Here is a 288,358-nt window from a genome sequence, read left to right as displayed (position 1 = left end):
CAACCTGTGTATGGTTTGTCACACAACCCTTTGTGGGTCAAACAACCCTTTCACAGGGGTCCCCTAAATCCACTGAAAAAGGTAGATACTTGCATTACTATTCATAAGAGTAGAAAATGCAGTTATGAAGTAGCAATGAAAATAATCTTATGGTTTGGGGGGGTCCCATGAGGAACTGTGTAGCAGCATCAGGAAGGGTGAGAACCACTGATTTAAAGGATATCTTCATGTGCATTAGCAGACGGGGAATCCATTGAAGAAGGCACAAGTTGGAATACCCGTATATGGACTATAGGCAACGTCAGAGCTGGTTACACCACAGAGCTTTGGAGAAGTGGCTCAGATAGAGATGCAACTTACAGTGGAGGGCATGGGAAAGCCTGGAATCACAAATGACTGTTAACTGACAGTCTAGGGATAGGAGAGTCAAACTCTACCCTGTCAAACTCTACTTCTGTCTGGAAACAGCCAGAGTTGGCAGCTAGGTTTCTACTGGCGCATCCTTTGGGGAAATAATTACCGAGCTCCAGCACCAGCGATCGCTCCACACAGAAGAGGAGTTCCTATCCATTGCCAGACCCAAGTCACAAGCCTTTCCTTATATATGTTAACAGATCTTGAAACCACTTCATTCCTCTCAAGTAAGCACAGCAAAGCAAGAATCTCAACGTACACGAAGGATCTAGAGCATGGAGACAAGTGAATTCAAAGGAAAACTGAAAAAGCAGAGAGCAGAAGAGAGGAGAAGGACAGTTCATATCCCCTCCATACCGGAAGGCAACCTGAAAAAGGGTGGGACTGAGTGCCGCATAAGACAGTCCGAAATCTGCCCCTCTTAGCCACACAGGACAACACATTTAATCAATTAGGAATTTAATCAATTAAGAAATGCAGCTGTCCATACTCCGATTCAAGTTCATGCTAGACACTGCAGTAGTAACTTTATTTTTGATGGTGTATGATCAATTCTTTTCAAGATAGTTAGTGTTAATCCTACCGGCCAAGAGAGCACGGTGGCCGGGTTGTGAGTCGGGGTGTTCAGAGAGCCCTTCACTGAAGCGGCTTGGCTGGGCTGGGCTGGGAGCAGGGAGTGGGAAGTGACAGCGCGGCTGGAAAATGCCGGTCCATTCCCGAGGGGATAAGAAGGAGACGAATCATCAAGATGACACGGAATGAGAGGAACAGTTCCCAAGAAGAGGACACCGAGAGCTCGTCGGTTTTGGAGATCAGGGACAGCTCAGAAATGGATGATGAAGATTGTAAGAGGAGAAGGACAGAATGTTTAGGTGAGATGTCCAACCTTGAGAAACAGTCTACAGATCTCAAAGATCAACTTTATAAAGAACGGCTGAGTCAGGTGGATGCAAAACTCCCAAGGAGTCATAGCTGGAAAAGCACCTGAGTATTTGGAACCATTGGCTCCAAACGAGAAACGCAGATTCGCACAAAGGTAGCAAGACTCTGTAGAGAACTCTGCTTAGAGTCTGTGAAGAACAAGTATGAATGTGAAATCCAGGCTTCTCGCCAGCATTGTGGTAGTGAAAACCTTTTGTTATTATATGATACATACAGTCCAGAGTGAGCTTGAGGAGAAGATAAGAAGGCTTGAGGAGGACAGGCAGAACATCGACATTACCTCAGAACTGTGCAATGATGAGCTTCAGTCAAGAAAAAAGAGGAAGGATCCTTTCAGCCCTGACAAACAGAAGCCGGTGTTGTCTCAGGTCCATATACAGTTTATATGCTGCAGGATCTCGATATACTTGAGGACTGGACAACAATTAGGAAGGCAATGGCTACATTGGGTCCACACCAAGTTAAAACAGAACCACCTGTGAAACTAGAAAAAATCTGCACAGTGCTAGATCTGAAAAGGGGAGACTGTATTATGACGGTGAACAGAATATATGTAGACAAGTGATATGTATTGATAAAAAAGACGAGTGTCCCACAAGTGCTGTAATTACAACAATCAAGCATAATGGGAGTGAATCTAAGCTTTACATTTCACAGCTACCGAAAGGGAAATATTCAATTAAACATTCGCAATCACAATTCAAGTGTTACCCACATCTACCTTATTAGTGTTACCAAATGTAATGCGCCATGGGAGTCAAGGGAGTGTATTCAGTAGCTTAATATTTTCATCAGTCATGAGAGAATGACTTATGAGAGGCAGTACTCTAAGTAGAACCCAGACTAGTAAGTCAGTAAGAGAGACAGTGATACAATGTAATCATGACCATCACGTTTATTTGCCTTGTAGGTCCCGAGCCAACGGGTCTGTTCTGTATGCATTTCTTTCTCCGTGTTGCTTCATTCTGTGTCTTACTCATGTGAGTGTCTCGCCTTTAATGAACTACGGTGCAGTCATCTGCAGTTTTAAACCCCCACCATTGCCACTCCTGTTTGTACACAAGACTGTTGAAATGTTTCCTATAAAGGATTTGTATTAGTGCATTAGTTTCAATCAGAACTGAAATTTATACATAAGTGTGTGAGTGTGTCTATAGAGTGTCCCCAGCATACTTACAACTGGTGGCCTGCCTGTACACTCTTGTCTTACCCCAATTAAACTGTTGGGTCTGAGAAGAAAGGGAGCACTTTTGTAGACTGGTTTTCCTTCTCTTCTTCCTCGGTGGCAGTGACCTCTTTCGCAGGTTGTACTTGGTGTTTATCAGTAGCATTGTGTCAAGTGTGAACGTGTTGCTGCCTGTGTTTACTGTGGGCTTTTAGAGGGCGGGTATCCTCCCTGGTGTTTATGATGCACAGTGTCAGAGCGACAAGTGGCTGGCAGTATTGTCGTGCTTTCTGCACATCTGAACTTTTGAAGATTTTAGTAAAGCATTTTCCAGAGGCAAAACTAGATCCTTATTCTAATTTTATTGCTAAGAGTGAAATAGACACTTCCATTAACAATATCATCCCCCAAATTAGCTTTTTTTTTTTTTTTTTTTAAGGCCATTTGGTACAATTAGAAAATGTTGGCCTCCCTTCCCTTAGCCACATTCAAAATTGAAAGCCTCTGGAAGTGTGCAGAAAACTAGAGCCCTCAGCCTGGCAGCGCAGTTGGCTACAGTGTGTACTGCAGTGTGTACATAGGGTACAACCCAATGAAGTACTCTGCTGGTCTCAATGCACTCTAATTCCTGTTACAATGTATTTCAGGGGATGAGGAAGACTCACTTATCACTCCTCAAAGGGGTCTCTGCATGATTCTGTTAGTTCTTATGACTTGACCTCTGCAGATACCCCATACAGGTTACTACTCCACAGTTGCCAGATTGTAACCGTTTGACTTTTGAAATTCAGTATCAGTAACATTTAGCTGCTCTGTTCTGTATCTGATCACCCTTAGTGGCTGTGTGGACTGTCCTAATACAGTAGCAGTGTGTGTGTGTGTGTGTGTGTGTGTGTGTGTGTGTGTTTGATAAGTATTTTTAATGAAATTTGAACATCAAAAAAAAAAAAAAAAAAGCACAACCACAACCACTACCACAGTCTTAAGCCAAATTTGAAGCAAGTTTTAGTAAAATACTAGCCAGGATGGGCTCTGACCAGGACAACTCTGGGGTTTCCAGGAAACAGACATGTTTTGCAGAGATTTTAAAAGGCAAACCCCACAATTCCCCACATTTCCCTTAGGTCCAATCAGGGGCAAGCATACATCCTGACGTACCTCCTGCCCACATGAGATCAAGTACATCCGGTTCAGATGGGTCGAACAAACTTGTTTAAGCAAGTGAAACATAAACAATAGCCTCCAGTATTTAACTTTGGTTCTCACACTACCAACTCCATCTTTCCATCAGCTCCTCTGTGGGAAACCAGATTGCAGAGTAAATAAAGCTTGTCAGTAGAGAGTCTCTTTCCTCTCTTACAAATGCTGCAAACAGATAAGAGACGAAATGACAGAAAATGGGAAAAAAAAAAAACCCACTCTTGTACATATGGAAGCTTGCAGAAGGACTCTCAGATAGTGGCATGGAACAGTCCTGTGCACAGTCTACCTTAGAGCTGCCCTGTTCCTGCAAGCCAATGTGTATGTTAAGAGGAAAACACTAACTAGCGAACAGGCAGAGAACTCCCACTCTGACCTTTATGTAAATACCCAGAAAGAGGCAGGTGCTGAGATGAATATTAGGATCCAGAAAGACTAATAAGTGGGGTGAAATCTATCAGCTGTTGTCAAAGCTCCTTTTGCTTGCGTTTCTTCCTTCTTCCATGCCCTATACCCCAATATATCTATATTTTTGGTGCCTAAATCCCCCTCGATATTGCCCTACCAGCTTTCAATTTCTGGTTTCCTCACCTTAGTTAAAAGAATCAAATTTTCATGTCTTTTGGGTCTCGTTGTTTTGTTTTTGTTTTTTTGAAATAGGGTTTTTCTGTATAGCCTGGGGTGTCCTAGAACTTTAGACCGGGCTGGCCTTGAACTCAGAGACACACCTGCCTCTGCCTCCTGAGTGTTGGAATTAAAGGCGTGCACACAACTTTCTGGCTGGGTCTTAAATATAATGTAAGTATAGTTGATTCTAGACCCCCAACTACTGTTTCAGAACCCCTTGATTCTTCAAGAAAAAAACATTTCTATCCTTTAGCAAATGAATTGGTCTGAGTATTCTATCCTTTTGCAAATGAAGTGGTCTGAGTGTGGGTTGATTACTGAGGACTTAGGACAGTTTGGGGTTTCTTAGAATTTTTGGTTATAACACATAGATGAGTGGCTGCCTACTTTGTTGTTCTGAACATCAGTCCATGGCATACTCAGCTGATCCAAGGGAGAAATCTCTTTCTCCCAACTTACAAAATTGTGTGGTAAGTGTTGAAACAAGAGCTTGCCCTTAAAAGTTAACACCTATCTGGGGGAATGAAGCTTAACTTCCCTCAGAGAAGCTTTTAGCCTCTTCCACTGAAAACTCTACTTCCTAGCCTGGTGCCTCAGCAAATCTCCCAGATCCCCAGATGAATTTGCATAGCAGAAACCCAGTTCCCTGGCAAGGGCTGTGTGGTGTCCAGAGTAGGTGAGCAGAACTGTAATGATTGTACATGCCCACCTGTGTCAGCAAGAAGGTGGAGAATGAAATAAATGAGTTGACATGTTTTATGTTTGCATGGTGTCTTAGGGTTTCTATTCCTGCACAAAACATCATGACCAAGAAGCAAGTTGGGGAGGAAAGGGTTAATTCAGCTTACACTTCCACATTGCTGTTCAGCACCAAAGGAAGTCAGGACAGGAACTGAAGCAGGGCAGGAAGCAGGAGCTGATGCAGGGGCCATGGAGGGATTTTACTTACTGGCTTGCTTCCCCTGACTTGCTCAGCTTGCTTTCTTATAGAACCCAAGACTACCAGCCCAGGGATGGCACCACCCACAACAGTGCCCCCCCAAACACTCGATTGCTAATTGAGAAAATGCCTTAGAGCTGGATCTCATGGAGGCATTTCCTTAAGGGAAGCTCCTTTCTCTGTGATAACTCTAGCTTGTGTCAAGTTGACGCACAAAACCAGCCAGTACTCATGTCTAGAGCTATAAAATAAATTACTTAAAAGATATGGAGAAGCCAAAACCCAGCTCTGTATTGCTGGATTTTATTAGAAGTATTTCCACTCCAATAATGCTTGTTTCACTTTGGTTTTACAGGAAATAAACTCAGCATCCCACAGTTAGGGAGCTGTGAGGTGCTGCTGAGAGAAGACTGAACCATTTGTGCATAGCTGAGCAAGAACCATTACTGCCTGGCCTCTAAGACAGCGTCCTGTGGATTTGGAAGAGTCCAGAAGGATTTTATGATGAGAATTAACTCTAAACCACTAATTTGCTAACTCTCTCTGATCCAAATTAGAGCTGCCTCAGCCACACTAACTTCCGAGTTGAAGGGTTCTTCGGAGGGGTTGGCACCAATGGGATTTTTGACTTGAGTAACTGGATGTTTCTATCCCAAAGAGGTTTCTATTTTTCATAACTTGCAGTAATGTACACAAGGAAGCCGGAGGGCAACTTGAGGGTTAGTTTTCTCCTTCTACCATGTGAGACCCAGGATTGAACTCAGGTCATCAGGCTTGGCAGCAAATGCTTTTACCTACTGAGCCGTCTCACTGGCCTAGGCAATCTAATTTTATACTAAGAAAACATTAAAGAATTAATAAAAATAGATAGAACAATGAGACTGTTAAAACCAGCTGGTGCCACTGTGGTGAGGACAATGGGTCAGACTTGGCTCAGCCATGATGGTCATCTTAATGGGACAACTGTCACCAGTACTCAGGAGACCCTGTCTTGGAGACTCCTGGACAGCCTCCATGTATCATCATTTACTTGAAACCCTTCTGTCAGTCTCCTTAAGCACTGGCTGTCCAGATGGACTTGCTTACTAGACATGAAAATCAACTTACATAGAATCTGTGTGAAACAGATTTTTCTCTCACAGACTATTTTCAGGGTTTTTCTCTCCTCTTTCTTTGATTTTTAAAGGCTTATTTATTTTTATTTCATGTGGATGAGTGTTTTGTCTGCACGGATGTGAGTGTGCTTCACTGTATACCTGCTGCCTTTGGAAGCCAGAAGAGTGTGTTGTATCCTTTGGAATGGGAGGATCTTAGTTAGGGTTTTACTGCTCTGAACAGATACCATGACCAAGGCAACTCATAAGGAAAACATTTCATTGGGGCTGGCTTACTGGTTTAGAGGTTCAGTCCATTATCATCAAGGCAGAGCACAGCAGTCCAGACATGGGACTGTAGGAGCTGAGAGTTCATCCAAAGGCAGGCAGGAGAAGACTGGCTTCCAGACAGCTAGGATGAGGGTCTTAAAGCCAACGCCCACAATGACACACTTCCTCCAACAAGGCCACACCTACTCCAACAAGGCCACATCTCCAAATATTGCTACTCCTTGGGCCAAGCATATTCAAAAACTCCCAGGGAATTACCAACAGCTGTGAGCTGCCATGTGGGTGCTGGGAACTGAACTAGGGTCCTCTGCAAGAGCAGCCAGTGCTTTCACTTGTTGAACTGTCTCTTCAGCCCTTCTCTTTTGTATTAGTTCTGCTTGGTGTCCTCCTTCCTTGATAGTACCCATTGACTGCTCTTCCTCGTGTGGGTAATTGTGCACAGATACAACAAACCGAACATCATCTGCATCCATCTGCACCTTGAGGGCCTGATGTAAAACCAAATGCACACACACACACACACACACACACATTATTCTCAGTTACCTGGGCTGATGACTTACACCTATAATCTCAGTACTTAGGAGGCAGACACAGGAGAATTGCTACTAACTTGAGGCCAGTGTAGTCTTAGTGTGTTTCAGACCAGCTATGTCTACATAGTGGCATTCTGTCTCAAACCAAACAAACAGCAACAATTCCATCAAAACCAAAGCCCAGACCTGATATTAATTTTAGCATAAGATGTTGTCTTTAAAAAAGTGTATAAAGCTATGGTTTATTGTCATATAAATAGGCCTAATTAGGCTTAGAGACTTTAAGCAATAGCCATGAGTAATTTTATTTTATTTTATTTTATTTTATGGGTTGGTTGGGACTCAATCGAAATAGTTCTTCTTTTACTGTGGTCACTCATCAGTGGTGGATATGTCTGGAACATTCCATGTCTGGAGCCTTGGTAAAGACAAGTGGATAACTGGAACTACACACACACACACACACACACACACACACACACACATTCTCTTTTCTCTTTATGACTAATTTAGACTTGGACCATGATGGGAAGCTTTCTCATAAGAGTTCTTTCAATCCTTACCAAGCCCTTTGCTTACTGCTGTCTCAGTAACCACTGAGGTCCATGTAAGGTCCATGTAAATGGGCCTTACATGGGGGTATGAATACAGAAGGCAATACTTTGGGGGGGGGGGGCACTGAATGGTTTATCTCTGCTCAATGGCATCATGCTACTGAGTGATTGCCAATTTATTAATTGAGTGCAAGTGCTTCAAGTTACCATTTTATACAGGTCTCCACAGAGCCTAGCATCAAGTATGGTCACTGCACAAATATCCACTGGAGAGCTGAAGGAAGAAATGCAGGTATGAAGTCAGTCACACCAGTCATTGCTGGGAGAGCTAAGGTGACATCAGCTTTTACCCTGGAGGCATCAGAGAAGTGTCTTTCTCTACACCTGTCCCCTTGTATCTCTCCTGTCTGTTTTTAGGGAGTACTGGAAGGCTGCGTGTGGTCAGTATGGAGTAGTTTCCTGTGGCCTTTTGTGTTTTGGGGCTAGCTACCACATGCTAGCTCTACCAGCTGACTCTGGCTGACCCATGCAAAACTGTGTCTGGTAACTGGGATCTTAGGGGCTGAAAGAATGGGGCAGACTACACAGTCTCATGCTGCAGACAACTTTACTTGAGTTTCAGTGTACTCTTATACACAAATGAAACAAACAAACAAACAAAAAAAGCCATGGTCCAAGGAAGAAGAACATGTAAATAAATGCCAGTAAGCACATACTAAATATTATCAGAGTAGTCCTATCTCTGAACATTCTCAGGACAGACCAATTTAAACACAATTGCCTGGCATGTATATTGCATTATAGGTTATATCTGGGAAATCATGAAAGCAAGGCAGAGGGCCGTATCCAGATTCAGGATTCACTGACCAGATTGGGTTTTATAGCTATGACCCTACATCCAACAAGAATAAACATGTCTTATAAATAGAATGTAAATGTCTGTCCCAGGAGGCATGAAGTCACATCCAAGTACAATCCAGGGCACAACATGCCCCTGAGGTAAGAGACTACCTGCCTTTCTTCCTAGAGCCTCTATCATGGTTCCCCAAGGCTTTGTTCAGCATACATCTTTGTTCCCACCTGGTTCCAACAGGACTACCGGTCTGCATCATCACACCAAAATGAAACATGCTAGGACTTGAACTTAGGGCCTTGAACATGCTAGGTGAGCGTTTTCCTTGCTTATCTTTACAGTGTGGCTGCCAGGTTCCTTCTCATGGTCTCTAAAATAACAGGGCCTATAAGTCAAGCCTATAAGTTCCACTATGTCCTGTGTGGAAGTTCAGGGGAAATGACCAGCTTTGGGGAAGGGAAATCCCTGAATCTAATTATATCACCTGTACCCTCCTCTCTCCTACACATAGCTGTGTGTTCTACATGAGAGCACCTTTGAACAAAGGCTGTACTACTAAAATTATACATTAAAAAATTCTTTGATCTCCAGAGTCCTTTGACTTTTCTCAAAATTCAAAGCTTTTTTTTTTTTTGAGAGAGAATTCTTTTTTAAAATTTATTTTTATTGGATATTTTATTTACATTTCAGATGCCATCTCCTTTCCCCATTTCCCCTCCCTAGAAAACCCCTATCCCATCTCCCCTTCTCCTTTCTGCTTTTATACAATTTTTTTAAAATGTTAATCAAAGGCTTTATAAGTTTGGTAATGCTCAATAACAAGATGCCCATACAATCAGAAGTGTAACCCAATACCCAACCTAGATATACCAACTGAAGACCCCCATTACTCGGGAGACCCTTCCTCAAGCCTCAGGAAATCACGACCACCCAAAGATCACAAGAAACCATACCTGGATGCAATCAGCAGAGGCTTTATTAGGGAAGTTGGCCGGTGGTCAAACCACAAGCTCTCTCTCAAGAGCAAGGTTTGGCCTTTATAATTTTTCACTCTACACAACTACCTTTGACTGTGGGAGATACTCAAACATCCGTCTCCATGTTTCTCTCTCTCTCTCTCTCTCTCTCTCTCTCTTTCTCATTACCTAGCTCCTCCTCTTCTTACTCCTCTTCCTCTCCTTATTCCTCCTGTAAGAACTAAATGTGAATCTAGAGTTATACAGATTTGTTCCTTTTGCAATTTCACTTTATTATGTATGTGAATGTATGTGTATGTGGGCAACTGTGTGTCACAGGATGTATGTAGAAGTCAGAGGGCAACTTTGGAAGTGTGTTTGAAAGGAATAGAAACTTTTTGAGACCCCTAGCTGATAGAATGGAGCCTAAGACCCCTAGCAGATAAAATGGAGCCAGGTCGGCCATATTCCAGGAACTTAGCTGACCACAAAAAGGCGGAACCAAGAATGCAGGTCAGCCGGTTCACGAGCTCTAGGTTCTAAGAACTGGCTAACCACAGAGTAGATAGTTGACCAAGATTAAATTCCTGAGAAAAACATGTACAAGGTGTTCCCCACATGACTGACTGAATGATGGGTTGGGACTTTCCACTATTTTTATGGTATTCTTCCTTGGTTTCCCCCTCACTCCCCTGGTTTGTGGTTTTTTCCTTTTAATACTCTTCTCCCCCTGGCCTCCAGGTTGACACTCCTCTGCCCCTGCATGGGTTACGAGTCTCGACCTCAGTCGGCTGATCCTGAAATAAACCTCTTGCTGTTTGCCTCAAGATCAGTGTCTTGTGAGTTATTGGGTGGCTGTGATATCCCGAGACTTGAGTGAGGGTCTCCCCTCTCGGGGGTCTTTCACTCCCACCTTAGCTCCTCCTACATATCACCCTTCCTGTTAAAATAAAACTTTTCTCTTTATTAGAGCAAAACTATACCAATTTGTGTCAGTGAGGTACAAGATAGACCTAATACCCAGTCATTTTGTTGACTAACCAGAACCTCTGTCATCTCTCCTAACTAAAAGACTTAGTTCTGAACCTTGCTTTTTTCTTGGCTTTAGAATGAATGTCAGCTGAAAACCATCCTCTCAAATCTTTTCTCTCAAAGTAAATAGCTGGGATTGGCTATGAGACTATAAGTCTTCAACCCCGTCAGAAATCCAGAATGACTGAGCTAACTGAAATTATGGGAAGCACAAAGCATAGCTTCTAAAACTTAGCCAATTTATAGAGACTGCTGAATACCTGGACAGTCCCTATACTACAAAAAACGTTGGAGCATCCGATCTTCAGCCTTTTTGCCCAGGATCATCTGACAGACCTAATGATGCAGAAAATTCAAAGCTCTTTTGAATTTTTAATTACATAGTATCACATTATATTGTGTTCCAGGTAGAAAAAAAATATGTAAATAAGTTGTACCTAGAAAAAAAAAAAGATTGCTGGTGTTTTATGCTGTTTTGGACTTAATTTAACATCTAGCAGACATGTTAGCTGGGTCCCCAGAATACCAATTACCTTCTGGTCTTCAGGATGGAGATGTAGTTTCCCTTAGTTTATAAACTCTGTGATCCTGACTTCCCATGTCAGCTCTGGGCTCGGAGCCTTTGAAGTCTGTAATCTAAATATTCATGTTTGTGTTATCACCTGTTCTTTAATCCCTAACATTTTGGTTTCCTGTGCTTATGACAGAGAAAACTTTGGGTGTTTGAAGGACAGTCATTTGGAACATATCTCGTTTATTTGCTGGTTGTCCGAATTCTTTCTTAGCTCTTTTGTTTGGAGGATTTTCTTTCATTTATTCAATGAAGAACAAAACTTGCCCAGTGTTCAATTGCCAAGAACCAGCCTCGGCTTGGAGAGGGGTTCCTGAGAGAAGGGGTGTCTGGGAGTGAAGAAACAAACAACTGGAAGTCAAATCATGGGTAACAAGCTGATGGCCTCTGTTCTGCTGGAGACAGCATTCCAAATTGCTCTCTCTATCTGCTGTCTTCTCTGGAGATCTCCAGACAGCTCGCTGCTGGAGACCGCTTTTTTGCAATTCTAAAAACTCTCTGGATAGTTTATCTCTGGCAGATCAAAAGCAGGGTTTTTTATTTACATATGAATTTAGTCATTACCCCAGGATCCCAGTTGATTATCTCATGAATCAGCATCACATGACCCCAGCCCCTTGATTCTTAGAAATCAACTGCTAGCACAAACACAGACAATAAGATAGCTGGGTGGGACCCTGCCCTGAAATTACCATTCCTACTGCACCTGGGCCTGGACCTAAACTTCCTCTGTTCCCAGACTGTGATCTCAGGAATCTGCCTACTTTTGTGTCTTTCTGACAGGCTGACTCATAGTGCAGCTACCTCTGTTCCTTAAGATCTGTGAAGTTCCTTATACAATTTATTTTGCATCTTAATATTTTGCATAGTTGAGAAATCATGTATTTTCAAACTCATCTTTTCAGGGTTCTTTCCCATAGCCTTAAGGGCTGGCTGTCCTGAAGGTCACAGCATTCTACCATATTGCTGACACACAGACACACCCTTGCTTCCTGGACTCCTGCTGTCTCTGATATCATGAAGTCATTAACCTTGGCAGAAAGGACATTCCTCGAAGGAGGAAAGTGAAAATATCTACACTATTATACAAACAGGCCTTATACCCATAGCAACCATCAATATTCATGGAGGACCATGCCTTGTTGTCTCTGACAGGGGGTTAGGGGTGGGGGTATCATATCATTTCTGTCCCTTACACATGGCCAACTAGGACTCGACATTCAACAAGGTTCTGGGGACTGGGGTATGACTGAGAGCAAGATAGAGATCCTGTCCCTGTAGCCTGCACAATCTGTATGCCAAGAAAAAGAGGCAATAAAGAACATACAAGCAAGTCAGATATGTTCAAATAAGGATCAGTGTTGCAAAGAGAAAGGACAGAAAAATAATGGGGAAGAGAGGGGATGATGGGCTGTAGAGTTTCCTTTGATGTTTTCATAGGAAAAATGAGACTGAAGGAGTCATTCAAAAAGCCATGGGAGGAGATTGACAGGAAGAACATCCTTCAGAGAGGATGCCTTTATTGAGAGATGGAAAGGAGGCTGCTGGTGACTGAAGGAGGAAATGGATGTTAGGAGCTGAAGTTAGAGTGAAGATGGATTAGCATCATGCATGACCCATAAGGATGTAGGTTACATCATGCATGACCTATAAGGATGTAGGCTGCATCCCAGGTACGAGGCTCTGACAGGAGTGAAGCTGGGTGTGAACAGCATCATCCACCATAGCTGGAGTCAGTCTACTCACTACTGCCCTCTCACACACAGCAGCAGAATGCAAACATCTAACGTGTTGGTTTTACTTTTTACCTGTTTGGCTTACACTTATACCCAAGTGCCTGAGACATAGCCTGGCCACTCATGGCTGCTAAAGATCCTTTGTAGGATGAATTAGTGAATATGTCCCATTTTAATAAACCCTGTCAGGGGCATCTGCATTGTGAGAAAGCGACAAAGTAAGAAATAATAAGATTGGCAAATAAAAAATTGGTACTCTTTTTTTAGATATACCTGGGGGAAAGAAACCATATGACTCCCTGCATAGACTTCAGCACCTCACAATATACACAGGTGTGATGTAATGACTGGATGCCAAGTCAATTCCTAAAGTCCACTGTCTGCTTTCCCTGTCTTCCACTTTGCTTCAAGGTGACATGCATCTTCAGGAGACACGAGTCTCTCTATATAACTATATTAAGACAGTATGCTAAAATGTAAATATATAATGGTATAATATATTTAAATATGTTTAATTTACATATAATATAGTATCTATTAAAATATGTAAATAATGTTGATTACTTATTGTATTTATATATTACATATCATAATACACTGTGATGGCTATTCTTGGTTGTTTATTTGACTATACCTGGAATTAAGTAAAACCCAAGCAGCTGGGTACACCTGCAAGGCATTTCTCTTGATTAAATCATTTGATGTGGGAAGACCCTACTTTGATCTGAGCTGCATCCTCTGGTGCACCCTATATAAAGGATATGGAAGAAGGAAGCTTTGCCCTTTGCCTGCTTGCTCTCGCTCCCTCTGGTGTAGAGTGAAAAATTATAAAGGCCATTTTATGAAATATGTGTAGATTTTTCGCCTTACAGAACTCGGAACTGAAAATAAGATTTCAGGCCTTCACATTCCAGGTGAAGGACACTTGCTGGATTACATTCCTCAAGCCTCTCCCACCTATGGTGGGGCTATAGCAGGAAGAAGCAAAGATAGTTAATCTGAAATAGTTGGTAAATGGCAGGATAGGACACAATGGCATGGTAAAAACCACATTTTTTGAGAAGAATGAGTGTGCAGAGTGATTTCACATGACTCTAGATCATTTGGGCTAGATTCCTCTGAAATGTTCCACTGTTATTGGTTACCCCTCCCTTGGTCTTCCCAGTGCTATGTTCAAAATTTGTAAAACAACCAATCATGTGTAACCTCGCGAAAATCCAACCATTCATGTGTAAGCGCGAGAAAATGCCTTCCTTTCCCCACCCCATGCTATAAAAGACCCTTTAACCCACCACTCGGGGCCAAAACCTTGCTCTTGGAGCTAAAGAGCTTGTCGTTTTGACTGACGGCTTACTTCCCTAATAAAGCCTCTGCTGATTGCATCCAGGTATGGTTTCTTGTGATCTTTGGGTGGTCCCGATTTCCGGAGGCTTGAGGAAGGGTCTCCCGACTATGGGGGTCTTCACTGGTAAGTTTATTCCTTCACTGGCATTAGAGTTCACTTCTTCAGGATTCCAGCACACACTGAAGACCAGCTGAGACATTCAACCTTATAGACAGAATGACTACTGGATTCTTAGATTTTCACTTGATAGGCAGCAAGTGTTGAGCCAACTGGTCCACAGCCTGTAAGCATCTCTAATATATCTTTTTTCATTCCCCTCTTTCTTATCTCTCTCCTCTCTCTCTCACTCTCACCATGACTAAATATACAACATACAGTATATATGCATCTATCTGTCATCTGATAGTATGGACGGACATGGGGAAAGCAGACATCTGAAGTTGGACAGATCTACGTTCAGAGTCCTCTTCTGCCTCATGTCAACTGGTTGTTTGAAAGTCACCACAGTGTCACAAGGTTCTTAAGAAGTTTTTTTGTGAGAAAATGACCCTGTTTTGTGCTTTTCCTCCAGTGTGAGAAATCCTGCCCTAGAGATAGACTACAGTATGCAGGCAGCTAGAAGATGGTGCAGTTGTGTTAGGTACCAGCTACACTCTAAGCTTCATTCCACCTGTGGTGCCTGAAGCCACCGAACACAGTCACAGGAACATCACAGCAATGGTGGTTTAGCCATGGGACCCATGCTTCTGCTTTGTAAAAGTACAAAACCAGGGACCAGGATAATGGCAAGTACAGAATGCTTAGTGTGTGCGCCAGGCACTGTTCCGGGCAGTGCTCATGTGGATTAACTCAGTTGCTTATTTTAAAACAAAAACAAAACAACAACACAAACTTCTTCACAAATAAAGGATGCACCCTTCACTGTCCACTGTTGGCCCAGGCTTCTAGGTCCCATGGCCCAGTGTCCTTTGGACTTAGAGCTACAGAAAGGCCTCAGTGTTTGTGTGTGTGACAGTTAGTGGGTGGCTTCAGATGACTAGCACCTCTCCTGCTTCTTCCCACTGCACACACGACAGGGGTCCCCTCCTCCCAAGAACACATGTGCCACTATCATGTATAGATGCTAGCTAGTTACATCCCAACATCATCTCCTAAGTCGTATTCCCATCACAATGTGTAGCACATAGTAGGTACTTAGCGCAGGGCCAATGAGTGGGAAGAAGAAGCAGATCATTTTAGACAGTGATGAAGAACCCTTATAGAAATCAGGTTTCTGCCTTCTGCAAGTCTGGGAGCCATGCCCATTGGATGAAGAGTTAACGTTACGCTATTGGCACAGGCAGAGAACCATTTTAAAGTGCAGTGGCAAATTTAAACGTTTGAGCTTGAGGAATATTTTTATTACTGCACCTTGCCAAAGGGAACTGAAGCAGATTTTGATATAAAAATTGACAGGAAGCAAAAGTGGAATGGATAAAAATAGAAAAGAAATTACGAAGCCTTGAAAGGAAGTATACAAGACAAAAATGGAATTAAATCTACCTTGACTGGAGGACATTATATAAAAATGAATAAATTGACAGTAAATTAACATGGAGCACATCTACAATCTGTCTGTAGAGGATAATAAAAGATATTTTTATTACCTCCATGCAGAATTTTAGTTGACTTTTTTTTCCAGTTGGCTTCTGAAATGAGAGGTTTGGTTTTTATATCGTGCTAAATTCTGTGCTCTGCCTGATGGATTCGGTGCTCATGGAAGAACCTGGGCGGTGTTTCTAGGCCTTTGTAGTACACACATTTTCTTGGATAGAAAGTGTGTAGTTACCTAAGGGTTGAGGTATTTGTGTGATGCTTAGGGTTGTAGAAAAAGGAACAATCCAGGGCTGAAACCTGAGCAGCGGTCTGATAGTGTAAAAGCAGACCTCCATCCTGTAGCTTCTCTCCCCTTGATGAAGCTGTATGACCTTGGGTGTATCCCATGACCTCTGTGTTTCAGTCCCACTAATTTAAAAAATGGGCAAACTGCCGCGATGAAACAGTTGACGAGAAGGAATGAATGTGAGGGGAGAAGAATTTATTTTGGACTAGCATTTAAGGGGAAGCGATCCATCATATCAGGGAAGGGATGGAGACGCCTACGATGTGACAAACGTGATTGATTACATTGCATGGAAGCAGACAGCAGACAGAAAACAGCCAAGATACAACACCTCAAGTCAAGGCCTTCCCCCAGCGACCCACTTCCTTCTGCAAGGCTCCACCTCTTAAAGGTTCCCAACCTTCTAAAACAGCGCCACCAGCTGGGAACCAAGCAGTCCAACACATGAGCGTGTGTGGGACATCTCAATTCCAATTACAGTGTCCTATCTTACTTACAAAACTCCAATGAAATAGTGTTAGCATTCTGTCTACATTCCACCCCTACAATTACCCGGCAACAACCAGGTATGCTCCACCCCACAGTTACCTGGCAACAGCCGGGTAGTCCTGACTGACTCACTATAAAAGGGGCTGCTTGTCCCCCTCTTGCTTCTCTTGTTCTCTTGCTTCTCTCTTGCTCTTGCTCTTGCTCTCCCCTTCCCATTCCCTTCTCCCACCCTTCACATGCTCATGGCCAGCCTCTACTTCTCTACTCTCTCTTTCTCTTTGCCTTTCTCTGCCTTTACTACCCTCTTAACTCCCCTCCCCATGCCCTGAATAAACTCTATTCTATACTATACCGTCATCATTGTTGTCTGTCGTCGTATAGTGGCTGGTCCCTCAGGGGGAAGGGATGCCTTGGCATGGGCTGCTGAGACATCTACTTCCCCCATACCTCACCAATCCTCCATAGAACATACTCTTTTCTCTTTATCTTTTTATAAACACATCAGATAGTAGTCATGCAAACTCACTAAAGAGACTCTGTAGGGTGTGCAAGTAGTTATTGTTTTAATTTTTTCTAAATTATATAACAATGGTGTATGTAATTTAGAATTGCCAAGGCTTAACGGGCAGGAGGAATTAAAAAAAAAAAAAAACAGTAAACAAAATGTAGTCCACAGAAATTCTTTATATTCATGTAGCATTTTGTAACTTGAATATTCCATTGCATTTCCCTACTCGACACATCCAGTCACCCAAGAAAAACAGCTCCTGGGTCTGGTTCATAGCACAGTGGTGAACATATGAGCTGCCCCGGCAGAATGTGCTCTTAGCATTCCCGAGGCCCCACAAGCACTGACGGGAAGGCAGAGTGAGTCACACAGTCTCCCACACCTCGATTGGCAGGGCCAGTGTGGAAGCCCATGCAGACCCACAGTGGTCCAAACAGCCGCTATCCTGTTACTGCCAGTCTTTCGAGCAGCGTGTGTCTCTGTATGTGTTCACTTAAATGTTCATATTGATAAAGAAGCAGACACATATAGCTCATTGCCAGTGACCAGCATCATTCAGGTAGACTGAGGTGTTGGTGATGGCAGGGGCAAAAGTTGCAATTGTAGGGGCTAACACAGGTGCCCGGGCCAGCAGGGCACTAAACAGGGGTCTGGGGAGGTCACCTGAAAGAGAGAAGGGGGGAAACAGGCAGACACAAAGAATAGCAGCTTGTCTATAGGCTGATCAAACTGCTGATTATAATTTTTTCACAAAGGGGTTATATACACAAAAAGGCAGAATGTGGGGACGGGGATGACCAGGAGTGTAGGTGTTCAGGGGGAGTACAGATATCTTCCAGAACAGAGTGTCAGCTGGGTGAAGGGTCAGAGGACAGATTACTATGACTCTGCCTATCATTCACTTGTCCTTATCTAAGTTGGTACTATCTACCAAGGCTACCCAAGGTATCCACAAGACCTATGACTACTTGTTCTCATCCAGGCTGGTAAATTTCCACCAGAGCTGCCTGTTTACAATATCTTATAGCTATCTGTTTCAGTGTTTTTCCACAGAGACCAAGTGTTAGCAGGCATGTATGTCAGGCCTATTGCTGATTTTTGGCCTATGGATGATTTTAGGCCTTCAGTGTATAAGCAGGGCTGCCGCTGACACACAGACACACCCACACACAGACAAACAGACACACACACACAGATGAACACAAAGACACACACACACACAGATGAACACACAGACACACAAACACACAAAGACACACACACAGACATACACAGAGACACACAAACATAGGCATACACAAACACACACACACAGGCACACACACAGGCACACACACAGACACACCCACAGAGACACAGACAGACATTTTGGCCAGGCCTAACCACCTGTCTCAACAATTCCACAAGTGTTCATGCATTGTTACATATATACACATACACCTACATGTGTATAGACATACATATAGACAGTCAGACACATATACATTTGGTGTATGGGCCTGAGTCCCAAATGCCACAGATACACATTTGGTAGATGGGGCAGAGCCCCCAAAGCCACACTTTATTTCTTCTCTCTGTCAGTTTACACCTTCTTAGACAAAAGTTCTTTATAAAGTTACCTCATAGATAAAATGTAACACAAAAGGGGAGTTACCTAAGGATGCTGATGGTAAATTCAAAGCAGTGTTTCATTGTATAAGTGCATTATAAGTTTAAAGCAACACATGGCCTTGCTTTATCAGAGTGCACACCCATAAAGGTATGCTGTGGTTTCTACATGAAGTGCCCTCCATAAGTTCATACAGTGTTGGGTTGTTTCCCAGTGGTGGAGCCATTTTAGGAAGGTGGAAACTTTGAGAGGTGGGGCATAGTTGGAGGAAGTAGGGTCATTGCAGGTAAGTTTTTGGTATCTTGTTCTCTATTTTCATCTGTCTTTCTGTCTGTCTATCATCTATCTGTCCATCTCTCTATCATCTATCTATCTATCTATCTATCTATCTATCTATCATTTATCTGTCACCTATCCACTTGTCTACCATCTATATTTTTATGTTTCTCTATCTATCTATCTATCTATCTATCTATCTATCTATCTATCTACCTACTATCATCTGTCTGTCTATCATCTACCTCTGTCTACCTATTTATTGATCTATCTACCTACTTACCTATTTATCCCTAATTCCCTGTCCTTGTCTGCCATAAAGAAAGTGGCTTTCTACTGGCCACCACCATGATGTTCTGAGGCATCGGGTCCTTGACATCACTAGGCCAATGTCAAACATGACACACTTACTCAAGACCTCATCTCCTCTTTACGCTTCCTCAGCTCCCCACAAATGTGGGCAGAATCAACATCAGTGTCAATCACTGAATGGAAAAAGAAAATGTAGTATGTAGGCATGATAAAAAGAGGAAGAAAGGTAGGGTGGTGTGTGCCTTTAATCTCAGCACTTGGAAGGCAGAGACAGGTGGATCTCTGTAAGTTCAAGGTCAGCCTGGTCAACATAGTAAGCTCCAAGCTAGCCAGGGTCACATAGTGAGACCTTGTCTCAATAAATAAATTTAACGGAAGGAAGGAGGGAGGGAAGGAAGAAAAGAAAGAAAGAAAGAAAGAAAGAAAGAAAGAAAGAAAGAAAAGCAGAAAAAGAAAGAAGGAAGGAAGGAAAGGAAGAAAGGAAGGAAGGAAGGAAGGAAGGAAGGAAGGAAGGAAGGAACAGTGAGGAAAACCAGATGAAGCCTAAGAACTTTTCAAATACACCAGTACAAGGAAAAAGTATAACTCATGAAGAGGTGAACATGGTGCCTTGGGAATTTATTGTTAACAAATTCTGACACTGTGGGAAGACACAGATATGTCCTTCTATGTTTATGATGTAATATGAAGGATACACTATTTCATTGCTTTTCTCTGCTCCAGCTTCAGCAACATTAGTGTTCCAGAAAGATTTCTTGAATCAGGCAGAAAGCAGTCTGTATGTGGGAGTCAGTTTCAACCGTGCTGGGAAATTTAGCCCTGCCCCAGCCCACAGTGGCCAAAACAAAGCATCTGATTATCCCAGCTCACTCTGAAAGGAGAGTCCTGCTTCTCTTCAATCAGCCCTGAAAAGAACAGCAGCTGGTTTCTAAACGAAGAACAGGAGAGTCACCCTTGATCCCCCCTCCCTCCATCTTCATAACCACTCCTTGGATCGCTAAGTATAATGTGTGTGTGTGTGTGTGTGTGTGTGTGTGTGTGTGTGTTTTAACATGGTGATAGAGAGGACAGGACATGTAGTGATTTGAGTAGAAATGGCCTCCCATAGGCCTCTGTGTGTGTGTGTGTGTGTGTGTGTGTGTGTGTGTGTGTGTGTGTGTATTAACATGGTGATAGAGAGGACAGGAGATGTAGTGATTGAGTAGGAATGGTCCCCCATAGGCCTGTGTGTGTGTGTGTGTTAACATGGTGATAGAGAGGACAGGACATGTAGTGATTTGAGTAGGAATGGCCTCCCATAGGCTTGTATATTTGAAAGCTTGGACATTAGGGAGTGGCACTACTTGAGAGGGATTAGGAGGTGTGGCCTTGTTGGAGGAAGTGTGTCACTGGGGGTGACTTTGGGATTTCAGATGCTCAAGCCAGACCCAGTGGCCCACTTACTCTTCCCACTGCCTGCAGATCCAGATGTAGAGCTCTAAGCTCCCTCTCCAGCAGCACGTCTGCCTGTGTGCTGCCCTGCTTCCCCCACCATGGGAGTAATGGACTGAATCTTTGAATGTAAGCAAGCCTCGGATAAATGTTTTCTAAGAGTTGCCGTGGTCACGGTATCTCTTCACAGCAATAGAACATTGACTAAGACAGGAGAGGAATCTACTTCAGGATAGCTGAATGTGGCTTCTAGCTAATCCACATCTCGGAGTCAGTCGTCACCCTGGGCTTCCTGACCTCTGTGTCCTGCAGCAGGGTCTGGGGCTGCTGGCAGTCTGAGCCCATGACCCACAGTATCTAGAAGGGAAGGCCTGTCTTGTCATATTTTCCCCATGTCCCCTGGCCTCAGGTCCACAGGGAATCTTCACAAATACCCTCATGGACAAGGGGACAGAGACCATTCTAAAATGTGTCTTTAGGCAAGCTAGTCCTTGCAGACTGTCAGTGTACAGTGCCATAGGCCCGGATGGCATAGCTTACTGCACAGCTTGGGTTTGTGGTGAATACTTTTGACCTCTTGCCTGGTCACTTGGGGAAGCATGATATGGGACCTCTGTCTGCTGGTTTGCCTGACTGAAGCAGTCAGACCAGACTGCTGCACCATAGAAGCAATTGAGTCTGTGTGTAGGCAAGGAATACTTTCAGATTAAACCCTCTTTGTTGTTAAGTACTGGCACCTACCTCTGGTGAGTACTTGGTTTCCAACCAAGAGAGAATGATGGAAGGAGTCCATGGTGACTCACGTGAAGGACAAACATGTACTGCCCACTCAGATGTTTTGGCAGTTAATTCATTTACCTCCGACCTACAACAGATGCAGCACTTCAGGGGATGGGCACTAGGCTGCCGTGCCTAATAAGTCTCAGAATTAAACCATAAACAAAATGAAAGAGGGAGGTTGGAAAGATATTTTATTTGGAAAGATCAGTCAGTGACTAAGAGTGCCCAATGCTCTTGCAGAAGAACCGGGCTCGACTTCCAGCATCTACATCACGGCTCACAACCATTTGTAACTCCAGTTCCAGGAAATATGAAGCCCTCTTCCGACCTCCACAGGCACATGACATGTCTGCACATATGTGTATGCAGGCTAAACAATCATACATAAAATGAATAAATATAATAAAAATGTAAATAAAAGGCAGGGTGAAATATACATCACTGGGAGTGTGAACGGAATGGCTGATGTACAGGCGCACACCCTCCACGTGAGGCTGAATCCCGACTTGAACTTGACTGGCTTCCACCAGTCGGCCACTTCCGACCATTTGCTCCCCTTCCCATCTCTGTTGCTTCACCCTGAGTTGCGCTCTGTCCCCACCCACCTGTTGGCTCCTCCTCCTCCTCTTCTTCGACTGTCTTTTCACATTTCCTTAGGGAGAAGACCGTGAAATGAGGCGGTAAAAGAAATTATAAATTCTGCCAGCATAACTGATTGGCATGTCGACAGAAACCACAACAAGCTGATTCCTGATGATTAAGATGTGGGCAATGTAGCTGTCTTTTCTTCAAGAAGCAACACACACATATGCACGCACAAACCTGCACACATAAACACGCATACACACACATGCTGTAAATACCTATACTCACTCATATACACACCACACACAAACAAATTGTAAACACTCTACATTTACACACATACACACCACATACACCACACACATACATACCACACATACATATACTGTTAACACACATAGACACACACACACATACACATACTGTAAATACCCTATACTTACATACACACACACCATACACACTATACATAAATTGTAAGCATCCTGCACTTACACATGTACATGCCATATCATATACACACATACATACCACACACACACCACACAAATTGTAAACACCTTACACATACACACCATATATACCATAACACACAATACATATACACATACACACTACACACACTATAATACCCTATACTCACACACACACCACACACACAAATTTTAAATACACTACACTTACACACGTACACACCATACACACCACACTCACATGCATACACCCATGCACATAGGCACCTCTCGAGTGAGGTCTTAATCTTCAGACCCTTAGAAATTCAAAGACAGTTGAACAGTACAGGTTTTGTACATGGTGAGAGATGAGTGGACCGGTCCCTAAAATGGGTCTCCTGTTTCCTGTTCTTCAGTGTCTAAAAATTTCTGCTCGAGGACAATCTAAGTAGTGATTTACATATTATTGGTGTTGACTCTATTACTTTAACTATGTTACTAGATCCACCACTTATGTGACTTTGTCTGCTAGTGAGGGCCCATGGAGTGACTTCATGTGCACCGTCAGTGTGGCTCTGTCATATCAGACATCAGGAGGAGGGCATCTCTTGATCTGTTTAGCAGATAAGACTACTGAGTCTCAAAGAAAAGTTGTCTTAAGTTGGGGCTTCTACACACGGTACAGCTAGGACATGTTTGCATTCTATGCCAGCTAGTGTCTAGTAGTTCAGAGGTGTGTTGAAGGCTCTTGTTAAGCAGGGTCCGTGTTGGGAGGATAGCCCTTTGAGAGGCATGCCTCATCCAATGGATGGTCTTTATCAGTCCCAGGGTGAGGCGGTAAAGGGATGAATCACAGGAAGCTGCCTGGGACCCACAGTTTCTCTCCTTTAGTAAGTGACAGAAATTGTTGCCAGATCTCAGGACACCCACACCCATTAACCCTTCTCTGGCCTCAGCCCCTTGAAGGCAATGTTGTCAGTATTCCTAAAGGGAGCCCCAGCATGACAGTGTGGCAGGACCGGGTAGGAGGAGGCCAGTTATTGGCTCACTGTTTGGCTGAGTAGATCTGTAGTTGCCTGTCAAGAGATTCCCGGCCTTGTAAGGGTACAGCCTGCATCCTTCTCTCCCTCAAGGACCTGGTTCTAAAGATCTCAGGTGTAGAATCTTCAGACTAAGTAATGGAGAAGTCAACAGTTGAGCTCTCTCCTGTCTAAAGGTTTTCTTCCTTTGCACGATCCCCCATCCCTCCTCTCTCTCCTTCCTCTTCTCTCTCTCTCTCTCTCTCTCTCTCTCTCTCTCTCTCTCTCTCTCTCCCACCTCCCTTGTGTTAATAATAAATTGATTGGGTGACCACGGGCTGAGGAGGCTCAGAACCTTAGTCTCCAGAAGCAGATTGAAGCCCACGTCATCGTAGACCAGGGGTTCTTAGCCTTCCTAACACTGTGACCCTTTAATACAGTTCCTCATGCTGTGGTAACTCCAACCATATGTTATTTTAGTTGCTACTTCATAACTACAGTTATGAATCATAATGTAAATATTTTTGGAGATAGAGGTTTGCCAAAGGGGTCGTGACCTACAGGTTGAGAACAGCTAGCAGCTCTGGGGACTTCCCACTTTGGCAACAATACTTTCCTTTCCCTGCTTCTAAGAATATCTCTAATAAAACCCTTCTGTCTCCCTCCCAGCTGGAGCACAGTTCTACCTGGAGTTGGGTGCTGCCCAATTCATTAATCACCTTGTGCTTCTGTGAGCTCATTAGAATTTTCATGCACCTAAATTTGTCTTTTAACATCTGCACATTTTCTTTTATTGTAAAACCCATCTCTTGTGTCAGACAAGAATCTTGTGCAAGAATCTTGACACGGAAAGTTTTCATCCCATTGATTGGTACTTAATAAAATTGGATATATAAGAAACTAAATACAACCCCCCAAAGGGATTTCTCACATTTTCTTTGTCTTTGTTTTTAGGTTTGCTTGTTTTGTTGTTTTATCTTTTTGTTTGTTTGTTTGGTTGGTTGTTGTTGATGTTGTGACATGAATCTTGTGAACCTTAGGCTGGCCTGGGCCTCTTGATCTTTCTCCTCCTGCCCTCTGAGGCTATGGTCACAGGTATGCATCTCTATGCTGGGCCCAACTACTATCTTTTAAGAGGCTTTTTTTCCTAGAGAGTTTAAAGAAATCTGCTACAACATTCTGGAGCATGGTCCTACATCCACATTGCCTTTGAACTTGGAGTTTCCCGGAAGCCTCAGGAGGACAAAGTGCGACAGTTCACAGGAGTGCTGTGGCCTCCTGACACAAGGTGGGTGGGGGTTGTGTAGGAGGAGATGGGGGTCAGAGAAGGTAGGAGTGTGCTGCTCTGGAGACTTCTCTCAAGACCTTTTGGGGGTGTGAGAGGTAACCCCACCATACCCTGCTCGTACTTTAATATCTTAGTTCTGACAGGGCATCTCAGGGTAGAACCAGCAGGGGGCGTTGCATTTCTTTTAGTAACAATAGCCCTGAAATGACCTATTCCACCAGGGAGCTCCTCTCCACTTCTGAGTCTCTTGTGCAAAGCTAGAGATCCTGTCAGGAGACAGAGCTTTACCTCTGGCTCTTGGTGTGCCACACCACACATGATAGTGTTAAACATCACAAACACGTCTTACCATTTGGGAAGTTACAAGTCCTCAACTGGTTCTGCTGGGCAGAAGTCACCGTGTTGGTAGGCATGGCTCCTCATGAAGCTCGCCAGGGAGAATGTATTTTTTGACTTTTGCAGTTTCCCCTGCAACCAAGGCTTGGGTCTCCTTCTATCTGTCCATCACTCCAATTCTGCCAACTTTGTCCCATCATCTGCTCTGATTCTGCCTTCCATGTCCCACTTTAAAGACCTTGTGATGTTGACATTGGGTCTATCTGGGAAAATCTGGGCTAATCTCTCTATCCCAATTAATTTAATTGCATCTGTAAAGCCTATGGAAGGCACCATTTATAGGTTTCAGGGGCAGTCTATTTGGAAGGGCATTGTGATAGATAAATTGATCATCAACATAACATCTAAGTAACCTAGGAAACAAGCCTCTGTCCACAAATATGAAGGATTATCTAGATGAGGTTACCTGACACGGGAAGACCTTGACTGTGGGTGGCATCCCTCAGGGGGATATGGTCTTGAACTGAGTGAAAATAGAGAACTGAGTACCAGCGCTCATCATTTTGTTTCTTGACAGTGGATGCCATGGGACCAACTTCCTCAAGCCCCTGCCACATCATGGACCCTACGGTTGGACTGTGAAACAGAATAGGCCTCTTCTCCCTGAAATTGCTATTCTCAGGTTTGTTTCTCACAGAAGAAGGAAAAGTAACTAATCCTGGATGTAGCAGGATACTTACTTTGCTACATTGTATTCACAGCGGAGCTCAGTGATTAGGCAGTAGAAGAGGAGGTGCAGCTGGACAAAGAGAGGAAAGGGAGAGGAGAAAAAGAAGAAAAGCCGGGAGAAGAAGGAGGCTCTCAGCCATGGAGAACCACGGATGGGTTGAAAGCTGTCCTGGGTAGCAACTTCTATCAAAAGGTTAGATATTGGGTAACAACTCTAATTGTGTGGGCATCTTGTTGATTGAGCAGTTCTAAATATATAAATCCTTTAGATAATCATTAAGATTTAAGAGTCTCATTTCTACCATACTGTGAGGATGGCAGATATTGTCTGGGGTTCAGCTGAGCTTTGTAGATACAGTGCCATCCCCCATGCTGGCATCTCATGGGTGCCAGGGCTTGCACATCTAGCTAGCAGGAGCCCCAGTCAGAGCTGAGGAGCATTGGGAACATGGTGGCTGCCCAGGAACAAGCTGGACCGGGCACCATTTTCAAAATATCATCCCAACACCTGGCAGTATTCCACCTGTCATAAAACATCATCTTCATCACCAGCAAAAGAGGAACAGAAACTGGTGGATTGAGAGTGGAAGTAATGTCAGGATGGACTGAACAGGCTCAGATCATCTTGCTGTGCATCCATGTGTGTCTTTGCCTTCTGCACATTTAACATAGTCATCTAGGAAAAGGAAATCTTGATTGAGAAAATGTCAATAATCAAATTGGCTCATAGGCAAGTCTGTGGGGGCATTTTCTTGGTTGATGATTGGTGCGGAGGTCCAGACCAGAGCAGGAGATCCTGGCGAGGGGTCGGGGTGAGGAGTGATGTATAAGAAAGGTTAACTGAATGTGAGCCTGGAGAGCAAGCTAGTAAGTAGCATTCCTCTGTGGTCACTGCTTCAGTTCCTGCCTTGGGTTCCTGTCTTGAGTTCCTGCTTGCTTTCTTCAATGGACTGTGACTTGGGATAGATAAGCCAATAACCCTTTTCTCCCCAGGTTGCTTTTGGTCATGGTCTTTATCACAGTAATAGGAAGCAAAAGAAGACAGCCCATGTCCTAATGACTGATTTATCTAACTGCTAAATTTTAATAGTATTCAAAAGCCTATTTCTTTTTAATGATTTGAATATCATTTTCTATGTCTCAGTCCTCAATATCATTTTTTAATTAAAAAATGGTTTATCATTTATAATTCTGAACTTGCAGAATTAAAACTTCAAATTGAATTGTGTTAGTTTAAGTCGGATGGGAGGGGAGCGGGAGGAAGTTTTAACAGGGGATTTGGGAGTTAGAAACAGCTAATGAAGTTTTTTTTTTTTTTTTTTTTTTTTTTAATTAAGATTTAAACCTTAAATTAAAAAGCAATAAAATGGCAGTATAACTCATACCAACCTCTGGTAAGTGATGCCCTCCTCAAATTCTAACAACTAAACAGAAGCAAGGATACTCAGAAGGTTTATTAGATCCCCTTTTAGGACTAATGCTTCAGACTTGATGCCAAATGACTATAAATACAAAATGATCAAGATATGACTCGGGTTTATTGATTCTACAATAGTCTCCAAATTCTTAAAAAAAAAAAAAAAAAAAAAAAAAAAAAGCAGCAAAGTGAGACTGAACAGAAACTGTAGAAGCAACCACACTGTGTTTAGAATTACATTTATGAAGTTATTAGGAAAGTTATCCTGATCAAACAAATGGCCAAACTGAGAAAAAGGCAGACTAATAACAAATATGCTAAAATGTCAGCAAAAGAAAAAAGGCCTCAAACGGATCTGCGTGAACTGAAATTTTTTTGGTATGGGAAATGAATATCATTTTGGCCATGGAATTATATTTGAATTTTGAATGGAGTTTAAGAAACCAGATATGCACATTCTTCATGCAAACTTGCCGTGAGAAGCACCAGAAGCAGGAGCCCAATGCCTCAGTGAGCTTCTCAGATATTGGAAGTGCTCAGAGAGGTGGGAGGCTGGGTTGAAAAGGAAATATGGCCCCCATAGGCTCCCGTACTTGGATACTTGGTATTAGGAAGTGGCACTACTTGACAGGGATTAGGAGGTGTGGCCCTGCTGGAGAAGGTGAGGGCTTGTTGGAGGAAGTGTGTCACTGGGGGTGGGCTTTGTGGTTTCAGAAGCTCAAGCCAGGCCCAGTGTCACTCTCTCTTCCTGCTGTTTATGAATCCAGAGGTAGAACTTTCCACACCATGTCTGCCTGAATACTGCCATGCTTCTCTCCGTGAAGACAATGGACTAAACCTCTGAACTGTAAGTCAGCCCCAATCAAATGCTTTCCTTTGTAAGAGTTGCTGTGGTCAGGTGTCTCTTCACGACAACAGAACATTAGCCAGGACAGAGGCCGTGACAACTCCTGAAACAGACAATAGGAAGACAACAGGGTCATTCTGAAAGAAAACCAGAAACCCAGATGCCTCTTGAAGGGGAAACAGATAAACATGCAAAGGTCAGAACTCTTGGTGCTTTTCTAATGTGACATTTCAAACACCTTTTAACAATTATAAAAGGCTCTTCAGAAGTGACTTCTTCCCCTCTATCTTAGCTTTTTAGTTCTGGCTGAGGGACAGCCAACTTGAGCTCAATTCAATTGCTTCTTCAGGGACAGGTTCATGGCTTCCTAAGCTTAGATTTTTTTCACTTTGTAAACAGAACGGACTTCATTTGTCGTCATTGTATTCTAGTGATTTCCTTTATTTCCAATTAGTTTCTTCCTAAAAGCAGTGTATTAGTCAGGGTTCTCTGGAACTTACAGAATTCTGGAGAACCCTGGTATTAAAATCACAGTCCCCCATTTTGGGGTTCAGGATTTTCCCACAAATCTTGTACATGTACACCAATCTCAGTCAGACAGGATAGTTTATTGAGAATTCACTCAGTACTGATCAATCAGGGCCACAGACAAGACTCAGGAGCTGACTGTAACCCCAAGCCAGAACCCTACAGAGATTTTAGGCCTGAACTCCATAAACATCTGTGCCAAGTTATTCATTTCACTGTTGCAGTAAATATTGTATCTCAGTTGAGGATTCCTACCCCATCTTCGATCACTCAGTTTCCAGATAAAAGACACATAATCTTTATATTTATAATGAAACCAGTAATTTATTTATTGTATATTTATAAGAATGCATTAGAACTGGGCAGATATCTAATGTCTAAGCTATTAGAATCTACTTCCTCATCAATAACCCTGAATTGTAATTTGTCATGTTCCATCTGGGCTGCTCTTAAATCCAATTGGCCAGCCCTCATAGTCATGTTTTTATGACTTACCTAACCCATGGCATCTTCTCCAGCCTTCACCTTCTCTTTCCTTCTCATGGTTTTCAGATCCAAAGCCAGAGAACTCAAACTCTGCCTATTTTTCTTCTGTCTGGCTCTAGGCCTATTTATTCACCAATTTTGGATAACTTGGGGGGAGGGAGCAAGGTTACATTACATTGCTTGTGTATATGCAGATTCTCTAGTCCCTGGGGGCAACCAGGCCCTGGGAGCCAGTATTTAGCATTACAATGCATAGCAAAAGATCAAACCTCTACAGTGTATATACAGGAAAACAGCACATGTTAGAAGCTGGTACTACATGAGGTCTCAGGTATCAATGGGGGAAGGGGTCTTAGAATGCACCCCTAGTGGAAAGAGAAGACACCTGGACCAACAACTGTTTACTGTGTAACCTCTTTGGAACAAATACCAGACCATAATCTTCACCAATGTTCCCACTTTCTCGCTGACAGTCTTGACCTGATTGACTGACTCATTGGTTGATTGATTGATTGATTGATTGGTGTGTGTGTGTGTGTGTGTGTGTGTGTGTGTGTGTGTGTGTGTGTTGGAGGTCAGGGAACAGTCTTAGGAGTCAGTTTTCTCTTTCTACCTTCAGGAATCTGGGGATTGGACTCAGGTTGTCAGGCCTGGGTGTAAGTTCCCCCAACCCTCTCATCCACCCTTCTTTAAAAATTCTTATAGTTGAATATATTTATTGACTACATACTTTTTTCTCTCTTAATGTAATTATTTTAAATAATATATAGAACATAAGTATATATTTATACTTATATATAAGTATATAAATATTTATATATTTGTATATATTTATGGGCTACCACAGGAGCCTTCACAACAGGCGTCCACTGTGTAGAGCTATGTCCCCCTTTGCCAGTAGTGAAACGCAGAGAGGAAAACTACTTCCAAGTTAAGCAGCCAGAAACCCGCGTCTAACCACGTTTCAATAATGTTTCATATTTCCAAGGCATTTCATCACTGTAACTTAAAACCAAAAGACTTATGTTTAGAACATGGATGGCTACGTAGCACAGATGTAAGTTCCTGGTGACAAACTAAAGCTAGTCTCGGGCTGGGAAACGGGTATAGGGAGCCAGAAACCAAGGAATGTGTTAGAACACAGGCCTGAACCTTCAGGCCAAAGCCTGCAGCCTGAAGAGATTAGGCCACACCTCCCTGGTGTTCTTCCTTGAACAGAGAGCTAAGCTGTTGGTGCTATGGCTTTGTAGACTCCCTGACTTATGGTCATAACCAGTATCTGGCTCCTTCATCTTCTTTGTCACAAATACTATAGTGAACTAAAGTATCTGATATGAAACTTCTTATCACTCTCTAAAAAGTTATTCGAATCTGAAGGCATTTGAGATTCAAAAGTACAGAAGGAAGCTTTGGGGAGTAAGAGGTATGTATCCATTACCGACTAAAAGACAAATTTTCCGAGACACAAGAATGGCTCCTAATGCTTTCTCTGTGATGTGGTGTGGAAGTCGGTCTGACCATGAAGAAGGGGAAAAGCTGGGACCAAAACGAATGTTTGCAAGTGAACATCCCTAAAACAGTTCTCTCCTTCTGCTAAATCCCCTACACAGTAACCTTCCCAGCTCACTTCCTGCCAGTGCACCAATTTGTTTTCCTTTGTCCTGTGACCTCTCCATAAGTTATTCTTTGTTAAGAAAAAAAAAAAAAGGTAGCTACATGGGCTGGAGAGATGGCTCGGTGGTTAACAACATTGACTGCTCTGACAGAAGAGCTGGGTTCAATTTCTAGCCCCTACATTTTCTAGCAACAGTCTGAAACTCCAGTGCCAGGGGTTCCAACACCATCATCTGCCCTCTGTGGCAGAGGAACATACATGGTGCACAGGCACACATGCAGATAAACACTCATGCACATAAACCAAAATGGAGTCTACACCCTGGAGACTGTCTGCTGTGTTCACATCTTCTAGGTAAGCTTCATTCAGGACAAAACCATAAGACAGGTGTGCCTTTCTCTTTTTCTTTCCCTGTCTTTTGTTAAAAGAATTTTCTAGACTCTGGGCACTGAGTCGCAGAGGGTAGAGGGGAAAAATATCCTCCTCTCCAATAGAAATGTCTTAGTCACGTGGTCAGCTGTACTCCTGGAGGATGTGGGATTTCCTTTTCTTAAGTTTAGACAGTGGCTTAGTCTCAAGACAAAAGTGTGCACATGTCACTGCCCACTGTAAAAGTCCCCTGGTACAGGTCTTGTTAGAGAAGGGAAGCGATGGTACTGAGTCATACACACACGCATGCTCGCACACATGCATACTTGCACACATGCATACTTGCACACATGCATGCTCGCACACACAAACTCTTAGCTTGGATTACTATTGCTATGAGGAAACACCATGACCAAAGCAGCTTGGGGAGGAAAGGGTTTATTTGGCTTACACTTCCACATTGCTGTTCACCATCGAAGGGAGTCAGGATAGGAATTCAAGCAGGGCAGGAACCGGTGCAGAGGCTAAGGAGGGGCACTGCTTACTGGCTTGCTCATCGTGGCTTGTTTAGTCTGCTTTCTTATAGAATCCAGGACCACCAGCCAATGGATGGCACCACTCACATGGGTTGGGCCCTCCCCCATCAATCGCTAATTAAGAGAATGCCCTATAGCCAGAACTTTTGGAGGCCATTTCTCAATTGTGGTTCCCTCCTCTCAGATAACTCTGGTTTTATGTGTCAAGTTGACATAAAAATAGCCATCACAACTGACCCTTTATCGAGTTGACACACAAACACATGGCTGCTAAGCTATAACCTTTCCTTTTTTGCCTCTTCCCCAAGATCACACATTAATATCAATATTACAATATAAAAGTTCCAAACTTTAAGAGCTCCAGAGTTTTTAAAAATTTAAACATTTAAAAATTCAGTTTCTTTAAAATCAGCAGTCTCTTTGAAGATCCAAAGTCTCTTAAAATTCAAAGTCTCTCACGTTGAGCTCCTGTCAGATCAAAAATAAATACTTTCTTATTTCGAGAGCGAAGAACCAGGGTACAACCACAATCTGGGCCAAGCAAATCCAAATTCTAACAGTGGGACAAAATTCAGTGTCCAATGCCTGGGATTCACTTGCAATCTTCTGGGCCCGGGCTACTTCTCTAGCTGCGCCCTCTGCAGCATACACAGGCTGTTTTCTAAGCTGTGGGGGCCTGTACTCCACCACTGCTGCTGGTCCCGGTGGTCAGTGCATGGTACTGACACTCCAAAGTTGCTGAGGTCCCTTGCTGCAGCTGAGCTGCACTTTCATCATAGCCTCTCCTGGGCTGTCTTCAAGGACGCCAGCCCTGCCATTAAGTGCTAAACCTCAACTGCTCTCCAGGACCCCTTCATGCCTCTAAAGGCAGTTCCACCTGGGTGACCCTTACACTATCAAGTTCAGCTGCCAGCAGGAGGTACAACCTTGGCAGCACCAGGGTCTGTGTGCTGACCCCGAGAATCACATCCTGGAAGACTTCACCTCCATGATGCTGGTCTCTTCCTAATCACAGCTGATTCTTCAGCCCCAGCTGACTCAGCATCCACTGTCCCAGCAAGGCAAAGGCTTCCCTTTAGTGGTTCTGGTCTCTTGTTAACACAGCTGATTCTTCATCTCCAGTTGGCCAGAGACCACAGAATCTTCACACAAATGTCCCCGCAGAGCCTTTCCTTCCCTCTGAAACTTCACAGCCAGGCCTCCATCTGCACTGCTCTCAACGTCTCATCTTCCAAGTTCCCACAGAACCACTCACTGAGGTCTTAACACTCAATAGCTTTTCTAGCCTAAGGTTCCAAAGCTCAAACAACATAGTGAGGGCCATCACATCAATATCCCACTATCCTGCTATCTACTTCTGTCTTAGTTTGGGCTATTCTTCCTACGAAAAACACCAAAGCAACATGGGGAGGAAAGGGTTTATTTCAGCTTATGTCTTAAGCTCATTCCAGCATTGAGGTAAGTCAGAACAGTTCAAACAGGGCAAGAACCTGGAGGAGAAGCTGAAGCAGAGGCCATGGTGTGTGTGTGTGTGTGTGTGTGTGTGTGTGTGGTATGTGTGTGCTGCTTATTGGCTTATTCCTCATGGCTTGCTCAGCCTGCTTTTTTTTTTTTTTTTTTTTAAAAAAACCCAGAACCACCAGCCCAGATATAGCACTACCCACCATGGGCTGGGTCCTCCCCGTATCAAAGGCTAATTAAGAAAATACCTTACAGATGGAACTTATGGAGACATTGATCAAGCTTCCTACTCTTAGATAATTCTAGCTTGTGTCAAGATCACATAAAACCAGAACACACACACACACACACACACACACTTTACTGCATTAGTCTAAAAGCTGTGGGAGAGGGACATAAGAACGTATTCACTAAGAAGTAGACACTTTGATAAACTATCTGAAGGGCCTGGATACATTGCTGTTTGTTTGCATAAGGGTTATTAGTTGTAATGAATGGAACAAACAGAACAAAGAGCAGCAGGCGTCTCAGTGATGTCACTAACCTTTTTCACATTCTTCAGTTTCTGAAAGGTCACCTCCACAGAGCTCTCATAATTACCTTTTTCTCACAGCACGAACCCGTCCTAATAGCAATGCTGTAAGCTACATTCGGGTGATGAATTTCTTCCTACGGGTGGATGCATCATTTTAGACAGCAGAAATGAGTTCTGTTTTGCTAATAGTTTAAACATATTTCCTAGTTTAAACTCTTACTCGTTTAAACCCTGCGAGAGACCATTTAAAGTAGGGCCACTTGCTAATTTAATTCTCTCCGAGATCTGTATGCCATCACTAGTCCACAATCAACTTTGCAATACTGGCTTTTCTTTTTCTTCCCACCATCTCCACTCTTCACATACACATAACCTCGTGCAAATAGTTTCTTTCCTTTTCTTCCTTTCATTTTTAAAAGATTTATTTATTTATTTATTTATTTATTTATTTATTTATTTATTTAATGTATGTGAGTACATTGTTGCTCTCTTCAGAGACACCAGAAGAGGGCATCAGACCCCATTACAGATGGTTGTGAGCCACCATCAGTTTGCTGGGAATTGAACTCAGGACCTTTGGAAGAGCAGTCAGTGCTCTTAACTGCTCAGTCATCTCTCCAGCCAGCAAATAGTTTCTTTGTGTTGTGGTAAGTTAGAAACAGAAGTTACTAGAAAGACTGATCTATTTCTTCTGTTCTGTCTCCTTGAGGTGAGAGTACGAGGATATGGTTTTGGCATCCCTGTAGGTGGCTGTCCTACAAGATGTGACTGAAGGGTCAGCCTGGCTCTTCCACCTGCTGGCTGCACACTTAGCTCCTACTTCCACATCCCTGAGGCAGATGCGCTGCCCCTGCCTGTGGCCCCCACAGGGGTGAGAATACACAGAAGAGGGGTTTGTGAACCCAGAAGTGCTTCAATAAGGGATGTATTTGTAGTTACCTAGGATCATGAAGGTGTGTGTGTGCATGCTGGTAATTCCTGCACATGAGAATTAGAGGTGGAAGTATACAGAGTTGAAGGCAATCCAACCCAATCTATCCTCAGGCAAGCTTGGACCCTGTGAGACTTCATCTTAAAATAAACAAAGAAATGGCTAAAGAAAACCTGTGATGGTTTAGAGTTGGGAAAATCACTAACCTTGGGCTTCTAAGAGCAAGCTGAGCTCTGGAAGAATTCAGATTAACTGAAAGAAAGCTACGCCTCTTTGGGATCAAACGGATTGAGTTTCTATTCCCGAGGGTGAATTTATGGCCCCGTGTTAGAGAATCCTATTAAGGTAGCAGTCCACCGTGTCTGGATAGCTCTCCAAGCTTGGGGCAACTCGGAGGACTTTCTTTCTCTACTTAATTGTAAAGTGGCCCTGAGCACACGGAAGCCTGACCTTACCTACAGAAAGACCCTGTGTGTGACTCAGCATACAGCAGTCCACCCATATGATAATTAGGTGTTGTGTTTCGACCAATCAGCACCCATACCCCATACAGAGCTGTCTCTCTGTAGCTGTCCCCGGAAGTGCTCCAGAACCCTGCTCACTGCTGCTACTCCCTCTGCCCTTGTGGGCCAGTAGCCAATGACCATCATCCCCCACCTCTCCCTGAGCCCTGAGCACACCCCCCCCCATGCCACCCTCTTCACCCAGGAGAAGGGCCACTCAAAGCCCCTTAGTTCTAAGAGATTTTTCCCCCCAAAGCTTATGACTCTGTCGTGAGCACTTATTCCCCTAGACTGCCAGTTGGTTCTGACAGGAGGTGCCCTTGGGGTAGACAATAAGGCAACGAGCAGCCGTCAGACTGGTTTTCTAATGCTTTAATTCCACACTCGGGGTCACACACAATTGTTGTGGTTGAGGAGCGGACCTCCTCTTCCACTGTCACACACAGACAAAAGAATGTAACTGCTGTGGCTAGTATTCCTAACAGAAGGATAGATAACATGTCATTACAAGACCTGACCAGCGCGTCTCAGGCTCGGGCTCCGACGTCTCGGGATCACCTCTTTGCATTCAGCGAGTCTTGCTCCGATGGCTCGGGTCAGTTCTCTGGGCCCACTGATGATCAGTTGGTGGTCTGTATCTCATTCATTCACTCATCGGGCTGAGTGGAGTCCAGACCGGCGTGGAGTTCACAGGCAGGTCATTTTGGACCGACTTTCCTTCTCTGGTCAGGGTTCTTATACTCTATCCTACCCTTATCCATCCTTAACACTTTACTGCAAACGTCACACTTCTTAATCTATACGCAGGGCTCCTCTGCTGGTTATCTCCTCCCAGCCTTGGCTGGGCTGGTCTTATCTTTTATCCCGGATGTCAGCTGCTTCTCCTAGCTGCTTCTCCTAGCTACTTCTCCTAGCCTGGTTGTCAGTAGCTGCCTTCCATGTTCACTACAGACTCACAGTGGCCGGACTTGGGAAACACACGACCCGATTCGGTGTTTTTCCGACAAGAATTCATATATGACACAAAATACTTGTGGGCTTTCAGATAGGTGCCTTAGAGGCCAGGCTTGTACTTCAAGAAGTCCCAGACTGTTTCCTGCATTTCTCTGGGCAGAGATAGAGAAGAGGTGTCTTACAGAGAACACCAGATGACAGTTTTGCAAGATAAAAGATCTCTGGGCACTGGCTGTATGATAGCAAGAATATACCACTAAAACACTATTAACCTGCAAGTTTCCCAGTTGAAAGCCGCTGATTCACCCTTGGTTGGACATTCCTATGATTTGTCTTGAAGAGCTCCAAACTCCGGAGACCCTTCCTCAAGTCTTAGGACATTGCGGCCACCCAAAAATCACAAGAAACCATACCTGGATGCAATCAGCAGAGGTTTATTAGGGGAGGAGCCGGTGGTCAAAAATGACAAGCTCTTTAGCTCCAAGAGCAGGGTTTTGGCCCCGAGTGGTGGGTTAAAGGGTCTTTTATAGCATGGGGTGGGGGGAGGAAGGCATTTTTGCATGCTTACATATGAATGGTTGCATTTTCGCGCGCTTACACATGATTGGTTGTTTTACAAATTTTGAACATAGCACTGGGAAGACCAAGGGAGGGGTAACCAAGAACAGTGGAACATTTCAGAGAATCTAGCCCAAATGATCTAGAGTCATGTGAGATCACTCTGCACACTCATTCTTCTCAAATATGTGGTTTCACCATGCTATTGTGTTCTATCCTGCCATTTCAGATTACTATCTTTACCTTTTCCGGCTATAGGGCTATAGCCCCACCTAGGTGGTAGCATCTTTATCTGTAGTCAGGAATGCCTTCCTGCCTTGGGCGAGGCTTGGGAAATGTAATCCAGCAAGTGTCCTTTACCTGGAATGTGAAGGCCTGAAATCTTATTTTCAGTTCCGAGTTCTGTAAGGCGAAAAATCTACACATATTTCATAAAATGGCCTTTATAATTTTTCGCTCTACAGTCTGAGAAGCCACACTGGGGAATGGAACCCGTTTGGCTCTGCAATTACCTAGCTTGACTCTCGTTCTCATCCGTTCCCTTAAGTAGAATCTATGCGTTCTACTTGGTGATGTGGTGAGACAAAGAGAGTGCTTAGGGTGTGTCTATTCAAGTCATCTTGATGTTGTCAGCACTGTCATTGAGATTTGGAAAGTTGAAGGGACAGAGGCTGTCTAACTGCTATAGTCAAGGCTCTCCCTACCCATGTTTGGTGGTTTGAACATGCTTGGCCCATGGCACTATTGGGAGGTGTGGCCTTGTTGGAGGAAGTGTGTCACTGTGTAGGTAGGTTTTGAGGTCTCCTAGTGCTCAGGCCCAACCCAGTGCAGATGACAGTCTCCTCCTGCCTGCCTTCTTCAGATCAGGGTATAGAGCTTTCAGCTCCTCCAGCACCGTGCCTGCCATGCTTCCCACCATGATGATAATTGACTGAACCTCTGAACCTGTAAGCCAACCCCAATTAAATGTCCTTTATAAGAGTTGCCTGCTGGGCAGTGGTGGCGCATGCCTTTAGTCCCAGCACTTGGGAGGCAGAAGCAGGCGGATTTCTGAGTTTGAAGCCAGCCTGGTCTACAGAGTGAGTACCAGGACAGCCAGGGCTACACAGAGACACCCTGTCTTGAAAAAAAACCTAAAAAAAAAAAAAAAAAAAAAAAAAAGAGTTGCCTTGGTTGTGGTGTCTGCTCACAGCAGTAGAATCCTAAACGAGACACCATGTTAACATTTTGATCACCAGTCTTGTGAGCAACTGTTATTCACTCCTGTCCTAGAAAAACGGTAAGGACCCAAAAGGTGTGATTGGCCCTAAATTTCCCAAGAGAGATTTGATTCTGTGCTGGGGGGGGGGGGGGGTGCTGTCAAGGTCATTGCTTGAGTGGAATGGGAGTTGAGTGAAGCCGGAGACAGGTCTACTAGAGGCAGGCTGAGAAATCCCTGAAAGTAGGGAGACAGTAAACTCAGAAAACGCTGAACATTATAGTAGGCAAAACACAGTAGGCTACCCTCATTTGGTAGCAGTTAAAGGGGAAGAAACAACCTCTTTTAAAATACATGCCACCTAACTGGAATTCAATATGGACATTTAGGAAGTGAATATCGAGTCAGGTGTGGTGACAGGTGCCTGTAATCCCAGGTCTTGAGAGGTAGAGAGAGAAGGATCAGACATTAAATGCCATCCTGAGCTACATAGGGAGCCCGAGGCCAGCCTACTGGACACCAAGTCTCAAAAGAAAGGGATCGGAGAAGGAAAGTAAGGATAAAACTTGATGTGGTGAGGTTCTAGTCCTAACATTTGCAGGTCTAAAGTCTTCGGCGTCCAAGTTATTTTGGACACATCTGATCTGTAGGTGGATTTTATACAAGAACTGTGGGGAGCTGACAGAGGCGGCTATCATCCTTGCAGCCATCTTGAGCCATATGCCCTGACAAGAGACGTGTTTACATCAGCCTACAACAGCTGAGCACACTCTGATAACATCTTGCTTTAGATACCCAGGATCTTCCCTTGGGTATGTGAGACTTAAAGCTGTGATTTAGAGCCAAGAGCCAAGACTTTTTTTTTTTTTTTTTTTTTTTTTTGATTTTTTTTCGAGACAGGGTTTCTCTGTTAGCCTTGGCTGTCCTAGAACTCACTCTGTAGACCAGGCTAGCCTTGAACTCAGAAATCTGCCTGCCTCTGCCTCCCAAGTGCTGGGATTAAAGGCGTGCGCCACCACTGCCGGCTTAGAGCCAAGACTTAAGGGTGTGACTTAGAGATCAGATTTAGAGATAAGGCCTAAGGGCATGACTTAAAGGTGTGACTTAGAGGTGTGGCTTAGAAGTGAGACATATAAGAGGAGAGAAGCAGACAGAAGAGTTCAGTATAACTTGGAACTAGAAATTAGGTTAGAGAGTACAACTTGGAGTAGGAATTAGGCATTGAGGAAGAAGATTATTAGGTATTAGACACTTGGAACTTGGAGGCACTAGGGACTAGGAACTAGGGACTAGGAACTCAAGACTTGGGACTTGGACTAGGAAGAGAGACTGAAGAATAAACGGGATTGAATCATACTGTCTGGCCTCCATTCTTTGCGTCTGTCCTCACTCTCTCTCTCTTGCTGAACCCCAACCTGCAGACCTGAGCAGCTTGGGGCAGTGCAGGCTCTAACAGTATAGCCCCCAAGGCTTTTGGCAGTGCGGGTTCCAACACTGACAGAACGGTGTGAGACATTTTGGCCCCCAAACATGGGCTAGAGCAGCTCTCAACATTTTTGACACCTAGCGGCTCGGGTCGCAACAAAGAACGATTTTTTTTCCTTGTCACATTTCGTCAGCTTATATAAAAATGAGACTCGTAAAACCAGCTTGTGGGCAAACATACCCGTGGCAGTGGATCTCCAGCAGGAATTCTGGCCAAGGGCACCCACCCCTGTCAGCAGAGCCAATCTGGAGATGTCTCACAAGCTGTACAAACCGCTCTGTCCCCTCTGGTGCTGTGGCTGCGGGTAGTAGACATATCCAGGTCAATGTAACCAGTTCTGCTTTCTTTCTGGTTTTAAATAAAGAGCCACTATCTCAAACACAGAGCTTTAAAGCAAGAGAGTCTTTGTTAGGTCTCAAGCCCAGGATGAACCACTGGCATGCCTAGTGCCCGTTTAGCATAGCAGAGTGGATCTGGCTGCCAGAATCTCCCAGCATCCCTTGGCCTCTACCTGTTAGAATCCTCCTGGCTGGCATACCCCACCCCCCTACCCTAAACTTCTCCAGCTCAGGGCTTGGGCTGGGCTTGCTCTCCTCCCAGTGGTCCTCTCCTATATAGTTCAGCCAATTTTGTTACCTGGCCTTTTTGTCTCCCTTTCCTCTCCTGGCTCTCCCCTCCCTCCCTCCCTCCCTCCCTCCCTCCCTCATCTCAGGTCCCGCTCAGGGTCATGATCACTCTGGATTCTACCTGTTGTGTTTTTATAAAAAGATAAAGAGAAGTAATATGTTTGGTGGAGGTGTAGTCAAGTGTGGGGGAAGGGGGTGTCTCCACCGGCCCATGCTGAGGCATCCCTTCCCCCTGAGGGATCAGCCAACACAGCCACATGATGCTATAGTATAGCATAGAGTTTATTCAGGGCACAGGGAGGGGAGTTGAGAGGGTAATAGAGACAGAGAGACAAAAGAGTAGTAGAGACTGGTCATAAACATGTGGAGAGAGAGGGGGAGGGGAATGGGGAGACAGGGAAGGAGACAAGTGGGCAGGGCTAAACCAAGAAGGCAAAAGGGTAGAGGAGGCGGGCAAGCAGTCCTTTTATAGCAAGTCAGGTACACCTGGCTGTTTCCAGGTAACTGTGTTGCGGAGCCTAGACATAATGTTAACACCACCAGAGGTCCCTGCCTCTGCTGCGCTCTCTTTCTTTCATCTACAATAATCCTCCTCCGCTACACCTAGACACTCTCACCCCTTCCTCTTGTTCCCTTTTCTCATTCTGTCTTCAAGGATGGTGGATCTGGGGTTTGCAGCATTTCTGAGTCTCTTCTGCTTTTCATCTCCCGATTCTATCCTGGGCATCCGCTTCATCCTGAGACAACAGCCTCAAGGGCTGCTCGGCACCTGCCTTTCCCTCATCTAGTAAAAGAGTGAAAGAGAGTAGATGCTACCAGAGACTCGATCTCTGCTTTCTGTCCAGCTGGTCACTGTTAGCCCTGTGTGCACAGTGGAGACATTCACAGTTATCACTAAAAGAAAGGCAAGTACGATCAGAGGTGAGGAGAAGGGGAAGGGAAGATGCAGAGGGAGAGTTCTCTCGTTTGGCATCATTGCTGGCCGGCTGGGTTACAGAAAGTACATGCTGGGACGATATGTCTTGATGATCAACATGGTACCCACCCTACTCAGCAAAAGGTGACAAAATAAGAATGTAGAAATTAGTGTCACTTTAATGCACTACTGCAAACCCAGTGGCTCTCTTGGGTGTCTGGAGACCTGCCTCCTTCTCTCGATGTTCCCTTGAAATCCCCTAAGGAAGCATTTTAGTTTCTCAGTTCTCAAAGCACCCGCTCCTGCTTCCCTGCCCTTCTGTAATCCCCTTCTCTTAAGCTTCCCTGAGGAAGTGAACACCATGAGACTAAGTGTTTTCCTCAGCATCTCCTCTCCGCATACACTCTGCCTTCATCTGACCACAGTCAGCCCCCCCTCCCCCTTAGCCCGGGGCATTAGCCAGCTCTATCCCCAACTCTACCATCGAGAAGGGCTTCCCAGAACCCTGAAGAATACAGTTTCCCGTCATTCTTCCTAATGTTAATCCTACTGAGAGAGAAAGAGAGCATTACCACAACTTTTGAGCTAAATTTGAAACAAAGTTTTATTAAATATTGGCTAGGAGGATGGACACTAGCCAGGTCCAAGATTCCCAGAGAAAGGCCCCGGTCTCAAGTTATATTAGTCTGAGGATTATGAGTCGGGTGTGTGCAAAAGCAAAACCCACAAGGCTATACACTTCATGCCTTCTTGCCACTGGAGTCAACTTCCATGCTTCCTGCCTGTGCACCTCCTGCCTCTGCGTGATCCAGCACACCCTCCTGTGACAGTGATGCAACCAATCTTGTTTACAGGAGTGAGAACGTGTGGCTTGTTATCTCACATGAATGACAGCACCCAGCGTTCCAGAAGTTATATGTTTGGGGGGCAAGTGGGGCTTTCAGGGTAGAAGCATTTATACTCTATAGATCTCTCAAGGACAGTAATCACAAACTTAAAACCTAACTTTGGCCTTCACATTAACTCACTGTGTTTGAACTTTTCCCTTCTGAGCTCCTGAGACCCTGTTCACTGAGCCGCCAGTGTCCGTTGGACTTGAGACAGCCTGCCCTTGCTTGACCTCCTCTTCCTCCTCAGCCCTTTCTTTTGCTTCTTATTTTCTTCTCTCAGCTTCTGTGGCACGCCCTTTCCTAGGTGGAGTTCCTTTTAAGTAACTTCCTGTTTTGTTGTGTTTGTTTGAGGCTGGGTCTCATTATGTAGCTCAAAGTGACTTTAAGCTTCTGATCCCCCATCTCTTAAATGCTATGCTTAAAGGCTGACACCATCACGCCTTGTTTACACAGTGCTGGGGGTTGAGCCGGGAGTTTTGCAGATGCTAAGCAAACCCCTCCCAACCCAGCTATACCTCCCCTCCCCTCTTATTTTTGGTTTTCACTATATACGTAGCTCAGGCTGGCCTCAGCTTCCTTGGTACTGAGATTATAGGTGTGCACCACCACATGGAGGTCAATGCTTGCACTCCCTCCTCCCTTCTTTACAGCTACACCTGAGGTGAGAGCCTTTCTCACGGTCTCCCTCTCTGCCTCCCCCACCCCCACCATATTTCCCTTCCTTCCTGTCTTCTTGCAGCCCAAGGCTTGCCTCACCCTTCCACGCCCATTTCTTTAGCAGGTGGCTGGCAGATCTGGAGTACTAACTCGACCTGTCCACAATCCTGTCCCAGGATGCAGATGACACTAGCAGCCTTCACTTTCTTCTTAAAAGTCCAGAAGCATCTTCAACCTCAGGGGACCCAAACAGGGCTTTTAGCTCCTTCCATTCCGTCCCTCTGGCCCGCTTCCCCTCCAGGCTTCCCACTTCGCCCAGCAAGGACACAGCTCCATCATCTGCATCTGTTCTCCAGTCTAAGTTGGAATCCATCTGGACTTCTGTCCCTGGCTACTGCCTTCTTCTCCGAGAGACCTCACCCACCTCAGTGCACTGTTGTGATAGCCTGTTGCTCTCTGTGTGAAGGCCACAGTGACCCATGTGGGCGGAGTCAGACCATCGCCTTCCCTTTAGAGAGCTTTTCAGTGGTTTCCTGTTGTGGGCAAGAACAGAAATAAAGATATTGTGATCTTTGAGTCTGTACTACATAGAGTCATCTGACTTCTTCAGAGAAGCAGGATCTGGGCCTCCGACCCTTCTCTTGCCTTGAAAATGCATCTTCATCCACACCAGGGCATTTCGGAGTAGCTCTGCTCCCTGATTTTCCTCCCACAATTTGGTCTTTAATGTCATTTGGATTCCAGCCTGAGGCCACTTCCCCACAAAGGCCTCCCCCATGGCTCTCTCTTCCCCTTTGTTTTCTATTTATTCTAGAAGTCACTGTGACTTTAAGTATCTTTCCGACAGCTTCTAAAACTGCAACCAATAGAAAGACGCGGGACTCTTGGTTTTGTTTGCTATTATAAAACAAAGCTTTTGGGTGGTTCTGCTGTGGACTGAGCTTCTGCATGAAGCCCAACAGAGCGGACAAGCATGAATCAAAAGTCAGGAGAGTCCTAATGGCCTATTAGTAAGGGGGAAAAATCAGATTTAGTTTTCCCTGCCAAACACAAGAGAGCTCATTTGTGGAATTTCTCCCCAGCAAAGAAGAAGTCCTCCCTGCAGCAGGCACCAGCTGGGGCTTCCAGTTTCTGACACTACCTGGAGATAATCCCACAGACTGAGGACTCATGAGCTTCCCATACCACCCTCTTGAGATGTGAGTCACAAGCCTCTGGCTATTGTATCGGAGCATCTCGAAAAAACACTATAAATTGGGTTTCCTCAATTTAATTGAACTCAGGTCCAATTAATTTGCTTGAGGGACTCACAGGAATCCTGAAAACACTCATGATTGCCACTAAGTTGCAAAGCATATAGATACAATGCACCAAGCCTTATTGATAGAAGGGACATGGAGCCTCCATGGGAGGTGAGGCTCCCTCCTGGAACCATCTTGTCCTGCTCTTGGGATGCTCCATGAAGACAGCCCATTTGTAAAGGCCTCACCACACATGTTTGCTTGATTAAATCATTGACAGTTTATCAATTTACCCTTGAGCTCCTCTTGACTTCCAGAGGTTGAGGATGGGAAACTCTGCCTTTTTGTCTTTCTGGTGCCAGCTTCCCCTGGAGCTGACTAACATTGAGCTGTCAGTCAGCTCACAACACCCTGGAGATTCCAAGATTTTTCAGGAGTCGTACACCAGAAAACAATAAGAAGCAAATAGTTCACAGTATACTAGGACTGACTTACCTGGACCAGCGTAAAGAAGTGGTAGCCTCCGCTTTAATTCTAGAAGGGGAGTGACTTCAACATGGCAGGTCTACTATGTCTTCTGCTTTCTTCACCCCCCTCCTTTTTTTTTGCTTATAATGAAGCCAACCTTCTCCTCTTCTTCTTCTCCTTCTTCTTTTTGTTTTGTTTTTTCTTCTTCTTTTTTTTTTTTGTTGTTTTTTTTTTGTTTTTGTTTTGTTTTTTCGAGACAGGGTTTCTCTGTGTAGCCTTGGCTGTTCTGGAACTCACTCTGTAGACCATGCTGGCCTCGAACACAGAAATCCAACTGCCTCTGCCTCCTAAGTGCTGGGATTAAAGGCGTGTACTACCACTGCCCGGCTCAACTGTCTCTTTTTACCTCATTGGAAAACAAACTCCGTTTTGTTAAGTGAGATGCTGCCCAAAGTCACCAAAGAAAAGCTGATTAAACTTTAAAGACTTATTTATATGCATTTGTGTATGCCTGAGTTGTATATATGGTTAAGTGTACTGTGTGCATGCAGTGCCTGTGTGCGCCAGAAGGGGGCATCAGATCTCCTTGAACTGGACTTTTAGGTAATTTTACACAGCCCAGTATAGGTTCTGATGCGAATGCTGGGAATCAAACCTAGGACCTCTGCAAGAACAGCGACTGCTCTTTACCATGAAGACATCTCTCATGCCCCAGCCAATTTGCTTTCTAAAAATAATGTTCTATAATTTTGCCTTTTGAACTACACCATTCTTAGCACCTAGTATGATAACATGAGCAAATAACAATAATGAAGAATTTCATTTGCCTAACTTATACCCCCACCTTTCAAAAGGAAGGCTCTGGGAATGGTCTACAGAAGGCTGGGGATGTAGCCGTGGGAGCTGCCTCCTCTTTGTGACCATTTAGTTAATGTAGCAAATGTGTTTTCAACAAATGTGTACAACAAATTGTGTTGTGTGCTAATCACTGGAGAGACTTGGAGACAATACAGGCAGCTGGCCCAGCAGATAAAGGGCCCACTGTGTAAGCTCAAGGTCCTGAGTTTGGATCCCCATCACCCACGTAAGAAAACCAGGTGTCATGGCACCCACCTGTAACTCGGAGCTGGGGAAGTGGAGACCGGAGGATGCTGGGAGTTCTGTGGATGAGCTCCAGTTTCAGAGGGAAACCTCATCTCAGGAAATAAAGTGGACACGTGACATAGACTGCTGGCCCTATGTGCAAAATATAAACGCATGCATCGGCGCACATATGCACACAGAGAGGAAGGAAGGAAAGAAAACACAAGCCGGCTGGTGGGCGGTGGCTGTCTGAGACTTTACACAGTGACTGCATTGCAGTTTCCTAAGTATAGTAATGAAAGCACGGGGTGAGACTGGAACTAGGATAACCCCACCTCAGTGGTGCCGACAGAGAGTTGCTACCGGAAGCAAGCACGGATGGAGAAGGACTGGAAGATGAAAATGAGCAGTGAGCAACAGAACCTCTGAGCCTCAGTGGGGGTAGGGCACAAAGAAGCCGGAAGCTCCGAAGACCTGGGTAGAAGCTACAGTGGGGAGCAGAGGCCACAGCACAGAATCATATTAATAAGTTATAATAACAACAAAATGGCCAGGAGTGAGTGAGCTCTTACAACGGGGCAGGCACTGCACTGAACATACCCTGTTTGTTAACTGATTTAAGCCCCAGGATAACTGCGAAACGTCTATTGACATTTATTGCCCGGGGGAATGTGAGGTCACTTTCCTGAGGACACACAGGCCAGGCAGGGTGGAGTCGGCATGGAAAACACTGACTCTAGTCAGACTTCCCAGTTTGGCTCTATAAGGCTTGTTTTCCCTGGGAGAATGGAACTGGTAATGAGCCACTAATGCATGAAGTGTGGGGGCTTGGTGCGAATTCTCTGCCAGTGCCCAAACCCACCTTGGCTACACTCAAAGAATACCTGAGACTTCTGCTGGTATCAGCTGGCCTTTTGCTGGGTATGTTTCAGATTGGTTTTAGAAGGTGCCTAGAGAAAGGCTACCTGGAGATTTTTCTTTCATGCTGTGCACCTGGACACCAGAACTGGACTGTGGTTGTTGGCTGTGGCTCCCTCCCTGACTGTGATGCTTACTGAATATTTTCCTTCAATATTCTCTGAGCAGCTGTCTTAGGGTTTCACTACTGTGAACAGACACCATGACCAAGGCAACTCTTACCAAGGACAACATTTAGTTGGGGCTGGCTTACAGGTTCAGAGGTTTGGTCCATTATCATCAAGGTAGGAACATGGCAGCATCCAGGCAGGCATGGTGCAGGAGGAGATGAGAGTTCTACATCTTCATCTGAAGGCCACTGGGAAAGACAGGCTTCTAGGCAGCTAGGATGAGGGTCTTAAAGCCCATGTCCACAGTGACACACCTACTCCAACAAGGCCACAAATAGTGCCACTCCCTGGACCAAGCATATACAAATTACCAGAGTGATCGACTCTGATGTCCCTTTTTCTTTTTTCTTTTTTTGTCTTCCTATATTCACTTTTTAGAGACAAATTGAAATGTTAAAATATAAAACTGATAATTACATGGAAGGATTAGTGACCTAAATCTTGGGGTTTTATTCATGAAGTGATATATTTACAAGTTTAAAACATTTCTGCAGAAGGTAGGGCTGTGTGTCTATTTCTAGCACTCGGGAGATGGAGGCAGGAGACTAGCAATTTGGAGCCTATCTGAACGACATAAAAGTTCCAGGCCAGCCTTGGATATACAAGTTAGACCCTGGCCCCAAACTAAGTAAATATAGGACCAGCAAGAGGGCTCAGTGGGTAAACAAGCTTACAGCCCGAGCCTGAAGACATGAGTTCAATTCCTGGGATGCACGTGACAGAGCTGGATAGTGTCATGGTTGAGCATCTGTAGACACAGGCAGACACAGGGGACAGATCCTCCTCAGAGCATACAGTGAAACAGAAACAAGAGACGCCCTGCCTCAGGAACAAGATGGACGGCAAGAACCAACATCTGAAAGTTTTCCTCTGACTTCCAAATGTGCACACATGTCTCTCCACTTATATACCACACACCCCAGCACACACACACACACACACACACACACACACACACACATTGATAATTAATTTAAAATTTAAAAGCTGGGCGGTGGTGGCGCATGCCTTTAATGCCAGCACTTGGGAGGCAGAGGCAGGCGGATTTCTGAGTTCGAGGCCAGCCTGGTCTACAGAGTGAGTTCTAGGACAGCCAGGGCTATAGAGAAACCCTGTCTCGAAAAACAAAACAAAACAAAAAAAATTAAAAAGTATATGCACAATTAAGTAAACAATTCAAACAAGTAAAGCATCAAATGTAAAAGCCGACTTCCTGACTTATACATCTTCATGGAATGTAACTATAGCTGAATATAATCATAGGTATTGTTTGGTTTTAGCTAGGAATTTATATGTATATACAAACTTATATATAAATATTTATATAAAATATGCTTTTTATATTTTTTAACCATACTGTATTATGTTCTATTTTTCAAATGCATTGGTTCTTTACAGTAGCCTGTGGTTCACATTTACAGAGTAAAATAGTTTACTTAAACCCCTCCTGGTAGGTATTAAGGTTTCATCTAGTTGGGTATTTTTTGTTTGTTTGTTTATTGTGAGACAATAGGGTCTCACTACATAGCTCTGGCCGACCTGGTATTTCCCTGCATAGACCAGGCTGGTCTTGAACTCACAGAGATCCACTGTGTCTGCCTCTGAGTACTAGGTTCAAAGGCTCACACCACAGTGCCAGCTGTCTAATTTTTCACTACCACAAATAACAGCGTATGCTGCTTGGGTACAGTCTATATTTAGTTCCTGGTGCAAATGTTTCTAGGGAAATTTTTCCTAGAAGGGGAATTGCTGAGTCAAAGAGAGAATGTGTACTCGACATGTTAGCAGTTAGTGCCAAATGCCTTTTAAAAGGAGCCACAGAAATCTATATTCTGTTAACAGTACTCGAGGGTTCCCGTCTCCCACACTCTCGAGTATGGTCAGAACTTTTATGTTTGTAATTGAAAGTTGTACCTTGTTCTATCTTACATTTCTGTGACTATTTAAAAGACTGAAAAAATGTTTTAATATATTTACTGGCTTTTCTTTGTTGTAATGTCTGTTGTTTTCATCTTTTGCCTATTTTTCTATTGAATTATTATCTCTTTTTATTATCTTTGTTGTGATTCTTCAGATCTCTTTTGCAGGCTAAAATAATTTAACCCTGCTGTGTAAATTGCAAACTTTTTTTTTTTCTATTCTTCGGTTTATTTCTTAATTTTATGGTATTCTTAGCCTTGCCAAAAAATACTCCCCGCTCCCCACTTTGAGACCGACTCTTTCTATGAAGCCTAGGCTGCCCTGTGACCCACAGTCCTCCCACCTCAGCCTCCCGAGAGCTGGAATTACTGTTACCAGAAAATGTGGGGTGTGTTTGGCTGATTGCCAGGTGATGTAGGGAAAATTAAGGTTCTTGCTCAGGGTTCTTAGCATCATTAACACAAGAATTTAAGAAGGGACTCAAAAAGAAGCTTGAGGAGGAGAATTTTATTAAAGCTTACAGAAAAATACTCAGCGGCTCAGAGGAAGAGAATGGAGAGAAGGAAAAACCAAAGCTCGCGGCTCGAGTGAAGCTCGAGTGGAGGTCAGATATGCGGAGATGCTGGGTGTAGAAAATGTTTAATCTCCATCCAGGGCTTCTGCCCTGCCTTTGATCATTCAGTTCCCAGATAAAAGATACACATACACACACACACACACACACACACACACACACACACACACACACACACACACACGTTATATTTAGAATAAGCCTTAATCCTCACTAGAGCTGGGTGGATATCTACCATCTCTGCTATTAGAATCTATTTCCCATCCATAATCCCAAATTTTAATTTGCCATGTTCCATCTGGGCAGCTCTTAACTCCAATTGGCCAGCCCTCGTGGCTATATTTTTATGATTCACCTATCCCATGGTAGCTTTCTTCTCCCTCCACTTTCTTCTCCCTCCTAGTGGTTCTCTGCAGACTCCAAACCCTGCCTATATCTGTTCAGCTCACCTATTGGCTGTCGGCATCTTTATTTAACCAATAGAAGATAAGTTGGGGGCAAGGTCCCGCCCTCATTTATGAGCATGCAGATTCTCTTGAGGGTGGGGCAACCAAGCCCTTGGGGCCAGCATTTAGCATTACAATACAAGCAGAAGACCAAACCTCAACCGGGGCTGATGTGGAAGTCAGTCTTAAGATGGACAGTGAGATTTTAGAGAACGAGCAAGGAAGCCCAAAGAATGGAGAAAAGTGTACTTGCGTTCTAGCCAGCATGGGGGACAGGAGGGAGGGCGGTGCAGAGGAGACAGTCATACATTTCTGAACCAGGACGCAGAGAGGATAGATCCAACCAAACCTTGAGTCAGCTTGATTTGTAGGAACTGTAGTGAGGGCAGGAATTCTGGGAAGGAAAACTACAGATCTCACTAAAGGAATAATATCCTGTCTTAATCTTCGGCCTGGCTTAAGGTGAGCTTGCTTTCCTACGGGTAGACTGTCCTTCCTGAGGGGTGGTCCTTTGGCCAGACTGTTGACCCACTGAAGTAGCATGGTAGGTCTCTGCCTAACCGGAAGTTTTCCTCCAACTTGCTCTAGCGTTACGGCCTTTGGCCATTACATTTGGCTCAGTCTTTTTAAGGATTGATGTCATGATTCACTGGTTAATGACCTCAGTTTGATCTTTTGAACTTACAAGAGGGAAGAAGAGACCCGACTCCTACAGGCTGCACTGCTTCTTCCCCACCCCACCCCCATTTTAATTTTTATATGACTAAGGGTGCCAATCGTGTCCAAGATGTCTCCCAATCTTTCCCAGTTCAAAATTATGAGGAAAAAAAAAGGAGGGATTGGACATTTTTTTTTTCTAGCATTGTTCTGGTTTTATGTTTTGCATTTCAGCTATGAATCCACGTAGAATTTAGCCAGACACAGGAAGTAAAGCATTTTCATACTGTAGAGTGAAAAATTATAAAGACCATTTTGTGAAACATATGCAGGCTTTTTCTTTGCCCTTAGACCTGAGCAGAAAGAGTGCAGGTTCCAGAACTCAGAACTGGATGTAAGATTTCAGGCCTTCACTGCTCCGGGATACATTCAGGGAAGAGCAACATTCCTCAAGCCTCAGGGTGGGGAGGGACCAAAGCAAGAAGACACATTCCTGACCACAGAGAAAGATGCAAGTCATCTGGGTGGTTCCAAGAACTAGCTAACTTTCCACTGTTCTTGGTTACCCAGCCCCACTTGAGGTTTTCCCAGTGTTTTGGCCTGCTGATGTTCAAAATTTGTAAAACAACCAATCATGTGCAACCGTGTGAAAATGCAACCAATCATGTGTAACTGCACGAAAATCCCACCCCGTGCTATAAAAAAAGCTCCTCAGCTTGCTGGCCTTTTGTCAAAATTCTGTTTTGTCAAAATTCAGTTTTGACCTTGGCTAGCCAACTCTCCCCAATAAACCCCTGCTGATTGCATCCAGGTATGGCTTCTTGTGATTTTTGGGTGGTCGTGATTTCCTGAGACTTGAGGAAGGGTCTCCCGAGTTTGGGGGTCTTCAATACTTTTTCTTTTCCCTAATGGCTTGTCTGCTACACCATTTCTGAACTGTTTTTATTCTGTCAGTGGCAGAATACCACTTCACATTCTAAATTCTCAAGTGTATCTGGGTCTGTTTCTGGGAGCTGTGCTCTCCGTTGAAAAGCAGCCTTATTTTCCTACGACATCTCTGTAATGTTAATCTGCATTTTCTGTACTCTCTCTACCTGGTGATTGTCTTGGTGAGTAAGTCAGTTCCCCCTCCTGACTTCCTGCAGTTACACTGGCTGTTCTCAGTCCTTTGTTTTGCCCTGTAAGCTTTAGATTTCTTTGTCAGCCTCCAAAGAGAGCCTAGTGGTATTTGGGTGGGCTTACAATTGCTCTGGGACAACAAGCAGTACTGTCTCATTCATTCCTGTTCTCTTTCACATTCTTGTATTAATCAGGACGGCAGTGTGTACACTGTGAGAAGAATTAGGCCTCCAAATTTTACTAGATTATCTCAGTACACTTTTATTTCTCCCCATGCCAATTTCAGTATAGAAGGAGCTGTATTGTGCAGGTTGCTTTGATCAGACAGCTCTGCTGGGCCAGAGATGGCTCAACAACCTTACAGCCCCCTCAAATGTCCAGCCTTCTCTTAGGGTTATCCCTAGGACTAACCCTGGCCAAAGGGCTTTGAGTAGCCGTGATGTATCTGCTTGGGTCACAGGCTTGAAAATTGGTATCAGTTTTCTCTGTGAGATCATGGGTGGAGTTGACAGAACCAAAGAAAGGTACTCATAGGCCCCTGGCTGGCTGCCTTGAATGTGTACCTGCCTCATGTCAGCATGGCTGGGAATATCAAGAAAATCTTTACTGTGTCAAGTACAGAGAGATTCTGGGGCTAAGTTGCTACTGCAATGTTAAAGAAAATGTCTGTATATTAACAAAATAATGTATACTAGTAAACTTATGGGGCTGGGGGGTGTGAGAATTTCACATATCAGAGGGCAATGAGGAACATAACACCAGAGCTAACCAGAGGAGGCTAAACCTTTGAAAAGGGCGTGGTTTGCAATTGCCTGGACAAGAGGTTAGAAACAGAACCATAGTGCTATGTAGATGCTGGCTACTACTCAGACCAGTGCTTCTCAAGCCCCCTGATGCTGTGACCCTTAACACAGTTCCTCAGGATGTGCTGACCCCCAGCCACAAAATTATTTTTGTTGCTACTTCTTCATAACTCTAATTTTGCCACTTTTATGAATCATAATGTAAATGTCCCTGCCTTCTGATGGTCTTAGACCACCCCTTTCAACTCCCTTCCAAGGGCTCTCGACCTACAGGTTGAGAACCACTGCGTTTGACTCTTCCAAGTATTCAGAGGAAGAAAAGGGGGAAACAAGATTTGCAGGGGAAAGAGGAGAAGGATGGAGAGGAGAGGGAAGGAGAGTTTGAGGAGAAGGAGAAAGAAGAGAAGTCATTTCTGGGAAGAGAAACCAAGGGATGGTCCACGGTTGATGCTCCTGTGTCAGGTGTGCTGAGAATCCTGTGGAGAAAGCTGATGTTTTCTGTAGAGAAAGCAACCTCCTGCATGCCAATGAAAAATGGAAAGCCATGTTTATAAGAAAGGGGGGAAGTGTGCAAAGAGCTCCCTAGGATCCCTGTGCGGTCCTGTAGGCTTCCGGTTCTTTCTCTCTGTCCATTAAAAGAATTTTTAAAATGGGGGAAATGTAACTTTAATTTTTTTTAAACCTTATTTTTAATGATGGTTTTTAAATGCTTTAACCTCCCTTGTAGCTCACCACCCACCAAGGTAGTCGGGGAGAAAGGATATGGGTCCGGGGTTGGGGGGTGGGGAAAGTAGACCTGTGTAAAAAGTTCTTTGGAACAACTCCCCTCTGTGTTGTCTGGAAATCAGCAGTTCAGTTCACAGGTCAGCAGTGGCAGCTCAGTCCACTCGCAAACACTTCACAGACACATCAGCAGTCCAGTTCTGTAGAGCCAGGATAGCAAAAGTGGTGACACAACCTAGCAGAGACAGCCAGGCTCCAGTCAGCAGGAGGGACCAGAAGGGACACCAAGACAAGTTCTCTGCTGTGCCTCTCTCAGGAAAGTGAAGATCAGCAAAGACATGAGACCCACAAGCGCTGCACAGCTAGCCGTACCAGCAAGCCTAGCTCTGTCTCCACTGAAGGGGTCAGCTCAGGAACTTTGGAAAATTCCACCAGACTCCTACCCTCCTGGAAGAGAGAGGTCATAGAACACTTAGGCAAGGCACCCCTCCCCTCCAGAAGGAAGAGACTAACATTCCTCAGACCACAGGGGGTGAGGACTGACCTGCGTGGGGGGGGGGGCAGAGCACATGGACAACTGACCATTGGCCACCCGCAGACATGGGAAGTCCCTGCCACCTCATTCCCTAAAGACCAATCAGTTTAAAAGTCACACTGTTCTGCCAATCATATTGTGCCTAGCTGCTGTTTCTCTATGCTACCCCTGGAGACTGTATAAATGTCTGTTGAACAAGCTGCCCGGGGTCGCCTCTCCTTTTGGATGCAGGATGACCCCAGCATGCTGGAACAGTAAAAATTCCTCTTGCTTTTGCAACGATCCTCGGCTGCGTGTTGTTCACTCAGGGGGTCCCGGTAAACTGAGGCTCATCAGAGTCTTACACCATCGTTCCGTGGAGTCCTGATTGTCCCCTCCAAACATCAGTGTCCTCCCTGTGCCTCGCCTCAGCATGGTTCTTGTCTCGGCACATGCATCCAATCAGTGCGAGTCTGCAGAGTCCTGACAAACGAGGCTCAACTACATAAGGTAAGGCGGACCAATACATGTGTGTTGTTAGCAAAGGATCCTTCATCACGTGTTTTTTCACGTGTTTGCTTTAGCAGAGCATCCTCTCTCCCGTGTCTGCTTCAGGGAAACGTTCCTTCACGAGTCTGCCTTAGCCTTTCACACCTGTGTCCGCTTTAGGACAACACTCCTTCACGTGTTTACCCTAGCAAAACACCATCTAACACAACTGACTCTCCAAAAAGAACTCGTACGTTTCCACTCAGGATAGCTCAGGGCAAGGAAAGATCTATGGCTGAAAGTCCTTGGGACTCTGAGCAGTTGTAGGCTTTCCTTGGGTTTTTGTACCTTTCCTCGGTTGCTCCTAAGATGTGTGTGCTTCCTTTCGGGCACCAGGATTGGGTGGTCTCGTTCTACTCATATACAGTTGTCAGTCTGCTGATCTGTCCATCTTGGTGCACAAGCTGAAGGTAGCTGGGGTCTGTCGTCACCAGCCAAGGTGGGCTCCCAACGCCTGCACCCATCTTTGTGATGTAATTGAGAAAGAGATACTCCCAGACGCTCCCCTCCCGGCAACGGCAGTGGATACACTTCTCATCCACAGGAGCGGCTCTCCCTTTTGTGTTTAAGTTTGATTGTATCGGTTTCTGTTTCTTAAAAATCAGAAGCCCCATTGAGTGAGAACGTTTCCATACCTTACCACTACAAAGCATCTCCAGGAAGCCTACTCCACCCTCCAGCCTCACACAGGTTGTGGCCATGAGCACCCGGATGTAGAATCTCTCAGTGTCCTTTGGTTTTACAGGGATTATTGGGGATGAGGTGGCTAGAAATTGGCTGATGCTTTTATCCCCGACCAAGGCTAGCCAAGCTTAGAGATAGCTGCTTTGAACGCAGCCTTGCAGATGCTAATACTATTAAAGTAAACTATAGTGATCCCTGCTCCAAGGCTAAGGGACCACCACAGAAGACAGCAAAACCATTGTAAGAGGCAGACAGCGGGGAAGACTGGGAAACTGATGTCTCTGGACAGGACACAGTCACTAAGCTCTTGAATTCCTAGCAGCTCGACCATGAACGTGGGAGGGGCTCCCCAGCACCTACCCTTCACTGAAAGCTATCGACAATTCATGGCTTCTAGGGGAGGAAGAGTCAGTTAAGGGCTGTCAGTCACCCTCCCGTGGAGGATCCTATACCCATGAGCAGCACAAATGGGAATCAGTGGATGGAGGGTTGGGGAGAGAGAGGGGGGAGGGGTGGCGAGGTGAGGGGTGGATCTGAAGGAATTAGGAGGAGTGGATATGATCAAAGTACATTGTATTATTAATCCTCAGAGTTAATAAACTATTTTAAAAGATTTTTTAAAAAATCCAGTGATTCCAGTTTTTGCTTGATCAGGCCAAGAAAAAGGAAGGCACTCTCTCCTTTTCTCCTGGGTCCACCGGATACCAGTTTATTCCTCCCTGACCCATTCACTGTCTTGCTCTCTGGGAAGTTTATTTCCTACAACTGACTCTCTTCTCAGACTGGCAACACCCCTCTCCCACCCCCACTCTCAGCTAATGAATTTTCTACTCTTCCACCCACGCACCCAGCCACATTCCCTCCTCTACCAGTGCCTACTAGAACATTCTGTGACCATAGCCGTGTCCTGTCTCTCTGTCTCTCTTCAGTACAAAGCCACACAGTGGCGGCAATGGTGGAGTCCTGAGGCACAGAGAAGTCTTGAGTTTAGCTGTAAAGGGACCAGAGACATGGTGTGGAGAGTAAAGAGGAAGGCGGTTCTCTCAGTGTTTGAGGAGGAAGGGGGGGGGAAAACGGTATTTTTTATGTGTTATGTAAATGCCCTTCCTGTCTGGAGCCGTGTCTTCCTGAGTCATCAGACCTGTTCAACTCGACACCTTCAGGTCACATTCTGACCCTGCAGAGCTGCTATCCTGCCATCCTTGCTTCCCTACACGAGAGGGGTCCTATTGCCTTGTTCCTGGGTGAGACCTCTAGTTCCTGGATATGCTGGTCCTTTTCTTGATGTCCTTCCCCATTTTGCTGTTGCTCTGACAGTAGCTTCAGAGGAAAATGTCTGAGGATGGGGGCTCAGGTGTCTAGCCTTTGTTAATGACCCTGCTTCCACCATCCTAAGTCAGTCATAAGAGGTCATTTCCCATTGCCTTCTGCTGTGGTTAAAGTGTCCAAAGTCATCCTTATTGTTGTTCTTTGTATGTTACCTATTTTCCCCATGTCTTTGTGACTGAGATCATGTGATTTCCTGATGACCAGTGATGCCGTATGAGTCATGCTAGGACTGGCCCTTTTAGTTTAGAAACTTGTGTCATTCAGATTGGGGGAGGTTTGCTTGAATTGTTCTTCTAACTATTTCTTCCCCTCTGTTTCTTTAGTTCCTACGTTCTCTGTCTCCTTTAATTCAGATACCAGACCTCTTGGACAGATCACCTACTTTTTTTCTTTTCTCCTCCCCTCTCCCATCTCTCTCTCTCTCTTTTTTTTTTTTTTTGTTCTGCTGTTTCCACATACCTGCCTCCCAACCCTCACAGTAAACTTTTTGTTTCAGTGCCACATTTCCATTTCTTTTAAGAGTTCTCTTTTTTGTTTTATTAATGATCTATTTTTCTTATAGCATCTGATTTTGGTTTTCCGGATCTGAGATCTTCTCTTACTAGGGTTCTCTATAAAATCTAAACCTCCAAAGCACTGTTAATAATTTTATCTTGCCCTTTAATGTTAAGAGTCTTTCTTCAAACAGTCCTTGGCTCTCCACCTATAGTCAAGAATGGGGAACTAAAAGGAGGCGCCCAGAATCTTAGCATATGTTCAAGGGTAATGCATTATAAGGGCTTGCAGACGTGACGTCATCGTCAAGAAAATGTCAGAGACCTTTTCTCTTGGTCTGGTCATAGCTTCTGACATGCTATCCCATCTAGAGTTCAGAAGCTGAGCAGACGGCGGGTCAGTGACAGAAGTGCTGTGAAGCCTACAATTCACTGATAGATTTTTATCTAATACTGGCTCCTCTTCTCTGTGTCTTGTTCTTAGCCATCACCCAATGCCCTGGTTTATTCTGTCCTTATGCCTGGATGGAAGGGTCAGGGTTCTTCTGAGAGAGATGGGAGGGGAAATGGCTAGTTACCTGCTTTGTAAGCAGTCCTTAGGCCCACCTACCTCTTACTTGTGGGTGAATCCGGATTACAAATGTCTGATCCCTTGGGTGCCTCAACACTTTGCCTCAACACTTTTGGGGCTAAGTGCTCTTTCTCAACTCGGCAGATTCGTGATCACCTTCTTCCAGTAACGTCCCTCACTGGGTCTCTCGTTCCCACTGCCTCTCGTTGAGTGCCAAACTGTTGCAGCCTGTACTGCCCGTTCCGGTCCGAGGGTCAGGGTCTAGCGAGAGAGAGAGTGGGGATAAAGGGGAAGAGACGCGAAGAATGGAGACAAGACAGAGATTCTGATCAAGTCTCTCTTATTGAGGGGAATTCTGAGCTATTTATAGGCTTTTGTCACGTGCCTTGTAGGCGCGTGGATACCACGTGCCTTGCAGGTGTTGATATGACGTAAGCCTTACAGGCATCTATAGCGTGGACAGCACGTGCACCGCAATGCCTTGCAGACGTGGATAGCACGTGTGCCTTACAGGCATGTATGGCGTAGATAGCACGTGGACAGCACGTGAACTGCAATACCTTGCAGGCGTGGCCACCACGTGCACCTTGCAGCTGGGGGCAGTAAGCAGCAACACAAAATATGTGGGATATCAGAGTGTGCTTCAGCTGTTGTAGGCTATTGAAAACCAAATCTTTCGTCAGGGTATATGGTTCCAGATGGCTGCAAAGTTGATCTAGCCGCTTTCTGCTAAAGTCGGCTCCCAACACTTGGGGATCTGTCTTGAGTCGCTTTTAGGCCCCTGCCAAACCGAGTAGGAAGCAGCTGTCACAGACCTCCACCAGTCACAGCGTCTAGTGGTTTAGTGGTTTTCCAGCTTCTTGGTTGTGTGTGTTGGGTTGGACGGGTCATTAAAGAGTCTTTTAACTATTACAACACACGAGGTTGCAGAGGACGCAGATCTAAAACCACAGTGATCAGATAACAAAACCCAAAAGTACCCTCTCTCTCTGCCTGAGGGGAGATGAAGGGCAAGCTTTCATCTCCCCTGCTAAGTCAGGTCTTACCACAGTCCCACACGACCCTTCCATTGCCCACACGACCCTCCCATTGGTCACAGTCCCACACGACCCTCCCATTGGCCAGTCTGTGATTGTGTCTTGGTCCTAATTTCATGTGATCTTTTTTTTTCTTTTCTCTTTTTTTAATGTTTCATTCTTTTTTTAAAATTGGATATTTTATTTCTTTACATTTCAAATGTTACCCCCTTTCCCAGTTTCCCCTCTGCAAACCCCATCCCATCCCCACCCTTACCCTGCTTCTATGAGACTGCTCCCCACCCACTCACCCACTCCACCCACTCACCCACTCCACCCACTCACCCACTCCACCCACTCACCCACTCCCGCCTCACCGCCCTAGCATTCCTCTACATGAGGGCATCAAGTCTTCATCATGTGATCTTTTATTCATATTTCACACTGAAGATGGCCTGGCTTCTGGGTCCCTACAGGGTCCTCATGTCTTCTTCATTTAAGCGTTCTCTCTCTCTCTCTCTCTCTCTCTCTCTCTCTCTCTCTCACACACACACACACACACACACACACACACAAAACACACACACTCATGTTTTTAGAATATGCCTTTAAAAGTCATAGCATACAGAATGACATGGGCGGATCAGTGCTCACGGCATTGTGTGCCCCACACCCTGGCAGGATACAGACCATTCCCATCCCTCTTCCAGCCCTCTTGCACTTGGCATCCTCCTCTTCTTCCTGGTCACCAGGTGCTAAAGTTCCCATGACCTCCTTCTTGAGCTTATCAGCTTTCTCTTTGATTCTGCGACCACGACTTCTCATTGGTTCCTGGGTTTGGGGGTATAGTCACTTTTTGGGGGGGCGGGGTTAGAGACAGGGTTTCTCTTTGTAGCCCTGGCTGTCCTGGAACTCACTCTGCAGACCAGGCTGGCCTCGAACTCAGAAATCCACCTGCCTCTGCCTCCCAAGTACTGGGATTAAAGGTGTGCACCACCACCACCCAGCTAGTCACTTCTTAATTTAGAGAAATTAATGGATACCAATAATATTGGTGTGAAGAAGGGAAAGAAAACTCCTATATATACATTTGAGTTCCAAGCCTGTTGGTATATTTTTGAGCTATTTTATTGGGTTCTTATACCTCTACCTCCCTTCTAATCCTTATTCCATCTGAATCTCTTCCAATCTCCCAACACTAGGTAGAACAGGAAGAAGGTTACAGAAGAAAGGAGTTGTAGACTTCTATAGACTACTTCCTACTGATTAGGGGCATTGGGTTCCTTGGGGTAAGTTCAATCTCTTCATAGTCAGAATATACAGCAACTCAGCAACCCAGCAACCCAGCAATGCAGCAAATGGAGCAGCAGGATAAATCATCATCAGCAGGAGGAGCAGTAGCCTCCACAGGCCCTCCTGGGGCTCTCCCATTATACCATCTCCAGAGTCCCCAGAATTAAACTATCTGCAACTGGAGAAGATCACGCGCCTGCTAGTGCATGAGGCAAATCATAATCACCCTCTGTGAAGGAGCCTCTTAACCCACACCTGGGATTAAAATGAAAACATAGTCACATAGCATAACTTTTTTTTGTTTTTGAAACCAAAATTCTCACTACAGAAGCCTCTTGTAACAACTCCTAATGTTCTGCTAAAACCCTTGAGCTGGCTGACTTTGAGACTCAGGCCTGACTTGAATATTATAGAATTCAAGTCACAGGGAATCTGGAGTTCTCAGGAAAAAAAAATACACTTATCTAAGCAGAAGTAAAGGTATGCAAAGCAGATGAATGAGGGCAGATTCTAGAGACTCAGAATCTGACCAGAAGAAGAAGAACCATCAGTGTTGATAGCACCGGAAAGGCTGTGGTTGGCTTCACTAGAAGAAGGGACAGATGGGACTGTGGTTGGCATCACTAGGAGAAGGAATTATGGGGCTCTAGGTGGCATCACTGGGAGAAGGGACATGTGGGCTGTGGTTGGCATCACTGGAAGAAGGAATTATGGGACCAGCCAAGAAGACCATCAGATGCCATGGTCATCCCAGGAGAAAGGCAGAAGATAAGGTGACCTGGACTTCTAGACAAGATGAGTCAACCTCTCTGCTCATTAATAAACATATAGTAAATATTCAGACAAAATACTGATGAACAACATAATTAGCCATCACAGTAAATATTAACATATGAAATCACCAACATGACGCATAGTCCAGAGGGAACTAGCTCTCCTCCTGCGGCTTTCAATGGAATGGCATTTGAAGCATACTGACAAACTGAATAAACTTCTTTCTGTCAGCACGCCAGAGCCGAGATAGCAAGAACACACTGCAGTGACTTGGGGTGATTTGTCCACTGTTACGTGTAGAAGATACGATCACAGAAAAATGCTTCCGGTATCTTGTCCCAGCACTGTCCTTGAAATATCTTCCAATTTCATAAGCTTATTGTGAACAAGAGATTTATTCTTAAAGACAGTCTGCCTGCAGCCCTCTTTCTGAATGTTTTAGGGAGCCTGAACTTGGCAGCTTCTATTTCTAGACTTACACATAGATCTGAGTGTCAGGTAAGAATGCGAGGTCAAACTTCCACCCAAACACTAACTTAATAACTACAATATAAAACTAATTAGGGAAAACTCTTGCTGATCCTCCTGCCTCCACTTCCCAAGTGCTTGTGTGGCAGGTGTAGAACAGCTGACTTTCTAGAACGCTCCTTACATGTTCTAAGGCACTGTGCTGCCTAGCATATCGCCTTAACATTGAATTGAAATTTCACCCTTCCCCCTCAGATCCTAGATGTGTTCTGTCCGATAGTTTTGATTTGTTGATACAGTTTGGATCTGTCCCCTACTGTTTGGATCATGGTTAGCTTTATACTGTGAGACTGAGGAAGTCGTTCCACCTTCATTATTGCATCCTCTCTTGCTTCCTTCTTCTTTCCCTTTGTCCTTCCTCTTTCTGGTTAGATCACAAACCCTGTAGCTGCCTTCCTTCTCCCAAAAAGGCAATGCCCTTGCAGCTCCTCCCCCCTGGCCAGCGGTACTGAGTATAGCGCCTCTGTGTCCTTCAGCAATTAGGTCAAGCCAGGCTAGATCACCTGGTATAAAGCTTGCCCACCCCCTTGAAAACCTATAATATCAGAGACTCCTTGTGTGCTCTGGATTTGAAGAGAAAGCTCCATTTACGGCTGTCTCTCCTGGTATATCAAGAATGGAAGGTTCCATCTTCCCCTTCAGGCGCCCACCATGCTGTACGTAGTATTTATCTCCCACTATTTTTGGTTAAGCCTCCTCTCTCCATCTGCCCCACCCCCTTATACTGCTGTGTCCTGCAATATGGACCTTTTTGTTTGTTTAGTATAAACGAGATCATTTGGATATAAATTCTGCCCCCACTGTTATTATATAAAAACAACTTTCCTATCTTTGGATTTTTTCGTTTACTGTCTGTATAGCCTTTCCATAACAGAACATAAAACTCTTCCTTTCTGATGTTTCCCATTACATTTTGAGTGTAAACTTAAAAAAAAAAAAAATTACCCAGTAAAATTCATTTATTTGGAGTTGGCCTTACAAAGATCAGGGAAATCTAAAAATTTGGACAAATATAGGAGACAAGGCATCTGGATAGTGAGGGCTCTGGGAAGAGGAGAGTAGAGAAAGTTTATCAGAGAAATACTAGAAGAAAACTTGATGAAATCCAGGCCACGGCTTCTGATTGAAAGGTTGGGTAGGCTGCCTTCCTCAGGGACTAGAGCCCATCATCTCGAAGCCCTTCAGGGTGAAATCTCAAAGCCCCTGGTTATAAAGAGAAGTTTCTAAATGCTGTTAAAGAGAAAACACCAGGGTCACTTTGTAGAATTGTTGTCACTTTCAGACCTTTTTTTCCTTCAACTTCCTGTTCCCAAAGGTTCACTCTGAATTTACCTCTGAATTCTCCCATTACCATCCCTCTTGTTCTTCCTACTGAAGACGGAAGTCTGCCACATACTCAAACCAGTATCTTCTCCAACTTCTGTTTTTCTCTTTTGAAACAGTCTCTTTAGATAGCCCAGGCTGACCAGGAAATCAGGATGTACCCCCAGCTGGTTTTGAATTTTTGATCCTCCTGCTTCAGACTCTCAAATGCTGGAGTTACAGCCATGTACTGCCACGGTTGGCGACCTGGGCAGAAGTCAAGTGTGGATCACATCTGCACATGCCCACAGCCTGGCCAACCTCTGTTACCAGCCTGTCTGCAGGTTGTCTGGCTCCTGCTGGCTCTCACTCACAACGCAGGCAGCAGCTTCCAGCTTCTTCCTGCCCATGCTGTCTCCACCCCGGGGGGTGGTAGGTGAGGTTAACAGTCAAGCAGCAATTGCCACAATGCACTCAAGGCATTTTAAAAATCACAAACACCATCATGAGAATTCTCTGCAATGAGCTTCTGATGGTACCTTGGTACTACAGGGTTGGGACAGAAAAGCTGCAGAGAGAGACTGACAGCAGATGCAGGGACCAGCCATCATGTCTGACATCCTGCCTGATTCGATACCTCTTTCTGGACTCCCTTGTGTTGTAATGATGATATTTGTGTTATGTTCTCCATGGGGATCATGATAAGCTCACACCTCTGATTCCTTCTGGAACTATTTCATTAGCCCAAGTTTTTGTGTCCTTTCAGATCAGAGATACCAGAAGCGAATCCAACATTCACCTTTTGATGCATAACAAATCATCCCCCAAATTAATGGCTCAAAATGATGACCTGTGGCTCTGTAGTTCCACAGTTCTCTTCCAGCAAGTTCTCCCAAGACTGGTCACACGGCGACTGTCTTTTTCCAATGGAAGAAGATGAGAAGCCAGAACCTCTTCAAGCTGGGGCTTGAATTCCTTCATTAGCCTGTGACCAGCTTCTGTTGATCAAAGCAGAGTGAAAGGCTGTTCCGGGATTCAGTAGGCACCTAACTGCTCTGAGGGAAATGTAACAGTTGATTCTGGGCATTTAAACAATGCCGTTGTTACAATGTTTGAGGGTGGGGGGGCGGGGGAAGGATTAGAGGAGGAGAGAGAAAACCCTTTTCATTGCATTTATGCTGTCCTGTTTTGGTTAAGATATGAAAAATCGTGTGTAGCACATATACTTCAGCAACAATAATATTAAAACAGAATTCAAAGCGTGTCTTGTAGGACTTTAGTTAGACATAATAATCTAACCGGTTTACATTTTAGAGAGCCAAGACACTCAGTCTGGGGTATGTTTGGGGATCCTCTAGTTGTAAAGCCAAACAGATTTTATATGGAAAGCTCCAGCAGGAAGCTTGGCCCAAGTGTCTGCTGAGACTGCTGCTTGGCTCTGAGTCTGAGTGAGAAGTGGGGTGGGGGTGGGGGGTAGCGTTGATCGAAAGGACAAGAGTCGCAAAATCTGTTCCAACAGCTCAATGTTTATACACAATGTTCAGCATGGCAGCCTGGCATTTAACAGGCAAGAAAAGGGACTTGACTCCCATGTCCTGCAGTATGGACTGGGACATGAAGTAACAGAAGGCCCCTGCTACTTGGGTTGCGGGACTCTATAACCTTGGGCAGAACCACCACTGTTCTTAAGCTTTCGTCCTCCAAAGCAGCCACTCGCATTGAGAAACAGTGTATCTTAGCAAACCCCAGGCTTGTTCCTCATCCTCTTCAAGAATCACCCAGAGGAATTGTCTTTTGTTTTGTTTTGCTCAGCTCTTGGAACGCAAATTAGCAAGAGGCAGAGAGCGGCCTCTTTATTACGTTTGATAAGCTCCCACATTCAGTCTTATCTGGTGTGCTCACCAGTCCTTCCTGGCTGCCCTGATTGGATGCTGATAACTTAAAACAATGGAATATGCCACAAATATTCTTACAGATTCATCCTTAGCTGATTTTTCCGTCCGGAGTGAGCTTTCCTAAGTCCTGCTTGTTAAACATTGGTGGGAATAAGCTGGCTGTTCATTTAATGGTCATTATAAGCCACCGTGGCCCTTCCCAGGAAGGTCAAAGAGTAGTTGCTGTCGGATGAATGCCTAATTTAACCGAACAAAGGAAATTGCTTTCACCGCTCACTCTGCCCTTCTAATTGAACTGAATGCCAACTTTCCATTCCATGGTCCCCAGCAAACACTCACGCCGCTAATGCATCCAGATCAAATCAATCTGCATCTGTCTACGCTGTACCCTGGGACCGCATCCACTTCGGATGCATATTTATTCTGTGGACTTCATTTCCATGTTAATTAGAATGCAGGTTCCTGGAATTTCCTTTCTGAGTATGATCATCGTCTTACAGTCAGTCAGACGGAGATGGTTATGTGCTGTTTACTTCATGAGAGATGAACTGCCTGCCTGGCCCTCATAATCACTGGATATGGACTTTCTAGATCAAAATTGTACTCCCATTCTTCCTAATAAAATAATAATATTCATTTACCAAGGTCTTTCAGACTCTGTTGGCTCACCTCAGTGTTTTGAAGAAAGCACTAAGCACAACAAAAGTTATTGGTCATCACACATCGTGACCTTTCTCCAACAACCTCTGCTCTCTGCCCATGTAGTCTTCTTGAAAATAACTAGTTTTATTACCAAATTTATACATGTAAAGTACCAAGGAGTGGGGAGACAGCTTAGTGATAGAACATTTTCGTAGCATGCTTAAGGCCCTGTGTTCAGCTTGAGGTGGCATTGAACACCTTTAAGCCCAGCTCTTGGGAGGCAGCAAAGCAGGCAGATCTCTGAGTTCCAGCCTGGTCTACAGAATGAGCAGGACAGCCAGGGCTACACAGAGAAACCATGCCTCAAAAAATAAAACAAAACCAAACCACCAAAGACCCTGTGTTCAATCCCCGGTACTGGAGACAAATGAACTGAGCATAAAATCTGGAAATTATCATTATCACCACTACCACTAACATTTTGATGGCTTTCCCACACACATGTAAACAAAGAATAAGTTTTCAAAAATATTTTATTTTTTATCTATGTACGTGTGAGTGTGTGTGTGTGTGTGTGTGTGTGTGTGTGTGTGTGTGTGTGTAGGTATTGGGAACTGAACTTACATTCTCCAGAAAAGCAGCAAGTGCTCTTAACCACTGAACCACCTCTCCAGTCCCAAGAATAGATATATATTTACTCTGGGAAACAGAGCAGAGTGACTCTGGTTAGTTTATCACTGTTGGGGTCCCCCAGGCAGGGGAGAATGAGTGAGAGACTCTGCTGAGAGTAGGGTGTCCAGGGACAGCATCTCTAGTGATGTAACATTTTAGCAGAGGTCTGGAGGATCAGAGGACAGAGGGAGTCACACCGTTGCCTGGGGAGAGGTTGGTCCTGGCAAGGGGGTCAAGGGTTAGAACCGTGCAGCTGGGGTGTGGCTGGGGTGTTCCAGGACCTTCCAGAAACCACTTGACCTAAGCAGGAGGAGGGAAGGAAGGAAGTCCTGATTAGAGAATTAACGAGTCAGAAGCTACCTCAGGAGGACATGGAGGTGGGAGTCTCTGTCTCCTGTTTCAATCCTGTTCCCTTATGTTAGGTGATACAGGCTCAGGCCTGGAGACACGACACAACATATCCACTTAGAAAGTCTTGCTCAGTCTTAACATTTCCCAGTTACTTGAAAATATGAAACAGCTTGCCAGGGTGGGAAATGAAGGGCTGTTGCATTAACTGCATGAGATGTGCTGATGTGTAGGAAAGTATACCCTAGTCTACCAACTCCGGAACCCAATCTGTTGTTGCAGTTGCAGGAGGGAAAAACTTCCCTCTGCACTGCTACAGTCTCCAGTTGGCCTAAGAAGTAGACTGACATCAGACATCAGGGCAAGGTGTGCAACTGGATACTTTGTGTGTATGTAAGAGTCTGCAGAAAGAAAGTGAAGATTCTAAAATGGTAGGGCCAAAAGCTTTTTACACAAAGAATAAACTCTGGGGACATGGCGGGACACAAGGATTTAGGCCAGAGGCTGGAAAGTGTAGGGTACTGAGTGGCAATTCTTGTGCTTCTTGTGCCTGTCTGCTTTGCCATCATTTCCTAGGCTCTGATGAAGGAGGGCATTTTTTGCTCTAGGAAAACTTCCTGGTCTGTTTCTAGAACAGTGGTTCCCAGCCTTCCTAATGCTGAGACCCTTTAACACCGTTCCTCGTGTTGTGGTGACCCCCCCTGACCATAGAATTGTTTTCATGGCTACCTCATAACTGTAATTTTGCTACCTTTATGAATCATAATGTAAATATCTGAGATTCGGGATGTCTGATATGTGACCCTTGGGAAAGGGTTGTTGGATGCCTGTGGGGGTCACGACCCACAGGTTGAGAAACAGTGTTCCAGGAGAAAGTGTGTGTGGGGGGGGGGTAGATAATCAGTCTGTCCATCTATTACTGCTTAAGTGCCTTGAACATACTCACTGTGTCCATGTTTTGTTATGGCTTCTCTGAGTCCCTTCACTCCTAGGGGTTGGTGTCTTGTCACCCAAGAGCTGAGGCGGCAGCAGAGATAGTCTGGATCGAAGGCTCCAGATCCTGTAGGTTCTTTTCCCATTGCTTTTGAGATTTCCATGCTACCTTTCCTGAGGAAGGACTTGGTGAAGGCAGCAGACAGGCATGCTTCTGTCAGCGTGACAGGAAGGCCAGCACCACCCACCATGAGAACTGCAACCTAGCTACACAGTGTAAGATAACCTTCATTTGCAAATCTGAGGAGTGAAATTACAGGGTTCAACTCTGAGAGACAGAGAAAGCCAGGCTCAGGGTTGTCATTGTGATATTCCTCATTAGTGACTGGAAAATACAATCCTGTACAACGACAGTGCTAAAGACACCAGCAAACTCACGTCAAGGGGGCAGAGACTAATCTCAGAGTCAAGGTAAGTGGGGACAGCTAAATGACCACCAAAATGCTATCACGACATCATTTGTTGAGACTTCCGAGAAAGGTCTTTGGGAGCTGGGGGTGGGATGGGGATCTGCTAGTCAAAGGAAAACATAAACTGTCTTTCTTGTCTTTTTTATCTTGTATAGGTCAGAAGAATGTACTCTCTCTGCCTTTAAGTCAAGAAGGAAAGAAGAAAGAAATCTGAAGTTAGAAAGTGTCCCAGGAGAAATTTCACCTTTGTCTAATATTTCCATGGATGTTCATTTACCAGTCATGGACTGCAATTCTCTGGCGTGTTGGCTAATGTTATAAGCCTGTGTTTCATTTTCTTACCAGGAGACTTGGGGCAAATGAATCAGCTTCCCAAGTTTTTGCTTGCTTACTCAGTAAGAGGAGGTAGCCAGAGAGACTGAGCAGCAGGCTGCGTGAGGGTTAACCGGGTGGCCATAAGTACAGCACTGTGTTGGAGAAGCGCTAGCTTTGTAGTGCTACTGGGAGGAAGTGATATAAAGAAGGTTTATTTTAAGAAGCATTAGAATAAGGAAAGAGAGTAGACCTTAAGAATCATTCTTATGGAACCGGGGAGCAAGCAGTAGCAGGGAAAGCCTGTACATGCTCAGTACAAAAGCAGCTTCTTTTTGTTCAAATGCAGTCTATGTAGGATCTATCTGAGGGCATCAGATACCTTTACAGATGGTTGTGAGCCACCATGTGGTTGCTGGGAATTGGATTCAGGTCCTCTGGAAGAGCAGTCAGTGCTCTAAACCCCTGAGCCACCTCTCCAGCCCCATGAACTGGGCTCAAGAGCTTTTGTTCTAGTGGAACTAAGATCATGGTTCAGCTGCTCAGCGAAGGGGAGTGGGTCTTAGCCGGGCCCCTAGGTTTTAGTTTTCTCATCTGTGTGGTGAGAAACAGGCTAGCGAGTGATCCTCCCTGTCTGTGTAAGTCAACTGTCAGTCACTATAACAAGACTTGAAATAATTAACTCTCAAGAGAAGAGGTTTATTTTGGCTTAAAGGGCTGGACACTGTGTATGTTAGTTTTTGTTGACCTGACACAAACTAGAATCAGCTGGGGGAAGCGACTGTCAGTTGAGAAATTACCTCAACCAAGCTGGCCTGTGGGCATGTCTGTGGGGGCATTTTCTTGATTGATGGTTCATATGAGAGGGCCCAGCCAACTATGGGTGATACCATCCCCTAGTAGTCTTGGGCTGTATAAGAAAACAGGCTGAGCAAGACTCAGAAGGTGAGCTAGTAAGCAGGAACCTCCAGGTTCCTGCCTTGAATTCCTGTCTTGGATTCTGTCAACGATACATTATCATCTCTAAAGTGAAAACTTCTGGTTTCTTTGGAAAGTCAATTATGTCAAATGATGTTTGGCTGGGGCATACAGGGAAAAGATGTCTAGCTAAAGCAGACACAGGAAAGGCTATCTTCCCAAAGCAGACACAGGTGAAAAGATGTTTTCCTATAGCAGACACATGAAAGGACCCAGGATGACGGAGTATAGATAAGAGCCCACAGACGGTGGGAGACGAGCAGTGAACATTGGTTTGGTTTGCTCCATCTTGCTGTTCTTCCCTGATCACATTCATGTATTGGTTCACCTTACATATCGTTGTTGAGTTCAGCTTGTAGTAATGTGAACATTGCTGCTTCCTAGCCTTGTCTCGAGCCAGTTGGAGAGTCTTCCAGTTTCTTCAGGATTGAACTAGGTTCATGTATGCCATCTACCTGCCTAGAGCACTGGTCTGCAGCTGCTGAGTCATATTTGGTGTTTGCGACAGGACTGAACTGCTGCCAAGGAAGATTGAGCTCACCCCAAAGAACTACCGATGAACAGGCCCACTTCCCCCATATCCTAATAACTTTTCTCTTCCACTGCCTCTGCTGGATGGTGGGCTAGAGGAAAGGTTGAACCCTTAGTAAAATTAATGCTATAAGAAATTTATGCCTACAAAATCTAAGACAAATAAACCCTATCTTCTGCAAGTTGGTTTTGGCCACGATGTTTGTCACAGCAACAGAAAGCAAATTAACGTAAGAGTTCTTTCAGTCTGTGGTTGATCGGCTTCATTGCTTTTGGTCTTCTGGGTAGGCAAAGGCCTTGCTCCATCACTGCAGAAGTTCGTGGTAAAGCAAGGCCTCTGACGTCATGAGCCAAGGGGCAAAAGAGAAGAGGAAGTGTTCAGGATCACATGACTTCCTCCTGGACGTGATCTTAATCATCTAAGGGCCTCCTATGAGGTTCAATCCTTTAAATACCAGGAGTGTCACCGTGAGGACCAGCCCTTTACCACATGGGTCCCTAGGGACAAACAACATTTACAATGTAGGGAGGGCTTTGGGGTGGGCCAGCAGCACATCTGAAATTAGAGAAGAATCAGCTAGCAACCTCTTCAGTCTGTTCTCAGCCTCAGTCAAAAATCTTCCCTGATTGAAAAACAATGTCAAAAATTGGCCTTAATTACCTAAAAGCTTTTCAATATCAATCCCTTTGAAGGTTATTTATAGCAGAGCCATTTTGTATCATTAAGATCATTCTATCTACATTTAAAGAAATCTTACTTTAAAATCCACTAATGGCTCAAAATTCTTTTCTTATTTATTTTTTTTTTTTTTTAGGTTTTGTTCATTTAAAATAGTGCTGAGAAATAAAAATTGGATCTAGGAGCTAACAGAAAATGTGAAAATAAGCATAGACAGCATATTAAAGGTGGTTGGAAAACCTCCAAATTAATACCGACTCACATCAGCACGGTGTGAAAATACAGACCTATGTAGACAGACTTTACCAACTGTGCTCTTAACAAAGTCAAGGCTTAGAGCTTGGGCTTTTACTGGGAGCATTATTCATTCCAAAATTTACAAAGACCTCACTTGAGGGAGAGTAGAAGCTTTTCGAGAACATTTACTCCAGTAGCCTTTGTGTTTTCTGGTTCACGCTGAAGTTTCCCATTTGTAAATTGTAAAATCTAGGATTCCCTTCTTCGGGGTTGAATTTTAATAAATCTTTATGTGGGTGTCTAGAGAGATGGCTCACAGGCTAAGGGCTCACACCGCTCTTGCAAAAAGCCTGAGTCATCAGTAATCACCCGGGGTAGCTCACAACTGTCTGTAACTCACCTCCAAGGGGTCTGACACCCTCTTCTGGATCCCTCAGAATGTGTATGTAACCCCCAAAACTTAAGAAAATAATCACCAGGCAGTGGTGGTGCACGCCTTTAATCCCAGCACTTGGGAGGCAGAAGCAGGCAGATTTCTGAGTTCAAGGCCAGCCTGGTCTACAGAGTAAGTTCCAGGACAGCCAGGACTATATAGAGAAACCCTGTCTTGAAAAACCAAAAAAAGTAAAAAATAAAAATAGTAATCAAATTAACTCTTTAAAAATCTTTATACTTAGAAAGGAATTCTCCACTTGCACCTCTCACCTAATATAATAAATTTACTTAAATAGAGAGCAGATACCATACACAGACACCATTCTAGGTATATCTGGAGCTGAAAAAAAAAAAAGGATTCTTGCTCCTGTAAAATACATTTGTAGAAGTAAGAGACAGAAAAGTAATATATTGTATGTCAAATTAGATGGTACTAAAGGACATTGGAAAAAGCAATTAACATTGTATGGAGAATTGTGACAACAGGAAAGGGGGTGGGAGGCGGACGATTGTTGTAATCAGAAAGAAAACAGTAACACCAATTGTTTGAAGAATATTTAAAAGAGATAATAAAATGAGTCCCACAGACATTTGGGGAAGAACATTATAAACAAACAGAACAGTACTGCAAAGACTCTGGTGACAAAGCATGCGTGGAATGCTGAAGGAAATGTCTGGAGTACACTATGGCTGGAGCAAAGGGACATCAGGTCTATGGTGGAGTGGCCAAGGTGGCCTTTCTAATGTTGCCGGACTCTGCTGTTTCCTACATAAATGAGAGCCATTGGAGAGTCTCCGTCTCACCTGGGTGTTGACATGAGGATTCTGGTTCTACAGATGGAATAGATTATAGGGAGAAAAGAGCATAGAGACATATAAAGAGGATATTACAATAATCCAGGCGGGAGAGCATAATTTATGCTGGAGACCACTGTGTAACACTGCATGTGGTATTATATTAAATATAATAAAAGCATAATGTCAAAGTATTGGCCTGGAAAGAAACCTTATATATAATTCATAATCCCCTTCAAAGATGAGGTTTGTTAGAATGAAGACCTCAAGGCCATGGTCAAGGTGGGAGGGGGAGCATTAGACAGAAACAGTGTAACACATGAGGAATCTGAACACGGCCAGGAGAAGAGGCTTCTGTAGGCTTATATTTCTTAAAACCTAATTTAACAATGGTTCTTAAATGCTTCAACCACCTTATTAACCCACCAACTGAAAGTAGAGGAGGAAGATGGATGATAGGACCAGGGGGACATAGGCCTGTTTAGAAGTAGTTCTTTGGGGGTGATTCGAATCTTCACTGTCAGCAGTCCAGTCTACTAAACACCAAACACAAACCAGCAGCAGCAGCCTAATCCAGAAGAAACCTTGAGGCTCAGCACGTCATCACAAGTCTGCTGAAGCAGCAAGAAGCAGCTGGAACACCATCAGAAGTTCTGTGGTACAAAGTCACAACAAGTGAAGAAAGCAAGGCGAACCAATGCCAGAGTGAAGACCAGCATCAGAGAAGCCCAACAAGGACCAGCAAGGCAAACCAATGCCAGAGCATCATCCACTATCTGTCGGGTTATACACAGTGGACTCTTTCCAAACATCAAATGTCCTCTCAAATGTCCACTCCAGCAAAACATCACATGCCCTTTCACCAGGCAGCTTCCAGAAAAACATCACATGACACAACTGAGTCCCCAAAAGAACCAGAAATTCCCACTTCAGGCTTCCCTTTAAAGCCTGGAGAGGGGATTCATTAAGGGTGGGAATAAGAGAAAAGAAATGGGGATGAGCATCTACAGACAAATTACTGTCCAGAAAAGGACACACTTGCAGAATAGTCGACTGATTATATCTGCCTAGACAGAGTAATCAGCCCTTAATAATCCTGCATCACTAAGGTCTGTCAGATGATTCTGGGCCAGAAGGCTGAAGATTTGATGCTCCAATGTTCGGTAATATAGGGGCTTTTCAGGTGTTCAGCGGTCTCTATAAATTGGCTAAGTTTTAGAAGCTATGCTTAGTGCTTCCCATAAGTTCAGTTAACTCAGTATTCTGGATTTCTGATGGGGTTGAAGACCTATAGTCTCATAGCCAATCCTGGCTATTTACTTTGAGAGAAAAGATCTGAGTGGATGGTTTTCAGCTGACATTCATTCTAAAGCCAAAAAGCCAAGATCAAAAGTAAGTGTTTTAGTTAGAAGAGATGACAGAGGTTCTGGTTAGTCAACAGAATGATGGACTGGGTATTAGGACTGTCTTGTACCTCACTGGTACAATTAGGAATAAGTATGCTCTAACTGTATTTTGAGAGAAAAGTTCTCCTTTAACAGGAAGAGTGATATGTAGGAGGAGCTAAGTGGGAAGGAGTACTGAGAGGAAGAGATGGAACAAGGAGAGAAGATGAAGAAGAGGAGAAGCTAGGTGATGAGAGAGAGAAAGAGAGAGGGGGCATGGAGGCAGATGTTCACATGTCTCCACCAGTCAAAGATAGTTTTTATATCTAGGTTGGGTATTGGGTTACGCTTCTGATTGAGCATTACCAAACTTATAAATCCTTTGATTAACATTTAAAAAAAAATCGTATAAAAGCAAAAAGAAAGGGGGGGGCATGGGACAGGGGTGTTCTAGGGAGGGGAAATGTGGAAAGGGGATGGCATCTTAAATGTAAATAAAATATAAAAAAAAAATAAATAAATAAAAGGAAAAAAAAAAAAAGAAATGGGGATGAGGAGATAAAGAGGGGTGATCACTGCCGTGAAGGAGACAAGACAAAGAAGCCTCCAAAGCCATCTTCAGCAGTCCCCAAGAAGAGTCCCCAAACCAATCCCCAGGAGAAAGAAAAGAGCTAACATTTCATAATCTTTTAGTGGCAGCGGGAAGTTTCACATCACATGATTTAGTTCAGTGCAGTATATGTGACAAGGCACATTGGAGTGGATAGAACCAGAAACCAGGAGCTGTTGTTAGGGCCACAGAACACAACTTTTTAACTTTCCTAGAGAGAGCTTCCGGGAAGTCTGGGGTGTGGCCTGAAGGTGTAGACCACGCTCTAACAGTAACAAGTGGTCAGATTTAGATACAGGTCAAACATAGAGACAAGAGAATATACTCATGGAAAGAGAGAGTTATAACCTATTGAGATGATGGGTATGGGTAGAGAAGACATGGGCCAGATTGAATCCATTTTCACATCTGAAATGTCTGTTTGATGACTGATGGCGATGTTGACTAGTGTGCTTGGTTGTGTCCTCCCAAAATTTATGTCCACCTGTGAATGGGGTAATATTTAGAAAAGCCATGGCGAGGGCTGGCTATCTAATCAGTGGGGCAGCTCTGCTTAGCTCTGGCCACCATGTTCCACACTAGAAGCGGCTAGGGGCCAAGCACGCCACAACTAGACCCACAAGACCCCAGCGTGGCAGCTGGCTCTGCCAATCTACCACATTGTCCCCACAAAGCCCCGCTGAGCTCCTGATAATATCAGCCATACTTGTGATACCCAGTAGAATGAAGACTCTTAATGTTTAAAGATTGTCCAATAGCTTTATATATTTGGAAATGTTCAATTAACAAGATGCCCACATAATTAGAATTGTTACCCAATATCTAACCTTTGATATAAGTTGTTACCCAGGACTGTTCTCAACCCATCCATCCTCCTCCATGGTTGCTAGCCCCTCCTTCCTTTCCTCCCTTCTCTCCTCCCCGTCTCTTTCCTTCTCCCAGGTCCACCTCCTCTTCTACTGCCCAACCATCCAGCTCCACTGCAAATACACTGAGCGGAATAAATATCCTGCTGCACACCTGGACCCTTGGAATCTGATTTTATTTGTAAGCAGGGCTAACATAATAAATTAAATAAATACAATGTCCTCCTGAACTAGGATGGGTTCAAAATCTAGGGACCAGAGTGACCCTCTCTGGGGAACCAATGAGTTTACCGGACTTCCTTACAACGAGTAAGTAAGGAGGGCTGGAGAGATGGCTCAGCGGTTAAGAGCACTGGCTGCTCTTCTAGAGGTCCTGAGTTCAATTCCCAGCAACCACATGGTGGCTCACAACCATAATACATACATAATGAGATCTGATGCCTCTTCTGGCACACAGGTAAATAAGTAAAATTAAAAAAAGAAAAAAAAAAGCATAGGGAAGGGGTTATTATGGGGGAGTTGCTCCTCCTCAACAATAGGCCAGACCTGGAAATTCTTTACTGAACAGGGATGAGGGTTTCCCTATAGTAGCTTAGATGGAGACTCCCTCCCCTTGTGGTCTATGTCTCATATACTCTACCTGAGGCCATGTACAATTAAAGCAGTTTCATATAACTGCCAGGGAGACTGGATTCTCATCTGAGGATCACATGACCCTTACCTCTCCTCCATGAGGGGATAGAAACTGTCAGCAAGCTCAGTGTGGACAATTCTTTTGCAAAGGAGTGAAGATGATGTGATCTCCAAGATGGTGTTTGCTTGGATCAGAGGCTAGTCACTCATAACATACTAGTCCCAGCACCCTGGGGCCTGAGGCTGCACTACATAGCATGTTTGACTCCATCCTGGGATACAAAGCGACACCTGACTTCAAAATAATAAAATAGGGCCAGTCACACACAGACACACACACACACACACACACACACACAGACACACACACACACACACCAGAGAGAGAGGCATACACTCACATGCAAACATAATAGTAATAACTAGATACTTATGTCATTTAAAAATAATAAAATAAAATAAAAACCAGTGTGGTAGGAAAGGTGGTGACTCAGTCAGCGGTCTGCGCATGCGTAACCATTCTTGCCGTTTGTGCATGCCTAGCCAGTCGGCTCTCTGCGGTATACACAGAGAATGTTCGCTTGCTCTGAGGGTAGATTGTTCTGCCTCCTTAGGTAGCTGAAACTCTGCAGTTTCTACTGAGGGACTGTCAGCCTTCAACTCCCTGAAAACTAGGTAGGCAGTTGGGATTCTGACCACCTACCTATTGCAAAGCTGGTAGGAGACTAACCACACAGCTCAGCTACGTAACCTCCAGAATCAGTGGTTAAGGATATCTTTTATATGTCTGATGTAATTGTTATATTGGAGGCTTACTGCCTCCATCTACTAATTTAGGTCCTGGAAGCTTCTAGCCTCTGTTCAATTTAATCTAGGCCTAGAATGTTTTCAGCCTCTGAGAGTCGGCATATCCTATTCTGTCAAGTCTCTCTGATTCGTCCATTTGTCTACCACTCAATTAGACATCACTTGCAAACATGGGTGCTTCCTGCTACAAACTAACTTTCCTTTACCTGTTTGGGATTAAAGATGGATGCTAAGGCTGAGCCATACCACAAGTAGAAACAGGTTTTTCCAGTAAACAACATAATTTTGGGGCTCATAGTATGATCAAATATCCTGTAACAATTGACTTTATTTTTTATTTTTTACAGCTATCAGAAGTAAGTAAGGGAGTTGTGCGGGGGTGAATGAGAATGGCCCCTATAGACTTATATAGTTGAAGGTTTGGTTCCCAGTTGGACAATTGAGGAAGGATTAGGAGGTGAGGCCTTGTTGAAAGAATGTACTCGCTGGTCTTATGTGTCAACTTGGCACAAGCTAGAGTCATCAGGGAGGAAGGAGCCTCAGTTGAGGAAATACCTCCTGAGATCCAGCATCGTCCCAACTTGTGATCAGTGTTGGGAAAACTCAGCTTATTGAGGGTAGTGCTATCCCTGGGCTGGAGGTCCTGGATTCTGTACAGGAAAAGAAGGAAGAGGAGGAGGAGAAGGAGGAGGAGAATGAGGAGGAGGATTAGGAGGAGAAGGGAGGGGAGAAGAAGGGGAAAAGGAAGAGGGAGGAGGAGAAGAGGGAGAGAGAAGAAGGAGGAGGAGGAGGAGAAAAAGAAGGGAAGGAAGGAAGAAAAGAAAAAAGGAAAGAAAGAAGAAAATCAAACCAGTAGCAGCACCCCTCATGCCTCTACACCAGCTCTTGGCTCCAGGTTCCAGCCCTGCTTCAGATCCTGTCCTGACTTTTTCCAATGATGGACAATAATATGGAAATATAAGAGAAATAAACCCATTCCTCTCCAACTTGCTTTTTTGATCAGGTGTTTTTGTGGTAGCAATGGAAATCCTAACTAAGACGAGGAGGCGTGGCCTTGTTGGAGAAGGTGTGGCTTTATTAGAGGAAGTAAGTTACTAGGGGTGAGCTTTGAGGTTTCAAAAGCCCAAGTCAGGGCCAGTCTTGTCCATCCCCCCCGCCCCCGGCGTGCCCCGTCGTGTGTGTGTGTGTGTGTGTGTGTGTGTGTGTGTGTGTGTGATATTTATATGTGGTACCCATACATGATAATATATACAGAGATGTCAGCCCAGAACGCTCTCTGAGCCTCAGTGGTCAGGTGTCAGGGCTCCACTCCATAACATGATCGGCTGATCTCTGACTTCAGGTCACTGGTACTGATGACCCAAAGCCCCCATCAAAGTCACATGGCAGGTCTTTCTGATGAGCCCATCCTTGTCCCTTAGGTTATCTCAGAGTGGTCAGTCCCCATCTGGAGTTGTGTTGACTATCCACTATGACTTGAGACACTCAGGCAAAGAAAGACATCAAAGGAAATCCCCCAGGAGCCAAGGATAAAGGCCAGACCTCTTTAGATCAATGATTCACTGCAGAGTGTAACTGGCCTTCCCCTGCTTCAAGGGAGGGAGAGAGGGAACTCACAGCTTCATTGGCCATTCGGTTTTTTGAAAACAGCTCCTACTGTTCTATAAAATATCTTCTCTTCATTCCCAAACTGAAAATGGGCCCCACCCTGCAGTTGGGGAAGCAGCCCTTAAACCAACAAGCACCACACACAGACTACTCCAGCAGACCTAGCTAGTCAGCCCCAGAGAGAGTGCTGAGAAAATCACTCTTAATAGTTCATCTAAATTTCACACAGACCCAAATGTTTCATTTAGGTGTAAAACAAAGATAACACAGTGTATTTTAGCAAAAATGTGCCTTTCTTCTAATCGAGATGTTCTTTTCCAGGCACTCAGAATCCTTACCCCTCACCCCACCCCCGACAAATTACCCTGAATCACCTTCCCAGTATGCAACGCTCTGTCAGAGAAGGGCAAGTGTGTTTCAATGCTTCTTCAGTGCATTTCAGAGACAAGTCAGCCAGTCCATCAATGACCAACACTGGAAGATACAGAGTCTATCAGCAGTGGGTCCTGCTCTTGGGGTCTCGGGTCCAAGGGTAGAGAGGAAAGAGGAGGCCTCACAAGGGCTTACACATAAAGGAAATGAGAGGTTACTGTTACACCCTGGGGCTCAGATCTCCATACTTTGTCTTCTTTGAGGTGGAGGAGACATCATGTGACCTGAAACTTTGTTTGTATTTGGCAACAGTTTCTTTTCCTCTTGGGGATCAACAATGCCAGGGGTGCTTGGCCAGATTCAGTCCCACAACAGGCATGGGGTCTGACCCAGAGAGATAGATAGCATTCATGTTCTCAGGAAAACGGAGTTGCTTGCAAAGATGGTCCCAACTGTGCTGGCTCAGTGGGTGACAGTTTTCACTTCAAGGATACAGAGTAAATTGTTTTACTTTAAACCCCTCATTGCAATTTTCATGCTAGGTGATTGTTTGAAGCCACTAAATGATGTCCTCTATTTGGTAGTATATCATGAGGAAAACAAAAGTTTCTCTCTGGTTGGGATATGGCATGTTAGTGAAGCACTTGTCTAGCATGTTCAAAGCCCTGGGTTCAATCAGCAGGACACCACCATCACCAAATAACTAACTAACTAACTAACTAACTAAATAAATAAATAAATAAATAGATAAATAAATAAATATGTGTGTGAATTTATGTATGTATATGTATATATGTATGTGTATGTATATATATGTATGTATGTGTATATATGTATGTATTTATGTGTATGTATATATGTATATGTATGTTTATGTATGTGTATGTATATATATATAGTAACACACACACTAAAACTAGAACAGAACCACTTGGTTACGGTGGGAGTGGGATGTGGAGCAGCTACCACACCAAGAATAAGAGATCAGGTGCCCTGTCTTGACCCATGAGCAAATTATTACCATCACTAAATTTTTTTTTTTTTGTCTGTGAAAAGCAAGCAAGAACCCCTTCCATTACTCCCTTCGTTCACATCAGCCACACACGCTGTCAGACCGATCTTCTAAGAAAGGACAGTACAGTACACATACAAAGTCAGTCACTGGATTCTGGCTTGTCTGTGTTGCTAAATGGATGGCAACACATTCCGTGTCCATGGCCTCGGACTAGCTTACAAGAATGAGCCTACTACCTCCACACTCCCTTCTCTTCACACTTCCTACCACGCAAAGCAACGAACAGTTTCTCTACTCTGCAGCAGGATGGAGTCACACCTACCACCTCATCCTCCAGCCTGAAGCACCCCCTGTACCTGCTGAGTTCCTTACAACAGAAAAGAATCCCGGAGAGGCTTAGCCTGGAGAATCTCAGCAGGAGGGTACTCAGAGGCTCACAGGGCCCACCGAATTGGTGAAAAGTTCAAAGGAGCAAAGTTTGGTTCTAGAATGGATGCAGTCAGGAGCTGGAGGGATTCTAGGATTCTTAGCAAGTGCTACCCAGGAGGCAGGCACACAGATGGATGCTACACTGTGCTTGGTAGCTGTCACTCATTGGTAGCTGGTGTAGAAGATAGTTGATATTCTGAATTTTTGTCTGTGCTCAGACAGCTGCCTAGTGACCTTCGTTTTACCTTCTGCGTGGAGACTTCTGCAGAGTTGCCTTATCTGACAGGATGGCCATGACTCTGTCTTCCTTAGATAGAACAACAGAACAAGCTACCATTCTAGATCAGCCCATAGGGACACTAAGGCCAACTCATGTCAGCAGACCAACTCTGGATGTTGGGCTGCCCTCTTCCCTCTTATGTCTCTGACTACATCAATGCATGCTGGTCCTTGGAGCTGGGGCCATCAAGGCTAAGTAGGAGGTAATCACCAGGAAAAGCTCACTCCCAGGCACCAGCCCTGTCCTTCGGAGTGTCTCCATAAACTGTGTTTTAGGCCCTTCAAGTGGGTCACCGTCCTGCTCCACCGATTCCTCTGGCCCTCTTTCCCATCTTCTCTATCTGTACCTCACCATCACCGTCTTGCTGTATGCTCACTAACGATTCTCCAGTCACCTCACACGGATTTGTCTGGCTTCTCAGTCGCACTGCGGATCATGGCCTGGATGGCTTTCTTATTATTCATGTCTCCTTTCAAGTGGGACCCTGAAAGAGGCCTCCCCAACCCACTCAAAGGCCTAGGCAGGGCATTTCCTATCTCTCTTTACCTTGTTTCGTGCTTCAACCATTTGTCAGTATTTGAACCTTTTTAATAATTACATGTTATGTTCTGTCTTCACCGGCATCTGGATGCTTGTTATATAACACAGGTAAGCGTTTGTCTGCCCTGTTCAGTTCTTCGTCTCTAGGGCTCCACGTGGTTATGTTTTCAAAGGCCAATACACATTTATCATGATCTTATGAAAAATAAGTTAAACAAGATACGTGTGTGTGTGTGTGTATGTGTGTGTGTGTGTGTGTCCTCAAAGCATGTGTTGGCAATAAGGGAAGGATCTAAAATAGCAGAATCCTGGGCCTCAGTAATGGAGTATAATAACCAAGCATAATCACTACTTATTTGATTTGGCCCAGATTAAAAACCCAGATTCATATATTTGTGTATATCTATGTATATGCATATACATTGCTAATAGACGCCCTGACTGCCAACTATTTTAAAAGTTTAGCCTAATAGTTTAATTCAAGTAATGCAATTAATAATCATGTTATACTTTAAAGGGGGAATTTTGACGTTCAGATTTTTTGTTTCCTGATTATTTCAAATCCACAAGATTTTAAAAATTAGAGATCGGCAAGGGTTCAACGCAGGGTTGAATTCCTGACTCAGCTGTTCCTGAACCATTTTAGGAATGAGGCTGCCATAGGTGATTGTTGGTAGAGGGGCCCTGACAAGTGAGAACCTGGCATTCCTTTCCCCCCTGGAAATCATTATGTCAGTCCCAGCCTCACTCGGCCACCTGAACTAGATCACTAGTGTGGTGGTTTGAATGAAACTGGCCCCCATAGGCTCATAGAGCCTGCACTGTTAGGACATGTGACCTTGTGGGAGGAGTTGTGGCTCTGTTGGAGGAAGTGTTCCCTGGGGAGGCTCTGAGGTCTCAAGATGCTCAATCCAGACCCAGGATGGCATTCTCTTCCTGTTGTCTGCCAATCCAGATGTAGAATTCTCGGCTCTTTCTCCAGCACCATGTCTACCTGGACGCAGTCATGCTGCCCAACATGATGATAATGGACTGAACCTCTGAAACCGTAAGGCAGCCCCAATTAAACGTTTTCCTTTGTAAGAGTTGCCATGGTCATGATGTCTGTTTGGAGCAATAGAAACCCTACATAAAATACTAGCTCAATAATTAATTTGATTTAAAAATAAGGGCTGAGGGGCTAGGATGATAGCTCAGGAGTTAAGAGTACCTACTGTCTTGGAGATGACCCAGAGTCAATTCCCAGCACCCACATGGTGATTCACAACCATCCATAACTTCAATTCCAGATGATTCAATGCCTCTGTGATCACCAAGTATGGTTATGGTACACATACATACACGCAGACAGAACACTCATATGCATAAAATAAAAAATTTTTAATTTTTATTTCCATTTTCTGATTTTTCAAAACAGAGTTTCCTGGTGTGGCCCTGGCTGCCCTGGAATTTGTTCTGTAGATCAGGTTGTTCTCAAACTCAGAGATCACCTGCCTCTGCCTCCTGAGTGCTGGGATTAAAGGCATGCGCCACCAGGCCCTACTTAAAATTTTTCTTTTTGAATTATGAGTTTAAAAGCTGTGTCCTGTGGCTCACTACTGTAATCCAGCACTGGGGGGGGGGGGTGGTGGGGGGGTGCTGAGGCAAGGGAATCTTCACAAGTTCAAGGACAGCCTGAGATATAGAGTAAGGCCCTATCTTTAAAATAAAATAAATTTGGGAGGATAAGTATGTAATGGAGGTTACATCCTCAGTCTATATCAAGACTTAAAAATAGAAAAAAACCTTAGCTTTCTATGATTGCATACAATTTTTATAGGACTCATGTCCCCAGGCGAAAAAGAGAGAAAGAAGAAAGAGAGAAAGAAAAAGAAAGAAAGAAAGAAAGAAAGAAAGAAAGCATTCTTGTGTTCCCAGCAAGATTCTTACTGGTGACTTACGGCCTGCTACTCACTCCCAGATTCTCTACATTCTCCAACGAATATCTGTGCACCCTTCTCTGTGCCCTCCTGCCCTGGCACTACACAAGTGGGATCTGTTGTAGTAAAAAATAATTGGGGGTTTCCACCCCACCTTTGATCCAGATAAAAGACACAAAACATTAATATTTATAATAATTCTTAATAACACTAGAGCTGAGCAGATATCAACCCTCATTATTTTGTCTACTTCTCTGTCAAGAACCCTAAGATATGACTTGCCATGTTCCGCCTGGGCCTTCCTTACTCCAACTGGCCAACCCTCATGGCCAGTTCTCACAATCCCTTACCCCATGGCATCTTCTCCTCTCTCTTAACTCTCCTTCCCTCCTCATGGTCCCAGCCTCATACCTCAAGCCCAGGGAACCAAAGCCCCATCTACCTGTTTTCTGCCCAGCTGTAGGCATCTTTATTCAACCAATAGTTAAGGAGCAAGGTCACATAGCATCATTTGGTGTACTTGAGGATCTCCTTGTCTGTGAAGTAACTAGATCCGCGGGGCATAGCAACAGACCAAAGCTCAACAGGCATCTTCTAGAGGTCTCCTTTCTGCTGCGGACTCCATCCTGACAGAGATTTCTTTTCGCTGCCATTAGCCGTTCTCAACATCACCAACTGCCTGCCAAATCAACCCCTAGACACTCCGGGGAAACAGATATACAACGAACACCTCTCTGAGGGACTAGCCCTGGCTGGATTCCTTCTGTCAAGGGTAATGAAAGTCTGCTGGCTGGCTAGCATCTTGTGAAGCACTCTGGCAGAAAAAGCCTTTGTAGATATGGTTATGGTGCCGACGGCAGAGCAGGAATTAGAAATAAGAATCCCCGAGCAGATGGGGAACTTAGTGGTGACGGTTGTTAAAAATACACACTGAGAAGGGGACCTTGAAGAAAAGCCTTGACAAACTCGACGCTGACGCTGAGGGAGCTGCATATACAGAGGTGCTAACTGAGAGATGGAAGGCAAGAGGACCAGACATTCTAGAGGAGCAAACACACAGAGGGAAGAACGCGATCCTAGTGTCAAATGGCTTAGTATCTAATCCCCCATCACTCCAGGCTCCGTGGCTCACTCCAGGCTCTGACCCGCTCCTGTCTTTCTGAAACTTTCAGGTTTTGCTCTTCCTTGATTCCCTGATGTCACCGTGAAAACAACATTACAGTTAAAGTGGCAAAGTTGGGAACACCAGGAACCAGAAATACATGGCCCAACAACAGGGGTTCAGAGATGAGGAGAAGGGCGGGGCTCTGGGGAAAACAGTGGAGCTGGTGATGGCAGGCTTCTTCTGGCTCCCACGAAGCTGTACTGAGGCACTTACACAACTCACTGTTGCTCTTTTGTGTATTCTTGCAGCAAATACACTAATTCCAGGAAATCATTGTAAGCATGGCATGGAAGAAAGCCTCCATCTATTCCAGAAAGGAGACTACCCAGGCCCCAGGCAAGGAATTGTATGTGAGGTAACCCAGGAGAACTGTACTTTTGTCGTGGCAGCTGTGTTTCCTAAAGGTCAGAATTTTCCTTTGTGGTTAAACATCCTTGATTCTGCATTAGATTGATACCACTCTCTCAGGAACTAAGGTACCAGGGCTTTAGCCTACATGTGTACACCGATGAAGAATCTGCACCCTCAAAATAAAACTCAACATCATGCTGGGCATTGGTAGCACACACATTTAATCCCTGCACTTGGGAGGCCGATGCAGGCAGATCTCTGGGAGTTTGAGGCCAGCCTGGTCTACAGAGTGAGTTCCGGGACAGCCAGCACTGCACAGAGAAAGCCGTCTCAAACAAAACCAAACAAACCTCAACATCATTACAGGATCGCTTGTAGTGTGGCTTTAATAGCCCTTCTCTTTTGTGGGGATCGTGGACTGAAATGCTCTAAAAAGGATCTGGTCCGCCATGGCTCGGGACAGAAAAGGCTCACCTTGTTGTGTTTCAGAGGGGGTTAGTTCAGCAGGGTCAGCAAAATGGATGACGGGGAGTTCCAAGTTTATTGGAAGAGATATTTGTAAAATGAATTAGAAATTCTAGCTAGCCCGAATTAAAAAGAAAACCACATAAGTCCAGGTATTTTATTTACAAGCTGTCAGCCTAGAGTGGGCCAGTTTTGGAGCTAGTCTAACTTACATCTCAGTCATATGCCCCTAGTTACTTGCTGTTTCTCCTGGCCATGTGCTCACGGTCTCTACTTGTTTTCACTGGCCACTTCCTATCTTGTACAATAAAGCCTACCTATTCACCCCTCCGTCATCAGCAGCAGTGGTCAAAACTGTCTGCTGTCTGTCCCATGGAGTCTTGCTGTTGATTGGTTTATACTCACACATTTTAAAAAGTGAAAGTCATTCTGATCAAAGCTACACACGGAGACATAAAGCCAGTGTTTGGCCCAGAAAACCACTGTAGGAGTTAATCAAATTGTCAATTTGATGGGATTTAGAATCACCATGGAAACAGACCTTTGGGCATCATTACAGGGGATTTTTCAGATTAGGTTAATTGAGGAAGAAAGACCTGCCCTAAACTTGAGAGGCATCCTTCCATTTAGTGATGTCCCAGGCTTCATAAAAAGGAGAAAATGAGCTGGCAAAATGGCGCAGTGGCTTGGCTTGCCACCAAGCCTGATAACTTGAGTTCAATTACTGGGACCCACTCAATAGAAGTAGAACTGTTTCCCACAAGTTATTATGATGGCAACTCTTGGTTGTCAACTTGACTATGTCTGGAATTTGCTAAAACCCAAGTAGCTGAGCATACCAGGGAGGGACTTGTTCTTAATTAAATCATTTGAAATGGGAAGTCCTACTTTTAATCCAGTTCTTTTAAAGTGGAAGATCATGTTTAATTTGGACCACACTTCCTGCTGGCTGCCTATATAAAGGACATGGGAGAAGGAAGTGTGCTTTTTTTACTTGCTTGTACTGTCTCTCACTGCAAGTCCATTCCGTCACTGGTATTAGAGCACACTTCTTTGGGATTCCAGCACATACTGAAGACCAGCTGGGACATCCAGCCTTGTGGGCTGCACAACTACTGGATTCTTGGAACTTCTGTTGGTAGACAGCCATTGTTGGACTGGCTGGCCCATAGCTCATAAGTCATTCTAATAAATCATATATACATATATGATACATATATATTAATAATATATTATGAATGATATGACGAATAAATATATATTCTATCAGTTATGTTTGTTGGGGCTCCGGAGTCACACCACAAGCCACAGGAACACCTATCTCAGTCATGCAGTGTTAGTTTATGAATGCAGACTCCAAGACTGATCCATTAGGGCCACAGCTCACAGGCCCAGAAGCTGGAAGCTGCAACCTTGAACACTTCTCAGAGCCAGTTTATAAAGGCTAAAACTGCAAAAATCACAATGAATTCATACTTGAGTGCAGGAAGTACTGCCCAGTGGTCAGCCCTGACTAAGGCTATGTTAGAAGTAACAGTTTATAATGATCTTTAATTTGATGGGTCCTAAATGAAGCTTACAGTTACAGAATGTCTTAAGACTAACCAATGTCTGCCACCATTTCGCCTCTCTCCCTCTTTCTCTCCTCCCAACTCCTGGCTCTGCCTCCCTCTTCCCTGTCCAATGACAGGGCTCCTGATTCAAATACACTAGGCAGGAAATTTCTGCCACACCTTCCCTCTCAAATGGGGAGCCAAAATAAATCCTTTTCCCCTGAAGTCATTTCTGAGGGCACTTTGTCACAGCAGTAAGAAAAGTAATAATGTACAAAATCAAGTAAGAAAAATACATGAGGCTGTTGCCTGGGATAGAGTGTTTGCTGATCTGAACCCTACTGTGAATTGGTTTGTAGGAGTAACATGGAATTGTATGGAATTCTGGGCTAGAAATGCCCTGAAATTCCACAGGAAGACCTGAAATGGTCCACTCTGTTGAAAGAGAGAAATGCAGAAAGTGGAAGCCCAGCTATGAGGTTTCAGAGAGGAAGAGAGACTATTGGGGATGAGGAGGCTGGAGGCATTTTTTTATGGCATTCTGGAAGAAAATCCGGTTGCATTCTAGCCTTACCCTAAGACTCCACTGGGGCTCCACACGGGATACTAGGCTGTGGTGTGGCTGCAGACTTACCTCTCTAATCCAGGGCTATGGTTAGAGAGGGCAGAAAGTAGAGCAGAAAGGATGCAAAGTGTCCAGTTTGGTGAGGAAGAGTGTAAGTTGAACTTTACAGGCAAGGCAGCCTTGAAAGCAACTGTAATTATTAAAGAGTCGAATATGCTACAGAGGAACCTGGCACTGTGCACTGGGCCAGCAGCATTGCTACACAGACAACCATCAGCTCTGGATGGAGCATTCATGCCCTGCTTGGACACAGCTGTATCCACTTCTGTGAGATGATATGGGGTGACTCTGGGAAACTCTTCCCTGGGTAGTTGCTTTGAAGGATCAGGGAACTGAAGTTCTCAGTTTAGAAACCCTCTTTTCAAATAAATTTGCATGTTTACAAGATGGAACCTTTAAAATTATGTTATTTGATTTTATGTGTATGGGTATTTTGCCTGAATATATGTCTGGATACCTACTGCATGCATGCCTGTGACCCACAGAGGACAAAATAAGGCATCAGATCCTTTGGAACTGACGCTATAGTTGGTATACACTGTGATTGTTGTGTGTGTGTGTGTGTGTGTGTGTGTGTGTGTGTGTGTGTGTGTGAAAGAGAGAGAGAGCGCTGGAAATTGAACCTGAGTTCTTCGGAAAAGCTCCCAGTGCTCTTAACTGCTGAGCCTCTCTCCAGCCCCAACATGGAGCCTGAATTCTAATCCCCAGCACCCCTGTGTGGTGGTTTGGGTGAGAAATGTCCCCCATATGCTCTAGGATTTGAACACTTGGTCTCCAGTTGGTGGTACTGTTTGAGAAGGATCAGGAGGCGTGGTTTTGCTGGAGGAAGTATGTCACTGGAGTGGGGTTTCAGACTTTAAAGCCTAGTTCCACTTCCAATTTGCACTCTGCTTCATGCTTGCCATTGAGGGTGTCTGCTCTTGGCTTCCTGCAGCCACCACACTTGCACCACAATACCTGCAGCCACATCTGCAGCCACCACACCTGTACCACAACACCTGCAGCCACATCTGCAGCTGCCATACCTGTAGCCTCCACACCTGCAGCCACAACACCTGCAGTCTCCATACCTGCAGCCACCACATCTGCAGCTGCCACACCTGCAGCCTTCACACCTGTAGCCACAACACCTGTAGCCACAACACCTGCAGCCATCACACCTACAGCCATCACACCTACAGCCACCACACCTGCAGCCACCACACCTGCAGCCACCACACCTGCAGCCACCACACCTGCAGCCATCACACCTGCAGCCATCACACCTGCAGCTTGCCACCTGCAGCTGCCACACCTGCAGCCACTGTGAGTCCCTGGAGGGGTGGGCTCTGATCCTTCTGGAACCATGAGGCAAAATAAAGTCCCTTCTATAAGTTGCTTTTTTTTTTTTTTTTTTTTAACACAGCTGCAAAAACGAATATAGCAGATAAAAAACCAGATAGGAAGGACCATGAGTGTCTGTAATCCCAGGGTTGCCATAGCAACGTATGCAACAGAGGTTGACTATGCAACAGAGAACATGTGTTTTCTCTCCCCCCCCCCCTTCTCAAATAGGGTCAAAGATGAGCGTCTGACATCCAAGGTTGCCCTCTGACCTCCACACATGGCATGGCATGTACAGGATCTTACACACATAAACCCATAGATATCACACACACACACACAAATTTTAAAAAGTTGAAAGAGAATGACTAGAACATTGTCTTTAGGTCCTGTCACCTTGTGTGTCGAGTCATTATGTGTACATTTATTTCTCCAGTTATTTCTCATGATTAAATGACCTGGGATGGAGATCAAACCAAACCACTTTCTTCAGCTTCCCATTATTATTCAGGTACATTTGTACTCCCTCCTCCTTCCCCTTCTCCCCCTCCTCTTCCTCCTCTTCCTCTTCATCTTCCTCTTCCTCCTCCTTCTCTTCCTCCTCCTCTTCCTCCTCCTCCTTAACTTCATAAATTTAAGAAATGATCTGCTATGGTGGTGGTATATTCTGGAAATCCCAGACTGGGAGGATCTTGAGGTCATGGCCAGCTTGGGCTAATTAGGGTTGGGAGTGGGGTAGAGAAAAAAACAAAAGAAGCCACTTGTGAGAGTTTCCTGAGATTCAATATGCACAACAAGGCTCTCTCCACAGCCTTAGCACCCAGCGTCCCTTTCCCCAAGGCAAGAGGTTATACTGTCCTGGGGAGGAAGGGACCTGTCTGAGGTTCAGCAAGCTTTTGGTGACTGTTGGGTCTGAGACAATTCCATCTGGCAGAAGTCCTTATGGAGAGAGAGGAGGTGGGGGGGGGGAGGGGGAGGGGGAAGGGAAGAGAGAGGGAGAGGGAGAGAGAAAAGAGTAGTTTAAACTGGCCCAGGCCCCCAGGTTCTCCTCTCATAGTTAAGGATGGGTCTCTCCTAGAATCCTCCACCATCTTTTCCATGACCATCAAGAAGCCATCCATACTTGAAACACTTGCTCTGGACTCGGAACTCGGTCACTGTAGACACTGTGGTACCCTCAGTGCTTCTCAACCTTCCTAATGCTGCGGACCTTCAACAACACAGTTCTTATGTAGTGGTGACCTCCAACCATTACATTACTTCATTGCTACTTCATCACTGTAATTTTGCTACTACTATGAATCAGAATGTACATATCTGATATGTGACCTCTGTGAAAAGGTCATTCTGCCCCGCCCCCAAGGGGTCACGACCCACAGCTTGAGAACCACTGTCAGAGAGACTATGCTTCCCCTACTTGGAGAATTCTAGGTTCTTTTGATCATTCCTCTCAACCTGAGGGTGCTTAGAAATTACTTACTAATTAACTAATTAGTGCAATGATTTGTTAATATATCTAACATCTATTCCTCACCCCAGCAGGCAGAAAATAGAAAACTCCCAACTAGCCCTGGGGCTTCAGTTCAGCTTGGTCCCCTCTGCTGATTCATCCTACTCAAATTGTCTTGTATCTGTCCATCTGTCTATCTAGATCCAGTCAGTGCCTTACTCTTACAGCTTAACTCAACCCCAAGACCCCAGTTCAGTCCAGAGACCCCGCAGCAGGTTCTGCATCTCCGGTAGTTCTCTATGTAAGCTTTGTAATGCCTAGCTAGCAACTAAGCGGGACACCTCTGCCTTTATCGGCTTTCCTCCTCTGTCTCTAATGAGGCTAATGTGAACTCCTTGAGTACACACACACACACACACTCACACACACAATTAATTACCGTGTGCTGTGGAATGTGTGATCAGAGAGTTAATATTAGGAACTAAGGCTGGAAAGAACTTGGTGCTGCTTGTCAGACTGCAGCCTATGACACTGACACAGCTTATGAATTTGTTATTCAGAATTCTGACATCGTGGAAAGATACAAACTGTCTAGGTTGCTGGCATTTGAGCTCAAAACAGTCCCTCCCCTGTTCCGACTAGGCACCTGCTGGTTCCCTCTGAGTAGACACTCTGGAGAAGCTGTTTCTACAAAACTCTGTGGCTGACTCTCCTTGGCCTCTTCCAGTTGTTTTCTCTGAGTTCCAAACTTGCGCTGCCTGAGACGTGACGGCTGCATACATGCATTTGCATTCTGGCTTGCTTTAAGAAAACCTCCTCTTGTTTTCCCAGGTTCTCTTCCCGAACAACAAGAAATGGCTCTATGAGTAAATGTGATCACGGCTCCCTCTCAGAGAACCCTTCTGGAACACGCTGGATAGAGTTCCTGGAGATTCTTTGCAGTCTCCTTACGCTCAGCTGCTGTTTACATTTTATGAATTGAATGTTGGCAATTATGGTGGAAGGATTTTTTTTCCCCCTAGCATATGCTGAACACGATAAAATATTTAGCACATCTTACTCTGGACTCATAATTATACTACATTCTTTCAGCCCATTTATGACTAAATTAGAATATTCAGTAGTGTTTGGTGACAACTCCCACACTTTATAAGCACCAAGGGGGGAAAATATAGAATTTATTTAATTGGCTTTCACTTAGAAGGGAAATAACCCCATTTGAAGCACTGCTGTGTTAGAACAGATATTGTATTGCCCACAGAACTCACAGATGCTCCTGACTTTGGAGAAATAGCAAATACGTTCCACAGGTAAGCTTGCCAAGGACACTCCAAGTCTCAGCCATCCCTTCCCTGGCTTAGCTGTGCAGGTCTACAGCTGTCCCCTCTTCTGTCCCTCACATGTTTGTTACAGGAGCCCCGGGCTTCAGGCAAAAGGATGCAAGCTACTGTTGGCGTCCAGGCCACAAGGACAGACTAAATGACATCCTTCATTCTGAAGGTCCTTAAGGGGTCCCTGCTCCATCACAGACCTGCTACGGGCACTGGATTCTGAGATAAACTGAATGTGTTCCTTTCATTACAGAGATCATGATCTAAGGGCAGGGGCCAGAAAGAAAAGCCATGACTCATACTTTTAGAGAAGGGGCACTTGGGGCTACCTAACCCACCTGTAAGAGGAAGAAGGTGAACAGGAAACGTAAGAAATGTTGGCAAGAGCCTGGGGTGGGGGTGGGGAAGCAATGCTGCCATCTTAAAACAGAGGAGGGAGAATGTGGAAAGCAGGGGGAGGGGGAGAAGGATCCAGTGTGAGGGGAGAGAGAGCCACAGTGGGGGGAGAGGGATCCAGAGTGAGCAGGTGCAGCAATCATGGTGCTGAGCTTTGAACTTGAATTTCATTCTGAAGGCAGTAGCGAGTCTCTGTGTTCTCTAGGACGCAACCTAGGAAAGTGGACACGAGCTGGATCAAGGCTGGTAAACCTGGCCAGGACAGACATGGGAGAGCTTGGGGAGGGTAAGATACATTCTAAGTGTATACAGCCTTATTTCTAAGAGCGTCCCGGCAGAAAACCTGGGCTCCAACACTGTAAAGTATCAGGCATTTTGCTCCAGTAACAGGTCATTGTCACTGTGAACAAATCTGGTGTAAGGGCAGCCTTCAGATATGTCCTTTTGGCATAAGGGCTATTTTGAGCTGAAGACAAATGACAGCAAACATCAGAAGAGTTTTTTGCTTTTCTTCCATCTGCTCTAAACGGCAGGTGTATTAGACATACACTTTCTTCAGTGAAAGCGTTTTCCTGGGTCTAAGAAGGGAAGAACAGAACAGACAAAGAATCACCCACAGAGTTCATATAAAAGACAGCTTATTAAAACCACTCTTACCGTCTTATTGATTACTCTTCTGGTGCTGTGATAGAACACCAGGACCAAATCAACTTAAGGAAGTGAGTTTATTTTGGCTTACAGTTCCAACAGGATAAGTGTCCATCACTGCAGGGGGCGTGGCTTACAGTTCCAACAGGATAAGTGTTCATCTCTGAGGGGGGAAGGGGACATGGCAATAAACGGCAGGCATGGCGAAGGGAACAGGAAGCCGAGAGTTCACTTCTCGAGTCACAAACTTGAAGCAGAGCAAACTTGGAAATAGCTGTAGTATTTTAACCCACACAGTCCACACCCAGTGACACACTTCCTCTAACAAGGCAGAAGCTCCTAAGCCTCTTTAAACAGCATCAGCAACTGGTGACCAAGTGTTCAAATACCTGAGCCTATAGGGGCACTCTCTTATACTGGGGGCTGTGAGTTTAGCCTTTAATGGCTGAGCCATCTCTCCAGCCCGAGACAATCTCATTCAAACCATCACACAAACCCTTCGTTCCTGGTCACTTACCCATGTACGTTGCCCCTTGATGCCTCTTTCCTGTCTGAACTGGTATAGGATATGAGCCTCTCACCACTTTATCAGGCCGAGGGCTCATTCTCTACATGTAAATGTTATTTAAAAATCATCCTTCCTCCGTTTTTGTCTGTTGTTTGTTTGTTTCATTTGGAGCTCCTGGGAATGAAACTGAAGAGGGCAGGGGAAATGTTCTTCTTCCTCAATACACATCACCGCCTCATTGAGTCCTCATCGGGCTTAGGACAGATGTTCCTGCTCTTACTCCATACTTGAGATTCGGAAACTAAACCAAGGGATGTTAAGAAACTGATTCAAGATCACAGAACCAAGCTGGGATTTGGACCCATGCCTTCAAGACCATACAGCCTAAGTACATGCCAACTATGCTGTAATTCTAACACATCGAAAAAATATTTCCCAACATGCCAAGAAACAAATATCCCTGTCCTACAGGCATGTAGACATTTTCCATGTTCTTTGGGAGTTCAGATAATTAGATAATTGGAGAATACCATATAACCTTTTATCTTCTTTCTTTTGTGACAAGCTCTCATGTATTCCAGGCTGGCCTCAGACTCAAGATGAATCCCAGGCTGACCTTGAACTTCAGTTCTTCCGTCCTCTCCCTTCTGAGTGCTGAGACTGTAGGTATGTGCCATCATATCCAGCTTCTGCCGCACTGGGAGTCAAACCGAGAGCTTCACACATGGTAGGAAGTACTGTTCCAACCGAGCTATGTCTCCAACCCAACCGGAGCCCTGTTTTAATTTGAAACAGGCTTATATTCTTTATCTTACATCTACTTTGGAATAGAAATGACCAGCATCTTCTTTAGAGAACCCACAAACTAAACAACAGATACCCAAGTACTGGTGGTCCCCAAGAAAAGGAAACAGAAAGTCTTTCTTTGAGTTCTGTTAAGTGCAAAATAAAAGCCTATGCAGGCCAGCTCGAGAATGCAGGAGTTACAATCGTCATCTGGGCTTTAAGCAGGGTAGCTCAGAGGTCCTTGGCTATGATTCTGGGAGGCACGAGAGTTCTCGTGGATGATGGTATTTTAAGCACTGGCATACTGAGTATTTATTGGGGGCAGGGGTGTGTCACTTGATGAAGCTGCAAGTCTCCAATCACTTGTACAAAGACTGTCACCCAGTCTCAGAACCTTCAGGGGACACTGTGATGGTTTGTAGATGCTCGGCCCAGGGAGGGGCACTATTAGAAGCTGTGGCCCTGTTGGAGTAGGTGTGTCACTGCGGGTGTGGGCTTTGAGATCCTCATCCTAGCTGCCTGAAAGCCAGTATTCAGCTAGCAGCCTTCAGATGAAGATGTAGAACTCTCAGCTCCTCCTGCACCATGCCTGCCTGGATGCTGCCATGTTCCCACCTTGATGATAATGGACTGAACCTCTGAACCTGTAAGTCAGCCCCAATTAAATGTTGTCCTTTATAAGAGTTGCCTTGGTCATGGTATCTGTTCACAGCAGTAAAACCGTAACTAAGACAGTCAACAAGGGAACCCTGAAGAGTGCCATTGTTGGGGAGAATCAGAGGGAATGAACTGAAGTCTCTGAAGATTGTATACAAGGTTTTTGCTAAGGGGAGGGGGATTCCACGAGTGGATAAAGAAAAGGAGAAAACAAGAGCCAGTGGCACCCAGACACAGCTGAGGAGACAGGAGAATGGAACAAGACATGGAGCAGATGAAGGAGAAAAACGGAAGGGTGAATGACTGTTTAGAAATGCTGGAGCTGAGATAGGTCATGTGAACTCCTCTATGAAAATGAGCCAAGGGCTGGAGAGATGGCTCAGCAGTTAAGAGAGCTGACTGCTCTTCCAGAGGTCCTGAGTTCAATTCCCAGCAACCACATGGTGGCTCACAACCATCTGTAATGGGATGCAGTGCCCTCTTCTAGTGTGTCTGAGGAGAGCAACAGTGGACGCACATACATAAAATAAATAAATCTCTTTAAAAAAAAAAATGACCCAAAGCTCCCCTGTTAAGAGCGATTCTGAGTCTCAGCCTCTGTTCTCAGATCTACTCTATCTCCGTGTCTACTTAAAGAGAAAGACAGTTGACTCTTAACTACCACACTAGCCACTATTTGCCAGGATATTTCCTGCCTCTTTTCTCTTTCTGTCAGCCATAACTCCTTTGTGGCGCAAACCAGTTCTTGCCCAAATAGGTCCCTTGACATTCCAGCGTCTGGGCATGGAGGGCACCACCTCCTTCCTCTTTTAGGCTCCAAGGCTTGATAATGGGTTACTAGTTGCTAATCTTTGAGATGTCTTTATTGGCTATAAATTGCTATGACAAAACCCATGGCCAAGGCAACATAGAAAGAACTTAATTAGGTTCACAGCTCCAGAGGTTCAAGTCTATGATAGGGGAGTAAAGGTTTGGCAACACGTGGCTGGGATAGCTTATTTTGATCCGCAGGTTGGAGGCAGAGAGGGAACACTGGGAAACCTCGAAGTCCACCCCAGTACACACCTCCTCCAACAAGGCCACACCTCCTAATCCTTCCCAAACTGTTCTACCAAACTGGGGACCAAGTATCCAAACATATGAGCCCTGGTGGACCAGTCCCATTTAAACCACCATGGCGTCTCATCTATTCCTAGTCACCATCTGTGATGGGTTGTATATGCCCTTCCCAGGGAGTGGCATGATTTGATTAGAAAGTGTGGCCCTGTTGGAGTAGGTGTGTCACTGTGAGCCTGGACTATAAGACCCTCATCCTAGCTGCCTAGAAGTCTTTTTTTTTTTTTTTTGCTAGCAGCCTTCAGATGAACTTCAGATATAGAACTCTCAGCTCCTCCTGAACCATGCCTGCCTTGGAAGCTGCCATGTTCCCACATTGATGATAATGGAATGAACCTCTGAACCTGTAAGCCAGCCCCAATTAAATTCTGTCTTTACAAGAGTTGCCTTCATCATGATGTCTGTTCACAGCAGTAAAACCCTAACTAAGACACCATCTAAACTCTTTTAAAGCCTTTGTAACTAACTTCCTACTTAGTGCCTGTTTTAAATGCTAGCATTCATTTTGTTTTCCTGGAGGAACTGTGACTATCTGGACAGAAATGAAGCTATTCTAACAAGGTATTTGTGCCCCGCCCCCTCAGCTATTAGACTATTAAAACAATAGACTCCCACACAAGAAATTGGAAATTTCCATGCTGGGGAAGGCAAAAGGTAGGACCCCAATGTCAGCCAAATCAGGGACAGGGGATGGTGGTGGTGGTGGTGGTGGTGGTGTCTCCTGGGACAACTTCACAGTTTGACAATTGGTTAAATCTCCAATCAGTGGACCTGAGACAATGCCAGGTCAGTGGTGGGTGGGACCACACCTTAATGCTTAGGTACCTCAATCCCTTTGCTGTATTTAAAGCTAAATACCACTACACCAAAGGTGAGCTTGGGGTGGGGTGAATAATGGGCGTGCTGGTGGTCATCTCAGAGGTTACTATGCAAGGTTTTCTCCTTTACATGGACCAACCAACAAACAAACAAACAAAAACTAAAAAAAACAAAACAAACAAACAAAAAAAAACAACCAAAAAATAAAAACAAAAACCTGCCTTCAGGAAATGCAGGAGAGTAAGCTACTGAGAAAGGAAAAGCAGCAGCTTGACCCCATGGGATGGGAGACCTAAGACTGCAAGTATGCCAAACTGACTCTGGCTTAGGTGCTGGGGGTGGAGGGGCAGCTCCATTGATGGCCAGGTCCCAGAGAAGAGGTAAGGAGTCAGAGAAGGAGGACTGGAACCGACAGCAAAGCTGGGAGAATCTTGCAGTTCTTACTAACTAGTAATCACACTGTTTCTTTAGTTATACAGATCTCATAAAACAAAGACTCAGGATTTTCCAAGAGATATAGATCATCATTTTGTCCCTGGACATGTGTTTGATTTTTCATTGCATGTCCAGGGTCGCAGGTTCAATTACAGTAAGCGAGTACAGATAGAACATTTTGTTTTCGTTATCGGCCCCATAACCCCATTTCAAAGGATCTACAGAATATTTCTGCTAAAGCAACCACACTTAATATACGGCAGCTTGTTCCCAAGCTGGCTGCATTTGTGATTTCAAAGCACTAGACAAATAGAAAACAGCTGAGCCAGTCCAGGTGACTCACCATGCTCTGGGCAATGTATTATTAACCCTTGGTGTTCAATATGCTACCTGCAAGTTAGCCTGGGCCTGAAAACATCCTCAGTCATAAAAGCTGTGTAGCTGTTACTCAATCTGTGGTCTTTGCATTCATGATCTCTACAAAAATCTATTTGTTTAAGAAAAAAAATACTTTTGTTTCTAGTTAAATAGTGTCACTGTAGCCTGGTGTTTTATGAATGGCAAATCCTGACACCTAACTCTTTTTTCTTATATCATTACATCATCTATTCATGCTATTATGTAGGGAAAGGGCATAATCTGTATGACCCTCTGGCTCATAAGCTACATTTTCAGGAAGCTCTGACTGTATTGTAGGGCAGATATCTCTGATCTGTTGCCAATTTTCTTGGCCAGTTGGAGCTTGTCAGCTTCTTCCAAGTTCATATTGTTCTGATCATCCTGTTTCTGAGTTTGCTTAGGGATAGATGTACCAAGGGGATCCTGGAGTCATGGTCTTATAAAGAAATTTCTAATGTCTGTGCTTATCACAATCTCCAGGGCAAAAACAAAAACAAAAACAAAAACAAAACTCCCAAATAGCCAGGCAGTGGTGGTGCATGACTTTAATCCCAGCACTTGGAAGGCAGAGGCTGGCGGATTTCTGAGTTCAAGGCCAGCCTGGCCTACAAAGTGAGTTCCAGGACAGCCAAGACTATACAGAGAAACCCTGTCTCGAAAAACCAAAACCAAAACAAAACAAAACAAAAACAACAAAAAACAAAACAAAAAAACCAAAAACAAAACAACAACAAAACAACAACAACAACAACAACAAACCTTCCCAAATAGAGCCAGGTAAGGTTATTTCCCTGAAAGCAGAAGGGATAGTAAGTTTAGGATTTCCCTAAAGAGACTCAGACATGATTTTCTTGGGGAAAGACATAAAATGAATCATAGTGCAGAAAGCACCCCAAAATCTGACAGTCTGAGACTAAAACTGAAAGTGAGAGACTGTGTGACAGCCATTGCGGCATTCGGCTCAGCTGTGCTGGTGGTGCTGGCTTCTAGACTCTGTTGTTTCTAGTGGATGCCACTGTGCCACTTAGGTATTTTACTGGAGCCAGGCCTGGGTCCTCAGCTTTCCCTGATTGGTCCTATTAGACACCCACTCTTGTGCCTTCTCTCTATCTCTCCTCACAATATCTACTGAGAACAAGAAGTCTCCATCTCAGGGATCCAGTTTCACCTTTCTTTGTCTACCTATGTCCCTCTAACCTTTCTTCAAGTTGTCACTGGACTGACTCCTTGGCCATGGCCACTGCAGACCAGTGAGTGCTTGGTTTGAGACAGGTCTGTCTGTTGGCAGCCCTCTTGACTGTAAGTATAAAATGTACATTTCCAGCCTGCTCTCTAACTGTAGCAACGGTGGCCCCGCCTCTCCTACTTTGTTTTCTCTTTAACATCTGGGACACCTGGCCAGGAAGAGGAAGGCTTTACATGCCCCCCCCCCCCCCCCTGAGATTTCAGCGGTACTCATGAGTTCTCCTGGCGCTGAGTGCATTCTGTTTCTACAGACCAGAGGGACGGAGAAAGGCTGGCAGACAGGAGTGACTGGACTCGACCGATTAGACTGTACTCTCTTCCTCGGTAACTTCAGGGACACCACTGTCCCCAGGCTGGGCTCACGTGTGTCCATGGACCAACCCTGTCATTGCTTTTGCTTCCTGCCCAGCGTCAGTCTCTCACCTGATAGGTGTACAATGCCGTCTTATTCCTAACACCACAGCTACTGCGGTCAGAATTAATGTCTGCCAGTAGTGAATCTGTCCCCTCCTCCCAATTCCTAAGGCTCACACCTGCTTCCCTTGATGGAACTCCTCCAGGGCTATCCCTACTCTAGGTGGTCTGGCTGCTTTGGGGACACCTGGATCATCTGAATGGTATCTAATCTACTTGAGTGTACGTGGTTTACGTCTTTTCTCTAGGAGTCCCTAAGCAAATGGAGGATTCAAATGTATGCTAAAGGTTTGCCCTGAAGGACAACCTTCCAGAGGCAGCTGAGTCTTAGTCACCACCCATTTCAACACATATTTTAAAAGCCATGCCTCTGGCAGAATCTGCCTTCTGGACACCGCCCAAACTCTTCCTTCAGCCCCCATGCGCCCTCGTCAGCTGCTGTGGTTCTATCTCTTGGAATGAAGTCAGACAAGAAAACCTTACTGAAGAGCACATTTCTTCATGGCTCTGCTGGAATTGCCCCAAGGGGGCCAGGCTTCTGGGGTAATGGGTGGACTCTGCTGTGGAGGAGGATTCGAACTGGCCTGCAGCCTGTTGAACTTGGTGGCCAAATAAAGGTTGGTAATAATTCCACACAGCACTGCATAGGGGTCCTGAAAGTCTACATTGTTTCTAACAGAATTTCAGTGACAGAACAGTTCAGCTGCCTGCTCTTCCTGCCATCTGGACCTTATACACAGCACTGTGGGCTGGTGCCCAGAAAAGGGGGCAGCCTTGGCCCCGGTGCCCAGGCCACGGTGCACAGCAGCAGGTCAGCCAATAATGAGCTGATAAAGAGTAAATGAATGGATCAAATTGTTTATTCTTCTCTCATGCAATAGATCCTGACCATGGTTCCCTTCCCCACACTCCTCCCAGTCCTTCTCTCCCGCCCCCACTCTTCCCAGTTCCCCCACCTTCCTTCCTCCACCCACTCCTCCCAGTCCTTCCTCCTTTCCCCTCACTCTCCCAGTCCCCCCATCTCCCTTCCCCCACTTCCCCCATTCCCTCATCTCCCTTCCCTCCCCAATCCTCCCAGTCCCACCACCTCCCTTTCCCTCAGTCTCTCCCTTCCTTCACTCCTCCCAGTCCCACCTCCATTTCCCCACAGGTTTCCCTCCCCTCTTATTTGCCACCTGACAAAAGCAGGCCTTACAAGGACAGCATCTGCACACAGCACAAGATTCGAGGAGAGCAGGAACCTATCTCCCACAGCAAGGCTGGTAGAGAAAAGGGATCTCAAGAACAGGCAAAAGAGTCAGAGATTCCCTCACTTGCCCTGTCAAGAATCCCTCCCCCCAAAACACCAAGCCAACAACCATAACATATATGAAGAGTACTTAGCACAGACCCATGTAGCTCTGAACGGGTGATTTTTATATTTATTCTTTTTACTTTTATATGATTATTTTGCCCTGAATATATATCTGTGTAGCATACGTGTGTGTAGCAAAGTCCAGAGACAGTATCAGATCCCCTGGAACTGAATTTACAAATGGCTGTGGGCTGCTGTATGGGTACTGGGACCCTGGGTCCTATGGAAGACCACCCAGTACACTTAATCTCTGCCATCTCTCCAGAGCATGAGTGACGTTGTAAGAATCTCCTGGAGCGTTAAGATGCTCTGGTGCAGAAGAGACCCAGTCTTGTAAGAACCTGACCACTCATCTGAAAAAATGCCGGTTTCCTCTTTCCTCACAAACTCTGATTCTGATACCCTCCTCGTTAATCTTGTCTTCTTACTTCACCTAATTTCTCCTCTGAAGGCTGGTTCTCAACCTTCCCAATTCGGTGATGCTTTGAGACAGTTGCTCATGCTGTGTGTTGTTGCTATGTTGTAACTGTAATTTTGCTACTGTTGTGAATTATAGTGTAAATATTGGAGATGCAGGGTATCTGATATGCAAGGGGGTTAGGTAGTGAGAATTTTGGTTTCTTTAAAAAAATAATAATAATGAAACAGAAATAGGAGTGTGCTTTCATTTTAATCCCAGGTGTGGGAACGGGGCGGGTTGTTGGCTAGATCTTTGCTGTTGGTTGAGGTTGGTTTATTAAGAGATGAGTCACAAAGAAGAAACAACAAGAAGAAGAAATTAGACATCCTAATTGTGAAGATCAAACTTGCCCCAAGATGTCCTAATCAGCAGAAAGTAGTCTAAGAATAATGCTCCTCCCCCCTCACCCCCCACTTCCTTCTATCCTTTTCTCTCTTCTATCTACTGTTAGGGGACAGAAAGGGGAAAGGGTGGAGAGGGCAGAACAAAGAAGAATTCAGGAAGTAACGACAGCTACCCTGCTGTGACCCACAGGTTGAAAACTATGCCAGATGCTTATCTGTGAGCAGCAAATACCTTTTCATTTGATGGAGGGACAGGGAGTTCTCTTGGGAAGTGGAACCCAGACGGGGTGCAGGGATACTTTCTGTTACTACCAACCCGCCTGCCTTGGGGGAGCTGCCTAACTCCTCAACTTATATTTATCACCTCAAAAAGTTTTCAGTAAAAGCAGTTCTATAGGTTTGTGTGGGTGAGAAAGGAGGGGCTGAAAATACGATCTTGAAAGCTATAGCTGTTTTATTTACTTTTATTTCTCCTTCTGGTGGTGCTGGGGATTGAACCCAGGGATTGATGCATGCTGGGAAAGTGCTTTACCACTGAGCTACATCACTTACTAATTTGCTTTGGATGAACCTGAATTTGTTATCTTCTTGCTTCAGCCTTTACAGTAGCTAGGATCACGGGCCTGCGCCATCTGGCCCAGCGCTAAAGCTCTGTGTTTTATAAGCAATCATTGTTCTGTGTGTGACCACAAAGGGTTATCTGACAGCCTGGCACAGTGAGAGGCTTCACTCACTGAGGTCCACAGGCCTGAAGTGCTGTGGACGGATGCATGTGCATGCTCTCGTTATCAGAGCGGCACACTTAGAGTGCAGGTCAGGAAGACCACCCAAGAGCTCCCAGGGGGTATGTCTGGAAGGGGACAGCTGTCTTCCATGGCAGGTAGCTATGGAGAGAAGCTTGAGTCTTTTGAGAAGACTTGTGTGGTATGGCCCATGGTGTTAGAGTGGACAGGAAAAGGGACACTGGAGAAAGACAGGGATGGCTATCTGTGAGAGTTGGGGAGGTGGCTGCTATGACCAGCCATGTCAATGGGTTTAGATTAAGGGCTTAACAACCAGCCGGGTGGTTTGCTTGGTGTGTGCCATTTGTGACATCTTCCCTATCTCCCATTGCACAGGCTCCTGGAGGATCATACAACTAAAGGCAGAACTGCCACATGGCTCAAACCAGTTTCGACTGCTCCAGCTCAAATGCTAGAGCGCCTCAAGTTGCTGAGGATGCTGGGAGCAAAAGAAAGAGGAATGAGGGAAAACTTAAAAAGATGGAGAGACCAAAACATGTCCAGTCACTGGGGATGGAGGGAAGGAATGCTCTTCTTCCAGTATCATGTCTCCATTCCTCGGTGTGGAATTCAGTAAGCCTTTGTGGAGTGACTGAATGTAGGCTTAAATACAAAGTCCCAGAGACTTTTCTGAGGGTCGAGAAGATAAAATAAAGAACTTTGGGTCTACTTTCCCCATCCCTCCCACATCTTGAGATGAGATGTGGTACAAGGAGGTAAAATTCAGTTCAGTCATTTGGGAAATACAGTAGAGCGGTCAATGCGGGCGAGGGGGAGCTGGGATGAGCACGAAGCTCCCTTTCCCTGCTTCTGTGAATTTATCAGTTGCTTCTGAGCTCTGCTCACTCGGGCAAAGAACCACTAGGGTGTCTTGATAATGTCACGTGACCTGTTAGCCTCATAATTCTTATTAGCGACTTACCACGTACTAGGTGTTTTATAAGATGATGTGGAGAATTGTGATATGAATTTAAATAATAGGGATGTTGAATAGGCACAGGAGTGAAGTCAGGTCCACTCTGAACGCACAGCTTCCATGGACGTACAGCTCTGTAGTAGAGTGCTTCTCCCCAGTGTGAAACATCCTGGGTTGGTTTTCATTTTGTTTCGTAACAGAGTCTCCTTATGGAGAGAAAGATGGCCTGGAATTCACACTCTTCCTTGATTCATCTTCTGGGTTCTGGGAGCACAGGCATGTATTCCTCAGCCTGGTGGTGAGAACCCATTCCATTGATATAACGATAATACAATTACCACACCAAAAGTAGATTAAAACTTATATCAATAACATCAAATACCCAATCAGTATTCAATTTTCTCCAAGGTGTGTTCTCTTTAAGACGTTCCGTCAAATCAGTCTCAATAAGATGCATACATACACAGTTGCTTTTTTAGTTTTTAAATTAACATAGAATATCACTATGACGTTTTCATACATGTGTGTCACTTTGTTCTAGTTTATCTACCAACCCCATTACCTTCCCCCATCTCTCCAGACTCCCTTGCTGGTTCCTGTACTTCTGATTTCATGTCACAGGAATTCTGTTACCCTCCCTCTCTTCCTCCATTATGATTTCTACACACACACACACACACACACACACACACACACACACACACACACAGAGTCCTGAATATGAGAGAAAACACATATTCATATTCAAACACATATGGGGGGGGAGGGGTTCTCTGCAGGTTCTCCTGTTGGCAGAGAAACAAACTGCAAGAGGTAAGACAGAACCCTGTTCAGTACAACTTTGTTAGCCAAGTTCATTCAAACTTCTGGAGTCTGACCCTGAGTGATTTATTTTCAGCATATTTAAATACAGACCCTGAGTGATTTAAATTCAGCATATTTAAATAAAGTACAACTTTGGGAAAGGTTTCCGTCTGACACTAATTACAATACAACTTAGGGCATGGCTGCATTGAAACTCCTTTGCAAAGTCCAGGTCTTTTGCAAAGTCCTTATGACTTCTTCCACAAGAATGGTTTCTATTGACTGAGAAAAGATGGATGCTCTGGATAAGGACCAAGGAGGAGGGGTTTGTAATAAAAACAATAGCAAAACTCTTTTACAAAGTAAAAGGACCTCTTCCTTAAGGGTGGGTTCTATTGACAGAGAACCAATGCTCGGCTGAGGGAATCAGAAAAGATTCTGCCTCCACAGAAGAACAAAAGACCACCAGGCTATTAAACAACATCCACTTCAGCCTTCTAGGTGAACAGGTGTCATTTTCTTCTCTTGAAGAAAAAAAAAAAAAAAACAAAAAAAAACCCTGCATGCTTAACAAGTCTGGTTTCTCTAGTGCTGCCTGTAAGTTCGTGGACCAGGTGCCCTCTGTAGCCTTTGTCTGTCTGAGTCTGGCTTATTATGATGAAATAAGTATATCCAGTTCAATCCATTTTCTTGCTAGTGTTGTAATTTCATTTCCCTCTGTCTAAAACAGACTCTCTGTGTCTATGTACCACATTTTCTTTATCCATTCATCCGTCAATGGACCTCCAAGCTGGAACTATTTCCTGGCTATTGTGACTAGTACCACAGTAGATACGAATGTGCAAGTATCTCCATGGTGCCTTAAGTGTCCTCCGGGTGTGCCCCAGTGTTGTTCAGCTGGGCCAAACAGCAGTTCTATTTCAGTATTGTTTTAGGAACCCCTCCTGATGTCCGTGATGACTGTATAAGCTTACACCCCACCAGCAGTGAATAGGGCTTCCTATTTCCCTACAGCTTTTTCAGGTTTTGTTGTTGTTGTTTTAAATGACAGCTATTCTGACTGGGATGGAATCTCAAAAGTTTTAACTTGCATTTCTCTTATTGCCAGAGATATTGAACACTCTCCTAAGTATTCTTGGCCAGTTTTATTTCTTACTCAAGAATTGTCTATTCAGCTCGTTAACTGTTGGTTGATTGATTTGTGTGGGTTTTGTATTTAACTTTTGAAGTTATTGATATATTTTAGACATTCATCCCCTGTCTGGTGTGTGGTCAACAGTGATTTTTTTTTCCCCATCTAATAGGCTTCAATTAATTTATAATAGTTATAAATTAATCTCTCTTGATCTCTCATTCTTTCCTGTAACCATCCTCATCCCCAGAGAAATTAGAAAATACAATCTTCAGCTGCTCTGGATTTTTACCAAGCACACCTCTAATTTAAGGCATAAATTCTTCTCAACCTACTTTAATAAGGGTTCAACCTCTCCTCTAGCCCCACCACCCACCAGAGGGAGTGGAAAAGAAAAGTTATTAGGACACAGGGGAAGTAGACCTGTTTAGAAGTAGTTCTTTGGGGGCGAGTCCAATCTTTGTTTTGTTGTCCATTAGCAAACACCAAACACAAATCAGCAGCTGCAGACCAGTCCGCTGGGCAAACACCACACTCAAACCAGCAAAGGCAGTTCAATGAAGAAGAAACCGCAAGGCTCACTAACCAGCCTGAGGCATCGAGAAGCCAAAGGAGCCTCACGAGAAGTTCTTCGGAGACTTCCTCTCTAAGGCGTCACCACTAATGGAGCTCAACAAAAGCAATGTAAGGCAAACCAGTGCATGCATGTCGTTAGTGAAGAATAGCGAGGTGGAGCAAAGCAAGCCAATGCTGGAGCTCCCACTGTCTGTGGGGGTCTTATTTATACTCCTTCACCGTGTGTCCTTTCACCTGTCTGCTATAGAAACATCCTTTCAACTGGGTCTGCTTTAGCAAAACATCCTTTCACCTGTGTGCCCCAGCAAACCATCGTTTGACAACGGGCTGGTTTCCATAGAAACCAGAAGTTTCTGCTTCACAAATATGTTATGGAATAATAAAACTCTCTGGGCTCTTGTTTCATTTGAGAAGGGTATTTAATTCTTTAGCAGATTTTTTTTTTTAAAGCAAGAATACCTCATGAGAGGTATTGTGTGTGTCTCCTAGGAAGAACAGAGTCTAGACATCTCTTGTTGAGAAGTTTGGCTCCAGTGAGGATCATGATCTAGAGGCATTCTTATTAGCTGGAATCCTTCAAATAGGCTCCTCCTCCCTTCACTGCAGTGCACATGGGGAAAGACAGCTGAGAGCTGCTTGCCATTGGACAGGAGCCAGATGCTCCAGCATCCTCCATGGCTTCCAGCCATGCGTTCAGATGTGGCGGTCCTCCAATCATTTAGTCATTTGATTTCTGTTTTCTGAGTGAAGATGCCAAAGCCAGCCTGACAGAGACCAAATCCTGCTTGTACTGGTCATGTAGCTTTCAACCAGGCCTTTAACATTCCCGAGTCTCACCCATGCTCATTTGGAAGTCAGTACTTTTAAGGGATCTTTTATCTACAGCTCTTCTGAGGATTAGATGAAACTGTGTGTTTGAGAAGTACTTGGTATATGGTAAGGGTAAGGTTGGTGAGGAGAAGGACAAAGGGAAGAGCGACTAGCATATGGTTTGTTCAGGAGAAACCCTGAGGACTGAAACTGTAGTATAAGAACCAGGGCCTGTCGCCTGCCTAGAGGATGGGGTGGTTATGCGGCAGAAAGAGGGAGGGGGTGGGGGTGTGAATTGTTTGTTTTGGCCTCTAGCCAGCCACTGCCAGGGGGTAACTAGGGAAGCAGTGTGTGTAGTGGATTAAAGAATGGCTGGGCATGGTGGTACATGCTACTCAGGAGGCAGGCATAGCTCTGCTAGTTCGAGGCTAGCACGGTCTACATGGTGAGTTCCATGCCAACCAGAGTTGCATAATGAGAGTGAGAATCTGTCTCAAGGAGAGAGAGAGAGAGAGAGAGAGAGAGAGAGAGAGAGAGAGAGAGAACACAAAAGGAAGAAAAAGAGTAGCAAGGACAGAGGGAGGGACAGAGGGAGGATGGAAAGAAGGAAGAGGGAAAGGAAGGACCCTGGCCACGCAGTTACTGGGGTTTGACAGGGTTGAAGTGTGAATCTCTGCAAGTCAGAACCCAGACACTTTAGTTCTTGGAACTGTCATGGTGTCACCAAACTGGAGGAGTTTTACAAAATGGCATGACCAATGCTAACAATAAACCCAATGTGTTTGCCATCGTTAGTGATGCTGTGTTTAAAAGTGGACTTGAGTGGGTTGTAGACAATGAACGGCAAAATCTCCAAGGATTTCTAATGTGGACCTGGGAGGGAGAAGCACAGGTCTGAAGAGACAATGCTTATGACTGGATTACACTTTCACAAGATGGACTGAGGGTGCAGCTCAGTTGGTAGGGTGCTTGCTAGCTTACAGGAAGCCAGAGCACTGTAGAAACTAGACACTGTGCAGCAAGTCTGTGGCTTCAGCTCTTGAAAAGCAGAGACGGGATGGACACAAGCTCAAGCTTGTGAGGCTAGCCTGGGCTATATGGGATCCTGTCTGAAGAGAAAGAAGGAGGAACATGACCCAGGGACTGAGCCCTTTCCTCTGTTCATCAAGAACACCCTGAGCTTTGATAAATATATCAGCCCCTTACGCTTTGTTTCTCCATCAGAGCTAAGACTGATGGTAGGGTACATGTAGAGCCGTTAGTCAGATCACTGTCCTGCACAATGCTTGGCACACAGTAGGCAGTCAAATTTTAGTTATACTGAAAATTACAGCTCAGTTAAGAGTCTCATATGCCCAACTGACATTCTTCTCTGCCTAAATTTTTCTCTCCCTATAACCAGAACTGTAAACAGAGAAATCCAAGGAACCCGTGTTCCACACAAACATTTTTTTTAAAAAAAAAAGAGTTATCTGTCTGTTTAGAGTGATAAACAACTGTGTTCCAGTAGTTCACAATATATTTAAATAATATTTGGTGATTAAATAAACAAAGACCATTTGAAGATCTGTGCCTGTGTCTAGATGGGTTTTCTGCTTGAGTTTGGAAGCTCATTGTACCTTCTGTTCCACAGAACTCAGGCTCTTGGTTGTCTTATCTACACATTATAAATTGGGGGCATTTCATCTGATATGCTGTGTGCTTTCAAGAGGCGATATTTTGTCTTCCAGACATCCTGATTTGTCATCCATAAAGGCTACAGACAAGATAGTCTTTAAGAGACAGATGCTGTGGAATGAATTATTGATCAAAAACCACAAACAAGTTAGAAGATGAAATATGTTTACTAAATCCTTAAAAAAATATATATTCCCTACCTCCAACTCCAAAGATCTGTCAACAGTATAGAAAAATGTATACAGGTGAACACTGGTAGGTGGTAGGGCCAATGGAAATATGCAAAGGCCTTGAATTTTAGATAGTGTTTCCCAATCTTTGTAATACTGAGATTTCATTATATGATTTCCAAACAGGTTGAACTGAACAGTTGTGTGTGTGTGTGTGTGTGTGTGTGTGTGTGTGTGTGTGTGCGTGTGTATTCTAACCACAGTCATCTGTAACTGTCAGTCATGGTGTCCTGCCAGGAGAGAAGACATTCTCAAGACACTTTTGCCCTCCCTCCCTTTGGCTATTAGAATTTTGAAACAATGGTCCCCAAGGAATTCAAATTTCCCCCAGGAATCTCATCCTGGGAGATTGTTGTGTAGCAGTTTCTTCTGAGGGCAAAACCTTCTATCTTGAAAGGAAACTTCTTAAGACATAGGATGCTAAACAAAATATGAAGCAAGGACAGGTTTTTTAAGCCTGGTGTTTACAGGGAGTGAAACAACAGGATGGTCTAAGAAGAGACAAAACCCTCCCTTCTTCAGGGAAGCTCATTAAGAACGGAAGTTAACAATTCAAACAGCTTCAGGAAGTCCCTGAAACTGACCAGATTCACTAGGCTTTTCTCCTCCAGAATATATAAGCAGTAAAGATCCTTCCAGTCACTCTCTTAACAAGCTAAATTGCCTGAAAGATCCTCAGATAAGCAGAGCTGCCTGAAAGATACGCAGAGCTGCCTGAAAGATACGCAGAGCAACTCAACTCCTTCTCAGCACACATCCATCCTGTTGATCTGCCTGCAGGCTACACAGGAGCTGTCACCCATGCAAGGATGGGCTTTGAAAATGGCAGCTGTCTAAGTCATTTCTGCTTCTGTAAGTGCCTTAGTATTCCATTTCTGTGAATAGACACGATGGTCAAAGCAATGCTTATAAAGGAAAGCATTTAGTTGGGGCTGGCTTACAATTTCGGAGGCTTAGTCCATTGTTATCATGGCAGGGAGCATGTTGGCACACAGGCAGGCATGATGCTGGAGAAGTGACTACAAGTTTTACATATTGATCCTTAGGCAGCAGACAGAGACACTGGGCCTGATGTAGGCATTTGAAACCCTAAGGTCCATCCCTAGCAATGTACCTCTTCCAACAAGACCACCCATTCTAATCCTCCCAAATAGTTCATTGGCCTAGCGTAAATACATGGGAGCCATTCTCATTCAAATGACCACGGTAACCTTAATAAACTCACTGGTTCACCAGGTTGGACTTTGGTGGTATCCTCACTTTGGGTGTCTCTCTTAGGGGTGAGTGGATATATGTTCTAGCCTCTCCATGAACAATGTCACACAACATACTAGGAAAAGGCTGAGTCCTGTTGACAGCCAGAGGGTGAATTTGTCTCCCAAGAGGAGATTTCACACAGTTGGCAACTTGTCAGACCACCAGGTGAGAGAGGCAGTGGTGGGCTGGATCACACCTTGACCAGTTATTGCTTAGTTATTAGGGTCTCTTGCTCTTTATTTTAACCCAAATCATCAAGAAGAATCTGAGGGCAGAGCACCTGTCATGAGTTCCCCTGGAACCTACAGACTCCTGAAGGTTGTTCTCTGACCTCTCTGCCCAACCCCCATCCACAACACCTATGCATCAAATAATAAGTAAAAACTTATCTCTTAGGTCAGTGCTCCAATGGGGTAATCTTGGGTTGGGAGGGTGTCCTAGGTCTCTATGTTCCTAAATGACTACACTGGGTACATCTCCTTTCTCTCTGTTGACTGGTGATTGCATCTTTAATTGGCCTATTGAGGACAAGTGGCAGAGCCTAGCTTGTTAGGGCTGCCAGAATCCGGACTTCAACTCTAGTCTGGTACAGAATGAGACAGCCAGAATTACTCCCCTGATGTATTAGAATTCCAGCTAAAACATAATTTGAGTTCAAGAGTGTGTGTGTGTGTTTTTTTTTTAAAGATGAAACCACCTTTAATTAGCAAAGATAGTTTTCCCTAGTGACGGGAAGATTGGGGTCGTGTGTGTGGTTCAGCGGTAGTGATGACCAACCATTTGTGAGAATCTGGGTTCAACGTGGAGCATCAAAAGTGTCTGAGAGTGATGTCCTGACATTCCTCAGTTTAATCCCCCTGCTTGGCAGAATAATGCTTTTCAAAGATGCTCCCCTCCCTGCTCTCTCTCACTACCAGCAAGGTTATCTCCACATGTGGTTTCTTCTGATTAGGCTGGAGTCATCATGAGCCAGGATAAGCCGTTTTCCTTGTATGTCTCCAAGTACTTGCTTACTCTGTAACATGCTTTTCTTTTCTGCCCTACTTCTGAATTCTTGTTTACATATACTGTCGTTAAGATGAGGCCACCCGAGGCAGGAGAGACTAACCTTGGCCGGTTTTTACAAGGCAGAGCCACAACCTGTACTGTCCCTACTCCTGTCCTTACATGTCAGCTTCCCCTCCCTTGGGTCCCGGTACTGTTGTAGGTATTTCTCTCACCCTGGAGCGTTCACTGTGTCTTCTAAAGGCAGTGTAAATAGGCTGAATCTCCTCCTCCTCTTCCTCCTCCTCCTCCTCCTTTTCATCCTCCTCCTCCTTCTCCCCCTCCCACTCTGTCACTTGGATTAAAGGCAGTTGTATGCTGAATCTCTTCTCTCTCCCTCTCCCCCTCCCCCACCGTGTGTGTGTGTGTGTGTGTGTGTGTGTGTGTTTCTGGAAACTGGACTCAAGGGCTCATACATGTTAGGCAAGTACTCTACCGTTGGGCCATATCCTGAGACCTTTATCATATTTTAAACCCCTGACAAGTATCATCTTTGACTGGTCTCTAAATCTACAGGACTTGAGACAGTACATTTCCTATAAACTTAACAAAGTCTTTTGTATATGTGTACATATATGTGTGTGTATGTATACGTAGATATCCAGAATAACCATATGCCTTCTTGGGAAGGGATAAGAGAAAGAATACTTGAGGTGTTGCGTACCCCATCATCCTCTTGGGAGGACTGAGCAGGGGAGCAATGGCTGAGGTGACTGAGGAGGTTTATCTGAGCTGTGAAGAGCTGAGCTGGAGCTCAGGCATCTCTTGGATCCATCCAAGCAAGAACTGTGGAACAGGAGCCATGTAAGCCACGCCTGTTTCCCTTTTGTCTGAGATCTAGTCACAAATGTGGATGCAGTATGTTCTTTTTTCTAGGCTCATGTTGGACACTATCTTTCTGGAAAGAAACCAAGAGTGGAGAAGCCGTAGCATCCAAATGCTGCGTGTATACCTGCTTACGGATTCAAGGCCGTCATTTGTAAAAAGCAATGGAATGCTTTGTCTTCGGGGTAAGAACTCTGTGCTTACCCTGTCCTTTCTAGGCCTGTGGGGTTAGACAGCATCCATTAGTGCGGCTCGCTAAGGCAACTGCCCTGGCTGTCCTCTGGACTCCGTCTTTCTAAAGGAAACATCTGACCTTAAACTAAATGAAGGGGCTCTAGGCCTGAACACGGCAAACATGTCTCTGGCAGGTCTTCTCCTTCTTCTCTTTCCTTTGTTAAGCCACAGATCCCATCCCAAGGCTAGCTTTTCCCTTATTTGGCCACTAACCTGTCCAATCAAAAGGAACCAACTCATCCTCACAGGGCTTCCCCTTTTCCCTTTATAAACTGCATTTGCCTGTGGGCCAGGCCTGTCTCCTGTCTATCCAGAGGCAGGCCTTGGTTCCTCCAGGGCAAGTATCCTCTCCCCAAGCCTCTGGTTCCTTTTCCCTTCCCCCTAGTTCTCTGTCTCCTGTCTTTCTTTGTCCCTCATTCCTGCCCCCGGGGCAATTAAATCTCCTTTTGTGCCAAGACCTTGGTTTTGGTATGTCCTGTGCCAACTCCAATCCATTCAATAAACAGCTTTTTAAAGATGCTTCCTAATCCAGGACACTTTGGGTTTATCTTTTCTCTTTGGAATCTAGAAATGACAAACCAGGGATACTTTTTTTTTTTTTTAAAGTTTTTATTCGTAAGTACACTGTAGCTGTCTTCAGATACCCCATAAGAAGACATCAGATCTCATTACGGGATGGTTGTGAGCCACCATGTGGTTGCTGGGATTTGAACTCATGACCTCCGCAAGGGCAGCCAATGCTCTTAACCGCTGAGCCATCTCACCAACCCCTTCCCCCCCACCCCATGAGACTCGGGCAGAGTCACACGGGGAAAGCAGGAATCGAAGGGGGCGGGGTGGGGGAGAGAGAGAGAGAGAGAGAGAGAGAGAGAGAGAGAGAGAGAGAGAGAGAGAGCGAGAGAGGGAGGAGAGGGAGAGGGAGAGGGAGAGGGAGAGGGAGAGGGAGAGGGAGAGGGAGAGGGAGAGGGAGAGAGAGAGAGAGAGAGAGAGAGAGAGAGACAGAGAGAGAGAGAGAGAAAGCGCAAAGGGCACGGGCTCGCCCACGCCTTTGATCCCAGCACTTGGGAGGCAGAGGCAGGCAGATTTCTGAGTTCAAGGCCAGCCTGGTCTACAGAGAGAGTTCCAGGACAGCCAGGGCTACACAGAGAAACCCTGTCTCAAAAAACAAAACAAACAACAAAAACTGTGTCTTTGAGTATGTACCCATGAGTGCAGTCTGACACACGACCCCTGGAACTGGAGGTGAAGCAGTGCAAGGCTCCTGATGTAGGTGGTGGGAAGCAGACTGGAGTCTTCTGCAAGAGCAGTACTTGGTCTTAATGGCCGAGCCATCTCTTTACCTGGTATTGTCCTATTAAAGTTTAGGTGGCTGTGCTGGGTAAATTTAAGTCAATCTGATACAAGCTAGGGTATGGAGAGAGCCCCATTTGAGAAAATGCCTCCATAAGATAAGGCTGTAGGGAAGCCTGTAGGGCATTTTCTTAGTCATTGATGGGAGAGGAGCCAGCCCATTGTGGGTGGGGCCATCCCTGGGCTGGTGGTCCAGGTTCTATAAGAAAGCAAGCTGAGCCCTGTAGTCAAGGCTGGCTCCAAGTTCCTGTTTCTCTTTCTTCCATCTCTTGAGTGCTGTGATTTTGTCTGTTGTTTCTTTTATGACAGAGAAAATCTTGCTTGTAATGCAGGCCACCTTGGAACTCAGCATATAGCCCAAGTGGGTCTCAAAATCACTCTGAACCTGATTCTTCCTCCCAAGGGCTAAGATGGCAGGCATGCAGCACTACGCCCAGCTCTGCAGATACTTACAGTATTAACTGTACAATAATAGCAGCTCTGAGGGCTGTTTTTGGTTAATGGTATTATGATTAGCTGGGTCCTTGTACAAGCACTGAACCTCTGAACAGTGGTACCTGCAACCCACAACTGGCAACCCACAGACAACCCTTGCAGTCTTTTTTTTTTTTTTTTGGGGGGGGGGGAGGTTTCAAGACAGGGTTTCTCTGTGTAGCCCTGGCTGTCCTGGAACTCACTCTGTAGACCAGGCTGGCCTCGAACTCAGAAATCCGCCTGCCTCTGCCTCCCAAGAACCCTTGCAGTCTTGACTCAGAGTTCATAACACCCCTAGAAGGTTAGTTCTATCATTCTCCTATCTTATAAATGGAAGCCTTGAATCCAACAATATTCCTAAAAATATCTTTTATTATTGTTTGTGTGTGTGTGTGTGAAAATGTGTTATTATTATTTATAAAGTAAATGACATTATGTGAAGTGAATACAGACTTTTAGTTAAATTTAACCCTTTGGTAGACTATGGGGGTTTAGTGTACTCCGTAGTCATCTAGTATGCAGGTTTAGTCTCTTTGTAATTATCTGTGAGAAGGTTCCAGACCTCAGTATTAAGGAATTACTTAGCAGCAGGGTGTGGTGGCTCCCTTTCGGTGGAGGCAGAGACAGGAAGAGCAGAGTCCTCCTCAGCTATAGGCTGAGCCTGAGGCTTGCTACATGAGCCTCTGTCTCAGAAACCCAAACCCAACCCAACAGAAATCAAAAGAAAAATGAAGAAATGTTTTAGGAAAGTAGACTATCTTTCCCTCATCCTTAAATACTCTTGTGTAATGTAGGCTTCTTATCTAGATTATATTTTGGATACAAAATAATCTTTTTTTTTAAATTGAGATAACAAATATGTATTTGCCAATAAATTTGCAGGAGGCTAGCCTACTAGGTTATCATGTGTTAACTCACATAGACATGCAAATAAATACCTTCAGTTGTAGACATTTGCTGGCTGGTTAGGAAAGATGAAGTCCCACAATGTAGATGACATCACATGCAAAGGATTTTTACCCCCAATGTCAGCATTCATAATAAGGAATGATTTTTATAAAGTCTTATCTAATGGCCTCCTTCTGACCCTCCAAACCAGGAGTACTTACCTTCTATCAGTACTCTCGTTTCTGTGGGGCTTCTTTGTCACCAGTCTAGTGTTAAGCTTACTTCAGTCATGTCTATGTTAACACTGGGTCTCCTGGGTTGTTTCAAAGCCCTGGATTCTATTGAGAACTTCATTTCATATTCTCAGTGTCAAGAAGTTCATGCTTGGCTCTTGTTGGTAGAAGTCAAGCTAACTGGAATGAGGTGCCTGGCCTCACTCCTTGTCATAAGTCATGGAAGCCAACCTGCTAGGCAAGTCAAGGTTACCAGATAGCTCTGGTTAATGGAGGGAAAAATAGAAATCACCATTTTTCTACCCACAATGAAATCATAGTTTGACACATGAATCACCAGCGGCTAAAAAAAAAAAAAAGAAAAAAGAAAAAAAATGTGTGAAAGCTTACAGGAACTGGAATATTTACAGGAATCAATCCTCACAGGACCCTTGCTGCCTGTAGGTTCAGAATCGCAATTTTAAGAGAGGCTTCCAGCTATCCTGGAGTATGTGATGATTGGTATTAACACCTACTGCTGAGAGAATGTTCTTGAACCAGTCTACCAAAATGTGTCCTTGACTCTACCTCAGCCTTCTGCTTGGTAGGAGACACAGGCTGGCATGAAAGTGAAAGGACACAAAGAAGAGACCACTAGACAGACTGAGTGGGGCTTCCTGAAGGACACATGACCTCAGTGCATCATAGCACTGAGAGAGACACTGTCTTGGGCTTTCTTCTAGAAGTAGAATGTGTCAACAGCTATGATATCCACTAATCACGAGATCCTTTCCTGGCTCCCACTTTGAAAAGTGGCAGAAACCATTTTTGAGGGGTGTCTTAGTTAGGGTTTTACTGCTGTGAACAGACACCATGACCAAGGACAACATTTAATTGGGGCTGGCTTGCAGGTTCAGAGGTTCAGTCCATTATCATCAAGGCAGGAGCATGGCAGCATCCAGGCAGGCATAGTGCCTGCAGAGCAAAAAGGCCACACCTTCTAATTGTGCCACTCCCATATACAAACCGTAGAAGGAGAGAGGGCTGAATTTCAGATGCTGTCGGCATCTACGCTGTAAGACACAGTATTAAACCTGTGCTTACATAGGGAAACACCCTTATTTACATACATATTTATATTAAAAATGATAACAAAATGAAGTATCTGTTAACAATGGCTAAATCTTCATTATACTACACAAATCGGAAAACATGCCATGATAATCCAGACTTAGGTGTTTTGTACTTGTTTTATATATTAATAGAGTTTATATTTTAGGAGGAGAAATGTTAAGAACGGTGGTTTTGAGCATAGTCCTCTTCTGTGAACTGTCTAGACATCAAAATTCTAGGGTTCCACTCTGGACGCATGAAATTGAAGCTTGGGGTCTTGGGGGGCCTTGTAACACACCAGATAACCTTGAGAACACTGGCGGCAAAGGTGGTGGTAATCGCTGACAGCGGACCATCACTTTGATGGTGGGACATCATTGCAGAGGTAGAATACACGACCAAAATTTGCTTGGCAAGGGGCTAGAAAGATAGCTTGCTGGCTAAGAGCACTTGTTGCTCTTGCAGAGGACCTAGGTTTGATTCCCAGCAGTCACATGGTAGTTCACAACTATTAATAACTTCTCTTCCAGGGAGTCCAGTGATCTCTGACCTCTGCAGGCACCAGGCACACATGGGGTGTGTGTGTGTGTATGCAGGCAAAATACTCATAATACTCATATTAATAAGATAAATAAATCTCAGAGCAAACAACAAACCACTTGCTCAAACTAACCCATTCTATTTTGACCCGGGAGTAAGAAGTGATAATACCAATATCTTCACTAATACACCATGATTCCAGTAAGATAAGAATTCTTACTGTGTCCTACACTGTCCAAACATGACCAAGTTTGTGCCAGCACCTGCTAGAACAGCCTGCAAGTGTAAGAAGTAAAGATACCACATATACCAAGTTCAAGAAGTCCTGTATCAGCCAAGGGAGAGGCTGGTAGGAACATGATGGAACCTGCTCCAGAGCCCATGGATGGCAATCAAACCATATGGGTTTCCCAGAGAAGCTCTGGGGTGCTCTTGATTTATTACGATGGGCCTTGGCTTAGGACTGGAGTCCTGCTCCTAAAAAAATGGTGTCCCATGTTTAAAGAGGGCATTGTTGGTGATGGCTGCTTGGCTTCAGAACACTGCTTATTCTCACTCCCCAATACCATGTTCCATTGTGATGCATCTTGGGATACTCTGACTCTGATACATGTATCAAATGCCTGGGATACTGTCATGGTTTGAATATGCCTGGTCCAGGAGTGGCACTATTAGAAGGCATGGCCCTGTTGGAGTAGGTGTGTCACTGTGGGTGTGCACTTTTGAGACCCTCATCCTAGCTGCCTCAAAGTCAGTCTTCCACTAGCAGCCTTCAGATGAAGATGTAGAACTCTCAGCTCTGCCTGCACCATGCCTGCCTGGATGCTGCCATGCTTCCACCTTGATGATAATGGACTGAATCTCTGAACCTGTAAGCCAGCTCCAACTAAATATTGTGCTTTATAAGACTTGCCTTGGTCATGGTGTCTGTTCACAGCAGTAACCCTAACTAAGACAGATACACATCACACTCTGCAGGCTGTTCTAGCAGGGGCTGGTACATGGTCATGTTTGGATAGTGTAGGATACAGGAAGAATTTTTATCTTAGAATCATGTATTAGCCAGCATTCTCTAAAGGAATAGAACCAATAAAATGAATATATTACCTTCTTCTCAATCTCAAGCATCTGTCTACTCCAGCTTTCAGGGCAAATTTCCCATGCCTGACTATTTCCCAGAAATCCCTCCCCCACCCCCAGTTGGAACTGCCACCTTCTATTTCCTGCCTCAGCTCATTACCCATAGGGTTTTCATTGATTGACAGGTGATGCTTCCATACAGTTCAAGAGAATTGCTTACAGGCTGAGGTCCAGATAGTTCAACAATGGCTGGTTATGAACCAATGAAAGGTCAAGAATCCAGTAGTTGTTCTGTCTATGAGGCTGAATATCTCAGCTAGTCTTTAGCATACATTGGAGTCCTGAAGGAGAGTCTAATGCCAGTGAAGGAACAGAATTGCTAGGAAGAGCAAGCAAGCTAAGAGGGCAAGCTTCCTTCTTCCATGTGCTTTGTAGAGGCTGCCAACAGATGCTGTGGTCCACATTAAAGGTGGATCTCAATTTCCAAAGATCTGGATTAAAAATAGGTCTTCTCACTTTGAATGATTTAAGAAAAGAAAAGAAAAAAAAAATCCCTCACAAGTACACCCAGCCTCTTGAGTTTACAATATAAGCAGATCATAATTATGCCAACGTGATGTAACTATCCCATGTACAATCACAAATATATTTTAGAATAGGTGACAATGTCTCTTAAAGGACATTCTTTTACTCAAACTTTAATCATCACTGATATTTTCTTGATGTTACATTTCACGATAAAGAAATCGAGGGAAAAAAAACCACAAATATCTCTACAAGCACATTCTTAACACAATATGACAGAAACACTCATGTCAATCACAGTCCTTTTTTCTGCAACTGGTCACGTGGCCTTAGCTGGAATTTATAGCTGCTTCCACTACCCCTGACTCTGTATTTCCTCTACCCACAGCAAATACCTCAGCAGGCCTTGGCTCTTTTCCTGGAGGAGTGACCCATGCCTTCATTCCTGAGGGGTCCGAGCTCTTAGTCATCCTACCTGGACTGTTGTAGTGTCCCACTGACTTTAATCACAGGCCATGGTGATTAAAGATTCCAAGGTCCACCCGACAAAACCGGAGTCTGAATCTGAGAGTCTTTAGTAAGCTGACTGGGAACTGCTTGAAAACAGTGACACAGAGCAGTGAAGCTTTTAGGGCAGACACCATATCCTGATTGGCTGTTGCAGAGAGAAGTAGAACAAGCAGTTTAACAGAAGCAAAGACTGGCAGTTAGCCATTTTTGCTAATTGCCATCTTGAACTTAAGTTGGACATGGTTGGGTCATTTTCTAAGAGACTTTACCATAAGAGGGGTGCAAGTGGGGGCTGGGGTGAGATCTCAGTCAGACCTTAGATGGCTGCAGCACGGGCAAAGTAGAGGAATCTTGATGTTTTAATAACAGTAGCACCAACAGATGCCCTACAGAATGTCCTCTGCTTCAGACATAGTCTTTCTTACCTCTATTGTGGAGAAGCAATCCAATTTCCCCCTTCGTAATCTGGATCAATTGGTCCAATCAGCAAACTGTTGTCAATGTAGTAAACCAATGTCAAATGTTTCGTTAAGATTCCCTTCTACGCTATGACAGAGAGCTAGAGACTTCATATGGTATATCCTTGAGGTAAAACTGTAAAGGTATACTGTTGGCCTTGCCAACTGAAAGCAAATTGCTTCTGGTGGTCCTTGTGGACAGGTACTAAGAAAAAGGGCATTTGCTAGTTCAATAGCTGCACACCATATGCCAGGAGATGCGCCATTCTGCTCAAGTAAGGACACCACATCGGGTACAGCAGCTACAGTGGGAATCTCTTCTTGGAGTTTTGATAGTCAACTGTCAGTATTCTCCACAATCATCTGACTTCTGCATGGACCAATAGGAGAATGAAAGGAGATGTGGTAGGGACACATCTTTTAGGTCCTTGATGGTGGCATTCATTTGTGCAGTCCCTTCAGGGATGCGATACTGGTTTTCCTCGATGGAGTTAGCTTTAAGGCTTCAATTTATCTTCTCCAGCCATGATAGTCTTCACGCCACAGGTCAGAGAACCAACGTGAGAATTCTGCCCACTTCTGAGTATATCTCTATCCCAATTATATAAGACTGAAGAAATAACTACAGGATGAGTTCAGGCACACACTGAACCTACTCTGAGTCAGACTTCAGCCAAAACTCTACTAACTACCCGATCTCCAAAGGTCCCTACTTTCATTGGAGGGTAATGATGTTTGAGGCGGGGGCATGCAACTCCTGGAATCAGCATCAATTCAGAACTAGTATCCAACAGACCCCCGATTGTTTCCTTTCCCTCAGTATACAGATATCCTTGTGTAAGGACATAGGACCCTTTTTTTTTTGTTGTTTTTGTTTGTTTGTTTGTTTTTCGAGACAGGGTTTCTCTGTGTAGCCCTGGCTGTCCTGGAACTCACTCTGTAGACCAGGCTGGCCTCAAACTCAGAAATCTGCCTGCCTCTGCCTCCCAAGTGCTGGGATTAAAGGCGTGTGCTACCACTGCCCGGCAACATAGGACCCTCTTAATCCAACTAAGCAGTAGCATGTTTAACCCTCAGGTCTGGCCCAAGGAAAAGGGCAATAACAAAACTCATTGTGCTGGTGCCCCTCTCACCATTTTGCATCTGTGATCCTTGGCCCAAGGAATGGCACTGTTGGGAGGTGTGGCCTTGTTGGAGTAGGTGTGGTCTTGTGGGTGTGGGCTTTAATACTCTTGTCCTAGCTGTCTGGGAGTCAGTATTCTGCTAGCAGCCTTCAGATGAAGATGTAGAACTCTCAGATCATCCTGAACCATGCCTGCCGGGATGCTGCCATGTCCCTGCTTTGATGATAATGGACTGAACCTCTGAACCTGTCAGCCAGCCCCAATTAAATGTTGTCCTTAGAAGAGTTGCCTTGGTCATGGTGTCTGTTCACAGCAGTAAAACAACGAAGACAGCATCTTATAGGATTTGTGAAGGGCAATGTCTCTGGGCCTTCCCATAGAGGATTGCGTTTTACACAGCGTATCCACACAAGCAGTACTATTTCCCTGAGCTTTGAAACCTCTTCTTCAACACTAAGCCCAGGAATATTATCTCCAACTCCTTTTCAGTACTTCATTTTTTTTTTAAATGAATGCTTCAGTCCATCAAAAAACTTTTGACACCTTTTAAAAATGGGGCGAGTTTCCATATGATGTATGTAAATAAACCTCAGCCTGGTCGTTTTATGTTCCTTCCGTCATTATCCCACACCCTTAAGATCTATTCCCACACGTGCCCTGACTTCTGCTTGAATGAATTAGCAAATTCATTAAGCTCTTTAGTGGGTAGCACACCTACCCAGGAGCTTTACTGTCTACCTCCTCTCTAGGAGCCTGCTTGGCCTTAAATCTGGTTATAGATATTAAATCTGGTTATAGGGCTATTGGTGGGCCCCGAGGGACATCAGGATTGTCTTGCCTGGCATTTCCTTCAGAGAAAAACCACTGCTGGCTTAGCAGTCAACGTGGGATTAATTTTTTCAGTCAGGAAGAAAAGGGGGGTGGGAGGGTACAGTATCTTCTGCTGAGGTTGGAGAGACTACTTCCTCAGGTGAGATAAGCCCTTGAGAATCTGAGGGCTCGAAGTTCAAAGTTCTCAGCTTCCATAGGGCCCTCCCACACATTCCCCTCCCATGTTACAGGATCCCATTCTTTAACAGTCAGCAGCTACTGAGGTTGGGACTGAATTTTGGCTGTGATTCAGCCAACCTCATGAGGGCTTTGGTTTGATTCTTTGAATCTTAAACTCTGGCTGCTGGAGAGAAAATTCTCTTCCGGGGCACACTTAGAAACCTTTAGAATGTCTATGCTTATCTGAAGCTCGACAGTTATGTCTCGGCGTTCACTGCCCATCATAGTCTGAGATGCTACCAGCTGGTTAATTTTAATCACAGAGCCCATTCTTTTCCTGTGACAGTTTATCCAGAGATGCTAACAGCAGCCAAAAAGCATCATTTCCCTTATTTTCTCACAGATTGTCAAAAAAGTCTTATTTATGGAACCACCAAATCTGTTGCCTCTGATAACTGGTCATTCAGGATAACCAAATGCATGTCTCTATTTACGTTTGTAAAACAACAGTTCGCACCATGGGCTTTCAGTTCTCTCTGAGCTTCTAGGAGAGGCTTCCGTTAGGTGTTGGCAAATTGGAAAGCCTATGCTTAATATACTTAAAATATTCATCCTTATGCTCTAGAACTTCTAGTACCAAGATCATGTGTGTGTATATATGTATACACACACACATACATATTATTTGTATATATATGTATATTTTTATGTTTACATGTGTATATTTACACACACATATATGTAAATATGAAAAGTGGATTTACTAGAATGGCTTACAGCCTGTGGTCCGGCTAGTCCAACAATGGCTGTCTACCCAGATGACTAGGTTTTAGTTCATTTCAGACATGGTCAAGTTGACAAGTAAGGACAGCCATCACACATAGATCTCAGATTTGCGACTCCCCAAGCTGTAAGAGAGCCACAGCTGTGTAGGAAAACACTACCCACTGAGAAACAACTGTCAGTGACTGGCCATGACCATTTGATCCATAACCCAGGAAAGTCATCCCCAGTTCAGGGTCTGGCTGTCAGCAGTGTGTCAGCAACTTGGTTCAGCATGAGGAGAAGGATGGGGACTCATACTTACCGGTCTAGCTCAGCCGAGAGATATGAGAATACCAGTTTATTGGCTTACCCCTGAAAACACAAAAGCTCAACGTGACTCAGATGGGAAGCTGCATGCTGCTGGGAAATAAAACCAGAATTAAGGTAACTGAACATTGTGAGGGTGGATGGTGCCAACCATGGATTGGCACCAACATGGATGGGACCAGTGTCCCCTCCTCCTGAATCTGAGACATTCTGACAAATTCTGATTTTTTTTCACATTTCTAGGATCCTCAAAGGGCACTGTGCTACTTCAATGACACCCCATCAGATGCGTCACACAGGTGTTACAGTTACAGGATCTCTAGAAACTTGGGGTATAGCCATACCGGCACCTTGTAAAGCTTATCTCCATATTCATCAAAACCATTCACCATGGGAGTGCTTGCCACTCCAGGACCTCAGATACCGGGACCTCTGAGATACAGACCCCTTTCTCTAGGAATGTTCTCTAGGGGACAGAGTGCTACTGTGTATTTATGAAACCATCTGGTCTTGATTTCTGGTGTTATCATGAATTCCATCCACTCTCCAGGAAGAACATTATTACATTTAGAGATGGTGGGACCAGGAGCCTACATACCAGTCCAATCCCTCAGTAAAAAACTCCCATCACTCGGATTTTACTCACGTCTTAGTTGAGTATTTTATCTGAGAAGGGGCCTAGCACTTAGACACCTAGTGACTTACACTTAGTCTTGCATGTAGAATACAAGATGTGACCATTTCTCAAAGCTGGTCCCAAGAGGGCTTAGGACTGGGAGGAAGCCCCTTACAATTTGCAGCTTTGTTCTACAGTGGTCACTCACATTACCATTAAGTGTGGCTAACCTTTCTCCAGTTTCCTCACATCCAAAGACCAGGACTAGTCAAGGGATCACCAAGCAGAAGGTAAGCCTCCCCTCGAACATACATGGTTTCTTGTTCATCCAAGGACTTCTAGTGTCTGCCCCTGGTCTTCCCTTCTGGGGATGACACAGCTGTCGTGAACTCGGTCAGAGCTAGGACAGTTAATGGAGGCTGAGGACATAGCTTATTTGGTAGAATGCTTGCTTAGCATGCATGAAGCCCTGGTTCTCCATAGCCCACCAATCAGACCTAATAGTGCCTGTGGGTAATCCCAGCATGCAGGAAGATGAGTTCAAAGTCATGTTCATGTTTGAGACTGGTCTTATAGGCCTGAGATCTCTCTCATAAACACACACACACACACACACACACCCCTACCTTAATGTAAATGTCATTTGTTTGGACTTGGTTTTCTTGTTTTGCAAATGTTATGGAATGATTGAGAAAACAGACTCCTTTACATCGGCAGCTGTTTTGAATAGCTTACTAAGCAGCTTTCAGAACCACCCATTTAATACATATAGCCCTTGCTGAGAGCTAATGGGTTAACTGCAAGGAGAGCCCGCCGCCATTAAACACAAATACGCACACACGTCCATACACACCTCACACATACACACAACAGGCAGAACCACTTTTGGAAACAATTTCTGTATTTCAATTTTATTTTTACAAAAAGGCAACAAGAATAGCGAGGGGGAGGTAGTAAGAATGTTTGCTTGGTCACTCAGGGGGAAGAGATGGCCTCAGGCAGCAGGAGTGGGCCAGTCTGCTCTTCCCTGCCTCTGTTTCTAACAGCAATAAACAAAGAAAAGTCCAAGACAGGACTAGCCGGGTTTAGTTAGCAAGGTCACTGTATTAGACCAACAATGAGACAAAAAAAAAAAAGACAATCACGTGGCCCCATCCAGAGGTAAGGCTTAGTCAGAAGACTACTGGGGCCTTGACTCTAGGCAGGCCGGGGCATGTTTTTGTGGTCTCCTGGGCCTCCCTCTCCAAGGCATATAGGGGCCACGAGCAAAATGCCTTGGGAAGCCCCTATGCACTACAGGGGCCTGACGCTGATGACAGGGTGGGCGGAAGTTGGGCACATGTGGCTGGGGATAAAAGCTAAAGTCGCCTTCAAAGGAATATCCAGTGTGGGTAGGTGAGGGGCTATCTGAATGGATATAGAATTCATCTGACTGGAAAACAGGGTCTGAGGAAAAATAGGAAACTTGAGGATAGAGTGGAAATGGGGGCATCGGCTGGGGCGGGGGTGGGGGCGGGGGCAGGGGACATCCTAGTAGGGGTGGGGGTCTTACGGGCAAGCCAGGGGACCGGAGTAGGGGAGGTGGCCTGGGAAAAGGACAAGGTGGAGACTGGGCAAACACCTGAGGACCTATGTTGTTTTGGGGCTGCCTTTCCTCTACCTGGCCTGAACTTTCCCATGCCTCAAAACCAGGCTCCCATGGATCTCGGTGGGGTAACTCCACACCCCACGCATCAGCCATGTGGGCCAGCAGCAGGTAGGAGAGCTTGCGGTGCGCATGCTCATTCCAGTGCACACCATCTCCCTGTAGGTGCTTTCTGGCTTGACGGAAGTGGAAATTTAAGTCCAGCACATCAAAATAGTGCTTTGTTGCTTCCGCATGGCTGTAGAAATTGGCTTGGGTCACTTTCTTTTTCAGGGTAGCTACCGAGATCCGGGGGTACTGGCCCTTACACTTCTGTGGGAGGAAGGCCGCCTTGATCTTGTCACCCAAAGGCATAGCAGTGTTCCACACTAGCAGGCACGACTTGGGCAGCACCTGGTCCATGCGCCCAAACAAGTTCTCCAGGTTCTGCTTGTAGCTACTCAAGGAATTCCGCCCATACCTGGAGACGTCCCAGAGGCAAGAGTTCATAATGATCACATCTGGGGCATGATTGCCAGTCCGCAGTTCCTCTAGGACACTCTCCATGTACTCAGAGTAAACCCGTGTCAGGAAGTAGAAGCGCACCAGATGGTGGTCCGAGCAAAACTCGCGCACCTCGCGGTAATCTGTGCGGTTGTGCAGGGTATCCAGCTCGCCTCCCATCTTCAGCTGGTCCTTTTCAAAGCTCAGCTCCCCCTTGGTTCTGAGCTGCTTGTTAGTGAGCAGGCAATCCTTCTGTAGCAGGAGCACCAGGTCCTTGTACACCGCCCTATGCACAGAGTCCCCAAGGACGACCACAAACTTGTTGTGGAGTAGCTGCTGGACTTCGGAGGCCAACAGGCGGACCATGGTGCCTGCGGTGTGCCTCTTAGCTCCCTCTTTTGCACAAGCTGCGTCTGGGAACTGCTAGAACAGAAGAGAGAGTGCTGGGAGGGACTCACCCTTAGGCAGAGCAGCAAGCACTAAGAAAGATAGGGGAAGTACAGTATGGAGCTGCAGCCTGAGGGTGCAGCCCCCCCCACCCCACCCTCCTGCCCTGTACCCCCCATAGGGTGGAGGGAGGAACATTGCAGGCTCCAGAAGGCAGAGTCTGAGGGCCGGAAGGAGGAGGTAGGTAGGGAAGAGGGCAAGAGGAGAGGGAAGCCCTCCTAGATCTGCAATTTCATTTAACTATTGGGCAGCTCTGGGCTGCCCAGGCTCAAGCCAGCCAGGAGGCAGGCACCACGAGTAACCACTTAAGACAAATTAACAAGGATACACTGTTGCTTGTGTTTAGATTCTGTCTTCTCTGATAGGCCATATATTTCCCTGTCACCTCCAACAATTGCCATTTCTTGAAGCTCAAACCATCTTTAGTATATTAAAGATCCAAGCACTTGGCTGGGGAGATGGTTCCGTGAATAAAATCAAGAACCGTGCGCACCTGCTCAAATTCCCAGTTACAGACGAGCAGAGCCCAGCTTACCTGTCAACTTGCCTTGCCAAAATGGCAGGCTTCAGGTTCAGTAAGAGAACCTATCTCAAAAAATAAGGCAGACGGCTGTGCCTGGTGATGGCTGCCTTTAATCCTAGCATTTGAGGCAGGCAGAGCCATCAAAGGCTAGCCATGTCTATCGAGTTCCAGACGGGCCAGTGCTACACAGGGAATGCTGTCTCAATAAACGAGTGTGAAGAAAAAGAGCGGAGACCCATAAGAGAAATACCAATATTACATCTCCTCTAAAATAAATAAATAGATAATAAATAATTAGGAAAATCTACGTGAGTGCACATGTGTGTGCACACACCACCCTGCAATGCCACCCTCACACCTAAATTAATAAAAAAAAGGCTCTTGAGATGTAGGCAGCACATAGAGAAAGCTCTAGTTGAGTCCTCTGTTTACAATCAAAGGGAAAACTCTAATGACAGACAGTGTCTCACCTTTGTCCCAAGCGTGGTGTGTTTTTTTTTTTTTGGGGGGGGGGGCATGTAACTATCAAACTTGATTTTTCTTTTCTCCTGTCAATCTAGTTAATCTGCATGTCCCCGGGGACTGAGCTAAGTACAGAAAAGGTTTGGCCTTACTAAACACTTTGGATGAAATGCCGACAGACATGGAACTCAGCTCCGAAACCTCAAAATTAAAGTGTGATGGCACACGTCTTTAATCGCAGGGCAGCAGAGGCAGAGGCAGGAGGATCTCTGTGGGTTAAAGGCCGGCCTGGTTCACACAGCCAGTTCCAGGACATCCATGGCTGTGTTTGGGACTTCCGTCTCCAGATGTACAGAAACTGCACGTTACCTTCTTCAACCTGCCACTTAGGATGCCTCTTCTGGGACAAGAGGTAGAAACATACTTAATGCTACCAATACACTGACAGGGAGGGGCAGAGAAGTCATTTCAGGTACTTAGTGTCGTCCACTTGAGAGCTGTAAGATCATATACACGGTAAGCATGTTTAAATAGGCATGGGTGGATAGCTAGCATGACACTGTCAATCTGAGAAAGGTTTTGCTGTATATTCTAGGCTGGTCTCGAACTCCCAATCTTCCCGTCTTGGCCTCTGGGTACTGCTGTTAGGAGTATGTACCACTACATCTGAAACTAATTTTTTTTTTTTTTTAAAACAGGGTCTTACTAGGTGGTCCCTACTATCCTGGAATTCACTATGTAGACCAGGCTGGCCTTAAATACCTCAAAGAGATCGGTTGCCTCTGCCTCCCAAGTGAAAGGAATGGAACCACTAGGCCCGACTAACAAATTAAGATGTCAAGGCTATGCAGCTTGTGGTTTGAAGTGGTCACAGGTATAAATTATGAAAACAGGGAGAACAGCAAGTTTTCAACAACGTAAAAAACTTGTCTTCACCCATTTCATTTAAATACTGCAATCAGAAAAAAGTTTTCCAGGAGCAGTGCTACACCTTTAATCCCAGCACTTGGGAGAGACAGGCAGCTATCTGTTAGACCAGCCTGGTCTACTTAGTGGGCTCCGGGGACAGCAAAGGTTATGCAATGAGACCCTGTCTCAACAAATCCAAAAAGAAAGTTCTCAACAACAGCTCATTATCACGAAGTAGCCAGTGGTGCATTAAGTGAGGTAATGCACACACAGGGTGGCAGATGCTTCTCAGTTCACAGAGTGCTCACGTAGATCACAGAGAGCCAAGAGTTGGATCCCTGTTACCACACAACCAGGTGTGGTGGCAGAAGCTGCCCAATCTCAGTGCTTGGGAGGGAAAGAGGTAGATCAGAAGTTCATGGTCATCTCTGGTTACAGAGTGAGTCTGAGGCCAGCCTGGTGTCTCAAAAGGCACAAACCAGCAAGCAAACAAACAAATAAAAACTCAAACAAACAAAGACAACAACAAACAGAAAGAAAAGAGAAAACAAACAAAAAAAAAGATCCTGAGTTAAACATTATTTGTCCTCTGAGCTCACAATTACTGATAAACTGGGCTTGGTATTACAGGATTATGTAATGCTAGCTCTTGGAGGCATGAGGATAACCCCAAGGTCTTAGGCCAGCCTGGTCTATATAGTAAGACCTTGTCTCAAAATACCAAAATGTAAAAGGAGGGCAGGGGGAGGAACTTCACTGATAACTGTAATATAAGCTGAGTGTGGCAGTGCAAGCCTGTAATACCATACAGGAAGATCAGGGGTTTAAGGCCAGCCTTGGACAAAACCACACAAACATATTAAAGACACTTCTTTGGAACCAAGATACCATACTGGGTGGAACACCACTCTGCTTGCTTCAGCTCAACTCCTTAGCCTCTCTGTGAAACAGGACTACAGGACTCACATCAACTTAATGTAGGGACTGAGTGTTGAGTACTCAGATACTGTTTGTTCTCCTAAGTCTGCAGGTCCTCACAGAGACCAGAGTGTCAGATCCCCTGAAGCTGGAGTTCCAGGCAGCTGTGAACAGCCTGATGTGGGTGGGTGCTGGGATCTGAACAACAAGGCTCTGAACCTGAGCAAACTCTCCGGCCAGGATGTACTTAACACAATGCCTGTCAAGCTTCTCAGTATGGGTTAGAGATTGGATTCTCAGTGAGCCAGCTACAGAACCGCAGTTTAACCATCTGCAAAGAGAGGGGAAGCTGTTCATCTGACATTGGGGTTCTACAAGACTGAAGGAGACGATGACAGGCCAGGGTTTTGAATATAATGCTGGTATTTACAGAATGGCTCTTGGGTGATCTACTGAAAACATCATCCTATCCGTTCCTATTCTATAGAAAAGGTTATAGAGAGACCAGAACTAAGATTCACTCATTTTATTTATAGGCAACTAACTACCCAGGGTGGATAGTTGTATGTAGCTGGGGGTGGGGCTGGAGAGAATGAATATACCAAATCTCATCACTCATTCTCAAGCTTGAGACACAAATATTAAACCAGGTATTAGCATAACCCAGGAAGACAAAATACTGCAGGTTGCGACTTCCCTGTGGGAAAGTGTGGTTCCTGGTATCTTAACCAGGGAACCTTGGACCACACACTGCTCCCAAGGCTCAGGGCCAAGTCAAGCAGAACTGTCTACAAGAATTCTCCATTGTCCTGGGTGTGTGTGGGGGGTAAGGGGGAGAGGTACAGATATCGTGAAGGAGAAAAAGAAGCCTTCCAGTGAGCAACTGAAACCAAAACTCAGAGAGGAGGAGGAGGCAACAACCTGACAAGTCAGACGCCCTCTGCCCCATGAGAAAGAGCAGGCCATGCCAGGATGGCGCTCAACACAGGATAAAACCCAAATGCTACTTTTAGTGGACCAAGAGAACAGTCAGAAAGGGTGAATCATCTCAGATGTTTAACAAAGACTGGTAACTTCCAGTTCCGGGTTCTTATTTATAAGAACCGAAACAAAAAAGGGGATTTGCATATAGCCAGGCTAGAGAAATTTGCTAAATTCCCTTATTAAGTTTTTGGAAGCTATTTTACAGACTCACTTAATGAGAAGGGAACACACAGTGGGTCAGCTGCTGTCTCAGCCGATGTGGTGGTCAAACACCTATAGTTCTAGCACAAGGCGCCAAGGATGGATTACTCAAAAAGAAAAACTAAAATGAGTTGGCCTCTTCCCTCCAGGGAAGAGATAAGAAAAGACTGCCAAGGACAGATAAGATGGGAGTCCTTCAGAGGGATGTGTGCACAAGTGCCCAAGGCTGTCTGAAGAGGGGGCGGGGTTGGAGGCAGAGGGGTACAAGGACTGTCACGACTGCCTACAATTCATTCCACTCTTAAAATGTGGCCCGCTTCCCCAAATTCTAATTACTTTCTGTTTTGCTGCAAGATCTGAGGCTGTAACCCTGTGAGAGGAATATGCATTAATGATAGCCGCTGCTATAAAAAAAATGACTTTCAAGGAATCTGCTTGTATTTCTCAATTTGGGGATAATTAATTTTTCAGTAGCGTCATAAGACATGAATTATAAATCTTTGACTGCTACTTTTTAGCTACCCCAGCCAAACCCAGAGCATTTATTTTTCATTAATCAATGTTTTGTAGTAATAAGGTTAGTTTTGGAAGACTGACAACGAAATAGGCCATAGGCCAGTTGCCCCAGAGATAGGACAGAGGTCTTAAATCATACAGACCTAACAAAAGGGATGCTGCCTGCCTGGACTTCTTGCAGGAAAAACATGGAACTAGTTTAATTGTCCCATGCATCTGACTAAATACCCACTGTAACATTATACTAGGATTATAAATAGCTCCTTTCTGTTTAAGGGCATTTTGGGAGAATCAAATTGTCTGTCTGTCTGTCTATCTATCTATCTTTCTATCTAGTGTTTTGACACTGGGTCCTACTGCATAGCCTGGAACTCGATGATATTTAGATCTGGTTGGCCTTGACCATGGGAGACCTGCCTGCCTCTGCATCTTTAAACATGTCCATCTCAAATCAATATTTTTTGACTTTTCTAAGATCTCCTTCAATTTTAAGGCATTGTACATACAGACAAAAAAATAATCTTTCTGCCGGGCAGTGGTGGCGCACGCCTTTAATCCCAGCACTTGGGAAGCAGAGGCAGGCAGATTTCTGAGTTCCTGGTCTACAGAGTGAGTTCCAGGACAGCCAGGGCTACACAGAGCAACCCTGTCTCGAAAAACCAAAAAAAAAAAAAAAACCAAAAAAAAAAAAAAAAAAAAAAAAAAAAAAAAAAAAAAGGCTATTTCTAAGGGATTCACATACCTGACTTTCCTATGTTCTGGTATTAGTTTAGTTTTAAGTTGAACTAAATTTGTCAAAAATTATCTGGCCTGAAAACTAGCTTACATTAGATTGGCCCAGGCCTACTAAGACAATTATGGATCCTAGGGTGGCTTCAAACTACTGGCTACGGATATTCTGGGGGAGGGGCAGTCACTGGGCTCTGAACTGGGAATTCACCACACTTTTGATTTGGGGTAAGTTAATATCCGCCAAAAGTGGTATAAGTACTATTTTAAAGGTGGCTTTAGGGTCACATCAAATACATAAAAGTCCTGTGAAGAATGTGGTTAAGTGGGGTCACAAAGTAACCACTGCTGAGGAGCCGCTGGGGAGACCAAGTCTCCTCCTCCCGGGCCAGGTGGCGCCACCTGCTTAACAGGCCTCAACCCTTCAGCCTAGTTCAGTAAAAAAACGTAGTTTCCAGTGTGTCAGGGCCTTGACAGCTGTCACTCTGCACATTTAACTTGGTTGACACTTGTGACATAATGGAAATTTGAACCACAAAGACGCCTACCCTTGGAAGTGGGTTCCAGGTGATCACAAGTCCTGCTTATGCAGGAGCTGAGATGGCCCCACGAGCCTGTGGCTTTACAATCCCTCCACACTAAGGCCTAACACTGCGATTCTTTTGGGAAAATATCAAATGCTTAAAAATTACAAGCTTAAAAACTTTTACAGCAGTTCAAGGCCAGCTCAGTCTACAGAGTGAGTTCCAGGACAGACAGGGCTACACAGTGAAGTCTTATCTCGATAATCAAAAACAACAAAAAACCCAAAACAACAAAAACAACTTTTCATATGGGCTATATAAAGAAATGTAAGAAATACATTTAAGAATGAAATGGCAGCCCCTAATATTTGCTATGCAGACACTTTTTGGAGAAAAAGATAACCTTTGGACAATTTGGAGTTTCTCTCTTTTTGTTCTTTTTCCGAGACAGACTTTCTCTGTGTAGCCCTGGCTAGCCTAATTCGCTCTGTAGACCAGGCTGGCCTGGAACTCAGAATTCCTGCCTTTGCCTCCCGTGGGCTGAGATTCAAGGTGTGCACTGCCGTGCGGCTCCCACTCGGATCCTTTAAACAATTCGTGAGATTTTCATTTCAATCGCATACAGCGATGAGAAGTTTAACCTCACCATCTCGAGTCGTTACTTCAACTTCCCCTATAATCTAACAGGGGAAGGAAAAGGCTCCAAGAAACCACAGTGCCATACTGGTCTCAGCCTGGAAACTCATCTTCCGGAGCCTCGGTTTCCCCTTGGGTAACAGAGGAGACGAGAGGAAACCCGGTGTCTCAAAGGCCTAGTCACGCCTGCGGGACTCCGAGCCCCCTTTCAACTCCAGCACAGCAAGCTGGCCCCACCCGGGTTGTAGAGAAAGCCCGAGGACCCGAAGCCCCCACCCACCGCCACCCCAACCCCGGGGTCCCCCTTCCCACCAAGCGCAAAGGCAGACACGTACCTCCTGGGTTAGGTCAGCAGCCAAGTCGCGCCGGGAGCCTCCTACATCTCAAGCTACCTCCCGAGGGCTGACCCTGCGCTCTGCATGCTAGTCACTAGTCCTAAGGTTAGCTCCCACCCTTCTAATTTCTCACTGCTCTGAAAAGGAAAGGTAACTTCGCTGGCTCCACCTCCAGGCCTGTCCTACCGCCTGGCCTTCAAAGCCACGTTTTTAAAGCGCTGTTTGCACAGCCTGTGTCCGGTCCTCTCCCTCCCACTCACTCCTCCTTTGACTTTAATTTGGCTCCCAATCGCATCAAAACCGAAGACGTTTGTCAGTAAATCACCACTGGCTTCTTGGCTTCCTTTCAAAGGCCGGTTCTCGTCCTTCCCAGCTGCTGTTGACCGTACTTCTGTAACGCCCTCCTGAGTCCATGTCACCGGCCCTGTCCTCCCCTGGAGCCAGCCTTTGCGTACCTCTCTTCTCTCCCAGGGGACTCCCTCAAAGTTGCTCTTCCTCAAGGCTCTCTCATCAGTTCTCCAGCCCTCTTCCACCTCGGTTTCAATCACCCTCAGGTCCTGGAGCAGTCCCGATTTTACCCCAGAAAGTTCTGGCTTTCGCCTCAGCCAGACTGTAAATGGCTTCTCTTCCCTAGACCCAGGAGGAGGAAGACAAAGGACCACCCATCACCTTATCAATACTATTTGTATGCAGATAACTCAGAGTTAGGCAATAAAGCCACCAGGCTGAGAGGGAGGGCCCGGGATTGGGCCCTGGGGTTAGATCCAGCTGGAGTTCCCGGCCAGATCTGCACTCTGCCGGCTTTTAGGCCTTCTGGCCTAGAGGGGAGGGCAGCCTAGTAAATTACTAGCGATTTCTTAAGAGTTGATGCTGCTGCCACATTTTAAACCAGCCCTTCCTCTACCCGGGAGTTCTCAGCTCCAGGCATTCAGGTGTGTTAAGTTCTGTAGTGGGGGAAGGGAGGAATAACAATAGCTTTTCCAGATTCTCCAGGGTTCTTTATCCTCTCACCAAACTGACAATTCCTAAGACAGTTCCCTCCTGACCTTTGGACACTCTTCCTCAAGGTAAATATTAGTTGTGGTTTGGAAAGATGACAGGCTGCTCTTGGTGTTCAGAACTTCACTTCTGCATGGAAATATATGGCTGGGTGGACATAAATTCTATCTCAAAAGCTGGCTCGAGTCATTTCTATTTTTCAGAAATGGCTGTCTCCACTATTCTTTTTTTTTTTTTTCCCCCCCCCCCCCGAGACAGGGTTTCTCTGTGTAGCCCTGGCTGTCCTGATACTCACTCTGTAGACCAGGCTGGCCTCGAACTCAGAAATCCGCCTGCCTCTGCCTCCCAAGTGCTGGGATTGAAGGTGTGCGCCACCACCGCCCGGCTCCACTATTCTTGAAACATCCAAATCCTTACACTGATAGCTCAACTCAACTATTTCTATTTATTTTTACTTTTTGGGGAGTGCTAGGAATCCAACCCAGGGTCTGACCCATGCTAGACAAGACATGTGCTTCTACATTATATACTATGTAGCAGATTGCACGTTAATAATATTAATCATACATAGAAGATAGCATGGTATGCATTCTATCATTATATATGTAAGGTAGACATCCATGCATATTGAAAACATGCTTTAGGGTTTTGCAACATTTTCAGAAGGTGAGCAGTGTTCAGTTTTACTTCTGGTTTAGCATAGTTTACATGACTAATTTTTGGCATGTTGTGTGTGTATGTGTTTGCCTGTCCATCTGGGATCAAACACAGGATCTGTTTAAGATCTATTCATTGAAAGTTTTGTCAGAGATTCTTCCTTTGTCCTTCAGACAGGTGTCTCTTTCCTCCTTAATGCTTGGTCTGCTACTACAGTTAACTAACCCTGTCAGGCAGGCTGTCTTCAAGCCCGGCTTCCTCCTGCCTTCACATCCCAACTGGTCTCAAGAGCCCTCTCTCAGGTCCTGGTCTCCTCCGATGTGCCCTCACTTGCCCATGCACTGTCCTGTGCCTCCTTACAGTGGATATACACAGTGGATCCTCACAGGCTAGTCAGGTAAAAACTTTAGTTTCTATTTACAGAGAAATCAACAGAGGCAAGCAGAGATTATGCAAAATCGCCCAAGATTGCTCAGTTACACACACACACACACACACACACACACACACACACACACACACACAAAATATGGTTTCAAAACCTGAGCTTTTAACCCCAGATATAAATATTTGCTGAAATTAAAAGAAGGAAGTAAAATTATCTAGAAAGAAAAATGTGCATGTTGTTTCCCTCCTGGCTATTCTCTGCCGGGAAACCGATTCTGTACACAGCTTTAAACATTTCCACAGGGAAACAAAACAGGTACGGAGTTTATCTGGTTCTGTTTCCACCACTAGCTAGCTAGCTTTATTACAAATTATCATTACTTGTGGTGAAATAAGGCATTTCACCAAAGATTTAGCAACACCAATCTGGTAACATTGTTTCAGGCTCCTCTGACGACCTTTAAGTGTTTTAACTTGCTTATCCATGTATTCCTCTTAAGAAATAGGTACTTTTCATTTTCTTCATTTACACATTCAAAAATCAAGGTTGAAGATGGAATGAACTCCCCGGCTTCACAGTCACCGGCTTATGGAAAGCAGGACTGGGGTGCCAAGTCTCTGTGGTCAACCACAACAGACAAGATTGCATAGACAATAAATACATTCTGCACCTCCTTTTCCCTTCAACACTGAATTGGCTGTTTTCCTGTACCTTTAAAAATATTTTTTTTAAAGAAGTTTAATTGTTTACCAGTGTAGACCACATAACAGCTTGTCTTTTGGTGCCACCAAGTCTGGTGGCTGGAGTTCCCCCCCCCCATCTGCCCAGTGACTCCTTACAGTAAAGATCTGAAAAAAGATGGTCAGAAAATTAAAATGTATATTTAAAAGAAAATGGGAAGCAGAGCTCTGGAATCTCTCAAGGTCTTTCTCAGTTAAGCAGGGTGGAGGAGGAAGAAGACAAGGAGAAGGACAGCCTGGGCTACAAGAGACCCATTAGTGAAAGAAAAATAAGAAAGAAACCAGAAAGCTGCAAAGTACTTACTTATTGAAACCACTGGTGACTTTTTAAAAAAAAAAAGGTGTCTCTCTGTTGATTCTAGATCCTTCCCTAGATAGAATCTTTTCCTGGCTGTAGATCAGAATGGCCCTGACTCTGTCTTCGGGGTAAGTAAGTTCAGCGCTGGGTGCTGCAACTTTCACAAGGCAGTGTCTGGGGAGGTGATGCCATTTCCGGTGGCCTCTGGGGCAAATGACAGGATACAGCATTTGCTCTCTTGCTTTAGGAAGAATGATGACCGAAATTTAAGACTGCGTCGTCGTTAACGTGGATGAAACCCTGACGTGATGGGTTGGCTCTGAATTCATTTTCATGTTTCCTTTCTCAGTAATTTGAATATGACCCTTCCTGTTCTTTAAAAGTTTGGTTACTCCGTTTTTACTATGCCAGTGTGGTGAATTCGAAGCAGAAAGCGTTAGGCGTGGGGAGGAGAAGTTGGGGGAAGAGATTTGGAAAGATGAGAGAGATCTCTCCCTTTATTTCTCATTTAGTAGCCATAATCCTGTGTTGGGGGAGAGGGAGGCTCTGCTTTTAGCCCAGCCTCCCAACTTCCCCTGCGGTTTGCGCACAGCCCAGTAGGTGGGAGGACTGCCCCTCCACAGCTGGGAGTCAGAATAGAGGCCCAAGGTGGCCCAGAAAAAGGGAGCCAGGTCAATGTAGGAAAGGTCAGAGCCAGCCCAGGTCCCTTCTACTCCCTCTCCCAGACTCCCACTGGAAACTCTCAACTGCTGGGAAAGAAAGGGCCTCTGATTCCAGAGATAAGCATTGGCCTTGGGTTCTGGTTGGGATGATCTCACTGGGGGGAGGGACTCTCACCTCCTACAAATACCAAGATGAAAGAAGGAGGAAATGAATCAGAAGAAAATCAAAACCAAGGAGAAGAGAAACTTCAAAAAACAAATCAAAACAAAACAAAAAAAAAACAGCTTTAAAAAAAATAGTGACTCTTTCATAGGTGTTCTAAACACTTCAGAGTAATTGGTAGAATGGAGTGTACTGTTTTGTGTGTTTGTGTGTGTGTGTGTGTGTGTGTGTAAAACTCAGGCCCTGCCCTCTCTCTCTCCAGCCCCAGCTTCCAACTTCCATTATAATAAACTGTAGAGCCAGGCAGTGGAGGCGCACACCTTTAATCCCAGCACTTGGGAGGCAGAGGCAGGCAGATTTCTGAGTTCAAGGCCAGCCTGGTCTACAGAGTGAGTTCCAGGACAGCCAGGACTACACAGAGAAAACCAACAAACAAACAAAAAACCAGTAGAAAGTATGGAAACAAGCAATGTTCTGCAGTGAGGCCAGTGGAGCGGCCCGTGCTCATAATCCCAGCACTCCAGAGGGCAGCAGCAGGATCTCCACAAAGCCCAGGCCTGTGACCCGACTTTTGGCTACTTTGTGGGTTCCTTTTCCTTCCACCCTTCTCCAACCCTGGAACAGGAGGTGGGAGAGAAAAAGGGGTGGAGGGAAGGGGTCTACAATATCCTTTGACTACTTCCTGCTGGGTAGGGGCATCCAGGTCCTTGGGGCAAGGTTGATCTTCCATGGCAGTATATCTAATTTCTTCTTTTTCAAACCACAACCAACAGCATCCAACCACCGGCCCTTCTATTGGGGCTCTAGCATTTATACATCCTCTGAAAAATCCCTAGAATTCCAAATGTCACACGCAGGCAAAAAAACTATCTTCAGCTGTCAAAACCACACCTCTCCCTGCCAGTTCACTAAGTCATAGTCAGCTGCTGGGGACAGTCTGAATCAGCCCTTTTCCTACACCTGGGATTAAAACAAAACATATTCTTATAATATTTCTGTGTTTAAAAAAACAAAACAAAACCCCAAAATTCTCACCCCACAGGCCAGCCTGAGCTATAAACGAAGACCCAGTCTTCAGCACAAACAACAAAGGGTCCCAGGACAGTCCTGAACTTCCCCTGTAGGCTTCGCCTCGGGTCTTGCTCTTTCACTACTGTGTTATAAGGTAGGATAGTCTACAAAATGGGTTCTAGCTCACATGTGCCTCAAAGTTCAATCCTGTACCTTCTGTGCTGTTCTCGTCTTGCCTAAATTATTTCTCTCATCTTGACCAAATTGTTTTCTATGTTTTAATGAATTTGAATAGTCATTACAATGTCTCCAGACAGGCCTTCAGTCTGGGACCCAACTAGAAACCTGAGTATCCTTAAATTCAGAACAGTGTCTTATGTAACTTGAGGGTCTCTGCCCTGGCCTGGTGCCAAGGGTTCTGCACATGAGTTGCAGATGCTTCCAAGGCCCGAGTTCCAGCAGGTCTGTGTGCTCTGAGAACTAGCTGGGGAGGGCACCAGGTTTTCTGTAATCACCAGGAGACCAGAAACCAGAGGAGCAGTAGTAAATGCAAACAATAATCATGTTTATAATCTTCAAATTTAAATTTTTCCTTCTTCCCAGCATCTGTCATCAGCCTGTATTGCTGACCTGGCTCCAGAGAATGCTTCGGAACCTAGTGAACCCCCCTTGTCTTTCCCCACCCCTAAAACGCACTTCCTCAGGCACGCTCTTTTCATGACATGAGGCACGGTCTTGTCACCTTCAATCTGCAAATGGTGAAACTGAGGCTCTGCAAGAACGTAATGGCTTGTCACCATGATGGAGTAGGACAGCATTTTAGAGTCAGTCCTTCCAGCTGCACAGTCAGTACTAATTATTCTGCTTAAACCAGATGTGGTGGCACACGCCTTTAATCCCAGCACCTGGGAGGCAGAGGCAGGCTGATCTCTGACTTCAAGACCAGTCTGGTCTACAAAGAGAGTTCCTGGACAGCCAGGGCTGTCCGAGACAGGGAAATCCAGTCTTAAGAAACCCTAAATAGGGCTGGAGAGATGGCTCAGGGGTTAAGAGCACTGGCTGCTCTTCCAGAGGTCATGAGTTCAATTCCCAGCAACCACATGGTGGCTCACAACCATCTGTAATTGGATTTGATGCCTTCTTCACATAAAATAAATAAATAAATCTTTAAAAAAACCTAAATAAACAAACAACCCTCTCAGAGATGATTTTGTTTACTTTATGAAAGGATACAATAGGATGGTGGGGTGTGGCTCACTTGGTAGAGTGCTTGCCTACCATGCATAAAGCCACAGGTTCTGTTCCCCACATAAACTGACTGGGCATGGTACCTTGTGCTTGTAATCACAGCAATAGAGAGGTGCAGGCTGGAGAATCAGAAACTCAAGGTCATCCTTAACTATATGTGTGGTTGTGAAGTGAGCCTGAATTACATAAGACTCATAGGGGGGGGGGGTCATGAGAATGTGTCCCCACCTAAGGGAGGGGGGAGAGGGACACGGACACACACACACATACACACACACACGAGAAGAATGTGTTGCCAAGTCTCCTCTCCTCTAGAAGCAACACTACCAACTTTGTCAGAAACATTCTGTACAGGTATTCCAGAGCTAAACAGATTCTATACTCTCAAGTCAGGATAGAAAGCAAACAATTATCTTGATGACAGAGTTAGGAAACTCTGGGAGTCACCAATAAAGTCAAAGTTGCCCACAGAGGCAATGTGTGTTCTCCTGAGACAGGATTGTCAAAGATGATGAATAAACTGTGCTTCCACACAGCTAAGATAACCTATTTATCTTGGGTTATATATACAAACCTTTACTCTCATTCCTAAATCTGAACAATAACACTCATACATATACTCCACAATTTTGCTTGTGAAAGGAAGTTCTCTTGAGCCTTGTTGTATGTTATACTCTCTGAACAACCCCCGAACCCCTAAACCTCACAGATCTTGTACATAGTCACTGTGGACACTAAAGGTGTTGGAGATGTGGCTCGGTTGGTAAAGTGTCTATGATAAAAATCCACGTTTAAAAAAAAAAATGTGTCTTTTAATAAGTATCAACTCTACTTCGTACCAGTTTGTCTTGACGTTCTTTTCTACAGCAAAGTGAAAAACTCTTGGGTTTGCCTAGATGGAGGTCCCCAAGGCTCAAAGGTCCTGGGCTGACAATACAGTGGTAAAGCCAGTCAAGCAAGTGGCACTGCAGCCTGGCCTTGAAGCATGTGACTTGGTCATGTGACTGACCCTGGTCTATAGTCTCCGTCCTCCAGTGTGGGGAGCTCTGAAACTTAAGCTCACAAGTTACTTGGTGACTTCGTGTCCACTGGTGGCATGGACGGAGGGCAAAGCTACCGTGTAGGAGAAGTGACCTAAGCCCTCTGGCTTTGGGGCCAATGGAATGGACTCACATGGCTTCCAGGACCTTGGTGGTCAGTGAACTCCTCTGAATCTACTTTTTCTTTTGTAAAATGGTGGCGATAATCACCACTATGGGAGTGCAAAGACGGGATGAGATTATAAACCTGGCACAATGTGTCCATGAGAGTAGTAAAAAAAGATTTTTCTATTTTCTCTCTCTCTCTCTCTCTCTCTCTCTCTCTCTCTCTCTGTGTGTGTGTGTGTGTGTGTGTGTGTGTGTGTGTGTGTGTGTGTAGCTGCAAGAAATAGAGGGTGGAACTCTCCCCCTGGATGAGGAAGAAACTGGCCATACAGGCCAAGCAACCTGTAGGGCTTTTTTCTCTGGTCTATCTCAGCAAGGTGGGTGAAGGCGTAGAGCAGGCCAGGGGGCATATTTAGTCAAGATTGGAGCTTGCTCTTCTTTTTGAAACAGGGTCTCACTATGTATCCCTGACTGACCTGGAACCCCTAAGGTAGATCAGGCTGGCCTTGAACTCATGGAGATCTACCTGCCTCTGCCTTATGAGTATTAGGATTAAAGCAGTGCACTGCCATTCTCTCAGCCATTTGTTTGTTTTGAGACAAGGCCTTATTATGTAGCTTTAGCTTGCCATTCTCCATATGAAGACTAGGCTGGCCTCCACCTGCCTCTGCTGGGACTTTAAAGGTTGTTGTTGTTGCTGCTGCTGAAGTGTATGCGTGTGTGGAGGTGTAGGTTTTTTGCACAGGAATGCAGGTATCTGTAGAGGCCAGAGGAGGCTATGAGACTCCCTGGTGCTTGAGTTACAGGTGGTTATGATCTGTATGACATAGGTGCTGGGAACCAAACTCAGCTTTTCTGCCAGAGCAGCATGTGCCCTCAACTGCCGAGTCACCTTTCCAGCTGTGGGCTTTGCCTTTTGGTTTCCATTCTCGTAGACTGATATTACACATTCATAATTTACTTAAAGTCATGGCTTACTTGAATCCAAGTATATAAAATCAGTACTTTAGATAGTAGAAAAATATTTTTAATGTAAGGGCAAAAATAATGTGCTTTCCTCCCTCCCTTTTTGGTGGCGTTGGAGATTGAATTTACAGTCTCACGGATGCTTGGTAAAAATTCTGTACTCTGCCCAGTAGTGTTCCTTCAATATCAACAACCCTTTATTAGTTCCAGCCACAGGGTAATTAAAGCTTATCTGTTTCACCCACCTTCTCTTCTAGGAATCAAGTACTCTGAGTGGGCCAGAAATGAGCCCATTCAATATTTATATAGAGATGCATCTACTTCAGCCAATAGGTGTTTGCATTCAGAATTATGCTGGGCTATGTTTAAGTGATGGCCGAATTTAGCAAATCAAAAACATGCCTTTTTTTCTTTGCGTGTGTGGATATAATGACCTGCATGGTTTTGGTTATTTCTCTTCTAAGAACTTGTGATCTGTTTCTTTAAGTCCATATGAATGAGTCAGCTGTGTATTAACTTGGCATTGGGGAAGCAGAGACACAAGGCCTGATGAAAGACTGAGGCCAGCCTGGTCTGCATAGTGAGTTCCAGGCCAGCCAAACCTGCATGTTTAGACTCTGACACACACACACACACACACACACACACACACACACACACACACACTCTGAATAATCTACCTCCTCTAATAGCATATTAAGAATCGTGTGGAGCTGGGGTTATAGCTCAGTTGTAGAATGTGCATGAGGCCCCGGGTTCAATCCCCAGTACTACATAACAAACACCACCTTCCTTTACATTTAAACCTAACATGGTAGTACACTAGGTGGGCAATCCAGAACCTGGAGGGCTGAAGAAGCAGGATCACTGTGAGTTTGAAGCTAGCCTGGCCCATTTAGTGAGACTCTGTCTTAGAAGGACAAAACAATAACAAAAGAATTTTGAGGGGACCATGTTGGGGGTTGCTTCTAATGTTTTGTCTTAAATTCGCTCCCCAAATCACATGGGAATCTGCATGTCCAGATGAGGGAGGGTCCCTGTCCTCAACTGTTTTTTGATTAATCAATAAAGAGCCAGTGGCCAATGGTTGAGCAGAGTGAAAGAGGCGGGACTTTTAAGATTCCCAAGAAACACAGGGGAGAGGAAGAAGAAATTCCACCATGATAGGGGTGTAGGACAGACCATGCCATGATAGGGAAGCTGAGAGATCAGAATTAAGAGCCCACTGACAGGTAAGAACTCAGGAAAGTGGGCCCAAGGGCCACTTCCCTGATTGGGTCTGGGGTAGTAGAGATGAAATGTAGATTTTAAGAGGTGTTAACTAAGAAATACCAGAGGGGAGTGTGTGCTACCCACGGGAGGTTCAGGAAGTGCCCAGCCATTGAGCTAGTGAGCCATATTAAAAATAATGGCGTGTGTTTTTTTTGTGTGTTTTCATTCGTGAATCCAGAGAGCTCTAGCTAGAAGCTCAACCCATCAGGACCACAGAGCAGATTAACAATTCACTGCTACAGGACTGGACTGAAGAAGATGCCTCAGTGATTAATACTGTGCACTACTCTTAGAGAGGGCCAGTTTCCAGAACTCTCACCAGGTAGCTCACAGCTCCAGCTCTGAGGGAATCCAATGTCTCTGGCTACCTTGGGCATTTACACACACACATTCACATATACACGTGCACATACATGGGCACATACACAGGCACACAGGTACACACGAACATGTCAAGTAAATCTTTCTTAGAAAACAGAGGACTTCCCAGCACTTGGGAGGCAGAGGCAGGTGGATTTCTGAGTTTGAGGCCAGCCTGGTCTACAGAGTGAGTTTCAGGACAGCCAGGGCTACACAGAGAAACCCTGTCTCAAAAAACCAAAAACCAAAAAAAAAAAAAAAAAAAAAAAAAAAAGCAAGCAAGCAAGCAGAGGACTCTGGAAGCCAGGTGTGGTGGCAGACATCTGTAACCCTAGTTCTTGGAGACTTAGACCAAAAGGTCATGAGTTCTAACCCAGTCAGGGCCATATGGTAAAACCTTGCCTATACATAAATAAATTGCACTTTGAGCTCTGAATTAAAACATCTCATGAGTTCTGCTTTAGTAAGAGAACTAAGGTTTGTACTAGATCAGGATATACCAACTTCTCTTTGGTTGCTGCTAAGCAAAGACTTAGGAGGTTTGAGAATGGATGGAAGAGACCCAGGATCCCAGTCTGTTGAGATGCCTTGAATCTATCTACAGCTGTCTCAGGATCCTGTGTACAAAGTCTGTCTGGGCGTGGCAGGTCAAGAGAGTCTTTATCTCCTGAGCCACGTGACTCAGGATACTTGACTGTTTTACACCCATTTCCAGTGTCAAAAACTGAACATGCGGATTGAGCAGCACAGTTTTCCATTTGCTCTGGGTAGTGGTGTGTGCGGGGGTGTGGCTCCGCTCAACTACAGGCAGCTCGGCTCAGTTTGTCTACTGGGCAGTCCTGGCAGGTATCCTAAGCCCTGTAGCAAACAGAGTTGTTAGGATAATCAGCAGAGCATGGTGTGCCAACCACCGATGCCCAGATTGTTCTTAACTGATATTTTGAGAAAGAACAATGCATTCCTGTTGGCCACGGCCCACCTATGTGTAGCTCGGCATGGAGACACCATCCTTTACAGTGTGGGGATCCTTTTGCCTTGTTGCTGCTCAAGACATCCTGTGCCCTTAAGTCTCCAATAAAGTGTGATTTCTGCAATCTGGATCGCTGGCCCCTTCTCCTTGGTGTCTTAGGTCCCTTCTGCCTGTGGCTTCTGGCTCTAAACTACAGGGAGTGAGGTTTCAAAACAGTATATATGTATCCATGCCTTCCTCACATATAAAATAATATTCTGAATGATTAGCCACAGGTAAAATATAAAGGCTTATAAGCACCCTGTGTTATGGGTTGTGATAGTTTATATATGCTTGGCCCAGGAAGTGGCACTATTAGGGGTGTGGCCTTATTGGAGTAGGTGTGGCTTAAGACCCTCATTCTAGCTGCCTGGAAGTCAGTCTTCCATTAGCAGCCTTCAGATGAAGATGTGGCCCATGCAACAGGCTTCCTATGGCTGGTTGTACTCAAATAGTGCCTGAGAAAAGGCCTTATGTTATATTAGAAACGTGTCCCTCACCTGTAGATAATTGGGAGACTCCAAGCCACTCGCTTAGTGTGTTCTGATTCCCGTTTTCTGCACAGTTGAGAGGTTCATCCATATTTGATGTCATATGGTTCATTCTGCAAATCCAAACCTACACATCTGATTCCCTCTCCTGAGGCTGTTACTGCGGGCCTCTCATTGTTCTCAGTGCACCCTGTGCTAGTTCTCACATGCTCTGCTCTCAACAGCTTTCTGCAGTTCCCAAGAACTTGGCTATTCCTTGGTTACCACTGCTTTCTCCTTCAGTCCACCCAGAGCAGCAAAAACTTGGAAGCTTTCCTAGCCAGGGATGTGGCACAGGCTTTTGACTCCAACACCCAGGAGTTAAAGGCAAGGCAGGATGGTCAAGGCCAGCCTGGTCTACGTAATGAGTTCCAGGTAATCTAGAGCTACATATTGAGACCCTATGTTAAAACCTCAAAAACAAAACACTTCATCCTTAGACCTAAAAGAACACCCAGGAGGACACGGGCAGCAGGGGCTAATGGAGAACACTCCGATACTTTTGTATTCATAACTGCACTTTAAACTGTTCTTTTAAATATCAAGTTTTATTAGCCGAGCCGTGGCAGCACACACCTTTATTCCCAGCACTGGGTAGGTAGAGGCAGGAAGATCTCTGAGTTTGAGGCTAGCCTCATCTACAGAGTGAGTTCCAGGACAGCCAGGGCTACACAGAGAAACCCTGTCTTGAAAAAGACAAAACAAGACTTCTAATTTTCATTTTCGTTTTGTCCTACTCCAGTCCTCTGCTGACAGTTTTAAACGTCTGGATATTCAAAAGCCCAGTGCTTTTAAGGGGCATTATTAATTATTAATTAATTAACGAATCAATTATTAAGTAATTAACCAGCGGCAACCTTGTTTTCCCCAAAACCAAAATGCTAAGCCTTAACTTACTGATCCCAAACAGTGGTATCACAGACGCTGTAATTTTCAAAACTGTCAGTCTTGGTAATACTATCTTTCTATAGAAAAGGCTCCAGCATTTTCAAATGCTATTCACAGCTAAATTCCGGGATGTGAAGCTGGTTCTGTTCAGGAAGGAGACAGCTTGGTGTTCTGTGGTGCGTGCTATTCTTCCTTTCTCCTACCAGATAAACATCCCCCCCACCGCCGCCTCTCACCAGCGCACAGTGCTTGGCAGCAGTGTTCAAAACTACATGATTAAAAAACAGCAAAGAACAAAGAACCGTTTCTTACAAACGCATGATCTCACTTTCCAGGTTCTGACGTCCACAACCACCAGATTGTCTCCAGTCAGAAGCCTCTAGTTCCTCTTAGCTATTTCCTCCCAACTACCTAGCGCAGGGAGAGACAGCGTGTGGCAAGCTGCTCTGACCAGCCCACTTCTCTGACCACAGCCTCCACCTCAGGTCACAGGGTCACAGCTGGAATCATGGGCACCTGACATGTCCCGGCCCTGCCCCCTTCTCTCCAGTCTGTGCTCTAAGATGCACATCTTGCCATTTCATTGCCCTTTACAGCCTGAGTGTGTATGAACCTCAACAGTCTGAAGACCACAGCCTTCCTGCCTCTATTAGGCGTATTCGCAACCTGGGAGCCATCCCTCTGAGAAGCCTGCAGGTCTCAGCCCACAGAACCTCCCTATTCTTTTTGGCTGCAATAGTCATTCTGAATATTCTAGCTCCAGTGCCTCTGATTGACAGAATCAACTATTTCGGCTGCCATTTCCTGAGAATGACAGCCAGACATCTTACACTCACTGTTACCTTTCATGCCACCCATAGACTAGGAAAGAGTGTCCGTGGAGGAAAATATTTCCCAGAGGTCCCTGACTGTCTCAAGTTGCAAGGCCTGGCCTGCCGTGGCACCTAGCAGGAAAACTGAACCCTATTCCATGCCCACAGGGTGATGTATACAAAAATCGAAACACCACAGCAAAGACAAGAGGCCGTTTTGACTTGATTTGGCGGGAAGAGAGGCTGCCATCAGTGACTGCCAGTGACTGTCGCGGTTTCCGGTATGACACGGGCCAGCTCGTGTCTAGGGACAGTGGGTTTAGAAATCCATGAAGGAATGGTGGATTCACAGAATCAGAACCTTGGGAAACCTCACTGATTCAAGGTTGTCATGATTACATGCCTGGGGGGACCCTACCAAACCCTGGGGGCTTAGCTGTGTTAGTCGGTAACGTCTGAGGGAGAAACTCTTTTGCAGAATTTGATTGACCACAGACTGGTATTTTAGGAGGAAGTAGGCTAAGGAAACTGCAACCCTGGCCCGCTACAGTGTTTGTTAACGAAAATGAGAGCAGGCGCTTATTATCACTCTGAATGGAAAGAGGCCCCGCACGGTCTGTGTGAGCTTCATGGTGGATAGTGCAGGTCTGAGCCTCGCTTTGTAGCTTTGTAGGTGGGGGCTGTGCCGCGTGTGCGCATGTGTGTCGTGGGGAGGGGTGCATACTTACATGTCTGCTCAAGGAAGATTCTATTGTCCAGTCCCTCCATCGCTGGGCGCCGAGAAGAAAAGAGGAAGTAAGGCGAGAGGAGAAAAAGGTGGTGATCTCCGCGTTGCCTCGTTCTCATTGCCGAGTCATCCTGGCCCTGTTGAGAGAGTCAGCACTTCCTTCAGTGGCAGTGGGTGGTGCGGCTCTGGGGCAGCTGGGGCAGTGGTAGGGCTTCCTCTTTGGTGGAGTTCATAAGGTGTAAACTTGGCTCTTCTCTGGACCACGGCATGAGCCCTAGTGCCAGCTCTCCAGTTCATCTCAGCCAAACCAAGAGGCTAGCCATGCCAATACAGACCAGAACTGCAGGCTGTTCTACACAGAATGGGATGGAGACCTACACTAACTCAGCCTCCAATCACCTTCAGGCCAAAACCTTTTTCTTTTCTGGGGGCCTTGACCATAGGCTTCATTAAGGTCCTGCTGACCAGTAGGCTCCCCCACTCTTCTGCCCTACTGAGACGCCAGAGCTGTCAGACTGCCAACAGCAGTTCCAAAGCCTGGCAGAGACCTCTGACACTGAAGCCAGGGACATTGGCTCCAGATTCTCAGGATGAGTCTGTGGATCCATGATCATTAGGGAGCAAGCTGCTTCTGGGGTGAGCAGACTCTGGGTAAACCATCTAGGGTCCATTTCTGTAGTTCGGGGATGCTAGAGTTTGAAGGCACAGAGAGGAAGGGTGAATTGGAACAGCATCCTGTCTACATCCCACCTGTTTCCTCTATTTCTTTTGCAATGCACAAGGTTAGTACTTTAAAGGGCTACATTTTTTTTTCCCTTTCTCTTCTTTGGCTTGAGTTTAGAGACAGGGTTTTACTATGTAGCCCTTGTTGGTCTGGAACAATCCATGTAGACCAGACTGTCCGCAAACACAGAGATCCACCTGCCTCTGCTTCCTGAATGCTGAGATTAAAGGCTATGTCACTGTGTCTAGTCTCTTTCCTTTTATGGTTGAGAACATTTTTGTTCCTGCAGAGGACCACGGTTCAAGTCCCAGCACCCATACTTCAGCTCTCAACCACCCATGACTCCAGTTCTGTAGGGTCTAGTACCTTCTTGTTTCCATGGGTACCAGGCACACATGTGATACACAGACAGACAGACATGTGAATGTAACACTTGTACATATGAATCTTTAAAAATTTAAAAGAAGCTGGGCGGTGGTGGCACACGCCTTTAATGCCAGCACTTGGGAGGCAGAGGCAGGCGGATTTCTGAGTTCGAGGCCAGCCTGGTCTACAGAGTGAGTTCCAGGACAGTCAGGACTACACAGAGAAACCCTGTCTCAAAAAAACAAAATAAATAAATAAACAAACAAACAAATAAAAGAACTGTTTGTTTACTGTGTATGAGTGGGAGTGAGTTTTGCCTTTCCATCATTCAAGTTCTCTGGATCAAACTCCGGCTATTGGGTTTGGCAGCAATCGCTCTTACCCACTGAGCCATCTCAGTGACCCCCAAAACTTACTGCTTTTATTCTACTGGGGCAGGCTTGATTTGCGCCTATTTCCAAGCAGTGTGGAGACAAAGGCAAGAGGACCAGGAGTTCAAGGCTAGCCTGGCAAACATGCGATGAGTTGCTGTCTCAAAACATGAACAAACCAAACCCCGATTCTCTCCACACAGAGTCTCATATGGTCCCGTGTGGAAGTCCCTGAGTAGCCGAGCCAAGAATTCTGATCCTGCTGCCTCCAAGCCTTGGGACTGTAGCCACGTACCAGCTCACTCAGGGCAGATCTGACCTCTTCATTCCCCACTCCACCGCCCCCTTCTCTGTTTTGGTGGGGGTAGGGATTCAAGACAGGGTTATTCTCTATGTAGCCCCCACCCGTGCCGTGTCCTGGAACTTACTCTATAGACCAAGCTGGCTTCAACTCTGCCTTTGGGATTGAAGGTATGTGTCATTACTGCCCAGACAAATCTCTTATTTTTATGTGATTAACTCTGATAAAGGAGGCTGAACAAAGGGGAAGAGAACGTTTGCCTCATCCCATAAGGTAAAACAATTGTAGCAGAAAAGTAAGCGAAACACAGAGTCCTGACACCAGCTAGGCACTGGCTGACGGCCACAGCCCTCCCCTCCCGTCTCCTGCCCTCCCCTTCCCTCCCTTCCGCCTTCTTTCTTGTTTGTTTGTTTCTTTCTTTTTAAAGGCAATTAGCTAAACTAGTTCCTGGTTATACTAGCCTCAAGGAATATGAAATGGTTAGGGAGCATCTGAGCCAGGGTGTTCTGATGCTATTCAATGAAGAATCACAAAGCAGACAGATAGCACTTATTACTGAATTAGAGACAAACAGGATGGCTCCTGTGTAGATGTCAGAAATCAGGACTGGTGTAGAGAGTAAGGCAGGCATCTTTGGAGAAGCAATTAAGAGCCACCTGAAACTCTAACTTCCAGATTCATGGCAGGTGGGTTTGGAGGCAGCAAGCTGGTGTAGGGAGTGTGCCCAGAGTGTAACACGCTCCAAGAGCACAGATAACAGGATGAGCAGGGTCACCCACCGGCGGCTGGCCTCACACTGCACACTCACTCCAAGAATGATCTCTTGTCCCTTTAAACAGTTTCACCGGTAGCCCTGGCTGGCCGGGTATTCACTGTATTGGAACACATTGCAGTCTTATTTCCTTGGCTTCTTAAGTGCTGATATCACCATGCCTGACTTAATATGATACTTACTAGTATTATGGATCGAACCTAAGGTTTGAGCATGCCAGGCCAGGCAAGCACTCTACTACAGAGCTGTATCCATGAACTGATTTTCTACTTTTTATTTTGAGACAGACTCCGATAAGTTGTCCAAGATGGCCTTGAACACATCTATCCTCCGGGTGCAAGAGGTTCTGACCCGCTTCTACTACACCCGGCTTCTTAACCTCATCGGTGACCTGTCTTCTTTCCCCACTTCTCATCCTGATGTGGGAAAGAGAACACTTCCTTTGTCATAGGAAGGCACGAACATGGGAGGGCAGTGCTACTGAGTGAAAATTAATGCTCCGGTTGGGACCAGCAGGGAACTGTCCCTGGCTGGAACAATAGGTACTGAGACAGTCTCACAGTACAGAACGTGTGCCCTGTAAGTGGTAGTTGCAGCAGCTCTGTTCTGATGGATTACCTCATGACTAGATACAGCTTCAGTACCACCCAGTATTTCAGGGGAAGGGCTGAAGATAAAGGTTTAAGGAATAATAACCTGATTTTTAAACAATGGCTTCAAAACAAGCATGTGCAAAACACAAAGCAGCAAGCGCAGATGAAAACTAAACACTTTGAAGCTTCGCTGATATCGCTTTGTGTGTGTCTGCGTGTGTACGTGTATGTCTTTGTGCATGTGTGTTTGTGTATGTATGTGTGTGAATGTATATATATGTGTATATATCTGTATGTGTTTGTGTGTGTATGTGTGTATATGTGTGAGTGCATGTGTGTGTATGTGTGTATATGTGTGAGTGCATGTGTGTACATTTGTGTGTGTACAAGCAGTGGTCTGAACTGTGCAGACCCAGATCAAACTGGAGCAGTGGATAGTAGAGAAGCAAGCAGGAGGCCTGTGAAGCTACAAAAGCCATTAAGAGAGGATTCTGAGATGGCTGTCCACTTACCATTGCTCTTCTTGCTACAGCAAAACCCAATAATGGTTTCCTAGGTAACAGACAGAGTGGCACAGACTGACTGGAATCCCACGTGCTTCTACAGCACAGCATCAATGTGATAGGTGGGTTTGAGCAGGATTTCTCAGGGACTCACCAGTTCAGGAATGGATGCTGACATGGGGTTACCTCCCAAATCATGGCAAAATTTACACTTCTATCCAATACGCAGAGTCCTTAATAAATCCTCACTTGTCTCTGTAACACACTGAAAGCATTTCTCCAAGCCCAGGTGCCTCCCAAGTATACTTTACTATCTACGTGTTAATCGATTTTATATGTGGTGATCCTGGCGACTATAAATAATTGAGCACTTGTAACACCAATATAGTGATCTGGCTATTGATCTTGTGGCTTTTAATTTTTGCAGCTGGGCAGAGCTTAGGGGTTTAGTTTCAAGTGTCAACTTGAAACTAAATATGTGGGTTTACACATATTACTCTCTGAAGATGAACTTAGAAATATTTGCTTCCTGATGCTGGGCCAGAGGATCATTTGAATTGAAGAAGTCTTGGCTCTCAGGGCTGGAGAAAGAGTTCAGTGGTAAAAGCACTTTCTGCTTTTGCAGAGGACCAGGGTTTGATTCCCAGCAACCATGTCAACCCATGACTGGCTATTAACTCCAATTCCAAGGGCTCTGACTCCCTTTTCTATAGCCTCTGTGGTCACCGCACAGACACATGGTGTACAGACAGACTTGCAGGCAAAAGAGTCATACATATAAAATACATGTAGATAAATATTAAACAAGAAGACGCCCTGGCTAGGTTGGGTAATGCATTAGGACCCTGTTTCAAAAACAAAATAAGGCTCATATCCTTTGTCAAGGAGCAATGACAGCAGAACTCTGTCAGGACAGTATCAATAACCCGCACTGTCTATAGGTTTAGAAACGCAGATTGACATGACTATCGTGTTCATTGTAACCACCATTCTGCCACCAGGGTGACCCTGACCTCCCCAAGCTTGAAGGACAAACTGATGTTGACATATTATTAACCAAAGTTCAGAGTTTACATTGGGATTCATGCTTTGTGCTAGCTCTGTGGTCCTCAACCTTCCTGTCGCTGTGACCCTTTAATACAGTTCCTCATGTTGTGGTGACCCCGCCAACCATAAAGTTATTTCCGTTGCTATTTCACAAATGTAATTTTGCCACTGTTATGAGTCACAATGTAAATTTCTTTTGTAGATAGAGGTTTGCCAAAGGGGTCGAAACCCACAGGTTGAGAACCACGGTGCTAGAACGTTCGGTGCATTTTTGAGAGGCTGAGATGGCTTAGTAGGCTTAGCTGCCAAGCGTACAAAGTCAGTCCAATCTCGGGAGCCACATAATAAAGGGGGAGAGCCAACCCTACATGTTGACTTCTGACCTCCTCCCTGTCCCATACAAATGATAAGTAAATAAACAAATGTAATTAAAACCATTTAACTTCTGTGTTTGGCAGTGCTTACCGGGCTTCCATCACAGTGCTGCTGAGCAGTTTCATTCCTAGAAAACCCCTTATGTTCCACCCACTCACCCACCTTCCCTCCCTGGGAAGTCCTGGCCGCCATTTCTCCTCCTCACCCCATCTTATCAATGACTAGGCTTGCTGGGTCACATTGTAAGACAGTGCTTGGCTTGTGGGGACCGGGCGGTCTGCCTCCTAAGGAGGCTACCCTTTGTTGCATTCCGGCCAGCAACAGCACAGCGTGAGTTCCAGTTGCTCTGCTTCCTCACCAGCATTTGGGTTTGTTAGGGCTTTGAATTTTATTTATTTATTTTATGTATGTGAGTACACTGTGTCACTCTCTTCAGACACATACCAGAAGAGGGCATCTGACCCCATTACAGATGGTTGTGAGCCACCATGTGGTTGCTGGGAATTGAACTCAGGACCTCTGGAAGAGCAGTCAGTGCTCTTAACTACCTACTGAACCATCTCTCCAGCCCCCAGGGCTTTGGATTTTAACCATTGTGATAGGTGCATAGCAGCCTATCAGTATTCTAGTTTGCAATTTCCTAATGATCTATGAAACCGCGTCTCTTGTCCTGTGCTTGTTTGCTGTCTGTGTGTCCTGTTTTACCAAAATGTCTTTTCCTTTTTAGAAATCAGAAAGGCTGACCAGTCAGAGAGGGCTTGCCTCACATGCACAAAGCTTTGGAATCGATGTCTAGCACTATGTAAATTGGAGATGTGTCTCATGTAGCCCAGGCTGGTCTTGAACTCACGACATAGTTGAGAATGATTTTCTGAAGAAGAGAAGCTAGGTGATGAGAGAGAGAAAGAGAGAGGGGGCATGGAGGCAGATGTTCACAGGTCTCCACCAGTCAAAGATAGTTTTTATATCTAGGTTGGGTATTGGGTTATGCTTCTGATAGAGCATTACCAAACTTATAAATCCTTTGATTAACATTTTAAAAAAATCGTATAAAAGCAAAAAGGAAAGGGGGGGCATGGGGCAGGGGTGTTCTAGGGAGGGGAAATGTGGAAAGGGGATGGCATCTTAAATGTAAATAAAATATAAAATAAAATAAAATAAAATAAAAAAAGAATGATCTTCAACTCCTGCTTTTCCCGACTCCATCTTTCAAGTGCAGGGACACAGGCATGTACTGAAATTATAATAATATAGTCGATGCCTGGCTTGTTACTTGACTTTTAAGCAATCTGAACCTGCCTCACGTGGCTGGAGTCAAACCTATTTGACCATGGCAGGTAATTGTTTTATACATCATTGGAATCAATTTACTAGTATTTTGCTGAAGACGCTGGCATCTATGCTTATAAGAGACACCGTGCTGGGTGGGATCTTTTTCCCTCACTGTCCTCTTTCTGGTAACAGGGTAATGCTGGTCTCAGCGTAATTCAGGACCTGGCCTTTTGGTTTCTGTTTTCCGGAAAAGATGAGAAAATTGGTGTGTAGTAGATTTGACCCAAGAGTGTATCTGGGCCTGGTACTTTCTATTTTGAAAGGCTGTCAATGATTAATTCAATTTACTTCATTGATGACAGCTGACTCCAATTACTATTGATACTTCCACACAGTAGGGCTACCTTTCAACATAAGCAAACTTGTTTGTACATAGAGATCTTCTGCTTTATTATTCTTTTAATGTGTATCGAATAGATAGTAATGTCCCTCTGTCTGATATTAGTAATTTATAACTTTTCTCTTTCTGATATGCCACTGTGTCTTTATTACATTGTTATTGTGTATGAGGGCAGATATGTGCTCATGTAGCCGATCTGATTTCTTTCATAAACTGTCAATTTGTGTGCTTTGTTATTTTTCTATTTCACCTAAGGATTAATAAATATTAGACAGACTAACCAGCTGGCCTGTTGTATAAATGCTGACAGTGATTTTTTTCCCAGATTGTTTTCTTTCTAGTCTCAAATTTGAGACTAGAAATCTCCAGTCATTTGTTTTCGCAGGTAAATTGTATAGAATTCAATTGTTTTGTTTTCTTCTTTTACTATTATATTAAATTGTACTTGGTACTTATTGAGCCCTAACTGTGTATCAAGAACTATTTGTAGTGATTTCCTTTTATCATCTAGATTACATCTCAAGGTCTTTGTTATCTCTATTTTATGGATCAGAAAAATGAGGCACAAGTAAGTTAAGGACTGGGCTGGAGAGATGGCTCAGAGGTTAAGAGCACTGTCTGCTCTTCCAGAGGTCCTGAGTTCAATTCCCAGCAACCACATGGTGGCTCATAACTATGTATAATGAGATCTGGTGCCCTCTTCTGGCACGCAGGTGTACCTCCAGGCAGGATGCTATATCCATAATAAATAAATCAATCTTAAAAAAATTTTAAAAACTAAGTTGAGGACCTTGTTTCAGATGCTTGTGAGGAGGGGCCAGGATTGGAAGTGATTCATTCTGGGGGCTGGGGACCCAAACCATGAATGCCACTGCTTCCTGGCAAAGTGTCAATCCCCGCCTTAGATACAATCACCTGGTTGTAAATATGCTCACAACTAACTTCTTTCAAAATGTCAACATTTTCTCATCTGATATCATAGGGCTATATAAAAACCCCATTTATCTGGGAACTGGATTTGATATGTTATCTTGTTAAACTAACCTTACAGAACATTAGACAGAATATTAGAAGATGCAGGGCCTGGAGAGATGGCTCAGTGGTTGAGTACTGACTGTTCTTCCAGAGGTTCTGAGTTCAGTTCCCAGCAACCACATGATGTACACAATCATCAGTAACTCCAGTTCGAGAATATCTGATGCCTTCTTCTGATATATCTGAAGACAGCAACCGTGTACTCATTTACATACATAAATAAATAAATCTCAAAAACAAAAGAAGATACAGACGGGATTAAAGGGATTTAAAAAAAACCTAAGCAAATTTGAAAAACTTACATATATTCCTTTTACTTTATGTGTGTTTTGCCTTTGAATGTATGTCTGTGCACCACAGGTGTGCCTGGCCCCTGAGGAGGTTAGAAAAGGGCATCAGATATTCTAGAATTGGTTACTGATGATTGTGTACATCATGTAGATGCTGGGAATTGAACCCTGGTCCTCTGCAAGAGCAGCAACTACCCTTAACCACTGAGTCATGTCTCCAGTCCCCTAGCAGACATTTGAAGGACAATTCCTGATTGAATTTTCCTTGAGACTGGAGTGTTTTTTTTTAAAATTTGTTTTATTTATTAAGTACATTGTAGCGGTCTTTAGACACACCAGAAAAGGGCATTGGATCCCATTACAGATGGTTGTGAGCTACCATGTGGTTGCTGGGAATTGAACTCAGGACCTCTGGAAGAGCAGTCAGTGCTCTTAACTGCTGAGCTATCTCTCCAGCCTGAGACTAGAGTGTTTTCAAGGTTTGGAGAACTTACATGCCCATAATGAGATATGTTAGAAGATAGTGCTTGAGAATAAATAAGAAATTCATATGTGTATTATAGCTGTAGCCTAAAGGTAATTTTATATGATATTTTCGATAATTTTGTGCATGGTGCAAATTCTGTAGTGTTAGCTTGTTTACTGTGGCATCATCTTAGTATTTGAAAGAGTTGTGTAGTTTTGAATTAGCGATTGCCTAATCTGCACCATCTACTTCCAGGGGGAAAAAAAAGTAAATGATTTAAAAAAAATCTAACCATAAGGCAACTTTCATGTTTAGCAGCTGTTACAACACACATAGGCATAGTAAAGTGAACAGTGACTATTTAAACACACACACGCACGCGCACACAAACATGCACACGCACTTGGGAGGTAGAGACAGGAGAATCAGAAATACCAGGTCATTTTCAGTGACATAGCAGGTTTGAGCTAGCCTGGGCTACATGAGTCCGTCTCCAAATAAATAAAACATCCTGGTTGAATCTCATGGACCGAGATCTATTTTCTTTTTTTTGTTTGTTTTGTTTGTTTTTGTTTTTTGTTTTTTTGAGACAGGGTTTCTCTGTGTAGCCCTGGCTGTCCTGGAACTCACTCTGTAGACCAGGCTGGCCTCTCCGCCTGCCTCTGCCTCCCAAGTGCTGGGATTAAAGGCGTGCACCACCACCGCCTGGTGAGATCTATTTTCTTAGCCCTCTCTGCCTTGCCTCATTATTGGATCCTAGTCTACAGTTGGATGGCTCTCATAGTAACCTCTCACTCACGTTAACTATACTCCCAGTATGCTCAGCCTCTACCAGCAGGCTCAGAGGGAGTCACCACCTTTGTGTGAATTAGAAAGATATCAGAAGTGGAAAGAAAGGGAAGAGAAACTGACGCAGAGTCAACATTACACTCAATGATTGTGATGATAATTTGAGTAGGAAACTTCCTTTTTTTTTCCTTTCTTTTTTTTTTTTTTGGATCCTCACAGGCTTCCTTGGGACAAAGCTCTAACTTTCAGAAGTATTTCTCAAGACTATCTGCAATAGACTGAAACAGGCTTTTCCCTTACAGGAACACGCTCTTCTTCATTTAACAAGTTAAATATAGAACATGAATAAATAATTCACAGCACTCAAGATGAATTCAATAACTTTAAACAGAATTCTCAAACAGGGGCAAATGGCCAGCGTTGTTTCTGAACACAGCTCCATTTCCTGTCTAGTTTCTGCCACATGGCCACCTTTCTTGGCCTGAGTGAAAACCCTGGCCATACAGTGTTGCTGCTCTTGTGTAGGTCCGATCTCTAAATAGTACACACAACTCTCCTGCCAGGGAGACCTTCTTCTTCTTCTTCTTGGCAGCTCATCTGAGAGTCTTCGGCAGAGAAGTTCGTTCCCGGGTTCCCAGAGGAGCAGGGAATCTTACTATTCTAAGAAGCCCTGTTGCCTAGTCCAAGCAGTCTGCCAAAAAGAATTGGTTTTATTTGCTGTGTAGAGGTTCGTCTTGTGGAAATAGGCATCCAAGGGCCATGTATGGTTCTATACTAGTTTTAGAACTTGTGAAGAAACCCAGGCTTACCTACAAGGCCCTGGGGAGACATGCCTAGTTGGCAATAAAAGATGGTGACTACAGGAAGGATGGTGGCAGCCTACTGGAAGCACCCTGGTCTGCAGGGACCAGTCCCTGACTGGGGACTGAACCCAGAGTCTCACATGTGTCAGACAAGTCCTGTATGGCTAAGCTACATCCTCTGCCTCTGCCCTTTTACATCTGGTCTCCCTGTGCAGCTAAAGCAGACTTTGAATTTGGTATCCTTCTGCCTTGTCTGATTTACAAGCCTGCACCGCTAGGTCTGGCTTGCAGGGAAGTTGTAACACAACATGGCCACGTGTCCCTACAAGAGGCAGGGCACCAGACCCGTGCACTAAGAGCATGGGACACATATTCAAAGTCAAAAGAGGAGAGCAAGACAGGGTCCCCGCACAGGAAAGACAGCAATGAGCAGGGTCAAGACAGAAGCAACAAGGGGGAGAATGTAGCTGTGAGTGTAGCTGTCAGAACACTCTTCTGTGGGGTCAGCCTGGTATACTCTGGAAATAAGCAGGGAAAATGAAATTGAAACAACCAACTAACCAAAAACAAAGAGCCTCAGACAAGGCTAGACCCTGGGAGGTTCTCTGGCTGCCTAATGTTGTTGGTAGGGCTATAGTAGTGTATGCTCTTTAATCTGTAATTTATATTAAAGGACGAAAATCCAACTTCTTAATTAAGCTACCATGGGCCAGGGGTGTGAGATCTGTCTGTACCTTTAAGAAAGGTCAGAAATGCTTATACATAAAGGCCATCATTTTAATCATTGGTTGTGTGGGTCTGCCAATATTGCAGATTTTCTAGCTATTGTAATGGTGGTATGTGTGACACGTGGGCTGGTGATGGTGGGGTGGGAGAACAAGGGGACAGAATGACAGAAGAAGGGTCCCCAGACAATAACTGCAAGCAGGGAAGTTTATGAGCTCCTTGGTGTCCCGTGTGCGGGTGCTGCAGCCAGGCCTGGGTGTAAAACATGGCTCCTGCTTTTCTTTCTCTGGGAATGGAGCCAACTGCTTAACCTCTCTGAGCCTTTATCAATAAAGCTGAGAAGAGAGCTACTTTACAAAGCTGTCGTGAAGACTGAATGAGGACAAGTGTAAAGGGTCACACCTCGACACAGACATATTAGCTCCTGACCTCTGGCCCCTACAGTAAGTGTTAAAGTAACACAATAAGTCAAACAGCTCTGGACAGTCTGTAAGGCAGGAGAGACTGCAAACCCAGGGGACAAGGGAGAAGCATTGAAGGGTCAGGATGTCTCAGGTGTCAGAGCAGCCTCAAAGCATTGGCAAACGTGGAGCCAAGGAGAGGTGTGAAGTGGGAGAAGAGGAATGGATATCAGAGCTAGCTAAACCCTTAAACACCCATGTCTCTTGAGTTTCAGTGTCCTCAGTTGGGGATGACGGCAGCCATTCTCAAGGAATGGCTCTGAGGATTAAATGGAACCCCATATGAAAAGTGTTCATACATTTTTGTGCCCACAACTCTGGGCATACACTGTCCCTGTGGAGAACCCTGGGCTCAGGAACCTCGGCAGGACACGATGACATCAGCAGTTACTCAGTAGCAGAAGCTAGACTAGGGTCAAGGATGACCGTCCTGTGCCGCGAAATCAAAATCACAATTTGTATTCATCCAAGCCCCCTTCCCCGCTGGAGCCTACACTGTGTGCCTTCTGTAAGAAGGAGAGACTCTACTGAGTTTTCCTGAAGGACATTCTGAGTGAAAACAAGTTCAGTCCTAACAGACTCAGTTCCACAGAGCTAAGCAGTCTGCACGTTCAAGTAACTTCGCCATTGCTCACGTGACAGCTATGGCTCCTCTTGCCAGCTAAGCTAAACATTTCTCTCATTTCACCCCTGCATGTACTCTGTTTTAACAGTGTACTAAGTTTTATACCAAAGGAAAGTGAAAGAAACAAACAAAACAAGCAAACAACCTTAAAAACTTAAGTTCTGGGCCAGAAGAGATGGCCCAGCACTTAAAAACACCCTGCAGCTCTTGACAAAAACCCAAGTTCAATTTGTGGTACCCATACCTTGCAGCTCACAGCTCCAGGGGCTCCAATGCCTCTGGCCTCCTTGGGTACTTTGTATCTGTATCTGTATCTGTATCTGTATCTCTCTCTCTCTCTCTCTCTCTCTCTCTCTCTCTCTCTCTCTCTCTCTCTCTCTCACACACACACACACACACACACACACACACACACACTCCTACCTGAAAACATCTTACAAAAGAAAGTAAAATCCTAAGTTCCATTTGTAATCAATAAACCTGTCTACTGCAGGCTAGACACCAAGTGAACTGGATCTCTGTGCAATGCAATGGCATCTATTTTCAGTGAGCTGGAGTGGGGAAACCTTTCTCACAATGGTTAAACAGTGTTCTTCAGAGGTGAGCTAAGGAGGACAAAGGGGAGACAGCATGCATTTGTTAAGCTTTGTGCTGGGTGTTCCAGGGAAGTGTCTTGAGGGTTAGCTCCAGGAAACAGCAGGGTTGTGAACTGGCAAAGAGAAAGGCAGGTGATGGTTCTCATAGTATCTCCAGAACCCCAAACAAACAAACAAATAAACAAACACTCTAAAATTAAAACACCTATGCTCAGGCCCAGGAATTGTACTGTAGTCCAGTTCTGGGGTTGGGAGTCAAGGGGTGTCACCCGATGACGTTCCAAGCTCAGTCTAAGGTTCTAAGAGAACCTCTGTTTTGGTGGTGAGTCTTAGCTAGTCCTGTAAGTTGAGAAAGGCAGGCCTGAGGGAAATCACACCTTCCTGATTGTAAAGAAATGGTGGCTTTGTCGAGCTTGCCTACAGTGGGAGCACTAAGGTACTGAGTTGTGGGTATGTAACATGCCTGGGGAAGAGTCAGGTAAGGCTTGGGAGAGAAAGTCCTCCAAGGTCCAAGCAGAGTTGCTGAACGCTGATGCTGGAATTCAGAAGGATAAAGCAATCAGAGATGTTGGATTATGGCGCTGAGGAGTCTGCAGAAGATAAAAGAGTAGAATGAATCTCAAAGTGGACAGCTCTGGGCTCTGGGCTTAATGGGCTGCCCCTGCTGTGCCCCTGTTGAAGTTCACCTCTGGTTGAATGTGTAAAGTGAGGGGCACACTTCTCATGTTACATTTCTGTGCCACAGGGGTGCCTGCTCTGCCACATGCCGAGTAGCATGTGAGTTTCCATCACTCTCCACATTGGGGAAAGAGAGTGTTCAGCATGACTAGAGTACAGGCATCTCAGACTCAGGGTTTGGGTGGCTGCCTATGAAGAGGGATTCTTCCAGAAACCAACGTAGGCACAAAAGGCCTGCATTCCTAGAACACACAGAGAGAGTTTTGAACATTCCTTTCATCCTTAGTGTGCAGGGAGCAAAAAGGAGGAGCCACCTCAAAGGGAACCAGAGTTAAGGTGTGTTAACTGGTGGAGACCAGATCGGGAGGGAGGGAGTCAGAATGGACAGGACTGGAGTGGGTCTGTACCTACTTTGAGACTGGAGCCCAGGGATGGATGACCCTTCACTTGTTCCCTTAAAAACGTAATTGTGTGCATGTGCACCATGTGTGCATGTATGTGCATGGGAAAGCATGCACGCACCACATCCGTCCAGGTACCCTCAGGGACCACAAAAGAGCACTTGACCCTTAGAGACGGAGTGGAAAGCCTCTTAGTCCCCGCCTCACAGGAACAATAATTACTCAGGTAGAGAACATGGTATGATTGACAGTCTCAAGGATAACTGTATGTGGGTTTTTTTTTTTTTTTTTTTAAGATTTATTTTATGTATATGAGTATACTATTGCTGCCTTCAAAGAGGTCATCAGATCCCATTACAGATGGTTGTGAGCCACCATGTGGTTGCTGGGAATTGAACTCTGGACCTCTGGAAGAGCAGTCAGTGCTCTTAATTGCTGAGCCATCCCTCCAGCCCCGATAATTGAGTTTTACTAGTTTAAATTAATTCCCTTTTGTAATTTATTCACTTTTATTCTTCGTTGCTACTGGGGATTGAACTCAAAGCCTATGTATATATATATGTATATATATATATATATATATACATATATATATATATATATGGCTTTGATATATATATCTCAAGAACTTTAACACTGAGCCACATCCCCTAACGATCATTTTTATATTTAAGATGGAAATTCTGACTCAGAATTACATGAACTAATACATCCAAAAACCATTTTCTAAACAGTAAGAATATGCATGAATAAAATATTCTTTTTTTCTCTGTAGAGTTTAATAAATAGAAATTTGAGAAATGACATTGTACTCATTTCCCCTTGAAGGAAGTACCTGAGCACAATGAATTGATGTTAGCCTGAGATTTGGTAAGGAGAAAGACGACGTTGTTCCAAGGTTATGCTGGGTGGGCTACTGGAACTGACCTGAACCGCAGCTCAGACTCCATCAGTAGGAAGCTACGCCCCCAGGTGTAGAGGGTGTTTCTGATGCTAAGGTACTTTTCCCCAATTGGTTCTTGATCAATAAAGATGCAAGGGGCCAATGGCTAGGTGGGAGGAAAAGAGGCGGGACTTCTGGTCCCTGGAGGCAGGCACGGTTTGGAGGGGGGGGAAAGTCAATCAGCAATCAGCCATGTGAGATCTAAGGTGGAGCAGCCGTAGGCCATTTCCGTAGTTGGGAGATTAGAGGCACCCAGCTAATAAGCCAAGAAGACAGGTTGAAGTGAGAGTGAGAGAGTGTGAGTGTGAGTGTGAGTGTGAGTGTGAGTGTGTGTGTGTGTGTGTGTGAGAGAGAGAGAGAGAGAGAGAGAGAGAGAGAGAGAGAGAGAGAGAGAGAGAGAGAGTTAGAGAGAGAGAGAGAGAGTTTTATCCGTGGATCCGAGGGAACCCGGGTGGGGTTAGCGCGGCCCATTCCTGGAGCTTAAGGCGAGCTAGCAAAAGCTACACACAACAGCCAGGAGCTGGCTGGCTATCCCTGGAACATCTTGCTTTTTACCGTCAAGGAGGTACTGAAGGGCTAGATGCAGTTGAAGTGCCCAGCTGGAGGGGGAGCAAAACACCCAGGGTTTGTCCCCTAATCCACGGTTAGGAATTGTTTACCAAAATATAAAAGTTACCGATGACTGATCGTCACCAAGGAATGGCTTTGAAGATAAACCCATGGTGTGTTCGCAGCGGAAAGGAAAGCCACTGTGTAGTACTGTGTGGTCTTTAAGGACCAGTAAACCATTGAAAACTGAGTAAACAGAAGTGTGTTCAAGATTGCTCGGTAAGACTTTTCTTTTTAAACTGTGAGAACACTTCGCAGTACTGATTTGTTTAAGAAAGGCCATAGGCTCTTCTCTCAGCGGAGCACTTTTGGGCCAGGTGTGATATTCATGGTGAGAAAGAGAGGGAGAGTGAGAGAGGAGAGGAGAGAGACAGACACTGCAGTCAGCCTTCCGTTTCCCAAGCCTGGCAGGCTGATGTGGAGCTGTACCCAGCCAGATAAAGAGATAGATAGATGTGTTTCATGCCACTCACACAAACCAGGCCCCTCACAGGCTAGGGGCAGCACAGTTTCAGATGATCTACTAACTCTGTCCTGCTCATTTGCTTAGATTATTTCTTAAGGAGATTTCCAGACTCTGGGTGGAAAACCAATCAGTGGGGTAGAACAACACACAGACACTGGAGGGGCGGTAAACGAAGAGCAACTGGAGTCGGGTGATGAGAGAAGTGGAAGCTGCCTCTCTGGGGCTGAAGAGATCTCGCACAGCACGGCTGCTGTCGGGGACCTGGGGTTGGTTCACGGCACCCAGTGTGATGGCTTTCAAGCACCTGCAATTCCAGCTTCGGGGAATCTAATGGTCTCTCTAGGCCTCCTTGGGCTCCCACACCCAAATGTCCACACACATAATCTCTGTCTCAGAGAATTTGGAAGGAAGTCAACAGTGGCCTAATCTACAGCAGAAATGAAAACGGAGTCTAGAAAGGTATTTCTAGATAAAAGACACAAGGAGCCTGACACATACATACAGCACTCACGTGTCCAGGGCTGAGAAAGGTACAGGCTGAAACACCAGCAACACAGCTGTTCTGGGGCAGAACAAGTAACAACGAAGGGTGGACCTCTGAACTTCTTTTCCTGACTGTCCCAACCCCCTTTGCTCTCTGCCTGTTCCAGTGTCTTCATGGGACAGAGAAGACACAGCAGAGCTTTCTTCCCCGGGATGACAAGAGCGTCCTCCATTTGTCCTTCTCTGCCAGGCTCCTTCTCCACGTTTGTTTGCTCACACCTTTCTTTCCCTTTCAGAAGCACACTCAGATGTCCTCAACTCCAACAAGCACCTTAGTCCTAAAACAGCCTAGGAAACGGCTCCTATTCAGCTATTTAAGAAGCTGAGGCAGGAGGACTGCTGTCTTGAGTTTAAAGCTAGCCTGGACTACAGAGTAAGGTCTTGAGAATCCTGAATGTTTTCCCATTGTCTGTGGCCTCCATGCTGGATTCATTATCATGTTTGTGTCTCACCTTAGCTTTGGGGGAAAAAATTAAATACATTAACATAAAAGGGCGTGGCAGGAGGCTGATACAGAAATTTGTGAGTTCAAAGCCAGCCAGTCTGAGCTACAGTATGAGTTGCGCTCTCTCTCTCTCTCTCTCTCTCTCTCTCTCTCTCTCTCACACACACACACACACACACACACACACACACACACACACACACACACACGGCTCAGAGCACCTGCTTTTCTTTCAGTAGGCAAAACCTCCGTGCACACAGAGGAAAAACAGTAACATTTAGGAAAAAAATGTGTTTTATAAAATTGTTTATCTGTTTTGAATTCACAGACTAAAGGTTAGGAACATGTCTACAAAATGTCCACCCCAAATTATGCTACCAGTCTCTGAATCTCTCTCTCTCTAGTGCAGAGCCAGGAACTCTGTCCTTGTGAGGGTAGTGACTGAATGTCACTCACTGCATGGCTCACTCAACTTGCTTTCTTACACAACCCTAGGAAGGACCACCTGTCTAGGGGTGGTAACACCCACAGGCTGTGGGCCCTCCCTTGGCAAGCAGTCATCTGTCAAGAAAATGTTCCCACAGACATGCCTCTGGGCTAGTCTGCAGGAGGTGTGTTTTCAACCGAGGCTCCCTCTTCCCAGGACTCTAGCCAGTGTGAAGGTGAAGAAGAGCAAACACACATTCTTGCTGGGTCGCCTGGGCTGGCTGCTAACCCTAAGTCCTCCAGCCTCAGTCTCTGGACTGTTGAGGATGACAGGTTATGTCAGCTAATATACTGTTTCTCTTATAAAATGATAATGCCCATAGATTGTAATTTGTTTTATAGAGGGAAAAGGGGGGTAGGGAGAAAATCCTAGAAATTAGGTTTTCTCCAGTTTTTAAATGTACTTTTTTTTTTTTTAAAAGCTCTTGACATTCGAAATTCTGTGTTGAGAAGAGCATCTGCTGGACTCACCTTGAGGGGCTAGAACCATGGAATGCTTGGGCTGCTGGCAGCTGCTCGCAAGAGCAGATGGTTCAATTTCCAGGAAGTGACAGCGGTGGTGGCTTGAGATCTGATGTGGCGGTGGTGGAGGTGGGGTGGGGGTGGGAGAGTGTGGGGGGAGGGGTATTTGCATCATGAAATCCACAAATGTTAAAAATACCCTCTCCTCTGGGGCTGTTCACCAGAACTCTACTGCCCTGAACCTGTGGAGGCGGAGGCACTAGGGTGCCTCCCACCACTCAGAGCCCACAGGAGGCTACCATGGACCTCATGCACTGACTTACGAATGTATTCTGAAAATATTCTCTAGCTGCTATTTAACCATGGGATAGTCCATTTCCCTCAGGAAAATGTCTACTCCGCCTCAACAGGAACCAGGACCGCCTAGCGACTATCTCTACCATCAGCGCGAGGCTGAGTGGGTGCAGGGCCCTTTCATCCTCCTTGGAGCCATTACCGGAGATCCCAAGGTCAGCATACTCAGGGAAGGAAAAGCTATGAGAATTTAAAATCATGAAAGTTAAGCCAATAGAGAGCTGAGACCACGTCTGTCCTGGGCAAGAACGTCTGAATAACATGACAGACTTTGGTGGCTCGGGAATGTAATCCCAGCTCTAACGAGGCAGGGCAGGAAGGTAAATGTTCAAGGTCATCTTCTGTGTAGCAAGTTTGAGGCTAGCCTGGGCTTCATAAGGATCTGTCTCCAAGGGGTGGGGGGACGCAATGAATAAAAACACCCTGTAATTTCAAGAAGTAAAAATCACCAGGATGTGAGCTTTTGAATATTTTTAAAATTAATTTAATTTTTATTTGTGTGTGTGTGTGTGTGTGTGTGTGTGTGTGTGTAGGTTAGTAGACAATTTGCAGGATTCAAGGATTCAGTTTTCTTCTTTCTACCTTGTGGGTCTGTGGTGGTTTGTATATGCTTGGGCCAGGGAGTGGCACTATTAGAAGGTGTGGCCCTGTTGGAGGAGGTGTGTCACTGTGGGCTTGGATTGAAGACCCTCACCCTAGCTACCTGGAAGCCAGTATTCTGTTAGCAGCCTTCAGATGAAGATGCAGAACTCTCAGCTCCTCCTGCGCCATGCCTGCCTGGATGCTGCCATGTTCCCACCTTGATGATAATGGACTGAACCTCTGAACCTGTAAGCCAGCCCCAATTAAATGTTGTTCTTTATAAGAGCTGCCTTGGTCATGGTGTCTCTTCACAGCAGTAAAACCCTCACTGAGACAGGTTCCCAAGGATTAAAAACAGGCTATCAAGATTAGTGACTACCTTTATATGTTGAACATCTTGCTGGGCCCAGGACATGAATCGATTGATCAATAAATGGATTATTAGTGAGAGAAACAAAGGTTCTGTTACTCACACCTATAAATCAAAATGGGAAACCACCCTCGCTCCATCCCTTAGCTAGCAATCTCCTCCTGCTCTAGAACCTCATAAAGGAAACCACAGTAATCGGGCCGTGGAATGCTCTCTTACTCAGCTGGTCCTCTCTCTGGACAGTACATCCAAAATTCACTCTTAATAAAACTGTCATTCTTCTTTCAAACTTCTCGAAAAAGATGCCAAGAACCTGGGAGCATCTGGTCCAGGCACCGACCACCAGTAACCCCTCTGAAGTGTTGTCTTGTCCCTGGCTCCTTCCTTGTCTCTGCCTCCAGCTGCACTGAGGTAAGATGCTCTGATCCAACATCTGTCCACCACCACATTCTGCATTACTTCAGGCTCAAGGCTGTTAAACCACACGTTCTAATTTGCCTGCCTTTGCTATGATAAACATGGTAACCTACAGCAGCTCTGGGGAGGAGATGGTTTCACACAGACTGATCTCTGTCCATTATCGACTCGGGTCAGGAGGAGCTCAAGCAGGAGCATGAGGGACCATGGAGGAGAGCTGTTTATTGGATTGCTCTGCAGCACGCGTTCAACTACCTTTCTCCTGCAGCCCAGGCCCCCCTGTGAGGGAGGGCATGAGCCCACAGTAGGCTGGGCCCTCCTGCATTAACTGGCAATAAAATTTAAAAAAAAAAAAAAAAAAAAAACACCCCACAGTTACATGGAGACAAGTCCTCAATGAAGGTTCCCTCTTCCTAGGTAACAACCAGGATCAGCCCTCACACCTGCCAACCATGGACTGAAATGTCTGAAACCATAAGGCCAAACAGACCTTTCTCTTTCCCTCCATTGTCTCCCTTGGGTTAAGTCACCACAACTGACAAGCACACTTGACTTAGGTTTTGAGAGAATTTGAACTGTAGTTACGTCATGTGTCCCTAATTGGCACAAGTTCATATCCTAATGGCTCTGGTACCTCTGGGTTGTCTAATGTTACTTACTTGTGTGACCAGTCTCCTTTGTGTCACATGTTTTCCAAATGGCCTAAGTATAAAACCCACCCTTTCAGTCATTACCCTAAAGATTGAATTTTCCGTCTTGGGGGTAGTGAGCATCAAAATCTTGTTTATTCATGTCTATGCTTCATAGAGGCCTCTGTAGCAGCTGGTGTTTTACTCTCAAGGTAGTGTGTGTGGCGACAAGGTGAGCGGCAATCCAGCCAGCTGGGGCTCAAGTTCCAGCTCTGGTCTTACTAGTCAAGTGACCCAGGGCAAGGTATCATGAAATGGGAATTACATGGTACTATCTTCTTCTTGGGCATACCGAAAGCAAAGACCAGCATGGTGGTGCATGCCTTTAATCCTAGTTCCTGAGAGGCTGAAAGGCGGAGAGGCAGAGAGGCAGAGAGGCAGAGAGGCAGAGAGGCAGAGAGGCAGAGAGGCAGAGAGGCAGAGAGGCAGAGGCAGAGAGGCAGAGAGGCAGAGAGAGAGAGAGAGAGAGAGAGAGGCAGAGAGGCAGAGAGAGAGAGAGGCAGAGAGGCAGAGAGAGAGAGGCAGAGAGAGAAGCAGAGAGGCAGAGAGAGAGAGAGAGGCAGAGAGAGAGAGAGAGAGAGAGAGAGGCAGAGAGAGAAGCAGAGAGGCAGAGAGAGAGAGGCAGAGAGGCAGAGAGAGAGAGAGAGGCAGAGAGGCAGAGAGAAAGAGAGAGAGAGAGGCAGAGAGAGAAGCAGAGAGGCAGAGAGAGAGGCAGAGAGAGAGAGAGAGAGAGAGAGAGAGAGAGGCAGAGAGGCAGAGAGAGAGAGAGAGAGAGAGGCAGAGAGAGAAGCAGAGAGGCAGAGAGAGAAGCAGAGAGGCAGAGAGAGAGAGAGGCAGAGAGGCAGAAAGAGAGAGGCAGAGAGAGAAGCCGAGAGGCAGAGAGAGAAGCAGAGAGGCAGAGAGAGAAGCAGAGAGGCAGAAAGAGAGAGGCAGAGAGAGAAGCAGAGAGGCAGAGAGAGAGGCAGAGAGAGAGAGAGAGGTAGAGAGAGAAGTAGAGAGAGAAGCAGAGAGGCAGAGAGAGGCAGAGTCTAGGCAGAGAAGCAGAGGCAGGTAGATTTCTGTGAGATCCAGGTCAAGCTGGCTTACATAACTGAGATCCAGGCTAGCCAGGGCTACCTAGTGAAACCCTGCCAAAAACATAACAAAAGCAAAATCAAATAAAGGAACAAACAAACAAAATGTGTACAGACACAAACAACACCCCCAGATGAGTAAGCAAATAAAAACTATTGAAAAGGTGCTAGGCTGGGGCTGGGGTAGTGAGACACTAGAGCTGGTCCTCAGTATGGCAGGACACACACACACACACACAAGTGCGCAAACACACCCGAACACGCATGCTCACAGCCTTCCCCTAGCCTGTAAGTAGCACTATCACAGCTTCAGTGCTGCGGGGTCCTGCTGCTGGGGAGCCACCCTGCCCTGTGCACTTAAGATTCGACTAAGAGCCTTTTCTCCAACTAATTCAAACAAACACATCACACCCCTTCAGCATCTCCTTGCCGGGAGGGTATGATGGGTAATGCTGATTTTTCAATTTGGCCAGATTGCAAGTGTTTAGGGGATTAAGTCAAGCACACTTCTGGGTCTGTGTGTGCCTTCCAGAGAGGATTGAATGAGGTAGGTTAAGGGCAGCCTAAGAGCAGGCCGTCCCATCCCGTGGCTGTGACACCTGGAGGGAATAACAGCACAAAAGGAGGCCAGAGCTAGCTCCTGCAGTCCTGTCTGAAGGGCTCTAGCAGGCGGGGCATGGCAGACATGGCAGACATGGCAACCATGGCAACCATGGCTTTGGCAGGCTTTGCTAAAAAGCATTAGATTATGTTCCTAACACTAGCCACCAAGGTCCAGCTATCAAAGTGTAGAAGTCCTGCAATCAAAAGGCCCTTTTGGCTCACCTAATTCGCCTGCCCAATCAAAATTTAACAACTCATCCTAATGCGGGGGTTTTCCCCCTTTACCTTTATAAACCGCCATTTTCCTATGGGCCACATTTGTCACCTCTCTATCCAAAGGCAGTTCTTTGTCCCCTCCTCTGAGACAAACAGCCCTGCCCCCTCTTCCTTGTTCCCTTCCCCTTCTCCCTCATCCTCTATCTTCTGTCTGTTTCTTATCCCTGCCCTTTGTCTCTCTGGGGCAAATAAACCTCCTTTGTGCTGAGAACAGGATCCCGGGCAGCCTGTGCATTTTACTCTTTTTCTTCCTTTGGTTTTCTACCCTCCCCCACCCCTCTCCCTTTTCCTCTCCCTGTCCTCCCCAGTTCCCTTCTTAACTCCCACATGTGAGCTGCCCTCCCCACACTGACAGAGTTGTAGGTCTTAAACTGTGAACCCCATAAATCCTTCCTCCTCGCTGTCCTCATAGCAACAGAGAAACTGACAAACACAAAGGTCTCCCCCTAAGCTTCCGGTCACCTCAACTGGTCTTTCCCAACTGCCTTCATGTATGGAGTTATAACTGGGCTCAGTCCTCCAAAAATCTCCATCTAGAGGAATGGAACTATCTGTGACTTCAAAAAGCATATCAGTCCGTTCCGGTGGGAGTGGGCTATTCTTAGTGTCTGGTTCTGCACCCGCCTTGCTTCGTTCAGTTCTGATCCTGACGGAGAAGTTACAGGATGTTTCCTGGGACAGAAGGGACTTAGTGGTTGGTTATGATATGCTGTCCTTGATTGGAACACACAGAATTGACGGATTTTCACTTTTTTTTCCCCTTCAGGAGAAGAAGTCAATCAGATTGAGGAGAAGAAGTCAATCAGATCGAGGAGAAGTCAATCAGATTGAGGAGAACACAAGTTTGGGATTTGTAAGCATGCAAAGATCCAGTATTCTTTCCAATGCATGTGGTATTCAGTCAAGAAAACACAGCAGAATTCGAGACCCATCATCCCATGGGCAAGCACCAGTCCCTGACACTATTAATGATACTCTGTCATGCTTGCAGACAGGAGTCTAGCATGGCTGTCCTCTGAGAGGCTCCACCCAGGAGCTGACTCAGACAGATGCAGACACCCACAGTCAAACAGTGGGTGGAGCTTGGGGACACCTATGGAAGAATAGGAGGAAGGATTGCAGGCCCCAAAGAGAACAGGAACTCCACAGGAAGACCAACAGAGTCAACTAACCTGAACCCTTGGGGCTCTCAGAGTCTGAACCACCAACCAAAGAATATACATGGGCTGGACCTAGGCCTTCCTCCTGTATCTGTAGCAGATGTGCAGCTTGGTCTTCATGTGGGTCCTGAACAACTGGAGTGAGGGCTATCCCAAAGCTGTTGCCTGTACGTGGAATATGTTCTACTAGCTGGGCTGCCTTGTGGGGGTGCCAGGGTGGGAGAAGGGGAAGAGGGGAAGAATTGTGGAAGGGGGTGACTGGGAGAGGGGCAGTGAGCGGGATGTAAATTAAATAAGTAAAACATGAAATTAAATTAAAAAGGAAAGAAAACACAGTTGAAAATATTAATCATGACCTAACTCCCTGGAAGTACTGCCAAGTCTAGAAAGATATGTTTCTATGTACTGTGTGAGAGTGTGTGTAAGTGTGTCTGTGCCCACTTCATGAGGCAATCACAGTAGCACTTCCGTTTCTGTTGTACCGTCTAAGTACAAAATTATAAACTATTCTCTGCTTCTCAAAATTAACTTCACGGTTACTTCTGGCTTCTTTACGTCAAGTGGATGCACTCTTCTGTCGCCAGCGTGAAGAGAGATGGCTCTCAGACATGATGCTGTTCAGTTTGTTGTAGTTTGGGGATGCCTTCCCTCTTTTATGGTCTTTGTTCCCTTAGCTTTCTGAAGCCTCTAACTGTGGCCATTCGAGTTTGACAATGCAAGCCTGCTGCTGTCAGTTGGTGTCTCCAGTGGCAGCACCCCATCTTCTCAAGTAGGATCTTAGGGAGTCCCTGGCCCCTAAACATTTATGCTGAGGCCAGTGTAGATACTACAAATCCTGGGCAGAACAAGGCCCTTTCCCAGTTCCCTGGTCATGTGGGCCATCAAGAAACTGGGATCCTTTCTATTCCAGCTGGCCTTTACTCTATCCTAAGATCTTGAGGTCATGAAAGTAACCCTGTCAGCATTATTCCCTGGCCAGAGCCTCCACTATTATTTTGGAAACATTCACTCCGTCTTTCTGTCTCCCTCCTATCCCACCCTGGGGCTGGGCCAAGACATCAGTTAGGCACAGTGCTATAATTCTTGCCTGTCCTCCCTCCCTGCTCTTTGTCTCATTCATAAAGCAGAAGGCTGCACGTGCATTCACGGGTCCCTAAGGTTAGGTGTGAGGGTAACAGGAGCATGGTGTGATAACAGGGGTGAGCCTTAGTTCAGACATCCATCCTCCTATTTTCTCTGTGAAGAAACAGAGCCCCTCCTGCCCAGTCCTTACAGAAAGGATGATTTTTAACTTACAAAAGGGATTACATCTAAGAGAAGCCATCATGAGCCAAGGGAGACGGCTCCTAGCACAATGGTCTGCTGCATCCTACACAAGCCTACCTAGTACCTACTAGTACCTATCTAATACACTAGTGTACTGATCTTACACCAGCCTACCTAGTACCTATCTAGTACACTAGTGCGCTGCACCGAACACACCAGCCAGCCACACTCTGCACACTAGTGTACTGCACCCTATACCAGACTCCCTAGTACCTACTAGTACCTACCTAGTACACTAGTGCACTGCTTCCTATACTAACCAGCCACGCCCTGCACACTAGTATACTGCATCCCACACACCAGCCAGCCACACCCAGCATAGTAACCTTCTGCACCCAACACAGCACCCAACCAACCACACCTACCTAGTATGCTAGGGTACTGCACCCAACACCAACCACACCAACCTAGCATACTAGGGTACTGCACCATGTGTACATCAATCAGTTCTTTCCACTCCCTGAAGCCACCTGTAGAAAGATGCAGCTGTCACTTGCTTTCCCCGTCACCAAACAGAAGCATACCTCTGTCACTAACCTGGGAGGAGGATAGAGTATGGTTTCTACTGAAAACTGGCTGGTGTGTGGGATGCAGTCAACCACACATCACCAGAAAGCTAAATAAATAAGCAAATAAATAAATAAATAAATAAATAAATAAATGGAAATACATTAATGAGACCCCACACCCATCGTGGGGACCATCTGTAAGTCCTTCAGTGTGTCTGTTATCCAGGCAGGCCCTGCCTGCTGACCCGAGCCTGTGGCTAGTCAGCCCTCCTTAGCATTTCCTCCCCTGTCCCTTGATGACTGTGGTGGTTAGGTACCCCAAATCATGTATTACCCCAGTATCCCTCTGGCATCTGATACTCCCATCTGTTCGGGCTACACCAAAGAGACAGCCACCTCCCCTTCTTTCTTGACCCAGGCACCATTTTTCTGCTTGCTGATCCTGTGGGAGAGTGTTTGATTCTTGCTTAGGGAACAAACCGATCTGTTTTTCTTCCCATGCTTCTTGCTCTCAAGCTTCTGTGAACAGACCAGGTGGCTGGGCTCCAACTTAATTCTGACATGGGGAGGTGTGTTGGGGCCACTTATCAATCACGCGAAGGGTGTCAGATTGCCCACAGCTTCTGTCCAACTTGGCTATAAATCTGAGGTTCCCACAACTTCCTACCTGGGCTCAATAGTTTCCTAGAGGTTCATGGGACTCAGGAAAAGGGTTTGCTTTCAGCTGCGTATTTATTGTTTTCTACATTTATTTATTTTGTGTGTGTGTGTGCTGATGTGTGTGCATGTATTACAGTGCATGTGTGGAGGTCAGAGGACAACTTTTGTTGGCAGTTCTGTCTCAGTATGTCTTGAGGACCGAACTCTGTCAGAAAGACTCTACTTGCTGAGTCATACCTGCTGAGTCATTTCACTGGCCCTTGGTTGCCAGCTTATTACAAAGGATCTTTTTAACTTTTAATTACATGTATATGTGTGTGGATATGTGCATGCAGAAGGAAGTGTTGGATCTGTGAATTGCCATGTGGGTGCCAGGAATTGAACTCTGGACCTCTGAGCCATCTCTAGCCCTCTACAAAGCATCTTTTAAAGATTACAAATGAAAGGCCCGTAGAAGAGAGGCACTTGGCAAGCTATGGGGGTGGGGCCTTTCATCTTTTTTCTGGACAGCTGCCCTAAAATGCCTTCACGTGTTTAATAACAGTGACACAGCTAGAATCATCAGGGAAGAGAAACCCTCAATTAGGAATTTTCCTGCCTCGACTTCCCTCGGTGACGGACAGGGACATGGAATGTGTAGGCCAAGTAAACCCTTTCCTCCTCAAGTTTCTTTTGGTTGTGGTGTCACGGAAATTTCTAAAATATTTTTGTCATATTTCACTGTGCTATTTCAGCACACATCAGTTAGGATGATAAGTGCTGGGATGGGGGTTACTGGTCACAACAGAAAGCCAAGTGGGTTTTACAAAGCCAAGTGGGCTTTTACAAGATGAATTGTAAAATTCAGAGACTTTAATGGAGGCTTCATCATGCAAACATGATTAAGTCGGCTCTTGCCCCTTCTCCCGCTCAGAGGATGGGGCAGAGTTAGCTGTGGTGTGGTCTTTCTGGTGACCCCCACCGGGGAGCCCACCAAGGGCTGTCTCATGAGAACAGAGGTACTCTCATCACCTAGGAAATCTGTGTCAGGATGCACAACCAAAGGCCAAAATTCTAGACTCAGAGAAACACTTAGCACCTCAAGTGCCCAGCAAGGTACAGGGATTTAGGATCAGTATGCTGGGAGCGAGAAAGGAACTGAGTTGAACACACATTTCCTGTCCACCACCACATCACACTCTGCTTCCTTATGTGTTTTCCTTTTAGCTGGTCGGAAATCCAGCCACTTTTAAAAGACTTATCTTTATTATTTTAAAGCATGTGAGTGAGTGAGTGTGTGTGTGTGTGTGCGCACGCACATACGTGCACTTTTGTAGCTATTGCATGAGAGTACAGGTGCCTATGGAGACTGGATCCACCTGATGTGGGTGCTGGACACTGAACTCAATTCTCTGGAAGTGCTCTTAACCACTGAGCCACCATTCCAGCCCCAAGTCACTTTTTAATGAAGCATCTAAATTAGTCAATACTGAAAAAATACTGATGGAGATCTATATACCGATACTGGGAGGAACAAGCAGGTAAGAGTCTAAATTCCACAATGGGATTCTTCCTGTTAGAAGGAACAGATTCGAGCTCCCCAGCACAGTGGGAATTGTTCACAAAGAGCCGTACACATGTTAGGAAAAAAACAAAACAAACAAACAAACAAAAACCCCACAAGAGTGGCCACTAAGGCACCGAACAGAAGCAAAGGCTGAGGGATCTGATGCAGAGTATGCTGATTTTTTTGTTGTTAATTTTTTTTGCAGAGCTTATGGATAGACTCCCAGAGCCTAATATCCACCAGGGAAGTTCTCTACCAATAACCCCCATCCCAGAACTTATCATCCTAACTGATGTGTGCTGAAACAGCACAGTGAAATATGACAAAAATATTTTAGAAATTTCTGTGATGTGTGAGTTTTAAAAAATCATGATAATAGTTAAGGTGATAACGTAATAAAATTGATGATAAGGTTTGGCTCCGTTGGAAAAATGTCTTGAATAAATTTAACTCACGAATAGGAAAATGCTGTGCAAACTGATACTGATTTCCCAACTTGAATAAACATGAGAGCTCAAGAGAGAACTTGTTTTTATTGCCTGGATATAATGACACTTGGGTACTTTGTGTCTGGGATAATATGATATTAAAAAGATTCTGTCTATATTTCTAATATAAAACTCAAACCCTATCTTTACTACAAATATTTTACTCAGCCAGAAATTCAGTTTTCTACCTTACAAAATTCAATTTCCATATACTAAAATTCCAAAAGAATGGAATGGCAGAAGGTTGAGGATGGATTTCCGAGAGTTTTTAAGGATAGAATGGACATTAAAACTTCATTTGTGTCTGTGTGTGTCTCTGTGTGTGTATGTGTGTATATCTATGTCTGTATGTGTCTGTGTCTGTGTGTGTATGTGTATGTATATGTGTGTGTGTGTGTATGTGTGTGTATGTCTATGTCTGTATGTCTCTGTGTGTGTATGTGTGAATGTCTATGTCTGTATGTGTCTGTGTGTGTGTATGTCTATGTCTGTGTGTGTCTGTGTGCATGTCTATGTCTGTATGTGTCTGTGTGTGTGTGTGTATGTGTGTGTATATGTGTGTCTATGTGTGTATGTGTGTGTATGTGTGTGTGTGTGTATGTGTGTGTATGTCTATGTCTGTCTGTGTGTGTATGTCTACATCTATGGTCTGTATGTGTCTGTGTGTGTCTGTGTGTGTCTGTGTGAATGTCTATGTCTGTATGTGTCTGTGTGTGTATGTGTGAATGTCTATGTCTGTATGTGTCTGTGTGTGTATGTGTATGTCTATGTCTGTGTGTGTCTGTGTGTATGTCTATGTCTGTATGTGTCTGTGTGTGTATGTGTGTGTATATGTGTGTCTATGTGTGTGTGTGTGTGTCTGTGTGTGTATGTGTATGTGTGTGTGTGTGTGTATGTGTGTGTATGTCTATGTCTGTCTGTGTGTGTATGTCTACGTCTATGGTCTGTATGTGTCTGTGTGTGTCTGTGTGAATGTCTATGTCTGTATGTGTCTGTGTGTGTCTTTTTTTTTTCCCAAGGTCTTATGTAGCCTAGGGTGGCCTTGAGTTTACCATATAGGCAAAGAAGACTTTAAACTGATTCTTCTGCCTCCAATTCTGAGTGTATTGGATTACAGGTATGCACCATGCTTGGTTTCTACGTGGATATTTTAAAATAATTATAATGGGTTAGCTGATGGTTCAATGGATAAAACACTTGCCAGGCATGAGGGTTAGAGATGAGATGCCCAGAACCCATGTAAAAGCCTATGTGGTGGCCCACTTGCAATTCCTGCGTGTGATACCAGAGTCGGAGACGGGATCCCCTGGGGCAAGCTGGGTAGCTGGACTATCTGAACTTGCAAGCTCTCAGTTCAGAGAGCGATCATGCCTCGGTAGATAAAGTGGACAGAGACCAAGGAAGACAGTGGGTGTCAATGTCTGGTCCCTACATATACATGTATACACATATGTATTTATGTCATGTGCTACATATATTTGTACTCATGCCTGCATACCACTCAAGCATACATGTATACATGTGTGCTATACATTGGGAACACAATACTACTCATGCCTGCACAGCACACAAACATACATCCATTTTTGTTCACAAAAATAAAATATAAACAAAAGTACAAGTGCCATAGTATCTAACGAACTGTGTATTCTACACAGATATGTGTGTATATACATATACATATACATATACATATACATATACATATACATATACCCATCCAGCCATGAGTGTTACAAGCAACAATAGTTGTCATTTGGGGGGTCTCATCATTCATCAGTTTCTTTCACAGATTAAGTTAATGGTTGATGACCTCAATCAACCTGCCCCTGCTGGTTCACTGTGATATCATGTTCTCTATTATAAACAAAGTCAATTTCAGTATTTATGTGTCTAGCACTCAAAGATTTCCTCCATTGGGATCAAGTTGTGTTCAACCAGCTTCAGTTACCATGACTCCCACAAACTGCCTTCCAGGACTGTTGTCCACAGCTTTCTTGGTGTGTGTGTGTGTGTGCATACGTATGCCTTAAAGAAAGGTGTGCCTCCCTGCATGGGATAGCCTAACCTTTTTCTGCCCTGGATCTACTCGTTCTTTTTAAAAATTAGTTCCATTGTATGAGGGGCTGGGGACAGGTACCTTTGGAGGGTAACTTATAAAAGTCAGTTCTCTCACTACTATGTAAGTATAAGGTATGCCACCAAGGCCATCAGTCTTGGTGGCAAGCGCCTTTACCGCTGAGCCAGCTCATTAGTCCAGGTTTGACCATTCTTCAAAATTTACATGTCTATCTTCTTTCTAAGAGGCCTTAACCGAGGCTAGATCCAGTTTCCACTGTCTTCCAAAGTATCCGAAAAAGTGCTCCTTGGCCCTCCTCTTGTAGGTCTGTCTGTGCCTCCCTCTCCTCAGTTGGGTGCTCCCTGACAGGCAGGCCTGGAGGACTGGGGCATTGAGCTCACTTGGTTGGACCCAGAAATCTGGTTACTGTCATGGGGATTCTGCCCTATGACCTGAATTGTAGCTGACTGCTAGATTTGTAGATTTCTAGTGCCAACAAATGGCACCCGCCTATATGGGTGTCCTCCGAAGGCATTCTGCTCTCCTTTTTACAGAAGACTTGCCAAGTTGGCCTTGGCGTTTGTGGCCAAGAGGACAATCAGGACAGGGAGAATCTTCCCATATCAGGAGCCTGCAGTTTGCTGAACTTACTGGACACTACCCATCTACCTGACTAGCCCAGCTTGTTAGCATATTCAAACTACCACAGTGTGTGTGTGAATGTGTGTCACATGGATCTAAACAACGCTGTTCACTGTTCCACAACCCAGGGGTACCTTACTAAGGCTGGCTTGAGAATACTCAATCATCTTCCATGCCATCTTAGGAAAATCAGACTGGAAGGGCAGGTGATGATGAGTCTCAAAGGTGGTGGCTGGAGAGCCAACTATGGCCCTGTGGGGCTAGTATCTGCCTCTAAGGCAGTGGTTCTCAACTTGTGGGTCATGACCTCTTGGGGTCAAATGACCCTTTTAAAGAAGCTGCATATCAGACATCCTACATATTAGATATTTACATTGCAATCCATAACAGTAGCAAAGTTACAGTTATGAAGTAACATCAAAATAATTTTATGGTTGGGGGTCACCATAAGACGAGGAGCTGTGTTAAAGGGTCCCAGCATCAGAAACTGTTGTTCTAAAGTGGGGCATTTATGCCCCCTCCCTTAGAGCATCAGACTACTGAGACAATAATTCTCAAGAAATTGGAATTTCCCCTGGAATCTCATGCTGGGAGAGGGAAAAAACTAGGGGCCCTGGTGCCAGCCCACGGGAGAAGTTCATCCCTCAGGAAGGAATTTCACACAGTCTGACAGGTTGTCAGATCACATGGCAGAGAAGGAGGACTGAAGTTCAGACAACTAAGGGTCAGTTAGGAGCAAGGTCATGCCCTGAGTAGGACTGCCCAGTTATGCATACCCCTTCCTCCTCCATCAGTAGCCTGACGCTGGACTTGGCATGGGGGGAGTGGACTGTTTCGTTCTCCCAGTGTAGCCACGCCGAGTAAATTTCTGTCCTTTGCTTTCATGATTACTTGTCTCTTTCGTTGGATTATTGAGAATGGGAGGGCCGGCCGAGCTGGTTAGAACTGCCAGGATCCAGGCTTGGCTCCAAACAACGCTGTCCAGCAACCCAGGCGTGTATCACCAGGACTGGCTCAAAAATATTAAATTATCTTCCATTCTGTCCTAGGAAAAATCAGGTGATGACGCTCAAAGGCGTGAGCTCTTAAATGAATAGATGCCAAGGGACAAGGATGTAACATAGGTAAGTATGTAGTTCTTCAGCAACAGGAAGTTGCTGGCCCGGCCTGTGAACATTTCTTGGGAGATTCATGCTTTTTGTGCAGAGTAAGCCAGGTCTTGTGAGAGGGGATTTTCATATAAAGAACAAGACTGGTCTTAGGGTTTCACTGCTGTGAAGAGATACCATGACCAAGGCAACTCTTCTAAGGTCAACATTTAATTGGGGCTGGCTTGGAGGTTCAGAGGTTCAGTTCATTATCATCAAGGCAGGAACAGGGCAGCATCCAGACAGGCATGGTGCAGGAGGAACTGAGAGCTCTACATCTTCATCTGAAGGCTGCTAGCAGAATATTGGCTTCCAGGCAGCTAGGATGAGGGTCTTAAAGTCCACGCCCGCAGCAACACGCCCACCCCATCAAGGCCACGCCTACCCAACAAGGCCACGCCCACTCCAACACGGCCACACCTCCAAATAGTGCCGCTTCCTGGGCTGAGCATATAGAAACTATCACAACTGGTCTCTGGTTTCTTGTGTTAACACAGGACCTCTTACTCTTTCAGCTGCCTCTATCGATGCTGTGGTGTAGCCAGAAGGTCTCCACATGAGTGCCCAACCTTTAAATCTAGTCTCCCAAACTGTAAACTAAATAAACTTAACTGTCCTTCATTACTTGTGTGTGCCTCTTGTGCATAGTGCCCATGAAGAACAGAAGAGGGCACTGGATTCCTCTAGAGCGGAGTTACAAGTGACTGAGAGGCACTTAACCTGGGTACCGGAAGCAGAACTTGGGTCCTCTACAAGAGCAGCTTAACCACTGGATTATGTTTCCAGTCCCAGAACCATATTTTCTTTATAAAATACACAGCTTTACATCTTTTGTTATAGCAAGAGCAAACGGACTAACATCGTGGTCCAGAAGCTACTGTAGGCTGAGAAACATCAGTGGTCATCAGTGGAGCGGAGGGTTTGGTCCACAAGGAACATTTCCAGCTGACAAGGCAATGAGGACATAGAAGGGCTAGCCCAGTGGGAAAGCTTGAAGTAAGAGCAACCGTGTCTGATGGGGTAGAATATCATCTCTGTTATGCGTAGGCTCGGTCTTTCTGTTGCGAAACAGAGACTGACATACTGTGTTAAGTAGCAAAAGTCACCAACGTGTGACTTAGTCTCTTTTTTTTTGTATATCAAAGTGATTTTTTTAAAGGCTAAGAAAAACAAAAGGACATCATCGCAAAAGGAAAACAGCAATGAATACTAAAGCCATAGAAAGCATAATTTAATTTAAAGACGACGGCGCAGTCAGTGATGAACATGATACAACAGAAGGGACAATCTAAGAGTGTGGTGGTGCACACCTGTCATCTCAGCACACACCTGTCATCTCAGCACTGAACACACTCATCACAGGCTGAAGCATGTGAAAGTACACACTTAGCACAACCATCTGTAATGGGACCTGATGCCCTCTTCTGGTGTGCCTGAATAGTGTGACAATGTACTCACATACATAAAATAAATCTTAAAAAAAAACCAAAGACTAGGCTGTGGTACACAGCCAGCTACATACCCTGCCTCAAAACGCCTAAGACAGCATGTAGAACATACACTTGTGTGCATTAAAAAACACAGAAGCTGAATGTACAAACTACTCTGAAATATAAAGAGAACATCGTTTAGTATATTTTGTCTGGAACTATGGAGATTCAGTGAATGAGAAGTTAACAGTCTGGGTCAACAGACATTAATTAGACAGTCACGAGGCAGCAGCAGTGTGGTTTGGGACACACACCACCCATGAGAAAGTGCCTCGGCATGGGGAATATTTGAAACCGAAGACGTGTGAGAATCGGCAGATACAGGAGGGGCCCTGCAGGTAGGAAACACTACCTAAGACTAGGGTGTGAGTTACCCTCCCCTGCGAGGGAAGGAACAATCTCTCTCAAGATGAAGGGCAGAAAAGGCAGTGGTAGGGTACAGAACTGGGTAGGCAGTGGTGGGGTAGGTGAGAACAGACCCTGTCTCCTGACCCTCTTGTCCACTGTCCTGGCCTTAAGTCCCCTTTGCAGGATCACAGTCCAGGACATTTCACTCTGCATCAGACATAGCAGGGAAATAATAGTTTAACTACTTCCCCCAGACTCAAGACCATGACCTCATGAAGGCTTCTGCGGCAGAATAATAGTATTAATGACTGTGTGGGCTCTTCTTTTGTTCATCTGTCTTTTGCTCTGAGGGCCTCAGCCAACAACTTAGAGCCGTAGGAGGAAAAAATACTTTCTTCTCCCATTTTAAACTGTAAGTTCTTAGAAAGTACCAAGTAGAAAATATTCATTTTTTTTTTTTTGTGCATTCAGGCAATATTATGAAATTCAGTCATACTCCCCGTTACAAAAAAAGGATGATTTAAAAGTCATTCTTCTAAAGTTAGAATTTGTAAACCGTGCTTGCTGACACAAATGGGAAGGATGACAAGATTTCTAGACGTGTTAAGAATAAGTATCAGGGGTCAGAGAGATGGCTCAACAGCTTAAAAGCATCTCCTGTTGTTACAGAGGGTCCCAAGGTCAATCTCCAGCACCCACAGTGCGGCTCACTCGTGACTCCAGGTCCAGGTGATCTGACGCCCTCTTCTGATCTTCGTGGGCACTGGTGTGCACTGGTGTGCACTGGTGGGCACGCAGTGCACATAAACGCTGTAGGCAAAGCACTCAGATGTAGAAGATAAAAGTAAAAGCAAAATTGGAGCAAAAGTCTGGTCAAACCGTAATCAATGTTTGTTTCTTAATTTCCTCTAAAACAGAGCAAAATCATGGTGGTGTCCCTGGTGCTGGCTATCTAGTAACAATACTCAATTTTTTTTTTTTTTTTTTGTAGAAGAAGAAAAAAAATTAAAGTTATAAGCTGCAAAATTTATGATCAGAAAAGCAAAGAGGTAACTCTAGTAGTAGAAAGAGTAAGTTAAGGCCAGCAAGGTAAATCAACAGCGGCTTGGCGAAGAAAAAACGCAGGAGACAAGGAAGTGCCAGAAGCAGCTCTGTGGAGTTAAAGGCACCATCTCCTGGAATGGTTAGGAGTGTGCAACTGCTCTTGCTGGAGACCCAGATCTGGTTCCTAGCACACACATGGTGGCTCACTATGCCCTCTGGTGGCCTCTGAGGGTACCACACATGCACTTGGCACATAGACACACACAAAGGCATAGTATCATACATAAAATAAATACAACTTAAAAAAATTTTTTTTTAAGTGGAGACTGCAATGCTTCTGGTGCAGAGCCAAATTATTTTGGGTTAACTTCGCCTGTAAATAACTATTTTTTTCCCCCTGTATATATGACCCAATATCCCTGTGACCAGTAGGTAAGCCTTGCTTCCTTCCACCATCCCAAAGGCTGAGACTGTCATCGCAAAGTGTGTGAGGCCAGTGACAGAGATTTCCTGTTTCCATCTTGCATTGAAAAGTACCTGAGTTATGAGTTTCTTTGCCTTGTTCACTACAAACTTGGTGAAACTGTTTGGACATCGGAGCCCAGTATTCAGTAAACTGCAGCTGCATTTCTGGGCCACGGTCCCTCACCTTTGGCTACAGAATAAACCATGTCTCCCTTCTTTGAAGGGACAGCTGGGTTTTCTTGTTGATAATGGGTAAGTGGGACTTCCTTTTCTTCTGTGGATCAGTAGAGCAATCACTCCCTTTGATAAAGGGTTCTTTTACTGTGAACACAACTGACCAGTTAGTCACCTGTTGCTTGACTCATTAATTTTGCAGCAGGAATGAGGTAGATGATGTTAGATAAGGCTATCCTCTGAGCCAAACTGCTGCCACCTTCACGAGTCCAGCTGGACCTGCTCACCACAGATCAGAACTCATGTTCAAAAAGTATGTTTGCTGAGAGGGAGGGCAAGTCCTGATGTAACCCACAGCCCAGCACTGATCTTTTGTTTGTTTGTTTGTTTGTTTGTGAGACAGGGTTTTTCTGTGTAACAGCACTGGCTATCCTGGAACTTGATCTGTAGCCCAGGCTGGCCTCAAACTTTCAGAGATCTGCCTGCCTCTGCCTCCCAAGCGACAGGACTAAAGGCGTGTGCCGCCATGTCCAGCCATAGCACTGCTCTTAAGAGGTGCATTTGTTGCCCCATGATTCTGCTTTGTTGATAAACTTATAATTTCATTTGCTAAAATACGGTCAAATCGATACTACATGCTGGTCTTTTGAGTTGATTAGAGGCCCAGTTTGAAAGTTATGCTGTAAGAGCCCCTGAAGCTTTCTTTCATGTGACATTCTCTTCCCCTGCCCCTTTCCTTGTGTGCTGGCTGGTTTTGTGTGTCAGCTTGACACAAGCTGGAGTTATAAGGAAGGAAGGAGGCTCAGCTGAGGAAATGCCTCCATGAGATCCAGCTGTAAGGCATTTTCTCAATTAGTGATCAAGGGTGGGAGGGCCCATTGTGGGTGGTGCCATCCCTGGGCTGGTGGTCCTGGGTTCTATAAGAAAGTAAGCTGAGCAAGCCAGGGGAAGCAATCTAGTAAGCAGCACCCCTCTGTGGCTTCTACATCAGCTCCTGCCTCCAGGTTCCTGCCCTGCTTGAGTTCCAGTCCTGACTTCCTTTGGTGATGAACAGCAAAGTGGAAGTGTAAGCTGAATTAACCCTTTCCTCCCCGACTTGCTTTTTGGTCATGATGTTTTGTACAGGAATAGAAACCCTGACTAAGACACCGTGGTTTCTTTTTCTGTACTGGAGACTCAACCCTGGGCCTCATGCATGTCAGACAAGCATGCACTCTATTGCAGAGCCATCCCACTGCCACGCTGAAGACACTTGTAAGTCACAGCACATGCACACGTGCACATAACTGGCTCTGGGTGGCTCTGAGTGGACTATCCGGAGTAACGGTTTTTAAATGAAGGAGCAAAATTTTGTGAGTGTGTAATCCAAATAATTAACTTTTGTCCAACTTTATGTGTTGATAAGGCCATCAAGAACGTAGTCATAAAAGCCTACGGGTACCAACCCTTGAAGATGGAAACAGAAGATGTGACTGACTGTTCAGCCCTATGAATTTTTTTTTTTTTTAAATTCAGAAAAAGTATCGAAGCAGTTGATGATTCTCTCTGGAGCTGCTGAAAGGCTGTGTGTCAAATCAGTTGCAGAACATCCCTGGAAATATGTGTATGAAAATGTGAAAACCTCCCCAAAGCTGATGAAGATGAAAAGCAATTCTGGTAAAATGCCTATCGTGCAAGCATTGCTCATGACAACAGTGTCCTCTCTGCAATCCTGAGCAGCCCACGTGGAACAATTCTCAGGGGAAATGGGCTGTTATCTACATCATATTCCTCTGGTAAGATTGCTTCAGTGCTATATGCTGAAGGGCCAAGAGAGGGGGAAAACCCTATCTTATTACAGATCACACTCGTGCTCGGAAGATGTCAGTAGATCATGATAAAGACAGAATATAATCCTGGTTGGAGAGTTGTAGACTCAGGACCAAATATTTGGTCCCCAGCATGCAGAAAACATTTGGGTAATTATGTAGATGGAGTTTTAAAATGTATATTTTAGTCACGTGCAAACAGAATGTTTGAGGTACTGAGTAATACTTACGTTTTAACTGGTCAGTATTGTTTTTAAGGGATGGCAAGTGGAAGGGTGTTTAGAATGCTCAGTTACAAAGAACCCAAGTTAATGCCCCCCCTCCCTCGCTGACTCTCAGACAGAGCCCGTAATTTTACAGGATGTTTCCAATACCAAAGCTCCCCTGGGAAAACGTGAGTTGAAGACAGAAGCAAGAAGATCAGTAGGGTGACTCCTACGCCTGTGCCACTAGGTTTACAGCCCTCAAAGTCAAAGCTGATTTAAACCTCATTTAGCACAGGACTTAATTTTGTTTATTTGGTTTCTATGCCAACCAGCTAGCAGGACTCTATACAACACTAATTCCCTGGGGTAGACTCTTGAAATGATCAGGCTTTAAGAACTGCTAGATCCCACACTGGAACTTTGAGGCTTTTAACCCCATTCTTATCTCTGTGCTTCTCTCTGGCTTCCCAGCCGATGCTTTTGCATGGTTGTTTGTATATCTCTCTCCCTTTCTGGAGTATGGGCTTTCCACGGCTTATTAATATTTATATTTCTCTTTACTTCAAAATCTTCCCCCAAATCTTTGAAGTCTAGGCAGAGAGCGATGTTCCATGAGTACAATGAATCAAAACTGGGGGTTCAGAGGAGGTGATGTTCCAGGGAGGCAGTACGGAGGCTGACCATGGGAGGAGAGGAACATCAAAGGCTCAGCACAGAGAAAAACCCTGACCACTTAGGACCTCTCAGTGCAAGGAAAAAGAGGACCCTAGAGCAGCAAAGAGACACAGAGGGCGCTCAGAAGGACCATGCCCAATCACCAGAAAGGCTTAACTGATGAGCGGTATGACTGGTTTACATAGGGAGGGGGAATGCGCTTAATCTGTAAGTGGGTAAAGATGTTTCCATAAGCGAAAACTCAGTGATAAGGACGTGGCACGACGGGCGTGCCCATGTTGTGGAACATGCCTGGAAATGGAAGACACTTGGGACCAAGACTGTTCGATGGTGTCAGTCACACCAGTAAAGGAGAACCTCACAGCTTCAGAAGCTGCCAGGCTGGATGCCAACGCAAGACTTTGCCTTTGGAGGCGAGGCTGGAGTGTTTCTGAGAGGATACTGGTGGCATTACAACAAACACATTGCCGTGAAAAGGAGGGGTCCCACCGGCTGATACCGGAATGACATCATGCGTTCGGATCAGTTACGACCTTCTCACAAGGAGCTCAGGCTGGAGCAGCCGAGACACACATGCCACTAAAGCAACATCAGTACAGAAAGCACCCGAGCTCCTCACTGCCTTGCCCAATCCTCTCAGAACCCGACTCAGAATGAATGCTAACAAAAGGTGACTGGCTAATAAAGAGGTGCAAAGACACGTGCCCACAGATGGCTGTGTCAACCTTAGTATACATTAGGAAAGTGCCAAACAATTTGAAACCATCTTGCCTCAGTATGTATAGTTTGTAAGGAGACAGAATCAATACATCCCCTGCCCCCCCCCCCCCAAGTTTAACAAAATCTCTGAATATAACTTTCTTTCTCTCTCTCCTTAAACTTTTCCACCCCACTCCAAAAGACTTAGGAAGGAACATTTCCTAATTCACTGTGTTAAGCTGTTACCTGAATACCAAGAAGCCAATGAAAGCCCTACGTGGAAAGCAAGGGGCAATGCTTGTCATAAATATCAATGCAAATGCCTTGGAAGCTGTGAGAGGGGAGCCTGAGCTCCTGCTTGTGAAGGATTCAACAGCAATGCACCAGGCCTCTCAGCTGGATCCCCCACAGCCAGGACCATGTGACTGACACACTTGGAGCCTTGTGAATAAATACCAGCCTACTATATTCAACACACCTGCTTTTTAAAATGATAGAAAAGTAAGGTTAGTAAATACAAATTAAAGTGACTTGGGGTCACCAACCCAGTGCCTCAGAAGATACTTAGAAGGAATGCTATGCACAGATAGGGTGAAGGTGGTGGTGTGTGTGTGTGTGTGTGTGTGTGTGTGTGTGTGTGAACCAACCACAATCTGCCTCGTAAGAGGGACAGATGAACAAGAGAGGATTAGGAAACAAATGCATCCAGTTCAGCAACTCAGCAAATCCTTCAAACGACCAAGAAAGGGAGATTAGAACAGCAGAAAACCAGCTCAAGTGACACATAATAACTCTAAATGTAAATGGTCTTGAGGATGAACTGAAAGACAGATCGGCAGGTCGAAGTGCAACAAAAACATCTGAGCAGCAAAGGCCCAACACAGACTGCAAGGGAAAGGAAAGAAGAGAAAACTCCGGAAAAAGGGATCCAAGAGCAAGAGGCAGAAGTCAGACTCTCATGTGATGCAGTCGAACCCATGCCAGACGCAGTCACAGCGAAGCAGAAAGCTCTTCCACACAGCGAAAGCAGTCCACCACGGGGTCGCAATCGGCAAACCGTGCTCAGCAAACACTGGAGGAATAGTTAAGGTCCAATTTCACAAACCAGACAGGGATAAGGGGCAGAGCAGTCCAGATACAGTAGCAATGGGAGATTTGAACGCCCCATACCTATTAACAGACTGATATCCATACACAGGTGCAGCAAAATTAACAAAGAAACTTCAAAGTTAAACTCTATTATAAGTCAAAAGGACTTAACAAACATCGCCAGATGACTGTTCCATTCCTGTTCTTTCCTGTTGGCCATGAAACTGCCTTCAAAGCCTTATAGTTAGGCCACAATACGGGCCTTTAATTAGACTTGAGACTGAGTCTTGTATATCTTAGACTGGCTTTGAACCTGCTACATAGCTGAGGATGGCTGAACTTCTGATCCTCCTGCTTCCTCTCTTGTGGGATTTTTCACTTATTCTACAACACCTGATTTTTTTGCAGGGCTGGGGATAAACCCAGGGTTTCCTATGTGCCTGGCAACCAGTCTACCAACTGAGATACACCCAGTGTCCTTCTAAATTGTATCTTATCAGACCATTAGAATGAAACTAACACTCAAAAGCAAGGAAAAAAAACTACAGAAGACATACAAAAAGATGGAGAGATGCAGCAGTATATTTTTGAGTGACCAGTGGGTCACTGAGAAAATCAGAGGAGAGATCTAAAAATTCCTAAAATCACGGAAACAGCACCTACCAAGATCTGTGTGACACAGCAAAGACAATTCTAAGAGTTTGCAACTGTTACTGTCTACATTAAAAACCCAGAGATTTCAGATAAATGACATAATTGTGTAGCACGAGGTTTAGAAAGGCAAGCTACGATGGTCAGTCTTGGCTGTCAAGACTGTATTTGCAGGAAGGATTAAATGAATGGGAAGGACCCGCTCACTAATTGAGTAGTACTTGCCAGCAACAGTCCGTACAAGAAGAGGTCCAATGGAGAAGTGTTGGTTTTGCCTGTCTGCTTTCACTATTTACCTGTATGTGCATCTAACTCATTGCTGCTGCCACCACCAACTTCCACTGTGAACAGAACTCAGCAGATCAATAACATTGATAAGCAAGGATGTAACATTCTCACTGAAATACTTAAAAGTAGAAATCAATAACACACCATGATTAACCCAATTTCATACTAAAAATGTAATTATGGTTGAACATATGGAAATCAGCAAACCTATAACAATACATATAATAGAATCGAGGACCAAAAAAAACCAAAACAAAACAAATCACATGATCATTTTAACAGATGCAGTAAAAATCCTTTGGTAAGATATCACACAAATTATAGAGAAACTAAGGTTGAGGGAATCACTCTCCAAAATAACATAAACCATGTACAACAAAACTGGTCACCAGCATGATACTAAGTGGAGGAAAGCTAAAGCATTTTCCCTAAAATCAGGACTGAGATGAGAATTTATTTACTCTCAGGATTCTCCTTCCATCGCTGCTTGAACTCCTGGCCAGATTGACAAAACAAGAAGACAAAGACATAACAGAGACACCAACAGCAATGGGAAAGTCAACCTATCCCTATTTATAGATGGCACAATATTATACTTAAAGGCCCTGACATTTTACCAGAGCATTCTTAGATCTGATAAGCATGCTTAGCCAGGCAGCAATACAACACCAGAGCATAAGAAAAATCAACAATGTTCAACTCGGTAAGAAGGAAGCCAAGAAAACAACCTCATTTGAAACAAAACCCAAAAGCTCAACAGCACAGGCTCAACCAAAGCTGTTAAAGATCTCGGCACTGGAAACTACAGAGTCTATGTGTGAAGACATTATGTTACATAAAATAAGCTCCTCACCAGACCACAGGCTGTACAATCCCCTTACAGAGCTGAAAACAGTTGCAGAGATGGGTGGACATGGTAGTAGTTGTTACTGTGGGCTTACCTATGAACACAGAGCTGCAAACCTCCAGACGGTTACCATGGTCAATCTTATGCTAGGTGTGTTGTATTATAATAAAAAATTTGAAGAGAAAAATTAGAATATCTCGATATGATATAAACATAATCGTAAACAGAGGCATGGGTGAGGGGCTACATTCTAACAGTATCACAAGTGGTTTTCTTTTTTATAGTTTATAAAGGTTTAATTGAAGGATATGAATTGATTTTATAATGAAAAACAAGAGAGAATTTTCTTTGTGTATGCGTTAAGAATATGCATTACCTATTGGAGAATTAATTTGTCTATCTGTAGAAACCCATTTCTCAACCATTGTGTATTAGGAATCCAGGGAAACTCCTCTTATGCCCAATGTCAGGATCTGAGTATCAAAAATTAAAAGACAAAGTCCTTGTCCTCAGGAAGCTTTGGTTTTAAAAGGAGGTAAGTTCTCTGTAGTGTGTGCTGAGTACACACTGGGTTGCATTTCAGTGTGAGCTATACCTTTAACCCCGTAACTGCTGCGCAGTAGATGACCTCACTTTACACAGAGGAAGCTGATGCCAACAGACTCCCGGGGTCTTGTCTAATATGATACTTCATCAGAAACGCAGCAAAATAGAAAACCCATGCATGTCCTTCACCAGGAATGCCTCAGACAACTATAACCACAGAGACATTTGTCAAGACAGAGGTAGAAAGGGAATGCTGTCTGTGTTCAACACACACATGGCCAGCCTTGTGTGAAAAGGTTGTGGAAGGCTTCCTGGAGAAGATGGAGTCTCCACAGAATGGAGTATGGATAGGTGCTAAATGGTGCTGAGGCACAAGCAACGGTGGGCACCTGTGTTCAGAGAACCAAGAGAAGAGGACAGTACGGTTGGAGGCTGTGACCCAAAGAGCAAAGTTGGGCCCCCTCATCAAAAAGACATTTGTCTTACCCAGCAGTCTTAAGCAAGTGGAAACCTTCCCATCCCTTCAACACAGTGTGGGGAAAAGAAGGGTTACGTTTTAAACCTCCCATTCCAGTTTGACTGATGACTGCCATGGCAACCCAGCAGCAGCCTTCCGTGTCAAGGATCTTTCTTTGAGCACAGTAATAAACACTGATAAAACATTACCTCGGGTAATGTTTATATTTTTGCCATCAGCTAAAATCCTGTTCTTAGCTATGGTGAAGACTTAAAAGAAAAAGCAAAGTGCTTTTTCCCCCCAGAAAGGTAAAGGCCAGCAGAGGGACCAATGATTCTCTGCCTCCAGCAGTGGCACAAACTATCAGCTCCACGTCTGCAATGATTTCTGCGGAGAGAGCGGCCACCCCCTCACTGCTGCCTTTCTTTATGCAGCTAGAAGAGATGAGCAGAGTCTCACAATTATTGCTGTGTGACAGCAGCGTGACGGGTGAGAACTTGTTTCCTAAAACAATCCACAAATATTTAGATTTATTACGGCTCTCAAAAACCACACTCAACTCGGTCAACTCCCTCAAAGCAAGCGATTCCTAAAGTAGCTTTCAGGGAGGAGATCCAGCCGGGTTCAAATCTCAGGAGCTTTGCTCTGTAAAGTGAGATTTATACCAACTTCTTACAGCCTGCCTGACAAGACCTGAGGTAGTGAAGGCAAAAGTGCCAGGCACCTACTATGTGTTCAACAGCAGGTAGCAACTGTCATCATTTACCCACAGTCACAGACTCAAAAAGATAACAAAGATCAGAAAGCTAGTAAACGGAATGGCTCAAGAAAAAAAAATCGATCCCCAGTTTACATATTGTGGTGGTTGAATGAGAAATGTCCCCATAGTCTTATGCATTTGAACACTGGGTTGGGGAGGCTTAGGGGGCGTGGCTTTCCTGGAGGAAATACGTCACTGGAGGCGGGCTTTGAGGCTTTAAAGACTCCTGTCTTGTCCAGTGAACTCTCAGCTGTTGTTACTCCAGCTGCCACATATGCCGCCTGCTGCCTTCTGTTCCCTTCATCTTGAACTCTTTGCAACCATAAGCCCAAATAAACTATTTTGTCCGGAAGTTGCCTTGGTCACAGGATTTCATCACAACAGAAAAGTAACGAAGACATCATCTGTCATCAATTTTAAAGCACAGCGCCAGGTTTTCATATCTCTGAATGTGGGAAGTGTCTTGCTTTACCATCATTGAATGGACCGCATCTTTTCTTTCTTCATAGATCCAAAAATAACGGAGCATCTTACGAGGGAGGGAACTCACTGAGCAGAGAACCTGGAGTAGTTCCTCCCATCACACAGAACACTGGGCTTTGGCTGCTGGCCGACATTAAAAGAAAGAGCCAAGATTCTATTCCTAGTCAATTAATCTGACAGAAAAGATAAGGCTTGTGACAGGTCTCCACCTCATCTTTCTGAACTGTCACAGCCTGGCAGCGCACCTGTTCCCAGGAGCCAGTGGGTCAGACTCATTCATCTACTCAGGTCCTAGGGTGCCATCCGCATGCATCACCTGGGGCCACCATTCACGGCTCCTCAACCTCTCTTTGTTACATGGGTTCCTTCTAAAACAAGGCAAATGAAACAAAAAACCCTTAAGATTTTCAAAGTTATTTCTAGAACAGAAACAGGAAAGAATGTAATGACTGTAATTTTTTCAGGCTTGTAGAAACCTGCTAGTCAAAGCAGTCTTACTGTGTGAGAGTTAAGAGGGAGGTACTGATGGAGTGAAAGGAGTAGTGATCCCAGAGTTGCTGGTATCACTTGCTTAGGGACAAGACACACACACACACACACACACACACACACACACACACACACGCAGACAGCAAAATCCGATTATAAAGCAGGCTAGGAGGCACTTGTCTGGGGACCCAATCTCTAAGAGCACTGAAATACAAAATCCATAAATCAGAAATACGATGCCAGCCAACAGGTTTCTGAAAATAGTTCTTTGTGGTGGCTGAGACACAGGTTGGTCTTGTTCCCATCAAAGGAGACATTGACCTTTTTGAAAAGTAGTTTAAAACTAAACAAAATAAACCCCCAATTCCCGAAGCCTATTTCAAGTTAGTTTTTGTGGTGCTTGTAAGCATCACATAGTGTGCTTAGGGGAGAGGCCGCAGGTCTTAAAAACCTGGACCCGAAACCGACAGTCATGGCCTGTAAAGATCTGCCAACAACTCTGCCCAGGACCTAAGCTTGATGTCAAGCTAACAGGGTGTTTGGCAGAAGCACAGATACTGATAGAAGACATAAGTCCTTGTTGGATGGTTTAGAACAAGGTACCATCAACACTTTAGTTACAAGATCTGCAGCAGTGAGAGGAAGTCTGGAGAACTGTCTCCCAACAGTGAGGTCCTGTGTTGAGTTCACGAGTTAAGGTGGCTGCCGTCCCTACACTACTAGAGCCCCACATGGAAGCACATATAGAAGAAACAGTAAACATGGTCCCGCTTCAACCTGCAGCACGGCATGTTTACTCCGGCATGGCTTGAATGGAAAGCTCAACTTAGGGTAGGAGATGGGAAAGATAAATGAGGAATAGCTCTTTTCCTTTGTCTGGTGAAATCAATATTCGGTGTTCTGTAATTCAGAGGCAAGAATAAAATTGGATGTTTAAATGGAGTTGGGAAACTTTCCCTACAGGCATTCCAAGAGTTGGAGATGTAGTTATGCAGAGTCCCCCTCCCCCTCCACTCCAGTTCCCGCAGAGACCTTCTTGTTTACTTTTGGCTATTATCCAACAGCTTGCACTACCTTTCTATATACTTCAAAGACTTCAACCAAGTTACCAGATTTCATACAAATGGAACTTGATGCATTCTGAACTTAAGCCGATTGGAAACATTTTGCATAAAGTGTGTAAGTCAGCAAACTTGAATTTCTCAGTCTTTAGGTTCAAAACAGCCCTCCTTTTGCTTTTTACAGTGTTACATTCAACTTCATAACTGTATTCATTGGCAGGCCGGTTCTATTTTAGAAAGTAGCATTAACACAATACCACTAACCAATCGGTAGATGTCATTCATATTTCATACTTTGGTACTAGTCCTCTGTCTGGTCTAGTCTAGGGTCTTAAACTGAGTACAATTTCGTGACATCTTGGACTCCTCCATTAGGACAATTTCTCTTTTCTTTCTTTCTTTTTTTTTTTTTTTTTTTTTTTTTGTTTTTCAAGACAGGGTTTCTCTGTGTAGTCCTGGCTGTCCTGGAACTCACTCTGTAGACCAGGCTGGCCTCGAACTCAGAAATCCACCTGCCTCTGCCTCCCAAGTGCTGGGATTAAAGGCGTACGCCACCACCGCCTGGCATTAGGACAATTTCTTACGCTTTATGTTTTACAAATTCCATTTTTGAAAAATCCTTTAATGTGGATTTGTTTGTTGTTTGCTTGTGACGAATACTGAGCATCTGTTGAATTAAGAAATATCTTAGATGTTTCATCGTATTTCTTTAAGAAATATCTTAGATGTTTCAGATGTCAATGGGAAGTGTTGGCTGATAAAAAGCCGCAGGCACGTGGACTACCAATCTGTACTGTCCCTTGCTTCCGTATGACAGCGCCTGCAAGTACAGAGTGTGACTCAGTCTATTCGTCACAATGTTTGCCTTCAACACACTCCCCCACACCTTCTCTAACGGCTGCGAGCCCTCGTGGATAGGGCGCACATCTCATTCCTCCTAAACCCTCTATGATGAGTATTATTTTTATAATCAGAGAAAAAGCAAACACTGTTAAGCAACAAGTTCACACGTTACAGTGTAACTCGGCGCCCACTGTGAGTTACTAGGATACTGATCCCATACCGTGTCCTCTTGAGGGGGTTTCCACATCAACAGGCTCCAGAATCAGCCTTTAAAGCATCTACTTGAAAAATGTTTCAAAGCGTATTTGAACCACAAATAGGCCATGTGTTGTTATGTAAGCCAATCTAGAAAGGAAGTTATACCAAGTCACTTAACAGGGAAAGCAGATGAAAATGACAACAGCAAAAAAAAAAAAAAAAACAAAACAAAACAAAAAAAAAAAAACTGTTCCTTCTTGATAGATTCTGACAAAGAGGAAAAGAGAAAGCTGCCCCTCAGGGTGGAGGGCCGAGGATGGCAAGGCTCACTCTTCATTTAAACACGAGGACAGATCGGAGAGCTGGATTGAAGTACTTAAAACACGGGAACTGCATCGGCTGCAGGTCAGAAATGGAAGACAGATACAAAAGTAAAAGACAAAGCCAGGAGAGCCACCGAGGGACACCCGAGCTGAGAGATAATAGCCAGAAAGTTGTTTCTCCCAGATCGTGGTAGACTTATTTCTGCAGATCGAAAAGGCTCAGAGTAGCCAAAGGGATTTTTAGATTAATGGAGAATCCCAGTGAATTGACTGGGGAGAAGCCTGGGCAGTCAGCTCCACTGAATGTCACAGTGAAGGAAGAAATGGACCTGGGGAAGGGGTAGGAGGGTGAGGGCAAGGTGAGACTCCCGTGGGATACAGGACAGACTTGAGGGTGAATGGAAACAGCTGCAGTTCTGCAGAGGATTGTCTGAGATGAGAGGGACTCTGCTTAAGAACATCAAAGTCTGGACCAAGGAAGAGACATATGTGCACCCAGCGTGGATATATTTGTGAAGTGAGAGATGTACCTCTGTCTTAAAACAGTGCTTTTGGTTGTAAGGAACACTGAGGCAAAATGTGGAGGAATGGAATGTCTGTGAACATCAAACACTGCCCTTCAGGCCTCTGTTTTTGTGTCCTGGGAGCCATTTACTTCAGGGAGTCTGGGCATTAACAGTCCCGGGACCCCCTGAGGACTGGAAGTTTCCAAGCATGGTGGTGAATTCCCATGGCTGCACAGCAGCTGGCATCCTGGTTCCTGCTTGGTCTCTTTGAAGAAGTGCACATTGGTTTTTTTTTTTTTTTGTATCTATTTCTAAGAAACCACAGACCTTTTGGAACCCCACTGCCATGTCCAGTGTCTACCCATGATTGTACTGCCCAATGGCCAATGTTTCTTCCTAGTGAACATCTTGACAAGAACAGTTGCAGCCATCGGAACTGGAGGAAAACTCCTAGGAGAGGCTTCTGGGAAAGATGTCCTTGCTTTTTAAAAAGCAGCAGAAGAAAAAAAAAATCTCTCTTTCTTTGTGTCTTTGTTTCCTGTATAGGAGAAAATGAAGATACAATTCCCGCACCCACTGCAGTCATTTTTTAACCACAGAGAAAGCTGTCATCTTCAGGGCCTCCATTGGAATGGTTGTGCCCCCTCCTCCCCACCCCAGATTTCATGTTTGAAACACTGCCCTAAAATGATGGTAGTAAGAGGCTCATCTGGGCTGTGGGTAAGTCATGAGGTCACCGTCCTCCTGAATGGGACTAGTGCCACAGGAGTCCTTGCCATTTCAACCTTGAGTGTACACAGCAGGGAGGCCCATCTTGCCTGTGAAGCAAATGGGGGCTGAATCACAAGAATGCCTGGCTCTGCTAATAGCAGAGTAACTGAAAAGGCCCATGGTCTCCGAGGAGTTACACATGAACTGATGAATCAAATCGAGAATTTAGTTCTTGAGCTCAGATGCCTCCAGAGCTCTTGAGGATATGCCCAAGGACTATGCTTGCTTGCGCTGTAAAGGGTTAGTTAGCAGACCTGGGTGCTTAAACCTTGCACATTCCGAAGAAAGTTCTGGTGCTTGTATGGATCCCTGGAGACAATGTCTGAATGTACTGACACCTTGGGCCACAGCTGATTAAAGTAGCTAACCATGATTCATAGTGGAAACTACTTAATTGCCAACACCCCTAGTCAGGCTACAGCATTTTGTTCTAAAGAGACCTAAAGAGAGAGCAGTTAGGCCAGTCAGCTGTAGCAACTCCTCCCGACTGACCCTCAGAAATGGCTCTCAACATCAAAGCACCCTAGCTGGTGACAGTACCTTGTATGTGTTCTCAAATTTACTCCTGGGGGATTAACACTTGCTTATGTGACTATCCCTCCCCGGTGGCCAGCTGCAGCCTTGCGTCTGGACTCTCCTACACTCTGCCCTGTGCACTTTTGCCTTGCCGATTTGAATCTGACTCCCATCACTGATATAAGTCATAATCGTGTGTCTTAGGTCTTCTGCATTCTGTGAACCCTTTGGGTATCACTGAATGTGACAGTGGTCCTGGGGCCCCACCGTGGCTCCTACAGAGCAGCCTGTTGAGTCACGTGAGTTTCACGCACACTAACCCTTTAATCGTACATGTAGTGTGCCAGTATTGCCTCACGCCCTGAGCTGCTTTCTCATCTTGTTTTCTGTGATGCACAAGAGATAATAGTTTGATACAATTCCAACTGTTTATTTTTGCTTTGTTGTCTATGCTTTAGGCACTGTATTTTTCAAAAGTGTTACAAGGGGCTGGAGAGATGGTTCAGTGATTAAGAGCACTAACTGCTCTTCCAGAAGATATGGGTTCAATGCCTAGCATCCACATAGAGGCTCACAAATGCACACAGCTCTAGTTTCAGGAGATCTGTTGCCCTCTTCATGCCTCAATGAAAGGATTTCTGACTGGGAATTCTACTTTCTGCCCCCAGCCTAATATGGCTGCCTGCCAGTTATGAGGTTGTCTCTGGTCTTTGGAGGATTCATATTCATATTCATCCATTCTCTCTCTCTCTCTCTCTCTCTCTCTCTCTCTCTCTCTCTCTCTCTCTCTCTCTCTCTCTCTGTCTGTCTGTCTGTCTCTACACACACACACACACACACACACACGACTTAATAGAGACTCTGGGGATGAGGAAGATCTGCTTGTGTGTTCCTTTATTTGTTAAATACTCTCTTCTAAACTGTCCCAAATAAAGAGACTAATCCAAGAAAAGCAGCAAGCTGAGTGTGATGAAACAGGTCTTTAATTCTAGCACTCAGGAGGCAAAAGTTGGTAGATCTCTGTGAGTTCAAGGCCAGTCAGGTCTACATAGTGAGACCCTATCTCAAATATAAATAAATAAATAAATATCAGCCAGTTTTGATCTTGTCATTCACCTGGTAATGACAGGAATGGCTCCCTCATCTCAGCTTTCCAGAACCCTGGTCACACAACTACCTGAATCTCCACAGCCTGTGCTTCTCGGTGTCTCCCCACCTACGACATTTCCAGCTCCCAGGTTGTACCTGTGTAGCCTGATCAGTCTTTCCCCAGCTCAGTATTCCTACAGCCCCATGTCAGCAGGGGAAAGCACCACTGATGACCCTGTAGTCCCTGGTCCTGGTGAAGCTGGGAGCCTGCTGGCAACAACTGGCGCTGTTGGCTCTTCCTCCACTTCTTCTCCCTCTTCCTCTTCTTTCTCTTCATTTTCCTCCATCTCTTCTTCCTCATCTTCCTCTACCTCTTCCTCCTTCTCTTCCTCCACCTCTTCTTCCTTCTCTTCCTTCTTCCTCTTCTTCCTTCTTCCTTTTCACAGGTCTCATGTGGCCTCAAGTTCAAACCATGGACTCCCAACCCTCCTGCCTGTACCTTCCGCGTGCTGGGGTTACAGGTGCAATGCTTTCACCCGTCAGTTATCTTGGCTTCTTCTCTGTGGAGGGCTCAACTAATTTATTCCTTCCTCTTCAGTTCGTTCTCTCACAGGAAGTTTTTAAATTCTGTTTCTTTCCTTGCTAACACAGGAATGGCTACCATCTTTCACTCAAGATGGAGTCTCACTAGCATGCCCAGGCAGACCTTGTGTAGTTACTCCACAGTCTAAGTAAGCAATGAACTTGTGGTCCTCCTCCTCAGCCTCCTGTGTATCTGGGATTACAGGCTTGTACAGTAGCCTTAGCTTGCAGTTTCCTCATTAATTTTCTATCTATTAGGTTCTAGAATTGTTCCATGGGGTTATTAAGGAGATATATATATATATACACACACATATATTCCTTCAATTCTGTTAATATTTGCTTCACTTATCTAGAGTCTACAATGTTGAATATATATATATCCATATATATATCCATATATATATATATATATATATATATATATATATATATATATATATATATATCCAATTATTATTATACTCTCTTTTTGAAATACAGGATCTTTTTATATAGTCCTGGCCATCCTAGAACTCAGTGTTACCATGATTAGCCTTGAACTCATGGGGATATGATCACTTCTGACTTCTGATAGCTGGGATTAAAGGTATAGTGTCAACATGCTTGACCTACAAATTTTTGGAAGTTGTAGAACCATAAGAACAGAAACTACCCGCTTTACTGACTTGTTTTCTGCACCTTGAATGGAAACTCAATGAGGAGAAAATTAAGCAACATTCTCTAGGCCAGTGGTTCTCAACTTGTGGTGTGTGTGTGTGTGTGTGTGTGTGTGTGTGTGTGTATATATATATATATATATATATATATATATATATATTTTTTTTTTTTTTCCTGAGGACAACATCAGGGTTGCAGCATTATTAAAGGGTTGCAGCATTAGGAAGGTTGAGAATCACAGATCTAGGCTCTGCAGCTGCTAAAGGCCAAAGCTGGGACTGGGACCGGCCAGCCGCTACTGATACAGTCCATCTTTTTTTTTTTTTTTTTATGTACTTCTGTGAATTTGGTATCTTAAGTGCAAAACCTCAGAGAGACATGTGTTCTGTCATCTGAAAGTCCTGAGGACATCTTAGAAACTGACCTCGGCTTGAGGCCACTTGGGGAAACACCTCTTGTTCTGTGTTGATTTTGTTCAGGATATTTAGGGGCACACCAAATAAGAACCCTAAAAAGAGAGGGGGTCACTCCCTTGCTGGGTTGTCCTGTTTCTACATTTTATAAAGTTTCTTTTTCTGTTTCAGCACACCCAGCATGGCTAGAGAGAAATCTATTATGTCCTTTACTTTCCTCTGAGATAATGAAACCTTGGCGGCAACGCAAAGCAAAGCATTTCGGCCTTGGTCGCCTTCTCTATGTGGGTCAACAAGGATGCGGTATGTCATCTCCTGTCACGGACTGAATCGAGACAGAGGACTTAGGTACAGATATTAATGCAGAAAATAAGGGTGGCAGTGACAACATATTTTTCTGTCCTTGACACTTAGATATACTTTCCTTGGCAGTCTCAGGTGCCAGGGGCATCAGAGTCTTAAAAAATGGTCAAGAATACTCAGCTTCCAAAACTGCACAGATTTTAAAACCATATACTTCTTTAAAATGTGTTTGCATTTTTTTCAGCATCTGTGGTTTGTCACATTATATTTACTAATGCCAAAACATACTGGATCTGTGGTGTTGATGAGTGGCAGGGCTGAGGCAATGCTGTGTTTCAGAAGGCACCAATCCATTATTAAAAAACCCAAAGCAGCCAATAGCAAAATCCCTTGTTAGTATGCATTAGCATGCATAAGGTGGTCTTTAAATTTGGGAAGATTATTCTGCAGAAAATAGTCACAAATTAAATATACCTTTTCTTTCTTGCTTGCTTTCCTTTCTTTTTTTTTTCTTTTTCCAAGCTACAGTTTTTGATCTCTCCCTCATCAAATCCACTCAAAGCGCTGTGCCCAAGGAGCCAGCACAGAGTTTAGACTCTCTTTTTAAAAGTCAGTTCCTGATGCTGCCTACGGTGATCTTAAAATCTTGGAACACTAAGTTCTCTGAGAAAGTAATAATCCATCTACAACTGGGAGCTGGGTTTCTGAGAGCTGTCAGCAGGAAGTCAAAAGTTCAGCACAAAGCAGGACCAAAGTCAGATTCCCCGTCTACAAATGTGCAAATTCTACTCCGTCTCTGAAGGTAAAGTCTATGGATACAGGGCAAGAAGGAGGTTCACAGTGTGGCCCAGAGAAGCAGACAGGATCTGAAGGAAAAAGAGATACCAGAGAGCAACATCTTCTGAGGAAACAGCCCACAGGCTCCCAAAACCCGACTGTCTTTTTGTTTGACATTCTGTCCATGAAGCAGGCACTACACTGAAGTCTATCTTGTCTCTTGCTCTCTTAACAGGCATATTTTAGAGTCTTCTGCTGCTACATGATGTCAAGCTCCAGAATGAGGGCACTTTCTTAAATCACTGAAATAACTCAGCAGCAAGTCCATCAAAGGGGACCATCTGCACTTAAATCATAACGCCCTCTCCAGAGTCAAGGTCAAACATCTGAAGCACTTCAATATAAACAACTCTGGAGACTGACGGGGTTTGAGGGCTCCACAGCCCTTATAGACTGTAAGTCTCAAAACTATACCTTCTGCATGTTATAAGCACTCGTGTAAGGAAATGCATCTTTTAGATCTTACTTCATTTTTTAAGTGCAGTTTTCCGTGTGTGTGTGTGTGTGTGAGTGAGTGTGTGTGTGTGTACAGGAACACATGCATTTGGAGACCAGAAGAGCCCTCCATTACTCTTCACCGTAGTTTTTGAGACAGGATCTCTCACTGACCCTGAAGCTCCCCATCTGAGCTACACTGGTTGCTCAGTGGGCTCCAGGGATCTCTCTGACTCTGCACCCTTCCACAGTGGTAGTGTTACAGGTACCTGCAGACATGCCAGGCTTTTATGTGGATGCTGGGTATTTGAACTCAGGTACCCTGTTCTCACAGCAAGTTCTCTACCCACTCAGCCATCTCCTCAGCCCAAAGAGTTTACTTTATAACACTTTCATGTTTTATTTCCTGTAACACAAATCATTTTTGTTAAGGATTGCTTTGGGTCTCGGGATGATTCCAATTTTGTTCATTATTATATTTGAAAATACAGGCACACTGAACACCATCAAAAAAGACAAATGTGCACATTTAACCAAATACGTTATTAACTATTTAAATATTCAAGATATAAAGTAAATCAAAGCTATTATTGTACAGGTCTCGTGGAAAGTTTCATATCCAATTTTGTTATGACCACTAAAATCTTTCCACAAGCTGGAGAACACAGAGGCATCAAGCCATCGCTGAGCATCATCTGTGGACATCTCAGCTACTACAGCAGGTGGGAGAGGGCCACAGTTTGCACACTGCCTTACTTCAGTTCTTATAATGAGCAAAACAATCCATTCAATGGGTAGAAGGTTATCATATTTTCATTCTATTGATGAAAAGTTCAAGTACAAAGAATGTGAAGGCGTCGTCTAAGGTTACTTTTGAAGAAAATGTCATACACATATCTAGATTCTAGTAGCCATAAGTGTAATCCAGCCCCAAGAGTCATCCAGCAGCCCTAAGCACAATGGCATCTCTGTAGCACGCTTCTCTTGCTGGTCCTGACTCCCTTGCATATGCCAGTATCCTTTACATTTAAAGACCTGGTCGCCGTTATTTCACAGTGATGTCAGATGCTCAAAGTGCATCTCCTGTCAGTGGCATCGCTTCAAATTTGGAAAATTCAGAACGTTTGAAAGACGTTAGAGTTACATAAAAGAGTTGGCTTTTCTGAGTTCTGATATGCATGTCCACACAGATGATAAAGGCACGGACATTTGGTTTCTTTCCCAAATGAGCTCACTCACATTTTGCTTGGGTACATCATGTTGCCTTCTTTCTAGTCACTTGCCTTCCAAAGGAGGGAATAGCTTGGCTCTTATTATCTCGCGCATCTCGTTTTTAAATAGAATCGGGCTGAAATTCTTTGTACAAAAGGTCTTAAGAATTCCATCTGTTGAGATGAAGAGATGCGAATAATTGATTTCATCCATCACAAACCTTTGACAGATGGACACCTCACTTTTTTTTTTAATTTACAAAGATCCCGTTCAAATCACTTAAAAGTGAGCAAATCAATAGAAAAAAGGGACAAGAGGTATTGATCAGAGGTTCCATGTACTAAGTAAAAATAGCAAATAGATGGAAGATGCTTTTAGTAGAGACACTGCATAGGAAGACATGAGGTTTCTATCAGCTTGGCAAGAAGAATGAGGAAGAGGAAGAAGAGAATGAAAGGAGAAGGGGAGGGGAAGGAAGAGAGGGAGAAAGAGGGGAGAAGAGGGGCATGAAGAAGGGGGAGAATACAAATGAATACAATATTGGTTATGGGCTGTTTCTCCCATAGTTATGTTTATGTGCACCCACTTTAATAAATCAAGGCTCTACCTCAAACTACTTGTTTAGAAGTTTACATGCAGACGAGCAAGCTCACAAAGAGGGAAGGGGGACGGTACTACCATCCTGATAGCCAGGCATGCTTTGTTTCTTTGGTCCTTTCTTTCTCCTTTTTTTTTTTTTTTTTTTTTTTTTTTTTTTGAGAATTTAAGATGCAGCCACTGTATACCCATCTTTTCTATACTCTTTCTCCTTCAACTCTTCCCATGAAGCCTACTCCCCCCAAATTCATGACCTCTTTTTTTAGTGTGTGTGTGTGTGTGTCTGTGTGTGTGTATGTCTGTGTGTGTGTCTGTGTGTGTGTATGTCTGTGTGTGTGTGTCTGTGTGTGTGTGTCTGTATGTCTGTGTGTGTCTCTGTGTGTTTGTCTGTGTGTCTGTGTGTATGTGTCTGTGTGTGTCTGTCTGTGTGTGTCCGTATGCATGTCTATTTAGTGTTGCCTGTATACCTGTGTTTCAGGCTGACCACTTGCGATCGGTAATCCAGGAGCTGCTTTCCAGGCGTCTTTTTTAAAGGCTATAGGGACAGTGCATCATTTCTTCACTGCTGGCTGACCGATGCTGAGGGCTCGCTCTCCAGGTAACGCTCCTTGCTTCCAAGATCACCTACCTTCACCTACTTACTATGTCTTGTCCTAAGATAAAGTTTCATTGTAGTTTGGGCCTTAAACTTGTAGACAAGTCTGGCCTTGCATACCTCATCTTCTTGCCTCTACTTCCCAAGTACTAGGTCAGAGGCCTGTGCTACCACACCAGGTTCTCGGTTTGTAAACATGCACTCAAACGTGGCAATTGTGGTCATGAGCCTGGGAGTAGTCCTTCTGCTCCCACAAGCCTTCCCTTCCTCTTCCCTTCTGTGCACAGCGGTGCTGATGGCGGTGAGAACAATCTCAGTCTGGACTCACAAAAGACAAAAGACAACCTGACAGATGAGAAACTGCTGGTTTTCATGCCTTTAACACAAGAGGTTTTCTAGAAGATTATCTGATAATTTTTGGCTTATATGGTAGCTACACTGAGACTCTTAGGAGCGGCAAACATGCTAGAACCACCCCACTTTAAAAAGTTTTCCAAGTGGAAGGTCTTCTGTTCCTTTAGCTCATGACTTGCAGACTCTTGTGAGTTGTGTAATGCTATCTTCAAGCGAAATTTCATTTGAAAATCTAATACCCAAAAGTGAATGATATGAAATTGCTGTGGTTGGAGAGGACTCACAGAGTGCAGAGCCTGCCTGCCTACAAGTCTCTCCTTCTGCCAGGCACAGTGCAGTACACAATAAACTGGCTCTCTGTGATATTGAGCAAGTCCAACAAATACAGGCTAGACCACTAGTGCCATCTAAGTTATGCCAACTTGACACGAGCTAGAGTCATCTGGGAGGGGGGGAACCTCAATTGAGAAAATGCCTCCATAAGGTCAGGCTATACACAAGCCTGTAGGACATTTTCTTTATTAGTGATTGATGTGGCCAGGCCCAGCCTACTATGGGTGGTGCCATTCTTAGACTTGTGGTCCTGGGTTCTATAGAAGAAAGCAGGCTGAGCAAGCCATGGGAAGTAAGCCAGTAAGCAGCACGCTTCCATGGCCTCTGTATCAGCTCCTGTCTCCAGGTTCCTATCTTGCTTGACTTCCTTCAATCATGAACAGTGATGTGGAAGCATTAGCCAAAGAAATCCTTTCCTCCCCAGCTTGCTTTTGGGCATAGTGTTTTACCACAGCAATAGAGACCCTGACCAGTACACTGGTTAAATGCTCTGAAGATGACTGTAGAGATGGACCTTGTTCTATGACTGCGGGGGGCACTGCCCTGTACCGACAGACTGATTGGACCAGGGTGGGCATCTGATCTGCTGAGTCTTTCTATAAATGACCAAGTAATGTTCTGAAAACACAGCAGGAAAATTCTTCCGGGGGGGGGGGGTACATTCTGGAAGGTTGAGCTCCTCTGTGGGAACTGTGGACTTGAAATGCACACGGAGAAAGAAAAAAAAAAAAACAAAATAAGATATGCAGAAAGAAGGCAGAGAGCGGGGAGCCTTGGGTGGTATGATTAGGAGCTGTCATGGCAAACACACTGAAGGCACTGAGTCGAAATGACAGGGGGAAGGGGACCCGAGAAGGAGTGAAGGCTGCTCCCAAACTCCCTGGCCAGACCACAGATTACTGACAAGCCTCAAAGTTAATTCCAAGATGGCTTCTGGCACTTCCCCAGTTTCCGGTCTCCACCTCACAGTTAACTCAACATTCCCAGTCGGGCTCACTCTGGAGAAGCCTCACAGACCCACCACACAGTCTGCTCCAGTTCTCAAATATGTGATCCAGCTGAGCAGTTACCACAGGAAACCAGGTTTGAATATTGGATTGTTCTATTATCTGAAGACCAGGCAGACACCAGTAACTGGACGACCTCTTTTACTCTGCTAATAAGACAGGAATCAACTTCAGGAAAAAAAAATATCCAACTGTTACCTAGTTTGCAGATCCATATTGTTGACACGGGGTTAAAACCTAGGTTTTCACTGAACACCTAGGGTTTTCAGTGCCCTGCATGGTATTGAGTCTTAGGCTGGGATGCGGCAGACATTGCCTTTGGGAGGAGAATGAGTGGGCAGAGCTCAGGGAAAGATGACTTTGCTCTAACCTTTGTGTTTTAAACACTGTTAGACATTTAAGACATTCTTATCTGTTCCATGTACTAGAGTCTGGTCAAGATTAATTTAGCAAATGTTCCTGCAGCTGCACGGAAAGTAAGTCAGAGTCACTAATGTCGTCACGGCGTTTGGAACGCTGTGCTCAGTCCTCTCGTCAATTCTACAGACTGACTTCTCAGTTCAAGAGCCAAACGATTCCGAGCACTGTGTCACGTTCTCATCGCTGAAGGGTGCACTTATGTAACGATAATACGTCTTCCTGTTGACATTTATAGCATCTTTCTCCTCCCAAGTGTTAATGAAGCACAAAAAGGTATCACGGGAGCAAAAATACATGTACTTTCCCGTAATAATTGAACTGGACGGGCAAAAGAACAGCAAGCACACTGAGGCCTCGGATGGTACTGTTGCCTAAATTGGTTCATGCAACTCACCTAACACCAGCAAAATATGCATTCTTTTCAGGCCTTTAGCCAGGTACACAGTGTTCTAAACCATAACATGCATCACATTTTGAAAGAACTTAAATCATGAGATAGACTCCTTTACCGTCCACTGAACTCAACCTCGACCATCACTGAATACAAATCAGCAACAGGAAGATAGCTACAAAGTTCCAAGTACTTAAAAATTAAAGAGCTTAAATTTATGCCTGGTAACTGAAGAAATCACTGCGAGATTAAATTATAAAGTATCATAAACTAGATGCAAGCAAAACACAATAATCTATGGGTCACAGCTAATGCACTTCTTAAAATACTCCTCTCTGCGCTAAAGAAAATGAATTAGCGGCTAAAATCTGCACACCAAAGTCCAAGCTCAGATGACATCTCTGGTAAATCTAACCAAATACAAATTCCAAAAAACTCTTCAAGGAAGTTGCCAACTCAGGGTAGCATTATCCCAATAATGAAACCCAAAGTGTTACAGGAAGAGAAAATCTGCACAGCAGTGTGACCTGATGTAGACAGACTCTAACACAGAGGACAGAATAATACTTCATAACAAGTTGGGTTCATTCCATGAACCCCAGGGTTGTCGTCACATTAGAAAACAAATCAACATAACTCACCGTGTTATCAGACTAAAACTGGAATCTTGTCATCATCCTAAAAGATGAAGACAGTGAAGTCCAAATTCCTTCCTTGTAAGAATCCACCACAGTGGATTAAAATAGAAGGGAACACATTCAACCCAAAAGGGGGTTTTAAAGAAAACCTCACACTTATCATCTCCTCTCACACTGGACGTGTACAATATTATCCCTGTAAGACTGAACTCAAGGCAGAAATGTCAACTCTTGCCAAGTTTACTAGATGTTACACTAGAGCTTCAACTATGCAATATTATTTTTTATATTTTATAATATAAAAAAAGAGTTCACTTTCTCCAAAAAATTGTTTGAAAAGACTGAAATGGAAAAAATGAACCTACTTGGAGATGAGATGACTGTCTGTACAGAAGGTGCTAGGAGATCCACTTTTAAAAGTTACTAGAACTAGTGAATACCTATAGAAAAGCAGAATGCCACACCCACGCGCAAAGGCTGGCCACATTTCCGCACACTAGCTAACAATGAGCTGTCAGAAAATACAGGCTCTTAGCTGGTCTGCTTCCACGAAGACACCATACTCTGACCCACCCCAGAGTATCCTCTGCACTCAGAGCAGTTGGTAAGAACCCTCCCCCATAACCCGAAGTCCCAGAGCTGCAGCTGGGAGCCCAGTGCACTAGGGACCTATCACCTACCAACACTACCCCCTTCTCCCCCCTCCACCTGGTCCTTTCTGCTGGGGCAGACTCCTAGCTGGTCTGCTCCCAGGAAGACACCATATTCTGACCCATTGTCACAGGTTCCTTCCAGTCTGAGCCAGTGCTCTGAGCAGACCTTGGGTGCTAGCTCTGCAACCAATCCTGCAACACCCAGAGGAAGCTGGTCTCCCAGGAGCTCTAACACACCCAGAATCATAGGCTTTCAGGATCTCAAAGGAAGCCTGACTCCCATGAGCTCATATACCCAGGATCTCAGGATCACAGAGACAGCTGGACTCTGAGGACTTCTGACACTACTATGATAACAGGAGAGGCAGGCTTCAGTCAGAGACAGTGAGTACAGGTAGCACTAGAGACAACCAGATGGTGAAAGGCAAGCCCAAGAACATAAGCAATAGAAACCAAGGTTACGTGACAATCATAAGAACCCGGTTCTCCCACTATGGCGAGTCCTGGATACTCCATGACAGCAGAAAAGCAAGATTCAGATTTAAAACCACTTCTCATGATGATGATAGAGGGCTTTAAGAAGGATATAAATAGATGGGCAGTGGTGGCACATGCCTTTAATCCCAACACTTGGGAGGCAGAGGCAGGTAGATTTCTGAGTTTGAAGCCAGCCTGGTCTACAGAGTGAATTCCAGGACAGCCAGGACTACACAGAGAGACCCTGTGTAAAACAAAAACAAAAACAAAAACAAAAACAAAAAGGACATAAATAACTCCCTTAACGAAATACAGGAGCCCACAGGTAAACAGGTAGAAGCCCTTAAAGAGGAAACACAAAAATCCCTTAAAGAATTGCATGAGCTGTCAGAAAATAAGAGAAAGCATTTATAATACCATTAAAAAAACCAAAATGGGTGAAATGGTAAAAGTCACTGTAAACCTCAAAAAATAGAAACTGTAATCTAAAAAAAAAAAAAAAAAAAAAAAAAAAAAAAAACCAGTAGAGGGGAAAAATAAAGAAAAGCCAAGAGCTAAACAGGTGAAAAGAAACGCTGTACACGTGGATCAGAACATCACAGCATCAAACCAAATCTCATAAGTTCCTCCTTTCCCCAATAGTCTTGTTCAAAATTAGCCAACAGATTTCAGTTAATATGGAAATCCAAAAGACCTAGACTAGTGCAGAAAAAAACCTCAAACAAACCAACCAAACAAACATAAACAAGAAAAGTCTTATCCCCAGCTCTGACACAGAGCACCTGCTGTGCCCCTCCCTCCTATTGGCTCTCAGCTCTCTTGGATCACACACATCTTTCCCCTCTCACCTTCCTTCCTCAGCTCATCACTTCATCCTGCACACCTGCCCACCCCACCCCACCCTCGAACTCCAGCAGGCATTCCCTGGGAGCCCATCAGCCTATCCTGCCAGAGAAACAAGTAGGCCAGCTAAGCATGTAGGCAAGCTTCAGATCTCTATTCTCTCTCCTCTCTTCCAAATACTATCCCCCAGTCTCACCCTCAGTTCTGTAGTAGACTACCTGTTATGTCCTGTCCTCACTCTCTGTCCCCGTTCCCAGGCCACTAAGCAAATCCTGGTGGAACACCTGCGTTCCCCACTTCTGAGGATCCCTTCAGACTATGCAACTCCTAGCCTATCCCTAATTCCTATTTGTCATCTCCCAATACCTAGAAACGTATTTCCCCCAGAATCCTTAGTGGCCACACCTATCAGGATCCTAGAAGAATTTCTTCTAGGAAACACACAGTCACTACATTTTCCTAAGAACCAGAAATAGCAACAGAAACCAAGGAACAAAACAGCCATCCAACAAAGACAAAACCAGGTATTAGCACTTAGAATTGCAATCTTTCCAAACCTAGATGCTTAGATGCCAGCATAAAAGCACAATCAATAACAGCCAGGACAATGTCTTCACTAGAGCCCAGTAGCCTTACAAAAACAGGTCCTGAAAACTGCAACATAGATGAAGCACAAGACAAAATTCTTGAATAACCTTAATGACTATGATAGACGTCTTTAAAGAAGAAATGAATAAAGAAATTTTTGAAAACACGAACAGTGGAAGGAAGCGAATAAACCAGCTCAAGACCTGAAGGTGGAATTAGAATCAATAAACAAAACCCAAACTGAAGAAATCTGGAAATGAAAAATTTAGGAACTTGAATGGTAATCTCACAGGCAAGTCTAGCCAACAGAATACAAGAGACAGAAGACATAATCTCTGGTATTAAATAAACAATAGAAGAAATGAATAACTCTGTCAAAGAAAATGTTAAACCTAAAAAACTCCTAGCACAAAACATCCAGGAAATCTGAAATTACTATGAAAAGAAAAATAGCTTTAAAAAAAAAGCATAGAAGAAAATATCCCTAACTTAAAGAAGATGCCTATCAAAGAACAAGAAGGCTATAAAACGCCAATAGACTGGACCAGAATAGTAAATCTCTTAGGCACATAATAATTAAAATAATAAACATACAGAACAAAGAAATATTAAGAGCCAAAAGGGAAAAAATCACATAACACATAAAGGCAGACCTACTAGAATTACACCTGGCTTCTCAATGGGGACACGAAAAGCCAGAAGGGCAAAGGCATATGTGCTGCAGGCTCTAAGACAGCGCTGATGCCAGCCCAGACTACTATGCCCAGAAAAACTTTCAACTACAATTGATGAAAAAAGTAAGACACGCCATGATAAAACCAAAATTAAGCAGTATCTATCTGCAAATCCAGTCCTACAGAAGGCACTAGAAGGAAAACTCCAACCTAAAGAGGTTAACCACAGCCAAGAAAACATAAGAAATAAATAATCCCAGAATAGCAAATCAAAAGAGGGAAAAATACTAAAACACACACACACACACACACCACCACCACCACCACCACCACCACAACAACAACAACAACAACAAAATAAGAGAAATTAATAAACCCTGTTCATTGACATCTCTCAACATCATGGTCTCAATTTCCCAATAAAAAGACACAGACTATAACAGAATGGATGAGAAAACAGATTCATCCTTCTGCTGCATCTGAGAAACACACCTCAACGTCAAGGATAGACATCATCTCATGGTAAAAGTATGAAAAAAAGATACTCCAAGGAAATAGACCTTTAGGAAGCAAGCTGGTTTGGCCATTTTACTATCTGATAAAATGAACCTCAAAGCAAAACTATTCAGAGAAAATAGGGAGGATACTACATACTAATCAAAGAAAAATCCACCAAAAAGACATTGCAATTCTTAACATCTATGCACCAAACACAAGAGCACCCAAGTTTATAAACAATCCCACAGCTTAAACCACATATTGGCTCTCACATACGGATACTGGGAGACTCTTGCCAATAGGCAGGTCATCCAGAGAAAAACTAAACGAGATGCTGAAGCTAACTGACATTATAAGTCAAATGGCCACCAGATATTCACAGACATTTCACCCAAAAATTAAAATTAAAAAAAAAAAAACCTTCTTCTCCACACCTCATGGAGCTTTCTCCAAAACTGACCACATACTCAGATACAAAGCAAGTCTTAAGAGATTCAAGAAAACTGACATTATCAGATCATCATGTTAAAGCTGGATAGCAACCACAGAAACCACAGGAAGCTTACAAACTCATAGAAACTGAACAGCTCACTACCGAGTGAAAAATGGTCAAGATGTGAATTAAGAAAGAAATTAAAGACTTTCTTGCCCTTTCTTTGACTGTCTGTGTTTATTGTATTGCTTGTTTCTTGACTATTTGCATCTATTGTATTGCTAGACCCTCAACCTAGAACTGACCTTAATACATGCATGTAATCAAAATGGTATAAAAGCATAAAGGAAGAGGGGGTATAGGATAGGGGTCCTAGGGATGGGAAATGGGGAAAGGAATTGTATTTACAGTACAAAATACATTTGTATTGTAAATAAATAAAATATCCAATAAAAAGACTTTCTAGAATTGAATAAAAATGAATACACAATGTACTCAAGCCAAATTGTAGCGATCTTATACTAACTTAGCAGCATACCTGAAATCTCTAGAATGAAAAGAAGGAATCACACAAAAGGAATAGATGGAAGGAAAAAACCTCATTAATGAAACTCACTAATAAACTTACTAATGAAATCAATAATAGGAACAAACAACAACAAATACAAATAATCAACGAAATAAAGAATCGATCAAAACAAATATGATTCTTTGAGAAAATCAGAAAGACTAAAAAACCCTTACCCAAATTAACTAAGAGGCAGAGAGAGAGAGAGAGAGAAAGAGAGAGAGAGAGAGAGAAAGAGAGAGAGAGAGAATATTCAAGTTAGCAAAAGTAGAGATGAGAAGAAGGATGTGACAGCAGACACTGGGGAAATCCAGAGAATCCTAAAAACCTCTACTCCAAATTGGAAATCTAAAAAAAATAGGTAATTTTCTGAATAGATGACACATACCAAAGTTAAATCAAGATCAGAGAGGCAACTTATACAGACCTATAATCCACTAGTAAAATAGAAGCAGTCATTAAAAGTCTGCAAAAAAGAAAGAATGAATTCTCCCCAGCTTTCAAAGAAGAGTTAATGCCTATACTCCTCAAATCATTCCACAAAATTGCCCAATTCGTCTACAGAGCCATAGTTACACTATGATACTCAAACCAAATAAAAATTCAACAAAGAGAGAATTACAGACCAATTTCCCTTATGAACATAGATGCAAAAATTATCAACAAAATACTTGCAAACTGAATCCAGGAACACATGAAAAAAATCATTCACCATGATCAAGCAGATGCCATCCAAGAGATGCATGGATGGTTCAACATATATAAATCTGTAAATGTAACCCATCATATAAACAAACTGAAAGACCAAAAGCACATGATCATCTCATTAGATGCAGGACAGGCCTTTGACAAAATCCAACTCCCATCATGATAGAAGTCCTTGAGATATTAGGGATACAAGAGACATAACTAAATACAATAAAGGTGGTTTACAGCGAGCTCATAGCCAACATCAACTTAAATGGAGAGAAACTCAAAGCTAGTCCACTCTCTCCATGCTTATTCAATATAGTACTTGAAGTATTAGCTAGATCAATAAGATAACTGAAATAGATCAAAGGGATACAAATTGTAAAAGAAGTTAAAAGTGTCTTCATTTAAAGATAATAGGATAGCATATGTTGGTGGCATTAAAACTTCCAGGAGACCAAGAAAACAAGGCCCTGTAAATCAGTATGGTTCAAGCTCATATGAACTCAGAGAGATTGAGGCAAGCATGCACAGGTTCTGTGGTACAGGGTCTGTACCACATGGGGCCCTAGAAATGAAAGAAGAATTGGACACAGCCCCCATCCATAATCCAGAAGCTACCTCTAATTGATAACCACTTGCAAATGAACATTTAGCTTTCTCCAAGGGTGTCTCACTGGGGAAACAAATTACCCTTAAGAGTAGGCTGCATGCCCAGCAATGGATGAACAACAGAAAACCAACTCAATGGCACTTTTGGGGTTTCTTGTCTCATAATATTATCTCAAAACTTTTCCTATCTATCTATCCATCTATCCATCTATCTTCATATGTATGAAAATATATGAAAAATATATATGAAAATCCCTGACATGATCTGTCTATATATAGTGTGTGTGTATATGTATACACACACATATATATACACATACATTTATGTATATATTATGGCTTCTAGTTTAGTGTTTTTATGGGATTCCTACATATATATTTGTTTGTTGTGCCTTTTCTTGGGCTCTTTTCCTTCTGTTTATTTGTTTTGTCCAATTCTGATATTTTAATTTTTCTTTTATCTTTTATATTAATTATATTCCCTTAGACGCCTTTCTTTTTCCCAATGAGAGGCAGAAATTGAAAGAATCAGGATAGAAATGGAAGTGAGGAGGAACTTGAAGGATTAGAAGGAAGAGAAAACATAATCAGGACAGACTATGTGGGGAAAATCCATTTTCAATAAAAGGGAAAAAAGGGGAGACAGCAAAAGGCTGGAGTTCAAACAAACCATCAAACAAACAAACACAGTATTCTCAGCAAGAGAGAAAAAAGTAGATCAGTGATCAAAATAGCAAATTCCCAAGTCCAGATCCGTGCGTGTGTGCACACACACATTGTCAACTGATTAAAAAATAATCCACTAACAAGGAAAGTTCTTCTTATAAATAGTGCTGACACAATCGCATCTATGTGCAAAGAAAGAGGTGCTACTTTGGACTCCAAAGAGTGCAAAAGATATTGACACAAAATGGATCATGATTTATAACCTGTATTTTTTGAGACAAGGGCTTGCTATGTAGCCTGGGCTAGCCTAGAACTACAATCCTCTTATCTCTGTCTTCCAATGGTCTAAAAGTAACAGAGGGCACTGCAAGCTGTAAATCACATATTCAGGGTCCAAACACTATATCCCTCCTAAATTCCTATACTCCAGACCTGAAGGACTTTATTACAGGCAACAGAGAAGCTTCTCGATGCTGTGGGTGAGCTGTTCACACTTCAGAGAGGAATATTAGGTGCTGAGAGTAAACGCTGAAGAGAGGTGGATTCCATCACTCCAGTTTCCCCAGTTACATCTTCTGCCTAAAAGATGAAGCCACCGCAAGATGTTCGATGATTTTTTTAAACTTTTCATACATAGAAATTGTGGCATCATATACACCAGGATGACAAGAAATGCCAAACTTAGGAGTGAAAGACATGTGTGGATTCACTGGTCTCTGTGTGGCTATGGGGAAGGAAATACGGTGCTGGTGCAATGAAAGCTAAAGCAACTTTTCTGTAATGTGAACACTTAGGTCACTGGTGAATCTCTAATGGTGCTTCACTGAAAGGGGGCACCAGGGTGAGTCCTTTGGCTGGACATTATGACAGCGTGCTCATTTGGCCCTGTGATGAACAGCCACAACGATTCTAAGCACATAAGTGTGATTACTTATTGAATGTGAGGCCCATTTTGTTATCCCTGCAAATGCTTTTTTATAGCTTCCCAAGAACTGAACTATGAGTTCGCCCATTCACCAGGTGAAGGAAGGAAACCAGTACCGTGACTATGTATCCTGACAGCCAGGACAGAGAAAGAGTCTCTGGTGGGCTTACCAACTTCTCCGCCACTGGTCTTCGCCAGTTTCCTCAGGGAAGCTAGGTAACCTCAGAACATATACAAATACTGCCTGGCATTTCATTAAAATTTTATCTTAATAAAAAATGGAAGAACACATTAAGTAGGCATTCTTGTTCGTACACACCAGAGGAAAATTGTCAAAATTTCTGTTTTATAATAAAAAGCCATGGGGACTGGGGAAGTGGCTCAAGAGATAAAGGTCTTGTTGTGAAGGCATGAGGACTGGGGCTCAGATTCCCAGCACACACATACATGCCGGGTGAGCATAGCAGTCAACCTATAATCCCAGAGCTTCAAACACAAAGTGGATCCCCAGAATAGTGGTCTAGATACACTGGTGAGCTCAACTGAGAGACCCTGCTCAAAAAATAAGGTGAAGATTGACTAGAGAAAATTTCTGATGTCATTCTTGCATGCATACAGACAGACAGACAGACAGACACACACACATACACACACACACACGGACATTCATTCACATGTGTATACCACACACACAAAGCATAGTTAAGAAGAATCATACACCATTCATGCACGCACACACATGCATGAACATGTACACGCATGTGGATATCCATAAACATATGTATATCATACATACAAAGCACAGGTTAAAAAACCACACACACACATGCACCTACACACACATGTATTGGTGTGGACAGAGTGTATTGGTGTATCAGAACCTCTTCCGGAGTCAAGACTCACCACACTGAGGGTGTGTCTGTAAATATTTATATCATAAGGTGTTAGGAGCCGCGTGAGCGTGATAGCATTCGCCATTACAAGATGGCGCGGGCATCCTGTCCTCCCACCAGTAAACAACTAACTAGGCAGGTGCAAAAGGCAAAAAGCGCGCCAAAGTCATTGCCCATCCCGGGGCGTATTATGGGTAATGAGTGAACAGCCAATCAGAAGTGAACACGCCACTCTAGGGTACATATAGCAGTGCCTTTTCCGGGCTTGGGGTCTTTCCGCTTCTGCTGATACAAGAATAAAGCCTCGTTGTGGTAACCACCCGAACACCGCCTCACGTGTCTCTTTCGCAGGCGAAGGAAACACGGAGGGGCTCGGAACAGTAAGGTGCTGTAATTGTGTTCTGGAAACTTGGCACTGTGTAGGAGCGACGGGACAACTTAGTAATAAAGGTCAGTTTAAGAGAAACTAGAAAAAATAACGGGTATTTTGAAACTAAGTACTATAGAAATGTACTGACAGAAATCGTAACAGTTGGGGATGTCCCTCAGTTGTAGAGCGTCTATCTAGCACACAGGAGACCCCAGATCTAAGCCCCAGAGACTAGAAATAGTGGCCAAACATATAAGACCAGCCCTTGGAAGGTGCAGGAGAGTCAGATGTTCCAGGCCATCCTCACTTAGGTAGTGAGTTTGAGACCAGCCTAGGCTGCATGAGAGACCCTGTTTCAAAAACTTCAAAATTATTGATTCTGGAATATTTTCTTTTTTGGACATTCTTTGCATATTATTTATTTATTTGCCATTACGATTTATTTATTTATTGTTTTGCTTTGTTTTTCAAGATAGGGTCTCTCTGTGTAGCCTTGGCTGTCCTGGAACTCACTCTGTAGATCAGGCTGGCCTTGAACTCAGAGATCCACCTGCTTTGACCTCCCAAGTGCTGGGATTAAAAGTGTGTCCTGCCACGGCCCATTCACATTTTATTTTTTATTATGATTATGAACATGGAATTTTAGTAAATTGATTCGAAGGAACAAAGGTTGATGGATGTGAAATAAAAAAGGTCTACTGCTCTCAGCGGCCTAAAGGCAGTCCACACGAGTTCACAGTGCCTCTGCCCGAAAGAGCAATTTGCAAATTTATTTGGAATAACAAAAACCCCAGGATATCGAGAACTATTCTCAACAATAAAAGAACTCCTGGGGGAATCACCTTCCCTCACCTCAAACTGTACTACAGGGCAATAGTAAAAACTGCATGGTATTGCTACAGAGACAGGCAGGAGGATCAATGGAATAGAATTGAAGATCCAGAAATGAGCTCACACACCTATGATCATTTGATCTTTGACAAAGGAGCTAAAACCATCCAGTGGAAAAGGGACAGCATTTTCAGAAAAATGGTGCTGGTTCAACTGGAGGTCAACACGTAGAAGGATGCAAATCAATCCATTCTTATCTCCTTGTACAAAGCTCAAATCCAAGTGGATAAAAGATCTTCACTTAAAACCAGATACACTGAAACTAATAGAAGAGAAGGTGGGGAAGACCCTCGAATACCTAGGCACAGGGGAAAAGTTCCTGAACAGAACACCAATGGTGTATGCTCTAAAATCAAGAATTAACAAATGGGACCTCATAAAATTACAAAACTTCTGTAAGGCAAAGGACATTGTCAATAAGAGAAAACAGCAACCAACAGACTGGGAAAAGATCTTAACCAATCCTACATCTGATAGAGGGCTAATACCCAAGTTATACAAAGAACTCAAGAAATTATACTCCAGACAACCAAATAACCCTATTTAAAAAATGGGGTACAGAGCTAAACAAAGAATTCTCAACAGAGGAAACTGGAATGGCTGAGAAGCACCTTAAGAAATGCTCAATATCCTTAGTCATCAGGGAAATGCAAATCAAAACAACCCTGAGATACTACCTCACACCAGTCAGAATGGCTAAGATCAAAAACTTAGGTGATAGTAGATGCTGACAAGGATGCGGAGAAAGAAGAACACTCCTCCATTGTTGGTGGGATAGCAAGCTGGTACAACCACTCTGGAAATCAGTCTGGCGGTTCCTCAGAAAACTGAACATAGTGTTACCTGAGGATCCAGCTATACCACTCCTGGGCATATACCCAGAAGATGCTCCAACATATAACAAGGGCATATGCTCCACTATGTTTATAGCAGCCTTATTTATAATAGCCAGAAGCTGGAAAGAACCAAGATGTCCCTCAACAGAGGAATGGATACAAAAAACGTGGTACATTTACACAATGGAGTATTACTCAGCTATTAAAAATAATAAATTCGAGAAATTTTTAGGTAAATGGATGGAACTAGAAATTATCATCCTGAGTGAGTTAACCCAATCACAAAAGAACACACATGGTATTTACTCACTGATAAGCAAATGTTAGCCCAAAAGTTTGGAATAGTGAAGACTCAACTCACAGATCACACAAAACTCATGAAGAAGGAAGACCAAGAGGGGATGCCTCAGTTCTACTTAGAACGAGTAACAAAAATACTCAAGGGAGCAAATATGGAAACAAAACATGGGACAGAAATGGAAGGAGGGTCCATCAGGAGACCATTCCACCTGGGTATTCATCCCATGTACCTAAGCTAGACACTGATGTGGATGGCTGGAAGTGCATGCTCTCAAGAACATGGTATAGCTGTCTCCTTAGAGGTCTGCCAGAGACTGACAAATTCAGAGGACGATGCTCACAGCTAACCACTGATATGATCAAGGGTTTCCCAATGGAGAAGTTAGAGAGAAGACGGAAGGAGCAGAAAGGGTTTGTGACCCCATGAGGAAAGCAACAATACCAACCATCCAGAGCCCCCCCAGGGTCTAAACCACCAGCCTGGGAGCACATTGGGAGGGACCCATGACTCCAGCGGTATATGTAGGGGAGGATGGCATTGTCGGGCATAGGTGGGAGAGGAGATTCTTGGTCCCATGAAAAACGAACACGGTGGGGAGGGGGGGAGTGAGGATGGGGAGGAGGTAGTGGGGGCACAGCCTCATAGAAGCATGAGGAGGGGGATGGGATAGGAGGTTTCTGGGTGGTGGGAGGAAGTGGGGTAAGGGGATAAAATCTAAAATGTAAATATAATACCCAATTAAAAAAAAAAACAGAAAAATCACACCCTCATGGAAGCACAGGGAGAGGGGATGGGATAGGGGGTTCCTGGGTGGTGGGGGGAATGGGGTTAGGGGATAAAGTTTGGAATGTGAACATTATATCCAATAAAAAAGGGAAAAAAGTTGTTAGAACCAACATCTTTAATAAAATGTCAACCCTCTAAAAAAATTATCTTAATACTAAAACTTGTTTTGAGAATTGTATATTGCAGAATACACAGCCTTGGTATATCTATTCATCAAGCAAGCTGAGTAGACCTGCTCAAACCTCTGATGTCCTGGAATTCCATCTGGATGCAGTGAAGACATAGCATCAGAGGCTTATCAATTTACTCTTCCCCCCACCCCTCTTCTAATATCTCAACGCCCGTAATCAGCTTGAAGAAGTCAATGAAGAGTCAGCGCCCCTATTCCCTGGGCTTGGGGACTAAGGTGGTTAATATTGGGCTGTCTTTCTAGGGAAAAGTAGTGGTTTTTGTTAGAACAGGGAGGATTAGCTAGGATTTATTGCATAGCCATAACCTATTGGTAGAAATCTGTATAACTATTATCAAGATGAAGTTATAATTTCTTAAATGGTACAAAATTTACTTTGATTTCAAATCTAAGGTTTTCATTGGTATGAGCTTTTTATTGATATAAAAGTGAGATGAATATTGATACTCTCATGGGCATTGTGCCTGTATAACACATTTAGGAATACAAGGCTTAGACCTAGTCCTTCTTTAACTTTTTTAAACTGATTTGAGATGGTTAGCCTGTGAGTTAAGGGACTATAGCAAATTCATGGCTTTGAGTTTATTGTTAGGGTGTTTTCTATATTTTATTTAGAAATAGCTCAGAGGAGTTAACAGACAACAGTCCAAATTACCTTACATGGATAGTTGGTTTTCAAAACGTCCTAAGTCCACAGAATTGACCTTATAAACATTTCTATATTAATGTTCATTTTAATTAGAGTCCTGTCTGCTCCTGACAGCTTCCTTGTCTTGGATTCTAAGAAGAAATTGAGCATCTTTGGAGTTACTCCAGTTGTGGGGAGACAGCCACTAGGCAAGAATTGCCTCTTTCCATCTACAGACAAATTACTGTCCAGAAAAGGACACACTTGCAGAATAGTCAACTGATTATATCTGCCTAGACAGAGTAATCAGCCCTTAATAATTCTGCATCACTAAGGTTTGTCAGTAGAGGGAGTGTCCAGGTGTTCAGAGGTCTCTATAAATTGGCTAGGTTTTAGAAGCTATGCTTTGTGCTTCCCATAATTTCAGTTAACTCAGTCATTCTGGATTTCTGACGGGGTTGAAAACTTATAGTCTCATAGCCAATCCTGGCTATTTACTTTGAGAGAAAAAATCTGAGTGGATGGTTTTCAGCTGACATTCATTCTAAAGCCAAGAAAAAAAAAAAAAAAGCCAGGTTCAGAACTAAGTGCTTTAGTTAGGAGAGGTTCTGGTTAGTCAACAAAATGATGGACTGGGTATTAGGACTATCTTGTACCTCACTGGTACAAATAGGCATAGTTATGCTCTAATTGCATGTTGAGAGAAAAGTTGTATTTTAACAGGAAGGGTGATATGTAGGAGGAGCTAAGGTGGGAGGAGTACCGAGAGGAAGAGAAGGAACAAGGAGAGGAGAAGAAGAAGGAGAGGAGCCTAGGTGATGAGAGAGAGAAAAGGGGGGATATGGAGGCAGATGTTCACGTGTCTCCACCAGTCAAAGATAGTTGATATATCTAGGCTGGGTATTGGGTTACACTTCTGATTGAGCATTACCAAACTTATAAAGCCTTTGATTAACATTTTAAAAAGTTGTATAAAAGCAAAAAGGAAAAGGGGGCATGGGATAGGAGTTTTCTAGGGAGGGGAAATGGGGAAAGGGGATGGAATCTGAAATGTAAATAAAATATCCAATTAAAAAAAAAAAAAAGAAAGAAACTGATTGTACCCAAATTTAAAACGTTTCTAGAAGGAGAGGAAGGAAGACTGGGCAGATTGAGTACTCACTACTTCCTCTTTAAAAGCAGTTTCTAGGTGTCCCCATGAACACGGCTGTAGCTTTATGGCCAAACATCCTATACTCGTCTTGGAAAACATAAAAAAGTGGGAGCCTCAGAAAGACTGGAAACATTAGGATGGGCAGGAAGACAGGAAAGCATCCACCCAGCAGGAACCATAGGAAGAGAAGACGCTGCCAACTGTTCCGTTCCTATGTCATTATTGTAATGGAGAGTGCAGAGAAGCTGGCAACTCTCAGTTTAAGTGGGGCCCCAAGAGCATTTATTTACCCGTCATAAAGCATTTTGTTTTTCACAACCGATGTGTCGTGCTTGGATGACAACCTTCCAATGCACTTAGATAACACCGTGTTTAATCAGACCATAGTGAAGTAGTCTGGAATTTAATTATGTTGCTGGACTTTCTCATTGATATTTTTGAAGAAGCTCAACTGACACACACAATTCAACTGCTAATGTGATGGTTTTGTCAATGCTCGGCCCAGGGAGGGGCACTATTAGGAGGTGTGGCCCTGCTGGAGTAGGTGTGGTCTTATTGGAATAGGTGTGTCACTGTGGGTGTGAGCTTTGCTGTTGGAGGGGCCTTGTTGGAGTAGGTGTGTCACTGTGGGTGTGCACCTACATCCTGGCTGCCTGGAAGTCAGTTTTCTGCTAGCAGCCTTCAGATGAAGATGTAGAACTCTCAGCTCCTCCTGAACCATGCCTGCCTGGATGCTGCCTTGATGATAATGGACTGAACCTCTGAACCTGTAAGCCAGCCCCAATTGAATGTAATTAAGAGTTGCCTTGGTCATGGTGTCTGTTCACAGCAGTAAAACCCTAACTAAGACACCTCTCCTTCTCCCCACCTTTATGTCCCTCATTAGGTCTTGCTCAGCAGCGACCATGGAAGCAGACTTTCCCGAAAACGTGCTGTGTAAGACAGCTTGATGAAATGATGAAAGCCAGATGCTCCCTCTGTGAGGCTCACCCGAGCTGTGTGTTGGTGGCAGTGTAGGTGGCTGAAATCTCCATCTCTTCTGCAGCTGGAGGGTGTGGTGCCAGAAGCCCTAGGCTTCCAGGACAGAAACACATGCTTCTTCCAAAGAAAGCAAGAAAAGCAAGAAAAGCAAGCAAGCAAGCAAGCGCGGCGCACGCTACACACAGGGCAAGCAACGGCAGGAGTGGCAGGGAGGAGAATAGGCCAGGGCAGCAGACTTGCGAGCTGGAACTGAAGCATGTAACAAAAAGGTAATAGGGCAGTCACAGGCCTGTCCCAGGGGAGTGTTCTCTGGACACTTCCCAGAGTGCAAAGGTGACAGACCAGAGCGTGAGAAAGCGGGACTTTCTGGATGGAAAGCCAGATTTTAATGAGCTGAAATGCCTTCCTCAGAGGCCAAACGAGTTACACTTGGAGGCAGAGGGCCCAAGCTTGAGTCTAAACTCCTGTTAGAGTCTTCCCGCACCTCCCTCGGAGCTCTCATCCAATGGGAGCACAGCACCTCGGTGTTATCATCCAATGGGATTCGTCAGCACCCAGCTCTTCCTGCCCAGCTAGGGGGTAGAAGATGTGTATAAGGCATACAGGGGATCTGAATTCTGACAGCCTGTCTCTCTGCACAAGCGTGAACACCTGTACGTCTCTCCCTTGCCACTGAAAACCTTTAACACATCTCCAAGGACTCAAAACACTCTCCACGGTGTTCGAGAATACACACTGAGAATACTATTTCTCTATACACATGTCGTATAAACCTGGAGTATAAACTTAGAGGCAGCTCAAGTCTGGTAAAAGTGGGCTGTCTGGACCTTCCCCGTCTGTCTGTCTTTTGGGGTGTGGATGGGGTAGAGCAGGGAACGAATGAATTGTGGAGCAGCAGCGCTCAGCACTATGGAAGAGAGTCATCAAGAGTATGAACGGTGAGCAAACGGACATAGAAAAGCCCCCTCCCCCTCTCATTTCCACACAAGGAGGAAATACATCTCACCATGCCTGAGTGTTGAGCTACACCCTGTCTGTGAGCTGCTAACACGGCGCCATGCCTAGTGTGTGTGTAAGAAGGCTGGGCACTGCGGCTCACCCGCGATTTCTAAATCCAGAGGTCTGTCCGCCTTGTGATTTCCCACAGCTGTCGCTAAACCATGTCTACATCCGGGACTGTGAGACTCTCCTCTTCCATCACAAGGATTCCCCGGTGTGCCTGGGCACATCCATGAATCCTAACCCAGTACCCTATGCTCCCTCAGGGGAATGAAGGAGACATTTCCAAACAGCTGGGAGAACAGTGTGTGTTCTTAAAGAAAACTCTAGTACTCAGTTTCAGACAGCAGACAGAGTGCAAGGCATACAGCTGACCCATCATTACACTGGCTTCTACATACAGCAGGGCAGCTGCCTCTGTGACGGCCTCTCCCACACAGAAACACTTCCTGTGCATGACAGGATGAGGCTCTGCTGTTGAAAGACGCCTGGGTCTACGAGCTGAAGGGAAAACGACACACCTAAATAATAACAGTGCTTCCTACAGTCCAACAGAGGAGGGAGGAGCCTTTTAAAGGACACAAGAATAAAGCAAGTATAACAGTGACAATTACTATGACTTCATACATTTCTATTACATTATTACATCAGTAATCTGACTTCACACATTTCTATTACAGGATCATAAATATTAGAAGGCTGATGGTATGTGCCAACTTGACACGAACCTAAGCTCGTCTGTGAGGAGGGAATCTTAATTGAGAAAATACCTCCGTAAGTCTGGTCTGTAGGTATGTCTGTGGGGCATTTTCTTGATTAATGATTGCTCTCAGAAGGGTCCAGCAATTGCTTGAGGCACTATCCTTGAGCAGGTGTTACTGGGGAGTATAAGAAACAAAATGGGCAAGCCATGGTGAGCAAACCAGTAAACAGCGCTCCTCTGTGGTCTCTGCTTTTGTTCCTGCCTCCAGGTTCCTGTCTTGAGTTCCTACCTTGGCTTCTCCCAATTGAGTATGATCCAGGAGCGTCAGCCAGACTAACCTTTTCTACCTCAAGGTGACTTTTGTCAAAATGCTTTACCATAGTGTACTGTCTGGTTTTGTGTGTCCACTTGACACAAGCTGGAGTTATCACAGAGAAAAAAAGCCTCCCTTGAGGAAATGCCTCCATGAGAGCCAGCTGTAAGGCACTTTCTCAACTAGTGGTCAAGTGGGGAGGGCCCAGCCATCCATTTGGGTGGTACCATCCCTGGGCTGGTAGTCCTAGGTTCTGTAAGAAAGCAAGCTGAGCAAGCCAGAGGAAGCAAGCCAGTAAGTAACATCCCTCCATGGCCTCTGCATCAGCTCCTACCTCCAGGCTCCTGCCCACTGTGAGTTCCTGTCCTGACTTCCTTTGGTAGTGAAGAGCAATGTGGAAGTATAAGCTGAATAAACCCTTTCCTCCCCAACTTGCTTCTTGGTCATGATTTGTGCAGGAATACAAACCTAAGACAAATAGTAACAGAAGCCAAGCTAAGAAAAGGGCATTCTGGTGAAGCACTGTACACTGGATGCTTCCTGGGGTTAAAAACACCCAAATTTCAGTATATTGAGAAGCAAAACATAGACTGTGACAGAAATTACAAGCAAACCTTCAGCTGAAATTATTGTCTCAGGAATAGAAACAGCCAGGGTGATGGATGGGGTTTGGAGATATTTATTTTCCTCCAAGATAAAAATTTAATGAAATATTCAGAAATTTGCCTAAAGACTCCTAGGGAAACAGCGCTTACTTAAAAACAAGAAAACTCCACAGGACAGCTTTTAAACAACAGAGACATCTCTAAAACACAACAGGAAAAGAAGTGGCCCTTAGGTGGCCTGGGAAGACCACCCTGAAGCCAGTTTGTCAGAAGTGTCCGGTGAATAACAGGGAGCAGACTGAATACTCCTGCTGCACTGCAGCAGTTCTGCCCGTCTGACGAGTGTTAAATAAAATAACAGCAACACGTGACATGGAGGGTCTGCGCCTCCCGTTCTTACTGTTATTACCCACATACCAGATGGCAACACACACCCATAATCAAGCACAGAGCCCCTGTGGGCTGGGGGCTGGAGGCAGCTGAGTCAGACTGGCCTCTGCAGAGGAGATGATCCACCTCCACAACGGGCTTTTTTGCACTGCCGATTCTCTCTCTGTCTGTCTCTCTCTCCCCCCGCACTCGCCCTCCCCACACCCTTCTTTTTTTGACAGGGTCTCACTATGTAGACTTGGCCAGTCTTAAATTTATAATCCACTACCTCAGCCTGAGATGACAGTACAGATGCTCTTGAGGACCAATGGTACCCATGGATGGGTTCCGAGCACCTGTGAATGGTGTTTCCTTACTGCTATATGAAAAATTATATCCAGTCAGAATTAAGATGCTGTGCAAACACACTGAGACATCCTAGGTTGAGCAGACTCAGCTGGATGCATAGGAGTCTTAGCTCTTTAAAAATGTCTCCTTTAGGCTAGTGTGCTGAGTGAAGGAAGGCAGTCAGGGACAGACAAGCACCGAATGACCAGGTCAATTTAGAAGCAGGAAGTACAATGGAGTTGTCAGGTCTGGAGGGACAGGGGAGGGGAGAGGGTAAATGGAAAGTTTCTATTTGGAGTATGTAAAGTCTCAGTTTTGCAGGATGAGCAGGTGGATGGTGGTGATAGCTACACCAGAGGAAAAGCATCAATTCCTACTCTTTTTTTTTTTTTTTAATTTTTAAAATTTATGTATATGAGTACACTGTAGCTGTCTTCTCACACACCAGAAGAGGGCACCAGATCCCATTACAGATGGTTGTGAGCCATCATGTGGTTGCTGGGAATTGAACTCAGGACCTCTGGAAGATTGGTCAGCACTCTTAACGACTGAGCCATCTCTCCAGCCCTCAATTTTACTCTTAAAATTAAGATGTATGTTGAGGTTCAAGACGAAAGGGTCAGGGGAGTTCAAGGCCACCCCAGACTACATGAGACCCGGTCTCAAACACAGAGTAGATTTTGCCTTTGTATATTTGTGATGGTTTGAATATGCTTGGCCTAAGGTATGGCACTATTAGGAAGCATGGCCCTGTTGAAGTAGGTGTGGCCTTATTGGAGCTTTTAGTGCCGCTTCTAGAAATTTGGCATTTGTCACTGGGCTAGGACAGGAAGTAGACCGTGACCATGGGGCTTTGTTTACCGCTTTACTTGATTACTATCTTGTGTGATCTCCTTGTTTACTACTTCACTTGATTACTTTGTCTTTGGTCTAAGAACTGACCATGTTTTTTGGATGTACCTAGAATGATAGAAAAGCAGGCTGGAGAAAAATAAACCTGCCTCAGCCTCAGCACTTGCTGGAGTCATGTTATAATCTTGTCTAACTATCTTTGTCTTTTCAATCCTTACTCCCTCCCTTAGACCCTGTTGACTGATGAGCTGGCTTGGTCATTAGAGGAGGTGTGTCACTGTGGGAGTAGGCTTTGAGATCCTCCTCTTAGCTGCCTGGAAGACAGTAGTCTTCTGTGTGCCTTTGGATGAAGATGTAGAACTCTCAGCTCCTCCAGCACCATGCCTACCTGGACGCTGTCATGTTTCCCACCTTGATGATAATGGACCGAACCTCTGAACCTGTAAGCCAGCTCCAACTAAATGCTGTCCTTTATAAGAATTGCCTTGGTCACGGTGTCTGTTCCCAACAATGAAAACTCTACGACAATATTTGAGTACAATTAAAAATACATAAATTAAAAATATGCAGAGAAAAATCCAGTAATTATCTATTTCCTCTTAGGTGAGAGAGGCCCCTGGTCACACTGTTACTCTCCCAGAGTCTGTCTTTCATGAGGTTACAGATTCCCCTGCATCAAGGTGATACCATCTTTGTTTCCTTGTGGATTTGTGAAGACCTTTCAAAAAGGAGGCTCATGGCAGGTCTGGGCCTCTATTATTAACAAAACTGAAATGTTAAGTGGACTTTTCAGTTCTACCAAAAAATCAGTTAAAAAAAAATCATCCTTCTAAAGCAACCGAAGTCTGTGGGAGGAGAAATGTATTTCTCTTAGAAATGTGAAGTTACATAAGTCAAACTTCAAAGAACCCAGCACATTCCTTCACTCAGCTTGTGGCTTTTGAACTGAAAGAGCTCAAATCTTTGTGGGACTGTGACCTCACATTTCCTTGTACCCGTGGAACAAGGCCTGGGAAATCAAACTTCACAATGGACCAACTTCTCTGCCTGTGCCTGTTACTGACTCAACAGAGAAGGGGCTGATGGGAAGCCAACTATAAGAACAGGCTGGTTGGATCTGTAACACAAACCCCTTGTTTTAATAATCAAAACAGCTTCTCAGGGGAACCTGAGGGATTAGGTCTCTGAATGGAGACCCAGGGAGGTCGCAAACACCACACACTGCAATTCAAGGTGAAACTGTCTCTTGCACTTCAGGTCTTCATCATGCACATAAGGAAAACACAAAGCATCTTTGACCTTCAGGAGTTTTACCTACTCAGAAATGTTTTAAGTCTCGTCTTCAGCAGAACCCAGGTACAATCTAAGAACAACTGTCCTTAAACACAAGAACCATCTCTACAGCCCCAATTTGTTTGTTGTTTGTTTGTTTAAATTTTATTTATTTATTTTTTAGATAGGGAAGTGCAGGTGCCTTGACACACGTGTAGAGGTCAAAGAGCAACTTGCAGAAGTCTATTCTCTCCTTCTACCATGTGGGTCCAGGAATCAAGTGCAGGGAACTGAATTTGGGTTATCAGCTTGGCAGCGGGCATCTATACTCAGTGAGCCGTCTCAGCCAGCCTGGAGATACATTTACAGTCGACTGATTCCATAGTAGCCGATTGAGTGAACAATCGTCTGGTAAAGTGGGTCCCCTATAGTCCTATTGAGCTTGTCTCTTTATGTGCCAACAAACTACAAAGTTCACTTTGCACCAAAATACAGGGTAAATTTATCTCTGAAGTGGAGACCGGAGAAGAGGCTGCGGCTTGGGATTATCGAGTCACGTGACCAGCCACCCATGATTAATTCGCTCTGCCCTGATCACCTACTTTTTAGCTCAACCAAAAGCTCATAATACGCTTCATCTACGGGCCGTCATAGGAGTGGCAAAAGCAGGGAGGTTTGTTTATAAATGATTTCAGCCTCTAGCAAGCATTTCCAGGCCAAGCACTCAGCCGGGTTATCAATCCCATTACGCCACGTGGGAAAACACAAAGTGGGGTTCATAGGTTAAAGATCACAGAAGAGCTTGATCTACTGCCCCGATTTAACAGACTTTAGAATCTTAGTGATGACTGTTAGAAGGAATATGGAAGACCATCACACGCAGCAAGGCCTAATGCATAGGAGGACCGTCTGAATTTTTTTTTTTTTTTTTTTTTTTTTTTTTTTTTTTTTAGTATCAATATATAATTCCTACTCACAGGGACTTTGACTTAGCAGATTTGAGTTGTCTTTTTTTTTTTCTAAAGAAAATCTAAAATCACCTTTAAAAAGTTTTTCCAGGTATTTTCAATGTGTAGCTAGGGCTGACCATCACTGACGTGGCCCAGTTGCTTCCCTGTCCCCATCCACAAAGGACGAAAAGACAGACAACTGGTCAGCAGTGGCAAAATGGTCGGTGGAAGCACACAGCAAGGATTCCTAGAATTCTAAACTGAGCATTCTAAACATCTTGAAACTTCAAAAGCCGGCCACACACGCTGCTCTTCAGGCGGAGCAGAAACACGTTATGTACTGTGGGTGATTTCACTCGAGTCGGAGTAATCTTGAGCTAAGCTGAATGGCAAATTATAAAGTTTAATTTTTATTTCTAGATTTGAATCATGATAAATCCAAAAGATGAAAGAATTCTATCTACTGCAAGGATTCTTCTGAAAGACAGACTAAATGAGCGTGTGTGCCACGCACGAGACACTGCACAGCTGTAAAGTTAAACAGAAGAACTAATTAACAAACGCTGTGAAGTTTAAAGAAAACTAAAGCGGAGAACGGCCACGATGAACGTGGGGTCCCGAATCAACTCTTACAATGATTCCGTTTTGTTAAGTAATGGAATCCTAAGAGAACTTGCAGCTGGGTGATAAACGCAGGAGATGTTTAATCTCATCAGAGATCGAGAAATAGGAAATAAACTACAATTTATTGGATTAACAGAAATTAAAATACTGATTATCCAGCTAAACAAAGATGGGAGAAAGAGGGTGATCTGGGGTACATTTGAGGATTATGTTGTTTCGAAATCTGAGCATCAGGAATATGTAGGCACAAAGGATTCTGGGAGAGGAAGTTGACAGAAAACACTCCTCTCCTTCCTTCATAGCCCCTACAAAGGACTCTCCCTTGAGACTGCTGAGTCAATAGAGCTGGGTCTTTGTTCAGGGTATGCGCAGTTCCCACATCAGTTCCGGGAGAACAGCAGCACTGGAGCGGTTCCCCTTGTTCTTTGCCCTTCCCCGGAGCCCCCTCCAATAGCAGACTCCAGGGAGACCACAAAGCTTATCTACTCCACCCCACTCCCACCCCTGGTAGCAAGGTCCTGGCCAGCGTGGTTGCTAGACATTACCACGTTCTGAATGTTCACTGTCCAAACATCTTCTCATTTTCTCATATTGATTTTGTCCTCAAACAACCCTAGGAGGTAATTATTATTTTTGTTTTAATTATACATCTAAGTAACAGATTTGGGGGAGGTTAAGTGGCTTTCCTGAGGACACTGCCTGCAACAGAAAGGGTCCTGATTTTTCTTGCTTGAGAGTATCCTTTGTATTGAAGAGAGAAGTCTTCAGAGTGAAAATAGTTTTCTAACAGTTTCCCTTCCTAGGAGACTGACCCTAAACAGATGTCTGAGGAACTGCCTAAGGGTTGGAGGCTAGCCCAGGTCATGGGACTCTGAGGAACTACCTAAGGGTTGGAGGCCAGCCCAGGTCAGAGGACTCTGAGGAACTATCTAAAGGCTGGAAGCCAGCCCAGGTCAGGGGATTCTGAGGAACTGTCTAAGGGTTAGAGGCTAGCCCAGGTCAGGGGACTCTGAGGAACTGTCTAAAAGTTGGAAGCCAGCCCAGGTCAGGGGACTCTGAGGAACTGTCTAAGGGTTGGAGGCTGGCCCAGGTCAGGGGATTATGTGGAACCAGCTAAGGGTTGGAGGCTAGCCCAGGTCAGGAGACTCCAGCACTCTTCTGACACATTACATTCTGCTCTGCCAGAGTCACTGTCTGCCTATCTGCATGTTGGGTCTTGTGCTACCCCTGGTGCACATCACTGGAGGGAGAAGGCCCTGCTCCCAGGGATCCTGTCTATCAGGAGCCAGCAGACACGGGGCTTACATCAGGGGCCCTCTGTAATAGTTAATAGCGATTGTCAACTTGCCAGGATGTAGCATCATGTAAGAGCGGGGCCTCCAGCCACATGAATGGAGGAGGAGACTGACTGGGTAACTGAGGTGGGAAGGGACATCCTAAACATGGCCTGCCCCAGTCCATTCCCTGTGCTGCGGTCCTAGACTGAATAAAATGGGGAAAGTCAGCTGAGCACCAGCGTCTCTCTCGACCCAGCATGGCTGCAACGTGACCAGCTGCGCCAAGCTCCTGCCCTCATGGCTTCCCTGCCAGGATGGGTGCACCCTCAAACCGTGGACCAAAATAACCTCCCTTCTTTAAATTTCTTTCGTCAGCTACTTTGTTATCTTCCCTCGTGCTCTGAATTTGGTTCACTGTCTTCCGATTCTTCTGAGAAACGGAGAAAACCCTGAACAAGTTCACCTCAGTTTGCCCTTATAAATCTGGGCCTTTCAGGTTGCCTTCTATCAGAGGGCCTGCAGAAGGGGAGAGAGCCTCCTCTCAATTCTGTTAGAGTGTATGGTGCCCTGTGCCACAGACCAGTCTGGAAGGGTAACACGGCGGTCCACAGAGATGGCAGGTAAGTCGGACCCCACCCAAATTCCAGCCTCCTGATCCGATCACTGTTGCATCTTAACAAGAGACCCGAGCATTAATCAGAATGTTAGAGCCTTTCATTAACATGAGTTGATAATGAAAAATAAAAAGGCTGCCACTTCAGGTCCCTAAATTCAAACATAGACTCAGGGTACAGGGTATAACTGATAACTGTCTCAAGGAGATTAAGCAGCAAAACAAGAGCCTTGGTGGATTCTGGTTAAGAATTTTCCAGGCGGCTCTGCCACTGCTAAGTTCTCTATTATGAGAAACATTTATCCTGACATGCTTGATTTCTGCGTCATCGTGGAGTTGCCATTAGCAAATAACAGTAATGACTCAAAGTCGCTACAGTGGGTATAAGAATTTAAAGTCTCCTATACTCTCTCCGCAGAAAAAGCTACAGAGGACTAGTCCGGGGGATGCCGGAGTCTGGAGCGCCTGCTTTGGAGTCTCCATGTTGGTCTCTCATCTCTGCCTGTCTTTGCCTATTGCTTTGTTCCGAGTTGAGGAGTTGGGGGAAAGAGGACTATCATAGCAACAGCAGGCTGAACTTTTAACTTGTCTATCCCACAGCCAACAACCTCTCAGTAGACCTGGCAGGAAAATTCTGGAGGAGTCAAACTGGCTTCTTTGGACAATGTGACCTTCTCTGATAATTGAAGTGGGCTTTGTTATCATAGAAACTAGGGAGAGCCAGGGCTCGGGTTGGAGCTTGTTGTCAGCGTGCTTGTCTGGCAAGTGCAAAGATGTGGTTTCTATCTGCAGCACTGCATAAAACACATAAAATTCTAGTGCTCAGAGGTAGAGGCAGGAGGATCAGAAGTTCAAGGCCATATATATTATGTACAATGTACTATATACTGTGTACAATATACTCTGCACAATATACTATGTGCTACGTACAGTGTTTTATGTACTGTGTACAATATGCTATGTACTGTGTACAATGTACTATGTACTGAGTACTATGTACAATGTACTATGTACTGGGTACTATGTACAATGTACTATGTACTGGGTACTATGTACTATGTTCTGTGTACACTGTAGTATGTACTATGTATTATGTACAATGTACTGTGTACTATGTACAATGTACTGTGTACAATATACTATGTACTTTATACAGGGTGTTAGGTAGTAGAATATGAGTAGAATGAAAAACACATAACTTTATTTCCCAGGATTTGTCAGGCAGCCATCACAATGCTGGGGTAGAGCTGGAATCCAGCATGTCCTTTCAAGTAACTGAAAAGAGAACCACCTTTCATCTTGATGCAAAACCCAATAGAAGTGGACACTGGGAGATCATGAGGCTAGAACTGTAAATTAAGAAACACCGCGAGGAAGGAAAAACGAAATCAGGAAGTTGGAAGATCCAACCAGCCCCACTGCTAACAAACGGCCATCCAGGGAATGCATGCAGAGAGCCGGTGATTTCAAAGGATCAGGCTGATGGCCAAGCATTAAAAACTGAAGATGTCATAAAATGAACTGGGTCTAGCTAATTCTAAAGTGCTGAACAATTGCAGGAAGAGTTGACATGAATATTACATGAAGGGCAGAACCAAGCTTGGGAAACTTACTGCCTCCCACCGCCTTTGTCTGATCCAATTTCAAGATGGAAAGACCATCGGGCCAGACATCCAGACAGATCTCTTAAGTGCCTAATGAAACAGGGGTCTAATGAGAATCGTGCTACGGGAGTACTTTCTGGCTTGGGCTAAAACCTTTTGTCTTTCAGACTCAGTTGCACACGTCCTTGCTTTGTGCACCTTTTACAGGGCATCTGTCAGCGTCTCCAGATGAAGTGTGTCCTGACAACTTCCTCTGAAGTGGTGGGAGAAGCATCCGCAGGAGAGCTGGTGGGTTTTGGGGCGTCCCTTCTCAGTATGAGGGAGGAAGGGATGCCACAGGGAGAAGGCTGCCATCTGGGGCAGGCACACAAAGCAGGGCCTAGACGTTTGCCTGAGGAACAGACAAGCCGTTTCTCATGGGTGAAAGGCAGTGACTGAGAAGAAGTGAGTGTTGACAGAGAAGGTAAGGGCCACATCTTTACAGAATAGATTCTCTTCCCTTCCAGTTTTATGTGGGCTGAGAGGGAGATTTGTATGGAGGGTGTTTCCATAGTCTTCTGTTGCTGTGCAAATACCCAGGAGGTCTCAGTCCAGGGCAGGAAATCACAGCAGAAGGATGTAATAGATATGAGTTGCCCACCTAATGGTGGTGAGGGAGAGGGAGGAGGAGGAGATGGAGGGAGTCAGGGGAGGGTGAGGATAGGAGAGACAGAGAGAGATGAGAGAGGCAAGGCAGCAAGGCAAGTTATAACCCCTTAAGCTTCCAGAACCTGCCAAAATAGCATCTCTAGCCACGGAGCCAAGCCTTCAATACACAAAATTGTGGTATCAGGAGAACCGAACGAAGGCTCATGGGTGCCCTGGGAGAGGAGCTCCTTCAAAGAAGAAGAGGGATTCCTGGGGCAGGGGCTGCTGGACTCTCTGGATGTAGGTTCCCTGTCTCCACATGGTGGACCAGGGAGCAGCATTTGCTGACACTTCTGCATGGGATTCACCCAACCCTTAACACCACAAGGCGGACGCGGGGACAACCTGAATTCTACACTTTCCCATGGACGCCTCTTTCCTTCCCACTGGGACAGTCACACCCTTGAGTCTTCAAAGACCTCATCAACAGGAGTCTTACTTCACAGCTAACTCTACAAACAGAAGTGTAATGCTTGCAACAAGGAGAGAAGCAATCAACGTGCGCGCCACTTACAAAAATTTTGTTTTATGTTATCTCTCCTAGTTCGGCCATCGGTCATCCCGCACCCTTCGCTAGTTCAAGTTCTTACCTTCTAGCTGCGAATCAAACCCGGGGCTCTGGGTGGAGGCTTTAAGCGAGCGTCCTGTTCATTCTTCTGAAACATGATACAGTGAAATAGAAGTTGTCTGGGTTTGGTTCTCTCACGGTGATACACACTGTTCAAGTGAAAATCATGCGACTTTCCAACTCTCCCATGCAATGCTTTTCAGAGACGAGAATCATTTCCACCCACGGCTGAGGACGTGAGGTCGCTATGAGACCCGCCCTGTTGGGAGCCGACTCCTAGCAGAAAGCCGTTATCATCTTTGCAGCCAGCTCGGACCTATACCCTAACAAAAGACTTGTTTTTCAGCAGCCTACAGCAGCTGAGCACACTCTGATAAACATCTTGTTTTTCCCACATATCTTGTTTTGCTGTTTAGTGCCCCCAGCTGCAAGGCGCACGTAGTAAAGTGTCTACAGCTGCGTTCCCCTGCTTGTCCACGGCTGCAAGGCAGGTGGTGAAGTGTGGATTTTCCTTTTAGTAAACCAGACTTGATCAGACCCTCTGGCTTGTCTCCATTCTTCACGTCTCTTCCCCTTCATCCCCACTCTCTCTCTTGATAGACCCTGACCCTCAGACCGGAGCAGCAACTCGGGTGGGGACACAGTGGCCCCCAAGCTGGGCAGTGTGGGCCTCAACACCGCTGAGGGTGCGCGCCTCTAAAAGGCATCGGTGTTTTGGCCCCTTCCGGTCACCCCTGACGCTCATTCTTGTAGGACAGTTTCTAGATGCTTCCCTGACTCCCTCGTAAAGGAGCAGCATATTTCCCCTACACAAGTCTGAGGCCGAGCATTTTGAGTAAAATAATAAATGATACAGCAAAATCTGAGATTCAGTTCTGAGCAGTAATGGCCATGCTTTTCCATACAGTCAATGGCCTACTCGAACTCCGCTTATTTCCTGTTCTTTTTGTTCTCAAGGTGCATTACCGCGGCCTTGCTCCCGTCTCCTTCCTGTTAAATATCTCGGCCACTCTTGTAACCATAGCACTGGGCACTTAGTTTTTTTTTGTTTTTGTGGGGTTTTTGTTTGTTTGTTTGTTTTTGTTTTTTTTTAGAAATTCCGCTTTCGATCTCTACCATCTATCAGGATAAATCCCAAGACCGTGGTCCAACCTCTTCCCGCTGGGCAATCTGAGCGCTCCTAGCCACCATCACTCCCTCTCTAGAGCCAGTTTCTGTGCTACAATTCCAGACTCCTCCACTCAGCTTCCTTACTAAAGCACCCGTCCACTTTCCTTTGTCAGTCAAATCTGAGTCTTTTAGACTCAGCACCCGTTCCTTTAGAGAAGGTTCCATGTCTTCACTCAGCAAATGATAGGAACTACTTAGGCACCTGACACCTTTGTGTGGAAATTGGACCATGGCTTCCTTAGCAAGGTTGAATACACTGCTAGTTGGAATATGCTTAAGAACCCTGAAAAGGACATTAGATGAGACAGGAGTCAAAGGTAGCACCTGACCCACCTGGTCCCTGCAAAATAGTCCTAGGGTGGTCTAGGCTGAGTGAGCTTCCTGTAACAGTCAGTCTGGCAGACAGTCTGATCATGCCCTGAAGGCTGATATGGGTGGCTTTGTTTCCCTTCCACAAGGTGGCCTTGTGGGGTCACATCTACCCTCTTTTTATTTCCTATAACTTCAACCTTTTATCGTAATTGAAAGGTTTGATAGAAGTTGGATTTCCTAACACCCTAGAGATCTGGTTTTTTTGATCCAGGGCCTAAGATAATTTACCCTTAGCCTTTAGCCCAGTGAATCAAAGGAAACTTGAACGCCCTGCAAGTGACACGGCTGAGGCCTGCAACCACACTGCTCAGTTCATTTGTCTGCGTTACACGAAGCTGATAGGTAGCATGTGCACATCTCTGACTGTGTTAGGCTCGGTTCATTCACTGTGCACTTGATGCTTTTGACACCTCTGCATATATCCTGTTCACACTCCCTAACTGGGAGAACCCGTATGTCAACTGTCCACTGCTCTTATACTTTGAATACAGAATGCCCCCATCTAAGGCTCATGTGATGGTTTGAATATGCTTGGCACAGGGAGTGGCACTATTAGGAGGTGTGGCCTTGTTGGAGTGGGTGTGGCCTTGTCGGAGTAGGTGTGGCTTTGCTGGAGTAGGTGTGGCCTTGTTGGAGTAGGTGTGTCACTGTGGGCATGGGCTTTAAGACTCTTGTCTTAGCTGCTTGGAAAACAGTCTTCTGTTTGCCTTTGGAACAAGATGTAGACCTCTCAGCTCTTCCTAGATCATGCCTGCCTGGATGCTGTCATGCTCTTACCTTGATGATAATGGACTGAGCTCAGAACCTGTAAGCCAGCCTCAATTAAATATTGTCCTTATAAGAGTTGCCTTAGTCATGGTGTCTGTTCACGGCAGTAAAACCCTAACTAAGACAACTCATATTTTCAGGTCATAGTATCCAGATTTTGGTACTATTTTGAAGGCTATGGAGCCTTCAGGACAGTGGTTCTCAACCTTCCAGATGCTGTGACCTTTTAGTACAGTTCCTCGCACTGTGATGGCCCCCAACCATAAAATTATCTTCATTGTTACATCGTAACCGTAATTTTGCTACTGTTATAAATCATAATGTATTTACTTTATCTGGTATGCAGGATATCTGATATGCAATCCCTGTGAAAGGGTTGTTGGACCCATAGGTTGTGAACCACTTTAGGAGATAGGGCCCAGACGGCAAAGGCAGGCCCCCAGGACAGGCCACTGAAGGCTATTCTCACTCATCCCTGGTTCAAGTCTAGTTGCCTTTGCTTCCTAGTTTATCACAACATGAACATCTGCTTCATGCTGGAGTCAACATACCTCCCCTGCCAAGACGGACAGAGACCTCTCTGAAACTTTGATACAAGTAAACCCTCAGCTCCTCGAGTTGCTTTTGCTGGGTGTTTTGGTCCCAGCTGTCTTTGAGAGTCAGAGGCCAGGCTGTAAGCAGTGTTATCATCTGGTTTCAGTTTAGGCAAATTACGTTAGTGGATGCATTTTCACCGTAAGAGGCTAAACTGAAACTCACTTGTTTGCTGGAGACCGGGTCTTCAACGTGATCCTGACTTCTCCTCGGGTGGCCGCTGGGATCTGAGGGCCTCTCATTACCTGAAATATGAAAATGGCACACACTTAATTATTCATTTTCTATCACCCTTAATGAGGGGATTAACTGCAGAATGAAACAAAAGGAAATAGTCCAACCTTCAGGCTGTCAGGAAGCGATAATTAACTAAAAACCCAAGTCCCTTTAAATGAAAGGGCTTTACTGATCACTATCTAAATGAGTCATGGGGTCACTAATTGAAGTCACATAATGGGCAACAGCCATGAGGCAATAAACACGTGCTAAAAATATGATTTCTAAATTACGCACACCTGATGTTTCGTGTGGAGGAGATATAATGCCGCCCGCATGAGGGACAGAAAGCGACAGGGAAGGGAGGCTGCTTGGCAGGGTGTGGGGGTCAGTTTGATCTCCAAAGAAGAAGAAGTGCAGCAAGGTAAAGCTAACTCAGAGATGTGCTAGTCACGGCATCTACGTTAACGGCTTGGATTTCCCTGACTTCGTTTATTAGTCTGACCAAACAGTACCGTGGCAATGATTCATGGACACATTCTGCCGCGCGGCATGTACAAGTAAACACAGCCTTCTAATGTAGACCTTCGCTGTTACAATGGTCATAAATAGCTTTGAATTACTTCTGTTGCACAACCCAGGACTTTATCACAGCTTCTGGCCAAGCAGATGGAGCCATGTTCCAGGCGTTGCATTAGTACCTGTCTTCCCCAGATCATTCAATGAGCACACCCTGGTAGGCGTGCCTCAGATGACAGAGTGGCACCTTCTTCACCCTGTTCTCTCCCAGGATAACACATTTTTCCCAAAGACCATCAAGTCTTGAAAGTCTTCACACACCAATGCTGTGAGACAACACACAAATTTACACACACACACACACACACACACTCAAAATATGGCAGATCAAGCCACTACTAATAATTCAAAGAATTATGGGGATCCAGTCGGTCCAATTCCTCTGGCAAATGTTCAGAACATTTGCTCAGTACTTTGATTTTTTTTTTTTAAAAAATAATCTGTTCTTGCTTTGCTTCAGAACATTTCCTATTTAGATCCTTTACTGAGTATGTCAGACTTTATCTGTGACCTTACTAGGACATGCCAGTGAATACAGGAATGGCAGGCCTTCAAAGCCTTGGGGTTTTTTAAAAATTGTGCTTGCCAAACAAACATTTCCCATTTCTCCATAGCAACCATAGCAACCAACATCTTTGCCATATATGCAGAAATGGCCGGAGGAAACGCAAAGGAGCTCTACTTTGTTTTAGGCTGGCAACAGTATGCAATTACTAACTATTTCATAAATATCTAATACTCCCAGACCCAGTATTTCTATATAATTGATAACCACTGCACCAATCCCACACAGCATGTGTTATTCTGATTTCACAAACCAAGGCTCGGCTATTAAGGAATTGGCCTGACGTCCCACAGTCCATGGCTGTGGAGTTCAGGCAAGAACTCAACACCAATGCTCTTCAGCTTGAGCCGTGGGAAACTGCCACGAGTCAATTATTTCTTAACCAAACTGACAATTTTATGGTTTGACCTAATAATGTAATATGTTGACCTTAAAAGGAAACCTATAATCTGACATCACAGAGTCTTTCTAAGCTGGCAGTGTGTAGATTGGAGAACCATCTTGTACAGTGGGGGGGGGGGGGAGAGGCAACGGTAATGGAATCTACCCCATCTCTGTATCAGAAAAAGGGCAAAGCAATATCAAAAACCCTTTTTGATACATTCTATCTGGAAACCTCCGTCTGGAATCATGCTCGTTAGAGCTCTCCAAGCATTGAACTGATTTCAAGTATTCAAAGCTAATGATGCAAAAATATTATTTTGGTAGGTCACTGAGCTAGTAGTGTATAAACAGGTGTGTGGTCAAATGATATATTGGACAAACAGATTTAACTCCACAGAAACTACGTGGGAGTCAACACTGGGGTACTTCATAAGGAAGGGACAAATATTTTCTATGCATTCTCCTTTTGGAAATAATGAGTGATAAACTCAAGTTTCCATTCAACCCACAGCTTCCGCTATTGACACAGTCAGGATGGAAGAAGTCAAGGGAAGGAGATTCGTGACAGTTGTGCTGGATATACACTGGCTTCTAAGCAATGAGCTGTTAAATGAATCGTGATTGGGATGTTTTGTGTTGCCTGTCTTTCTTTCATCAAATAAGTCAAAGAATCAGTCAATGAGAATTAAAGTGAGCTTTGAAGCCCAGGAGGAATCTTTTACTGAAAGAAAAGCTGATTCACAAGAGCTTCTCACCAGTGACAGCTACCCAACACACGGGCATCATCACAATGACCAGCATCAGTTCCTGAATCTAGGGCCAGAGCCCATGCCTAGGCGCCGACCCAGCCCAGTTCCAAGTTGTATTTTTCCTCTGTCACCCATATTTATTTCCCTGGAAAAGAATACACATAATAAACAATTGTGCCTCAAATTAACATTATAAAACATCCTAGGTAGCTATATTTGAGAGTCTCCTTATCTGAAACAAAATGGTCAAATAACTTTTAAAGCCAATGTTTACTTAAACACCAAGCAAAGTGGACGCAGCTTCATCAGTACAGCCCAGACGTGTTCTCTCCTACCCTCCCTTCCTAAGCGTAGCTCACGTTTGGAAGGCACTTGATTGACACAGTGTTAGACTATGCATGACTCAAGTTCACAAATCAATACTTTTCATAGGATCCGAGCCATGATAAAGTTAATAGCAACTGCACTTTATTACTTGCAAACCAAATAACAGAACTGAAGTGAAAGTGTTTTAAATAGAAGACCTCTGGTGTCCTTCTTAATATAATGATGGATGTATGAAAGAAAATGAAAATAAAAATAATGATTGAAGGAAGACGGGTGTATGGATGGATGATGGATGAATGGATGGATGGATGGATGAATAATGGATGAATGGGTGGGTGGATGGATGGATGGATGGAAGGAAGGATAGATGGATGGAGGATGGATGAATGGAAGGGTGGACAGATGGATGGATATAAGGAAGGGTGAATGGGTAGAAGGATGATAGAAGAAAGGAAGGAAGGGCTGATGGATGGATGATGGACGAATGGACGAATGACTCATCTGGTTCCCAGCATCCATAGTGACTCGTTCTGCAAAGCTGGCATGTTTAGAAAATAAATCCTACGGTTGTACCAGAAAAGACAAGGACATAATATAGTAAAGAACAAAGCATGCCAAAAACATCATTTTCTTTTACTTATGTTTGGAATATTTCTCTTGCTTCTAATGATACAGAAAGTAGAAATAAAAGGAGAAGCGGTTCTTTATGAATGAAAGCATTTCTAAACAGTGTTTTAAACATTTTAAGATATATTTATTTGTGTGTCACATTATGGAAGTCAGAGGAAAATCTGCCAGGGTCAGTTTTCTTCTTCCATCATATAGATTCAGGGATAGTACTCAGGTTGTTGGGCAAGTGACCCCACCCACTGAGCCATCTTACCGTTAAAACATTGTACTTCCCCCTGTAGCTCTTAGGTGGAATTTGTGCAAATGGCCCTATCCCAGTGAATAGTATACCCTGCACATGACCGACCTTCAGGACCACTGTGTTAATATGCTTAAATCTACACCAATGCCGATGTGCCCTGTGCTGCTGGCTTTTCATCGGATTCTGGCCCGAGGCACTACAGTAGCCAGATGGCAGGTAATGCTGGCTCAAATAGGCCTTTCCAATGGTTGACAATGCCTTCCTTAGTCAACACTTTGTAAATGAGGTTGAGCTAATTCCAGGTTTTTCATTTCCCTCCCTCCCTTCTCCCTCCCTCCCTCCCTCCCTCCTTCCCTTCCTTCCTTCATTCCTCCTTCCCTTTTGTCCAAGGAAAAAATAATAATGATTTTCTGTCTCCCTGATGCACTTTAAACAATTCTAACAGGATTCAATGTTCAAGGGCAGATGACAGTCCAGAAAGCGTGGCAAAGGTGCAGGCATGTTTCTGAACTCCAGGCTCAGAGGTGCACACAAGCAGTCAGACTACACTGTATGGATGGCAGGCATCTACCTTGTAGGTGTCATATTAAGGTCCAAAGTCCATGGCAGACACTGGTCCTCATTGGTGTTTCTATGGTGTTCCCAGAGGAGTTTGTATGGTTTGCACAGTGTGGAGAATGGGGGGGGGGGGTGTTCAAGTGGGGGTGGAAATCAGCCTTTTCTGGCAGGACATGGGACTGACCTCTCAAACAGTAAGCAAGGTGAGAACCTCTTACCCTGCATGTCAAAATATGGTGACTGTCAGTCCCTAGTGTTGTGTGTGGCCTTCGTACACTCTGCTCCTCTGTAAGGCTCCTGGAAGGCCAGAGAACAGCCTGTGAGAGCAAGATCTCTTTCCTGACAGGAGAAAATACTGGGCCAACAGCCCTGGGTGGCCAGGAGAAGGGACTGTCCCTTAACCAGAGGCTGCTGGTTGCTAGGAATCAAATCTAGTTCTAAGTAACTGGAGTTGAAACGAGGAATTTACTGTGAAGAGAAAGCCAATGAGCTCACAGAACTCCACAGGCAAGAAGCAGAGTCCAGTCGGGCTCCATGGCTGCCGAGGTGGGAGAGAAAGTCCCTCACACTCAAACTGCATTCTGATTCATTCACTCTTGTCTTTGGATTTTTGACCAGGTCAGTTTTGTTCCTTAAAAACATGTCAGATTTCTTCTCCCCATAAACTTTGAATTCCTCTAGTTATAAGGGAGAAATGGTGCAAAGTATTTCTAGTTTTTACCTGACTCTGGCTAAGCTTGCTCTGATGCTAACCTTAGCATCCTGGGAGCATGGGACCATTGAGACATCCACAGCCTGGCCTTGCCTTTACATCCTGCCTCAAAATCCTGAGAGACTCTGAGAGTCAATGTTTTTTACCCCCAGTATAAAAGGGTGGCTCAGGACTACTGAGTCTGTACTTTCTAACTGAGACTATGAAAGGGAGGAATTCTCACAGAAGGAAGTGGAGAAAGTCGCATAGATATCTCAGTATACAAGAATTACTATTCCAAAGTAAGTAGCCTCTCATCAGCATGTGGCATGGGACTGGGCCGGGAGAGTGCTGCGTTATGTTTTCCATGGTACACTATGTACAATGATGTTTGGAATATGCATGAATATTTGGTGTCTGTTTCTCCACCTTTCTACTATAAATGTCACACACACACACACACACACACACACACACAGCTGCTACTGTCACAGGGGCAGGAGTCACTTCTACAGATGTAGTTAAGAGAAGCTAATGGACACAACAAAGAGGCAGAGCCCTGAACTGAGGTTGTCTGCATCCATTCATTGACTAATACACTGAGAGTCCTTTGCCGTCACCTACATCACAACCTGGGCAAGAACAGCGCTATACCCGCCCCCAGAAGCCTTCTCTACCAATCACTGTCTGGTGTGCTGTTCATGAGCTTTCCACGGAATCACATTTTAAATACCTAGAACTTGCCCAAACATCCTGAAATCTAGTTTTCCTAAAAATGCCGACAAGCAGAGCCTTAATAAATGTAGATAAACAGTGAGAGCTCCTGGCTCCAGACACCAGGTTCCCTTCAGCACCTGGAAACAAAAACCAAGCAAGAAGGCTAAAATAAACATCATAATCCGAGCCTCGCCTTCTCTTCTCCACACTGTGCGGCCTGCAGGCCAGCTTGCAGGAAGCTCACTGTTTGCCTACAGCAGATGTTTATTCGCTGGTTGTTTAAAATCTAGTGATTTGAAATTGGACAGGAAAAGAAAAGAAATTATTTATGTAGGAGATTGTAATTAAGCAGTGTGCTTTGAAGGGTGTCTTCTCCATATGTACATTTATCTTGAGAGACACACAAGTTATTTTAGGTATTTTTAGTGGCTACAAGTAGGGCCATTGAACCAGGCAGTGCAGGACTTGAGTTCAAGTTTTGACTTTGACAATCAAAGGTGTGCAAAGGTGAGTCAGCTCCTTGATCCCATGCTCTTCCACTGCTCTGTGCTCTTTACCCATCTATCAAGTTAAGGGCGTTAACCAAGAGACTGAATACTAACATTCTTCAGAAACTGTAAAATACCACTCTCCTAGTTGGATTCTCCTCGGCCCCCTCCCCGTGTCCACTTGATACTAGCTGGGGAGCATCAGCTGAGAAAGGCCATCAGAATGGCCTGTGAGCCATTTTCTTCATTCTTGATTGGTGATAGATATAGGAAGGCCCAGCTTCTGATGGGCGGCAGCACCCTGGACAGGTGTTCTTTGGAGGTATAAGAGAGCAGGCTGAGCAAGCCGTGGGGAGCAAGACATGGGGAGCAAGCCAGTGAGCAGCAAGCACCTCTCTATGGCCTCCACTTCAGTTCCTGTCTCCAGATTCCTGCCCTGTTTGTACCCCTGGAGCTGGAGTTCTGGGTGGTTGTGGGTGGGAACAGAGTTTGGGTCTGGTGAGGTGCAGTCTGTGCTCTTAAGAGCCTTCTCTCCTCCACAGCTCCATCACACAATAGGTAGATTCCAAGGGTATTTTCTAAAATACGCAGGAGGATGAATTAAAATAGTCACTAAGAAACAGATACATCCCAAACAGACGAGGAGGTAATAAAACTAGAAACGGCTACAATATCCATTTGCAAAAAGTCTGCTTTTTTCTTTTCTTTTCTTTTCTTTTTTGCTTTTTTCTTTTTTAATTTAGGGGATTAAATCTAGGGCCTCATGCACGCGAGGCAAGTGGTCTAGTTCTGAATTATAACAACAGCCACCAAAGTCTGATTTAAAATACTCATCTTTCTTAAAGCAAGAACAGATTTTGCAATTCAACCTGACCCACAAACTAAACCCACAGTGTGTCAGGGGTTGGACAAAGAGCTTCAGGGGCTGACAAGACACAAGAAGACTGGCTATCTTTCCAATGATTGAAGAGAGAGCAAGATAAAGGGGAAGTTAAGTAAATACAGGTGAATTAGTTTCTCTCTCTCTCTCTCTCTCTCTCTCTCTATATATATATATATGTGTGTGTGTGTGTGTGTATTTTATTATATTAATATAGATATAGACTAACAGATAATTCTTTAGTTATAAAGATAAAGTAGATTGTTGAAATGAATTAGCCCAACTGATTTAATAAGGTCTGTTTATATTTCCAAGTCATGCTTATCCAGTGTGTAATATAGGACAGTCTCTAATCAACAGTGACGTTGTCCTAAGACGCTACTAGTGCTGAGATAGGAAGCACACAGAAATGGATTTCAGGAGGCTGGAGTGAGAACACAGATCATGTGCACCTCAGGGACGCCATTACACTGACTCTCTTGGCTTCTCTTGCCCAACATGAGATATTGTCTTGCTAAAATAACAGCCCCGGTACCAAAGGAGACCTGCTTCTGTGAGCATCCTCTCCCAGTGAGGTTAAACAGGCAGCACGTAGTCCTCCCTGACTAGGGATGTGATGGTCAAGCATAAGGCTGTGGGACACACACAACAGGGAACTAAGCTCTAAGCTTGGAGGGGCTGGAGAGATGGCTCAGTGCACTGGCAGCTCCTACAGAGGACATGGGTTCGATTCCCAGCACCCACATCAGCTGGTTCATAACCACCTCTAACTCCCGCTCCCGGACATCCGACTCCTTCTGGCCTCCTCAAGCACCTGTACGCAAGGTGCACATACAGACTAAACCAGATACACATTAAGAAAATAAACTTAAAAAATTTAAAAATGGTCTCTCTTCATGGGAGGAAAGAGGGAGGGAGAGAGGAAAGGAGGGAAGGAAGGTAGGTAGAAAAGTACTTTGGGGCTGTGGAGATGGCTTATCAGGTAAAGCACTTCAGTCTGATCCCTGGAACTCACAGAAAGATGAAGAGCTGACTCCATAAAGCTACCCTCTGGCTTCCATATGACTGCCAAGGTACATGCATGCCTGCACTGACACACACACTCACACACTCACACTCACACACACACAGACACTCATACCCACACACTCACACACACACTTACACACACACTCATACCCACACACTCACACACACACACTTACACACACACACACTCATACCCACACACTCACACACACACACTCACACACACTCATACCCACACACTCACACATACACACACTCACACACACACACTCATACCCACACACTCACACATACACACACACACATACCCACACACTCACACTCACACACATACACTCTCTCTCTCTCTCTCTCTCTCTCTCTCTCTCTCTCTCACACACACACACACACACACAAAGTTAAATTAAAAAAAAAAACCCCTCAGTTTCTTAGCTGTCTAACTCACAGATGAGCTAAAAATTAGTTTCCAGAAAAAGAAGGTAAAATACTCGTGCTAAGTATGATGAAGAGGGTAAACAATTAACAAAAGACAGACTTTCTCTAGAGATATTGTTTTAAAAAAATTAAATAGTCATCCAATGGCTCTCAGTATCTCAAAAAATATCTGAAATGAAGAAATGAATCAGTTATTCATCAGGTTGGACACAGCTGTGTCTGAGAGCTGGGATTCCGTCGGCAGAAGGTGCGTGGAAGCAAAAGCCATGGAAGAACAGAAACAGCAGCCAGAGACAAGCCACGTGGGTCACACGTCCACATGTGACCGGAGTTCCAAACGCCAGAGATAATAAACAAGACAAGAACATCGACGTGTAGATTCAAAAAATAAGATAAAACACTTGGAAAAATGCAAGCAACTACATCATAGTCAAAACAATGCAAACCAAAATTTGCAAAAGTCCTTAAAGTTAGCCAAAAGAATAAAAAAACAGACATTATCTTCAAAGACAGAACATTAAGATTTACAGTTATGAACAGATATAATGGATTCCAGAAGACAACGCTGTCAACATTAATGGCTCAAAGAAAGTAGATGTCGGTCTAGATCGTATCTCAAGAAACCACCTTTCATAAATGAAAGGGGAATAAGAATATATATTAGAGAAACTGAAAGACGTTCTTTAAAGCAGAAGAAAAATAATCTCGGGGGAACTTGCAAGAAGAAATAGGAAAGCACTGGAAAACACACAGATAAATAGATATTTCTACCTTACTGTTGTCCGAACAAAATGGTAGTTGTAATGCACTTGGAAGTACAATATCTATGTAGAAGCAAGAGGCATTCCAAGAACGCAGTCCTCACGGGGATAGATGGCTTGATCAGGAGTACAAATGAATTGTATAATTCTGTGTAATGGTATGAATGTTTACACTTTCCCCAAATCCATCTGTAGGAACTGACCCCTGGGGTGATGGTAATAAGAGCTGCAATCCTTGATAAGTGGTGGTGTGATCGTATTAATTGTCAATGTGAGAAAACCTAGACTCCCCTGGGAAGAGAGGCTCAAGGAGGAAGTGGTTGGATTAGGGTGGCTCGTGGGCATGCCTGTGAGAATTTTCTTAATTGGTTTGGTTAAACTGGGGTGGAAGACCAGTCAAATGCAGGTGGTAGTATTCCATAGGCTAGGCCTTGAGCTGAATGAAGAGGGGTGAGCAGGCTGAGCACCGGCAAGCATGCATGCATCCTCTCCGAGTGCAACTGTGGCTATGAGGATGCTTCAAGTCCCTGCCACCTGTGACTTCCCCGTTAGAGGCGATAACCTGGAGCTGTGCTCTAAAATAAACACTTTCTACACGAAGTTGATTTCGTCAGGGTATTTTATCACAGTGCCAGAAAATAAAACTAGGACATTAGATTATAAGGCTAGACCTTTCACAGATGGCACACAGCCCTTATAAAAACACAGAGAAGTATCTTTTACTGAATAAGGAATCAGCCAGAAGGCACCACAGTGAGGACAGGGCTGGATCTGCTGCCCTGTGACCAGGGACTCTTCAGCCTCCTAACTGTGAGAAACAATTCTGCGTAAGCTATGCAGTTTAGGTTATGTGGTTACAGCATCCTGAACAGGCTAAGACATTCTGTGACAAGTCAGGGCCGCACGCTACGGTTTCTAGGATACTTACTTTAGAATAATAAAGTAGTATATTACCTGTAAGTTACTAGAATGCAAACAGTAAATAACATTTTTAGTATTCCAAACGAGGTGAGAAAGATCACAAAAGAAACCGAAAATGATAACAAAAAAGCCAACAAAAAGAGGATGGCTACAAACCCGAAACGTCAGCTCTTGTACCGAACATAACAGAATCGGTTTTTAAAAAATTCTAATTATATGCAATAAATGTAACAAATGTTTGATGTAAAAGCAAAGAGAAACGTGCCCTCCCAAAGCTAATCAAGAAGGGAATAAGAAAGCCGGACCTACACTTTTAACAGCGTGAAGCATAAGCAGGATGACATTACAGACCTGAGCATCTACACAACTAGGAGCCTGGAGGAAAGAACCTTTAAAATGTCTAAAATATCGACCCTGTTGAGATGAATGCATCTCCAGCAACTGGCAGAAAAAAAGCAAAAAAGAAAGCCCAGCATGTATAAAGAAGACATAATGAACACCTGATATCAGTCCATATATGTAAAACTTGTAGCTTCTAGTGACCCAGCTGTATGACATAAACCCTGCCCCCTTGCTTATCCCCAACAACCTGCCTCCTGTTCAGCTGTATGTAATAACCCTGGCCCCCTGCTCGCTGTCTGTGAGAAGCACATGCATTTCCAGGGTGCTAAGGGTTCTACAGCACAGAGCCCATTCTATCTGACCCCAGATTTTTCTGTGTCCATCTGTCTGTCTCTTCTCATTTTCTCTCACAGCCCCTAGTCAGGCCAAGTACACAGAAGCCCTGTGAAGGACGCAGCAGCCACCTATTTTAACATATAGAATGTGTTTGCATTTGTACGTGGGATAGTTATGTTAGACAGAGTTATGACTGGGTTACTGCTTTCATTTAGAAATTAAACATATTATTAAGAGGATGATGAACTTGGGATGTCTGACCTTTGCTGTCAATTTGACTAAAACCCAAGCAGCTGGGCATGTCTGTGAGGGATTTTCTTGATTGGATCATCTGAAGTGGGAAGACACACCCTAACTCCAGGCCCCACACCTTCTATTAACAGCTTACATAAAGAGACATGGAAGAAGGGAGCCTTTGCTTTCTGCCTGCTTGCCCTCGCTCACACTGGGGACTTCATGGTTCCTATTGTTGAACAGTCCTTTGCTGGTCTGAGAAGAACCCACTTCCTCACAACGTAGGCTGAAGACCAGCAGCCCTCTAGGGATTCCCTGGGACTCCCACAGCAGACTGGACTGCTGAGACACCCACACTGAACAATTACCAGGTTTTTGGCAGTTTTGTTAGTAGACAAACTATTGTTGGACTATGCCAGGCCACAGCATGTAAGCTGCTCCAATAGGTTCTATCTATAGAAGCTCACAGAGACTGAACCACCAACCAGAGAGTATGCACGGGATGGACCTAGGCCCTCTGCACATATTCAACAGGTGTGCTGCTGGGTCTTCATATGGGACTCCTACAGTGGGAGCAGGGGCTGTCTCTAACTACACTGTCTACTCCTACAGTGGGAGCAGGGGCTGTCTCTAACTACACTGTCTACTCCTACAGTGGGAGCAGGGGCTGTCTCTACCTACACTGTCTGCCTTTGGATCCCTTTTCCCTAACCAGGCTGCCCTGTCTAACACCAAGAGAAGAAGATGCACCTAGTCTTATGGCAACTTGATATACCAAGGCTGGCTGATATCCATGGAGGCCTCTCCTTTTCTGAGGAGAAGGGGATGAGAGGTGGGTGTGAGTGTGGGTGAGGTGAGAGGGTGGGATGGGGAGTGGGGAGACCACAGAGGGTATAAAAGAAAAAAATAAAACTGAATAAATAAATTCCATTTATATTCATACATACATGAATATATATATATTCCTATTAATTCTGTTCCTCTAGGAACCCTGACTAATGCAGGTAAAGAGAAATGAAAAAGAGAGTCTCACTGTGGATCACACAAATACAAAAAGGATGATGAGAGGAAAAATAAAACTTTATGCAGAGGAATCTGATAATGTGGATAAAATGGCCAATCCAAAACTAAAGCTGACCAAAGCTGATGGAAGCAGACAGTATTTCAGTAATGTACGACAAATGAGTGTAGGGTCAGTGAGACGGCTCAGTGGGCACTTACCACCAAACAACCAAACCAAACCAATCACTGGGACTACCCTGCTGGAAGGAGTGAGCTGACTCTTCCAGGTTGTCCTCAGACTCTACCTACGTGCTGTGCACACACACATGTACTATTATTATTAATAATAATTAATAATAAATAATGATGATGATAATAGATGTAAAACATTTAAATGAAGTCTATAATTAAAGAGAAATTTCTCCCTAAAGAAAATCCAGGCCAGGATAGCTTACCAGTGCGTCCTTCCAAACATTTTGAGCAGAATCAATACCTGAATCCTACAGTTCTTCAAGGAAATTAAAGCCTCTTAGACATTCCCAAGGTATTAAAATAATACAAGCAATTTAAAAACTGGGATAAGCTTTATGAGAAAAATATTCTACTTTTCTTTCAGAAACATTTTTAAAAATGGGTCAATAAAGCATTAAGAAACCAACGTGAGTTTAGTTCAGCCTACATATGTAAGGAAGACCTACAGTTCAAAATAAGTTCACCCAGAACAAACACGAGGAAAGCCCTGCTGGCATCCCAAAGCTGAGAAGCACATGAGAAACTTTGGCTCCTGGTTTATTAAGAATTAGAAAAGTATATGATACTGCTGAAAAAAACACTACAGAGTCAAATAAATAGAAGCACACGCGTTATTATGTGAGAAGTGTATTGTTGGCAGTTCCAAATGAACGAACACTTTCAGGCAGCACCCTGGTCAAAACCCAAGATGCCTGCTGGCTTATTTGTTCTTAGAAATTGACAAAACTTTCTAAAATTAGCATGTAACTATGAAGAGCTAGAAGAGGCAAGGTGTTCTAGAGGGACAGTTATGGGGGTTCACAGCATGCGTGGCAAGGCTATTGTCCCAAATCTACCGATAATCAAACAGGAGTCTGTGGGTCCTGGAACTGTTAATGAAATAGTTAAAGAAATTGTGGTGTGGCCACACAATGGAATACACAGAGTTACAGCTAACCACAAAGCCAAAACTACAGATGAAGCTCTTGAATAAGTTTAGCACCAAAGCAGACAGAAAGTGTCAGACTCCACTAACATAAGGTATAAAGCTATCTGCATTGTTCCAAGTCAGGGGGCTCTGACACTGGAGGGTGGTGGCTGCAAGAAAACCCAGTGGGCATCTGAGCTGGTAGAAGCTCTGTGAGCTGGTAGAAGCTCTGTGTATGGGCCACCTTTGTAGGCACGTGGCTCTTCTGCTCACCCTGTTCCGTGAGTCTGGTCTACTGCCTGTCTCTTCCCCTATCAAGCTAGCTGGTCATTTTATTGAGGCTCTGTAAAATGCCTGCTTCTGTTGACTTAAATTCTGAGCCTTTATCTCTTGAGGTAGCTCCTCAGCTTTCTGCCAGTTTCTCTGACACAAATTCTCTGTTCTTTATCCATGTGCCTCTTCCTCATCACGAGTCTACCTAATTCACGGCGAGGCTCTTCCTCCTCTGCTAACTTACTGATCAGAGAAAAGGGAAAAGATCGGTCCAAAGAGCAACAGCGGTGGTTTTGGGTAGGGCAGAATCAGAGGCTATTGTACTCCTTGTGTAATAGGGTTCACTGGGGGTGAGGGTGTAGCTCAGTGGGTACCCTTGCCTAGCAGGCATGAAAACAGCCCTGCATAACAGGGAGTGGTGGCTTACTCCTGTAAATTCAGCACCCGAAAAGCATAAAGAGGAGGCTCAGATGTTCAACAGCATCTTTGCTTACATATTGAGTTCAAGGCTGGGATACACAAGACCCTGCTTCAACCAACAAACCAACCAACCAAGGACCCACCACCACCACCATCACCACCACCACCACCTCCTCCTCTTCTTCCTCTTCTTTCTCTTCTTCCTCCTCCTTCTCCTCCTTCTCCTCCTCCTCTTCTTCCTCCTCCTCCTCCTCTTCTTCCTCCTTCTCCTCTTCTTCCTCTTCCTTCTCCTCTTCCTCCTCTTTCTCTGCTTCCTCCTCCCCTTCCTCTTTCTCTGCCTCCTCCTTTTCCTCCTCTTTCTCTGCCTCCTCCTCCTTTTCCTCCTCTTTCTCTGCCTCATCCTCCTCTTTCTCTGCTTCCTCCTCCCCTTCCTCTTTCTCTGCCTCCTCCTTTTCCTCCTCTTTCTCTGCCTCCTCCTCCTTTTCCTCCTCTTTCTCTGCCTCCTCCTCCTCTTCCTCCTCCTAAACCTAGTTTACTGAAAAATAGGAGTTAATATGTGCTTGCACTCCTTAACACATGGGAGGATGAAGCAGGAGGTTCACTAGTTTAAAACCAGAGACTCTGTCTCAATAAATGTAAAAGATTTCAACCATTACTTGTGGGATCTCTCTTATGTCATTAAGATTATAATAGCTTGATACTAAGAGGCCAAACCTACACTATCTTGGAACTGGCCTCCATCTTAAAAGGAAAAAAAAAAAAAAAAAAAAAGCCTGAGAACTCGGCCTGCAGCTAAACCCAAGCTGCACTCATGTAGGCTTGTTTGTCCTTGGCCAGAGCTACTTCCTAGCAACGATTAACCAAAGATTAGTCTGATTGTTTCAGATGTACTTTTAGACTGTTCGTGATTCGAGATTGTATACCGTCTTGCTTCAGAGCACCCACCTGTGGGCTTACGACAGTCATTCAGTTAGACGATTGCCAGGCTGGACCTCCCCTCGATTACTCCCCTTTACTATAAAACCCTGTCCCCATGAGAGTTTGAGCTGCCTCACCAAAAACACTCCTGTGGGTTGGCGGTAAGCCCAAACTCGAGTTTGTAATAAAGAGACCTTAATGTGATTACATCAGAAACGGCTCCTTGGTGGTCTTTTGGGGTTCACGAACGCTTCCTGGCACAACAATACCATTACATATTAAACATACCAAACACTTCTATTTCACACCCAACAAACACATTCATGTCTATAACTTTGGTTTCTCAAAGCTTTCTTTCAGGCATGAAGTATAGCCAGACCAAAAGTTGAGTTCTGATCTTGCTATAAATGAATAGGTAGATATTCGCTGGGTTCTATTTTACATCATTCTCCACGGATGAAAGACACCAAAAATATGGAGCTTCTAGTTTTGCAGGTAGGAGCTACGCAGATGCTCCCGATCTGGCCCCACTTGGGGACCACAATGCAAAGCTGGTGATCATATTGACCACACACTAACACAACAGCCAAGAAGCCAAGACTCAGCCTGTCTGCTTCTGCTCATAGCAGCCAAGAAAACCCATACCTTCCTCTACCTCGATTGTTACCACAGTGTAGGATGCAAGGGGCAGCATGTCAAAACTCTTCTTCTCCAAAGTGATTTGTTTGTTTGTTTGCTTGCTTGCTTTAGTTTGATTTTTCTATCAATGTGCCCTTTGGGTATTTTCCACTGAACATGAGACGACCCCTCTTTACTCCTAACTAAAGGCCTCCACCAGAGAACTCACTCTCATCAGTCCCCGGGGCCTCTGAGAAGCCCAGGTGGGTACACCAGCTGACGCCTGTCATCTGCAGCAGCAGAGAGAGAGCAAGGTGGGCTGGGCAGCTAGAACTTGCTGTACTCTGGCAGAACAGGGCTCGAGGGCCACATAATTGGCATAAACATACTGTGGTAAGCCACCTCTCCAGCTCCAGTTATTTTGTACATAAACCTTGCCATTAGGTTCAACAAACATTTATTAAACATCTGTGCTATATCAAACCACAGCTAAGGCCAAAGGCAGTAAGACAAATACCCTTTACAGTTTTATAAACCTCAGAGCACTATTCACCTGTCTCAACCCTGCAAAGCCAAACTGCTTCTCGGTTCCGTCACACCGGAAGGCTGGAATCTGAAAGGCTGACTTCTTCCTAAAGATCACAGAGCCAAGAAACAGAACATTTGGGACCCAAATCCAGGGACTTGACTCTTTATTCAATGGTCCATTTTACCATATTACTCTATTTCTATACCCTCCCACTTGGCACTTAATTACAGGATGTTTTCAGACCACGAGATATATCTTCCTTTGCCTATAAATCTTTGTGGTTAATGTCATGGAGAAGAGAAATCTTACAGTTGCTCGATTCCTTTTGTTGTCAACTGATTCTGAGGTAGTGTCTTATGAAGACCAGGCTAACCCTAAACTTGCTACATAACCAAGTCTAGTCTTAAACAACTGACCCTCTCGGGTCCACCTACCAAGAATCAGGATCACAAGCATGGGCCGCTGGGCCCTACATGTTCACTTAGTCCTGAAACCAGCGTTCACCTCTGGTTACTTACTAGTTTATCCCAAATTATGTTTTAACTGAGATACACTTCACTTTGATGAAGTGTTTTGCCAACAAAATGAATTAAGAGCTAAAGTTCTGCATCTTTCTGGGGAGAGCATTTCGGCAATGGGTCAGCTCCGGCTCGGAGTTGCGTTCTCTGTACTGCGTCATTGCTGTATTTATTTCTAATCACAATACAGATTCCTAGAAGAGAGCAACCACATTATAGTTCTGGGAGTGTGGCCAGGACTAACAGTATTTGCTGAATGGAATTTAAATCATGGCTGGCCCTGCTACTCCCTAAATGGGAAACATTAGCACTAATGGTTAAGCTTGCAGCTGGAGTAAGAAAGGCCAAGGTAGGGGAGCGGGCTCTACCTCTGATCTTGGGTCAGTTTACTAACTAAGCCGGGTAGCTCATGTTAGGAAATGGGGTGGGGGGGGAGTAACAGTCACTTCCGAGGGTCCTTGTAGCAGTTCTGTGGGAAGCATAGTCCAGAGTGTGGTGAAGTACTGTCTAGACTGTGTGCACTTGCTAGGGCCACTTCCTGTGATCTTTCCGGAAGTCCTCCTCCTGAGGAATGTGATGTTACACTTCACTAGTACAAACAGAAAGGTCAGAGTCCCTCAGCAAATTATCCATGGAGCACCAAACACACAAGCCTGTGTTTGCTGAAAGTAGCCGATGGAGCACTGTGGTCATGACCGCTGGCTGTGCAACAGGGAGGTTTCTCTTTTTCTCCCTCAGTGCTATCTTGTTTCATTTGTGTTACAGTTAGCTGGCCAGTGATGTTTGCTTCAAACTAGATGTTACTTTGAATAATCACATTTGCCTTTATAAAAATATGGTAATTAATTAATGCTTCATGAAATCCTCAAACCTGGGACTTTTAAATGTTATCAGTGTGTATCGGAACGACAGTGGTGACTCCAGTTTTGAGGATATAATAGCATTTAGGAATTCAATTAGATGATCCCTCCAGGCTAGTAATTCGAAAAATGAAAATTAGTCCCCTACAATTTATGCCCTAGATCCTAAGAGGTAATCATAATAATTACAAACATTGTTTTGGCACACTTGATTTTTTTCCCAAAACTGTGTATTTTTTTTTGTTGTGTGCATGTTGTGTTTATGTGTGTGTGCATGTGTTGCGGGGTGTTTACTCATGTATACATTTGTGGGGACCAGAGGTTGATATCAAACATCTTTCTTTAATAGCTCTCTACTCTTATTTTTTGAGCCAGGCTCTCTGACTGAGTCCAGAACTTGCAGTTTCACCTAGACTTGCTAGCCTGTGAGCCCCTGGGATCCACCCATCTCCAGAGAGTCATAGGATTACAGGCCTATGGGTCTGGTTTTGTATGTGGGGTGCGCACATTTGAAGTCATGTCCTCATACCTGAGCAGTAAACTCTATACCCACTAAGCCATGTCCTCAGCTCTACAGGTTTTCAGAAGCAATTTTTGTTGTTGTTGTTGGTTTTTTTTTTTTTTTTGAGACAGGGTTTCTCTGTGTAGCCCTGGCTGTCCTGGAACTCAATCTATAGACCAGGCTGGCCTCGAAATCAGAAATCCGCCTGCCTCTGCCTCCCACATGCTGGGATTAAAGGCGTGAGCCACCACTGCCCCGCTCAGAAGCAAATTCTTACCGGTGTATTTCATCCCTAAGGCTGAATTTAGAATATGAAAGAAAATGGGCGTATTTTTTTATAAATATATTTATATGCACTCCTATAAATTCAGCATTTGGAAGGCAGGGGCAGGGAGATGGCCAGTTTGAGGCCAGGATGGGTTGCATAGCAACAAAAGGAGAAGGAAAAGGAGAAGCAGAAGGAGGAAGAGAAGGAGTAGGTGAAGGAGGTGGGGAGCAGGAGGGGGGGAGCAGGAGGGGGAGAAACAGGAAGAGGAGAAACAGGAAGGGGAGAAACAGGAAGAGGAGGAACCGAAAGAGGAGGAACCGGAAGAAGAGGAACCGGAAGGGGAGGAACCGGAAGGGGGAGTGGGAGAGGAGGGAGTGGGAGAGGGGGAAGTTGGAGAGAGGTGGGGAGCAGATTTGTTTCTAACAATGCATAACTGTGACAAAGAAGAAAATCATTTTACTGACTTGTTTCTCACTCCAGTGGACTTATTCTTTGAGCAGAAACTTTAATTTGCCACCGAGATTATGAACGGCAATTCTCTGATTCCATTTCTCCTCCACCTTGCAGTCTTTCTGCAGGCAGCACACAGCATTTTCACGATTAGGAGAAAGGTCCTTGATTACTATTATTTTCATTTTCTATCGAGAACCCAATGGTGGTATGGGGAGTGGAGCATGTGATCTTCTCAGAGGCTGGCCTTGGGAGGACTCACAGTGTTTTGCAGTGAAATTCAACAAAAGACTGGAGTCCTGACCTGAGCTGGGAAGGCAGGAAATCTGTTTCCATTGTGTGCTTCATTTGCATGGCGCTGGCATAGTGGCTGCCCGGTCATTTACACAGCACTGTAATCCTCTAACGGTGCCGCACACTTAGGTGCTTAGTAAATGATGAACCACTGCAATGCTAACACAGGTGGAGTTGTGTCTCCATCCTGTCCCATTTAGGGGTTACTTCACTGCCTAAGAGGTACAGGAAGGAGGACCTGGCTCTCTGAAACTGATGTGGGTGTTTAGTAAATGAGAATCCTGACTAACCAGAAACTCTAATCAGCTAGAGCTCTCTGTTGTGTTTTCCTCATCATAAAATATTGTAGAATACTAGGACATAGAGACAAGGAAAGAAAGGGTGTATTTTAAAACCCACTGGTGATGTAGAAATATAATTTATTCACAAAATGTATACATAATCTATAATTCATATATATTACAAGAATCATAATTGTACCATTTTGTAATTTTAATGTCTTCAAATAGTACCCTTCTATATTATTTTAGATAACAATATAGCAGGGCTTCTTAAGCTTTTCTACTCATGACCCATTATTGCCCTACAAATTTTTATTATATATATACATATACATATATATATACATATATATATATATATGTATACATATATATATATGTATACAAACTGAAAACATGCTGGAATAAAAATTTTATTTTAACACAGTTTTTGGTATATGATTTTACTATTTATTGGAGATAAAAACAAACTTGCGTTGCAATGAGATAAAGGTGGTGGTTATTTTTACAGAAAGAGGCTGGAGGGATGGCGCATTGGTAAAGTCTAGGTGATCTTCTGGCAGAGACCAGTGATCAGTTCTCAGTACTCAGACTAGATGGCTCACAACTGCCTGTAACACCATCACCAGGGAATCCAATGCCCTCTTCTGACCTTTGGAGGTACTTGATCTTGCCTGTGTATGTGCGTGCATTCATGATCATACACACACACACACACACACACACACACACAATTTAAACAATCATTGAATCTGCAAACCATGGCAATTGACACTAAAGGACACTGTCACAGAGCACTATCAATGCTTTTTTTAGTTGATTGATATAAATTTATAATCACCAACGATGATAAAAAACAAACTGCATAAATACATAACACAAAATGGCAAAAGTGTGTTTTGGCTATTTTTAGGAATTCTATCCTAATCCGAAGTCGATTTTTGCTTCGTGATTTTTTTTTTAAATGAACACTAGCCTGCCATTCAAACAATAATATTTAAAAACAAACTAACAGGACATAATCCAAACATACTACTTCAGTATCTGCATGCTGAGGAACCATAGTAGGGGAATAGTAAATGCTTTTGTTTTTCATAACTAGACTATTATGTTTCTATATAAGCAGAAAGTCTTGTATATGCAGTAAAAACACCGCGAATCATAGCATTGGGTCTAAGCTGGGGTGTTTCTAGCAACTTTCATGGGTGCTACACAGAATGACAGCAGAAGTGTGCATGCTATGTGTTCAGAACCAAGGCTGCAGTGACGTCACATAATGTAACACAGGTGAGCACTGCCAAACACTCCTCGGATTCCCTCTAATTCTGAATTAACTTTTGGCTTTTGAATGTTCAGACACTAACCCTGACATCTGGTTACTCTCCCAAGGTCACAACCCAAAGTCGAAGAGGCACTAAATGAGTGTGATAACAGCTGTGTGCACACAGATATGTTTACCCACATGCCTGCCACACTAAGAACGTGCCCCAAGTTTTCTGTTAGAAAAGGTGTTGTCATGAGCATATGATATCCAGCCACAGCTCAATACCTAAGCCAAGTCTGCTGACACACCTGTACCCCCAACACTCAGAAGGCTGAGGCAGGAGGATCTGCAGTTTGGGGCCTGTGTGGGCTACATAGTGAGATCCCCACCAGCCTGAGCAACATACCTAAGACCTTGTTTCAAAACAAAACAAAACAAAACAAAACAAAAACAAAAAACCCCAAAACCCTCAACTAACTCACCAAATAAATAATTTAAAAAATCACATACTTGATAAAACAATCAAACTGTAAACAACTGCCTTATAATTGCTTCTATTGAAGGAGCAAGAGACAGACACCAACTACTCCGGAGACTGATGCTCAGTGCGATAGCAAGGGATCATGTGACCTGTTGCAACTACTCAGTGCCTGCTGTTTACAGTCAGTGTCCCAGGCTTGAGCAACAGAGGACAGACATACTGCTGCCCAAGACTCAGGATGAAGCACCTAAAGAGAACAGTGTTTGGCATAGCCCCATATTTAATCCTTGGGGATTCCAGGCAAGTTATGTGAACTCTGCCGGAGACTTGATCTTCAACCTCATGGCAATAGTGGGGTTCTATGACCACCCTGCCGTCTCAGACTTTCAGAGTTCAAAACTCTCAACGAATGGGACTGTAACCGCTCCCTGTTTATGTCCAAGTACAACCAAACCAACTATGCAGGGGCTTCAGCAGGCTGGTTCCAACACCACCCAAACTCTGGAAAGGGTCAAGTATGAGCAAAGTTATATACCAAAGGCCACACACTGCAAGACCCCTTTTATGCACCCGGCTGGAAAAGGCAAATCTCCAGGGACAGGAAATGAGACAGCTTGAAAGGGCTGGGAAGAGTATAGTAGCCATTTTTCTTGTTGTGTGAAGAAATGCCTTACAGGGAGTAACTCAAGAGAGGGCATCCTTGGCTTACAGTTCAAGGCTGCACACGCCATCCTGTTGGGAAGACACCATGGCAGGAGTGCCCCTTCAGTAAGCACTTCCTCCAGCTAAACCTCACTTCAAGGCCTACACCAAGCAGGGGGCCAGCTGTTCAAACACAGGAGCCTTTCAGGAGACATTTCACATCCCATCTTCAAAACAGAGGAGCAGGTACAACCTACTTAATGCCCATTGGCTTAGTGATGCTCGGTGCGTACTGCTGGAAGCATACCAAAATATGATCTTACAACTCAGGACAAGCCAAATTATACAGTTAAAATGTAAAAAAAAAAAAAAAAAAGAAAAAATAAAAAAGAAAAAAAAGGGCGACTTTTCTCTCCACTGACTATGAACAACAACCTGGAACGAAGAGGAAACCCAGGAAGTGGACACTGCTTCAGAAATGACTACCGGGGCTCTCCCTGGGCAGGGGATGTGGTCCCAGCACCATTTCCAAGCAAGCAGAAGGTGCCTCCACAAAACCATGGCATTCGAGTTGAGTCTTCCCTAAAAATACATCTCCAATATTAAGAGTCATGGGACAGTGTACCGTCGCCCTAGCAGACAGTAGGCAAAGTACACAAACCAGCAGGGGCCGGCCAAAGTAAGGAAAGGCTGCTAAAAGTGGGTGCACTACTGGGGCTGCTGGGCAAAGCCACGCATTTCCCTTGGGTCAACACTTTAGAAAAATAAAACCCTATTGTAGCAGTGAAATAAAGGTTACGGATAAAAGGATATCTGAGGTATTAGCCAACCAAGCTGACCAGAGGAGTGGAAGGATGGGGCTCTGAGCCAGTTCTGGCAGGCAAGCTGGCTCCCCCAAAGACTCTCTTCTTGGAGGAATGTGAGCAAGGCACTATTGCCTCCTGAATATTCTTATTTCTAACGCAGCCAGTTATAACAGGCTTCATTGTGGGAAAAAAAAAATGGTTTCTAAGAAGCCACCACTGTTCCAGAAAGGGCACACCCCATAGATGGGGCGCTAGATACGACGAACCAAGGAGAACAGCAGTTTTGTCTTTGTAGCTATGAGAGTAGTTAGTTCCCACCACGGCAAAACTGCCAGTTGATCACGGAAGCAGGAGAACCGAGAGAGCAGAATATGTAAAGGCTAGCAGACCCCACCAGGGTCCAAGACCCTGTAAGCACCAGCAGCAGTCAGGGCAAACCGCCAACAGCCAATCAAGGTCAACATCAAACAAACAAGTCAAAGATGAAGAGGGGGCTTCAATGCTCGACCACTCCCCTAACTGAGAGAGCATCAGGTGTGCAGCCTGTGAGCATCTCCCCGTTGGACACACAGAGTGCCAGTCTCTATTGGCTCAACTTATGATGCGCTCAGAGAATAAACCAATCATAACAGAAATGTCTTCCATCTTTCTTTAGTTCCTGCCGGCCTATAAAAAGGCCCTAGACAAACATTTTAGAGGGTTCCCCCTCCTCCCCTGGAACCTCTCCCGAGCTCCGCTTTCCGCAATAGATCTTTAATCTCCTTCAAGCTGTATCTCTGTAATAAAAAGCTCCCTCCTAAGAGTTCCCTTCTAGCCTGTGATTTTCTTTCTTGAGCTTGTGAGACAAGAACCTAGAGTAGAGTCACTGAGTCATCTATGTGACCCTTAGTGCTTGGTGCTCTAACCCCTGAATAATGTATACCTAATATAAGAAACTCACTTTAAAGGACACTCCCTTTCACTGTCCGTTATTATGAGTGCAACCTGGCAATGTGTAAACACACACAGACACACAGACACACACACACACACACACACACACACACACACACAGAGGAAGGGGAGAGACAGACAAACAGACAGACAGACAGACAGACAGATAGACACTTCAGTGGATCACAGAAAACTTGCTAGACTCAAAAGAAATGAACATGAAAAGCCCACACAGGCTAGAAAGCCCCCACTGAATGTTAGTATTAGCGAAAGCAACTATTGGTTATGGTTCATCTTGCTTGTCAAATGAACTGAATCTGGAATCACCTAAAAGGCAAGCATGCTGGGCAAACCCGTGAGGGATTTTCTTGATATGAGAAGATCCAGCCTGGATGTGGGCAGCACCCCCATGGTAGCACAGATGAGAGCTTTTCTTTTTGCCTGCTGGCCATTGTTCTCACTGGCAAGGCCATCTACCCCACTGCTGCCATCGCCGCTGTGTTCCTCTGTTAATGCCAGAATCCAACATCTTCAGGCTTCCAACTATGGACTGAAGACGGTCAAACAGGAAATGCTCTAAGCCTTCAGAGCCAGGCTGGGTCTGCTGAGGCTTCCAACCTCTCAGACTGCACAGCTACCAGATCCTCAGCATCCCCAGTGTGAAGACAGCTAATGACAAACTACTAAGACAGTATTATAAGCCAAGCTGGTAAGTCCCCTCTTCATACACAGATCCACTGCATCAGTTCTGTTTCCCCAGAGAAGGCTAATACACTACTGCTATAATCAATCGTTCCTTGCCTTTGACCTCTAATTCTTCAAATTTTTAAATATAACCCAAGCAACTGGAAACCACAGAGCTAGAACCCAAGATCTCAATCACCACCTTCAGACAGGAGAGCCTTCCAAGGCCAGAAAGGTGCACCACGACCACGCCCATCTCAGCACACTAGATTCAAAATCAAACCATATACTGAAGCCACTTCCTACTATCCACTGGAGTAATCATCGAACGGTCAAAAATACCAGGAGAAAATACCACACGGAGGAGACCAGAGGACCATCCATCTGTCCCTATTTTAAAGCCCGAGACGGCACTTGGCCATCTGTCATGGTACTCACTCCAAGTTGGAGGAAGAAGCTTCTCTGTTCTGTTCAACTTAAAACCCTTCAAGTGGAACCTCGAGACCATTTCAACCCATTCCACTTTCAAACAATTCGGAGTGCAGCTGTTTATCACCTGGGTTATGGGACAGTATCATGCTGGGGGATTCCGAGAACAATGAGCGAGCTACTGTATGCAAGCACATCTCAGTCTGACACATGAGGAGCACACGGACAGCTCACACCTCCACTGAATGCATCAGGACTAGGACAGTCACAAGGGATAAAAGCACAACGCAGAACAGTGTACCCCAAAACAAAGAGGGAGCAGTAGAGAATGCAGTTAAACGAGAGCATTCGGTGGCTTTCAGGCGTGGCTGGATCCAGGACTCTGATGTTTGTCAGGGTCCCCTGCTTTCAGGCAAGCTTTATAAAGTGTAAAGGGTAAGAACCAGCAGACTGAGACCATCACCATCCAGAACAGGCATCCTGTAGGTCGGTTTCATTCATCAAAAGGTTACCAAATGCCAACCAAGTGTCAGCTGTGACCATGACAGAGGAAACGGCTGGCTTCACAGAATTTTCCTTATAATGGAGACAGGGTGCTATGGTTTGAATATGATTTGAGAGTGTCCTTCCAAAAATCCACTTGACAGAAGCCTGACAATATGTGACCTACTAGGGTGTGAAGCTTCCAGGTTGGGTTTAATGGGTTTAATGTCGAGCCATTGATTCAGAGGCTCACCCATGGACAGGATTAATGAATGTCTCAAGGGACCACAGGTGCTAAAGTTGTTATAGAAAGAACAAATATGTCTCCTGAACCTCTCTGGCATGGTGTGCCTCAATGTGCCCATTCCCTCTCTTACTTGTCTACCATCTACCGTGCTATGAGTACCATGGGTTCTCCTCTAACGGTAGGACTGAGCAAGAGGCATGATCCTGGACGGCCAGCCTCTAACTGTGGGCTCAATGACATTTCTTTGAAAAAAAAAAAAAAGCACCCCGTTTAGGTTATTTTGTTATAGCAACCTAAAATGGACCAATGCGGTGGGGATCCATCAGATGATAAAGGTTAGCAAATAAACCTGAAAAATAAAAACATTATCCCCTGCATAGTAAGGCCATACCTTTTGCTATTATTAAAGTCAGCTTTCTTGTCTGCTTGCTAGGAAATAGACACCTTTCATGCTACCCCTGCCTTTGACATATGTGGGAGTCCAGAGACCTGGTCTCCAATAGACCTGCCTGTGAGTCTGTGTACAGCTGGCTTACGCTGTGGGGTGATACCCAGATACTCCTGCAAGCTGCTTCCAGGTTTGGCATGACTTCCACGCTCCGTGTCTTAAAAATACCCATTTTAGATCATTTTGTGATAAGCACGGGTTTAACAGCCTTCCTGATTTCCTTCCACTGGTATGTTAGTACAAATACTGCTGCAAAGCCCAGTTATTTACTGGTCATTTAAATAATATTCCTTTGATTACCTGATTCCATCTCTAGGTGACTGTTCAGCTTTGTGACTATGACCGCTAAGCCAGGGGGTGTGGTCTGACAGAAAATCTTAACCTATTTCTCCCGGGAAGTGAAGAATGTGCCCTGGGAGCACACTAGGCTGGATGCTGGTGGTAAAAGTAAATCTTTAGTGAAAGTGAAACTAACAGGAACCAAGTTGCCCTCCCTTGAAAACACTGAATAGCACTATCGCGGAACCAGTCCACATTAACGCAACACACAGATCCATCAGATCCATGCCAAAAACTCACTCAGGAAGTTTTCGCTAAATTTAAGGGCGTCTGGGAGGTAGGGTAATCATTTTGGTCTTTAAAGTTGTATCCACGTGCTCTGCCCTGTCTCCCCAATGTTGTCTGCCTTTCATTGGCTCTCTATCCCTTCTGCATGATTTTGGGGGACAGTAATTTATTTCTTTTAATCCGTACACAACGGCCAAATGGAGCATTTGGCTCAGTCAAATCCCATCGTTTAAGCCTTAAACAAAAATGGATTTGTAATCGAAAAACCCACCAGCCTCAAGCTCTACCTCATTTTCACATGGCCTTGTCCAGCTTGTGCCTTCCCGGCATGCTAGCTCAGTCTACCGGAGCCCTGGTGGCTGCACGGCCTCTAGGGGACAAGTCCTTCTGCGTAGCCACCCCTGCCGGGATTAATCCTAGTCCCGAAGCCTCCAGCACCATTCTGGATTTTTTGTTTGTTTATTTTTTTAAGGCTAAAGCCCTTATCTGTGCATTCCAACCGGAAGCCTTCTTTCCTGCCCCTTTGCTTCTACAACTGGGCCCGGTGCCTCGGGCCGCCGTCTCCGAGTTAGGAAAAGGGCTCGAACTTTCCCAGGGAACCGGGGGGCGTCCCCGCGGCGCCTTCGCACCCCCCACCCCCGCAAAGCCCCGGCGGTGCCGGAGGGAACGCGCCGCGGCCCTCGCTCCAGTCCTCCTCCTCCTCCTCCAAACCCGGGCGGGGACCCCAGCAAGCACCCGGTGCACAGCGCCCGCCAGGCCCCTCGCCCCAGCCCCTAAGCCAGGCTCCGAGATCGGGGTGGGGTGCCACCTGCGGGCCACCGCGCGCGGGCTCCGGCGCGCGGCACCCCGGCACCCTGGGCGGCTCCCTACCGGGCTGGGCGGCTCCCCCGCGGGCGCGGGGCGAGGGGCGCGGGGCCTGGGGGTGCAGAGTCGCAGGCCTCGCTGCGGTCCCACCCGGCCGAGAGGCGGCGCGGAGCCCGCACGGGGCCGCCTCTGCGATTGGCTGCGCCCCCCCTGCTCCGCCCGCCGCGGCGCCCGAGGAGCGAGGACGCGGGGACCCGCCTCCCGCCCGCTCCCGACCCGGGGCGCGCGGGATAAAAGGCGGGCGGCGGGCGCGGGAGCCCGGGCCCTGCAGCCTGCGAGCGCCACCGGCGGGCCGGCTTCCCCCGCCGCCCACCCCGCTCCCGGCGCGGCCGAGCTCCGGCGGTACCTGCAGCCGAGCGAGAGAGCCGGGGAGCCCGCGCCGCCGCCACGAAACTCGCCAAAGTTGAGAGGCTGCCGCCCACCGGGAGCCGGAGGGAAGGTGCGAGCGCGCAGGGCGCGAACCAGCAGGCGGACGCGCGGACCTTCCGAGCGCACCGCCGTCGGCGGCCTCTCCCGAGCCGCTGCGGCTTCCCAGCGCTGTGAGTGGTCGGCTAGACCGACGGCTGGCTAAGTATTTCCGTTCAATTGTTTATGGGATGCGATTGTGTATTTTTTCTGTGTCGGTGGAGGGAGTTAAGGCAGAATGCATCCTTTAAAAACAAAAACACACACAAAAAACCTGAGTTTCTGATAGTGAGACTGTTGCATTGAGAGAAGGTGCCTGGAAATCTTACTGAGTTGGAGTAATCTAGGAAAAATGCATTTAACAGGTTCTCTCTTTTTTTTTTTTTTTTAAAGCCCCCCCTCCTCCCCCCCCGGGTGGAGATGGAACCCATTTCAAAAGTTAATTTGAACGAAAGCGACTACGCGATAACTCGAAAGGGTTAACTAGTGGCAGTTAACTTGTACTTTTCTCCCGTTTTAAATGTTGTTCCCAGATCAGTGGGAAGCTGAGCTGGTGAGAAGCGACTGGCAAGAGACTCAGAGGCGACCATAATGTCGTTAAGGTTCCACACACTGCCCACCCTGCCTGGAGCTGTCAGACCGGGTTGCAGAGGGCTGCTGTGTTTGTTGGTGATCGCAGTGATGGTGAGCCCCAGCGCCTCAGGAATGTGTCCCACTGCTTGCATCTGTGCCACCGACATTGTCAGCTGCACCAACAAGAACCTGTCTAAGGTGCCTGGGAACCTTTTCAGACTGATTAAAAGACTGGATCTGAGCTATAACGGAATCGGACTGCTGGATGCTGACTGGATGCCAGTGTCCTTTGTCAAACTGAGCACCCTGATTCTTCGCCACAACAACATCACCAGCGTTTCCACCGGCAGCTTCTCCACAACTCCAAATTTAAAGTGTCTTGACTTATCATCCAACAGGCTGAAGTCAGTGAAAAGTGCCACGTTCCAAGAGCTGAAGGTTCTGGAAGTGCTTCTGCTTTACAACAACCGAATTTCCTCTCTGGACCCGGCAGCGTTCGGAGGGCTCTCCCACTTGCAGAAACTCTACTTGAGTGGGAACATGCTCACACAGTTCCCTATGGATTTGTATGTTGGGAGGTTCAAGCTGGCCGACCTGACATTTTTAGACGTTTCTTATAATCGAATCTCTTCCATACCAATGCACCATATAAATTTAGTGCCGGGCAAACAACTGAGAGGCATCTACCTTCACGGGAACCCGTTTGTCTGTGACTGTTCTCTGTACTCACTGCTGATATTTTGGTACCGTAGGCACTTTAGCTCTGTGATGGATTTTAAGAATGACTACACCTGTCGCCTGTGGTCTGACTCCAGACACTCTCACCAGCTGTTCCTCCTCCAGGAGAGCTTTCTGAACTGTTCTTACAGCGTTATCAACGGCTCCTTCCACGCACTCGGCTTTATCCACGAGGCTCAGGTTGGGGAAAGGGCGATTGTCCACTGTGACAGCAAGACTGGGAATGGAAATACTGATTTCATCTGGGTCGGTCCGGATAACAGACTGCTGGAGCCAGATAAAGACACGGGGAACTTTCGTGTGTTTTACAACGGAAGTCTGGTTATAGAGAACCCCGGTTTTGAGGACGCCGGAGTTTATTCTTGTATCGCAATGAACAGGCAGCGTCTGTTAAATGAGACCGTGGATATCATGATAAACGTGAGCAATTTCACCGTAAACAGATCCCACGCCCACGAGGCCTTTAACACGGCCTTTACCACCCTGGCTGCCTGTGTGGCTAGTATAGTTCTAGTGTTACTGTATCTGTACCTGACACCGTGCCCGTGCAAATGTAAAGCCAGGAAACAGAAAAACACACTGAACCAAAGCAGTGCTCACTCGTCCATTCTCAGTCCCGGCCCCACTAGTGATGCCTCTGCTGAGGAACGGAAGGCAGGTAAAAGAGTGGTGTTTTTGGAGCCCCTGAAGGATACGGCGGCGGCGGGACAGAATGGGAAGGTGAAGCTTTTCCCCAGTGAGACTGTTATAGCCGAGGGCATCTTAAAGTCCACCAGGGCAAAATCTGACTCAGACTCAGTCAATTCTGTGTTCTCAGACACACCCTTTGTGGCATCCACTTAACTGGGTGCCTGTGTTCGTCTGCTGTCGTGATTTAATCTCTTCCTTGCTCAACTTTGGTCTGCAGAATTAATAGCAGGACAGAAACTGTTTTGTCTTTTGAGATGAAACCAAAGGGTGTCTTTTAAGATGGTTGCCAGGAAGTGAGGCAAAGCACACTGGTTGCTTCTCGTGCTGGGTAAAGAGGCAGTGGACTCTGAGAGTTTTAAGTTCCTGACAACAGCGTCTTAGCCTTCAGCATCCTTGAGGATTTCAAAGCCGGCTTGAAGGCAATAGGACTGGCCATTATCTCTTTATTTGGTTATCTTGAAGAAAAAAATAAAGCTATGTGTTAGCATTCTTTAAAAATAGAATCTTTTGACTTACTAGAACCAAAGTTGGGCTGAGCTAAGTCTCTTTTTTTTTTTTTTTTAAAGAAAAACATTACTGGCTTCTTTCCCTTTTAAAAGATCTAGAAGGAGGGATTGGTTATTTATAAAGCATAAAGTTAGCCTAGAGGTTTTTCAGCCAAAACCATCATTTCAGACCAGAATAGGCAAACATATAATATCCACAGGATTGTGCCCCATCCCATGTAGTGTAAAGAGCCGTAGCTGTTTAGCTGTCTTCTCCGTAGTCTCTGCATCCTGGTACAGAAGATCTCACCGAAACAGTAGAGGTGTCATTATTTGTTGCCAAGAATATGTGTCAGTACCAAAATGTCTGAGTAACTCCCTAAACCTTCATCGTAGCAGACTCGTGTCTGTCCGTCTGCTTGTGTATATGTAGAACCTGAAGTTATATGGACGCCTGAGTAGACCCCAGTGTACTGTGTCTCACACTTTTAAGTCGCTGTAAATACATGTGCTTTGTGACTTGATGCTTCAGTTGCCTGTTTAACCGATGCATTCTGAGATGTTTGGTGTGACGAGCTCGTGCTGCGTGTGTAAAGCACCCTCACACGGTGTCCACATTACAGCAGATGCCTCTCCGGAGTTCTTGTCATTACAGCAGGGACTTTACCTTTCAGAGGGAGGAAGCAGCTTTAATGTGTTCCAATAAGAGTTTCACTCTCTGTATCACAGTCTACTCTGATAGCCTGCATTCCAGCCAGGTTTGGGAAACCCTTACGTTCTAGCTTTAGGACAAGTGAATGTCTGGGGGACCTGATTATTCTCCTGTCTGCCAAGAGATAACCATGTGCCTCTCTGGCACTGAAATGGGGAGGTGGGGCTCAGACCCATTGGTGTTTCAAGTTCCTTTCATATTAGAATCTGTTTCCTAGGAACGCCAGCACAGAATCACGCTGGCCTTCTAACCTTCCCATATACAGAGTCTGGGGTTAAGATGGACTAAGTAGCACAGCACCATAGCTCACAGGTGTCTCACTGGAGGAGGCTCAGAGAGAATCCTGGGTTGTGAATGACGGGAGCAGAGGGGGTGAGGGGATCCCAGGCTCAGCACACTCACTGGAGAAGATAAGGGGTCTGAAAGAATGGTTACCTTAAGCACCCACCGGCATGGAGAAGGATTAAAACCAGGAGTGACCAAAGGCAGAGGAGAAGTGGGTGGGCGTCTTCCTAGGGAAAGTCGGGTATGGCCAACGCTGGCACCTTATAGAGATGTAGATGAGGACGGAGAGTTGACGGTGACACTGGTGGCTTACTGGCAACACGGTTGGTAATAGTGGACATGGGACAGCTCTCAGTGCTGTCTGGGGTTCTCTGTGGCAGACTGGTCAGCAGGGAGCTAAGGGGCAGGCGGTCCTCAGGACCCTCCCTAGGGAGTAAGCTGCAGAACCGGGGCTCAGTACTGTGAACACTACATAGTGTTAGCAATGATCTCCTTGCTTCTTAAATCCCTCACCCTACAGACAGAGTTCTTCAGAGCTGTGTTACCAGCCAACATTTTATTGTAGTGGTGGCCATTTAAGTATCAGGAGGTGTATGGAGCTGGTATGGCCACAGGGACAATCTTCACTTCTTCATATTTAGAGAAAGTCAGACTCGGGGATGCAATGATTAATTAGGATCACAGCAGCCTCAAAGGCAAGGAAGGGAGGGCATGGCTGTGCTGCCTCTGGGGTATGATGGAGCTGGCACCACTCTGGCAACGAAATTGAAGAGGGTCCCTAAATTGTACCTCATCTCATCTGGATGAGATCCCTAAGAAATAAGTGTTTGGCTTGGCAGATAACTAGGGGCCAGTCCTGGGAGGGGGTGGTGACGGCGTTCAAACATAGATGCTTCTCATGCCCAGATGCCAAGTTAGGGCAGGATAGACTTGGGTAGGAACCAAGGTATTTTTAATCAGAACAAGAACAAGAAGAAGAACAAAATCCTGAGTATTCAGAAACTCTTGTTGTGAGCAAACATAGGATGGTGGTAAGTCCTGGGACTGAATGTCATGGTGTGGAATCCTAAGTGCCTAGAAATATCAATTTTTAAGTGGGAACCTGATCTCATGTATTTTAAATATAGGTACAAAATTAATGTGTGCCTTGTAAGTTTGTCTCATGCAAAACTTTTATATAATTGTCCTTCTAAAGCAATAACCTGGGCTTATGCAACTGGGTTGCTCCCTTAAGCCAGTGAGAGATGGAAACTCAAGGAAAAACAAGTGACAAGTGACAGGCTCAGGAGTGCCATTCCATTTCTTTTTGAAAGATTTATTGTTTCTTCTCCTCTTGAGAGAGAGAGAGAGAGAGAGAGAGAGAGAGAGAGAGAGAGAGAATGTGTGTGTGTGTGTGTGTGTGTCTGTGTGTCTGTGTGTGCAGACCACAGTTGCTGGATCCCCTGGAGTTGGAGTTACAGGAGTCGTCAGCTGCCTGACTCAGGTGCCTGAAACTTAACTCTTGTCCTCTGTAAAAGCAGTGCATGCTTTTAACCATTGAACTACCTCTCTAGCCCTGATGTGAAATTTCCTTGGGTTTAGAGCATTTTCACTGAAATAGAGATTCCAGGTTCACACTTTTCTATATGTATATACAGGAGTTCTAATTTTAAGACAAGCATTTTAGGGTTTCAGGGGTGGGGATTCAATAGGTAAAAGCCAAGCCCAACGACCTGAGTTGGGATCCCCAGAACCCAGGTAAAGAACTGCACACTGCAGCTACCCGTCAGTTACCCAGAGCATCTCTGGGGCAAGATGGGAGGTGGAGACAGGAGAAATCTCTAGAAGCTGGAAGGCAGCAAGCCTGACTTACACAACAATGAAGAGATTCAAACAAGGTGCAGCACTGGCTAAGGCCAGCATGAGAAGGTTGTCCTCTGATTTCTGCAGGCCTGATGAGGCATGCATACACTCATCTCCCCCAGCCCCCGACAAAAGCACATACATAAGTACACAAATATGAACACACAAGTACACACAGACATAAGTATATACACAAGTACACAAACAAGTACAAGTGCACACACAAAAGTATACAAGCACACAAAAGTACACACAGAAGCACAAACACAAGTACACAACAACACAGAAGCACACACAATTACAGATACACAAGTATACACACAAGCACACACAGATACACAAATACAAAAACTCAAGACACAAGTGTACACACAAAGTATACAAGTACACACGTAGACAAATACAAGCACACATAAGTACACACAGAAGCACAAACATAAACACACACACACATGCACACAAACACAAGAACCCAAGTATGTAAGTGCACACACACACACACACACAATTTTTAAAAAAGAAAGACTTCCAAGACTAACATCCTGTAAGGATGGCCTAAACAGATTTTAGAATGGAGACTAGGCTTCTGCATTATCCCTCACTGCTGCCCAGTTCAATAATTTTTAATCTTGCTTGATTAAGCATAGAAAAATGTATTTTATTTTTCAAAATAAGCTTTTTTCCCCAAAACATTAATTAGAAAAAAGAACAGATGATGTCTCTGAGGGTAGACCTTGAGAGGAACAGGCAGATCGACTCTCAGTCCCAGACCTGAAAAGATGTGTGGTTGGGGAATCCTCCTGAGTGTCGTTGGAACCGGCTCCAGCCTGCATCCTCACCACCACCATCCTTGTGGCCGAGGCCAGTTCTTGTCACCCTCCACTGTCAACTGACTTACTGTGAGGCTAAACTGTGAGCACAAAACCATGCTGCCCCATCGGCTCTTCGGGGAAAGTAAGATAGACAAAGGGTTCCCACTCTCCTGACCAGAGTCTAACTCAAAGTTTGGGACAGGGCCTGCCCATCATATTTAATTTTTTTCTTACCATATGATTCTCATTCTACCTGATTTGATGAAACACATGCTAAGTGGGACCATAGCAGGATTCATGTGTCCAGGCCCTGCCAAAATACAGTATTACTTGTTAATGGATTTATTAATAAAAAAGAAAAATCTTAGTCTCCTAAAATACACTAATTTAAAATAAAACAACAACAAGATGTTGGTATTCGGTCTCTAAATGGACCCCTAAGTAAAGCGCTGGCTGGAGCTCAGGGCTTGTGTTTTTGTAAATTATAAAATCTAAAATTACTTTGGTATGGCAACATCCCCGATTCTTTCGTTTTTAAGCTATTTTTAGTCTGGAGGCAGCTACAACAGATCGGGTCTGTGACAATGAGCGCCGAGGCTTTCAAATTTGATTAGCTCATAGAGCTGTTGGCATATATGCCACGGACTCTGAATGCAGGCTCCATTTACAGAGAACCGAAATGTCACTGTTTCCCAACATACTAGAAGATTCTTCTTTCTAAAACCCACTAGATCTTTTCCAGGTTCCCTCCTTCCTCCCCAAGGACAGCTGCAGGTCCGTGTTTCTATTTCTTATTGTGGGATATGTGGGGAGAAGATTATTGGTTTGGTATATAAGGTAATTAGGTGGTTTGTATCTCAGTAATGGTTGAAAAATAATCTCTTTAAATACTCATACAGGTGTTTTCCTGGAATGGCTTTGTAAGACATGGGCTACACATAACCTTTCTCTGGGTCCTAGCCTTCTTTCTGTTGCCTTGATAACAATGTGACCAGAGGCAAGTTGGGGAGGGAAGGCTTTATCTGTCATACATATCCTGATGCAGTACATCACTGAAGAAAGTCCAGGCAGGAACCACGGAGGAATGCTGCCTGCTGGCTTGCTTGCTCTTCAAGGCTTGCTTGTCCTGTTTTCCTATATATCCCAAGATGCCTATGTAGGAGTGGGACTGCCCACAGTGACTGGGCTCTGCTACATCAGTTGTCTTTCAAGAAAATGCCCCAAGAGACACCCACAGGCTAGTCTGATGGAGGCAATGCCTTCTTTGAGATGAACTCTTCTCAGGTGTATCAAATTAATAAAAACTAACCAGTTCACCCCTTGTCCTGAATAATCGAGAATATTACCTATGTGCCATTGCAGATGGATTATAGCAAAGGACATGGCTAAACCAAATGGTTAAATAGTCACTTTAGAATGCAAGATTGGCTTTTATAATGGATTCTTGTATTAAGCACCTACTGAATACCAGGCATACAATGAAAGGGAGAAGAGGTTTGCTGTCATTTTGACAGTCTGGGGCAGATGGGAAGTCTATCAAATGGGGAAAGAAGTTCACAACAGAAAAGGTACCCAGTCAATAACTGGTTTAAAATCATGTAACCACTAAACAAACAAAACACTGTCCATATTCTCACATAGACACACTATAAATGACTTTGAAAGTCATAAGTCATAAGAAAACTTTCAGTAAAAGTTAATGTGGAGGAGGCCTGGGAAGATGGCTCAGGCAGCAGAGAGCTTTCTGCACAAGGATGAGGACTTGGGATGTGATCTCCAGAACCCACATAAAAAACTGACTTGATGGCTTTCACCTGTTTCCCAGCACTAGGGATGGGAGGGTTGGGGTAGAGATGGGATCCCTGGAGCTTCCTGGACATCCAGTCTACCTGACTGGTGAGTTCCTGGGTTTAGTGAGAGATGGTTTCAGACAAGAAGCCGAGGAAGACCCAGCTTTGACCTCTGGCACAAATGCATATGTGTACAAACAAACACACACACATGAAAAATGTGAAGTATTTGCTATTCAGGGAAAGTGTGGAGGAGATGAAGAGAAAGCCACATATAATAATAAAATTGAACACGATTTTGAAAACAAATGGCGGTACAAGTAGCAAAGTCGGGAATCCACCTAGAATGGTGTAGGTTAGATGGCTGTCTTAGTTACTGACACAAACCATAACGGAGACACTGTGTAAGTGAGAGCTTTTAATTCGGGGGCTCACAGTTCCAGAGACCGTGACCATCATGATGTGGAGCATGGTGACAGGCAGGTGTTGCGCTGAAGGGGTTGCTGAGAGCTTACGTATGACCCACAAGCTCCAGGAAGAGAGAGAGGAGAGAGACAGACAGAGACAGAGAGAGGCAGAGACAGACACAGGGATAGAGAGAGACAGAGACAGAGAAAGATGGAGGGAGAGACAGAAAAAAACAGGGAGAGAAAGAGAGACAGAGGGAGAGAGAGGCAAAGAGAGACACACAGAGACAGAGACTCAGAGAAAAAGACACAGGGAGACCAAGACAGAGAAAGATGGATAAGGGAGAAACAGAAAGAGAGGAAGGGAAAAGAGAGACAGAGGGAGAGAGAAGAGAAAGGGAGGGAAAGAGAGGGAGGAGACGCAGAGACAGATAAAGAGACAGAGAATGAGGGAGAGACAGAAAGGGAGGGAAAGAGATGGAGAGAGGAGAGAACGATGTAGAGAGAGACACAGAGACAGATAAAGAGACAGACATGGAGGGAGAGAGAGAGAGAAAGAGGGAAAGAGACAGGAAGAGGAGAGAGAGAGAGAGAGAGAGAGAGAGAGAGAGAGAGAGAGAATGTTAACTGGGAATGACTTGGGTTTTTGAAACCTCCATTAACATACCTCTTCCAAGAAGCCTATGCCTTCTAATCCCTCCCAAATACTTCGACCAACTGGGGACCAAACATTGAACTACAGGAGCCTATAGGGACCGTTCTTATTTAAACCTCCACACTAACCCAGGCTTCTCCAGTTTGCTGGCTAATTAATCTGTTTCTACTTCTCCATGCAATCACTTAAGGCGCAAAATAAATTTCTGCTTTGTCACTATAAACTGTATACCAACACATTTAAATGAACAAGCGTTTAATTTCAGTATTCTGAGAATTTAAAATTATTCATGGTTTCGTAAAAGTTTTATTTGAGGGAGAGTAGAAAATTTCTCTTAAATTTCCAGGAAAATAGTGTGGGCAATTCAAACCTTTTTAGGGATTTCCAAAACTAATTTTAAAATTGAGTTTCACAAGATAATTTAAAGATTATTTTTAAAGTGCCACTGCTAGATTACTTTATTAAAAAATTTCTATTAGGTAATATTCGGACTGAGCATTAAATGTATTTTTAGAAAATTTTGTAGTGTCCATAGCATCTTTGTATCATAGGGTGACAGGACAAAGGACTTCCACATTGGCAATGACAAAGTTCCTAAGCGTTGCCAGTGCTATGGGCCGTAAGTAACGCATAGTAACTATACTGTCCTCCTCAAAGGCGTTGTGGTACAGAGAGTGTCTTGATTTCGGTTGCTGTGATAAAACTCTTGACTAAAATCAACTTGAGGAGGAAAGGGTGAGTTTGGCTCACTTACGTCAAGCCCACTGAGGGAAATCAAGGCAGGAACTGAAGCAGAGACTATGGCTGCTTCCGAATTGGCCCCTCATAGCTGACTCAGTGCACTCCAGGACCCCCTGCCCAGGGGTAGGGCGCCACCTACAGGCAATTTGATGTAAACACTCTCAATTGAATTTCCCTCTTCTCAGATACGTCTAGGTTTAGGTCAAGCAAAATCTAACCAGCCCAGATAAACCTAAAGTGATTCAAGAGTGATTGAGAGTTGCCCACTAGTGACTGTGACAGCCAGTGGGAGGTGAAACGGGAATGTGATTGGCAGACACCTTGCTTTAGCCACCTGGGGTAATGAGGGGAGACTCGAACACTAGTTCAATAGCCCCTAGATCGGTGGCTCTCACTCCATGGTCCCAACCCCATTTGGGGGATGAAGATCAGATATTTACATTATAATTCACAACAGTAGTAAAATTGCAGTTATGAAGTAGCTACAAAATAATGTCGTGGTCACGGGTCACCACAACATGAGGAACTGTATCAAAGGTCGCAGGATTAGGAGTGGATCCTCACCTGCTGTCGTCTTACAGAGGTAGGGCAGGCTAGTAAATAGTGACCTGAAATGAGTATCAGAGATCTGGTTTCAAGTTGTACTGTCTGTGGCTTACTACCATTCATGATCCGTGCGGAGGCCATGCTAGCCCATTGTCTACACTCACAGCCCCAAGTCCCACCACCACCCACAGTAGAATAAAGCTTTCTAAATGTGTGCTGGCCATGTCATGAGAGAGAGAACTATATAATTATTTCCTCGTGTTAGGCTTCATGTTAACACGCACATTTTGTCTCATGCCTTATTTTGGACAAACCTTTTAGAGGGTAAGCTCGGAGGTGTACAGGGATCTGAACCACTTGGTCTGGACCCAGAACACCGTCTGCTGTGGATATTGTACAGTGGTTTTCAACCTTTTTTAATGAGCCCTTTAATACAGTTCCCTAGTGACCCCTGTAACTTTAATTTTTTTTTCAAATCCTATTTTTAATGACAGTTCTTAAATGCTTTAACCTCCCTTAAGCCCACCACCCACCAGAGGTAGTGGAAAAGAAAGGATACAGGGGAAGTGGACCTGTTTAGAAAGGTTTTCTGGGGCAACTCCCATCTGTGTTGTCTGGAAATCGGCAGTTCAGTTCACAGGTCAGCATGCAGTAGCAGCTCGATCCACTGGCAAACACCTTACTGATACACCAGCAGTCCAGTTCTGTAGAGTCAGGTTAGCAACAGTGGTGACACAATCTAGCAGAGACAGCCAGGCCTCAGCCTCGGCTCCAGTCAGCAGGAGAGCCCTGGAGGGATACCAGGAGAAGTTCTCAGCTGTGCCTCTCTCAGGGAAGCGAGGGTCAGGGAAGACTCAAGGCCCACAATCATTGCACAGCTAGCTGTACCAGCAAGCCAAGCTCTCTCTCTGTCACTCCATGGAGTTCTGTTTCTACCCTCCAAACATCAGTGTCCTCCACGTGCCTTGCCTCAGCACGTGCATCCAGTCAGCCCGAGTCCAAGGAGTCTGTACAAATGCAGCTCAACAGCTCAATGTAAGGTGGACCAATATATGTGTGTTGTCAGCAAAGAATCCTTCATCACGTGTCCTTTCATGTGTTTGCTTTAGCAGAACATCTGCTTTCCTGTGTCTGCTTCAGCGAAACGTTCCTTCACGAGTCTGCCTTAGTCTTTTACCTGTGTCCACTTCAGGAAAACATTCCTCCATGTGTTTGCCCTAGCAAAACACCATCCAACACAACTTTCCAAAGAAACGCTTAAAGTTTCCACTTCAGACCCTCCCAACAATAAAATTATCTTCATTACTACTTCATAGCTGTACTTTTGCTACTATTATGATTCATAATGTAAGTATCTGATGTGCGGGCTGTTGACCCAGAGGTTGAGAACCATTACCTTAGCACATTAGACTGCAGTGTCTTTCATCTCCACAAGAGGGCTCTGCTCTTGCTGCGCTTCTGTGTGGAGGTTGCCTTCCCTTCTGTGGTCCCAGTTGTCTGCCTTCCATCACTACGACCTTTCTTCTCTTTATGTCCCCATCTTCCTGAATCGGTCCTCGTCCTGTCATCTGTCTATTTAGCCAAAAACTTAGCACAAAACAGGCATTTCCATTTCACCTGCCCTCCCATCCCAGAAACATTGAAAACCTAGTATGTACCTCTCCTCATCTTCAACCTGAACATCATCGACAATCAAACCATTCATTCCCAGGCTTTGAAGAAATGCAGAGTTTTTCTGTGAAGTAAATGTCTCATCGTTGAAATGCTCCGACGGGGAAGTCAAAGAATTCCTGGAAGAGATAACGCCCGGGCACCTTCCATGGGTGTCCAGCCCAATACAAAGGCTGGACATGTGGATCAGAGTTACAATGAGCCCTTCAGTAGTGGGGGTCACAAGTCCCTTTGGATGGGGTACAGTGTGAAGACCCTCCTCACTTCACAGTCTTCTGTCCGCCCCTCTGGTCTGGAGATGCAGCCCCATGGACTGCCTCATAGCTCTTCAAGGAAAGTCTGCTGGTGTGGCTCACAGAGGTCCCTATGTTTTGCTAGGCTAAAAAGAGCTAGAAACATTAGCTTCTCATTGGAAGCTGGATTGTGATAAGCAATCCTACTTAACTCAGTGGTCACTCAATAGACCAAGAAGTGTCTCAGAGCCAGTGTCTACCCAAGCCTCATTGTAATTACGTTTACATTGCTAGCCCACGTATTGACTGGATTAAACCAATTTTGTAAGAGTGAATACTTTAGGTGGAAAGGGACAGAAAAGTGTGGCTTTGAAGGGTAGACTATCAGACTGACCTGCATGATTATTGCAAGCCTGCATGTGAGTGTGTGTGCATGTGTGCATGCATGTGTGTGTGCGTGTGTGTATGTGCATGCATGTGTGTGTGTGTGTGTGTGTGTGTGTGTGTGTGCGCGCGCGAGTGTTCGCACTTTGCCCCAACCCTGCCTGCTTAAAAAACGTCTCCAAAGCGTTTGGGCTAGAGCCACACTCCCTCAAACTCTTGTCTTATAGAACTGCGGCGCATGGAAAAGAATCAGTTTTTCATCGTATTTCCCCTCCCCCCCCATTCATCTTGCCTGGGGAAAAGAAAACAGTGAAATATCTATGAGGAGGGAGTTTAAAAGAAGTCGATTGTTTTTTTAAAATTTGTTCTCCGATTTTTAATATTCATAGTTAATTACAACCTTAGGGATGTCTTCAGCTTTCAGTCTGACCTACTTCACGTCAGTGGAGAAAATAGCAAACATTTCCCCCTCAGCAACCATTTATAATAACTTTGACTTTTTCCCAAAACCCAGAGGAAACACACTGCTTGATCCCGAGCCAAGTTTGTCAGGAGCTATTTGGGCTGTAAATCTCAGTCATCCTAGGATCCAATTGGAAAAGCACAGCATTGATTGTTATATATAATTTACAATAAGGATCATGATCACCTATGATATATAGTGATTGGAAGGACTAGACGTTGTTGGGATTGTTTTGTTTTCTAATGTAAATACTTAAGAGAGAGCAGCAGAAGAATCTGACAGGGATTTTGAAGATAAAACCATACATTACCCCCCTACAGGGTCTTGGATTTTCATAAAGAATCAAGTCCGTCATTACTTTACATGGATTTTGCAACTAATAATGTGACTGGCTGACTCCCTGCTCTTTGTCTCTTGGTCTGTTGGGTTTTAAGCACCACACAGTGGGGAAGTAGGAATGTCACCTACAGGATGAGGCACCCTGCACTTCTCGTGAGTGTGGAGATCATGGGAGGATCCCTGTGAGGAAGTGAAGCCTCTTCCCTCAGGGTGTAAGGATTCGGAGCTGTGGGCAGGACCATTTCTAGGTTTCCTGGTTCACATCTTCATCTCGTCTCATTCTAGAAACTACTTAGAACATAAGAACTAAGTATTTAGCTGCTATAAAATCACTCTAAAGATACTTAGCTACACTTGCCCCCAGCTCCTCCCTACCGCAGAGGTATTTAGAGCACATCCCTGGTCCTGGGGAATTCCCCTGCAAGGGTTTATGCTGATCTGAAAATGGCTTCTCAGTTCTACACTTGTCCTTTCTTGTAGAGGAATTTTAATCCAGTAACGTGGCTGCTTTGTCCAGGCATCACATCCAAAGACCTTCTAGGTCTATGCATTCTGGCTGGAATACAGACCCACCCTTACTACACATCTTTAATCCCTAACAATAAAGGTGAGGTTAGTTTGTAGAGGGAAGCAGCCACGTTTGAAAGTGATGTCTAATTGAGTGGCAGCCAAAGTGATGAATCAGAGAAAGATTTGACAGAATGAGTCAGAGATGGGATATTCTCAACTCTTTCTCACCTCAGTCAAATGGTAACTCCATTCCTTCCGTGACTTAGGCCCCAGACCATCGTGGATGAGTCCCTTGCTCTTTCATCCTATACCTGACCTGCAGGAATATTCCCTAGGTTCCATCTGCAAATTACACGTGGTATCTCACCGCTTTTTGCTACCCCATCTCATCCTTCATTCAGGCATTTATTCCTTGATTGACTGCACTGCTTCCATCTTTGCCCTTCCAGGGTCGGTCTTTAACACGAGACACCACAGGCCTCACCCAAAGTAGGGGGAGAGTTTACCTCATCCTCAGTTTAGAGCCCTGTGATTCCCTGTCTCTTCCTTGCTCACTCTGCACTGGGAACATACGACAAGATGCCAGAAGCATTCCCAGGGCTGGGATCCACACGAGAGACTCACTTGACTAAAAACTCTGCAGTAAATTGTCAAGTGCAGCCAAATGCAAGTCTATCTCATGGCCTGCTGGCCCTCACTCCCCAGCCCCACCCCCTGACCAGCTTTGTGAGAACTGGACTCAGTCTGCATTGGTCCACTGGCTCTGTGTGCTGTACACAGTGATCTCCTTATTCAGGACCTTTCTGCTTCTCTCCCATCTTCCGAAACACTTTCCTAATGAGGTTGGCTTCCTTTGCTCCTTAAAGGAAGGTTTCTAATCAGAACCAACTCACTGTGTCCTGCTTTCTTTGATTGCTGCCTATGCCCTGGACTACTTGCTGCCTGACCCTACCTGCCCTTGGAGGTGAGGTGGTGCAGAGTGAACTCCAGGAGCAGGCAAGAAACACCACAGCTGCTGCAAGCTCCTTGAACACCCTCTATCCACACCCCATTGGTCCCAAGAAAGCATCTCTTCTAAACAGCAGTTCCCCATTGGCTGGCATTGTCTGCACCAGCAATCCTTGGTCCCTCAGGCAGTCCTCAATTAGGTCCTCCTGCAGGAGATGCTTTTGTGGCACAGCCCTGGTGTTTACATAGAGGTGGTCCCTCTGTTCTTGCTACAGTTGATCTTTCTCCACCACATTATCACAATCAGACACACATGTACCACATATGTCACCTACTGCGTGTCTTAGTTGGGCTTTTATTGCTGTGAAGAGACAACCATGTGTAGACATAAATTTTTTGCAGCCTATTTTAATAAACGTTCAACCTCTCCTCTTGCCCACCACCCACCAGAGGCAGTGGAAGAGAAAGAGGTTTTAGGATATGGGGAAGTTTGAGTAATAGTTCCTTGAGGGTGAGCTCAGTCTTTTTTTTATCACCAGTTCAGTAGCAAACACCAAATACAAACCGGCAGCTTCAGTGCAGTCATTTCTGCACAGACACCAGGCAGGAACCAGAAGTTGTAGTTCAATCCTGAAGAAACCGCAAGGCTTGCCAATCAGCCTGAGTGAGGCAAGCTGCTGCAGGAACCTCACAGCAGTTCCTGGGCGAGTCTCTCTCTGGTACCACCACAAGTTGAGCTCAACAATGCTATGTAAGGCAGAGCAATACATGCCTGTCATTAGCCAAGAATAGCAAGGCAGAGCAAACCAGACCAATGCTCCCCTCCCACTGTCTGTGGGGTCATAGGACACTTCATAGGTCGTAGGTCAAAGGACACTTCATCACGTGTCCTTTCACGTGTCTGCTCCAGCAGGACATCCTTTCACCTTGTAAGGCCCCCACGAAGGGAGGACCTCACCCAAGCCTCAGGAATTCGTGGCCACGCATTAATTCACAAGACACCGAACTTGATGCAATCAACAAGAGGGATATTTTAATCGACATGTTGAGGTCAAGACCTGTAGCCCACGCAGGGGCAATGGGGTCTGACACCAGGGCTTTGGAGACAGAGAGAATTTAAAGCCAAAAACCACAACTCAGGCGGGGGGTGGGGGAGGGGAGGGAATCACAACCCAGGGGGAGTGAAGGAGGGTTATTGGAGAGTACCTGTGGAAAGTCCCAGCCCATTATTCAGTTTGTGACAGGGTCCAAGGAACAGTCATGGGGAACATTTTGTATAGGCCTATAAGAGCCTGTACATAATCAACCATCTATCTTGTGGTCAACCAAGTTCCTGAAACACAGAGCTCACGACCAAGCTGACCTGCGCTCTTAGTTCTGCTCTGTCTGTTAGGAGTTTTTGAAAATTTTTAACCCTTTCAACCTGTGTTCCCCAACAAAACATTTGACATGACTAATCTTACGACAAAACTAGAAGTTTCCACTTCAACCATGACCATGCCAACTCTTATAAAGGAAAACAGTTAGTTGGGGATAGCTTACAGTTCAGAGGTTTAGTCCATCATCGTCCTGGTGGGAAGCCTGGCAGCACACGGGCACACATGGTGCAGGAGGAGCTGAGAGTTCTACGTCTCAGTCGACAGGCGGCAGCATAAGACGGTGACACACTGGCCAGATTTGAGCTTCTGAAGCCTCAAAACCCACTGCCTAGTGACACACCTCCTCTAAACAAGGCCACACCCACTCCAACAAGGCCACACCCACTCCAACAAGGCCACACCCACTCCAACAGTGCCACTCTCTGGGCCTCTGGGGCCATTTTTATGATCATTACACCATGAAACTTCTGCAAGAGTGAGGTTGTTTATCTATTTTGTTGATCACTGTATTCCCTGCACCAAGAAGAGAGTCTGGCCCAGCAAATTATTAATATTTATTAGTAAATGACTGACTGCGTGAACTTCCAGAAGGAGCCGATTGCCCACTGACGTGAACCTGAGCGGTGGCCAGGCCACGTAGGCACATACTGTTTACAACACAGTTGACTTATGCTTGACTCATTTTCCGCTGTGCCCCATAGTTTGTGACATTTTTCCCCCTCGCCCCTCAAAAGAGCACACGATGAGTCTCTCCACATTTGTGTAGGAATAAGCTGTCTAAATACATCTAAGTACCCATTTGGTGCTTCTGAGACAATGTCATGCTGAGTACAGGAGAGGCAGGAAGCTGGCTGTCTCCTCTCGGTGTCTGCTAACGGAATCATGCCAATTAGCATGTGTCAGGCCTCCGAAAGGAATCAGACCGGGCTGAAAAGGCATCAGGCAGTAGGCCTGACACACAGTTAATAAGCTGTCTCCTACCTTTCCAGCAGGTTTTTTAGCATCACGTCCTGTCAGGGGGATTGCTGACTGCATGAACATGCCAACTGGTGTGTTTACTTAGTCAGGGAAGGCCAGCTGTCAGAGATGACCTCTGTGGGGGTGTGCGGTCTGACAGGCCAATTAACTGCTCTCTTGTCAATATGTGGCAACTTCCCGAAACTTCCATGGTAACATTTTTTTTTTCTGAGTTATTTCCTGGTACGGGGAGAAATCTGCATTATCACAGAAATTGAACCATAGAAGGGACCACGTAGGGTGTGGGCGTAGCATAGGGCTGAGCCCTCAGGATACCTGCTCCTCCTAAGGGGGCACCTGGGGAAAGGGAGGGAGGGATGATGGATGGCCCAGGCTGTAGGAACTGTGAAGTGCAAGGCATGGATGACCTTCAAGTATGGCTACCAGGACAGTTAGGGTGGGAAATCTGTCACACCACAAACTCTCTTCTTGGAGAATTAGACAGGTGTTTAGTTTTTTCCATATTTGTGCCATTTTTATATATAGCCCGGTTTCTGGCTACTAATTAATGAAAACAAAACAGAAAGAAAACAGCCTAAAAATTAAAAAACCCAAGCAACGACAACCGAGTGTTTTTCCACAGTGTCAACCTGTGTGCTTGGTGAGCTAACCATTGTAATTTTCCCAACAACCCTGAGTTAAAGTCAGGGCAAATGCCTGGCATGATAGGAACATCAGGAGATGTGGAGAGACGTACCCAGGGCCACACCGCTGGCAAGTGGCAGAGGATGTTTCATTTAATTTCAACAACACATGGAAGTAAATACTGTCATCCCATTGACACCAAGAAGACGCAGAGAAATTAATGACTGAGAAGCCTGTGGCTGAGAAGCAGAGAGTTAAGATCCAGATTTGTTTGGCTTTCAACACCTAGGCTGTGTGTGCCCTGTAAGACACACTCTTAACGATCCATTATTGACATTCTGTGTTTGGAGTTATCACAACAAATACTGTTGGAAGTAGGCATCCCGATGTCACCCACTGGGGTTGGAGATCCCGGAACTGTTAGTGTTATTTTAAAAATGAAAGATTTTTGGCTGGAGCTCAGCTGCAGAGTGTTTGCCGAGCATTTGGAAGGCCTTGTGTTGTATGGTCTCCCGAGGGTTGTGAACAAATGGCTGCTCACCCTGAATATGATACTGTCCTAGTCAGGGTTTGACTGCTGTGAACAGACACCATGACCAAGGCAACTCTTATAAGGACAACATTTAATTGGGACTGGCTTACAGGTTCAGAGGTTCAGTCCATTATCATCAAGGTGGGAGCATGGCAGCATCCAGGCAGGCATGGTGCAGGAGGAGCTGAGAGTTCTACATCTTCATCTGAGGGCTGCTAGTGGAAGACTGACTTCCAGGCAGCCAGGATGAAGTCCATGCCCACAGTGACACACTACTAACAAGGCTACACCTCCAAATAGTGCCACTCCCTGGGCCAAGCATATTCAAACCATGACAGATACTGTTGACAGACTAAGTGGCTCTACACAAGCAGAACTCAGAGAACCAACGAGCTAATTGGTTATGTACAGGACTATAGCGAGAGGCCACGTACAGGATGGTGGGAAACTCAAAGGCAGATGCGTGGTAGAAAAGCCCACTCTAGCCTAGTGGTGACTCACAAAAGCTTCGTTCACTGAACTCCCTCTCCAACTGGCATGCAGCTCCACTGTCCCCTGTAGTCTCCTGTCCGCCCAGCAAGTTCTCATAGCTTTTTTTCCTTTAAAAGATTTGTACACCTGCAAGCCAGAAGAGGGCGCCAGATCCCATTATAGACAGTTATGACCATGTGGTTGCTGGGAATTGAACTCAGGACCTCTGGAGGAACAGCCAGTGCTCTTAACTTCTGAGTCATCTCTCTAGTCCACTCCAACACTCACTTTAAAAAACAAAACAAAACAAAACAAAACAACCCAAAACATTGGAAAGAGGCCTCAAAAAATCCCCCCCCCTTTTAGTTTAATTTTTTCTTTGACAATTTCATACATATATATGCTATATTCACAACTGCCCCCACCGGCTACTCTATTCTTCCCAGCAAGTCAGCAAGGTCCCAACCCACATTAGTGTCTTTTTGTTTTGTTTTTGCTCTGTGGCTTTGTGACCCTCTGTGTTTGGTCAGGGATGCTGACCATCCTAGTGGATGCTGGGAGTGGGAATCATTCACTGTAATTCACCAGCGGCTATACTACTGACATGAGGCCTCTCTTCCAGCAGCCTTTGATGGCCAACATCTCCCTAGGTCAGGCCTTAACCTCATGAACATTTATTCCATCTACTGAATATTTACAGGTTCCGTCTAGTACAGGCCCTATGCAGGCAACCACAGGTTCTGTTAATTCATGGGCTCTGTAGCCACGTTATGACCACAAGACAGTATTCCACGGCCCTATACTCATTAGCTCTTACATTCTTCTTGTCCCCTCTCCCGAGCTGTTCCTTAAGCCTTGGAGGGGGGATGTGGGTGTTTCATTTAAGAGTAAGCACTTGACAGTCACTTTTCTTCAGCACCACGAGTGTCCACATCAACATTGTCATTTGCTGTGAACAGATTTCTTTGATCAAGGCTGATGTATGCACATAAACACATAAACACAAATATTTAGGGAGCCGTTTGACAGCCATTTAGCCAAACGCAAGTAGTGGATTTACCTTTTATGCCTATAATCTCTGTAGTCATTAGCCTTTGACCTGGTCTTCAGTGCTGGGCATGAGCACCCTCTGCAGAAAGCGGGCCTCAGAGCCAACCATACATTAGTTGGTTACACCTGTAACAGTGTTCCCATTATTGTATCAGTAGGCACACCTTGCCTGGCAACTTGGTATTGCATCATGCAAGAGCCTTGCACGTCTTACCTCTTTCAGAGCCTTATGTGTTTCATGACCTTCCTGAGACTCACCAGTTTCCTTTATGGTTTTTGAGTCTTATGAGCCTCTCTATGAGGCAATGTTTCAGTTTGGATGAAAGGGCTGTATGACACCCTGGACTCACCAACACCCCCACATACACACGAAAAGTCAATGCCCAGAATCTGAATAACAGAACGATGAAGAAGCGCTAACAGTACCTTCTCTTGGCGCAGGTGACTGCTAGAGTCAGTCAGGGTCTCTGCTTACATTACTGCCAATGACTTAATGTCAGCCTTGTGTGTTGCACATTGTAGACACATTTCAGATGGGAGACTTGGTGGAGATTCTATAACAGAGCTATATTAGCAGGTAATCAGGATGAGACCCGATTTCCTGTCCCTCACACTCAAGCTTCTGGCTGGGTTACCCCGTCCTCCTCCAGTGCTCAGTGCTTATCATGACTGCTGGACACAGGCATCTAGGCAGCTTAGCTGCACATTTTAAAAATTGCAGTAGAAGAACCTAGAACCCAGATCTCTGGGTGTTCCTGACCACACTGGGCAGCTTTTGCCTGGGTATGTCTGCACCAGCATCACAGATGGAAAAGTGATTCTCTGCCTCCTTCATTTGCTGTCTCAAGGATGCTAGTGTACCAGCCGCTAAGAAGACCCTTGCAGTGGAAGAAACCCATCACAAGTCTGACAATTCTAAGAGCATGTCCTATGTACACTAGGTCTGGTAGCACTTGACACTGGGGACATAAAGGAAGATACTAAGTCGTTTGGCCTACCTGCTCTCGTTTATGCGTGCAGTTGCAGTTAAGATTAGCCTCTTTCTCTGTCTCAGTGCTTAGTTCAGTCAGCTTCTAAAGACTTCTAGAAAGTATTTATTGGCATCTGGGTGTTTTTGGAAAGTGTGTGTGTGTGTGTGTGTGTCTGTTTCTGTCTTGCTCTTTGTGTGTCTCTGTCTCTCCCTCTCCGTCACCCTCTCCCTCTCCCTCTCTCCACTCCCTCTCTCTGTGTTTGTCTGTGTCTCTGTCTCTGTGTCTCTGTGTCTCCCTCTCTCTCTCCCTCCCCCTCCGTCTCCCTCTCCCCCTCCCCTTCCCCTCCTCCTCCCCCTCTCCCTCTCCCTTTCCCTCTCCCTCTCCCTTTCCCTCTCCCTCTCCCTTTCCTTTTCTCTCTGTGTGTGTGTTTCATTTTTGCAGCTCTGGGAAGGAACCCCAAGGCCTCTGTCATGTTAAGCAAGCAGTGTGCCACTGAGGTATTTCCTCAGCCCCCAACAAAATATGTTCGAAGTCAGGAGCTGTGCGATCTTTCCAATGATCACAGAATTTATGCTCATTCCAAATATTCACCCAAATATTCTTATATTGTTTAAATCCTCATGGGAAGACATGCTATTGTGTAATGAGAAGATATGCTATTGTGTAATGGGAAGATATGCTATTGTGTAAGTGCCAGTGCTTATGTGCTGACTCATGGGAAGATATGCTATTGTGTAATGGGAAGATATGCTATTGTGTAATGGGAAGATATGCTATTGTGTAAGTGCCAGTGCTTATGTGCTGACTCATGGGAAGATATGCTATTGTGTAATGGGAAGATATGCTATTGTGTGAGTGTCAGTGCTTAGGTGCTGACTCATGGGAAGATATGCTATTGTGTGAGTGCCAGTGCTTATGTGCTGACTCATGGGAAGATATGCTATTGTGTAAGTGCCAGTGCTTATGTGCTGACTCGGGGCCTCCTAATACGGTCGGTGGGAATGAATGAGGTCAGTTGGAGGGGTCTCAGCAAGACTGGAACAAGTTTATTTTTAGCAATTGGGCTTTTTATACACGTACCAAAACAGAATGCAATGGCCATTGCAAGCCAGACAGAGCATATGAGATTAATGGGATATGAGATTAATGTCCAAGACTAATTGTACTGCCAAGCTTCTACATGTTCCACCAGCTTCTACGGATTGCAGATTCACATAGGTGACCTCTATGTGGCCTCACTTCCAGGAAGCATCTTGATTTCTCAGGAACTGAAAAGCACACACAGTACCCCAGGAGTCATGGAGTCAAACCTCAAAACCTGTGGTGCATGCCTCTAGAGGCAGCTGGACCAGGCCGTCTCCACGGTTCCCTGCATGGCTGAGTTCGCCAACATGTACTGAATCTGTTCTCTCTTGTATAAAAATGTTGGATCTTATGAATTCATCTCTCTCCCTACCCCCACCCCCTCCACCCCTGCTATCTCTTTCATTCTCTCTCTCTCTCTCTCTCTCTCTCTCTCTCTCTCTCTCTCTCTCTCAATTATTACCAGCTGTTTTATATTAATTTTAGTGCTAGAAAAATCTGGAAACTTTTGATTTCTGTCTACGAAAGCTTTAGCACTCCTCTCAAAAAAAACTGGAATTTTTAAAAAAATTATTATTCCAAGCTTGGAATCTGCTAATACGTTTTATTCCGAGTCTAACCACACATTCCCGCTTACCATTCAGACCAGTTTCTAACATAGCACTCAAACCGTTCCCTTCCCTCTTTCCCCACTGGGGCTGAACCAGCAGGGATTATTTTTCTATGTATTTCTTTGGGTGCTTCCATTTCCATAAAAGCCCCGTTGGTGGGAGGGAAATGACCCCACCCAACCACCGAAACTTTATTGAACACTGTATCGTGTCACAAAATAGTCCAATACACTACTATACAGCTCACACTTGAAGTCATGATAGGTAGTGTTAATATCGATGTCAAAAATAATTATGTGTTTCTCATCCGGGTCTTCTACAAAGGACGCATCTCATTAGTGCTCAGACTTTTTAAATTGTCAAATGTTTTAGTGAGCTCTCTATCACTTAAATAGAACACCTGATATAAGACAGTTGTTAAGGAAAAGGGGTTCCTTTGGCCTTGGTGTGTTGGGAGCCGACTTTAGCAGAAAGCGGCTAGATCAACTTTGCAGCCATCTGGAACCATATACCCTGACGAAAGATTTGGTTTTCAATAGCCTACAACAGCTGAAGCACACTCTGATATCCCACATATTTTGTGTTGCTGCTTACTGCCCCCAGCTGCAAGGTGCACGTGGTGGCCACGCCTGCAAGGTATTGCAGTTCACGTGCTGTCCACGTGCTATCTACGCCATACATGCCTGTAAGGCACACGTGCTATCCACGTCTGCAAGGCATTGCGGTGCACGTGCTGTCCACGCTATAGATGCCTGTAAGGCTTACGTCATATCAACACCTGCAAGGCACGTGGTATCCACGCGCCTACAAGGCACGTGGCAAAAGCCTATAAATAGCTCCGAATTCCCTTCAATAAACGAGACTTGATCAGAATCTCTGTCTTGTCTCCATTCTTCGCGTCTCTTCCCCTTTATCCCCACTCTCTCTCTCGCTAGACCCTGACCCTCGGACCGGAACGGGCAGTACGGGCTGCAACAGTTTGGCGTCCAACATCGGGCTCCAGTTAGCGCATTGGTGTCTCAGAGAGGTTCCAGCCCATGCTAGGTTACTGTTACTACGTTGGGCCTGTATTGAGGCAGCATACAGTGGGAAGAATATTTGATAAAGTAAAAGTGTTCCTCTCCAGGATCGATTGTTGACTGATGCAATGGTCCACCATGGAATGTTGCTGGAGGCCTGGGAATCCAACCCAGATGTTCCCATTTTCTAACCTTGACTCTAAAAATTCTTTTAAAATAATAGCAAAACATACATCAATTCACCCTTCCCAGTTTTCAAAAAGAATAGAAAGTGAAAAATCCGCTTTAAGTTATCAGCCAATCAAAGTGACTCATGCCATCCACTGCCTCATTCCCTACAGGGAATTTTCTGATGCCGAGCAGTTTCTTTTGTGGTAAGCAAGAAAACAAACAAACAACAAACAAACAAAACAAAACAACAAACAACCCCCAAACCCTCCTCCCCACAGTATTCACAGAGTTCCACACTGAGCCATATTTTAAACAGCCTGTCACTTTCTCTGGAGACAAAAGCACCTTGTACCATTTTGTTTTCCTTTAATTTTTAAAAATTAAATTTGTTTATTGCAGATATACACACATGCAAACACACACATACATGCACACGCACACGCACACATGTATGTAGAAGCCAGGCGACAGCGTGTAGGAGTCAGTTTCCTCCTTCCATCATATGAGTCGAATTCGGGTCTGGGTTGGTGGCAAGGACCTTTACCTGCTGGCCTAGCTCACTGACTCTTTCCCTCTTTCTTTTCCTTTTCCTTTTTCCTTTTTCCTTTTTCCTTTTTCCTTTTTCTTTTTTTTTTTTTATAATTTCTGAATAGCAAATGGATTCAGAATGTGCTGTCCCCAAATTTGGGACCAATCAATATTGAGATGGCAGGTGTCTTAGGATTTTATTGCTGTGAACAGACACAAATGACCAAGGCAAATCTAAAAGGGACAACATTTAGTTGGGGCTGGCTTACAGGTTCAAAGGTTCAGTCCATTATCATCCAGGTGGGAGCCTGGCAGCTTCCAGGCAGTCATGGTGCAGGAGGAGCTGAGAGTTCTTCATCTTCATCTGAAGGCTGCTAGCAGAACACTGGCTTCCAGGCAGCTAGGATGAAGGTCTTAAAGCCAACACCATAGTGACACACCTACTCCAACAGGGCCACACCCATTCCAACAAGGCCACACCTCTAAATAGTGTCATACTCCCTGGGCTAAGCATATACAAGCCACCACAGCAGGTTAAAGGTCACTCACCCACTCACCCTGGACAGACATCATTTGAGAGCCCTTCCTCGCAGTCCCTGAAAACTAAGAGGCACAGAGAAGAATCAGAACAACTGGCTCTGTTAAGTTTCCCCTGTTTACCATCACTGATTGAGTCATAGGCCTTGGTTCCTCCTGCTTCTCTGTGACTAGGGACCTCCTCATCAAGCCTGAGCCATAGCTGACAACAGCTTACCTTTTGGTCTTCATTTCTGAAGGTCTTCATGTAAGATAAAAACATATCAAATAAATTTTTTTTCTGTCTTTTTCTCTCTCCCTCTCTAACCCTACCCTCTTAAATTTTTTTGAGGTCTTATTTTTATTGTATGTTTATTAGTGTTTGTCTGTATATGTGTCTGTGTATCAGCTATACAAAGTACCACTTGGGTGCCAACTAGTTGTGAGCCTCCATGGATGCTAGGAATTAAACCCAGGTCTTCTGGAAGAGCAACTATTGATCCATCTCCCAGCCGTTCTTTTTTCTTTTATTTTCTTTTTTCTTTTGGCAGTGCTAAGGAACAGTCCCAGAGCCTTGTTTCTGCTAAAGAAGCATTTTAGATTTCAGTACTGTCCAGCACTTCTGTAGCTAGTGTGTCTGTTTTCTGTCATGGGGACACTGTCCACCTCTTAGAAAGCATGTATAAGAGATTTTCATCCCTCACAATGTATCTGTGTGTACAGTTTCATTCCTTATAGAATACATGTGTAACATTTTTATTCCCTGTAAAGTATATATGTGAACAAATTGTACCAAGCTTCTCCATTAGACCCTAACAGACCAAACCAAAATGGAGTCACTCATGCTAAAATTCCATGAAGGTGAAATTGCTTAACTCCCTTCAAAATGTGGAAGGGGGAAGAGAGACAGGGAGGGATGGAGGGAGGGAAGAAGAAAGGGAGAGAGGGAGGGAGGGAAGAGAGAGAAAGAGAGATAGAGAGACAGAGAGAGACAGAGAGAGACAGAGAGAGAGATAGAGAGAGCGAGCTAAATCCCCCAATAGGCCCTACAGTAAGGAAGTCTCTCCCTTTAACCTTAGAAAGAAAGTAACTTTGGAACAACTCACGTGCTTTTCTCCCTTCTTACTGCTGTTTTTTTTAGTTTTCTGTCTATGGTGATCTCCCAATCTTTCCCTGGTCCCCAGAGATGCCTGGTTTGTGAGCCATTCTTTGCTCAAACTGTTATGTTTATTTTGTCTGAAGCCTTTCTTTTTTGTTAAATAGCATGGACATACACTTAAAATATGAAGTAATTACTTTGGTTAGATACTACAGTAACTAGTGTTTTTTTTTTTTTTTTTTTTTTTTTTTTTTTTTTTTTTTTTTTAAGTTTTCTAGGTCAATCTATGTTCTAGTTATTTCCATATCAGGATGTTAAAGTCTTTGTTGTGAGATTGTGTCTCCTAGTAAGCTTAGAAACTACACACTCACAACGTCTCACCGAAATGACTGCCAAAACAAACATGAGCTGAACGAGGACACTGATGAACATGCCAAACTGGACAGGGGAGTGGGGGTAAGGAGCTCGTAAGGCCTCACCACCACACAAAGAACTACAGGCAATGAGGGCAGGAGCCGTGACCCTCCCTAGGAAGGGCACACTGATTGGTTATCCAGTAGTTAGCCCGGAAAACATACATACAAGTAACATTATATTGACCCAACAGGCATATTATATACATATTATATTATTATAACATACATATTTAGGAATGTATATACACACACAATAACAATAGATGAAAAGACAGTGTGAATCTGAAGGAGTGGAGAGGGTTCCATGGACAGTGTGGGGGGAGGAAAGGAAGGGAGAAACATGATTAAATTACAATCTCAAAAACAAACAAAAGAGCAAAAAGATAGATCTTAAGATGACATCTGTGTAGCCCACTTAGCTGCTCTCCCCAGTCTCTCCTGAATGCTTTTGACATTGCTGTCTTTGCAGTTACAGTCCTTTGAGATGCTGTCTGTGATCTGCCACTTCAGAAACATTTCTTTCCTAGCAACTCCCTCCCCTGGGTTAGTCTCAAGTAGGAGAGCTAGGTGCAAAGCCAGACTTCATCCTGCAAACAACACACCGGATGATGCAGATCTTAAGCATCACGTTGACAATTCTCTATATCGGTTTGTGAACAATGTCTCTAGTATTCCAACAATCCGTCACTTAAAAGTCCATTCCAATCTTATCTACACAAGGCCCTTGAAGGAGGTTCTCTCTGGTATGAGTAATCTTAAGAGGAGAATGCTCTCTCTGTGTAATCCCAGCATTCAGGAGGTAGACATAGGACTATCGGGATTTGCAGGTTAGCTTAGCTCTAGTGAGTTCCAGACTAGCCTGGAATTCATAGACCCTGACTCAAAACAAACAAACAAACAAATAAACTCAAATATTTAACGTTGACAGATAAACAATCCACTGATCCTGGAAAACCTAGCAAAAGTCTCATTGGTGTGAAGCCACCTTTGAACTCACCCATGGATTTATACATGAAAGCAACATTTTCAAAATATCTACCAGTGCTGATTCACGCCCTCCTTCAAAGCCTGTTCTAGGCAGGACAAGGCTATGGATCTAATTTGCATTTGAAGGTGGTCTCTTTGGTAGTGGTGCTGGCATTGGCTGGGATGGGAGAATCAGGAAGAAAAATAAAACCAATTAGGTGGCCAAACAGGTGTCCTGTAGCAACCAGAGGGCTGGGCTTGGGAAGAGTTGTTAGCTTTCAGTATTTAATAACCGAGTCAGGCGGACCATTCAGACTCACATAGAAGCAATCATCAATGCATGCACACAGCACTGTAGAAGAATGAAGAATTCTGGGCACCAAGAGGAGCTTCTATGAAGATATAACGCCCAGGATGAGCTTAGAAGCAAGGTAACATGGCAAGAGAGGGTTGAGGTTCAGTTGGGGAGGGCAACATGGTTATAGGTGAGAAGCAGGAGAGAGTACTCCACACGGGCTGACTTGTTAGTAGTTGGCCTCTGACAGAACCACAGCTGAATCAGGCTGGGGACATCTTTATCCACAGAGGAGAATCTGGCAAAGTAGGCTGAGGTCAGATTGTGAAGGGCACCATATATGACCTATCTTAGTTGGGGTGTCTATTGCTGTGATAAAATACTCTGAACAACGTCAGCTTAGAGGGGAAAGGACTTATTTTATCTTACAGCTTATAGGCCATCATCCAGGGAAGTCTGGGCAGTAATTTGGAGGCAGGGGCTGATATAGAAGCCATGAGCGTTATAACCACTGACTTGATCTTCATAGTTTCTTCATCCTACTTTCTTACAGTACCCAGGACTACCAACCCAGGGGTGTCACTGCCCACAGTGAGCTGGACCCTCCCATATAATTCACCAGCCAGGGAAATGCACCACAGGCTTACCTATAGGCCAATCTGCTTAGGGCATTTTCTCAATTGAAGTTTCCCCTCCCAAATGACTCTGTCTTGTCTCAAGTTGGCATCATACCGGCTAGTACGGCACCCCCATGTTATTTTAGACCCAATCTGAAAGACATGGAGTTCTGTGGTGGATTTCAGCAGCTGGAGTGATGTACAAAGAAGCCAGCATTCTAGAGAGTGGTTTCTGGTGTAGTAAAAGAAACAGAATATTCAGTGAATTCTAAGTAATCTCAGAAGAAATGGTGCTAGCTTGAACCGGATGTGGTAACAGAGATGGTAACTGGACACATATCAGAGATTCCTTGAGGTGCTAGCATTGACCAGATCGTTGCCTGAGTGTGTGGAAGGGAGCAGGAAGGGAACAAGACAGGCTGGCGTATTATGTGAGCCACACAGTAAAGAATGGTGCTATTTTTTTCCAAATAAGAATGTGTTTGAGAGAGAAAAAAGTGAGTTTTACGTCAGATGTGCTGCACTGGGGCAGCCTGTGCGTCATCGGCGAGGAATTGTCCAGCACAAAGCCTGGAGCTCAGAAGAAAAGGCTGAACCAGAGATGTGGATTGCTGCCCTCGGCATTTAGTGAGGCCCGAGCCCTGGGAGTGGATACAATCAATCGGAGCGAGTGTAGCAGACAAGAGAAAAGGAAAAGAGCGGAGACAGAGATATTTAAGCAGCTGGAAAGCCAAGAGTGGGGCAAGTGGGGGCCAAGCAGGTAAGGGAGCAGAGCAGAGCAGAGCTGAAGAGTAGAGACCCCTTGAAGACACGAGGAGAGGAGGCTGGAGCTCAGCAGGGGAACATTTCAAGGAAGAGGAAGCCTGGAATGTTCTTTAGATTTAGGAGCAGGTGACCATGCCAAAGTAATTAAGTGGAGGAGAAAGCCAGATGGCAGTGGGCTGAAGAATGTTCTAGAAAGAAGGAGAGCGGGCATGCCTTTCGGAATTCCAACTGGAGGGAAGGAAAACAGAGGAGGGTGCCCCCAACTCTGAAGATGCAGAGTGTGGGCGGGCCAGTGACATTCAAAGAGTTGGGCGTATCTCATATTAGGGCCGTTGGAAATTAGTATTTTTAGTGTCAGAAAAGAAACACACAACTAAAGCGAAAGATATCCCTCCCCTCTCCCCCCTCCCCCTCCCCCCTCCCCCCTCCCCCCTCCCTCCCCCCCTCCCCCCAAAGCAACCTTCCTTGGTCAGCGGGGCAGAAGCTTGAGTGGCCAAGATGGCCCTGTCTTTCATCTAACTGCCTAATGTAAAGAGAGGTTGATTTTTCCTCCTTGTGAGATTCGGCCTCACATTTTATCACAGATTGGCTGGCTAATTTAGAAAGCCAGAAAAGAGGGAGAAATGAAAGAGGGTGAGAATCCAGGGAGATTGCAGAGCAAGCTACACCTAGATTTTTAAACATTTCAGGAATTCCACAGCCGATTATACCTGGTCTAACAAGTTTATCTGACAAAGGATTAACAAAAGAGACTCTGGGAAAGGGTATGACGTGGCAAGTAGGCACACAGCCCTTAACATGTCTGTAAGAAAGAAAACGGCTGAATCCGCTCACAGAGAAGACAGTGGAGGGCGGGAAATGAAGGCCTCCCTAAGAGAGGTGGTGCGCAGTGGAGCACAGGCGTGACCATTGAGAAAGCAGGAAGAGTCTGGGAAGTGGGTAGGTCTGGACACAGCCAGAATCTAAGGACAGAGAGGCACCAGAGGGATTCGCCTGAAAAAAATCGTGTCTCAGTTGCCAATCAGCAGAGGGGGTCATTTAATAGAAGTCTAAGGAGCAGTGGTAAACTGGGGGTGGGGGGGGAGGGCGGGACTTAGAGTATCTGTTCTCAACCTGTGGGTCTCAACCCAGAAGGCCATCAGGAAACACAGGTGCTTACGTTACAATTCCTAACAAAGCAAAGTTACAGTTATGAAGTAATAAGAAAAATAATTTTATGGTTGGAGGTCACCACAACATGAGGGACTATATCAAAGGGTCATAGCCTTAGGAAGGTTGAAAACCACTGCACCAGAG

General features: G+C 44.8%; 2 protein-coding genes and 1 pseudogene across 15 annotated transcripts; 2 read left to right on the top strand and 1 right to left on the bottom strand.

Annotated features, from left to right (window-relative positions):
* The first annotated feature begins 1,116 nt into the window (after nt 1-1,116).
* Nucleotides 1,117-2,085, top strand: LOC117719300 (breast cancer metastasis-suppressor 1-like protein pseudogene; annotated as a pseudogene).
* Nucleotides 2,086-121,018: 118,933 nt separating this feature from the next.
* Pced1b (PC-esterase domain containing 1B) lies at nt 121,019-258,231 on the bottom strand. 13 transcript variants are annotated; one of them, XM_076911965.1, is made up of 6 exons: nt 257,749-257,882; nt 230,885-230,964; nt 227,838-227,903; nt 143,324-143,459; nt 129,448-130,077; nt 121,019-122,686 (listed from the first exon to the last, which is right to left on the bottom strand). In XM_076911965.1, the coding sequence occupies exon 6, from the start codon at nt 122,627-122,629 to the stop codon at nt 121,316-121,318; it is 1,314 nt and encodes a 437-aa protein (XP_076768080.1). In that variant the 5' UTR covers nt 122,630-122,686; nt 129,448-130,077; nt 143,324-143,459; nt 227,838-227,903; nt 230,885-230,964; nt 257,749-257,882; the 3' UTR covers nt 121,019-121,315. The 13 variants fall into 13 exon arrangements, with proteins under 13 accessions (XP_076768080.1, XP_076768079.1, XP_076768075.1 ...); XM_076911964.1 differs by having other exon boundaries at nt 121,019-122,683; XM_076911960.1 differs by lacking the exon at nt 129,448-130,077 and adding an exon at nt 233,219-233,357 and having other exon boundaries at nt 121,019-122,683; nt 257,749-257,857.
* On the top strand, nt 257,961-261,157 carry Amigo2 (adhesion molecule with Ig like domain 2). Of its 2 annotated transcripts, none has more exons than XM_034517264.2 (2): nt 257,961-258,281; nt 258,681-261,157. In XM_034517264.2, the coding sequence occupies exon 2, from the start codon at nt 258,739-258,741 to the stop codon at nt 260,299-260,301; it is 1,563 nt and encodes a 520-aa protein (XP_034373155.1). In that variant the 5' UTR covers nt 257,961-258,281; nt 258,681-258,738; the 3' UTR covers nt 260,302-261,157. The 2 variants fall into 2 exon arrangements, with proteins under 2 accessions (XP_034373155.1, XP_034373156.1); XM_034517265.2 differs by having other exon boundaries at nt 257,999-258,313.
* The last annotated feature ends 27,201 nt before the right edge of the window (nt 261,158-288,358 follow it).

The sequence above is a fragment of the Arvicanthis niloticus genome, chromosome 13 (genome assembly GCF_011762505.2).
Source record: "Arvicanthis niloticus isolate mArvNil1 chromosome 13, mArvNil1.pat.X, whole genome shotgun sequence".
Taxonomy (NCBI): domain Eukaryota; kingdom Metazoa; phylum Chordata; class Mammalia; order Rodentia; family Muridae; genus Arvicanthis; species Arvicanthis niloticus.
This window is presented reverse-complemented; position numbering and strand designations above follow the sequence as displayed.

Excerpts from the sequence above, each read along its gene's own strand:
- Pced1b (XM_034517267.2), bottom strand. The coding sequence starts at position 122,629 with ATGGTCCGCCTGTTGGCCTCCGAAGTCCAGCAGCTACTCCACAACAAG.
- Amigo2 (XM_034517264.2), top strand. The coding sequence starts at position 258,739 with ATGTCGTTAAGGTTCCACACACTGCCCACCCTGCCTGGAGCTGTCAGA.